Below are 275,870 nucleotides of genomic sequence, written 5' to 3'. Positions count from 1 at the left end.
TAAGAAGAAGATTTTTTGAGCAGATTGTAAACGTTGCAGTGGACCATGGTCACATATTGGAGATACATTTACATTGGGGAAGGTTGGCTGAGGAAGGGGTAATAATTAAATGTGCACTTCTGTTTTTTTCAGCCCACTTTTATTTTTTGTTGGGTTGAGGTCAGGGTTTAGTAGGGATGAGGTCAGAGATCTGTGCAGGGTTTAGTAGGGATGAGGTCAGGGCTCTGTGCAGGGTTTAGTAGGGTTGAGGTCAGGGATCTGTGCAGGATTTAGTAGGGTTGAGGTTAGGGCTCTGTGCAGGGTTTAGTAGGGTTGAGGTCAGGGTTTTATGCAGGGTTTAGTTAGGATGAAGTCAGGGCTTTGTGCAGGGTTTAGTAAGGTTAAGGTCAGGGCTCTGTGCAGGGTTTAGTAGGGTTGAGGTCAGGGCTCTGTGCAGGGTTTAGTAGGGTTGAGGTCAGGGCTCTGTGCAGGGTTTAGTAGAGTTGATGTCAGGGCTTTGTTTGGGGTTTAGTAGGGCTGAGATCGGTGCTCTGTGCAGGGTTTAGTGGGGTTGACGTCAGGGCTCTGTTTGGGGTTTAGAAGGGCTGAGATCTGTGCTCTGTGTAGGGTTTAGTATTGTTGAGGTTAGGGCTCTGTGTAGGGTGTAGTTTTGTTGATCTTAGGTTTCTGTGTAGAGTTTAATAGGGCTGAGATCAGTGCTCTGTGCAGGGTTTACTAGGGTTGAGGTCAGGGCTCTGTGCAAGGTTTAGTAGGGTTGAGGTTAGGTTTTTATGTAGGGTTTAGTAGGGTTGAGGTTAGGTTTCTGTGTAGGGTTTACTAGGGTTGAGGTTAGGTTTCTGTGTAGGGTTTACTAGGGTTGAGGTTAGGTTTCTGTGTAGGGTTTACTAGGGTTGAGGTTAGGTTTCTGTGTAGGGTTTACTAGGGCTGAGGTTAGGGCTCTGTGTAGGGTTTAGTAGGGCTGCGGTTAGGGCTCTGTGTAGGGTTTAGTAGGGCTGCGGTTAGGGCTCTGTGTAGGGTTTAGTAGGGCTGAGGTTAGGGCTCTGTGTAGGGCTGAGGTTAGGTATCTGTGTAGGGTTTAGTAGAGTTGAGGTTAGGTTTCTGTGTAGGGTTTACTAGGGTTGAGGTTAGGTTTCTGTGTAGGGTTTACTAGGGTTGAGGTTAGGGCTCTGTGTAGGGTTTAGTAGGGCTGAGGTTAGGGCTCTGTGTAGGGCTGAGGTTAGGGCTCTGTGTAGGGCTGAGGTTAGGGCTCTGTGTAGGGCTGAGGTTAGGGCTCTGTGTAGGGCTGAGGTTAGGGCTCTGTGTAGGGCTGAGGTTAGGGCTCTGTGTAGGGCTGAGGTTAGGGCTCTGTGTAGGGCTGAGGTTAGGGCTCTGTGTAGGGCTGAGGTTAGGGCTCTGTGTAGGGCTGAGGTTAGGGCTCTGTGTAGGGCTGAGGTTAGGGCTCTGTGTAGGGCTGAGGTTAGGGCTCTCTGTAGGGCTGAGGTTAGGGCTCTCTGTACGGTTTAGTAGGGCTGAGGTTAGGGCTCTGTGTAGGGCTGAGGTTAGGGCTCTGTCTAGGGCTGAGGTTAGGGCTCTGTAGAGGGCTGAGGTTAGGGCTCTGTGTAGGGTTTAGTAGGGCTGAGGTTAGGGCTCTGTGTAGGGCTGAGGTTAGGGCTCTGTGTAGGGTTTAGTAGGGCTGAGGTTAGGGCTCTGTGTAGGGCTGAGGTTAGGGCTCTGTGTAGGGCTGAGGTTAGGGCTCTGTGTACGGTTTAGTAGGGCTGAGGTTAGGGCTCTGTGTAGGGCTGAGGTTAGGGCTCTGTGTAGGGCTGAGGTTAGGGCTCTGTGTAGGGCTGAGGTTAGGGCTCTGTGTAGGGCTGAGGTTAGGGCTCTGTGTAGGGCTGAGGTTAGGGCTCTGTGTAGGGCTGAGGTTAGGGCTCTGTGTAGGGCTGAGGTTAGGGCTCTGTGTAGGGCTGAGGTTAGGGCTCTGTGTAGGGCTGAGGTTAGGGCTCTGTGTAGGGTTTAGTAGGGCTGAGGTTTGGGCTCTGTGTAGGGTTTAGTAGGGCTGAGGTTTGGGCTCTGTGTAGGGTTTAGTAGGGCTGAGGTTAGGGCTCTGTGTAGGGTTGAGGTTAGGGCTCTGTGTAGGGTTTAGTAGGGTTGAGGTTAAGGCTCTGTGTAGGGTTTAGTAGGGCTGAGGTTAGGGCTCTGTGTAGGGTTTAGTAGGGTTGAGGTTAGGTTTCTGTGTAGGGTTTAGTAGGGTTGAGGTTAGGTTTCTGTGTAGGGTTGAGGTTACGGCTGTGTGTAGGGTTTAATAGGGTTGAGGTCAGGCCTCTGTGCAGGCCAATGGAGTTCCTCTAATCCACACTCCTCAATGTCTTTATGTAGCTAATACATAGGCACAGTCATGCTGGAACAGAAAACGGTCCTCTCCCAAACTGTCTACCACAGTGCAGGTCACATAAACCTTGAAGGAGAAGCAGTCCTTGCCTAAGAGAGAAGATAGGTGCAGCGCTATGATCAAAATACAGAAAAAAATTCTCTATAAATTATATATGCATCTAAATACCAATGATCAAAGAGATGCAAGATGTGATACAATGATAAACAGTGCGCTAATCGGTAGGAAATAAAAAGTCCTCATCCCAGATCAGTGGTTGTGAGAGATGAAAAATCCTAAGAACAGATAGAATGCGCACTCACCAGAGGTGCGTTTAAATAACGCATGTAGAGAAGTATATTCAGCAAATTCTCTCCACCTTCAGGGCTCTGGTCAGATCGCACTCCGTACTACCCTCTGTTTCACCACGAAGAACAGTAGCCAGGATTCATCAAACCGTGTGGGCGTCAGAAATACTCCTTAGTCCAGATAGGCACTGTGGGAGGTGGTACTCTCAAAGAGAGCCCAATAAAGGACGCCACATAGTGTGATGCTGTATGACTTGGGTTTATTAGTCAAAAAAAAGGGGTGAAACAACAAAAGTACTGACCATAAATGTTGGCCACATGGACATCTAGCCACTATATGTGGCCAACATTTATGGTCAGTACTTTTGTATCACATCTTGCATCTCTTTGATCATTGGTATTTAGATGCATATATAATTTATAGAGAATTTTTTTCTGTATTTTGATCATAGCGCTGCACCTATCTTCTCTGTTTATTGATTATTGTAAGGTTGGTTGGTTGCCTTTTTTGGTGTTCTAGCTGCTTATACACTCTTGGCTGTAGCGCTCGCTATACCATTTTCACAGTCCTTGCCTAAGGTCATGGGTAATGGATTTGGTTTCTCTTGTACAGCTTACACCCCCCAAGAGATAGTGGGTGGAATCGCCGATTCTGAAATGCTGCTGCCAGAACTACTGAAAAAGGCTGGATATGTCAATAAGATTGTTGGCAAATGGTGAGTAATCCGCAATGACTGCTGAACTGTTACGGCAATCAGAACAGAGGCGGCTGTTAGCAGAATATGTTGGTCTTCTCTTACAGGCACTTGGGGCACAGACCCAAATATCACCCATTAAGACACGGCTTTGATGAGTGGTTTGGGTCACCTAACTGTCATTTTGGACCTTATGACAACAAACAGCGACCTAATATACCGGTGTACCGTGACTGGGATATGATTGGGAGGTAAGTGGTTGATGGTACCATAATGCTGGCTGCTTAGGTGGGTCATACCCACTGAACTTGAATAGACCATAGTATGATATAGTGTATTATTTACTGATAAGAACCTGACCTAAAGAAATCCCCCCAAAAAACTGTAGTTTCTCTTTAAAAAAATCAAACTGGAACCTGAAAACTGTGAATTAGGTAACACATCTAATGTACATATTTGTAGTCATAAATGGGCATCCAAAGTGGTCTGAACTTTCATCATATAATAATTAAAACAGCATGTCACCATATCCAAAAAAAGACTTGTTTCCAACCATTAAGATGGCCGTCTCGTTCCGGTGCGCAATGACTTCACACGCTCTGGCTCCACCCAGGGATGCAATATTGTGTTGGCTGCTTATGTGGCTTATACCCACTGAACTTGAATAGACCATAGTGTGTTATAGTATATTATATACTGATAAGTACCTGACCTAGAAAACCCCCCCCAAAAACCCTGTAGTTTCTCTTTAAACAATCAAACTAGAACCTGAAAATTGTGAATTAGGAACAGGTAACACGTCTAATGTACATATTTGTAGTCAGAAATGGGCATCCAAAGCAGTCTGAACTTTTTTTGTTGAGCATCCTTTTCTTGTGTTAGATATTATGAAGACATACAAATTAATCACAAGACGGGGGAGTCCAATTTAACAGAGATCTATCTGCAGGTAAGTGTACCTGACCCCTGATCCTACAGCAGTACAGGTGTACCTCGGTTTATGAACGCCTCGGTTAACGTAATTTTCGGTTTACGAATGAAAATCCATTGAAAATAATGTCTCCGTTTACAAATTTTTTTTGCAATACGAACTAATTAATTGTTATTCAATGCATTTACGATTTAATTTTTAATCATGTTCCTTTATGCCTTTAAAGTGCACATTATAAAGAGTTTTGAACAGAAGACTTTTTTCTGACCTCCGGAACGAATGAATTGGTTTTCAATGCATTTATGAATTATTCTTTTAATCATGTCCCTTTATGCCTTTAAAGTGCACATTATAAAGAGTTTTAAACACATTAATTTTTTATTAAGTTTTAAATGAATTATTGATTTTCAATGCATTTACAAATTTGTTTTTAATTATGTCCCTTTATGCCTTTTAAAGTGCACATTATAAAGAGCTTTAAACAGATAAAACTGTTTTTTACTTTTTCTGACCTCTGGAACGGATTAATTGGTTTTCAATGCATTTACGAATTCATTTTTAATCATGTCCCTGTACAGTATTTATGCCTTTAAACTGCACTTTATAAAGAGTTTTGGACAGATAAAAGACTTTTTTTTTTTTTTTAAACTTTTTTCTGACCCCTGGAACAGATTAATTGGTATTCAATGCATGCCTATGGGAAATCGCTTTTTGGTTTGCAAATTTTTCGCAATGCGAAAAGTCCCGTAGAATGAATAAAATTCGTAAACCGAGGTACGCCTGTACTTTAAAAGAAACATTATTTAAAATGTCTAAATAAAGCAAATGTAATATAAAAAGAAAAGATCAGAAAGGACCTGTCTGTCCAAGGGTAAGGATTAGAATCGTCCATGTGAATTTAGAGGGTGACGTTGCACTTTAATCTTGATTTTTGTCATTTCCATGACCTGCTCTTGTTCTTATGTGTGTTTTTTTTTATTGACAGGAAGCTTTGAACTTTATCAGTAAATATGGGACGACAAAGCAGCCGTTTTTTTTGTACTGGGCGATTGATGCCACTCATGCTCCTGTCTACGCCTCTAAAGCTTTCCTGGGAAGTAGCCGCAGAGGACTGTAAGACCTAAATCGCAGCCAATAAACCGTAGAGTATAACCGAACCCCATTCGTCGAAGAGTTTTATGTGTTTCCCTACAGCAGCCAATGAGGATCCAGTTTTCAGGGTGGAAATGTTATGTCTGTTGTATGTTTTCATGTGATTTGGTGACTGTGGGGAAAATACATTTCTTATTTCAGATGCACCATATAGCCAAAACTGTGGGCATCTGGCTATCACACCCAGGGCTTTTTTTTTTTCAGCGGGAGCACAGTTCCGGCACCTCCAGCACTGAATGGGATACTGGAGGTTTTAATGATGCTGGCTACTGGGGGATCTATTGTACCAGGAAGATCATCTGCTGCGGGGGGAGATCTATTGTTGCTGGTGGGGGATCTATTTTTTCTGGAGGAATCTTATGTTGCTGGGGGTCAATAGTTGCTGGGAGGGATCTACTGTTAAGGGAGCGGTCTATTGTAGCTGGCTGCTGGAGGGTCTATTGATGCTGGCTGAAGGAAGATCTACTGTATATTTACATAGGGGGTCTAGTGTTGCTGGGGAGGGGTCAATAGTTGCTGGGAGGGATCTACTGTTTGAGGGAGCGGTCTATTGTAGCTGGCTGCTGGAGGGTCTATTGATGCTGGCTGCTGGAAGATGTACTGTATATTTACTATTTACATAGGGGTATAGTGTTTGCTGGGGTGGGACCAACCCATAAAGTGGGTATGATGAACAGTCCCTGTATATTTAGAGGCAGGTCAGGTGGAACCAACCCATAAAGGGAGTATGATGGATGGTCCCTGTATATTTAGAGGCAGGGTCAAGTGGAACCAACCCATAAAGGGAGTATGATGGACGGTCCCTGTATATTTGGAGGCAGGGTCAGGTTAAACCAACCCATAAAGGGAGTATGATGGACGGTCCCTGTATATTTAGAGGCAGGGTCAAGTGGAACCAACCCATAAAGGGAGTATGATGGACGGTCCCTGTATATTTAGAGGCAGGGTCAAGTGGAACCAACCCATAAAGGGAGTATGATGGACGGTCCCTGTATATTTAGAGGCAGGGTCAAGTGGAACCAACCCATAAAGGGAGTATGATGGACGGTCCCTGTATATTTAGAGGCAGGGTAAGGTGGAACCAACCCATAAAGGGAGTATGATGGACGGTCCCTGTATATTTAAAGGCAGGGTCAGGTGGAACCAACCCATAAAGGGAGTATGATGGACGGTCCCTGTATATTTAGAGGGAGGGTCAGGTGGAACCAACCCATAAAGGGAGTATGATGGACGGTCCCTGTATATTTAGAGGCAGATCAGGTGGAACCAACCCATAAAGGGAGTATGATGGACAGTCCCTGTATATTTAGAGGCAGGGTCAGGTGGAACCAACCCATAAAGGGAGTATGATGGACGGTCCCTGTATATTTAGAGGCAGGTCAGGTGGGACCGACACATAAAGTAGGTATGATGGATGGTCCTTGTATATTTAGAGGCAGGGTCAGGTGGAACCAACTCAAAAAGTGGGTATGAAGAGCAGTTTCTGCATATTTTGAGGGAAGATCTGGGTGGGACAAACCTATAAAATGGGTGTGATGGACAGTCACTGCATAATTAAAAGGGAGGGTCTGGACAAAACCAACCCATAAATGGGGCATGATAGATGATCCCTGAATATTTAGAGGCAGGGTCTGGACAAGACCAACCCATGAAGTGGGTGTGATTTGGGCACCTTGGTGGATGAAATGTGGATTGGGTGGGGTTACCAGTGTCCCACTATCTGGCATCACAATGCTGGTGAGTATGTAGGTGTGATGGTCAGTCTATGGCCATATTGTGTACCTCCACTGCCGAGGTTGGCTTTTCCTAGCCTAGAGGAACACTCCACTTCCCCATGTCTTTCAAGGTTAAATCTTGTAGACATTCTAAATCACTGAATCAATTCACCTGTAATTACTCTGGTGATACGGCATTTGTAATCAGACAATTTTGGACAAATAACTTTTTTTGGATGTTCAAAAAAACAAACAAACCGTGAGCTGTTAATGGGTCCGGAGTCCTGCTTTACACTGGTCCATGAGGATGGGATGTTCTGGTGCTGACTCTCTTCTCTGATATCCCAGGTACGGCGACGCTGTCCGTGAAATCGATTCCAGCATTGGGAAAATCCTGGAATTGATAAAGAACATGGGCATAGCTAAGGACACTTTTGTCTTCTTCACATCTGACAATGGGGCGGCCCTCATCTCTGCACCCACTCAAGGTGAGAACAGCTCCTCTCCCAATTACCTGCTCATTTCCTTCAAAAAATGAAAGTTTAACCAAATACATTTTTTTAGCCCCTCAGCTTTATTGACCCAACTTGGCTGCACATCCTGCAGGCAGCTTGATTCTGTAGAAATCTTCACTGCAGAGATGTCTTGTCCTCTTCCTTTGTCTGAGCTTCCGGCACACAGGGGGTTAATAGCTTCGAGTCTTCTTTGAACCTGCTGTGAAAAAGTTCAGGACCCGCCCCCTCCTCCCTCCTCCTCCTCCATTTGAGAAAGCAGTAGTGCAACCAGTGAATGGAGAAGAGTCTAATGAGTCACAGATTTCCCTCCTCCATTCACAGATCATGTTACAGGCAGTGAAAGAACCTTTCCCAATGGAGAAGGAGGAGGGAGGGGGCGGGTCCCAGTTGGGAGATTTTTCAAATAAATGAAGCCCAGAGTCTTAAGCTATTAACCCCCAGCACACCAGAAATCAGAGACAGGAAGAGGACTGGGCCTGCCTCCAATGAAGATCCAGCAGACTGCTTACGTGGGAACATCGTTCATTACAAGTAAGCTGTATTTTTTAGCTAAACTCCAATTTTGAATCCAAAGTATGGTATTTGCAAATTCTTTAGAAAAACAATACCTATACATAAAACAATACTGTATATAAAATGGAATGAAATGTATAAAAACGTATCAACGTGTATAAGATAACCCATTTTGAAATATATTTTAAAAATTTTCTTCCCAAATATATTGACATTTGCAATGCTACAGTTTTGGCCATATTCAATACATATATATATATATATATACACACACACACATATATATACATACACACACACACACACACACACACAGTATGTTGAAATGCGTTTTTATTACAAAATATATGAAAAATATTTTTTAAAAATACATTTCAAATATACTGTATGTCTTTAAAACTACAAATCTACATTTTTCGAATGCATTTACAAATATATGTAAAAATATATGTTAAAATTACTTTTTATATGTTAAAAATTCTGAAGAATATATTTTAAAAAATATATATTTTTTAAAATATTTTTTTAAATTCTTCAGATTTTTTTTTTTTTTTTTAACATATAACAAAGTGAAACACACTTAATAAAATACGTGAATAGGTAGATGCTATAACAATATGTAAAAAAAAAATGAACAAACGTGTGAATAATGCAGTGGACTCTCTATGTCATCATTAAGATGATGTTCATATACAAAAATTGTATATAGTGAACATTATAGTGACAGTTCTGGGAAGATGTAGTCCTGTCGACCGAAAATGTGCTCTTTCACCACGTGCAAACAAGAAGTGAATGGGACTGTCACTATAATGTTCCCATTATATACAATTTATTATTTTTAGCCCATCATTCCTCAAAAGAAATGCATTTTAATTGTCTTTGGTCTCCATGATGTTAGTTAATCCCTGAAGAAGGGGGAAGCACCTTGAAACGTGTTTGATGGGTTTTTTCTTTATATATATTATACAGTTACCCATAAAATAATTTTTCGATTTATCAGAAGTCCAGGATTGTTCATTTATGGGGCGATTTATCCACCAATACATATTTCCAAAATACTGTAAATGATAGCATGCGCTTTTCCATCCATTCACAAGTAACATTTGTAATCTAGACCCAGTGCGAGGAATTGACACCAAACAAAGCGCTGTCTGTGGGGGGGCTCTGATTACAAGGGCGTGGGATTATTGTACTCCATGTTTAGATTTTATTTGTAAATCCTGACAATCTTCTAGGCGGAAGTAACTCTCCCTTCCTGTGCGGGAAGCAGACAACCTTTGAGGGCGGTATGAGGGTGCCGGGGATTGCCTGGTGGCCGGGGCATTTGCCTCCTGGCCAGGTGAGACTTGAGTTTATCTTTTTATTATATGTACATTGATTAGCTATATTTGTAAGGGGAAAAAATAAATATAACACCAAACCATAATTTTTTTTTATTAATGCGTGAGAAAACGTACTTTTGTGATGTTAGCAGATCTGCTTCATCTTTCATACGGGCAGCACAGTGGCTAAATGGTCAGCACTTCTACCTGGCAGTAAAAGGGTCGTTGGTTTGAATCCCAACCACGGCACCTCCTCCCTGGAGTTTGCATGTTCTCCCTGTGCCTGCGTGGGTTTCCCCTGGGTGCTCCGGTTTCCTCCCACACTCCAAAGACATGCTGGGAGGTGAATTGGCTCCTGTCTACATTGGCCCTAGTATGTGTATGTATGAACGTGAGTTAGGGACCTTAGATTGTACGCCCCTTGAGGGTTAGGGACTGATGTGAATGTACAATATATATGTAAAGCGCTGCGTAAATTGACAGCGCTATACAAGTAATATAATAAATGGATATAATGGCGCCTATGAAAAGGGTATGAATGGATCACTAGCTAATGTACCAGCTGCAAAATCCACCATATACTAATAAAGTGTGTAACAAAAAACAAAAATATTAATTTGCGCTAGTAAGTAAATAAATACCCCAAAAAAACAAATGTGACTGTGAACATAAATAAATAAAAAAAAATATAAATAAATATTCACATCAATATAAATAGTCACATCAAAGCCCGACCTACGCGTTTCGTCAGACGTCTTCACGGAGCCGACGCTCGGTAAGGACGTTGATGACTAAACACGTAGGGCGGGGCTTTGATTGATGTGACGTCATTACGTTTCCCAGCGATCGACTGCACATGTGCCGAGTGGCTGGGTTCGTTCATTGTGTTTCTTACATGCTGATAACGCTGGTGTCGGCTGGGACACCTTTTGAGTTAAGTGCGATGAGTGCATAATAAATGAAGTTGTTTTAAAGGTACTGCACTATGAAGTTGTTGTTTTTTCCGAGTGTCTGGCATAACACCCTTTGGATATAAACAAGGTGAAGTCTTGGAGAAGTGGATTTCCTTAGTGGTATATTTGATCACAGATCATTGCTTCTTTCTCATTGGTTTGTTTGGAGCCAGTTTCTGCAGAATATCATTCCCTGAAGATCTATCCATGAGTGGCTCATTACCCTGCTAACCAATCACCCCCAGAGCAATATATGCTTCAGTTTCTTTTAGCTCTGGTGAGTTCATTTAGTACTTTTGGTGGTGCATTGTCACACATTTTTTGCATCTTTTTTGGACTTTCTTTGGACACTTCTGTATTTATATATATTTTTTATTTATGTTCACAGTCACATTTTGTTTTTTTGGGGTATTTATTTACTTACTAGCGCAAATGAATATTTTTGTTTTTTGGCGCTATACAAGTACCTGAATTAAATAATATGTTGAATATTAGATATCTTATACAAATGTGTGTATCTCTAGTGGCCACATGTGATATAATGGGGTGGGGTTTAAAATTTGCTCAAAGCAGATCTGGGCAAATTGTGGCCCCAAGGCCATATTCGGCCCTTTGCCTATCCTCCCTACTGGTGGATGTGTGTTATAATAGGGTGGGGATTAGAATTTGCTTAAAACAGACCTGGGCAAATTGTGACAGTGGGACCAGATCGTGCAAAGGAGTGGCCAGGCTGTCAGTCACGCTTACACTCACAATGCAAAGGCATTCAATAACATTCTGGGCTTGTTCGGTAAAGGAGCGCAGAGGGAAAAATTTACTATAGTCTGGTCTCTAAAATATTGTTTCTGATTGGTTGCTGAGAGTTGGCACACTTTGCACAGTCTTCTTTAGTGCTTAATCACATGGGCCACCAGGGGGTGGAAAGTAAGTGGTTGAGCCATGGTTTTACCATCCTTGACCACTCACCTAAAAACAACTGAAACCTGTTGCATCCGGCGGGCAGTACTGCCATTGAACATGACCCATTAGAGTTAATGGGGCCACGCTAAGTCCTTTAATCCAGGCTGTGAGAAGGTGATATATCACCTCTCAGCTGCCCGTCAACCAACCTCTGAAAAGCAATCAGATCACTTATTTGATGAGCAGCCAATGCTGCCACATTTGAGGACAAGCACTCCTGAAGAAGCTGATTAGTATTTATCTCACAGGTGAGCCACCAGCTAAGCAACATCATGGACCTCTTCACCACCAGCCTGGCACTGGCAGGACTAGATCCTCCTGAGGACAGGCCTATAGATGGCATCGACCTATCGCCCGTCATGCTGGAAGGCAAAGTGACTGACAGGTGAGGTCTTTCATTGATATTCCCCAGTTCTTCATTGGCCATAGTCTGAGATGGAAGCCTGAGTTGATGCATTTATTTCTCATGGAGACTCACTTTTATTATTGGCCACACACAGAGATCTGCACGTGAAGTCAAAAACAAAATACCTGCATGAGAAGCCTCAGGTGGAAGAAATCATTCTTTGACTCCTGGGCCAAAAGCTGGTTCCAAGAACTTGATGACACCGGTACCAGACTTAATAGCTTCACTAACTCAGAACAAGCATGTCCAGAAATCAGAGATTTACAGTTTTCTTTCAGATACTTCTCATTTGGGCTTGTTTTCATAGGTTTCTTTTAAAGGGTTAGTTCACCTTTACCAAAAAAAAAAAAAATCTATGCAGGTAAAGGGCACCTGTGGATAAATTGTGCAGCTCTGACCAAAGCTGAATACTGGCCTTGCAATAGGTATAGGCCATTTATGTACCTCCTGAAGCCTGGCCTAAACATTTCCAGAGATGGCGTTCTACCATCCTGCATTGCTGAAGGAAAGATTTGCACATATTCTCCATGGCACATGGACGGTGAGAATTGGTGGTCTAGATCTGCCTGGGCTTCTCCTGGGATACAACCAAATGTCCTTGGCCATGGATATAGGTGGCAATGGTTGCCTTCAGGACTTGAGCTTTCATTTAGGTCTTCCTTGTAGAGCAGTCTTTCTCAACCTTTGTTAAGAAGGAACCCTTGAAATAACTTTCTGGTCACAGACAACCGCTAATAATAAATACTGTATCTACAACTGTACATTGCTAGGATGATAATGATCTCTACATTTGAGGTTAATGGGAAGAATCCCCCACTTACAGATTGTGAAAAAGATCATTGTGGTCAGTGGGAACTTGTCTGAGAGGCAGAAGTTGCTTATTGTTCAAAGAACCCCTAGAAATGTTTGGAGGAACCATAGGGTTCCATGGAACCTAGGTTGATATAGGCTGTTGTAGAGCATCTGGGTAGCATGCACAACGTTTTACATAGTTTTTGTACTGTATACAAACAGTGTCCATTCCAAGCCATAGAACTCCTTTACTCTAACTCAGCTTTCCTCAAGTAGGGTTTCATGGAACCTCCTCTGGAGAATTTTAGGGGTTCCTTGAGCAATAAGCAATTTCTGCCTGTCAGATAAGTTCCCACTGATGACAATTATATTTTTCGACATCTGTATGTGGGGGATTCTTCCCATTGACCTCAAGTGTAAGGATCATCCTTACCATTGCATATCCCATCATTGTACAGCTGTATATACAGTGATTATTATCAGGGGTTCCTAGAGACCGGAAAGTTATTTCAAGGGTTCCTCCATGTTAAAAGTTGAGAAAGAAGGCTGGTCTAAAATTGATGGTCTATATCTGCCTGGGCTTCCTCTGGGCTACAATCTAAATGTCTTTGGCCATGAGTATAAGTGGTAGTGGTTGCCTTCAGGACTTGTGCGCTTCCTTGTAGAGCATTTGAGATGCATACACAACTTTTTAAAAATTTTTGTTCTGCATAAAAACTGTCTCCATTCCAAGTCATAAACCTGCTTTAGTCTAACTCAGCCTTCCTCAACCAGGTTTCCAGAGGTTCCTTGAGCAATAAGCAATTTCTACCTCTCAGATAAGTTCCCACTGACCACAGTGATCTTTTTTTAATATCTGTTAATGGGGGATTCTTCCCATTGACCACCTCAAATGTAAGGACCATTCTTACTGTAGCACCCGCCTAGTCAGCTAGGGGGAGCTAGGTAATTATTTTTCTTAGCCTGGGTGATAGTCAGAGGGTCAAATTTGAGTCAGGGCTAAGAGGCTCTGCAGACCAGTTCCCTGATACCTCCCCCTGATCTAGAGACTTGGAGAAGTCTCTAGAACTCAGTGGGCGAGGGTGAGTAGGAGCTGGTTTGTGCTCCTAAGGGATTCTGACCAATCCTCCTGGAGTGAGCAGGATTGAGTGTTGAGCCTGGGAGGGGGTCCAGGAGAGGAGTCTACTTACAGGCAGAGTAGCTGGAAGGGAGGATCTCCTATCCTCAATTGTCCACTGAGGGGGGACAGCCTGGGAAGCCGGGAAGGAGATAGCCCAGTGTAAGGTCTGAAGGCAGCAACCAATTGACATGCTTGCAGGGGAGGACTGAGTGAGTAATCCCACACTCCCTGGGCCGGATAAGGGGAGAGGGCATTATGGTGGGAAACCTGACTAGCCCCCATCTGGGAATGTTCTATATTGGCAGTTTCTGGGCCCCCTTGCCCAGGGATTCCCTCAGGCATCTGGTTGAAGAGGAGATTTCATCTGGGGTCTGAGGTGGTACACTTGGAGGGCTGGAGAGCTCTTCTAATTATGAGACTTCACTGACTAAAGAACTTGTACATAGTTGCTAAGGAGTTTGTCCTCAGTTCACCATTCCCTTGGGCATCCCATACACCCCTCAACCCCATCCAAGGTCAATTGCTTGAATAAAACTTAAAAAAAAAAAGCAGTTCAAGGACTGTTTACTCTCTCCTGTATGCAAGCGGGAATGTAAGTCTGAAGAAAACATGTGTTGCCTGGCTGTGCAGGACTATAGGGGGACCTAAATCTTCAGCAACTTCCAAGGTAGTGCTACATCACCATTGACCATCCCATCAATATACAGTTGTGGATACACTAATTGTTATCAGGGGTTCCCTGAGACCAGAAAGTTATTCTTATTAAAAAGGTTGAGAAAGGCTGCTCTAACTAAACATCTGCCATGGTTGGAACAGTGAATGTTCCTTTCATCTCACGCCATTATCTCAGTCATCTGTTGTGCTTCCTCCATCAGGCCGATATTTTTTTATCGCGGTAGTGAGATGATGGCGGTCCGACTGGGGCTTTACAAGGCTCATTACTGGACTTGGACTAACTCATGGGAAGAGCTAGCTCAGGTATGTTGGAGAACTTCCAACCTATAAAATGTCAGGACACATCTGTGACTTGTTGGCCCCTTGTTAATTTCAGAGACATACAGCCCTGGCCAACCGTTTTGAGAATGACACAAATATTAATTTTCACAAAGTCTGCAGCTTCTGTGTTTTTAGATCCTTTTGTCAGATGTTACTATGGTATACTGAAGTATAATTACAACATTTCATACGTGTCAGAGGCTTTTATTGACACTTACATTGAGTTTATGCAAAGAGTCAATATTTGCAGTGTTGACCCTTCTTTTTCAAGACCTCTGCGATTCGCCCTGGGATGCTGTCAATCAACTTCTTGGCCACATCCTGACTGATGGCAGGCCATTCTTTCATAATCACTACTTGGATTTAGTCAGAATTTGTGGATTTTTTTTGTTCACCCGCCTCTTGAGGATTGACTATAAGTTCTCAATGGGATGAAGGTCTGGGGAGTTTCCTGGCCATGGAACCAAAATTTCGATGTTTTGTTCCCTAAGCCGCTTAGTTATCACTTTTGCCTTATGGCAAGGTGCTCCATCACGGTGGAAAAGACATTGTTCATCACCAAACTGTTCTTGGATGGTTGGGAGAAGTTGCTCTGAGGATGTTTTTGAACCATTCTTTATTCCTGGCATGTTGTGAGTGAGTCCACTCCCTTGGCTGAGAAGCAACCGCACACATGAATGGTCTCAGGATGTTCTACTGTTGACATGACATAGGACTGATGGTGGCGTTCACCTTTTCTTCTCCGGACATAGTTGTTTCCAGATGCCCAAAACAATCGGAAAGGGGATTCATCAGAGAAAAATGACTTTACCCCAGTCAGCAGTCCAATCCCTGTACCTTTTGCAGAATATCAGTCTGTCCTGGATGTTTTTCCCAGAGAGAAGTGGCTTCTTTGCTGCCCTTCTTGACACCAGGCCATCCTCCAAAAGTCTTCTCCATACAGTGCGTGCCGATGCCCTCACACCTGCCTGCTGCCATTCCTGAGCAAGCTCTGTACTGGTGGATCTCGCAGCTGAATTAAATTTAGGAGACAGTCCTGACGCTTGCTGGACTTTCTTGGGAGCCCTGAAGTCTTCTTCACAACAGTTGAACCTCTCTCCTTGAAGTTCTTGATGATCCGATAAATGGTTGATTTAGGTAAAATCTCAGCAGCAGCAATATCCTTGCCTGTGAATCCCTTTTGTGCAAAGCAATGATGACCACACGTTTCCTTGCAGGTAAATTGATATTTGTGTCATTCTCGCCTTTGGCCAGGGCTGTAGGTGGTTAGGTGTTAGAAATAATATTGATTACAGAAATGTATTTGTGATTACTGTGTGTATTTGGATGCAGGGTATTAATTTCTGTCCGGGACAGAATATAACTGGAATTACAACCCATGACCAAGTCGAGCATGACCTCAATCCGCTCTTGTTCCACGTGGGAAGGGACCCTGGAGAGAAGTACCCCATAAGGTAAGGAGGTCACATGGCACCATCATGTCATGTTTTCTCCAAATGACAAGTGTGAAGATATCACATTTCCTGTTCTGACATTTATAAGGGCCATTATGAGGGGCTTGTTTGACCCATAATGACGGGTCAGACCGAACTTTTCCCTTTTAACCTGGGTAGGTATAATGGTACAAAGTCTTCCCACTCCTTGTTAACTCTTTGCAGCACTTTTGTGTTGATCCAGTCAACTCCGCAATCATGTAACAAACACGCTGAATAACGTGTAGTATGTACAACCAAAATATCCTTTATTTAAAATAATATATTTCCAGTCCGGACACTTTCCCCCCCCTCCTTCCAGTCCGGACCACTTTCCCCCCCCTCCTTCCAGTCCGGACCACTTTCCCCCCCCTCCTTCCAGTCCGGACACTTTCCCCCCCCCTTTCCAGTCCGGACACTTCCCCCCCCCCCTTTCCAGTCCGGACACTTTCCCCCCCCCCCCCCCCTTTCCAGTCCGGACACTTTCCCCCCCCCCCCCCTTTCCAGTCCGGACACTTTTCCCCCCCCCCCCCCTTTCCAGTCCGGACACTTTCCCCCCCCCCCTCCTTCCAGTCCGGACACTTTCCCCCCCCCCCCTTCCAGTCCGGACACTTTCCCCCCCCCTTTCCAGTCCGGACACTCCCCCCCCCTTTCCAGTCCGGACACTTTCCCCCCCCTTTCCAGTCCGGACACTTTCCCCCCCCCTTTCCAGTCCGGACACTTTCCCCCCCCCTTTCCAGTCTGGACACTTTCACCCCCCTTCCTGTCCAGGCCAATTTTCAGCGCTATCACACTTTGAATGACTATTGTGCGGTCATGCAACACTGTACCCATATGAATTTTTTAGCATTTTGGTGGTATTTATTCACCACTGGGATTTTTGTTTTGCTATATAAATGAAAAAGTCCAAAACTTTGAAAGAAAAAGCATTTTGCAAATAAATCTTTCTTCATAAATCTTGGCCAAAATGTATTCAGCTATCTTTTTAGTAAGAAAAAAAACCCAAATTAGTTCATAACCAAAAATTATAACTTTTCAAAAACTTTTTTACATTTTACACTGGGTCGAGGTGCCGCGCGCGCACAGGCTGTAGATGTGGGCGCCGTTTATGAATGGCAACCCACTCCTGTACTGCTCCCGTTCATGTACATGGCCCGGACGGGAAGTGGTTAAAAAGTGCCCTCCTGGGACACCACAGGGTTAAAAACTCACTATACAGTGCTCCAAGTTGAATACATGCTGTAATCCCTCTTGCAAAATGGCGGCACATAGACTTCCGGTTTACGACTTGACGTCATCGACGTACCCTACGCGTTACATCACAGCATGTGACTTCATCAGGAGTTCAATCACAGTGCACTGTTCTAACAGTACATTGTGCAGTGGGGCAAGCGAACAGCCCACTGAACACACGAACAGCCGATGTTCGAGTCGAACATCAGGCCCAGCAATATTTGTTATATCTGTTCAGTAAGTGCAAAAACTGTTGATCCTGCCAAAAATTCAGAGCTGTCCTGTGCTGACTTCCTGTGTTGTCTCAAGAAGTCTATTTACCCCATCCCAGTTCTTATTTTGGACTACTGAATAAGCTGTGTCCAGTCTGTACAGATAAGAAGAGTGGGAGGATTTAGTTTAGCAAAAGAAAATTGGGCAGGGCTGACACCACAGGACATACACTGTAACTGTTCTATCACTGGATTCCTGTAATGTCTGCTTCACCTCCTCTTGCAGTGTATTGAGCAACGAATACCAGCAAGTAATGCCGAGGATTTCCTATGTTGTTACCCTGCACAAGGAATCCATGATCCCCGGGGAGCCTCAGCTCAATGTGTGTGACCTGGCTGCCATGGTGAGTGTGCTCAGGTGACATCCATCTCTCATAAATGGGTCAGCACAGTGGCTAAGTGGTTAGCACTTCTGCCTAGTAGCACTAGGGTTGCTGGTTCAAATCCCACCTGCCTGGAGTTTGCATGTTCTCCCTGTACGGGTACTCTGGTTTCCTCCCACACTCCAAAGACATGCTGGTAGGTTAATTGGATCCTGTCTACATTGGCCCTAGTATGTGTATGAATGTGAGTTAGGGACCTTAGATTGTACGCCCCTTGAGGGAGTATGAATGCGGGGTCCGGGGACAGCAGATATAGTGAATGCGGGGAGAGCGGCTATAGTGAATGCGGGGTGCGGGGAGAGCGGATATAGTAAATGTGGGGTGCGGGGACAGCGGCTATAGTGAATGCGGGGTGCGGGGACAGCGGCTATAGTGAATGCGGGGTGCGGGGACAGCGGCTATAGTGAATGCGGGGTGCGGGGACAGCGGCTATAGTGAATGCGGGGTGCGGGGACAGCGGATATAGTGAATGCGGGGTGCGGGGACAGCGGCTATAGTGAATGCGGGGTGCGGGGACAGCGGCTATAGTGAATGCGGGGTGCGGGGACAGCGGCTATAGTGAATGCGGGGTGCGGGGACAGCGGATATAGTGAATGCGGGGAGAGCGGATATAGTGAATGCGGGGTGCGGGGAGAGCGGATATAGTGAATGCGGGGTCCGGGGAGAGCGGATATAGTGAATGCGGGGTCCGGGGAGAGCGGATATAGTGAATGCGGGGTCCGGGGAGAGCGGATATAGTGAATGCGGGGTCCGGGGAGAGCGGATATAGTGAATGCGGGGTCCGGGGAGAGCGGATATAGTGAATGCGGGGTCCGGGGAGAGCGGATATAGTGAATGCGGGGTCCGGGGAGAGCGGATATAGTGAATGCGGGGTCCGGGGAGAGCGGATATAGTGAATGCGGGGTCCGGGGAGAGCGGATATAGTGAATGCGGGGTTCGGGGAGAGCGGATATAGTGAATGCGGGGTTCGGGGAGAGCGGATATAGTGAATGCGGGGTTCGGGGAGAGCGGATATAGTGAATGCGGGGTCCGGGGAGAGCGGATATAGTGAATGCGGGGTCTGGGGAGAGCGGATATAGTGAATGCGGGGTCCGGGGAGAGCGGATATAGTGAATGCGGGGTCCGGGGAGAGCGGATATAGTGAATGCGGGGTCCGGGGAGAGCGGATATAGTGAATGCGGGGTCCGGGGAGAGCGGATATAGTGAATGCGGGGTCCGGGGTTTAGTAACACTTTAAATCTGAATATCACTTTAGTTTTTTTTTTTTTAAGCCAATGGCGCCCTCTAGTGTGTGATTTCATAACTGTCAAGAGCAAACGAACAGCAGGAAAAACATAGTTCAATAATAAATACGTAAAAGAAAAATGATGTCTGCTTTATATGTTTGATTGCACCGTACTCACTTTTGTTGCCAGCAGTTTAGACATTAATGGCGGTGAGTTATTTTGAGGGGACAGCAAATTTACATGTTATACAAGCTGTACACGGACTACGTCACATTGTAGCAAAGTGTAATGTCCTGGGAAGACTGGCGGCTAAGTCGCAGCCCCGAGGGTTCGATGAGATCGTTCCTCCAGCATCATCGTCTGTAATGATGTTCTCCTTCCCTTTTGCTCTGCTTCCTATCTGAGTGACCTCAGTAGATCTGTCTGTCTTCCAGAACTGGTCCCCCCCAGGATGTGAGAAGATCGGAAGATGTCTGAGCCCCCCCGAGTCAAAGCCTTGGAAATGCATCTGGCCTCACTGAGTTGTTCCCATAATGCAGATATCAGGATCAGTTCACAGAGAGACGACTTACCTGCCGGGTGTCATTTCATCCCATCATCGTTGCCGCAACACATTCTTCAGTGTACAGAAGTAAATTCCGCATTTGGTGTGGACTTTTAGAGGCCATAAATGCCTAATTCTCCCAAATTAGTAGCATGCTTGTTATACTCATTGTGGAACCTAAGGGGTTAATCCTTCACATTGTGTAAAAAGGGCTGTTTGATCCTGTCTTCTCTGATCCTCCCCTTCTTCTACTGTTCCAAATCCATGTGCTGATAGAACAGAGCCTTGGGGGCAGCCTGCACATGCTCAGTTTGGTGTGTATTGCTAGAGAGGTTATTTTCTTCTTTGGAAGAGTGCATGTGATCAGCACATGCCAATCAGTACTGTCCAGACAGAAGGTCAGGGGTTATACAGTCTCATAGGGGAGAATGAAAACTCCTCCTACAAGCTTTAACCAGTGCTCTGCTGGACACTGATAGAAGTCAAAAGACTACTATATACTGCTGATGAGAAAAGGTGTTTAGCAGTTTATATTTACTAAAATAATTGCATTTCCATGTTCTGTGTACTGTGGGAGAGCAGATATAGTGAATGCGGGGTCCGGGGAGAGCGGATATAGTGAATGCGGGGTCCGGGGAGAGCGGATATAGTGAATGCGGGGTCCGGGGAGAGCGGATATAGTGAATGCGGGGTCCGGGGAGAGCCGATCTAGTGAATGCGGGGTCCGGGGAGAGCCGATCTAGTGAATGCGGGGTCCGGGGAGAGCCGATCTAGTGAATGCGGGGTCCGGGGAGAGCGGATACAGTGAATGCGGGGTCCGGGGAGAGCGGATACAGTGAATGCGGGGTCCGGGGAGAGCGGATATAGTGAATGCGGGGTCCGGGGAGGGAAGCCGACCTTACTGCGGAGGTGGGGGTGCACATGGGGGCCTGGGTAGCAGGGGCAAATGTATGGTGCACAGGGAGGGTGATGGGTGCACTGGGGGGAAATTCCTGGTACCGATCCCCTGTATGGCTGTCCCTGCAGCAGCTGAAAGCCAGTGGGAGTAAGAGGAAAAGAAGCCAGCTTTGAGCTGCTGCAGAGAGAGCCATACAGGGGACTGGTTCCAGTAATTGCCCCTCTGCCATGCCGATCACCCTCCCTTCCCACATCTGATTCACCCAGCTGCCTGGGCCCCATACAGGAGGACTGGTGGTACCCCCTTATCCACAGCCCTGCTCACCAATACTGATACTAAACCCAACACATTCCCCCAAACCATGGATCGGGTTCCTAGCTGAGCTCCCAAATGTAGGTTCATCAAAGGATGTGTATGAGGCGCACATCACTCTGCCAGATTCCTGCATTCCCACCTTGCCATGGCAATCCACTGGATCTATACATGAAGCTCCTCCAAGGACTGAGATTCAGCAATTCCATTGGAAGTCAAATCGTCGTCAGATTTATGGGCAATGTGAAGAGGACCTGTCTGTTCTCCAATAGACACAACGTATATACAATGTATACCCCATCCTGGTACACTCTGGACATCTGCTGTAGTTGTCGGACCTCCCATTGGACCTTTTATGTTGTGGGATTATTAGCCTGCTGGACGGGCTCACTGCACTGCTGAGAACCAAAGAACTGCGTTCGCTGAAGATTGACACAAACGTTGAAATATGTTACTGTCTGAGATGATGTTACAATAAATGTTATCATTTAAAAAGATCGGATTGTCCGACCCAGTGTCACCCTGTCTTCTGAGCATGCCTCAACACTCCCAGGACAACCAATCAGGGCCGGGACAAGGGGTGGGCAGGAGGGGCAGCTGCCCTGGGGACAGCGGAGGAAGGGGGCAGAGAATGGATATAGAGCAGTAAACCTATTCTAGGGCATGCATTAATAGTGGGGGAAGGGGGTGCAGTGCCAAAAGCTTCAGTAAACAGAGTGCAGGGGTATAATGAACATAGATTAAGGGTCCTACACACTCTGCCCCCCCGCATACCCCATTGGTATACCCTTCACCCCCCTGCAAATATACCCCAGAGTAACATCCCCTGCTCCTCTAAATATCCCCATGTTAAACTCCCTTCCCCCCCCGTAATCCCCAGTGTTACACCCCCTGCCCTTCCCATATACCCCAGTGTTATCCTCCCTAACCCATATAGACCAGTGTTACACACTATGTCCCCCACATACCCCAGTATTACATCCCCTGCCCCCCTCCGACCATATACCCCAGTATTACACCCCCTGCCCCACACATACCCCAGTGTTACAACCCCTGCCCCACACATACCCCAGTGTTACACCCCTACCCCACACATACCCCAGTGTTACACCCCCTACCCCACACATAATCCAGTGTTACACCCCCTGCCCGAGATATACCCCAGCGTTACACCCCCTGCCCCACACATAACCCAGCGTTACACCCCCTGCCCCACACATAACCCAGCGTTACACCCCCTGCCCCACACATAACCCAGCGTTACACCCCCTGCCCCACACATAACCCAGTGTTACACCCCCTGCCCCACACAAAACCCAGTGTTACACCCCTTTCCCCACACATAACCCAGTGTTACACCCCCTGCCCCACACAAAACTCCAGTGTTACACCCCCTGCCCCACACAAAACTCCAGTGTTACACCCCCTGCCCCACACAAAACTCCAGTGTTACACCCCCTGCCCCACACAAAACTCCAGTGTTACACCCCCTGCCCCACACAAAACTCCAGTGTTACACCCCCTGCCCCACACATAATCCAGTGTTACACCCCCTGCCCCACACATACTCCAGTGTTACACCCCCTGCCCCACACATACTCCAGTGTTACACCCCCAGCCCCACAAATACTCCAGAGTTATACCCCCTGCCCCTACATACTCCAGTGTTACACCCCCTACCCCACACATATGCTAGTGTTACACCGCCTGCCCCACCAAATATCACAGTACTACAACCCCTGACCCCCACTTACTCTAGTGTTACACCTCCTGCCCCCTTAAACCTCAGGATTACACCCCTTGTCCCCGACTTATACCACAGCATTACACCCCCTGTCCACCATGTCATTGGTCTCCGCTGTACTTACCTCCATGGGTGATGAGCTGTCAGTGCCCACACAGCTGGTGTAGCAGGGGAATCTTCCTGGTCCAAGTGTGAATGTTTGGTGAAACAAACAAGAGATCCCTGTCCTCAAATCCCAAAAGCTAGTGCATGCATTTATCCATCAGGTGCTAAAGGGGTGTAACCGCATATTAACACTAGAAATTCTGAGGACCCTCTGCACTCTGGAATATACCCTCTCAAGCAGCTGGCCAACTGCGTCAAAGTAATCCCTCTATGGCCAGTCCTACCAGCTTCAGCCTGTATTGCAATATGTGTGAACTAAATGTCCCTATTTATTGCAGAGTCTGCTAGAAGGGTACATACCAGCGTGCAGAGGGGCCTTCAGAACTTCTAGTGTTTGCTGAAAGTCACATTCACTGTTTCCCTCTATGACCCACTCTTCTAGAGCCGCCCACCAAGAGGGGAAAGTTTGCTTCTATGACCCACTCTTCTAGAGTCGCCCACCAAGAGGGGAAAGTTTGCTTCTATGACCCACTCTTCTAGAGTCGCCCACCAAGAGGGGAAAGTTTGCTTCTATGACCCACTCTTCTAGAGTCGCCCACCAAGAGGGGAAAGTTTGCTTCTATAACCCACTCTTCTAGAGTCGCCCACCAAGAGGGGAAAGTTTGCTTCTATGACCCACTCTTCTAGAGCTGCCCATCAAGAGGCTTTAGTTTCCTTCTATGACCCACTCTTCTAGAGCCACCCACCAAGAGGGAAAAGTTTGCTTCTATGACCTACTCTTCTAGAGTCACCCACCAAGAGGGAAAAGTTTGCTTCTATGACCTACTCTTCTAGAGCTACCCTCCCAAGAGGGGAAAGTCTGCTTCTATGACCCACTCTTCTAGAGCCGCCCACCAAGAGGGGAAAGTTTGCTTCTATAACCCACTCTTCTAGAGTCGCCCACCAAGTGGGAAAAGTTTGCTTCTATGACCTGCTCTTCAAGAACCATCTACCAAGTGGGAAACTTTTCCTCCTATAACCCGCTCTTCTAGAGCCACCAACAAGAGGGGAAAGTTTCCTTCTATTACCTGCTCTTCTAGAGTCACCTACCAAGAGGGGAAAATTTCCATCTATGACCTGCTCTTCTAGAGTTGCCCACCAAGAGGCTTTAGTTTTCTTCTATGACGTGCTCTTCTAGAGCCACCCTCCCCAAGAGGGGAAAGTTTGCTTCTATAACCCGCTGTTCTAGAGTCGCCCACCAAGAGGCTTTAGTTTCCTTCTATGACCCACTCTTCTAGAGCCACCCTCCCAAGAGGGGAAAGTTTGCTTCTATGACCCACTCTACTAGAGTCGCCTACCAAGAGGGGAAAGTTTGCTTCTATGACCCACTCTACTAGAGTCGCCTACCAAGAGGGGAAAGTTTGCTTCTATGACCCACTCTTCTAGAGCCGCCCACCAAGAGGGGAAAGTTTGCTTCTATGACCTGCTCCTCTAGAACCATCTACCAAGTGGGAAACGTTTCCTCCTTTAACCCGCTCTTCTAGAGCCACCAACAAGAGGGGAAAGTTTCCTTCTATCACCTGCTCTTCTAGAGTCGCCTACCAAGAGGGGAAAATTTCCTTCTATGACCCGCCCTTCTAGAGCCTAGGAGCGCTTTAGCAGAGAGCATGGCCGGCAGTTTCTCTGTGTGGGACTCATCATAAATGATCCTTCATCTGAGGGGAGGGGTGGCAGAGGGGAGGAAGAAAGGACAGAGGAAGATGCTGGGTGTCTGGGACCAGTATAGCAGCTGAGTTGCGGCTCCTTCCAGTGTTCCTCTCAGACTCAGTCCCTTACTGCAAGCCGGCTGGCGGCTGCTGATCACTGTGGAGTTCCAGCCCTCCACTTCCCATTCATCAGCGGAGGAAGGTAATGTCTGACGTTGATGTCTCGTGTCTGTGTGAGTGGAACCCGGTCGGTCGGCCATCCATCACATGTGCAATGTGTCAGTAAGTGATGACATCATCACGATCCCACATCCTGCTCTTCTAGCGCGTGCTGGGCCTGCTGATCTGTGTCAGTGTTGGTGGTGGTGTGTTGTGTCGAATCTGTCACTGTGTGGGATAGGTCAGGTGTTCTCTGTGTGTTTGTGGGCTGGGCTGTCTGCTGTCACAGTGTTTTACCCCCCCCCCCCCCAATTGCCTGGGGAATTCCAGCCTGAAATCTGTTAGGGCTATCTTATGCCACTTACTTTTGCAAATTAAAAGAAATGCAGCAGTTTCATGTTTTGTTTGTGTATTATTTTCTACTGCCTTTACATTTTTTTTATTTTATATTTTTATTTGGAGGGGGGGCACAAGTAGCTGGTCCTGACTAGGGTGCAAAATAGTCTAGCAATCCTCTAGCCTCCAATGACGCTACCTTTCAGAGCCACCCAACAAGAGACGAAAGTTTCCTCCAATGACCCTTCACTGTAATCACACTGCTGCGGATGGCTGTGCTGTGCAGTGTGCCAGAGCTGACAGGGAGGAGGACTGTTAGTAAACAAAACAGTCCTCCTCCCCGTCAGTGATCATTGGAAATCACTGGGCGCCGGTGAGTAATTACGGTCTGGGGCCTGGTGATTGACAGCTGCGGCTGCGAATGGCAGCTCAGGTAGGGCGCGTGTGCCCTCTACCCGGAGATGCAAAATCATGTACACGTGTGTGATTTTTCGCACCCGTGCCGCCCTGTAGCAGTATTTCTGCTATAGGGTGGACAGAAAGCAGTTAATGTGACATTCTGATTGGTGTCAGGTGTTCAGATGGGTGATCCCATCGCTGACAATTAGACGAAATCCCCAGCAGCAGGAATGTCCCTCTGGAATCACTCCTTCTGTAGCCTAGGCAGTGAGATGACGCTCCCATCGCTAGCAATGGAGATTCTGCAATGTTTGATCCAGCAACAGAACAACATCTTGCTGTGTCGGTCTAGAGGGAATGATTCCGTAGAGACGGGCAGACAGCCTTCCTAGTGATCCTGACACAGGAGGTTTGCTGGCTTCCCATCACACATCTGCCTATATGTCTACAATACATCTCAATTCCAAAAAGTCAAGACACACACACAATTACATAGTTAGTCTGGCTGAAAAAAAAGGACAAAAGTCCATCCAGTTCAACCATAAAAAAAAAAAAAAAAAACTTATAATCCTACACCCACAGTTGATCCAGAGGAAGGCAAAAAAACCCAGCAAAGCACGTTCCAATTTGCTCCTGCAGGGAAAAAAATTGCTTCCTATGGCTTACCAGCTCTGTGTGTATCTATAGATGCACACAACCCAGCTCGGGAGTGTGCCTGCACAGATGCCCCCTTAGGACATGGCTTGCTGAGGGGACAGCTGAGGAAAGAGAACCTGACAACGCCTGCGAGGGACTCCAGAAGAGAAGGCAAAGGCCGCTCTGTGCAATATCGTTGCACAGAGCAGATAAGCATAGTTACATAGTTAGTCTGGCTGAAAAAAGACAAAAGTTCATCCAGTTCAACTATTAAAAAAAAAAAAAAAAGTTATAATCCTATATCCACAGTTGATCCAGAGGAAGGCAAAAAAACCCAGCAAAGCACGGTCCAATTTGCTCCTGCAGGGAAAAAAATTCCTTCCTATGGCTTACCAGCTCTGTGTGTATCTATAGATGCACACAACCCAGCTCGGGAGTGTGCCTGCACAGATGCCCTCTTAGGACATGGCTTGCTGAGGGGACAGCTGGAGGAAAGAGAACCTGACAACGCCTGCGAGGGACTCCAGAAGAGAAGGCAAAGGCCGCTCTGTGCAATATCGTTGCACAGAGCAGATAAGCATAGTTACATAGTTAGTCTGGCTGAAAAAAGACAAAAGTCCATCCAGTTGAACTATTTAAAAAAAAAAAAACTTATAATCCTACACCCACAGTTGATCCAGGGGAAGGCAAAAAAAACCAGCAAAGCACGATCCAATTTGCTCCTGCAGGGAAAAAAATTCCTTCCTATGGCTTACCAGCTCTGTGTGTATCTATGGATGCACACAACTCAGCTCGGGAGTGTGCCTGCACAGATGCCCCCTTAGGACATGGCTTGCTGAGGGGACAGCTGGAGGAAAGAGAACCTGACAACGCCTGTGAGGGACTCCAGAAGAGAAGGCAAAGGCCGCTCTGTGCAATATCGTTGCACAGAGCAGATAAGCATAGTTACATAGTTAGTCTGGCTGAAAAAGACAAAAGTCCATTCAGTTGAACTATTAAAAAAAAAAAAAAAGTTATAATCCTACACCCACAGTTGATCCAGAGGAAGGCAAAAAACCCAGCAAAGCACGATCCAATTTGCTCCTGCAGGGGAAAAAATTCCTTCCTGATCCCCCGAGAGGCAATCGGATATTCCCTGGATCAACTTTCCCTATAAATGTTATATCCAGTTATATTCTGTGTATCCAAGAAAGAATCCAGGACTTTCCTACAGCAATCCACTGAGCTGGCCACAACCAACTCTTGAGGGCTGATGTGTAAAATCTACATAAAAACAGAATGCAATGATTTTCAAACCTCACAAACCCGGATTTTATTCCCAATAGAAAACAGAAAACATACCAAATGTTTAAAATGACAAAAAATGGAGCATTTTAAGAAAAAAAAAAGGGAATGGTGTGAATGGTATTGGGAAACGTGGGGTGCGACTTGTCATGTGACCTTGGACCCCAAAGTTGCATGACAAACCACACAAGTGTGAATGGGCTCTAATAGGCCACACTTGTGTGCTGGGGGATGGTGCACAAAATCGCATACTTTACCGCAACGCACAAAAAAAACAAAAAAACACAGCCCTTTTGCAGTGCCATCCATTCTTTATGGCGCCCTATGCATCTTGCTAATGCATGCACGTTTGCAGACAAACAGGAGCCACTTAACCTCCCAGCATGTGTTTGGAGTGTAGGAGGAAACCGGAGTACCCAGAGAAACCCACGCAGGCACAGGGAGAACATGCAAACTCCAGGCAGGTGGTGCCGTGGTTGGGATTCGAACCAATGACCCGAGTACTGCCAGGTGGAAGTGCTAACCACTTAGTATAAATATCAATAAAGATCTGACAGGGGCTCTGACCCCTCTCCACGCTACCCATTGTTTTTCTAAGTTTTGCCTTTAGTGATACTTTTAAATGTACTTTATACATTTTTATTCAGAAGCAGCAATAAAAGAAACAATGTAGATGTTATGATGTATAATGTATGGAGCAGCACAGTGGCCTGGCAGTACTTGGGTTGTTGGTTCAAATCCCAACCATGGCACCAACTGCCTGGAGTTTGCATGTTCTCCCTGTGCCTGCGTGGGTTTCCTCCGGGTACTCCGGTTTCCTCCCACACTCCAAAGACATGCTGGTAGGTGAATTGGCTCCTGTCTACATTGGCCCTAGTATGTGTATGTATGAATGCAAGTTAGGGACCTTAGATTGTATGCCCCTCGGGGGCGGGGACTGATGTGAATGTACAATATATATGTAAAGTGCGGAGTACATTGATGGCGCTATATAAGTACCTGAAATAATAAGATCAGGGGTCCACAAACCTTTTAAACAGGGGGCCAGTTCACTGTCCCTCAGACCGTTGGAGGGCCGGACCATAGTTTAAAAAAAAACAAAAAAACTATGAACAAATGCGGACAGTACAGGAGATGACCAGAGACTGCGAACATACAACGGCGGCGGGAATACTGGACCATCCGCTCCGTAAGATGCACAGAAATTTCCCCCCAAGTGTGTCTTATGGAGCGAAATAGTGCCCCATCATTGGTGTCAGTGGGAGGAATAGTGCCCCATCATTGGTGTCAGTGGGAGGAATAGTGCCCCATCATTGGTATCAGTGGGAGGAATAGTGCCCCATCATTGGTGTCAGTGGGAGGAATAGTGCCCCATCATTGGTGTCAGTGGGAAGAATAGTGACCCATCATTGGTATCAGTGGGAGGAATAGTGCCCCATCATTGGTGTCAGTGGGAGGAATAGTGCCCCATCATTGGTGTCAGTGGGAGGAATAGTGCCCCATCATTGGTGTCAGTGGGAGGAATAGTGCCCCATCATTGGTGTCAGTGGGAGGAATAGTGCCCCATCATTGGTGTCAGTGGGAGGAATAGTGCCCCATCATTGGTGTCAGTGGGAGGAATAGTGCCCCATCATTGGTATCAGTGGGAGGAATAGTGCCCCATCGTTGGCGTCAGTGGGAGGAATAGTGCCCCATCATTGGTATCAGTGGGAGGAATAGTGCCCCATCTTTGGTGTCAGTGGGAAGAAACGTGCCCCATCATTGGTGTCAGTGGGAGGAATAGTGCCCCATCGTTGGTGTCAGTGGGAGGAATAGTGCGCCATCAGTGTCAGTGGGGGGAGGAATAGTGCCCCATCGTTGGTGTCAGTGTGGGGGGGAGGGGGGGATAGTGTCCCATCACTGGTGTCAGTGGGAGGAATAGTGTCCCAACATTGGTGTCAGTGGGAGGAATAGTGTCCCATCATTGGTGTCAGTGGGATGAATAGTACGTCATTGGTGTCAGAGGGGGGGAATAGTGCCCCATCTTTGGTGTCAGTGGGAGGAAAAGTACGTCATTGGTGTCAGAGGGGGGGAATAGTGCCCCATCTTTGGTGTCAGTGGGAGGAAAAGTAAGTCATTGGTGCCAGAGGGGGGGAATAGTGCCTCGTCATTGGTGTCAGTGGGGGAAGGAATAGTGCCCCATCATTGGTATCAGTGGGAGGAATAGTGCCCCATCATTGGTGTCAGTGGGAGGAATAGTGCCCCATCATAGGTGTCAGTGGGAGGAATAGTGCCCCATCATTGGTGTCAGTGGGGGAAGGAATATTGCCCCATCATTGGTATCAGTGGGAGGAATAGTGCCTCGTCATTGGTGTCAGTGGGAGGAATAGTGCCCCATCATTGGTGTCAGTGGGAGGAATAGTGCCCCATCATTGGTGTCAGTGGGAGGAATAATGCCCCATCATTAGTATCAGTGACACCAATGATACTTAACTTGCTGACCCCTGCCCCAGCATGGTGCTGCTGCAGCCAGCATACCTGGTTGCAGCAGTCCCATCAGCACGGCACACTTACCTGTCAGCTGTCCTTCTTCACTCTGGTGCCTCTCCATCACTCGATGTTCGCGAGGCCGCTCGGCTCCGCCTCCTCGCAGCTGATTGGCCGCCAGTGTGCCTTTCCTGAGCTACAGTTCTGGCGCCCAATCACCGGTGAGGAGGCGTAGCCGAGCGGCAGGAATGAGGGCGTGGCCGGAAGTGAATGAAGGAGCAGTGCTTTCTGGACTGGATCGTCGTGGGCCTGGGACCAGAGCCAGGTAAGGCACAGCAGCCCCCTGCCCACCCCTGTATTTAGTGTCCCTTCCTCGCGGAAAATACGACCCTGCCGGCGGGCCCAGTTTGAGGACCCCCTGATATAGATATTACAATGTATCACGTAGAGCAGGGGTCAGCAAGTTAGGTGTCATTGGGTGGAATAGTGCCCCATCATTGGTGTCACTGATACCAATGATGGGGCACTATTCCCCCCCACTGACACCAATGACTGGGCACTATTCCTCCCACTGACACCAATGACGGGGCACTATTCCTCCCACTGACACCAATGACGGGGCACTATTCCCCCCACTGACACACATGACGGGGCACTATTCCCCCCACTGACACCAATGATGGGGCACTAGTCCTCCCACTGACACCAATGACGGGACACTATTCCTCCCACTGACACCAATGATGGGGCACTATTCCCCCCCGACACCAAAAACGGGACACTATTCCTCCCACTGACACCAAAAACGGGACACTATTCCTCCCACTGACACCAATGATGGGGCACTATTCCTCCCACTGACACCAATGATGGGGCACTATTCCTCCCACTGATACCAATGATGGGGCACTATTCCTCCCACTGACACCAATGATGGGGCACTATTCCTCCCACTGACACCAATGATGGGGCACTATTCCTTCCACTGACACCAATGATGGGACACTATTCCTCCCACTGACACCAATGATGGGACACTATTCCTCCCACTGACACCAATGATGGGACACTATTCCTCCCACTGACACCAATGATGGGACACTATTCCTCCCACTGACACCAATGATGGGGCACTATTCCCCCCCTCCCACACTGACACCAACGATGGGGCACTATTCCTCCCCCCCAACAATGGGGCACTATTCCTCCCCCCACTGACACTGCTGGGGCACTATTCTTCCCCCCACTGACACTAACAATGGGGCACGATTCTTCCCACTGACACCAACGATGGGACACTATTCCTCCCACCCCCCGACAACAACAATGGGGCACTATTCCTCCCCCCACTGACACTGATGGGGCACTATTCTTCCCCCCACTGACACCGATGGGGCACTGTTTCTCCCACTGATACCAATGATGGGGCACTTTTCTTCCCACTGACACCAACGATGGGGCACTATTCCTCCCACTGACATCAACGATGGGGCACTATTCCTCCCACTGACACCAACGATGGGGCACTGTTCCTCCCACTGACACCAACGATGGGGCACTGTTCCTCCCACTGACACCAACGACAGGGCACTATTCCTCCCACTGACACCAACGACGGGGCACTATTCCTCCCAATGACACCAATGACGGGGCACTATTCCTCCCACTGACACCAACGACGGGGCGCTATTCCTCCCACTGACACCAACGACGGGGCGCTATTCCTCCCACTGACACCAACGACGGGGCACTATTCCTCCCACTGACACCAACGACAGGGCACTATTCCTCCCACTGACACCAACGACGGGGCACTATTCCTCCCAATGACACCAATGACGGGGCACTATTCCTCCCACTGACACCAACGACGGGGCGCTATTCCTCCCACTGACACCAACGACGGGGCGCTATTCCTCCCACTGACACCAACGACGGGGCACTATTCCTCCCACTGACACCAATGACGGGGCGCTATTCCTCCCACTGACACCAACGACGGGGCATTATTCCTCCCACTGACACCAATGACGGGGCGCTATTCCTCCCACTGACACCAACGACGGGGCATTATTCCTCCCACTGACACCAATGACGGGGCGCTATTCCTCCCACTGACACCAACGACGGGCCATTATTCCTCCCACTGACACCAATGACGGGGCACTATTCCTCCCACTGACACCAACGACGGGGCACTATTCCTCCCACTGACACCAACGATGGGGCACTATTCCTCCCACTGACACCAAGGATGGGGCACTGTTCCTCCCACTGACACCAACGACGGGGCACTATTCCTCCCACTGACACCAACGACGGGGCACTATTCCTCCCAATGACACCAATGACGGGGCACTATTCCTCCCACTGACACCAACGACGGGGCACTATTCCACTGACACCAATGACGGGGCACTATTCCACTGACACCAATGACGGGGCGCTATTCCTCCCACTGACACCAACGACGGGGCACTATTCCTCCCACTGACACCAATGACGGGGCGCTATTCCTCCCACTGACACCAACGACGGGGCATTATTCCTCCCACTGACACCAATGACGGGGCGCTATTCCTCCCACTGACACCAACGACGGGGCATTATTCCTCCCACTGACACCAATGACGGGGCGCTATTCCTCCCACTGACACCAACGACGGGGCATTATTCCTCCCACTGACACCAACGACGGGGCACTATTCCTCCCAATGACACCAACGACGGGGCACTATTCCTCCCACTGACACCAACGACGGGGCACTATTCCTCCCACTGACACCAACGACGGGGCACTATTCCTCCCACTGACACCAACGACGGGGCACTATTCCTCCCACTGACACCAACGACGGGGCACTATTCCTCCCACTGACACCAATGACGGGGCACTATTCCTCCCACTGACACCAACGACGGGGCACTATTCCTCCCACTGACACCAATGACGGGGCACTATTCCTCCCACTGACACCAATGACGGGGCACTATTCCTCCCACTGACACCAATGACGGGGCACTATTCCTCCCACTGACACCAATGACGGGGCACTATCATGTATCATGTGGAGGTTACAATGTATCATGTAGAGGTTACTATGTATCATGTAGAGGTTACAATGTATCGTGTAGAGGTTACCATGTATCATGTAGAGGTTACAATGTATCATGTAGAGGTTACCATGTATCATGTAGAGGTTACAATGTATCATGTAGAGGTTACCATGTATCATGTAAAGGTTACAATGTATCATGTAGAGGTTACCATGTATCATGTAGAGGTTACCATGTATCATGTAGAGGTTACAATGTATCATGTAGAGGTTACCATGTATCATGTAGAGGTTACCATGTATCATGTAGAGGTTACCATGTATCATGTAGAGGTTACAATGTATCATGTAGAGGTTAGAAGGCATTTCATGTTTTCTCCGGGTCCCCCCTCCCCCCCCTGCACACACTCAGGGATCTCCAGTATAAAGTATTCTATGAGGTCACACTGGAGGAAGGTCTGTACTGGGATCCCTGCCTAGAGCATAGCTGTCATCAAACCCCTCCCTGGGCGGGGCCAAGAAACCTCACCCGGCCACACCCCCATCTACTGTGTATACCCCATAGAAGGAGGACTGTCATCACAGAGAGAGGACTGCACAGGACAAGGACATGGCTGGTGAGTCCCTGCATGTGCCCCCCTTGTACTTCACTACTTTATGGACAGAACTTTGCACAAAGGCTTGCAATCCATATCTATGCACAAGTCCTGATCCCGGGGGGGGGGGGTCCTGCACAGGCACAGTGATGGGAGGGTTTGCAGATGCTCATGTTGCGTTGAGCACATCTTGGCATGCTGAGAATATTGGGTCTCTATCTACACCAGCAATGACTGAGCGCAAGGAGACTCCCTGTGACTGGGTGCAGATTGAACCATCTCTGATTACCATGGGGGGGTATACAATACCATGGTGGGGTGTATACACTACCATAAGGGGGGGTGTATACATTACCATGGGGGGGGTGTATACATTACCGGGGGGGGGTGTATACATTACCATGGGGGGGGGTGTATACAATACCATGGGGGGGAGTATACATTACCATGGGGGGGAGTATACATTACCATGGGGGGGGTGTATACATTACCATGGGGGGGGTGTATACATTACCATGGGGGGGTGTATACATTACCATGGGGGGGGTGTATACATTACCATGGGGGGGGTGTATACATTACCATGGGGGGGTGTATACACAGCTGTGTTTAACAACGTATTACTATTCCTGAGTGCGCCAACTTTTGGCAGCCAATCAGAATATGGTTTGTACTGGTTTGATTTCAGCCGAGTGAATTCTGATCGCTTGCTGTGGTTTTCTGAACCTAAAGTGGTATTAAACCCCAAAGCATTATGTTGCAGCTTACCAATTCTTCGATGTGATGGCTGCATTAGTTTTCTCTTTTAGTCTTTCTTCTCTTTTCAGCTGGTGATCCAGCTAGTAAGTCTATCGTCTTTCAATAGAACAAGCTCTCTTGCACTTACAGGGATGAGACAAACCCTTTACCACTGAAAGGGGTGCTTACAATGATCAGCTTTTATTTATGTAAAACCTTTATCCCAAGAGGGAAATAAAACTGCTCCTGTTATTCTTTATAAGGTGCGAGCTGGAGTTGGGCTTTAACGCCTCGCTTTCCTGAGGATTTCCCCTCCCCCCCCCCCTTTTCCTAAACAGGTCATTTTTTGCGATACGGCGCTGCGATACTTTAAATGACAATTGCACGGTCATGCAACGCTGCACATAAATAAAATTTATGTCCTTTTTTCCTCACAAATAGAGCTTTGTTTTGGTGGTATTTGATTACCTGTGCGTTTTTTTTTTTTTTTTTGCGCTATAAAAAAACAATTTTGGTACAAAAACAATATTTTTTACTTTTTGTCCAGTAAAATAATTTAAAAAATCAAATTTTGTCATAAATTTAAGCCAACATGTAGTCTGCTCTGTGTCTTTGCTGCAAAAAAAAATCCCAATACGTGTAAATTAATTGGTTTACGTGAAAGTTATAGCGTTTAAAAATGGCGGTATAGATACTGGAATTTAAATTTTTTTATACTAGTAAGTAATGGCGGTGATCAGCGATTTTATAGCGGGACTGCGGCAGGCATTCCCGACTAATTGCCACTGACATCTCCAGTGACACCAATACAGTGATCAGTGCTAATAAAAAGCACGGACACTGTACTACTGGCACTGGGCAGGAAGGGGTTAACACCTGGGGGCGATCAAAGGGTTAACTGTGTGCTGTATGTGATTTACTAGAGAGACATGCTGCTTTGTATTTCTCTGCTGTGCTTTCCCTGTTGTTTTCACACAGGTCTCTCCTATGTCAGCTTTACCAGACAATCGCCGAGTACCAGCAGGGACCAGGTGTTAAACATTTATGCTCACCCCCTACCCAGAAATGCAAATCACACATATATATATATATATATATATATATATATATATATATATATATATATGTGTGTGTGTGTGTGTATATATATATATATATATATATATATATATATATATATATATATATATGTATATATATATGTATGTGTGATTTTGCGCAGCCCTGCCACCCTGTAGCAGTATTTCTATTATCTGTGGCGATCAAAGGGTTAACTGTGTGCTGTGTGTGTTGCACTAGGGAGACATGCTGTGCAGAGAGATACAAAGCAGCATGTCCTTGCTGGCGGGAGAGAGATCTGTGTTTACATACAGACCTCTCCCCTTTCATTGTTCATCGTGATCACTGGGTGCCGGCGGGGAATCTCCAGCTGGAACCCAGTGATTGACAGCTGTAGCCGCCAATGCCAGCACGGGTAGGGCGATGTGCGTGCACGCCCCCTACCCGGAAATGCAAAATCACATATATATACGTGATTTTGCACAGCCCTGTAGTAGCAGTTCTGCTATAGGGCAGCGGGGAATCTGTTAATTTTAATGTATCTAAATCTGCTAGTCCATCTAACACTCCCTACTCCCAGACGGACAATACTGCTGTCCAAAAGTGCTCCCCTGTGCTCCTTCCTCCAGAGTGGGGGCGCTCTAATACAGGAGGTGTGCTACTGCTCAGATCACCAGGTGAAAACAGAGAGGGAAAGCCTAAAAAAGAAAACTAATGCAGCCGCCACATCTAATGACTGGCAAGCTGGAATATAGGACATTTTTGGTGTTGGGTTTAGGTCCACTTTAAATGTAATGATATCTTTATTCTCCATAAATATTCCATGTACACCCAATACTTAATGGCATGGTTGGACAGGTCTGCAGTGCTGGCTCCTGGACTCTGACAGCAGGCACCTACGGCTGTCAGAATACCTGAATAATGCTTTCATATGATTGGATGCAGGTTCTGTTCAGCTGACAATTTTCCAAGCAGCTCCTGCAACAAAAGTCAGTTGTCAGGACAGAGAAGGTGGGTGATGCCGGTGGGAGGGTTGGAGGTGCAGAGAGTGAGGGGTGAGGTGGGTGAGAGTAGCTGTAGAGCAGAGGTTTGGGTGGAGTAGTTGGGAAGTGGGTGAGAGGGGCTGTAGAGCAGAGGTTGGGGTGGAGTGGTTGGGAAGTGGGAGAGAGGGGCTGTAGAGCAGAGGTTGGGTTGGAGTGGTTGGGAAGTGGGTGAGAGGGGCTGTAGAGCAGAGGTTGGGTTGGAGTGGTTGGGAAGTGGATGAGAGGGGCTGTAGAGCAGAGGTTGGGTTGGAGTGGTTGGGAAGTGGGAGAGAGGGGCTGTAGAGCAGAGGTTGGGGTGGAGTGGTTGGGAAGTGGGTGAGAGGGGCTGTAGAGCAGAGGGTGGGTTGGAGTGGTTGGGAAGTGGGTGAGAGGGGCTGTAGAGCAGAGGTTGGGGTGGAGTGGTTGGGAAGTGGGTGAGAGGGGCTGTAGAGCAGAGGGTGGGTTGGAGTGGTTGGGAAGTGGGTGAGAGGGGCTGTAGAGCAGAGGGTGGGTTGGAGTGGTTGGGAAGTGGGTGAGAGGGGCTGTAGAGCAGAGGTTGGGGTGGAGTGGTTGGGAAGTGGGTGAGAGGGGCTGTAGAGCAGAGGGTGGGTTGGAGTGGTTGGGAAGTGGGTGAGAGGGGCTGTAGAGCAGAGGGTGGGTTGGAGTGGTTGGGAAGTGGGTGAGAGGGGCTGTAGAACAGAGGTTGGGGTGGAGTGGTTGGGAAGTGGGAGAGAGGGGCTGTAGAGCAGAGGTTGGGTTGGAGTGGTTGGGAAGTGGGTGAGAGGGGCTGTAGAGCAGAGGTTGGGTTGGAGTGGTTGGGAAGTGGGAGAGAGGGGCTGTAGAGCAGAGGTTGGGGTGGAGTGGTTGGGAAGTGGGTGAGAGGGGCTGTAGAGCAGAGGTTGGGGTGGAGTGGTTGGGAAGTGGGTGAGAGGGGCTGTAGAGCAGAGGGTGGGTTGGAGTGGTTGGGAAGTGGGTGAGAGGGGCTGTAGAGCAGAGGGTGGGTTGGAGTGGTTGGGAAGTGGGTGAGAGGGGCTGTAGAGCAGAGGTTGGGGTGGAGTGGTTGGGAAGTGGGTGAGAGGGGCTGTAGAGCAAAGGTTGGGTTGGAGTGGTTGGGAAGTGGGTGAGAGGGGCTGTAGAGCAGAGGTTGGGTTGGAGTGGTTGGGAAGTAGGTACTGTGCCTGAGCGCTGAGAGGGATGGGGAACTGTGATCGAGGAAGCGTGGTGGGTGGAGGACGGGCACTGTGCCCAAGGTGGGTGGGGGTGGCGCTGTAATGGAGGGAGTCACTGTGATGTAGAGGGGCGAGGTAGGTAGAGGGGGTTGCTGTGACAAAGCAGGAGGTGCAGTAAGTAAAGGGGACAAGGTGGGTGGAGGACAGGCATTGTGATCAAAGTGGCGGTGGCACTGTGATGGAGGAGGGCGCTGTGACAGAGTGGGGTGAGGTTGGTGGGGCATGCTGTGATGGAAGATGGGGCTAGTTGGATCTCGGGAGAAACTGTGAAAGAAAAGGAGGAGGAGGTGGATGGCAGAGGGGCGCTGTGATGGGAGGAGGTCAAGATGAGTGTGAGAGAGGTGGTATGACAAGAGAGGGTGAGGGGGGTGTAAAACAAGCACTGTGACAATGGGGGGTGGTTGTAAAGGAGGTGCTGTGATAGAGCAATAGGTCGAGGAGGCCACTGTGACAGAGGGGGAACGAGGCGGATAGAGAGGGGTGCTGTGATGGAGGGGGATGAGGTGATGACAGAGGACGCTATTTGATGGTGCAAAGTCAGGAAGTGGTGGAAATTGGGTCACTACTCAAAAAGAATGATAGAGACTACTCTATTGGCAGAACAGGACGGTGGAGACCGCCCCACTCCTTGAGCGGGACGGTGGAGACCGCCCCACTTCTTGAACAGATTGGTGGAGACCGCCCCACCCTTTGAACGGGACGGTCTCGGGATGGTGGAGACGGCCCCACTCCGTTGAGTGGGACGGTGGAGACCTCCCAACTTGCTAAAGGAGATTGGAAAAGACAACCACACCATACTCCAGCAATTTCGGATATGCTTTTTTTTACACAGTAAACAGTTTTTGAGCTCGGTGACCCCACTGTTTGACCAATTTGCTGGCACTCCTGTTATTCCACTGACTCCAGTACTTTCATTGACCTGGAACATGTATGCAACCAGTCAAATCAAGTCAATTCTACTTTGCATACTCAGGAAGTCTTGGATGCATTAAACAAACTAGCATTTCCAGGAGGAAGGGTTGGCAGTGGCAGCTTTCTTTTTCTTTCTTTTTCTTTCTTTTTCTTTCTTTTTCTTTCTTTTTCTTTCTTTTTCTTTCTTTTTCTTTCTTTTTTCTTTCTTTTTCTTTCTTTTTCCTTTCTTTTCCTTTCTTTTTCTTTCTTTTTCTTTTTCTTTTTCTCTCTCTTTCTTTCTTTTTTTTTTCTTTCTTTCTTTTTCTTTCTTTCTTTCTTTTTCTTTCTTTCTTTTTCTTTCTTTCTTTTTCTTTCTTTCTTTTTCTTTCTTTCTTTTTCTTTCTTTCTTTTTCTTTCTTTCTTTTTCTTTCTTTCTTTTTCCTTTCTTTCTTTTTCTTTCTTTCTTTTTCTTTCTTTCTTTCTTTTTCTTTCTTTCTTTTTCTTTCTTTCTTTTTCTTTCTTTCTTTCTTTTTCTTTTTTTCTTTTTCTTTCTTTCTTTTTCTTTCTTTTTCTTTCTTTCTTTTTCTTTCTCTTTCTTTCTTTTTCTTTCTTTTTCTTCTTTCTTTTTCTTCTTTCTTTTTCTTCTTTCTTTTTCTTCTTTCTTTTTCTTCTTTCTTTTTCTCTCTTTTTCTCTCTTTTGCTTTCTTTTTCTCTCTTTTTTTCTCTCTTTTTCTCTCTCTTTTTTTCTCTCTTTTTCTCTCTCTTTTTCTCTCTCTTTTTCTCTCTCTTTTTCTCTCTCTTTTTCTCTCTCTTTTTCTCTCTCTTTTTCTCTCTCTTTTTCTCTCTCTTTTTCTCTCTCTTTTTTTCTCTCTCTCTCCTGAAATTGGACGCCTTCCACCTTGTCAATGAAAACAGAAAACCCTTTTAAAGACACCGTGTATTATTTCAGTGCACAGATTGTACATGTTCAACTACTACCTGCACCAAGACAAATCCCTGACCACACCTCATACAACGTCCTTCCAAAACTCCTGTTCTATGTACAATAAATTCAAGCTGTGAACTGGGAGAACCTCGTAGTACAAACAATCTCTTGTGTCAATGGTGGAAGGCAGAGAGGTTTCCTGTTTGTGTTCAGGCATTCCCAAAATGAATACAAAGATATGATAAGAGTAGACATGGTGCACTGGTCCAATCTATAGAATACAAGCAGATCCGAGGCTGGTTAGCCATGTCATAGCTCAGGGGGCCCCAAACTTTCTAAACAAAGGGCCAGTTTACTATCCTTACGACTTGAGGGACCAGACTATGGCCAATCAGTGGGAGGAATAGTGCCCCATCATTGGTGTCAGTGGGAGGAATAGTGCCCCATCATTGGTGTCAGTGGGAGGACTAGTGCCCCATCATTGGTGTCAGTGGGAGGAATAGTACCCCAATATTAGTGTCAGTGGGAAGAATAAAGCCCTTTCATTGGCCACTTCCTTTCCTGAATGAACAAAATGGTGATTGGTAGCAATCACTCACTGTGTGCATTCATAACTGAAGCAAAACTGTGTTTATTTGGGGGCCCTGTTACATTGGCTGTACGGGGTCCTGTGGTCTCTAACAGCAGCCCTGGGAACACGATCCCAATGGGTTATGAATGCCACCAATAAGAGTTGGACTAAGCTTTGTAAGTACCCCACCTATTCTAACTCCTTGTCCCAGCTTCAACTGTACCCCCACAATGCATGTTTAATAGGGTTTTCAAGCCTCCCCTGGACCAGCTGTGGGTATATAATATATATTTTGTTTTTGTTGAGTGCTCAAGGTAGACTTTTTTGTTTTTTGACCTGACCTGACTTATAGTCAGGTCCATAAATATTAGGACATCGACACAATTCTAACATTTTTGGCTCTATACCCCACCACAATGGATTTGAAATGAAACGAACAAGATGTGCTTTAACTGCAGACTGTCAGCTTTAATTTGAGGGTATTTACATCTAAATCAGGTGAACGGTGTAGGAATTACAACAGTTTGCATATGTGCCTCCTGCTTGTTAAGGGACCAAAAGTAATAGGACAGAATAATCATAAATCAAACTTTCACTTTTTAATACTTGGTTGCAAATCCTTTGCAGTCGATTACAGCCTGAAGTCTGGAACGCATAGACATTACCAGACGCTGGGTGTCATCCCTGGTGATGCTCTGCCAGGCCTCTACTGCAACTGTCTTCAGTTCCTGCTTGTTCTTGGGGCGTTTTCCCTTCAGTTTTGTCTTCTGCAAGTGAAATGCTCAATCGGATTCAGGTCAGGTGATGGACTTGGCCATTGCAGAACATTCCACTTCTTTCCCTTAAAAAACTCTTTGGTTGCTTTTGCAGTCTGCTTTGCCAGCCCCTTCTTTTCCTGAATGAACACTATGAGTGATCACTACTGATCACACGCTGTGTTCATTCATAACTGAAGCCTAGCAAACTGTGTTGTTTTTTTTTTTTTGTTGGCGGGGCCCCACCAGGTTGGCTGTATGGGGCCCTGTGGTTTCTAACAGCAGCCCTGACTATGGACTTGAGGGGATTTACTAAAACTGGAGCACGCAGAATCTGGTGCAGCTGTGCATGGCAGCCAGTCAGCTTCTAACGTTGCTCCTTTAAGCTTTGACAATGAAACCTGGAAGCTGATTGGCTACTAGACAGCTATGGGGAAATGAGAGTTAAGTGTATGTTTGTGTTGGACTCTGGCGCGCCCGTAATCCTGGAGGAGAGTGAACAGACCCCTCCTTTTATTCCCATTCATCTCATTTCTGGCACATCGTCCTCACCTCGGCACATGACTAGTGCTGAAAGCAAACTTGAATTTTGCTTAATCATGGTGAGATCAGAGGTTTTCCAGGCTCCCTCCATTGTTTGTACTTGTTCTCCTGCCATCCTGTGCTCCAGATTCCCTAAAAAATTGGGAGGACGCTTCCTATGATAGGAAAAATGGAAGTTTGCCTAATTGACTGTCAGCCATGACAGCTTGTGGCCTACCCCCTGCTTGGTGGGACATTAGGGTGCCAGACAGTCTGCAAAATGAAACTGAGACTGAAGTGCCAATGCCTACTCCAGAATTCAGTCACTTGTACTGGATTAGTATGGGTTAAATCGAACGAAGTGCATGGCACCTCCTGGACTTAGGTCTTTAATTTACAACTGCCATTTTTATGGAGCGCCACAGGCATTGCTATTACTATACTTCTGGCACTTTGATGCTGGACCTTCTGGTCTCAGCTCCAGCAGCTACAGAGTCTCATACAGCCACTCTGCCTCTCCATTTGAAAACCGTTCTGGATAAGTATGGGTTAAGTCCAACGAGGTGCATGCCACCTCCTGGACTTATATCTTTAATTTATAACATACATTTTTACAGAGTACCACGGACATAGCTATCACTATACTTCCAACACTTCTACCCTGGACCTTCAGGTCTTAGTCCCAACATCTACAGAGCCTCATTCAGCTGCTGTAACTGCCCCTCCCCTCCTCCTGCCCAATCACAGAGCGCTTTGCATTATGTGAACCCATTCACAAAATACAAAGGCTCCTGCGAATGGACAGCGGAGGGGAGGGGCGGGCAGAGATGCTGTGTGTGAGAAGGCTGTGTCTCTCCTGTCAGAGTGCCAGGAGTGCAGCTATAACTGTGCTCCCGGAGCTCCATCAAACTGTCAGATTAAAATTCTAGAGATAAGTACAGGAGGTGGCATGCACCTCAATGGACTTAACCTATAGTATGCTAGTACATGACTGGTTGAATTCCTGGAGTTCAGCGTAAACCATCCAGATGTATATGCATTTCAACACAAAATCAAGTAAAAACACACAAAGGGTTTCAGGGGTCAGAGAATGCCCTCTTCATTGGGGCTTTAAGAAAGGAGAGGAAACAGAGGTGTAACTAGAGCCTTCAGGGCCCCTGGAGCAAAAAGCCATCAAGAAGGTTCCTTAGTGGGGCCCTTTCCACTTGTACTGGTGCTCTTTCCATCTGTCCCGGGGATTTTTACACTGGTCCTGGGGCTCTTTCCATCTGTTACGTGACTCTTTCCTCTAGTCCCGGGGCTATAACCCCCCAGTGACAAGGGTCCTTTCCTCTGGTTCCAGGGCCCTTCCCTCTGATCCCGGGGCCCTTTCCCACTGATTCTGGAACCCTTTACTCTTGTTGTGGGGGCCTTTATTATGATCTCGCAGCGGGAACCTTTCACATGTTCTACAGTGGGCCCCCTTCCTGCTGTTTTCGGGCACCTCCACAATGGTGGAATGCCCAGTTGGAAGTGCAACCTTTGCAACCCTGGTACATTGGGGCAAAAAAGTATTTAGTCAGCCACCAATTGTACAAGTTCTCCCACTTACAAAGATGAGAGAGGCCTGTAATTGGCATCATAGGGAGACCTCAACTATGAGAGACAAAATGAGAAAAAAAATCCAGACAATCACATTGGCTGATCTGGAAAGAATTTATTTGCAAATTATGGTGGAAAATAAGTATTTGGTCAATATGAAAAGTTCATCTCAATACTTTGTTATATATCCTTTGTTGGCAATGACAGAGGTCAGACGTTTCCTGGAAGTCTTCACAAGGTTGGCACACACTGTTGCTGGTATGTTGGCCCATCCTCCATGCAGATCTCCTCTAGAGCAGTGATGTTTTGGGGCTGTCACTGGGCAACACGGACTTTCAACTTCCTCCCAAAGGTTTTCTATGGGGTTGAGATCTGGAGACTGGCTAGGCCACTCCAGGACCTTGAAATGCTTCTTACGAAGCCACTCCTTCGTTGCACGGGCGGTATGTTTGGGATCATTGTCATGTTGGAAGACCCAGCCACGTTTCATCTTCAATGCCCTTGCTGATGGAAGGAGGTTTGCACTCAAAATCTCACACATGGCCCCATTCATTCTGCCCTGTACATGGATCAGTCGTCCTGGTCCCTTTGCGGAGAAAACAGCCACAAAGCATGATGTTGCCACCCCCATGCTTCACAGTAGGTATGGTGTTCTTTGGATGCAACTCAGCATTCTCTCTCCTCCAAACATGAGGAGTTGTTTTTCTACCAAACCGTTCTATTTTGGTTTCATCTGACCATATGACATTCTCCCAATCCTCTTCTGGATCATCCAAATGCTCTCTAGCAAACTTCAGACGGGCCCGGACATGTACTGGCTTAAGCAGGGGGACACGTCTGGCACTGCAGGATCTGAGTCCCTGGCGGCGTAGTGTGTTACTGATGGTAGCTTTTGTTACGTTGGTCCCAGCTCTCTGCAGGTCATTCACTAGGTCCCCCCATGTGGTCCTGGGATTTTTGCTCACCGTTCTTGTAATCATTTTGACCCCATGGGGTTAGATCTTGCATGGAGCCCCAGATTGAGGGAGATTATCAGTTGTCTTGTATGTCTTCCATTTTCTAATTATTGCTCCCACAGTTGATTTGTTCACACCAAGCTGCTTGCCTATTGCAGATTCAGTCTTCCCAGTCTGGTGCAGGTTTACAATTTTGTTTCTGGTGTCCTTCGACAGCTCTTTGGTCTTCACCATAGTGGAGTTTGGAGTGTGACTGTTTGAGGTTGTGGACAGGTGTCTTTTATACTGATAACAAGTTCAAACAGGTGCCATTGATACAGGTAATGAGTGCAGGACAGAGGAGCCTCTTAAAGAAGAAGGTACAGGTCTGTGAGAGCCAGAAATCTTGCTTGTTTGTAGGAGACCAAATACTTATTTTCCGCCATAATTTGCAAATAAATTCTTTCCAAATCTGCCAATGTGATTGTCTGGATTTTTTTCTCATTTTGTCTCTCATAGTTGAGGTCTACCTGTGATGCCAATTACAGGTCTCTCTCATCTTTTTAAGTGGGAGAACTTGCACAATTGGTGGCTGACTAAATACTTTTTTGCCCCACTGTAGTTCCACCACTGAGAAGAAAGCATGCTGACCTGATCAAATGCCATATATCTTGCATTCCTAATTCTATCCAGCACTTTCTTTTCCAGTTTTAAAGCCCTGATGAAGGGCCCCTGAAATGTGTTGCTTCTATAATAAAGTCTTTTTACTTGATCCTATGGTGGAATACATATATACATCTGGATGCTTCAATCTGAGATTCATTAAGTTGCATACTTAGGGTACTGGGGAAATCCATTGGCATGGAGGAGCTGCCTGCCCAGAATCCAGATACTCTGTCCAAAACCTACAACTGAGGATCCTAAATCCTGTAAGAAGTTGTTCCAGCATCTTCTGGTAGAATTTGGGATCCTCAGATGTTCCAGAACCTTGCCGGGAGGCCATTGACATCACCCATGGCATCACCCTCGCCTAGGGGCCATGGATGGAAGTCGGGGTATAAGATAGGTATATTTTTGTTTTTTCTTGTGTATCTAATTTGTAAATTTATGGGGGTTTTTTAATGCTGCCTTGAAAGGAAAAGATGAATCCTGAAATCCATGTTACTGTGGTTAGGTTTTTTTGACATATCACTATTGAGGTCTTTTGTAACCTTCAACTGTCTGATAATCCAATAAGATCTCTGCAGGAATTTCGGAATCTTCCTTTCAGGCTTGGAGTATTATTACTGTCTTGTTAGGAATGTCTAAACTCTCTCAGGCAGAGAATCGTGAGACTGAAGGTTGCGTGGGATTTTATTGGCGGCTTATGAGGGATTAGACAGGTCATGTGACCAACTCCAGAGTAAATGTTTAGATGAAAATACTTTAGACCAGGGGTCTCCAAACTTTCTAGGCAAAGGGCCAGTTTACGGTCCTTCAGACTTTAGGGAGGTCGGACTGTTGCCATTGGCAGTAGAATAGGTCCCGAAGTCGGTGGGGAAAAAAATAATGACCCATCATTGTCATTGGTGGGAGCAATTGTGCCCCATCATTGGTGTCAGAGGAATTGTGCCCCATCGGTGGCGTCATAGGGCCCCATTGTTGGTGTCATTGCGAGGAAATGCGCCCCATTATTGGTGTCATATGAAGGAATATAGCCCCAGTGGGCCCCATTGTTGGTGTCATTGGGAGCAATTGTGCCCCATCATTGGTGTCAGAGCAATTGTGTCCCATCATTGGTGTCAGAGGAATTGTGCCCCATCGGTGGTGTCATAGGGCCCCATTGTTGGTGTCATTGAGAGGAAATGCGCCCCATTATTGGTGTCATTTGAAGGAATATAGCCCCAGTGGGCCCCATTGTTGGTGTCATTGGGAGCAATTGTGCCCCATCATTGGTGTCAGAGGAATTGTGCCCTATCAGTAGTGCCATTGGGCCCCATTGTTGGTGTCATTGAGAGGAATTGCGCCCCATCATTGGTATCATATGAAGGTATATAGCCCCAGTGGGCCCCATTGTTGGTGTCATTGGGAGCAATTGTGCCCATCAGTGGTGTCATTGGGCCCCCCAAAAAACAAAACAAAAACTAGCTGCTGACTTTTAAATTACAGACACTTACCTGTTCCTCAGTCCAGTGGTGTCCTCACCACCGCTGGATTCACCGGACGTCTTCTCTCCCTGGCGCTGACATCTTCAATGTGGGCACCCGGCTGTGACAGCTTGCGGCTTCACAGCCGGGTGCCCACTGCTCATGTGCGAGAAGCACTGCTCTTGTGAATGGCCCCGTAGTCTTCTGGGACCTGGATAGCAGCTTGTTTAAAGTGGCAATCAGCATTCCTATTAGGATCTGTGTACAAACTGGAGCTGAATGGTACTTCAGAAAAGCTCTGCAACTGCTTTGTCAAAGCTTGCTGTTCACAGTGATCTTATAAAAGCTGAAGCATGTGTGAAACAGGCTTTAATCTGGTGCACACAAACCTGGGGGCAGCACATAAAGCTTCCTCAAGAAGTAGTTTTAAATAGAGGTGGAAAGGGATTAGAACACCCTTTTTCAACCTGTTCTTTTTTCCCTGTGTAGCCCTTGAATTTATTTTAAGGTCTTGGGGGAACTCTTGTTAAAACCAATACATTGGGGGTCAGTGGGAAAAAATGCCCTTTACATTTGTCGTCGGGATGGATGTCCTCTGTACCCCTGTACAGTGGTGGTCAGAATGCACCCCTAACAGACAGCTTCACTGATTACTGGTGCTATGCAACTGACTTTGCCCAGTGGTGCTTGCCCCAGAACTACGGAGCCACCATAAAATGAGAGTTCAGCCAAACATCGGTTCATGGAACCTCTCGCAACCTCTGGAGAAGCCTTGGCTGGGAATGGCTGGTTTAGAACCTTTGTAGGTTTTGCTGCTTTCTGTAGGCCCTGTCGGAGAGCTCTTTCCTCACCTTGTGTCCCAGTGACACGGACAGGAAGTACAAATCAATCCCCAACACCAGCTGAAAAAAGATAAAGAATCTTACTTTGTAGAGTTGAGGAAGGTTAGAACCTCGGTCAGCTTTTTATCTTTGCTGTCTTGGAGATTTTTACTTCCTTTCCAGGTAACAATGCAATTAGCCTTCCCCGATCTATCCAAAATAGAAGAAAAAAGTTATGCTTTAAAATTTTGCCCCGGAACTATGCAGCCACCATAAATTGAGAGTTCAGCCAATCATGGGTTCATGGAACCTCTGGAGGAACCTTGGCTGGGAATGGCTGGTTTAGATCCTTTGTCAGTTTTGCTGCTTTCTGTAGGCACTGTCGGAGAGCTCTTCCCTCAACTTGTGTCCCGGTGACACGGGCAGGAAGTACAAATCAATCTCCAACTCCAGTTAAAAAAAGATAAAAAATCTTACTTTGAAGAGTAGAGGAAAATTAGAAGCTCAGTCAGGATTTATATTTGCTGTCTTGGAGATTTTTACTTCCTTTCCACGTGACAATGTTCTTAGCCTTCCCCGTTCTATCCATTCCACGTGACAATGTTCTTAGCCTTCCCCGTTCATCCATTCCACGTGACAATGTTCTTAGCCTTCCCCGTTCATCCATTCCACGTGACAATGTTCTTAGCCTTCCCCGTTCATCTATTCCACGTGACAATGTTCTTAGCCTTCCCCGTTCTATCCATTCCACGTGACAATGTTCTTAGCCTTCCCCGTTCATCCATTCCACGTGACAATGTTTTTAGCCTTCCCAGTTCTATCCATTCAAGGTGAAAATGTTCTTAGCCTTCCCCGTTCTATCCATTCCACGTGACAATGTTCTTAGCCTTCCCCGTTCTATCCATTCCACGTGACAATGTTCTTAGCCTTCCCCGTTCTATCCATTCCACGTGACAATGTTCTTAGCCTTCCCCGTTCTATCCATTCCACGTGACAATGTTCTTAGCCTTCCCCGTTCTATCCATTCCACGTGACAATGTTCTTAGCCTTCCCCGTTCTATCCATTCCACGTGACAATGTTCTTAGCCTTCCCCGTTCTATCCATTCCACGTGACATTGTTCTTAGCCTTCCCCGTTCTAACCAAAATAAAAGAAAAACATTATGCTTTTGAAATTTTAAATTTTGCCCAAGAACTACGCAGCCACCATAAATTGAGAGATCAGTCAATCATGGGTTCATGGAACCTCTGGGGGAACCTTGGCTGGGAATGGCTGGATTTGAACCTTCAGTTTTGCTGCTTTCTGTAGGCACTATCGGAGAGCTTGTCCCTCATCTTGTGTCCTGGTGACACGAGCAGGAAGTACAAATCAATCCCCAACACCAGTTGAAAAAAAAACAAAAAAATCTTACTTTGTAGAAGGTTAGAATTTCTGTCAGCTTTTTATAGTTCCTGTCTTTAAGATTTTCACTTCCTTTCCAGGTGACAATGTTCTTAGCCTTCCCCTCTCTATCCAAAACAAAAGAAAAAAGTTATGATTTAAAATTTTAAGTCTGAACATTTGATGCCCTGGAAATCTGGTCAGCTTGGCATGCCAAAGCACTTTGCGGCTACAAGGGTGTGGTTACAATAAGTCGCAGTTTGGCAACATGCCTTGCTAAATGTCTTTGTTTGCCAACCTTTGAATTTTCAAGCATGCCTACACGGGGGAGTTGGGCTGGTTATTTACTGAGATTGTTAATAGTCCAGAAGGGACTATTTAATCCAATATAATAAACACTCCCTTGGTGTAATGCCACCGAATTGGAAACGGCACCTCCTGGGCAGGTTCTGTCAAGCAATGCAAATATTTGGCAACGGGAAGGCTGGGCCATACCCCAGTGGAACTTCGTCAGAACGTTTGTAAGGAAATTCTTTAAAATCGTCAGAGCATTCGTTCTTGCCATAAGTCTACTATGTTTGTTCGAAACCCAACATTTTTGTCCAGGAGAGCAAATGGCACCGCTGTGTGTCTGCTGAAGGGAAGCACTTTTTTCTGTGTGTCACGAAAGCACATATTCTAGACCAGCAATGGGCAAACTACGGCCCGGCGGACCTTTTAATCCGGCCCGCAGAGCTAGGCTCCTCTCACAGTCCGCCCTGAACACCGGTGTAGCATGAAAATCTGTCTCCTATGAGGATCTGTCCCCCTCGACGTATCTGCGCATGTGCCGGAGATCGCCGATCGGCTGCTAATGCCTGAAACTGGCACATGCGCAGATACGTCGAGGGGGACAGATCCTCATAGGAGACAGATTTTCATGCTACACCGGAACGGCGCGGGAACACGGCAAGAGGAACGCGCGGAGCAAAGGTAAGTAATTGACACAGGGGGGACTTGGGGACTTAATATGGGGGATGAATTAATATGGGGGATGAATTAATATGGGGGATGAATTAATATGGGGGATGAATTACTATATGGGGGATGAATTACTATATGGGGGATGAATTACTATATGGGGGATGAATTACTATGGGGGATGAATTACTATGGGGGGTGAATTACTATATGGGGGGTGAATTACTATATGGGGGATGAATTACTATATGGGGGATGAATTACTATATGGGGGATGAATTACTATGGGGGGTGAATTACTATGGGGGATGAATTACTATGGGGGATGAATTACTATGGGGGATGAATTACTATGGGGGATTAATTACTATGTTTACTATGGGGGATGAATTACTATGTTTACTATGGGGGAATATTACTATACTTACTATGGATGACACATACACATCATTCATCTACTCTTGGTCCGGCCCCCGGGTCCAATATATGAACCCATTGCGGCCCTCAAGTCAAAAAGTTTGCCCACCCCTGTTCTAGACACACAAAGATGTGAACCTAGTCTAACGGCTCTGTTCACACCAGTGCGGTTTTTTTTTTTGTGCTTTTTGCAGACACACACCACAGTCCATGTAGCATGGTTTCCTATGGGGCATGTTCACATCGATGATTTTTTGAGCCGCTGCGTTTTTGGAAAGGGTCGGGGACTTTTTTAAAAGCAAAAAGCAGCAATTCTGCTACAATAGCGTTCAAGGGAGAAGCTGCTGAAATACAGGGTAGTGCGCTTTTGCTGCACTTTGAATTTTCATTCTGCCCAGCAACAAAACAAGTTCCACTTTAACCCCTCGCCCTCCAGAGGACTTACCCCCCCCCCCCCACCCCTTCCTGACCAGGCCATTTTTTGCGATACGGCTTGTTATTTTAACAATTGTGCGGTCATGCAATGCTGCACCCAAATTAAATTTACACCCTTTTTTCCCTACAAATAGAGCTTTCTTTCCGTGGTGTTTGATTGCCTCTGCATTTTTTATTTGTTGCGCTATAAACAAAAAAAGGCCGACAATTTTGAAAAAATAAATATTTTTTTACTTTTTTGCTATTAACTAGCTGCCGACCGCAGATAGCCGAATGACTGCTACACTGCGGCCGGCCAGTTCTGAGTGGACGTCATATGACGTCCTCCCAGAACGCGCTCTGGGGCGCGCACCCGGCGATCTCCGTGATCGCTGTGTCCTACGGACACAGCTGATCACGTGATGTGGTAAAAGGCCAATCACAGCGGCCTTTTACCACGTGATCAGCGGTGTCCAATGACACGCTGATCAGAGGGAAATGCAAGTGCCGGTTCTCGGCTGCACTTTCCTCAGGCTGTCAGATCGTGAGGAAAGTACTGCCGAGAACCGGCAGTTGTCAGAGCGGGGATCGGCACCGATCATCAGGGCACTGATGATCAGTGCCTTGATGATCGGTGCCCAGCAGTGCCACCCGCAAGTTCCGCCCACCTGTGCCCAGCAGTGCGCCCACTAGCTCCGCCCACCTGTGCCCAGCAGTGCACCCACCTGTGCCACTCTGCAGTGCCACCTACCTGTGCCCAGAAGTGCCACCTACCTGTGCCCACCAGTGCCACCCACCTGTGCCCACCCACCTGTGCCTACCCACCAGTGCTGCCCACCAGTGCCACCCACCAGTGCAGCCCAGCAGTGCTGCCAGTCAGTGCCCAGGGGTTGTGCCAGTCAGTGCCCAGCAGTGATGCCAGTCAGTGCCGTCTATCAGTACCCATCATCAGTGTCGCCTTTCAGTGCCACCTATCAGTGCTGCGTATTAGTGCCGCCTATCCGTTCCACCTCATTAGTGCTGCCTATCAGTGCCCTTTAGTGCCGCCTATCAGTGCCGCCTATCAGTGCCCATCAGTGCTGCCTCATCAACGCACATCAGTGAAGGAGGAAAAATACCTGTTTGAAAAATTTTATAATAGAAACAAAGAAACTTTTTTTTTTTTCAAATTTTTTACACTTTTTTTATTTTTAGCGCAAAAAGTAAAGCGCCCAGTGGCGATTAAATACCACCAAAAGAAAGCTCTATTTGTGAGAAAAAAATGGTCAAAATTTCATATGGGTACAATATTGCATGACCGCGCAATTGTCAATCAAAGTGCGGCAGCGCTGAAAGCTGAAAATTGGCCTGGTAAATAAGGGGGTATAAGTGCCTGGTAGGCGAGGGGTTAAACATGTCCAGTAAAGAAATTTAAAAAATCACATTTCATCATAAATTTAGGCCAAAATGTATTCTGCTCCGTGTCTTTGCTAAAAAAAAGAATCCCAATACGTGTAAATTAATTTTTTTACGTGAAAGTTATAGCTTTTCAAATGGTGGTATAAGTACTGGAATTTTTTTACTAGTAATGGCGGCGATCAGCAACTTATAGCGGGACTGCGGCAGGCATTCTGACACAGGGGGGGGGGGGGGGGGGTACTAAGGTGAAGTTATAGAAGACCGCTTTATGTCCCAGGTCATACACCATGGCAAAACTGAGCACAGCAACAAGACACAAGATATAGTAGAATGAATTCAGTGATGTGGATGCAGCTGTAAAGCCAGGGTTACATCACCCGTGTCTCAAGGAACCAGGGAGTGGAAATACAGTAATTCTTCCCACTACCCACAGAGCCACGTGAAACGAGGTTAGAGCCATGGCTGACAGCTGAGTGAGCAGAGAGTGACAGCAGACCAGACCATGTTCCAGAGGGATTTCCAGCTAACATTGAGAGTGTTATCACTTAAATGCGCATATTGATTGCGCATCCGGTGAGTGCGCAGTCTTTTATCAGTTTGGATATACCATCACCTACCGGATTAAACTACCAGTTTTTGGGAATCCTTGTGATCTTCCATGCACCTAACCCACTGGGATATTGTGGACTATATGCTTTAATATATCACTTTATATGCATGTGTAGACACGGATAATGATTATATGTGTGGATTACAGGTTTTGCACTTTACTGTATGCACCATTATGGGTCACGTGCAGTGACAAGTCCTATATGACACATTAAGTCACGTCATTTATTTATCAGCACTTTATTATCAGTCTCTTATGTTCATATTGTATGCATTATTTGTGGCAATTTTCTATTGAAGAGCTGCACCCATTTTTTATATTGCTATTTTGGAGGTTATTTGGTACCTTTTGGTGTTTCAGCGGCTGTAGCGACTTCTAGCGCTCGCTTACCCACCCTGTGACACTGGGGGGGAATTGGCTTGGTGTCAATGACATCCCTAGTGACACCAATACAGTGATCAGTGCTAATAAAAAGCACTGACACTGTACTAATGGCACTGGGCAGGAAGGGGTTAACATCTGGGGCGATCAAAGGGTCAGCTGTGTGTGTTTCACTGTGAGCATGCTGGTATGCAGAGCCATACAAAGCAGTGTGCAGAAGCGAGATCTGTATTGTCTACATATAGGTCTCTCCCCCGTCGGTAATACACGGATAAATATGTGTGTGAATGTCACTTATTGTATAAAAATAAAATTTCTCCAAAAATACATTTACTGGCGGGAGAGACTTCCTGGATTTTTGGCTCGTATCATCTATAATGACTTCCTCAACGATTCCACTCATCGAAGTCCATAAAACTGCAGTGAAAACATGCTTTAAATACCTTTTCAACGTAATAAAAAAACATTCTCGCCCACTTTTCTTAAAGTTACAAAACACACAAGGGTTACCCTTTTGTAGGAGTTTTCAGCATTTCTCCCATCAGTTTCCTGGCTTTCACATGCATTGCCGCTGCTCTGGCCTCATGCTTCAGGCCCTTGTTGTTTCTCCAGACCATCTCTCAGGAACACGCAGTACACCTTGCAGGTCCTGGCTGCCCTGGCCCACATCCCAAGGGAGGGCCTCCTGTCTTCCAGATGGAGCCCTGAACTGTTGTCTGTTTCCTGGTACAATCAGTGTTCTGGTTGCCATCCAAAATTTGGTCCTGAAGTTGGAGGCTTCATCCCACGCAAGACTCTGCCAAGCCTCCAGGCTCCAGGATCCCAACCAGGATTTTCAAAACAGTAGTTTCCTCTTGGAGACGTGCATCCTGGGACCCCTCACCCTCTTATGAGTGAAACTCCTAGTTGACACCAAACCTTTTAGAGAGCCCGAGATTCTTCACCTGCAAAAGGTGTGCACCAAATGCTATTTTCACCGTGACATTGCAATGTCCTCTGATAATAAAAAAACAAATAAATTCAGTCATGGTGAAAAACCTTGCCCCCCCCCCCACTGCATTTCTGTCAGATATCGCACCACTTCACCCAGACAATTGCTGCAATGACAAATGTTTCAGCATTCTCATGTTTATTTCTTTTGTTTGTATTGGTGACACAAAAAAAGTGGATAAACAAAAAGCCAAATCTGACCCATTCCACGCAAAACCATAAAAATGGACTGGATAAAATATTGGCACCCTCAATTTTAATATTTGGTAGCACACCCCTAGGAAAAAAATAATTGAAATGAATGGCTTCCTGTCACCATTGATGAGTTTCCTCCACCTCTCTACTGGAATTTTGGATCACTCTTCTTTTGCCAACTGCTCCAGGTCTCTCAGATTGGAAGGGTTCCTCCTCCCAACTGCTGGTCTGAGATCTCTCCACAGGAGCTCTATGGGATTGAGATCTGGACTCATTGCTGGCCAGTTCAGTCCTCTCCAGCGCTTTGTCTGAAACCATTTCTGGGGGCTTTTTGACGTGTGCTTTGGGTCATTGTCCTGCCAGAAGACCCATGACCTCTGATGGAGACCCAACTTTCTGACACCGGGCCCTACATTTCACCTCAGAATTCTTTGGTAGTCTTCAGATTTCATAATGCCATGCACACGGTCAAGACACCCAGTGCCTGAAGCAGTAAAGCAGCCCCAAAACATCAGTGACCCTCTCATCATGTGTGACTGGAGGGACCAGATTCTTTTCTTTAAAGGCCTCATTGCTTTTTCTGAAAACAGTAGTATGATGGGCTTTATCAAAAAGCTGCCATTTTGTTTCGCCTGTAAACAGCACATTCTCCCAAAAGGATTTTGGCTTCAACACGTAAGTTTTGGCAAACTCTAATCTGGCTTCCAATATGTTTGTGTCAGCAGTGGGGTCCTCCTGGGTCTCCTCCCATATTTCTATGTCAGCAGTGGGGTCCTCCGGGGTCTCCTCCCATATTTCTGTGTCAGCAGTGGGGTCCTCCTGGGTCTCCTCCTATATTTCTATGTCAGCAGTGGGGTCCTCCTGGGTCTCCTCCCATATTTCTGTGTCAGCAGTGGGGTCCTCCTGGGTCTCCTCCCATATTTCTGTGTCAGCAGTGGGGTCCTCCTGGGTCTCCTCCCATATTTCTATGTCAGCAGTGGGGTCCTCCTGGGTCTCTTCCCATATTTCTGTGTCAGCAGTGGGGTCCTCCTGGGTCTCCTCCCATATTTCTGTGTCAGCAGTGGGGTCCTCTTGGGTCTCCTACCATAGCGTCCCTTTTCATCCAGATGGTGACATATAGTGTGAGCGGACACGGTTGTACCTTGTGCCTGAAGGTCAGCTGAAATTTGTGTGGAAGTTGATCGAGGTTCTTTAGCCACCATTCGAACAATCCTTCATTGCAATCTTTGATCAGTTTTTCTCTTTCGTCCACGTCCAGGGCGATTTGCTACAGTGCCATGGGCTGTAAACTTCCTGACAATGTTGCACACTTTGGACACAGGAACATTAAGATCTCTGGATCCTGGATTCCTTCTTGTCCATGAGACTGTCCATTCTTTTATACAATTTTTGTTCTCAAATCGTCAGACAATTCTTTGCTGCTCTTTCTCTTCTCCATGCTCCATGTGGCACACAGAGACACACAACAGAAAGTGGAGGCCATTTTTCATCAATTTAACTGGCTGCTGGTGTGATTTCTATATTGTCAGCACCTGGTCATGGATACAGGGGAGATTAATTACAAATTACAGGAGCATCAAAGACTTGGAATGCAATTATTTCTTACAATTTTGAGAAGGTGCCAATCATTTTGTCCAGTCCATTTTTGGGGTCTGAAAAGTGTGGCGGTATTTGTATTCAGCCCCCCGGAGTCAATACTTTGTAGGATCCCCTTTGCTGCAAATCCAGCTGCGAGTCTTTTTGGGGATGTCTCTCCCAGCTTTGCACATCTAGAGAGGGACATTTCTGCCCATTCTTCTTCTTTGCAGAATCGCTCAAGCTCTGTCAGATTGGATAGAGAGCGTCTGGGAACAGCAATTTTCAGGTCTGGCCACAGATTCTCCATTGGATTTGGGTCTGGACTGTGACTGGGCCATTCTAACACATGAAGATGCTTTGATCTAAACCATTCCATTGTAGGTCTGGCTGGATGTTTCGGGTCGTTGTCCTGCTGGAAGGGGAACCTCCTCCCCGGTCTCAAGTCTTTTGCACACTAACAGGTTTTCTTCGAAGATTGCCCTGTATTTGGCTCCATCCATCTTCTCATCAACTTTGACCAGCTTCCCTGTCCCTGCTAAAGAAAAGCATTCCCACCACATAATGCTGACACCAATGTTTCACAGTGGGGATGGTGTGTTCAGGGTGATGTGCAGTGTTAGTTTTTGGCCACACATAGCGTTTTGCTTTTAGGCCAAAAAAGGTAAATTTTGGTCCCATCTGACCAGAGACCCTTCTTCCACATGTTTGCTGTGTCCCCCACATGGCTTCTTGCGAACTGCAAACAGGACTTCTTATGGCTTTCTTCTTGCCACTCTTCCATAAAGGCCAGATTTGTGGAGTGCATGACTAATAGTTGTCCTGTGGACAGATTCTCCCCCCTGAGCTGTGGATCTCTGCAGCTCCTCCAGAGTTCCCATGGGCCTCTTGGCTGCTTCTCTGATGAATGCTCTCCTTGCCCGGCCGGTCAGTCTAGGTCAGGGGTGGGCAAACTTTTTGACTTGAGGGCCGCAATGGGTTCATATATTGGACCCGGGGACCGGACCAAGAGTAGATGAATGATGTGTATGTGTCATCCATAGTAAGTATAGTAATATTCCCCCATAGTAAGCATAGTAATTCATCCCCCATATAGTAATTCATCCTCCATATAGTAATTCATCCTCCATATAGTAATTCATCCCCCCTATAGTAATTCATCCCCCATATAGTAATTCATCCCCTATAGTAATTCATCCCCCATATAGTAATTCATCCCCCATATAGTAATTCATCCCCCATAGTAATTCATCCCCCATATAGTAATTCATCCCCCATAGTAATTCATCCCCCATATAGTAATTCATCCCCCATAGTAATTCATCCCCCCTATAGTAATTCATTCCCCATATTCATCCCCCGTATTAAGTCCCCAAGTCCCCCCCCAAGTAGTAAGCCAAGTCCCCCGTGTCAATTCACTTACCTTTGCTCCGCGCGATCCTCTCGCCGTGTTTCCGCGCCGTTCCGGTCTTCAGGGCGGACTGTGAGAGGAGCCTAGCTCCCCTCCCCTCACATTCGTCACGCTGCCCCGCCTACACACATCCTGACAGTATCACGCTCCGCGGGCCGGATTAAAAGGTCCGCCGGGCCGTAGTTTGCCCATTGCTGGTCTAGGTGGACGGCCATGTCTTGGTGGGTTTGCAGTTGTGCTATACTCTTTCCATTTTCAGATGACGGATTGAACAGTGCTCCGTGAGATGGTCAAAGCTTGGGACATTTATTTTATAACCTAACCCTGGTTTAAACTTCTCCACAACTTTATCCCTGACCTGTCTGGTGTGTTCCTTGGCCTTCATGATGCTGTTTGTTCACTAATGTTCTCTAACAAACCTCTGAGGGCTTCACAGAACAGCTGGATTTATACTGAGATCACATGACACACAGAGGACTCTATTTACTAATTAGGTGACTTCTGAAGGCAATTGGTTCCACTAGATTTTAGTTAGGGATATCAGAATAAAGGGGGCTGAATACAAATGCACGCCACACTTTTTGGATATTTATTTGTAAAAAAAATTTTGAAAACCATTTATCATTTTCCTTCCACTTCACAATTATGTGCCTCTTTGTGTTGGTCTATCACATAAAATCCCAATAAAATGCTTTTACGTTTTTGGTTATAACATGACAAAATGTGGAACATTTCAAGGAGTGTGACTACTTTTTGAAGGCTCTGTGTATATGTATGACCTGAACTCATATGAATTGGATTTCTCAGCAGTATGTTGCCATGTTTTCGGTCCTAGGTAAAAAGGCTCTGGTGGTGCTGGCTCACCAGGAACGGACCTCATTTAGTTACGCCATGAAGGAGGCAGCTGTGGAAGCCCTGAAGAAGAAAGGTTGGGCCGTCACGGTGTCTGACCTCTATGCCATGAAGTTCAACCCTCTTGTGTCACGGGATGACATCACAGGTACATTACATGTATGAACCTCCCAAACATCAGCAGATCCAGACGGGAATTGAGGCCACGTGCATTTCCAACCAAATACCAACTGGCAGAGCTGTATTTCCACACCACGCAGCCCATGACATCTCTTTATACATGCGCCGTCTCTTTTGTCCTTTAGTAAAGACTAATGCTTGAAGCACTATTGGAGGTAACATGGACTCTGAGTCAGTTTGTTTCCTGAACTGTAAAGAGTCTTCTGACTCCTCTCAACATTCCCAGCACCTATTTCCTGGCAGAATTTAGCCACATAGCTGCCAGAAGAGGGAAACAAACTAAGGGGACAGTTCATTCAATTTGATTATTTTGAGCACTGCCCCCTCTTACCTTAATCATGGTAATGTAGAACTGACTACAGCAGATACAGAGCGCATCCACGCACCCAGGGGCGTATTTACCACAAGACAAACAAGACAGTTGCCTAGGGTGGCATTTTTCAGGGGGGCAGCACTGCCCCCTGGAGAAGGGACACTTGCAGCATGGGGACCAGGTGGGACCCGAGAGAGGCTGCGGACTGCTTGATGGTATATTTAGGTTTCGTGCTGCCCTAGGCAACACAAAAATTGCCCCCCCCCACGGAGAGACTCTGACACCGACCAACACCTCCCTTCCCCACGAAGAGAGCCTGACATTGACCAACAACACCCCAGCCCCCACCCGAGAGAGCATTCCACTACCACCGCCCCCCCATACATTGTAAACTCCGCCACCTAGGCAAGAGAGAAGACACTCGTCTTCACAGCTCCGGACATCCCCGGGAACAAGAGTCAGGCTCTGCATACACCATCAAGCAGCTCGTAGCCTCTCTCAGATCCCACCTGGTCCCCTTGCTGCACATGTCCTTCTTTGCCCCCCTTGAAAAATGCCGCCTTAGACAAATGTCTTGTTTGCCTTGTGGTAAATATACACCCCTGGGTATATGCAGAGCCCGACTCTCGTTCCCATGGATGTCCGATGAGTGACTTTCTCTCCAAGTGGAGGGGCAGGGGTGTTGTTGGTCAATGTCATGCGGGGCGGTCCGATTTTTGTGTTGCCTAGGCACAAAACCGAAATACACCACAACACACCATAAAATGTTATTTTCCATATAGGAAGTCCACGTGATCCAGAGAACTTCAAATACCCAGCGGAGTCCTCGCACGCCTACAAAGAAGGCCGTCTGCGTAAAGACATTGTAGAGGAACAGAAGAAGCTGGCCGATGCCGATTTGGTGATATTTCAGGTACATAAAGATTTTTGGTTGTCAATAAAGCCAGAAAGTATTTTATGATCAAAATTAGGCACCAAGGTAGATGACCTTTTTTCTTTTCTTTATGTTGGCTTGGTTTCAACAGTTCCCAATGTATTGGTTTGGACTTCCAGCTATCCTGAAGGGCTGGTTTGATCGCATTTTAACTGGGGGATTTGCATACAGCCAGTCAGAAATGTACTATAATGGACCATTCAAGGTGAGCTGGGAAATGATTACCTTCTTTATTTAATATTTGTCAATGTTACTTGCTTTAAAAAAAGTCCTGGATTCCTTCTTGGATACACAGAATATAACTGGATATAACATTTATTGGGAAAGCTGATCCAGGGAATATCCGATTGCCTCTCGGGGGATCAGGAAGGAATTTTTTCCCCATGCAGGAGCAAATTGGATCGTGCTTTGCTGGGTTTTTTTGCCTTCCTCTGGATCAACTGTGGGTATAGGATTATAACTTTTTTTTTTTTTTTAATGGTTGAACTGGATGGACTTTTTTTCTTTTTTCAGCCAGACTAACTATGTAACGTATACCCAGGTTTGGAAGCTTGAGACCAGAATTCATCATCATGGTGTGCAGCCTTAGTGGTCTTGATCTGCGGCCTTTCCCCCATGGGCCGGGCAATTGGCTGTGCATGCTTGCTGTTCCTGGAGGTACTTCACTTTCACTTTGGTTGCTGACCGGAGTGAAAGGTGTGTGGCTGCAAGTGCACTGGCCTTTTAACGTTTTTTTTTTTTTTTTTCTGTAATTTTAAATTTACATTTTAAAAATACAGGAAAAGCAACATTGGGACATACAAGGGCCATTGTGACCTTCAGTGATGTGGTAAAAATGACACAAAAGCATATCGACCAAAGTTTACAATGCACATCAAGACCTGTATCCCTTGGGTGAGTGTTATGGAAAACGGAGATGAAAAACAAATTTAAAAAAAAAAAAAAAGGGAGAGAGGGTTAAATTAACAGAGATCTACAATGCATCCAGAAAGTATTCCCAGCGCTTCACTTTTGACACATTTTTGTTATGTTACAGCCTTATTCCAGAATGGATTAAATTCATTTTTTTCCTCAACATTTCACAAACCGTACCCCATAATGACAACCTGAAAGAAGTTCATATTGAAATCTTTGCAATTTATTAAAAATAAAAAACAAAAAAAAAAACGTACGTAAGTATTCCCAGCCTTTTCCATGACACTCAAAATTGAGCTCTGGTGCATCCTGTTCCCACTGATCTTCCATGAGATGTTCCCACAACTTGATTGGAGTCCACCTGTGGGACGTTCAGTTGATTGGAGTCCACCTGTGGGACGTTCAGTTGATTGGAGTCCACCTGTGGGACGTTCAGTTGATTGGAGTCCACCTGTGGGACGTTCAGTTGATTGGAGTCCACCTGTGGGACGTTCAGTTGATTGGAGTCCACCTGTGGGACGTTCAGTTGATTGGAGTCCACCTGTGGGACGTTCAGTTGATTGGAGTCCACCTGTGGGACGTTCAGTTGATTGGAGTCCACCTGTGGGACGTTCAGTTGATTGGAGTCCACCTGTGGGACGTTCAGTTGATTGGAGTCCACCTGTGGGACGTTCAGTTGATTGGAGTCCACCTGTGGGACGTTCAGTTGATTGGAGTCCACCTGTGGGACGTTCAGTTGATTGGAGTCCACCTGTGGGACGTTCAGTTGATTGGAGTCCACCTGTGGGACGTTCAGTTGATTGGAGTCCACCTGTGGGACGTTCAGTTGATTGGAGTCCACCTGTGGGACGTTCAGTTGATTGGAGTCCACCTGTGGGACGTTCAGTTGATTGGACATGACTAGGAAAGGCATAAACCTGTCTATAGAAGGTCCCACCGTGCATGTGAATACTTTCTGGATGCACTGTAAATGTAGTCTGCACAGTCAGGTTCTTGCGGCATGAAGGAGGTCCACATGATGAGTACCTAGCCAAGCATGACCAGTGCGGCCCAGCAAACAGCCAGAGCATCGGAAATTTATGGAACTTTCCTATGCCGGCAAGTCATCAACAAGTGCCAGTTAGGCTCCAGTGGAGAGACACCTAGCCAATATAGAAGTAAGGGCGTTGTGCTGCTCCTAAAATATAATGTTAGTGTACCTTTCCCACTGGGAATTGATTCTGGTGCTCAATGTGAATCCTTTCTAACATAGAAGGGCCACTCCATACTAAAAAACACCTTCCCCCATCCTACTAACATGAATGTGTCAAATTAAATATTAAGTGCTGAAGTGTGACACCCTTAAAGGATCCCTCCATCCTACGGAACACCTTCCTACTAGGGTTGAACAAGTAAATAGAACATGACTTCACAACACTTCCATGGTGTAAAATGCTTTCTCATACCATTTATTAAAGTTAAACTCACATTTACAATATTTAAATGAAAACTGCGCAATATAAAATCCTCTTAGCCATCAAGAATGCATAGAAGCACAATGATGGGCGGTGCTGCGGATGACGTCATTGCGTTCCTACACTCCTGGAAGTGCGGGCAGTATGTGTGCGGAGTACCATCTTGATGAGAATGACCTCATCACCCTGACAGAGAATGCACTCTTAACTACTTTTTTGTTTTTTTCGATTCATTGGATTAAACTAGACCAGGGGTGTCAAACTATCGGCCCTCCAGCTGTTGCCAAACTACAAGTCCCATGAGGCATTGCAAGATTGACAATTACAAGCATGACTCCCAAAGGCAGAGGCATGATGGAACTTGTAGTTTTGCAACAGCTGGAGGGCCACCAGTTTGACATCCCTGAACTAGACCATCAAATCCTCTCTGGACTTACTAATCAGTTGTGCTCAGCTACTGCAGTGTTCTGCCCTCGGAGGTTCCAAGAATGCCCCTCTCCAGTCCCCTGCAGTCTTTCTTACCCTCTTGAGCCCCTTAACCATCATTGCTGGCTCAAATTCCGAGTGCGAACAGTCTGTCTCTGAAGAGAGAGGGACTGCACTCACCTACCTTTGACTCTGATTTACAGGGGCTGTTTCAAACCTTACTGAAGAAGTGCATATTAACCTGCCTCTGGAGGATAGGCTTGCTGTTCCAGGCATAGGGACTTTTACAGTTCCTACAGCTGCACCGATCTTTCTGCCACATCCGCTATTTGACTAATTCCTCTAGGCCGGGGGTGTCAAACTGGCGGCTCTCCAGCTGTTGCGAAACTACAAGTCCCATCCTGCCTCTGCCTTTGGGAGTCTGGCTTGTAACTGTCAATCTTGCAATGCCTCATGGGACTTGTAGTTTCGCAACAGCTGGAGGGCCGCCAGTTTGACACCCATGCTCTAGGCGAACCTGAAGAATCCTGGTCCCTAACTGAGAGTTTGTCAGAACCTTTCCCTTTTTAAGAGGGGAATTTATAAATCAGCGGTCTGCTCCCAGTGTACAACCTCAACAGGAAGACCATTAGGTGGATTGAGAGTGTGCTGAACATTTGGGAAACCACCGACAGGCAACCATAGTCCCTCCTTAACCATTTCAATACCGGGCACTTTTACCCCCTTCCTGCCCAGGCCATTTTTCACGTTTCAGCGCTCTCACACTTTGAATGACAATTGCGCGGTCATACAACATTGTACCCAAACTAAAATTTTACCATTTTCTTCACACAACTAGAGCTTTCTTTTGGTGGTATTTAATCACCGCTGGGGTTTTTATTTTTTGCTAAATTAACAAAAAAAGACCAAAAATTTTGAAAAAAAAAACACGTTTTTCTTTGTTTCTGTTATAAAAGTTTACAAATAAATAATTGTTCTTCATAAATTTAGGCCGAGATGTATTCTGCTACATGTCTTTGGTGAAAATAACCCAAATTAGGATGTATTATTTAGTTTGTAGGAAAGTTATAGAGTTCACAAACTATGGTATAGATCTGAATATTGATCAATCCTGAAGTACTGACGGACAATCTAATTTCTTGAGGTCCAAGAATGTCAGAACAGTACAGATATCCCCCAAATGACCCCTTTTTGCAGAGTAGACAGTCCGACGTACTTTATAAGAGGCATGGCGAGTTTTTTGAAGTTGTATTTTTGTCATTTTTCGGAAAATGAAAAAATTAAAAAAATAATTTTCACTATTTTTTTTTTTACATACTGTCACCAGTGCAGTACAGCGTCATCATATAACTGGCATGGCGGTGATCAGGGACACTGACTGGTGACAGTATGAAAAAAATATATATATATAATTTTTTTTTATTTTTTTATTATTTTTAATTTTTTAGTACTTTTTTTTTATTTTTTTAAAGATTTTTTTTTCATATTTTACTATGATCAAAGTAGTGCAATGTTACTATAGTAACATTGTACTACTTTGGGGAAGTGATCAGTATTTTTTTTTGTTTTTTTTTGTTTTTTTTACACAATTTGCTTATAGCAAAGAATTACTTTGCTATAAGCAAGCATTTACCTGAATGAAATCGATTCATTCAGGGTTATTTTTTTTTTTTTTTTTTTGTGCTTAGCTGTGATTTGGTCACAGCTAATCACATGACATGTGCATGTGATTAGCTGTGACCATTCACACCTAGGCACTAATATACAATGGATGGCATGAATGAAGCCATCCATTGTATACAACTGTCATGTGACCTGCTGTGATTGGTCACAGCAGGTCACATGGTACCAGCAACGGGGGCCGTTACTCAGATCTGTCATCGGCCGTGTCCAAGGTACACGGCCGGTGACAGATCGCGCCGCTGCGCGGCTCTGCATCAGCGCAAACTGTGCATGTGCGGGAGCACGCCAAATGGCGTGCTCCCGGAATTCTAAAGCACTTTTGAAGCCGCCAAATGGCCATTGGCCGGGCGGCTAATGGTTAAATCCCAGTTTTAATTGACAGGTCTGGTCTTTTGCCCTGTGCAGGTGGAAACTTGAATCTGTCAAACGGTAGATTCCACGAAGGGGGATTCCTCCACCACTGGAGTAGGTGCCCTTTAATAGGACGGCTGGAACAAATGACTGGAGCATTGTGCAATATTTGTGATGGTTTGTTGCAAGCATCTAAACTTGTGTCACACATGGGGCTGATGTTTGTACAAATGCTTAGGGTTACGTGATTGGGATGCTTGACTCTGATAACCATCAAGGGTTGTTGTCTGTTTGAACCTTTCCATTGACACTGTCATTAGCATTGCCAAACTTGGCCAGTGTATGATCCTTTTACGGAGGGGTTCAGCGGAATTCCAACCTTCTCCATCTACTTCAGCAGTAGGTACACGTTGGACTTCAGAGCTTAACTCCCACTCAGCCTGTAGAGTTTGAAGGCAAAGATCAGATAATCCCTCTGATAAGCTTACTGCATGAAGGTGGGCCCCCATTTCTACAACTGGGGACCTGTTTGTTCATTCGGATGGGTCCTTGAGTAGTTTGTCTCCCAGGCATTTGAGTGCTCAGATCAGCACCTTTTAGCCCACAAGCTAACCCCTTGTGTCTGCCATCTCCTTCAGCTTCCCCTAACTATTTTTCTTGTGCTGCTGCATCTTTACTGGGTTTCCCACACCCTAGGACCCCCCACAACTTTTTTCTGTTCAAGAACAGGCATTGTACCCCATCCAGACTTAACCTTCTTCTTCAGGAAAAAAATCTATATTCTCAGAATATTTTGATCCCTTTGTGGTACTTGGTACCCCTCAGCATTCCCCCTCTCCAGAGGGACCATCTAAGCTATAAGGTTCCTACTGCTCCTTTTCCTAACAAGGGCCTGGCTCCTCAGTGTCCTCAGAAAGCACACGTTATTTCTTGAAGCACTGGGCCGTATGTCCACTTTTAGTATATTTTTCTGGCATCCGCTTTGAGTAACACTCAGGTGACCTTCCTTGTAGAGGTACAGATTGCAGTCAGAACCCTAACAACTGCAAGGTGTCCGCACAGGGCCTCACAGCCTAGTGTTGGTAAATATCGGTCACCTGTTGAGTGTTAGCCCTTGTTGAAGAAGTTTATACCCTGTGGGTCATTGAACCCTTCCTTACTTGTCAGGGAAAATCCCCCCTCGTTCCCCTTTAAGGGCTTGAAAGGTGTTGAGAGAATGTATTCTCTTTCACTTCCAGGAAAGTCTGGGAGTTTCTCACTGTGACCTGAAAAACACTAAAAGTACTACTCTTGACTGTGCTGTCTTTCTTAGAGACAATGCATTGATATTTGGCTCTTCTCTTCTGGTGGTCTCCAGACCAAAAGGAGAGGTTTTCGCACTTGGGGGGCATCTCCTGCATGGTACAAAGGTTTCATTTGTTGGAGGGCTCTGTACTCCCCTGGATTGTCAGCAGACAGTACATACTTAGATCATGCTGTAGTTTGGGGATAAAGTACATCCGGAGGCCTTTGTAGGACCTGATTATCTGGAGATGGATCTTCCTTCCATGGTTGATATGTAACCTTTTAAGAAAGTTTTTCAAGTTCCTTCCTCAGTTCTGTCCTTACTCAAGTGAATGTTCTCAGTGGTGTGGCTAAGGTTCCTTGCCCTTGCTCAGTGGTTGTAGATGCTTCAGTGGACTCAGGGCAGGTTATAAGATTCTTAGAACCATGCTATGGGTAAAGGTTAGGCAGTTCTTGCAGAGTTCCTCTTAAATATCCATTAGCACTTATTAGAGGCATAGGGATGTGGCTGTGAGAGGAAAGTGGGGACAGTGGAGAACTTGGTGCAGTCATAGGCATATGAGTAATCGGGAAGATGCGTAATCAGTTGGAGGAACATCCAAAATTAGATTGACCAGGATTAGGTGGAGAGAGAGACATATGGTAGCAGTGAAAGAGGGGGACCCTAAAGTCCATGGCTAAACAATATTGCAACCCCCCCCCCCCCCCCGTCTATCTCGCTCATTTATTTACATGAAAAATGCCTTCCTAATCCATGCTGCTGGAATCTTCAGGACCATGTGAGGATCCTGTTGATGGGCACAATGGAAAGTGTTCACGTCACATTATCAGCCAGCGATGTGAGCACCTGAAGAAAGACTCCTCCCACATTCTGCAGTGAAGAAGTAAGAAGATCTCAAACTCAGTGCAAGACGTGATCATGGATTTGGTTAGGTATTGGAGCATTTAGCTTTTTTTTTTGCTAAGGATTGGGTAATTGGGTTGGGGGGAGAGGGACTGTTTGTGGGGGACATCCCTGGCCGGACTTTAATTGCAGGACATGTTCATGAAGGTTACCTTTGCTAATGGCCCAAAGGCACTGCTGAAGTTCCTCCCCTTTGTTGGTTGATGTATCGTCTTTATTGAACTCCTAGCTCTTTGTCATCTCAATCATTCAGATTATCTGCTTTTGCAAAAAAAATGTTAAATTAATAAAAGTCTCCCCTCCCCCTCCCCTTTATTTAATATGCAGTCTATAAGTCTACATTTCTCTTTCAGAATAAAAAGGCCGTCCTTTCGTTCACCACCGGAGGGCTGGAGTCCATGTACTCTGCAACTGGGGTCAATGGGGATATGAATGTCTTACTCTGGCCCGTCCAGGTAACTGTATGCCATATACCTGTCTTGGAAATTTGCTTTCAATGGATTTTACTTACCGTGAGTGCCCGTAGTTGGATGTGCAGCAATCCCCCATAAAGCTGTGCGAACTTTGCTGCAACCATATTGCGCTCTCCGCTTACCGCGACTGCAGCTTAGCTCCACGATTCCTGCGCCTCCAACAGGTGTGCAAAGGTTTAGCTCTTTTGAGATGTGGGGAAATGGAGCTCCAGTAATCCAGGAATAAATCAGACGATACTCCCAGGTTAAAGTTGGAATCCACTCTGCCCGGGTCTAACCCCAGACTCCTGTTTTTATTATCTTACAAAACACACCCCCCGCACGGGGCCAAGTCAATCCCCTCCCACAGAGCAATGTATAGGGAGTGTCCATACACGAGAATGTCCATCCTGCTCGGAGTGCAAAGTTCCCTCTTAACCTATACTTAAAACCAGTTAAACCAGTTTTCCTGTCCTCCCCCCCGTAAGCTCGCTTTGGAGAGTGAGTTACATGCTACCAGCTCCCAGCAGTATGTACATTGTCTGTACAAGCATCCCTTAGATTAAACAGTGCTAGTCTGTATCTGAATGGGCCCGATACGATCTTTATTAAAACACATCCATCCAGATACAGTTCAGGTCGGTAGCAGCTTGTAGAGATATACATGAGCCTACACGCGGAGTTTGCACTGCCTGGCGCCTGGCCATACGAAGTCCATGTGGTACTATGCTGCTGATATGTGGATACAGGCCCGCGGCTTACCGCCGGCGGCATTCGCATCGAATGCCGTGGTGGTATACACGCCAGTCTATAAGCGCAGATCTGCCATCTCATCCATTACCGAGCTGAGTACTGTAATATATACATTGTACATGCGCATGGCCCAATTGCAGTCTTCAGAGCTTTAATTAAGCCACACGAGAGACATTTGAATAACACTAATATGACACATTTAAAGGACAAGCTGTAATAGAAAATTTCCATGACATACCTGTGTGTATTTTTGTTTTCCTCACTGTATATATAAAGTAAAAATGGTGTTAGGCTTTAGAGCCCATTCACGCTTGGGGCCCAAAGTCGCATGCCAAGTCACACCCCATGTTTCCTAATGAGTACCGTTCATATCTGTGCGACTTCATGTCGCAGTGACTTGAATGTAGTTCCTGCACTGCTTTCATCCGACCTTCATGCAACTTGAGGGCCATAAACTTCAATGCACACCCTCCAAAGTCACGCCTGAATGCTATACATGTGACTTATATGCGCCATTGTACAGCACAAACAATCATTTTTGATCAAACACATAGTTGTGTCAAAGTCACATCAAGTCGCACTGTAAAGTCTCAATACAAATTGCACGATTTTGAAGTCGCACAAGTGTGAATGGAGCCTTAATGGTGGGGCCTTTCAAATGTTTGCATGATTAAATTCCTGGCCTATCAATAAATATAGTTATATTCAGGGATTTTTTCAGCAGGAACGCAGTAGTATGCAGTTCGGCACCTCCAGCACTGAATGTATGTACTGGTAATGGGTGCTTGGAGGGTCTGCTGTTGTGAGATGGGGGATCTATTGTTGCTGGCTGCAGGGGGACTTAATAATGCCTGGGGGGGAGTCTGTTGTTTATGGGGGATCTATAGTTTCTGGAGGGTCTACTGATGCTGGCTGCTGGGGGATATGCTGTTGTGAGGAGGAGGAGGATCTATTGTTGCTGGCTGCTAGAGAACCTAATCATGCCTGGGGGGGGGTCTGTTATTTATGGGGGATCTATAGTTTCATAAGGGTCTATTGAAGCTGACTGCTGGAGGATCTGCTGTTGTGAGGAGGTGATATCTATTGTTGCTGGCTGCTGGGGGACTTAATAATGCCTGGAGGGGTCTATTGGTTGTGGGGTATCTACGGTTTCTGGAGGGTCTATTGATGTTGGCTGCTGGGGGGTCTGCTGTTGTGAGGAGGGGGATCTATTGTTTCTGGCTGCTGGGGACCTAATAATGGCTGGGGGGGTCTTTTTGTGGGGGATCTATGGTTTCTGGTAGGAATATTGATTCTTGTGCTGGGATGGAGGCTGCGCTAATACACTCTCCCTAATGTTCCAGATGTCAGAATTTTCCTGAATGTAGTGCTCCTCACAGCCACTAGATGTCAGACTTTTCCTGCGTGTAGTTCTTCTCACAGCCACTAGATGTCACTGTCCGGCTTCGGCTGGGCATAAGGAACGGTGGTCCACCAGGCCTTTTGGCCAGGAGGACCAAATGGGAACCTTGTCCCTGTCAGGAGCTTCGTGCCCCGGGGGAGCGGGTGAACGGTCCAACCCTTTCGGGGGTAGGACAAACACACCCCTAAGTGCACGTTTTTCGTGTGGTGTTCTTGCACTTGCACTTTTTTGCGGACACTTACGGGTTTTTTCGTTATAGTTGCACGTTTGCGGACTTAAAAAAAAAAAAAAAAAAGATGTCACACTTTACTGAGTGTAGCACTTCATCGAGCCACTAGATGTCACACTTTTCCTGCATGTAGTACTTCAGCTCAGCCAATAGATGTCAGACTTTTCCTGTGCAGTACTCGTCACAGCCACTAGATGTCAGACTTTTCCTGCGTGTAGTACTTCATCACAGCCAACAGGTGGCAGACTTTTCCTGAGTGTAGTACTCCTCACAGCCAACAGATGTCACACTTTTCCTGCGTGTAGTACTTCATCTCAGCCAACAGATGTCAGACTTTTCCTAAATGTAGTACTCCTCACAGCCAACAGATGGCAGACTTCTCCTGAGTGTAGTACCCCTCACAGCCACTAGATGTCACACTTTTCCTGCGTGTAGTATCGCTTCTCGGCCTTTTGGCTAAGATCAAGTGTAGTATCTGTTCTTATCAGTGTCCAGTGGCGGTGCTCCCGACCATTCTAGCTTTGCGGGGATGGTTGTTGTATAGTACCCTCACTGGTATGATGGGGGTCCGGAAGGCTAGTACCGGAGGGAGAGAAACCGGGGAGCGCCACGAGTTAAGCTGGGGCCCCGGGAGTAATCCCTCTGAGAAGACTGGAAAGACCCAGTACCTCCTGATTTGGACGGATCTACCTTGGTCTGGCCTGGGGCTGGGGACGCAAAAAGTCTGCAAACTCAGTGCCCCCTGAGTAGTCGCCTCAGGGGTGTCACTAGTAATACTTGGGTGTGGGACCCCACGGTGTGAAGATGACACATGGTCACTGTTTTTTCACCTCTTTTTGCACAGCGCCCTAAGGACCAGGCCTTTTGGCTAAGTTCAGGGCAATTTTTGCTACAGGCCTCAGGGCCTGGTCTGTGCACAATTCGGCACGGTACCACTTTTTTATTTTTTTCTTTTTCTTATTTATTTATTTATTATGCACTTACCCACGTTTGTCACTTTTTCTTTGCCTTATGTGTGTGTTTTTTACGGATGGAGGGTGTGGGTCCTCGGGCCTACCCTGAAGTCTAGGGGGAGGATGTGTGGCCATACGGTTCCTTCCTCCCCTGATCCCTAGAGGACTCTTCTTCGGGAGAGTCCCCTTGCCTAGTACTGAATGTCCGGCCTCGGCTGGGCATAGGGAACGGTGGTCCACCAGGCCTTTTGGCCAGGAGGACCAAGTGGGAACCTTGTCCCCGTCAGGAGCTTCGTGCCCCGGGGGATCAGGGTAAGCGGTCCAAGCCCCTTTAGGGGTAGGACACAGCACACCCCTAAGTGCACTTTTTGTGTGGTGTTTTTGCACTTGCACTTTTTTGTGAAACACTTACGGGTTTTTCGTTATAGTTGCACGTTTGCGGACTTAAAAAAACTTTTCCTGCGTGTAGTACTTCATCACAGCCAACAGATGGCAGACTTTTCTTGAATGTAGTACTTCATCTCAACCAACAGATGGCTTTTCCTGCGTGTAGTACTCCTCATAGCCAACAGATGGCAGACTTTTCCTGAGTGTAGTACTCCTCACAGCCAACAGATGGCAGACTTTTCCTGCGTGTAGTACTCCTCACAGCCACTAGATGTCAAACTTTTCCTGCATGTAGTACTTCATCTCAGCCAACAGATGGCAGACTTTTCCTTCGTGTAGCACTCCTCACAACCAATAGATGGCAGACTTTAGTACTTCATCTCAGCCAAATATGGAAATTAGATACATTGCTCTCCCTAAGTTGAACAAATGTTCTCATAAAGTATCCTAGTTTTTACTAGCTCTAAAAGAGAGGGAGGGGGAGAGGGGCACACGCACACAGAGAGACACACTGACTTCTCGACTTCCCTCACAGCCAACTGATGGCAGTTTTCCTGCGTGTTGTACTCCTCACAGCCAATAGATGGCAGACTTTTTCTGCGTGTTGTACTCCTCACAGCCAATAGATGGCAGACTTCTCCTGAGTGTAGTACTCCTCACAGCCAACAGATGGCAGACTTTTTCTGCGTGTAGTACTCCTCACAGCCACTAGATGTCACACTTTCCTGAGTGTAGTACTTCATCGCAGCCACTAGATGTCAGACTTTTCCTGAGTATAGCACTTCATCGCAGCCACTGGATGTCACACTTTCTTGCATGTAGTACTTCATTACAGCCACTAGATGTCAGAATTTTCTTGAGTGTAAGTATTGCATCACAGCCACTAGCTGTCACTTTTCCTGAGTGCAGTACTCCTCACAGCTACTAGATGTCAGACTTTTCCTGAGTATAGCACTTCATCGCAGCCACTAGATGTTACACTTTCCTGAGTGTATTACGTCATCGCAGCCACTAGATGTCACACTTTTCCTGCATGTAGTACTTCATCACAGCCACTAGATGTCAGAAGTTTCTTGAGTGTAAGCATTTCATCACAGCCACTAGATCAGTGGTCGGCAAGCCGGGGCTCGCGAGCCACATGCGGCTCTTTACACGCTTTAATGCGGCTCTTGTGTGCCGGGCACCCGCTCCCCTCCCTCCTCTCGGGCGGCAGGGACTCTGCAGCGTGATCCAAAAAAAAAACAGCCAGGGCAGCGCGCTCAAATGCAATGATTGGCCAGTCTCGCTGCCACTCACATCCTGATAGCCAGTGATTGGCTGTCAGGATGTGTGTTGGTGGGGCAGCGTGATGAACGTGAGAGGAGCTAGGCTCCTCTCACGGTCCGCCCTGAAGACCGGAACGGCGCGGGAACACGGCGAGAGGAACGCGCGGAGCAAAGGTAAGTGAATTGACACAGGGGGGACTTGGCTTACTACTTGCTACTTACTTACTACTACTATATGAGGGATGAATTACTATATGGGGGATGAATTACTATATGGGGGATGAATTACTATATGGGGGATGAATTACTATAAAAACTTATTGAAACTAAAAACAGTGTACTATGTATTTTCAGTTTGAAATTTATTTTGAGAGCCACATTTTTAAATCGTGGTTTTGGCGAGATTTGGCTCAGTTGAAAAAAAAGGTTGCCCACCACTGCACTAGATGTCACTTTTCCTGAATGTAGTACTCCTTATAGCCACTAGATGTCAGACTTTTCCTAAGTGTAGTACTACTCACAGCCACTAGATGTCAGACTTTAACTAAGGTTAATATTCCTTCTTGGCCATTGGGTGTCAGACTTTCTCTAAATGTAGTAATCTACTCCTTCCTAGACAACAGCGGACTTTTCCTGAGTGTAGTACTATTCACAGCCGCTAGACTTCATACTTTTCCTGAGTGCAAATTTGCATACGTTTGAGTAATCCCACACTTTTTGAGGGCTGAGCCAAACAGAAAAGTATGAAAATTAGGGTAACCATGGGCTAAATAATAATGATAAAAAACCGAGGAGGAGGAGGATTTGTGTCAGGCTTTTGTGAACACATAGAAGAACTGCATCTTAGTGCAATCAATAAATGGTGACTGGATGATACCAAGATGGTGCTATCTATACAGTACGAAAATCTGATGAAGGCGTTGTCCTATGTGATATATATTAGGTAAGTGGATGATATTATTGCTATTTTTTTTATCTTATTTATGTGGAATTTGATTTTCTGCTATGGACAATGTTGCTGTAAATCATTGCCTAGCTGTTGGCCGTATTCCATGTGGATGGTCTCCTGGTGAACATGCTAACTCTCCCATTGTGTCTCCTGCAGAGAGGAATCCTGCATTTCTGCGGCTTCCAGGTCCTTGAACCTCAGATCAGCTACAGCATCGGGCACACACCTCCCGAGAAACGCGCTCTCATTCTGGAGGCCTGGCAGGCTCGTCTGGCCAAGATCTGGGAGGAGAAACCCATCAGCTTCGTGCCCAATGAGGAATTTGACATGACCTTCCCTGGGGGGTTTGTACTGAAGAAGGAGGTGATGGCGAAACATAAGGACCAGTATGGGCTCAGCGTGGGCCAGCACATGGGGAGGCCCCTGCCGCCTGACAGTCAGGTCAAGGCGGGCAGCACAAGGCTCTGAGATCTCTGCCTATTGATCCTTGTTACTGTTCTCTGGGAAATAAACGAGGCCAGTGCTTTCTTCTCCAATCGGTTTTTATTTTCATTTTTTTTTTAGAAAACTTACAAAAACCAAGCGCTAGCTTTTCAAGTGAGCTTATAACAGAGAAATACAGTTGTGTTCAAAATAATAGCAGTCAGACATCACTAACCGGATCAATCACTGTTTTTGGTGGAAATGATATTTCTACATGGCAAATAATTTTCTAGCAGGTGTAGAAGAGTAATAGAAATCCAACAGTCATGACATGCATGCTGCTGATTCTGTGTCATTGCTGACAGGGCGGAGGACAGGGGGTCGCTGCCGGCAGGGCGGAGGACAGGGGGTCGCTGCCGGCAGGGCGGAGGACAGGGGGTCGCTGCCGGCAGGGCGGAGGACAGGGGGTCGCTGCCGGCAGGGCGGAGGACAGGGGGTCGCTGCCGGCAGGGCGGAGGACAGGGGGTCGCTGCCGGCAGGGCGGTGGACAGGGGGTCGCTGCCGGCAGGGCAGAGGTCGGGGAGGGGGGGGGGGTCACTGCTGACAGAGCGGTGGATAGGGGTCACTGGTGGTGGGGCGGAGGACAGGGGCCTCTAGTGGCAAGGTGGAGGACAGGGGCACAGATCCTTCTCCTATCCCTGCACTTCACACAGCTTGGGCATCAGAGCTTCTCCTCCCCAAATAGGTAGCTTTGGCTTTTCTTTGGGGGTGGGGGGGATGCTTGGCCTCGCCATGGTCGACCAAAGAAGTTGAGTGCACGTGCTCAGCGTTATATCCAGAGGTTGTCTTTGGGAAATAGACATATGAGTGCTGCCAGCATTGCTGCAGAGGGTGAAGGGGTGGAGGGGTCAGCCTGTCAGTGCTCAGACCGTACGCCGCACACTGCATCACATTGGTCTGCATGGTTGTCGTTCCAGAAGGAAGCCTCTTCTAAAGATGACCAAGAAAGCCAGCAAACAGTTTGCTGAAGACAAGCAGACTAAGGATATGGATTACTGGAACCATGTCTTGTGGTCTGATGACACCAAGATCAACTGATTTGGTTCAGATGGTGTCAAGCGTGTGTGGTGGCAACCAGGTGAGGAGTATAAAGACAAGTGTGTCTTGCCTACAGTCAAGCATGGTGGTGGGGGTGTCACGGTCTGGGGCCCCATGGTGGTGGGAGTGTCATGGTTTGGGGCTGCATGAGTGCTGCTGGCACTGGGGAGCTACACTTCATTGAGGGAACCATGAATGCCAACATGTACTGTGACATACTGAAGCAGAGCATGATCTCCTCCCTCCGGAGACTGGGCCGCAGGGCAGTATTCCAACATAACGACCCCAAACACACCTCCAAGACCACCACTGCCTTGCTAAAGAAGCTGAGGGTGAAGGTGATGGACTGGCCAAGCATGTCTCCAGACCTAAACCCTATTGAGCATCTGTGGGACATCCTCAAACAGAAGGTGGAGGAGCGCAAGGTCTCTAACGTCCACCAGCTCCGTGATGTCATCATGGAGGAGTGGAAGAGGACTCCAGTGGCAACCTGTGAAGCTCTGGTGAACTCCATGCCCAAGAGGATTAAGGCAGTGCTGGAAAATAATGGCGGCCACACAAAATATTGACACTTTGGGCCCAATTTGGACCTTGTCACTTCGGGGTGGAGTCACTTTTGTTGCCAGCGGTTTAGACATTAATGGCTGTGTGTTGAGTTATTTTGAAAGGACAGCAAATTTACATGTATGTGAGACGTGTCAGAATCAGCCCGGTAGGGAAGTGGTTAAATCAGGCAGATAGCCGTTTCGAACATGCAGAACACGGGTGTTTTGTCTCCCTCTAGTGGACACATTGTGGTAGTGCATAAAAGAAAAGCTACAGCTCTCTGCAGAGAAAAGCAAAACAAATACTATCAAGGCATTCAACAGACTCCACACACCACTGAAAAGTTTCAACATTTTATTTGTCGATTTGAGCTGTTTACAGAAATATATTTGCAAAGAGTATACAAATGTCTCAATAGAAGCAAAATATCCTTTTGTTTAATATTTAACACGTTATTACAAGATTGCTAAAAACAATAAAAATACCTCTGCCCCGCGACAGACCAAATCTGCGTAGCTGGTAGAAAAGGTTTGCTGCTGCACGTTACTCCAGAGAGCTGCGCACTGCACTGCCCTTCATGGAAGGAGGATGGGACGAGGATCAAGAGGCCAACTCAAGGAGCGAATTGCTAACAGTCACCCCCAGGTGGTCACTGATGGAATTACTTATTCACGGTACTTTTTTTTTTTTGGGCTGGTGCCCCCTAATGGCCATCGCCTGTATGACCTGTGCCCTCTAATGGCCATTGCTTGTATAACCTTTGCCCCCTAATGGCCATCACTTGTATGACCTGTTGCCTGTGCCCCCTAATGGCCATCACCTGTATGACCTGTAACCAGTGCCCCCTTATGGCCATCACCTGTAGCCTGTGCCCCCTAACAGCCATCACCTGTACTCTGTGCCCCCTAACAGCCATGACTTTTACGACATGTACCCTGTGCCTCCTAATGGCCATCACTTGTATGACATATAGCCTGTGCCCCCTTATGGTCATCACCTGTAGCCTGTGCCCCCTAACAGCCATGACTTATATGACATGTAGCCTGTGCCTCCTAATGGCCATCGCCTGTAATGACATGTACCCTGTGCCCCCTAATGGCCATCGCTTGTATGACGTACCCTCTGCCCCCTAATGGCCATCGCCTGTATGACATGTACCCTGTGCCCCCTAATGGCCATCGCTTGTATGACGTACCCTGTGCCCCCTAATGGCCATCGCCTGTATGACATGTACCCTCTGCCCCCTAATGGCCATCGCCTGTATGACATGTACCCTCTGCCCCCTAATGGCCATCGCCTGTATGACATGTACCCTGTGCCCCCTTATGGCCATCCCTTGTTCGACATGTACCCTGTGCCCCCTTATGGACATCGCTTGTATGACATGTACCCTGTGCCCCCTTATGGCCATCGCTTGTATGACATGTACCCTGTGCCCCCTAATGGACATCACTTGTATGACATGTACCCTGTGCCCCCTTATGGCCATTAGCAATCGCACTTAAAGTGAAATACGCCCTGCTCTTGTTATTACACAGGCTCCTCTGAGGTCCTGTTTAACACAGCAATAGCACCTGCTATACAGTAGAGGATGACTGGTGGAAACTGTATACACTCCACATATCCATTTATTATTGTTGACTGCAGCATAAATGCTTCCAGAACAATGATAATACAATGTCCTTTCCATTTAAAGTGACAATATTTTAACATGGCCCACCCAATAAGACATGAAGATCTGATGGGCTATGTGTAGTAGCTCATAGCAAGCAGCATTCACTTTAGTTATGTCAGATAAGGAAAGATGAATTCTGATTGGCTGCTGAGAGTTAATACTCTGCCTTGTGGAATATGCCCGTCAGTGTCTGGATCAGTACTGGAAGTGGATTTAAAAGCAATGCTACATAATAGTCTGATTATAAGGTGAGCGATTTAATGACAAAGCCTCATCAGGAATCTCTCCCGCACAGTAAAGGGTCCTTGCTGACAAATTCAGAACAGATTACATTGGCACCCATTGAGATTGTGAACCAGGGGAAGAAAGGAACATACCTGGTGTGTATGACAGTCTACTAGCCTCTTGAACCTTTGTTCCATCCTCCCTGCATGCACCCCTATCTGGGGTTATCCAATAGAAGCATAGTTTGACCATGGTCAACTACACTCTTCAAACTTCATCATTATTAAAAATACATTATAACAAGGAGTAACCAAAAATAGCATCATTCTAATAAAACATCTTCCTGCAAGTGAACATGGCCGCTGAGATGGGGAAAAAAAAGAAAGAGCCACAGAGCAAATCTTACAGCAGATACAAAGATAAAGGAGTCTTGGTTGGGGGGTATGCAAGCCCACCCAGAAACAAATGAATTCAAACCACTTCTGTTGAAAATGGCAACACGCAACTGATATCTGAAAAAAAAAAACCTGCTCTCAGAATCACTGGGGGAGATTTATCTTGAAGCAGAGCAAACCAGGAGCAGGGGGGCTGATATATGATGAGATTGCAGGTTGAGCCATGATCTCCCCCCGCTGCTCAGCAGTGGTACTGCACCAGTATAACACACCCCTCTGAGCACTTTGCATGTGTTTGTAGTGGAAATGTATCTGCGATCTTTGCAGAACTGACCCAGAATTGTCATTTGATGTTAGCTTACAGATCCAAATCCTTTTATAAATGAGAAACATCTGCTCTAGAAATGCTCCTATTTTGTCAGTCTCTTGCTTGATGAATTTCCCAACCTAAACATTTACAGAAGATTGGGCTAGTCCAGAAGAGGCAATAACAGAACTAAAGTGAAAAATAGAATATAATCCAGCACAGATAGGGCTCCTTGTACTGCTCAAGAGTCTTTGAGGCCTAAAATGTAAATTGTACCACCCCCGCTCAAGGGAGGGGAGATTATACTGGGATGATAGCACAGGGGTCACCCTCGCTGAACTCACATGATGGGAGGGGAGGGTATAGGGGGGAGGACAGCACAGGGGTCACTCCTGCGGAACTAACACAATGGAAGGGTATACTGGGATGATAGTACAGGGGTCACCCTCGCTGAACTCACATGATGGGAGGGGAGGGTATAGGGGGAGGACAGCACAGGGGTCACTCCTGCGGAACTAACACAATGGAAGGGTATACTGGGATGATAGCACAGGGGTCACCCTCGCTGAACTCACATGATGGGAGGGGAGGGTATAGGGGGAGGACAGCACAGGGGTCACTCCTGCGGAACGAACACAATGGGAGGGGAGGGCATACTGGGATGATAGCACAGGGGTCACTCCTGCGGAACTAACACAATGGGAGGGGAGGGTAAACTGGGATGACAGCACGGGGGTCACCCCTGCGGAACTAACACAATGGGAGGGTATACGTGGATGATAGCACAGGGGTCACCCCTGCGGAACTAACACAATGGGACGGTATACTGGGATGATAGCACAGGGGTCATCCCTCCGGAACTAACACAATGGGAGGGGAGGGTATACTGGGATGATAGCACAGGGGTCACCCCTGCGGAACTAACAAACTGGTAGGGGAGGGTTTATTGGGATAATATCACAGGGGTCACCCCTCCGGAAATAACACAATGGGAGGGGAGGATATACTGGGATGAAAGCACAGGGGTCACTCCTCCGGAACAAACACAATGGGAGGGGAAGGTATACTGGGATGATAGCACAGGGGTCACCCCTACGGAACTAACAAACTGGGATGGGAGGGTTTAACTGGGATGATAGCACACGGATCCCCCCTGTGGAACTAACACAATGGGAGGGGAGGGTAAACAGGGATGACAGCACACGGATCACCCCCGCTGAACTCACATGATGGGAGGGTATACTGGGATGATAGCACAGAATTCACCCCCCGCTGACAATGGGAGGGGAGCTCAGGGTAATGCCAGACATATAAAGCTATGTTCTCAGTTTAATATATTCTCTGGAAGTACCAACTACTAATAGATAAAAATACATTCTGTATAGATCTGAAGGAAGCATTGCATAGAAAGGGAGTCCACCATAGGAACCAATTACGTTGTCTAAAATTCTAATCTGTATCCAACAGGAAGTTCAGAAAATGCGTCAGTGTTCTATTTGGACTCACTGGACTTTGGAGCCATGTGACCAGTTACACAGGGTGGTGCTCGGTTTTAAAAGGGGAAAAAAGGTCATGTGACCTGACTATGCTAGATTAGCTACAAGACACAGACTTAGACGCCATTTTGGAAATTCATCATTGGGAACATCGAGAATCACTTTAAATTCAGGCTACAAATAGTTTAAAGGACCACTAAACCCTAACTGAAGCTTGGCTGATGCAAATAAATATGAAGGCTTTAAGAGATCTCACAACAGAACATAACTATTCTGCCGAGCACTGCGAGAAAGGTACATAAAATACCACAATTATTCTGTTTGATGGAAGATTTGACATCGGGCTGCATGATGTGGAGCGGGGGTCTCCAAAGTACGGCCAATGGGCCACATGCAGCCTGCTACAAGATTTTATCTGACCCGCAGCTGGTGTGTACATTCCAAGGATATAGATCAGTTGGTCTCCACTGATGGGTACCCTAAAGTGAAGGAGACTCTGATGGGGACCATGTAAGGGGGAACACTGATGTAAGGGAGGGCTCTGATGGGGACACTAGTGTAAAGAGGGACTCTGGTATAAGGGGGACTCCTAAGATGGACTCCATACATTGGTGGTCAGTGGGAAGAATGTCCCTTAAATTGATGATCATTGGGACGAATGCCCCTTACATTGGTGATCAGTGGGAAGAATGCTCCTTACATTGGAAGTCAGTGGGAAGAATGCCCCTTACATTGGGGTCAGTGGAAAGAATGCTCCTTACATTAGGGTCAGTGGGAAGAATGCTCCTTACATTGGGGGTCAGTGGGAAGAATGTCCCTTACATTGGGGGTCAGTGGAAAGAATGCCCCTTACATTGGTGATCAGTGGGAAGAATGCCCCTTACATTGGGGGTCAGTGGGAAGAATGCCCCTTACATTGGGGGTCAGTGGAAAGAATGCCCCTTACATTGGTGATCAGTGGGAAGAATGCTTCTTACATTGGTGGTCAGTGGGAAGAATATTCCTTACATTGGGGGTCAGTGGGAAGAATGTCCCTTACATTGGTGATCAGTGGGAAGAATGTCCCTTACATTGGTGGTCAGTGGGAAGAATGTCCCTTACATTGGGGGTCAGTGGGAAGAATGTCCCTTACATTGGTGGTCACTGGGAAGAATGTCCCTTACATTGGTGGTCACTGGGAAGAATGTCCCTTACATTGGAGGTCACTGGGAAGAATGTCCCTTACATTGGTGGTCAGTGGGAAGAATGTCCCTTACATTGGTGATCAGTGGGAAGAATGTCCCTTACATTGGGGGTCGGTGGGAAGAATGTCCCTTACATTGGGGGTCAGTGGGAAGAATGTCCCTTACATTGGTGGTCACTGGGAAGAATGTCCCTTACATTGGAGGTCACTGGGAAGAATGTCCCTTACATTGGTGGTCAGTGGGAAGAATGTCCCTTACATTGGTGATCAGTGGGAAGAATGTCCCTTACAATGGGGGTCAGTGGGAAGAATGCTCCTTACATTGGGGGTCAGTGGGAAGAATGTCCCTTACATTGGGGGTCAGTGGGAAGGGACTTACATTGGGGGTCAGTGGAAAGAATGTCTCTTACATTGGTGGTCAGTGGGAAGAATGTCCCCATTGTATTTTATCTGAGAAGTACTATCATTACCCAAAGAACCTCAACCAGCCTCTGGAGAATCATGGTTTAGAAAGGCTGGATTAGAGAATCCATTAGATTTTTATTGTCATCTGTGAGTAAGTGATAGAACTGCTGACAGTGTTTTAATTGCTGTCCCTTCTTGTCCAAGTGACCAATGCAACTCTTATATCTTACAGAACTAGTTCTTCAAAGCTTAGTGGACCTTTAAATTGCTAGAGATGAATGCAGAGATTACAAAAAAAATCAGCAACGGACCAGCGCAAAAATCACTTCACCTGGCCAACCTTTTGCCCAAAACACCCAAACCCAGTTAAAGCAGCACTTCCAGTTGTTCCCTGACCCCTTTCACAAAAGGAGCTACAGAGACAAAGACGGACAAAACCTGCCACGAAATTTGTACAAAAACAAAAGAATATCTTATGTATAATATTTATAGATAAACTTCTTCTCATTTTATATATTTTATTATATATATATTTATATACTTCTGCTAACGCACTTTGTACAGTACATGTAGCAAATACCACTTCTCCTAAATACAAAATAGAGCTTTCAAGAAAAAAAAGAAAAATAAACAGATTAAAAAAACATCCATAAAACTTCCAAGATTGAAAACTCCTGTTACTAAAAAAAAAAAAAAAAAAAAAAATATGAATTGGCCTGCGATCAGGCCTCACTTGGAGAAAAAAAAAAAGTTCCCTTCATATCGGTAATAGACCCGCACTACTGAAAGCGCTGAAATCAGGGATTTGCTGCTTCTGATTGGTCTGCAATCTAGGCAGCCAAAGGGCCAGAAGCAGCCAATCGCGGATCCGATGTCTCCAGTTAGGAGAGGTTAAAGGTTACACACACATAAAAAGGTAATGAGGGAAACGGGAGGGCAGCTACAAGTAGAAAGAGTTAAAAACTGACAGTATTTATCTACATGGCTCAATAAAAAAAGTAAAAGTCGCTGCGACTGTGCACCCGCTAGGGGGCGACAGAAGACAGGTTAAGTGCAGCATTGTGTTGCCTAACATGGGGGGGGAGGGAGGGGGGGCCGTTAACCACATGCAGCAAGGTGCTTGTAAAGAAAGATGCTATGAGTCCTAGGTAATGACAGACATAAAAAAAATCCTGACTGCCAAACGGGTCCCCAGTGCAGGGACCAAGTAGCACCGTAAGCGTATCTCAGGTGCCTGTCATAGAAAAAGGCGACTTGCCTTGCTTGCTAACACTTTTGCGGCCTTGCTGTTAGGATGCGGGTTAATGCGACGGGCACACTATCACAGTTTCTCAGAAGGGATATTAAATGGATTCCTTCGGGGGGGGGGGGAAAAATAGAAGAGAAAAATATATATATATATTTATATATTATGTACAAATTTATATATACATACATACACGCCTACATGAAACCACACAGACAAGGATGAAATAAGAGGTAAACATTACTACCACTGGGGAAAGCGGTAACGGCTGAAGGGGCTCAGAGGTTACAGCTTTCGGGAGTATGATGTCATATTAAACTACAGAGTCTTGGTCGCTAAATACTGAAGAGAGACGAGAACAGGCCAGAGGGTACGACACGAAGAACCGTTTTCTACTTGGACCGTGGCGGATATACATAGGAATCCAGTTTTCTTTTAACAGTATGGAAACGCCTTCTCACTGCATCTGAAAGGAAAACCAGAAACCATTAATTGTACTGGGAACGCTGGTTACTGGGCTGCAAAGCACTGGGATGGGAAAAGGGGACAGGGGATGGGAAAAGGGGACGGGGGAAGGGGAAAAGGGGTTGGGAAAAGAGGAAGGGGGATGGGAACAGGGGATGGGAAAAGGGGATGGGGGGTGGGAGGAGGAGCAGACGACAGAGCTCTACCACTTAGGACACGGGTGTCAAACTGGCGGCCCTCCAGATGTTGCCAAACTATAAATCCCATGAGGCCCTCCACATGTTGCCAAACTACAAGTCCCATGAGGCCCTCCAGATGTTGCCAAACTACAAGCCCCATGAGGCCCTCCAGATGTTGCCAAACTACAAGCCCCATGAGGCCCTCCAGATGTTGCCAACTACAAGTCCCATGAGGCCCTCCAGATGTTGCCAAACTACAACCCCCATGAGGCCCTCCAAATGTTGCCAACTACAAGCCCCATGAGGCCCTCCAGATGTTGCCAAACTACAAGCCCCATGAGGTCCTCCAGATGTTACCAAACTACAAGGCCCATGAGGCCCTCCAGATGTTGCCAAACTACAAGCCCTATGAGGCCCTCCACATGTTGCGAAACTACAAGCCCCATCAGGCCCTTCACATGTTGCCAAACTACAAGTCCCATGAGGCATTGCAAGCATGACTCCCAAAGGCAGAGGCATGATGGGACTTGTAGTTTCGCAACAGCTGGAGGGCCGCCATTTTGATACCCCTGCTCTAGACCATGGGTGTCAAAGTGGTGACCCTCCAGATGTTGCCAAACTACAAGTCCCATGAGACCCTCCACATGTTGCCAAACTACAAGCCCCATGAGGCCCTCCAGATGTTGCCAAACTACAAGCCCCATAAGGCCATCAAGATGTTGCCAAACTACAAGTCCCATGAGGCCCTCCACATGTTGCCAAACTACAAGTCCCATGAGGCCCTCCAGATGTTGCCAAACTACAAGTCCCATGAGGCATTGCAAGCATGACTCCCAAAGGCAGAGGCATGATGGGACTTGTAGTTTCGCAACAGCTGGAGGGCCGCCATTTTGACATCCCTGACTTAGGATGTGTTCTCTTCACTGAACATATGGTACTGTGCAAACGTTTTAGGCCGGTGTGAAGAAATGCTGCAAAGTAAGAATGCTTTCAGAAATATATATTTTAATTGTTTATTTGTATCCATTTTACAAAATGCAAAGTGAGTGGACAGAAGAAAAATCGAAATCGCATTAATAGTTGGTGTGGCTTCAAACTGGCATCAGAAAGTCAGGGATTTTGTAGGATTATAGTCAGGTGTAGGATTAAACAAATGTACCGAGCAGTTGCTAATGATCATCAATTTCATACGCAGGTTGAAATAGAGACATTAAAGTGACTGTAAAGGTTCTGTTTTTTTTTTTTCTAAATAACAAACATGTTATCCTTACCTGCTTTGTAATGGTTTTTCACAGAGCAACCTCGATCCTCCTCTTCTCAGGTCCCCTGCTGTCGTTATTGGCTCTCCCTCTGAGTGCCCTCACAGAAAGCGGCTTTCTCTGGGGGCACAAATGCATGCTCACTCCTGAGCCCTGCTCTGTCTCTATAAGACACACAGAGTGTGGCTCGGCTCTGCCCCGCTCCCTCCTCACTGGCTGTGATTGACAGCAGCAGGAGCCAATGGCTCCCTCCGCTGTCTCAGCCAATGTGGAGGGAGAGACCTGGGAGAGCGGCTGTTCTTGTGCACAGCTCTGGATCAAGATCAGCCTCAGGTAAGTATCAGGAGTGGGTTGGGTTGGGGTGGGGGGGGTGCTGCACACTGAAGGTTTTTTACCTTCATGCATAAATTGCATGAAGGTAAAGAACCTGCAGCCTATACAATCACTTTAGATGAAACAAACTGAATAGAAGCCTTAAAATTGGGTGAGGAACAGCCAAACTCTGCTCATAAGGTGAGGTTGTGGAAGACGGTTTCATGTCACAGGTCATACACCTTAGCAAGACTGAGTACAGCAACAGGACACAAGGTAATTATATCACATCAGCAAGGTCTCTCCCAGGCAAAGATTTCAAAGCAGACTGGGGTTTCAAGGTGTTCTGTTCAAGATCTTTTGAAGCACAAAGAAACGGGCCGTTGACACAGTTGTCGGGTAACATTGAGGAGCGTAGATACAGTGGTCAGGTAGCTGCTGACTTTTAAAACACAGCCACTTACCCGTCCCTCAATCCAACGGTGTCCTCACCACCGCTGGTTTCACCGGCCGTCTTCTCTGCCTTGCACCGGCATCATCAGTGTGGGCACCCGGCTGAGACAGCTTGCGGCTTCACAGCCGGGTGCCCACTGTGCATGCGTGAGAAGTGCTGCACTTTGTGAATGGCCCCGTAGTCTTCTGGGACCTGTCACGTGTCCCTGAAGACTACGGGGAGGAAGGACAACTTCCGCTTCCGATCGCCTAGGCCAGGGGTAGGCAACCTGCGGCTCTCTAGCTGTTGTGGAACTACATTTCCCATGAGGCATTGCAAAGATTACACAACTGACAGTTACAGCTATGACTTGCAGAGGCATGATGGAACTTGTAGTCTTGCGGCTCTCAGGTTGCCTACCCCTGACCTAGGCGATCGCAGCAGAAGTGGGAGCGGGTACCTCTCAAATTCAGGTACCCGCTACCCAAAGGTGCCAATCTTTAATGGGGAGCGGGGGACAAAGCATTAAAGCGGAACTTCCCCTTTCGGGTGGAACTCCGCTTTAAGTACAGGTAACCTAATATAATTTTGAAAGGCTGATGCCACAAGTATAACTAAAATGATTAAAAAGAAAGTCCACTTATAATTTAAATAACAGTGCTAAATGAAAAATGGCCTTTACCCATGTATCAACCCCCCAAGGAACCTGAAATTGCTGCTCCATTAAATGGATACATGGTGAAAAAAGGCCGTAAAATACTTAGCTGGCCTCTAGAAACGTCACTCTTGGCTCCCAGTGCCTAGACAGCGGTCATATTGTCTTCTTCGAAGGATTGATTCAGTATTCAAAAATAGCCATGGAATAATCAGCTCTAGCTGATCTGGTTCTCAGACGGCCCGGCCAATGCGGTGACATCACACTGCTTACAGGAAGGATTCCAGAGCACTTCAGACTGCCTAGAACAGTGGTGGGCAACCTTTTTTTTTCAACTGAGCCAAATCTAGCCAAAACCACGATTGAAATTACTTTTGAGAGCCACATTTTTAAAACTGAAAATACATCCCCCATATAGTAATTCATCCCCCATAGTAATTCATCCCCCCTATAGTAATTCATTCCCCATATAGTAAATCATCCCCCATAGTAATTCATCCCCCCTATAGTAATTCATCCCCCATATAGTAAATCATCCCCCATAGTAATTCATCCCCCATATAGTAATTCATTCCCCATATAGTAATTCATCCCCCATAGTAATTCATCCCCCATAGTAATTCATCCCCCATAGTAATTCATCCCCCATATAGTAATTCATCCCCCCGTATAGTAATTCATCCCCCCGTATAGTAATTCATCCCCCATATAGTAATTCATCCCCCATAGAGTAATTCATCCCCCATATAGTAATTCATCCCCCATATAGTAATTCATCCCCCATATTAATTCATCCCCCATATAGTAATTCATCCCCCATATAGTAATTCATCCCCCATATAGTAATTCATCCCCCATATAGTAATTCATCCCCCATATAGTAATTCATCCCCCATAGTAATTCATCCCCCATATAGTAATTCATCCCCCATAGTAATTCATCCCCCATAGTAATTCATCCCCCATATAGTAATTCATCCCCCATATAGTAATTCATCCCCCATATAGTAATTCATCCCCCATATAGTAATTCATCCCCCATATAGTAATTCATCCCCCATAGTAATTCATCCCCCATATAGTAATTCATCCCCCATATTAATTCATCCCTCATATAGTATTTCATCCCCCACAGTACTATTCCCCCCCAAGTAGTAAGCCAAGTCCCACCTTTTTTTTTCAACTGAGCCAAATCTAGCCAAAACCACGATTGAAATTACTTTTGAGAGCCACATTTTTAAAACTGAAAATACATCCCCCATATAGTAATTCATCCCCCATAGTAATTCATCCCCCCTATAGTAATTCATTCCCCATATAGTAAATCATCCCCCATAGTAATTCATCCCCCCTATAGTAATTCATCCCCCATATAGTAAATCATCCCCCATAGTAATTCATCCCCCATATAGTAATTCATTCCCCATATAGTAATTCATCCCCCATAGTAATTCATCCCCCATAGTAATTCATCCCCCATAGTAATTCATCCCCCATATAGTAATTCATCCCCCCGTATAGTAATTCATCCCCCCGTATAGTAATTCATCCCCCATATAGTAATTCATCCCCCATAGAGTAATTCATCCCCCATATAGTAATTCATCCCCCATATAGTAATTCATCCCCCATATTAATTCATCCCCCATATAGTAATTCATCCCCCATATAGTAATTCATCCCCCATATAGTAATTCATCCCCCATATAGTAATTCATCCCCCATATAGTAATTCATCCCCCATAGTAATTCATCCCCCATATAGTAATTCATCCCCCATAGTAATTCATCCCCCATAGTAATTCATCCCCCATATAGTAATTCATCCCCCATATAGTAATTCATCCCCCATATAGTAATTCATCCCCCATATAGTAATTCATCCCCCATATAGTAATTCATCCCCCATAGTAATTCATCCCCCATATAGTAATTCATCCCCCATATTAATTCATCCCTCATATAGTATTTCATCCCCCACAGTACTATTCCCCCCCAAGTAGTAAGCCAAGTCCCACCTTTTTTTTTCAACTGAGCCAAATCTAGCCAAAACCACGATTGAAATTACTTTTGAGAGCCACATTTTTAAAACTGAAAATACATCCCCCATATAGTAATTCATCCCCCATAGTAATTCATCCCCCATATAGTAATTCATTCCCCCTATAGTAATTCATCCCCCATATAGTAAATCATCCCCCATAGTAATTCATCCCCCATATAGTAATTCATCCCCCATATAGTAATTCATCCCCCATAGTAATTCATCCCCCATAGTAATTCATCCCCCATAGTAATTCATCTCCCATAGTAATTCATCCCCCATAGTAATTCATCCCCCATATAGTAATTCATCCCCCATATAGTAATTCATCCCCCATATAGTAATTCATCCCCCATAGTAATTCATCCCCCATATAGTAATTCATCCCCCCATATAGTAATTCATCCCCCATATAGTAATTCATCCCCCATATAGTAATTCATCCCCCATAGTAATTCATCCCCCATATAGTAATTCATCCCCCCATATAGTAATTCATCCCCCATATAGTAATTCATCCCCCATATAGTAATTCATCCCCCCATATAGTAATTCATCCCCCATATAGTAATTCATCCTCCATATAGTAATTCATCCCCCATATAGTAATTCATCCCCCATAGTAATTCTTCCCCCATAGTAATTCATCCCCCATAGTAATTCATCCCCCATAGTAATTCATCCCCCATATTAATTCATCCCCCATATAGTAATTCATCCCCCATATAGTAATTCATCCCCCATATAGTAATTCATCCCCCATATAGTAATTCATCCCCCATAGTAATTCATCCCCCATAGTAATTCATCCCCCATATAGTAATTCATCCCCCATAGTAATTCATCCCCCATAGTAATTCATCCCCCATATAGTAATTCATCCCCCATAGTAATTCATCCCCCATATAGTAATTCACCCCCCATATAGTAATTCATCCCCCCATATAGTAATTCATCCCCCATATAGTAATTCATCCCCCATATAGTAATTCATCCCCCATAGTAATTCATCCCCCATATAGTAATTCATCCCCCCATAGTAATTCATCCCCCATATAGTAATTCATCCCCCATATTAATTCATCCCTCATATAGTATTTCATCCCCCACAGTACTATTCCCCCCCAAGTAGTAAGCCAAGTCCCACCTTTTTTTTTCAACTGAGCCAAATCTAGCCAAAACCACGATTGAAATTACTTTTGAGAGCCACATTTTTAAAACTGAAAATACATCCCCCATATAGTAATTCATCCCCCATAGTAATTCATCCCCCATATAGTAATTCATCCCCCATAGTAATTCATCCCCCATATAGTAATTCATCCCCCATATAGTAATTCACCCCCCATAGTAATTCATCCCCCATATAGTAATTCATCCCCCATATAGTAATTCATCCCCCATAGTAATTCATCCCCCATAGTAATTCATCCCCCATATAGTAATTCATCCCCCATATAGTAATTCATCCCCCATAGTAATTCATCCCCCATAGTAATTCATCCCCCATATAGTAATTAATCCCCCATATTAATTAATCCCCCATATAGTAATTCATCCCCCATATAATAATTCATCCCCCATATAGTAATTCATCCCCCATAGTAATTCATCCCCCATATAGTAATTCATCCCCCATATTAATTCATCCCTCATATAGTATTTCATCCCCCACAATACTATTCCCCCCCAAGTAGTAAGCCAAGTCCCCCCTGTGTCAATTCACTTACCTTTGCTCCGCGCGTTCCTCTCGCCGTGTTCCCGCGCCGTTCCGGTCTTCAGGGTGGACTGTGAGAGGAGAGGAGTTTGTCACGCTGCCCCGCCTACATCCTGACAGCCAATGTTTGCCACGCTCCGCGGGCCGTAGTTTGCCCACTGCTGGGCTCGCTGCAGAGCCCTGACTTTTGGGGTGGCCGCCCGAGAGGAGGGAGGGGAGCGGGCGCCCAGCACACAGAAGAGCCGCATTAGAGTGTGTAAAGATCCGCATGTGGCTCGCGAGCCGCGGCTTGCCGACCACTGGCCTAGAAGACCGACTTTTCTTCCTATTTCACTGCAACATCCTTTAAGAACCCGCCGACAGCTCACATCAGGTATACTGCGAGTGGGCAGCTGGTTCAGGTACAATCAGGTACATGTATCTTGGCTGATTCTTCCGGGGTGAGTGGCGTACATCCCCTGGCGACCCGTGCTGTGACTGGACACAGAGCGAGTTTTGCAGCTGATTTCAGCCGATGATTTTGGCTGAAGTCAGCTGATCGGCTATGTCCAATTACACACAGATCTCTGTGTTTCCAAAAACACAGAATGAAAAAACAACAAAACCACTGGTTGGTAGATTTGCTGAGAAATATGACATCTGGAGCAAAGTCGACTGAAGTGGGACAGGAGAATGAATGGGGATTGGCCGAAAATAGACACCTATGGAAGGATGCTCTGAAAATTTAATAAATGGAATAAACTTCATCAAACGGACTGACAAAGAAAAAAAAAAAAAAAAAAAACAACCCAAGACACCTGACAGAGGACAGAAAGGCCCGCTAGCACCCCCCTCCCCTCAATGACCATGTTTACCATTTAGAAAGATCCGGACATGTTGTTTCCCTGGTTGTGGAGAGACACCAGTAGATTGCTTATCTTCTCCATATTCTGTTCAGTTGTCAGTGAGGAATTCTCAGACATCTGCTGGGACAGAAGTGACGTCACAGACTGCCCATCTCCTTGAGATTGCCCTGGCTGAGCTAGCGCCATCATCTGGTCGGGCATAGGTCCTGTGCCTGGAGATATCAGCTGAGTGCAATCTAAATGAAAAATCGTAATTGAGTTACTAGACTGATATCTATATAGCTGAATTGTTGATGAACTCACGTTTTAGTTACAAGAGAACCGGAATCTTCAAAGACATTGGAATATGTTTTGACTTAAAGTGGTTGTAAACCTCAGATATGAAGTATGAACAAAACACATCCCGCTATAGTGTGTACTTGTCTCAGTCCAGAGCACCAAGTGTAATTTCTTTCTGCTGCCTCATTCCTCTGCTATCTGCATGAGTCACTTCTGACAAGTTTTGCTGACACCAAGAGAAAAATGGTGACGGGGAGGGACCTCCAGCTGATTGACAGTCTCAGCTCTGTTCCTGTGTGCTGTGTGGAGGGGGGTGGGTTCTCTCCCCTCCAATTAGCTCTTGGAACTCCCCTCAATGACCTCTGCAGAGTGTAATTTCAGCTCTTCACCCCATTTTTTCTGAACTCTCAGGCAAGCTTATGAATTCAGCAGTTTAAAGGATAAATTCACCTTTGAGGACACGTTACATGTTCCACCCGTTTTTAGGGTGGAACATGTAACATGTTCCCATAGCTGCAGCCACGCCTGTTGCTCCCCTCCCTCTGACAGGGGCAGTATGGGGCAGGGGTGGACTGACCATTCCAGCACTTGGGGCACTGCCCGAGGGCCCGGGGTCAGCAGGGGGGGCCTCATTAGATGCCCCTGGTACCTTTCATAGGCTTTTTTGGGTGTGGTTTGAGTGTGGGCAAGGACACAGGGGCCCCATGATCCCCTATTGCCCGGGGGCCCAATGAGCTGCCAGTCTGCCCCTGGTACGGGGAGATGTTTCTCTGTACTGTCAAATTTGAAAATAGCGCAGCTGTGCGGGGCTCCGCCCACACGTCCACGTCACTTATTCACAGAGTTCTGAGAATGAGTGCCTACAAGTCCTGGCAGCCTTAGTGGCCATCGGCTTGTAGTTTTCAATGAACTACGGCGCCATGGTAGTTAATTGAAGCTTCCTGTCAGAATATCTGCCTGACCGTACATCCCGTACACCCCATACATCCCCCGTACATCAAGCAGATATTCTGACAGGTCTGCAGGAGACCTGCACGGCATCAGCGATCTACTGATCGTTGGTGCAATGCTTTCCAGGCTCCTGTAGACAAAAATAATAAATGCACATTTTTTTACCTGTAAAAAAATGTGCATTTATTATTTTTGTCAAAAAAGTGAACTTACCCTGCAGATAAACAGCTACAACTTATGTAGGAGGATTTGTTTAATCTCTGTGCATCACCTTAGGCCAGTCACCCCACTGGATAACGTAAGGGTTTACAACCACTTCAACCTTGTGATCTCTTGGAAGAGTCAGTGGGTTTAGATTTAATTTTTTATTGGTATTCACGTAAAGAAAAATCCAATGTATTTCAGGGAGTTGTAGCAGAGCTATATAACCGAGAGATAATATGTGATAATGGAGGCATATGTTGGTAATGAAGCAAGGTGCCTAATTTTTATTTCCATCAAACATCTTGGTAGAATGGTTTTGAACGGGTACACAAAGTTGACCTATGACATAAAGAACTACAATGAAGTATTTATGTGGCAATCCACAGAATATAATACTACCTCAATGCTATCACACATCACAGTCTATACTCTCTCTATCCTAGAAAGCTGAAGAAAGAGTACCTTAAAGGCCAAGTTCACCTCTAAAAAAAAAAAAAAAGTGAATAACTGCACATTTTTTGCAAGTAAAAATGTGCATTTATTATTTTTTTTTTTCTAAAACCTACAGAGCATTGCACCCAAGAGCACGAGTGCAATGTCAGGCTCCTGCAGAATCTCGGCATAGCTGTCTAACCATACCTCCTGAAGGGGTAGACAGTTACTGGAGAGCAGGAAGATCAATTAATTTCTCACAGTAGGAGGTGCATCTGAGCGTTTGCGCTATTTTGCATTATTTTGCGTGTTCCCGTGTGTTTTTTTAACAGGAGGCTCTATGCTCATGAAACACGCAAAAAAAAAAAAAAAAAGGTGCTGGCATGATTTTTAAATCATGTCCCACCAAAATGCTAGGTACTGTGGTACCAACGTGGGCACAAACGTGCGACTGGTGGGGAATTAATGGCACCCCCACGCATCTGCAAAAGACATCGTATTTTTGTGCGGTGCGGGAAACCGCACGACTTCACAAGCATTCTCGCACTGTGAAAAGCCTTAAAATGTAGTTTGTAAGGCAAAGCCCCCGTGTTAGCACAAATGCCCTCTTCCCCTGATGGTGGGGGAACTTATGCAGCACTGTGCCGAGTTAGATTACTGCCCCCACCCATGGGACATGAGCAGCCTGGAGGGGGAAAGGGAAAAGTAATCAAGCCCTTTACAGTCCGATCATGAAAAGATTAGTATGTTAATGCCTGTGTATGGAGAGGAATGGAGAGGAGGGAGAGAGCACACCCCACACCTCCTCCCGGCTCTCTCCTCCTCTATGCTGTTATTTGTACTCTTTCCGACAAAACTGACAGCTGTGCAAACCACCGACCTGTCCTTAGCAATGATGACATCATCGGTTAGTAGGACGCGGACGGGCGGCTTGCACAGCTTTCAGTTTTGCTGGGAAGAGTACAGATAACAGCATAGAGGAGGAGAGAGCCGGGAGGAGGTGCTAGGTGTGTTCTCTCCCTCCTCTGTGCACCCAGACATAAATAGAGTAACCCTTTCGTGATCGGACTGTAAAGGGCTACATGCCATTTGGCCGTGGCACCCTGGTTGTAAAACCCTGCTCTATACCATAGTAAATCTGAATTTGGTTCCACTTTAACATGGCGGGGGCTACTAAGCTGCATTAATCAAATACATGCCTTAAAAAATGTAAAAAAAAAAAACTAAAAACTTACTGTTCTGAATTCCAAACAGGAACATTCCGGTGGCTTGTGGAGAGGATGCTGATGCACTCTGCATCTGGCTCATGGCGCCCCCTGCAGGACTGTGGAACATAGAGGCCTGTTGCTGAGGAGGGGGTGTAGTTCCCTGGATGGACTGAGGGAACAAGCTTGTCTGCTGAAGTTCCTGTTCCATACTGCTTTGCAGAGCAGACATGGAGGCAGAGGACATAAATAGTGTCACTTGTTGCTCTGGAGAAGTTGGGGAGGGCTGAACGAGCTGGAGCTGAGGGGAGTTGTGAAACATGGGTGCCTGTTGCTGCTCATGTTGAGAGGTGACCGGGCTTTGGGCCTGAAACTCCATGTTTTGTGTGTGAAACATGGCCTGGTTCTGCTGATCCTGGGTGCCCATTTGTTCCTGGCTTTGGCTAAACATCATGCTTTGCTGTTGCTCAGGTGAAGCCATGTTGGCCATAGAACTCTGTGCACTAAAAAGAAGGTTCTGACTTTGTTCATGGGGAGAAGGGCTGCTCTGCATACCCACCATGGAGTGAGTGGCCTGGAAGAGGGCGTTCTGCTGTGTTTGTGCCTGGAACAAGTTCTGCTGAGACTGCTGCTGCTGTTGTTCCTGGGTGATCATTGAGCTCTGGATGTGTGACAGTTGCGTCTGTTGCTGGAATGCTGACTGCTGTTCGGGAAGGGTGTTCTGGCTAGAGAAGAAAGACAGCTGCTTCTCTTGAGGCACTTGGTTGCTCTGTAAGGAGCTCATAGAAAACATGTTGCTGGGAGGTTGCTCCGATGAAGCAGAAATGGCGCCTTGCAGATGATAAAGTGAAGACTGGATCTGATCTTGTGCAGAACTGGAGTTCTGATGCTGCACCATTGAGGCCTGGGGGTGGAACAGGGATCCTTGTGTTTCTTGCGCCATGCTCTGATTATCCGCTATTGTGTTTTGGGAGTGGTAAAGTTGAGTGTGTGAGTGGGGAGACTGCTGCAAAAAGTTGCCCGTCTGAAGTGCCATCATGTCTCCAGCTTGCTGGAACAGCCCAGCTCCTTGTTGTTGTCCCCCACTTGTCTGGACTCCAAGCATCTCTTCTGCAGATGCGAAAAGGTCAACTTGGGTTTGGCCATCCCCATTGTGCTGCATTTGGACCATGGTTGGGAAAACACTGCTCTGCATTTGCTCCGGCTGAGTAGAAGTGCTGTCACCATCTGCTGAGCTGGAGGACTGAAAGATACTGGAGTTTGTTGCTGACACTTGTTGTCCTGCAGAACCATCATTCCCACCAACACCTTGTGTGGAGAACATGTCGCACTGCATCTGCATCTCTTCACTGGTGGAGAGTCCACCCATTAAATGGGCTCCCTGCTGGTGCTGGAACACAGGTGACTGGATGGCTCCCGAGCTGGGGCTCTGTGCTTGGAAAATGTCAGACTGAATGGACCCTTGTGACTGGTGAATACTTTGCTGCATCTCCATAACAAGGGATGCATTGGTTTCCATGGCTTGTTGCTGATTTGACAATGTGTTTTCAGCCTGTTGGAGAAGGCTGTCAGACCTCGCAGAAAGCACGTTCTCCGATCTGCTATGTACTTGGTCAGGAGAGGAGAACATCCCCTGGCCGGCTGGGTTTTGTATGGAACCAACAGGCTGAAATATCCCAGCATTGATCTGCTCTTGGACTTGTCCAATTGCCGATTGCTCGTTTTCACTGCTACCTTGACTAGAAAACAGCACGCAAGACAACTGCTGCTGGGCCTCTAGGACTTGCTGAACCAAATCTACATCTGTGTTGTTATTGGAGACATTGGACTGGAAGTTGCCAGGCTGAAGCTGGTGAATTGTATTCTGCATCTGGCCAACACTGTTTGATGGTGTAAACAGACTGGTAGAGATCTGTTGCTGCAGTGTTTGAGCTTGTTCTTGCAATGCCGGTTTCTGGGACTGCTGTGTAGCCTCGGCCATCTGAGACAGCGTGACCAGCGCCCTATCAGATTGCAAGGTATCTCTCGGCTGGGCCTCCATTGTCTGAAATGGCGTTGTCTGCTGCATGATGGTGTCCTCATTATGGCTAGGAGATGCTTGGAAATTACTGGGCTGAGCAATGTCTTGTGTCTGGATGGTGGAAAGTGGCTCTTGTGGGAACAGAGTCTGTTGGTCAGTCTCAGTAGACAGGTGGGACACAGAAGGTGAAAATGACCCATTGGGAGAGGAATTATCCAGGTTTTGCGGGGCAGACACGACAATGTTGGATGCCTGTGGACAAAAGACGAAGGACCCTTTAACTTACTGAACTTATTTTGGAATATAGGGAGGGCAACATGTGACTTTTTTGTTTCTATTACTCTAATCTTTTATCATTCCAGGCACATTAAAAAAAAACAAACTGATTGCAAAGGGTAGCTGTATATTTAGCATGGTCACAGTGGCTTATTTAAATTGCCCACATATGGGAAATGGGAATACTAGATCCTGCTCGGAAAATTATGCTAGATCCTGCTGGGAAAAAGGAGGACACTAGATCCCACTGGCGAAATGAGTACACTAGATCCTGCTTGAGGGCAATGCAACCTTACAGATGCATTAAGGAGAATTTGTTGCCTAGGATAGAGGAATTATGTTTCAAAAACATACCTGCCAAAAGACAAACCTGTCAGGATGGGGCAGGCTTGGTCAACAGCACTGGGTCTTGGGATTGAAGTGGAATCTGCTCATCCAGAGGTCCCCTTTTGGATGGATGGGTACTCAGCCTGGTTACAGGGATTCCCTCCTTTGGGTGCTGGATAGGTGAGATTTGTCCGCAGGCTCTGTAACTAATAGCGGACAGCTAGCGGGGAGCGAGTGAAGAGGAGAGCAGCCGGAGCGAGTGAAGAGGAGAGTGACCAGAGAAGGAAGACAGCTGACTGCTATTAGTTACAGAGCCTGCAGACGAATCTCACCTATCCAGTACCCAGAGGAGGGAATCCCTGTAACCAGGCTGAGTACCCATCCATCCTAAAGGGGACCTCTGGATGAGCAGATTCCACTTAAATCCCAAGACCCAGTGCTGTGCTGTTCCACACCTGGAAGGAAGTTCACCAGATGCTTGATATACTCCGCTTCCCTAAGTGGTCCATGGTGGTTATATTTATATGTGCATATCCAATGCGCTTCTGGTGAGTGCGCATTTTTACTGTTACATCCAGGCACAAGCATTTGAATTCTGCTTTTATTGGGATCATTTACCATCCATTATTTATGAACTTTTATTGTCATTTTTATTGCCATTTTACCAGCGCTGCACTCCATTTATACAGTTTTCTGAGGTTTTATATGGTTACCTTTTAGTGCTAAAGCTGCTTTTTAGGGCGCTCACTTTGTCTTATCCTAGGCTTGGTCAACAAATAACATTTGATTCTGTGGGGGTTATTTACTGGGGAGTGCGAAATCTGGAGCAGCTCTGCATGCAAACCAATCAGCTTCCAGGTTTTATTGCCAAACCTTAACTGAACAAGCTGAAGGTAGATGCTGACTGGCTGCATTAGATTCTGAGTGCTCCAGTCTTAGTAAGTCAAGCCCACTGTTTCTCTTCTGCCTTAAAGCGGAGTTCCACCCAAAAGGAGAAGTTCCGCTTTAAGGATTGGTCCCCCGCTCCCCATTAAGGATTGACACCTTTGGGGAGCGGGGGGGTACCCGGATTTGACAGGTACCCGCTCCCAGTTGTCCTCCTACCCTCCCTCCCCGAAGTCTTGTGGGACACGTGACAGGTCCCAGAAGATGACGGGACCATTCAGGAAGCGCAGCGCTACTCGCACATGTGCAGTGGGCACCCAGCTGTGAAGCCGCAAGCTGTCACAACCGGGTGCCCACACTGAAGATGTCGGCGTCTGGAATACAGGACGGCCGGTGAAACGGGCTACGGAGGGAGCAACGTGGGACAGGTGAGTGGCTGTTCTTTAAAAGTCAGCAGCTACAGTTTTTGTATTTTTTATAGAGTGAGTGGAACTTTAAAGATGAAGTTCATCTTTTACTAAAAAATAATAAATGCATTTTTTGCAGGTTAAAAAAACTATGCTTTTAGGCTCCATGCGCATTAGCATTTTTTATGCACGTAGAAGCATTTTGTTTCTGCTCCTAGAATAATAATAAGTGTTTTTGGGAGCATTTTACCGCCAAAAAAAACCACTGCTCCTAAACGCTACTAAAACGCTCCAAACAGATTTTTTTTCCTGTCTTTTTTTTTTCCCTTCCTACATGTATTGTAAAAACGCTAATAAAATGCTAACGCTCCTTAACGCTACTAAAAATGCTATTACTGGTGGTTTTTTTTATTTAGCGGTCTTTTCCAGCATTTTCTGAGCTTAAAAAAAACAATAGTGTGCCCAGAGCTTTATTTGTTTATTTTTACCAGGTGCCTGCGAAGTATTGCAACCGCGATCAATAGATTGTGGGTGCAATGTCAGGCTCCTGCACAGTCTCTCTTCTAGCTTTCAGCCCGTACCTCTGCACAGGCTGACCGCTTGCAAGCTGGGGGGAGTGTGAATAGACTACGAGTGAGCAAATCATTACGTTATGGCAGAAGAGACTTTAAGTTTTCTCATTCACACACCTCTGTGAATGAAGTACGTGGCTGTGTGGGCGGAGCCCCACACGGCCACGCTGTTTTTAAAATGTGACAGTGGGTGCGGGGAGAGGAGGATGCTATGCCTGCTATTACAGGAGGGAGGGGGGGGGGTGGTGTCAGGTCTGGAGCATGTTACACCCTAAATATTGTTGCAACGTGTAACGTGCTCCAGAAGGTGAAGCCCAACATTTCTTATTTCTGATCTGTGCCTGCTGTGCCATGTACTTGTATGTAAGTCTCCTGTTCTCTTTTTATTGCATTCTTTGTGTGAAATCCCCGGTGTTCCTGCCAGTCCCTTTGCTTCCATATTAAAAACTGACCACACTAGGCATGAGAGCATGGTGTGGTCAGTTATCTATCTGTGCCGGAACTCGGCCTCCTTTCCTCCAATCAGACTTGTCCTGACATGCCCCCCCCCCCCCCCTGCACAACCATTTACTGGGAAGACCAGTGTACTGCTGTTTCCTACTCCAGCTCTTCTGCAGTGGAGAGCAGATGGAATGTGCTGCCAGTCCCTCTACTTTCCTATTAAAAACTGACCACACTAGGCAGGAGAGCATGGCATGGTCAGTTCTCTAGCCTTGCTGGGAACTCAGATTTCTTTCCTCCAATGAGTAGTCTTCTGCACACATCCTCCCCCCTCCCCCAGCACAGCCATTTACTAGGACACAGGTGTCAAACTGGCGGCCCTTCAGCTGTTGCAAAACTACAAGTCCCATCCTGCCTCTTCCTTTGGGAGTCATGCTTGCAACTGTCAATCTTGCAATGCCTCATGGAACTTGTAGTTTGGCAACAGCTGGAAGGCCGCCAGTTTGACACCCGTGCACTAGGATGATGAGTGTGCTGCTGTTTCTCCTCCCCTAGCTCTCTAAGATTCTTATGCAACTGAGAACAGCCGGTAAGTGATCACTTATATAAAAGGGGGAAAAAACGTGTTTATAAAGTTTTCAATATCTATATACAAGTGTTTTGCCTTTCATTTCTATTTTAAAATGAATGGGTTGTTTTACAAGGTGAAGGTTATATACTTTAAGTGCAAATCTATCTCTAACTTTGCAAACTGATTGTACCCAAATATATGAAAAGGACAAATCAGTAACAACAGTCATCTATATATCCTCGCTTGTTCTACTTCGTAGGCTTCTCAAAACATCTCTATTAGATTGGTTTGGTGCAGCGATAACATATCTACTTAAAATTCTGCCAAAAATCGAGTCTATTCCAAATATTTGCCAGGGGAAAGCAGACACGTACTTTGTACAGAGGTGAAGCTCTCTGATCTCCGGTCAGCTCCATAGGAGCCACGTCTTCATTTTTGATGATGCCGCTGGATTTAAGCGGAGAGCCTCTGGAGGGAGGGAGCAGGTTCACTTGGTCAATGTTGCAAACGGGTGAGGTCACGGTTGCTGGAAGGACAGAGCAAGAGGAGAGTGAGATGGTAAAGTGTACATGAGAGACAATGCTCCTGCACTACAAGTCACAGCATGCACTGACATCTGGTAGCCTCCCTAGCGGTCTGATTATGTCCATATTTCTGTGCTCAAAGCGGTACTTTTTTTGCATGGAAATATGTATTTTTTTTATTGCAGGCCTGTAATTCTTAGGAATAACTCACTGAAATCTGTCCGAACAAGAGTCTAGTAAACATCCCGGGATGATAAAATTTGAAACACGAAATCATAAATTATAATTTAATAAATAATCATAAAAATAATAATAAATTTAATTCAATAATATAATCAAACCAAAACCACTGAAATGTGAAATAGAGCGCCAAGTTCGCACATCGCTGAGCTCAGTCGCAGAATCGTTTTCAGTGTCTGATGAGGAATTTCCCCCACCAATCATTATCACTCAATTCTGCAAGTGGTTCTGATTTACTATCGCTGTTCTCTAGCCGGTCTAAAACCGCGTCTGACCTAAAGGGACGCTTTTTGGACGCCATGGACGTTTCTCAGTTTCCAGGCAGAAAGAACAGTAAAAATGCAGGCAGGGCGCCGGACAAAGCACTCGGGACAAAATGTATGTGAAATGGTTTGATACAGGAATGTTATACTATGTGATTTTAGTGAATGTCACTTTTACAACTTTCAAATTTCCCGCCAGTTCCGTCCCCCGTATGTCCTGACATCACAGAGAACGGAACCCGGAAGACAAATGCCGGCATCGGCCGGAGGACATTACAGGGGACACTGCAGGGGGGACATCGCGGGAGCGCAGGACAAGGTAAGTGAAGAAAAGATCCCGGAGCAACTCTCCAGTGTATTCCCGAGTGTAGCTCGGGGGGGTTACCGCTTGTGGTGCTGAAACTCTACCCCGAGCTACACTCAGGAATACCGCCAGGGGGGTTAAACATGAGGGCTCAGGACAGGCATCACTTTCACAGAAACTGCCTTGCCCAATAAAAGCTGGATTTTGGATCCCTGCGACTACCTAGCTTAGGTTCCATCAGAAAGTTTAGCTGCCTGGCTTGCAATCACAAAGTTTCTGTTTTTAGTTGTGTTTCTAAAGGCGCAGCAGGTCCTATTGAGGTGTGTTTGGATTGCAGGCAAAGCAGCTGAAATGCGGCCTCTTCTTGTCCCATGCTGCATTTTGCTTTTAAAACGCATGCATCAGCACCGAGTTAGGCTCCATGTACACTACAGCTGATAAACTCATGTTCCAGAGCTTTTCTGCGTTTTTTTCAGCAGCCCCTGAACTCTCCCTAATGTTTTCCTATGTGTCCATGTACACATCGTCATTTACAGGCAGTTGAGTTTACAGTCATTTTTTTGAACGCAACAAACTTGCGTTCAGGAGTAGATTTTTATCGGCCTTTTGGCTAAGATCAAGTGTAGTATCTGTTCTTATCAGTGTCCAGTGGGGGTGCTCCCGGCCATTCTGTCTTTGTGGGGTTGGTTGGATAGTACCCTCACTGGTATGATGGGGGTCCGGAAGGCTGGACCGGAGGGACAGAAACCGGGGAGCGCCATGATTCGTTCTGGGGCCTCGGGAGTAATTCCTCCGAGAAGGCTGGAAAGACCCAGTACCTCCTGATTTGAGCAAGCTACCTTGGTCCGGCCAGGGGCTGGGGACGCAAAAAGTCCGCAAACTCAGTGCCCCCTGGGGAGACGCGCTCAGGGGTGTCACTAGTAACACTTGGGTGTGGGACCCCACGGTGTGAAAATGACACCTGGTCACTGTTTTTACACATCTTTTTGCACAGCGCCCTAAGGACCAGGCCTTTTGGCTAAGTCCAGGGCAATTTTTGCTACGGGCCTCAGGGCCTGGTCTGTGCACAATTCGGCACGGTACCACTTTTTTTATTTTTTCTTTACTTTACCTTTTATTTATTTATTATGCACTTCCCACGTTTTGTCACTTTTTACTTTACTTATGTGTGTGTTTTTCACGGATGGAGGGTGTGGGTCCTCGGGCCTACCCTGAAGTTTAGGGGGAGGATGTGTGGCCATACGGTTCCTTCCTCCCCTGATCCCTAGGGGACTCTTCTTCGGGAGAGTCCCCTTGCCTAGTACTGGATGTCCGGCTTCGGCTGGGCATAGGGAACGGTGGTCCACCAGGCCTTTTGGCCAGGAGGACCAATTGGGAACCTTGTCCCCGTCAGGAGCTTCGTGCCCCGGGGGATCAGGGTAAGTGGTCCAAGCCCCTTTAGGGGTAGGACACAGCACACCCCTAAGTGCACTTTTTCGTGTGGTGTTTTGCACTTGCACTTTTTTTGTGAACACTTACGGGGTTTTTTCGTTACAGTTGCACGTTTGCGGACTTAAAAAAAAAAAAAAAAAAAAAGTAGATTTTTATCAGCGTTTCAAACGCTTGTAAATACAGTAAACCGCTTGGAAATTGTTTTTAACGCTTCCATTTCCAGATGCTGTCCAGAGCCTTTTTTCATCATGAAAAGTGCATGCAAAGCGTTTTCCCGGAACTCAAATGGACCCGGTACACCATACTTTGAGGTTTCGCATGAAAGAAAATATGTTGGACGCTGCTGCAATAATTTCTGCACAGACATGAGCCGCAACACATCCAAACACCACAAAAAAACAAAAAAAAACAACAGCTAATCTCAACACTGCTCTCTCTGCTTCTGCTCTATTATTCTCAAAATGTCTGAAATAGTTCATTTTTTTACTGTTTTTCAGAGCATTCTGGGCATTTTGGAAGGTCTCCTGAGTTTATCTTTAAAAAAAAAAGCTTCTAAACACAAAAGCTCATAAACGCGGTATAAAAACGCGGCTAAACAGCCATTTTTTAACCTACGTTTTCCAGCAGCCAGTTTCCACTGTTCAGAAGAGTTTTCCAAACGTCCCGTGTACATGGAGCCTTAGAATGGAAAACGCTGCATTTCTCTTCTCCCCAAACACTTAGAGTGGTTTACAGTTCCCTGCTGTCCCACCCAGTTTTCCTGGCTCCTCCCCCCTCTGCAGTGCCCTGTGTAATGGTTGAGCAAAACATGGCAGCCTCTGCTCTGTGTTTGCACCACCAGCTGGACCACACTGGCAGAGAAGAGCTTGGTGACCACCATGGATGTAAAGGAGGGCACTGAATGTGTAGGTATCCACTTGTTGTTAAGGATGCTGGTGGGGTCTGGCTTCTTTCCTATTAAAAACTGACCACACTAGGCAGGAGAGCATGGCATGGCAAGGATGCTGGTGGGGTCTGGCTTCTTGGTTGCTAAGAAGCCAGCACCCGACAGCGTCCTTAGCAACCAGCTATGCAACGCTTAGGCGCTGTCTGCAACACATTTAAAACCTGCCATGCATTTTTAAACAACGCATAGTGTGTTTTAGAAGTGCTGCAGTGTGAAAGCAGCCTACAGCCCTGTACACACGATAAGAAAATTATCCGAAAAATTTCGTGGAACCACTGATTGAACGATTTTAAAAATCCGGTTGAACAACAGTGAAAAATTTTGTCGTTTTGCGTACAAACGTTTCTATGCGGTGGTATGACAGTTGTACGGAAAAAAATCTATCAAGTGCTATCATGCATGAGCGAAAACAGAAGATGACCCGGATGTTTATGTCCAAGGAATCTTCGTAAATACGAACGAAAAATCCAAATGTTAAAAGTAGATTGGCTTAATGAGATAATGAAACCAGAATTCTGCACATTACCGTATTTTTCGCTCCATAAGACGCACCTTATGGTCAGAGGCAGAAAACAGGAAACAAAAAAAATTCTGAACTAATGGACTGCAGACATAGTACAGGAGATGACCAGAGACTGCAGACATAGTACAGGAGATGACCAGAGACTGCGGACACAGTACAGGAGATGACCAGAGACTGCGGACAGTACAGGAGATGACCAGAGACTGCGGACAGTACAGGAGATGACCAGAGACTGCGGACAGCACAGGGATGACCAGAGACTGCGGACAGTACAGGGATGACCAGAGACTGCGGACAGCACAGGGATGACCAGAGACTGCGGACAGCACAGGGATGACCAGAGACTGCGGACAGCACAGGGATGACCAGAGACTGCGGACAGCACAGGGATGACCAGAGACTGCGGACAGCACAGGGATGACCAGAGACTGCGGACAGCACAGGGATGACCAGAGACTGCGGACAGTACAGGGATGACCAGAGACTGCAGACATAGTACAGGAGATGACCAGAGACTGCAGACATAGTACAGGGGATGACCAGAGACTGCGGACAGCACAGGGATGACCAGAGACTGCGGACAGCACAGGGATGACCAGAGACTGCGGACAGCACAGGGATGACCAGAGACTGCGGACAGTACAGGGATGACCAGAGACTGCGGACAGTACAGGGATGACCAGAGACTGCGGACAGTACAGGGATGACCAGAGACTGCGGACAGTACAGGGATGACCAGAGCCTGCGGACAGTACAGGAGATGACCAGAGACTGCGGACAGTACAGGAGATGACCAGAGACTGCAGACAGTACAGGGATGACCAGAGACTGCGGACACAGTACAGGAGATGACCAGAGACTGCGGACATAGTACAGGGGATGACCAGAGACTGCGGACACAGTACAGGGGATGACCAGAGAGTGCGGACACAGTACAGGGGATGACCAGAGAGTGCGGACAGTACAGGAGATGACCAGAGACTGCGGAGAGTACAGGGATGACCAGAGAGTGCGGACAGTACAGGAGATGACCAGAGAGTGCGGACAGTACAGGGATGACCAGAGACTGCGGACACAGTACAGGGATGACCAGAGACTGCGGACACAGTACAGGGATGACCAGAGACTGCGGACACAGTACAGGGATGACCAGAGACTGCGGACACAGTACAGGAGATGACCAGAGACTGCGGACACAGTACAGGAGATGACCAGAGACTGCGGACATCACAGGGATGACCAGAGACTGCGGACAGTACAGGAGATGACCAGTGATTGCTGACAGTACAGGGATGACCAGAGACTGTGGACACAGTACAGGAGATGACCAGAGACTGCGGACACAGTACAGGAGATGACCAGAGACTGTGGACAGTACCCGCTCCCCACCTCCCCAAAGGTCAGCAGTCATCTCCATAAGGCCCCGCTGCAGAGCTGAGCGGCCGGCCCGGTATTCTGACACGGCGGCGGTGGAAATACCGGACCGGCCGCTCCATATTCGCTCCATAAGACACACTGACATTTCCCCCCCTTTTTTGGGGGGGAAAAAAGTGCGTCTTATAGAGCGAAAAATACGGTATATTTTTATGTATCACTATTTATGTATATAGGTCATGTAATAAACGATATCATACTCATTGCTGTTAATTGTTGTGTATATCGCTGGTTCTGGCCGGAAGGGCGTGGCTACAAGTCACACACACACCGCATCACTTCCACTTATACGGAAGAAGTCAACACTACGTATTGCCCGATGAACAATTTTTTTTTTTAGATTGGTTAATGTGGGCCACGATTTCGACCAACGAACGAACGCCTTTCGGTCATCGGATGACCGATCGGTAGATTTTCTAATCGTGTATTCCCACCTTGACTTTCACTTTCAATTATAAGAATAAAGAGGGTGAATGTAGCTAACAGGGACACGGATCGCAATACGGGGGTTCTACTTCGTCTCCATTCTATCCAAAACAAAAAAAAAAAAAAGTTTGGCCTTTACTTACAATTAAAAAAGAAGAAAAAAAGAAAATAGTAATTTTGGTGATTCCTTTCACCTTACATGGCACGTGCCGCAGGTTCTACTGCAAAGCTACATAATATTGGGAATTTCAATGTATGCACAGATGCGGGTATCTTGAAATGCACAGATGTGGAAGCATTGCACTGACAGCAGTTTACCCCTTCATCAGATCGCTGCTTGGATGAGATGGGAGAACTCCTGTGCCGTGTGGCGGATTTAAAAAGTCTGCCATTACCCTGAGGACTACGCAGAGGTGATTCAAGGATAAACCTTAAAATAGCAGAACAGGTTTGCCACAGGCTGAAGAATCACGGCACCTAAAACTACCGGCCCAGCTTGTCTTTAAGTATTAGGCTGAACAGAATACCACAATAAACAAACTGCCCAAAAGATGGGCAAAAAGTGGTTATTATTGGTGGCAGGTATCAAAGAATAAACCTTAAAGTGGAGCTCCACCCAAAAGGGGAAGTTCTGCTTTAAGTCTTTGTCCCCTGCTCCCCATTAAGGATTGGCACCTTTGGGGAGCGGGTACCCGAATTTGACAGGTACCTGCTCCCACTTCTGCTACGACCGCCTAGGCCAGCAATGGGCAAACTACGGCCCGCGGGCCGTATACAGCCCGTCGGACCTTTTAATCCGGCCCGCGGAGCGCGATAAAAAAAAAAAAAAAACAGCCAGGGCAGGCAAACATTGGCTGTCAGGATGTGTGTAGGTGGGGCAGCGTGACGAATGTGAGGGGAGCTAGGCTCCTCTCACAGTCCGCCCTGAAGCCCGGAACGGCGCAGGAACACGGCGAGAGGAACGCGCGGAGCAAAGGTAAGTAAATTGACACAGGGGGGACTTGGCTTACTACTTGGGGGGGAATAGTACTATGGGGGATGAAATACTATATGAGGGATGAATTAATATGGGGGATGAATTACTATAGTGGGGATGAATTACTATGGGGGATGAATTACTATATGGGGGATGAATTACTATATGGGGGATGAATTACTATATGGGGGATGAATTACTATATGGGGGATGAATTACTATATGGGGGATGAATTACTATATGGGGGATGAATTACTATGGGGGATGAATTACTATGAGGGATGAATTACTATATGGGGGATTAATTACTATATGGGGGATGAATTACTATATGGGGGATTAATTACTATGCTTACTATGGGGGAATATTACTATACTTACTATGGATGGCATGGTAGTGGCTGGGCCGGCCAGCAGCTAGTGGGGGGCGGGGCTCATTCATCTACTCTTGGTCCGGCCCCCGGGTCCAATATATGAACCCACTGCGGCCCTCAAGTCAAAAAGTTTGCCCACCCCTGGCCTAGGCGATCAGAAGCGGAAGTTATCTTCCTCCTCTCCCTCCCCGTAGTCTTCTAGAACACGTGACAGGTCCCAGAAGACTACGTGGCCATTTACAAAGCGCAGCGGGCACCCGTCTGTGAGGCCACAAGCTGTCATAGCCGGGTGCCCACACTGAAGATGCTGGTGCCAGGGAGAGAAGACGGCCAGTGAAACCAACCGTGGTGAGGACAGCGCTGGACCGAGGGACAGGTAAGTGGCTGTATTTTAAAAGTCAGCAGCTACAGTTTTTGTAGCTGCTGTTTTTTTTTTTTTTTTCTGGTGGAACTCTGCTTAATGCCAAATATTGTAAAACAATTTTTATTGCTTAATTTTAAGTGAAACTCCAGCGTGGATGCAAACATCTTACAATGCGAGTTTAACACATAAAAATCACGAATAGACAAAGCAGACTAGACAAACATACACAGAATAAAAGGACCACATCCAGACGCATATAGATTCACACATGGGTGGCATACCGCAGCGGCAGGCTGCTTAGATATACTGTAATAGCTTTCATGGTAGCCCCCATGTGTCAGTCTGGGATCCCTGGGGGCCCAGTAATCAAAAAAGGCTAAAGTGCACAAGGTTGACCCAAAGCTTATCAAGGCTTGAGAAAAATACTCATTAAAAGGGCCGGGCCCTGTGGAGGTCAATGTGGCAAACTGTGTGAAGAAATCCAATAGATAGTTATGACCTGTGTAATGTTACAGAGATCAGTTCATCACACGAGTCCCCATAAGGAGTATTGCTGAAAATGGAGGCCACTATAATTCTGTAAAGAAGGAGGCCCAGATATATATGCTGGGAAACATTAAAGAGGGAGCATATATCCAGCAGTAGACGGAGTGAAAAATGTGTGGACAGAGTCACTCCAAGACATATAGGGAAAAGAAGTGGAATATTCTGCAATGGCCGAGTCAATCACCTGATCTCAACCCTATTGAGCATGCATTTCACTTGCTGAAGGCAAAACTAATGGCAGAAAGACCCACAAAGATAAACTGAAGACAGCTGCAGTTAGAGCCTGGTAAAGCATCAGAAAGGAGGAAACCCAGTCTTTGGTCATGTCCATGGGTTCCAGACTTCAGGCAAAGCATCTTAAAGGAGGAAACCCAGTCTTTGGTCATGTCCATGGGTTCCAGACTTCAGTCAAAGCATTATAAAGGAGGAAACCCAGTCTTTGGTCATGTCCATGGGTTCCAGACTTCAGGCAAAGCATCTTAAAGGAGGAAACCCAGTCTTTGGTCATGTCCATGGGTTCCAGACTTCAGTCAAAGCATTATAAAGGAGGAAACCCAGTCTTTGGTCATGTCCATGGGTTCCAGACTTCAGTCAAAGCATTATAAAGGAGGAAACCCAGTCTTTGGTCATGTCCATGGGTTCCAGACTTCAGTCAAAGCATTATAAAGGAGGAAACCCAGTCATTGGTCATGTCCATGGGTTCCAGACTTCAGGCAAAGCATCAGAAAGGAGGAAACCCAGTCTTTGGTAATGTCCATGGGTTCCAGACTTCAGGCAGTCATTGCCAGTAAAGGATTCTCAACAAAATATTAAAAATGAACATTTTATTTATGATTATATTCAATAGTCCAATTACTTTTGGTCCTTTAAAAAAGGGGGGATCGCTACTCTTAAGAGCTGCAATTCCTAATTTGGATGTACATACCCTCAAATTAAACCTGAGAGTGTGCACTTTCAGCCCATATCCAATATAGAACTAAATCTTGAATATGTTTTGGTAAATACCTGAAAAAAACTAAAATTGTGCCTATGTCCAAATATATATGGATTTATATGGCCCAGATCAGGGCTTTTTTACTCAAAGAATAGGGGCTCCGCCCTTACCCTCCGAGCACCGTTCCATGGTTCCATCCCCTATCCACCTCCCAGTACCACCCCTTTTAGAGAATACAGAACCAGGTATCATTTTGTGGTGCTAAGTAATATGGAATTTGTTCATGATAATTGACACCCTGCATCGAGCAACAATACTCCCCCCTTTCAATAATAGATCCTCCAGCAACATTAGGCCCTCTCTGTAACAAAATACATCCACCCACCAACAATAGACTCCACCAGAAACAATAGTTCTCCCAGCAGCCAGCATCAATAGACCCCCTCCCTCAACAGTAGAACCCTCCCAGCAACAATAAATCATCCAGCACACCTCAGCAACTCTTGCCACTACATACATTCAGTGCTGGAGGTACCAGAACTGCATTCCCTCACGTTCCCACAGCAAAAAAAAAAAAGCTCTGGCCCAGACATACACTTTAAAGACTGAACTCCAGGAAATCTAAAAATCCTCCCCCCCCCCCCCCCCCCCGTGCCCTGGGCTGTGCCTGCACTGCAAGGGTTAACTGCTCTTTAATGTCTAGGACACAATAAAAGCAGTCTTCCTTACCTGATCCTTAGCTCTCCCAGTAGACAGTCCTCCTCCATGCTTCTGTGGTGGACTGTTCTTCTAAGGTCCTCTGACGATGTTGGTGGACCTTAGACCACTGAAGCATGGTGGGAAAGAGGTTGCAGGGGTGGAACGGTCTAGCAACAGAGAGGAGCATGCGGGAGAGCGGGATCAGATAAATAAATCTGCTTTTCCAAATCCCAAAACGAAACTAGCAGCAACCCTTGCAGTGTTGGTGCAATTTAAATTTTTTTAGATTTCTTGAACTGCAACTTCAACGATAATTTAGCGTTCATGCAGAATCTGCCAATGTGTTCAAACCCAAAGGAAGCTCGGCCTTTGCAGAGAACAAATATACGGCTTTGGGTCAATATATGTACAAATTCATATACTGGCAAAGACTCAAGAGGAACGGATGGCTGAATTCACGATTGGAGAGCATCATTGCACATGGCTTCAATGAAATGAAAATGTTAGATCATTTGTAAATAAAAAGCCCATAACTTTATTTAGTTTAAAAGTGGCATGTTCATCGTCTCTCACATGAATAGAATGGATAGGAGCCAGCCGTACACATGGAATATTTGCTCAAAGTCCAAAAATAGACCTGTTTAATCTGAGAAGACGCCGAGACGTTTGTGGTGAAACATCTCACACTGCCATCTGTTCTCTCACTTAGCTGTTACATTTTATATCCTCTGTTCTTCTAGGTCTTCGGCCTAGACACTGCCAGTCCCGTGTTTGCAATCTCTGTGTGAACCTTTGATAAGACTCCAGACTCTGGCCAGGAAATACTTGAAGAAGCTGGGTATGGCATAGCACAGCTACGACTGGTCCCTGGATCTCTTCCTGACTAGGGACTGGCAGGAAACAGGCCACAAAGTCAAGGCACCAAACGGACCCTCGTTCTGATCTTATCAACATCAAAGAACTGACTTTGTTCTTACATGAAATCAAGGAAGTACAGCCAGAGATACATAAGCTGCAAAGGGCCCTTCACCAAAGAATCAATTGTGCCTTTTCATCATTTGAGCAAATGCTCCCGATACCTTTTGCAGTGCGATTTTAGTCCACACAAACATACAATTGATCCTCAGTTCACCAAGGATCAGTGCGGGAAACCTACCGCTCCCACTGTGGACATCAGCAGCTGCAGCTTGGGCTCCTCCTGCTTCTCCCATGGCTCTCTCCCCCCAGCCTCCAGCAGATCCAGTCATCCACTCAAGTCTTGAGGAACCCCTGCTAAAACTCAATGGAGATCAGTTGGAACTCCCCCCAACAACCCCCCCTCCCCTTACGTTGGTGGGAATTATTCCTCCCTTACAGTGGTTTCGGAATACTACTCAGGTAAAATGATCACTGGTGTCATGCCACTGGTCTGCCAAGTGGCAATGGCCCTGGAACTATGCAGGCACCAGCAGACAGGAGATCAACCAAGGAACCCCTAGACACCTTTGGAAGAAACCGAGTTAAAGCAGAACTGAACCCTTCTATCCTTTTCAGCCAAGGAAGCTGCCACTTTAGCCGCTGTTTGATCTGCAACTGCCATGCCACACAATTATGACAATTATTTGATCCTTTGACAGTTTGGTTGACAGCACAAGCAAATGTGACAGTTTATAAGATATGGTGCTGTTGCGCTTAGGAATAGATATTCATGCAACTTTGATAAGTATACGCTGCAGTCTTAATTTGTGAACCAATAACACAAAAAAAAAAACAAAATACCACGTGGACCGCGCAGAAATTAAGTGCATTAAATTTAACAATACATGAGTAATATTGCTTCACATATTCAAAGTGAATAATTATAACATTCAGTCCAAATTCGGAAAAATGAAGTGCCCAGGTGTTGAATACTAATTGGTGAACTTCATGTAAAAATGGCAGGTGCTCCTCTGTGCTCAATCGGTGCCCCACATGGATGTGCACTCACTGTTAGCCGTGGACCACCTATCTCTAGGTTGGTCTTAAGCGCCTGGTTTGGGACTATCCCCTCTTCAGTCTATCATGAATGCTGCTGCCAGACTTATCCACCTTACTAACCATTCTGTGTCTGCCACCCCTCTCTGCCAATCCCTCCACTGGCTTCCCATTGCCCAACGGATAAAATTCAAAAGATTAACAATAACATATAAAGCCATTTATAACTCTGCCCCAAATTACATCAACGATCTTGTCTCCAAATATCACCCAAACCGTCCTCTCAGCTCCTCGCAAGACCTCCTGCTCTCTAGCTCCCTTGTCTCCTCCTCCCATGCTCGTCTCCTGGACTTTTCCCCGTGTGCGGCCGATTTAAAAGGAACCTGGTCATTCATCTGAAGTTCTGTCATTTTACAGCATAGCAGGCGTCTGATACACCCCGGCCCCTGGAGGGACTTTCCAGAATTCAAAGGGTCAGTAGATGGCCATGTCAGAGAGGCTGATAAAGACCCCCCCCCTATCCCCGACCTCCCCATCTACTCCAAGCTGTTCTGGTCTCCAAATATCACCCAAACCGTCCTCTCCACTCCTCCCACAGCCTCCTGCTCTCTAGCTTCCTTGTCTCCTCCTCCCATGCTCGTCTCCAGTGCTTCCCCCATCCCCTGGAACTCTCTACCCCAATTTATCAGACTATCGCCTACTCTGCCCACTTTTAGGTGATCTCTGAAAGCCTCTCTCTTCAGGGAAGCCTATCCTGCCTTCAGCTAATAATGGAATCTTCTACTCCTCCTACCAGTCCATCCACCACAGTTACTACCTTTTGTACCACTAGCCCCTCCCTCCTAGATTGTAAGCTCCAAGGAGCAGGGCCCTCCTTTCCCTCTTGTATTGAACTGTATTGTTGCTGTATTGTCTCCCTTTCTATTGTAAAGCGCTGAGCAAACTGTTGTAAGAATGGCACCAATATTCATTCATGGGAATCATGCGATCTGGCTGATAGTAACCAATAGGATGATGACCAGCGTGGATATAAATGACAGTGCAGTTTCAAAAGAGCCTTTTTAAACCAGTAAACCAAGTTTCAGCATGTGAACAGAAACAAAAGAAAACATCCCATAGTGTAAAACCATAAAAAAACTTTGTTGCGTACCCACTAGCACTCATGCAGGCTCGATCACGAACCCCATTTTGTGTGTCTGTTGACACACGGTATTGCTTGGCCCCGCCCCACTCCCACCCCTGAATTTGACAGACACCAGCAGAAGCCAATACCTTCCGCTGCTCTCACTGAGGAGGGAGTGAGTAGCACCACTGCTCTCGGGCACAGCACTGGAATGATATCGGGTTAAGGTAGGTATTTCAGGAAGATAGGGGGGAGCTGCATCTAAAAGGTTTTGTACCTTAATGTAGAGAATGCATTAAGATAAAAAAAAACCCTTTGGGCTTTACAACCACTTTAACCCCTTCACGCCGGCGCCTCCCGGCCCTTTAAGGGTTTCAGAAGCCGGGAGGCGGGGTGGGGTTTAGAGTCATGTGACCGCCAGGGAGAGCGCAGGGCGCGCGCTCTCGGCACATATGTCCTTTTTTAATAGAACGCAAATGTGCGGCTGCTCGGCGTCTAGGCCCAGACGCCAGGAGGCCGCACATTTGCATTCGGCCGGCGTGAAGAGGTTAAAGGTAAACATATAAAAAAAAAAAAAACTAAGTATGTGCTCACTGAAAATGCATTTTACCTTCTCTTTAACCCTGAGGGTAGGCAGATTTGTGTTTAACATTTTTCTGCCTGTTCGGGAAGCGTTTAGGAGATTCTAGATGTCTGATCCTCGTCTAGCATTAATACTTAAGTTCTCAGTCTGATTTTTCAATTTGAGGAAATTATGAGGCATCTTATTTTCTTGGCTGGTCTTGGACAGGAAAAACAGGAACTGTTCCCTAAGCCTCTCTGAGGTTTTCAAAGCAATTTTAAAAAGAATCCCATACAGGAGTTCCCTGGCAAGGAACCTGTGTCTGTCTCGTTATTTTGAGCGGGCTGCAGACGCTGGCTTGTTTTTTACGGCCGTCTGGCGCGGCAAAATACCTCAGCAGCTGGTCCGTGCTGCCCGTCACCTGGGCTGTACTCTTTCTATGGGTGAGAAAATTCCCACCGGCCGTTGTGTGTTTAAGGAATTAGTGGGAAGCTGTTTGCCCCATCCGCTCGATGCCTCCCCTTTATTCGAAGTCACAAGTCAACTCCATTACATCCCGCCATTCACAAACCCGCATTCCATAGCTTCATCCTGGGAGAAGGGCAATGCAAATCAACCTACCAAAACACCAGTCACGTTGGAAGAAGCCCAGAGGGTAGTGGTTGTAAACAGCTTTGCTACCAGTTTAATGCACGGCTGTACTGGAAGGGCCCCCGCCATGTTCTCAGATGACCTTGTGAATCCTGCTGATCCTCCGTCACACGTTTGTGTTATTTCCCTACAGGCAGGCTGAAATTTGTGTACTTTATGCCGATGATAAGCAAATCATACTACATTTCCATAAACCAAAGCAGTACACAGACACGAGCAGCATTATGAATGTAATTTATAAAGCCCAACTGTGTTTCAGCAAAAAATATGCATCTATATTAGAGCTGAATAAAAAAAAAAATAAAAAAATAACCCAAATTCGTTTATAACCAAAAATTATAATTTTTCAAAACAAATTTTGACATTTTTTTTTTTATATTATTATTTATGTTTTTTGTTAACATACCGTCGCCATAGTGACACTGTACTACTTGTGGGGGGTGATGAAGATTTGTTTTTCTTTTTTACACTGATTGCTTATACACCCATAAAGTCTGTAAAAGCAATAATTTCTCCTTCTCTCTGGCTGCATTCTTGCAGCCACTGAGAAATACTGTGAGAGCTGTGATTGGTCACAGCTTGTCACATGGTACAAGGCTGTTGAGACTAGCCCTGTAACATGTGATCTCTGTGATCATTCACAAATTTCACTAGTAGTAAGCAATGATGTCAGAAGTGACATCTTGTTTACTACTATTCATGTGATCACTGATTGGCCAATCAGTGGTCACATAATCGGGACCTCACACAGAGGTCCCATACAGCGATCGGTGTTCCACTGTGTCCTGAGGACACAGCGGGCACCAGATCGCGGTGACATACGCTCCCAGGGAGCGCGCACACAGGCAGTGAATACAGGGCTGTTTATAAACAGCCACCCGCTCCTGCACTGCTCCCGCCCGGCCATTTATGTACATGGACCGGATGGGAAGTGGTTAAGCTTTTAGTCTCCAGTCCTTCACTGGTTAGGAAGTTAACACAGATTTAGGAGGAGTCCTGCTATAACACCACCATCATACCTACAGCTCTCCACATCACCAAGTCACAGCTTACTTTCTTGCTCAGCAGTCTCATAAATCTGACATTTTTGTGGCACATTTTGAAATACATAGCAACTGACAATGTGAACAATGAATGCATATGAATGTATAAAATGTAAATATAGATCCTAAATATCTCAATTGCTGGGTGTAGGGATGATTGCATACATACACAGTTTCAGAAAAAAAAAGTATTTATTGTCTCAATTACAATATACCTGTGGTCATGGTTTACGAACTAAACTGCCACTACCATGTCATAGCAAGCACTGTCAAGCACCTGCAAGTCAATTCATCTTACTGGCTAGCTAAACCAGCTCCCAAGGTCAACTGCTTTACCCTGCCCACTCCTGCAATTCGCTGTGATAGCCACTCTAATTGAGCAAGGAATAGAGGAGGGGGAAGGCCAAGCCATAGGAGCTAGACTAGATTACTGCAACAGTAGATTTCTAGGCTTCTAGGCCATTCAAGCAAAAAGAAATAAAAATGAAATTAAATAAAATCTAATTGATGGGGGGGGGGGGGGCTGCTATGGCACAGAAATGGCAGTTAACCAAGTTAAGGCGGAACTAAACCCTCCTATCCAAGGAAGTTGCCGTCCTAGCCTCTGCAACTGCTATGATGCTATGCATGTGATCAGTTATGACAACGGCCATTTGATGGTTTTACAGTTTTTTTGAGATCACAAGAAAATGTGAGTTAGCATTCTCACCAGGCCAGGGATGTAACTGGTTTTTTTTAAACCATTAAATCAATGGGTTTAGTTCCGCTTTAAACTCTGACCAAGTGTTTGTTTCAACTGATACAACCATATAAAATGGAGTGAACTTTTGAATCAATATGAAAGCTACATGAGGAAGCAAATGAATACCTTTCATAGAGTCTTCAAAAGTACAGGACTGTGCGGAGCTGGCAATCTCTTTCTTTATGAGAAGGTTTGGAATGGCTGTCAATGGAAGCGAAAAAATTAATTACACAGCTAAGACCAAACAAGTACAGAGGCCGAAGCCTAGCCGCTGATGACACTGGACTGCAATGAAGTTTATGGAATGCTCCTCGCCTGCCATTGAATTATACTTGTTGCTAGTTCATGCTGTCCTAACAGGAGAATGGGCTTACTAGAGCTGTAGTCTACATGTACAGAAGACCATGAGAGGGAATCACAGAGCAGACATATTCCTTTGTTTATATTTGGGGTCTCCAAACATTCCAGTACAAAGGCCGCAATGGATTTATTACAAATATCTGCAGGCTAATAAAATCCCTATCAAGATCTCTCTTACCTTAGTGTTCCCATCAGAGTACTCTTTACATCAGGTCCCCCATCAGAGTACTCCTTACATCAGGTCCCCCATCAGTCTCCCCTTACATCAGGACCCCCATCAGAGTCTCCCTTTACATCAGGGTCCCCATCAGATTCTCCCCTTACATCAGGGTCCCCATTAGAGTCTCCCCTTACATCAGTACCCCCATCAGATTCCCATCTTACATCAGGACCCCATCACAGTCTCTCCTTACATCAGGAACCCAATCAGAGTCTCCCCTTACATCAGGACCCTCATCAGAGTCTCCCCTTACATCAGGACCCTCATCAGAGTCTCCCCTTACATCAGGACCCTCATCAGAGTCTCCCCTTACATCAAGGTCCCCATTACAGTATACCCTTACATCAAGGATCCAAAAGAGTCTCCCCTTACATCAGGACCCCCATCACAGTCTCCCCTTACATCAGGACCCCCATCACAGTCTCCCCTTACATCAGGACCCCCATCACAGTCTCCCCTTACATCAGGACCCCCATCACAGTCTCCCCTTACATCAGGGTCCCCATTAGAGTTTCCCCTTATAGCAGTACCCCCATCACAGTCTCCCCTTACATCAGGACCCTCATCAGAGTCTCCCCTTACATCAGGGTCCCCATCAGAGTCTCCCCTTACATCAGGGTCCCCATTAGAGTCACCCCTTACATTAGGGTCCCCATTGGAGTCTCCCCTTACATTAGGGTCACCATCGGAGTCTCCTCTTACATCAGGACCCCCATAAGACTCTCCCCTTACATCAGGACCCCCATCATCAGAGTCTACCCTTATATCAGGACCTCCATCAGAGTCTCCCCTTACATCAGAAGCAGAGACCATATACAGTCTTTATGGACTTTAATCCTCAATCAGCGCACATTGAGAATTTGCCACTGACCCTACTGGGGGCCAGATAAAATGTAGTAGCAGGCTGGAGACCCCTGGAGTACATTATCCAGCTGGACCAGTATGCAATACACACTAAAACCCAAGTCCACCTTTTTAGTCAGGGGTAATGGCCCTCCTCTTCCTACCTCATGCTAATAAAGGCTTTCCATTTGCCGCCAAGATCAGTTGTTTGAAAAACCAATAGTTATGCTTTTTATGCAATTTTTGTGTTGCCCAGGGCAGCACAAAACCAAAAATACACCACTGAGTGAAGGTGAGGAGACACTGCAGCCTGGACACCGATCTTCCCCTCTCCTTTACTGATGATGGTTGAGCAGTGTGGGTTGGACTTGCTTTTCCGACGTCATTCTTGCCCTGACAAGAAAGGAGGAAGTGCTGTGGGGCAGCACAAGGAAAGGTAATAAACCTAATAAATTTATGAAATTGCATAAAAGGGAGGGGGGATGAACAGAAAGTATCTTTTAAAGATACGTTCGCTTTTCCACCCACTGGAGAGATAAATAATCAGTTTCTTCTATTGCTGCAGCGGCTAGCAGGATTTTTTTTGGAAACCTTACATGGCTACTTAATGCTGTGTGTGATATCAAAAATTATCTAATCATAGCAATAATCTATTTGAAGGTGTTATTATACGTAAGCAGCTTTTGGGGGGGGTCCATAAAGCAATGTAACATTCCAAGGTTTTACCTTGCAACAGCCGCTATCATACCAGGGTAATCAGGGGCGGACTGACAACTCATGGGGCCCCCGGGCAATAGGGGATCATGGGGCCCCTGTGTCCTTGCCCAAACTCAAAAAAGCCTATGAAAAAGGTACCAGGGGCATCTCATGGGGCCCCCTCCTGCCCCCGGGCCCTCGTTTCCAAATGGTCAGTCCGCCCCTGAGGGTAATACATTTATATAAGCTGAAAAACAGTGAATTGTGGAGCTGACTGATGAGAGTGGATGTACGTACTGCTTCTTATACAAATACTGGATATAAATAAACAGGGAGCAGTTTTACCATACGTTGCACAGCAGAGATTTGCAGCGCACTAAGCAGATGAAGGTGTTGCAGACGAAGGTGTTGGCAGATTACTCACATGGATCTGGAGTGTATGTAAAAGGCTGAACTTCATGAGAGCGGCCTGCATTGGTCACAACAAACATCACAACGGAGACCGGGGAAGTGATGTTCTGGTCATGGTAAGGAGGAACCTTCACAATAAGGTGATTCTAGACAAGCAAAAACATCCGGGTTAAAACAAATGAACAGGAATCACCACACTAACTATACAGAAACAATACAAAATGCAAAGTGAAGGCTCCAGCCAAAACATTACATAAATATGAACTGTTCTATCCCCAAGATATTGAGTAGTGCAATTTAAATGACACCGCTAGTCTGAATATTAAAAATGGCAATTTCACGTGTCACCTACCTACCCTTCTCTGTGCTCTCACTTACCTCTGCAACTTGCCTAAAGCATCTGCCAGTGCTGTAAACATGAGAATGACAGCATAGCACCATACCACAATGACTTGAAATCTCGTTTTCAGCCTGATTTCTGAGAGAAATTAAAGCTAGAAACAACCTAAAAAGTTGCTCCCTGCAATGAAAAGCTGTGTATCCCTTTCTCTTCGGCAGGCAGCCTGAACTCTGTCTCCCAGCATATCCCAAGTCATTTGACTCTTTGGGGTGTTGCGAATGTCTACATCCGCTATCTCTTTCCCTTCCCCCAGCCATGGATGGTTTCAGTCTCAACCAGTTCAGCAAGGACCAGCTGAGATTCGATCCGTCTATAAGCAGGCGGCTGACTGTACCAAAGTCGATCGATCGACTTGGGTACAGTCAGCATGTTGGATTTCTAGCATGTGATTACAGCTAGCAGCTATAGCCGCTAGCAATAATCATTGTGCTCTCCTGGCAGGAATGGCTCCCTGCGCTTTCCTCTCCCGCTGGTAGAACACAATAGCTCCACGGTAGGGATTCCCCCACAAAGACTGGCTGTGCTGATGGGGGAAATCGAGTGATTTTCTTTCCTGCAACCTGTGGTCGCATCATATATGGCTTGCTCTTACTCTTATGTTTACTCTACAGAATTCAGCAGAAATGTAGAGTCCTGCAGGAGGAACCACAACATCTGGCAGAGGACACGGGCATTTGACACTCCAGGAAGTGTCGAATGTGTGAGATTTATCCAGAAGCTGGAAGACAGAGGGGTTTAGACACATGGACCACCAATAGAGGTAAGCATTCAATATTCTAATGCATGGAGCAATTGTTTAGATTTTATCAGTGGGAGCAACAGAGAAAATTGTAAACAAAACCTGCACCTTACCATACCGAACAGGGGTAGAAGTAGCCTCTAGCAGTGACTGTAAATGCCAGCGGTGGCAGTGCCCTGAATTACGGGGCGCCATATTGTATGATGCCACTCCCTATTTGTCTATCACAATGACGGGCAAGCTTAGAAGACAATAGAAATGTGCCAGAGCATGCAGGAAGGCTCTCAACATTTTTGGGAAGTGTCAAAACTGCCATGTGACAGCACCCTAGATTTGGGGTATCACCATTAACAAAGGGATCATGTAAGTATTACAGCTAGGTGCGTGCTCTACAGTAGGTGCTCTACAGTAGGGTCTGTCCATGACCTTCATATTACTAAAAGATGTGCTTTAGGGAAGTTACTATATTTCTGAAAATTATACCAGCCATTAAAAAAACACAAGTACGAACTTCGAAGGAATTCACAGCTGTGTGAACATCACCCATACTGAACGTTACAGAAGATCATTATTTTCTCCATTGTAACACAGAACAGTCTACATTTATTTACCTGGTGGAATAGCTCCATGTCAATTTCAGCCTCAGCTTTCCATGAACCGTCATCTAAACAGAGAGGAACAGACAAAATACATGTTAGATTGTAGGCTGTATTTGGCTTAGCTCCTTCTCCTGCCAAGATAATACATTGTTGAACCCTCAACCCTACTCACATTTCCCTACCCAACATACACATTATACTGCCAAGAGTATTGGGCCGCCAGCCTTTCCACGCACATGGACTTTAATGGCATCCCAGTCTTAGTCCGTAGGGTTCAATATTGAGTTGGCCCCGCCCTTTCCACGTACATGACCTTTAATGGCCCCCCAGTCTTAGTCCGTAGGGTTCAATATTGGGTTGGCCCCGCCCTTTCCACGTACATGACCTTTAATGGCCCCCCAGTCTTAGTCCGTAGGGTTCAATATTGAGTTGGCCCCGCCCTTTCCACACACATGACCTTTAATGGCCCCCCAGTCTTAGTCCGTAGGGTTCAATATTGAGTTGGCCCCGCCCTTTGCAGCTATAACAGCTTCAACTCTTCTGGGAAGGCCGTCCACAAGGTTTAGGAGGGTGTCTATGGGAAGGTTGGACCATTCTTCCAGAAGCACATTTGTCAGGTCAGGCACTGATGTCGGGGGAGGAGGCCTGGCTCGCAGTCTCCGCTCTAATTCATCCCAAAGGTGTTCTATGGGGTTGAGGTCAGGACTCTGTGCAGGCCAGTCAAGTTCCTCCACCCCAAACTGGCTCCTCCATGTCTCTATGGACCTTGCTTTGTGCACTGGTGCGCAGTCATGTTGGAACAGGAAGGGGCCATCCCCAAACTCTTCCCACAAAGTTGGGAGCATGAAATTGTCTTGGTATGCTGACGCCTGAAGAGGTCCCTTCACTGGAACTAGGGGGCAAAGCCCAACCCTTGAAAAACAACCTCAACACCATAATCCCCCCTCCACCAAACCTTACACTTGGCACAATGCAGTCAGGCAAGTACCGTTCTCCTGGCAACCGTCAAACCCAGACACATTCATCAAATTGCCAGAGAAGCATGATTGGTCACTCCAGAGAACATGTCTCCACTGCTTTACACCACGGCATCCGACGCTTTGCATTGCACTTGGTGATGTAAGGCTTGGATGCAGCTGCTCGGCCATGGAAACCGATTCCATGAAGCTCTCTACGCACTGTTGTTGGGCTCATCTGAAGGTCACACCAAGTTTGGAGGTCTTTAGCTATTGACTCTGCAGACAGTTGGCGACTTCTGCGCACTGTGCGCTTCAGCATGCGCTGACCCTGCTTTGTCATGTGACGTGGCCTACCACTTGGTTGTTCCCAGTTGCTTCCACTTTGTTATAATCCCACTAACAGTTGAGCGTGGAATATTTAGTAGCCAGGAAATGTCACGGATGGACTTATTACACAGGTGACCACCTATCACGGGACCGCGCTTGGAGTCACTGAGCTCCTGAGAGCGACCCATTCTTTCACCAATGTTTGTAGAAGCAGTCTGCATGCCTAGAGGCTTGATTGTATACACCTGTGGCCATGGAGGGGATTGGAACACCTGAATCCATTGATTTGGAGGGGATTGGAACACCTGAATCCATTGATTTGGAGGGGATTGGAACACCTGAATCCATTGATTTGGAGGGGTGTCCCAATACTTTTGGCAATATGTATGAGCTTACTTAAGCTGGCCACACATTGATCGCAATTCAATCAGCTCAACAAGGACCAAACAAATTTTGATCCATGTACAGGCACTGTGGTTGAACAGAAGTCAATCTACCAATCATCTTCTGTACCAACACCTTGTTGGATTCTCCCCACTCAATATGCTTGATATAGCCTACAGCGCTGATCAGTGTATTGTGATGGTGGGGAAGTCTTCCCGCTGTCAGAATGCAAAGACACAGAGGAGAGGATTCCCCCATCTCATCAAATGTGTGGATTGGGGAATTGGGTTTTTTTTTTAATTCAACCTGCTGGTTGAATGAAAAACCAAAAAAAAACAAAAAACTGATGAATGGACTGCCTTAGCGGTGTCACACATCCCTACCACACTTCTACAAGCACACATAGCAGGGTTAGTTTGAATGGAAACCAGTTACACTACGAGCCTGTTTTAAAGTGGTTGTAAAGCCTAAACATTTTTTTTTACCCTAATGCATTCCTTGCATTAAAGTGTTACTAAACCCAGTACCCTGCATTCCCTGTCTGGTCTCTCATAGTACATAAAACATGGAAATGCAACTATTTTAGTAAATATAAACTGCTAAATACCTCTTCTCATCAGCAGTATATAGCAGTTTTCTGACTTCTATCAGTGTCCAGCAGAGCACTGGTTAAAGCTTGTAGGAGGAGTTTTCATTCTCCCCTGATTATCCTATGAGGATGCATAACCCCTGACCCTCTGTCTAGACAGTGCTGATTGGCCCTGTACTGATCACATGCACTCTCACAAGGAAAAAAAAAACTCTAGCAATACACACCAAACTAAGCATGTGCAGCATGCCCCCCAAGGCTCTGTTCTATCAATAGATGGATTGGGTACATTAGAAGAAGGGGAGGATCAGAGAAGACAGGACAAACATCCTTTTAACACAATGCAGAGGATTAACCCCTTAGGTTCCACAGTGAGTATAACAAGCATGCTTTACTGCATCTACAGACTGATTGTACTGTTGGGGGTTTAGTAACACTTTAAGGTACAAAAATGTTTAAGTTAAAGTATTGCCCCCTCACCCTCCCTATACTTACCTGAGCCCGATCTACACCCACAGCTGTGCATGAGAGCAGCGGCTCTATCCTCTTCTCCCCACTCTCACAGGCTTTGCTCTGAGCAGCAGGAGCCATTGGTTTCCATTGCTGCCGTCAGTCAAATTCTGTGATGAGGTAAAGGTGGGTGGGGCCAAGCCTCACCGTCTTTGTCAATGGACACAGGCAGCAGGGCTCGGGATCGAGCACACAGGTGTGCCCCGATAGGAAGAGGCTCCCTATGGTAGCACACCGAGAAGAGGAGGAGCCATGAGTGCTGGCAGGGGACCCGAGAAAAGGGGGATCGCCAATCACGGAAGTCACAGAAATGCCATCACAAACCCCCTAAAAGGCCGGTGGCGCAAGCGTTAAGGGGTTAAAGTGGCTATAAACACTTACATATACGCAGTGAAGTGACTGCCCTCAGGTGATACACAGAGATTAAACAAATCCTCCTACGTAAGTTGTACCTGTTTATCTGCAGCAATCTGTTATCTACTTTCTCCAAAAGCACACATTTTACAAAGCATTTCTGAGCTCCAGAAGGCAAGGAGTGGGGATTTGATATCACACACTGAATAGCATAGACTAGGGAGCTGAGTGTAATCTGGGAGTGGAGGAGAAGGATGGCTCCCCCTTCTACACAGTCTCATAGGGAAACATGCACAGCTCAGGCTCTGAGAGCTGATTGGAGGGAAGACACTCCCCCCCCCCCCTTTCACACAGCACATAGGAACAGAAAATAGGCTGTCAATCAAAGGCTGTGCCATCCCCTGTCACTTTTTCTCTTGGTGTCAGGAGAGGAAGGAGGCAGCTGACAGAAATGTCACTTAGTGCTCTGGATTGACACGCACACCTTATAGAGTGATTTGCTTTGTTCATATCTCATGTTCACTTCAAGTGTAAAATTAAATCACAGATCAAAATAACAAATTGTGGCCTGACAAATTATGTTCCAATGTTGATCAAGTAATGGCAAATGATACGAACCGGCAATGTTTTCCTGGAAAACAACCTTGGCTCCTTTCAGGAAGTTCTTTCCAATCAGAAACACCTCTTCCTCCCCTTTGACCGAGCAGCTGTGAAGGCTCTTCTTCAGGATCTCCGGCACTCCGGCAGGCTGAGCTACACCACAGAGAATGAATGTTAGCAGGGCACACAATGGAGGTCCACTTAAAGCGGTAGTTAACTCTGCTTCATCACTTTTACCTACAGGTAAGCTTAAAATATCACTTACCTGTAGGTACCATAAATATCTTCTAAACTGCGTCTATTTACATACCTTTATCTGGCCCTTGGGGCAGTATTCTTCCCACTGACATCAACAAAGGGGCACTATTCCTTCCACTGACACCAATGATGGGGCACTATTCTACTGATACCAATGATGGGGCACTATTCCTTCCACTGATACCAATGATGGGGCACTATTCCTCCTACTGACACCAATGATGGGACACTATTCCTTCCACTGACACCAATGATGGGGCACTATTCCTCCCACTGATACCAATGGTGGGGCACTATTCCTCCCACTGACACCAATGATAGGGCATTATTCCTACCACTGATACCAATGATGGGGCACTATTCCTCCTACTGATACCAATGATGGGGCACTATTCCTCCCACTGATACCAATGACGGGGGCACTATTCCTCCCATCGATACCAATGATGGGGGCACTATTCCTCCCACTGATACCAATGATGGGGCACTATTCCACTGATAACAATGATGGGGCACTATTCCTCCTACTGACACCAACGATATGGGGCATTATTCCTTCCACTGATACCAATGATGGGGCACTATTCCTTCCACTGATACCAATGATGGGGCACTATTCCTTCCACTGATACCAATGATGGGGCACTATTCCTTCCACTGATACCAATGATGGGGCACTATTCCTCCCACTGACACCAATGATGAGGCACTATTCCTCCCACTGACACCAATGATGGAGCACTATTCCTCCCACTGACACCAATGATGGGGCACTATTCCTCCTACTGACACCAACGATGTGGGACATTATTCCTTCCACTGACACCAATGATGGGGCACTAATATTTCCCCTAATACCAAACATGGGACATTGTTAACTCCCATTGGCAATGGTCCAGCCCCCTAAAAGTCTGAAGCACATTAAACTGGCCCTTTGTTTAGAAAGTTTGGAGAACCCTTGTTTAGGAGATATGCGCATGTTTTGCAGCCAGTGACATAACCAGCGCATACACACAGTGCTCTGAATTGTGAGCACACTGAAAGTGCTTTCAGTCCAAAGCTCTGTGCTACGATAGTGACTCCAGTGCGCATATGTGGGAGTGATGTCATTGCCACTCGGCCATTTAAAGTGTCAAGCGCTCACGAACCCGGAGAAGGAAGACCAGATGAACGTGGAAGCATAAATTTGTGTCTTTTAGAATCAGGCTGGAGTTCAGCTTTAAGAAGTGCATTGTGATTGCTTGTACTGAATGCAGCAGGGAGAAACATCCAAGGACTGACTATTTTAACATGAGGTTTATTTAGGGTAGGGACAGCAAGGGCCCAGTGGTTGGCATGTATGCGAATTTCTCCTCTGCATACCAAACAAGGGTTCTCCGACTGATCAAACACAGCAAATACTTTACTCCTGCGCTGGGGATGGACTCCTCAGAGGCTAGGATGACAATGTAAATGTTCTGGAATATGCACTGCTTGCTGCCCTCAACGGACAGGGGTTGTCCAAAGTCACTGAATGCAAAAGAAAAACAAAAAGAGGGTGCACCGGCCTAGTGCATTATCGTTTAAAATATTTATTGAAAGAATAAAAAAGTAGGTATCATACTCACAATGGACATATAAAACACAGGCACATCACAATGAACAAAGGTGTTCAATCAGGGGCGGACTGACCATTTGGAAACTCGGGCACTGCCCGAGGGCCCGGGGTCAGTAGGGGGCCCCATGAGATGCCCCTGGTACCTTTTTCATTGGCTTGAGTTTGGGCAAGGACACAGGGGCCCCATGATCCCCTATTTCCCGGGGGCCCCATGAGTTGTCAGTCCGCCCCTGTGTTCAATCCATTTAGCATCTGAGTCTACAACGATGGAACCTTGGATGACCAACTGGCTGACACGTTTCGAGGACTCAGTCTCATCCTCAGGGCCTCTGAGGAAGAGGCTGAGTCCTCGAAACGCGTCAGACAGTTGGTCTTCCAGGGTTCCATCGTTGTAGACTCAGATGCTATATGGATTGAACACAGGGGCGGACTGACAACTCATGGGGCCCCCGGGAAATAGGGGATCATGGGGCCCCTGTGTCCGTGCCCAAACCCAAAAAAAACCTATGAAAAAGGTACCAGGGGCATCTCATGGGGCCCCCTACTGACCCCGGGCCCTCGGGCAGTGCCCGAGTTTCCAAATGGTCAGTCCGCCCCTGATTGAACACCTTTGTTCATTGTGATGTGCCTGTGTTTTATATGTCCATTGTGAGTATGATACCTACTTTTTTATTCTTTCAATAAATATTTTAAACGATAATGCACTAGGCCGGTGCACCCTCTTTTTGTTTTTCTTTTGCATTCAAGGGTTCTCTGACCACCAGATACCTGAACACTGTAAGTGGTATCAGACTGTAAAGCTCTCAGGATCAGGGCCCTCTTAACCCTCTTGTATTGAATTGCACTGTAACGCTACTGTCTCCCTTTATAATGTAAAGCGCTGTGCAAACTGTTGGCGCTATATAAATTATTACAGTAGACAGGTGCATTGCAGCAATGCTTCGATAACAAAAAAAACTGTAGAAATTTGAGTATTTCAACACAGTCTCCCACTGAATGTGCCAAAATGTATATGAAATATGTCATCAAGCATTAGTACATGTGAAAGAAAGAGAAAGCAGCACTTTACTCACTACAGAGAATTGGTGATGAAGGGGTTTGCAGTGTCAGAATTGAGCCATCTTTCCGAGGGATGTTGACTCTGAAGACAAGTCTGGCCCGTGTGCTTTTCTTCTTGGAACCAGCGACCCCTATCCGAGCTTCAACATCTGCGTTACGCAGCTTCAGAATCCCAACGCAGTCCACGCTATGAAACAAGGCCAAAGTAGAGAGTCACATGAAATCATGAGGTTAACGGAACCTTTGGAAATTTGCCTATGGTACGACTGACACTCTGCTGTTACGTAAAGACATTTTGGGACACATACAGTATGCAAGCAGTTTTACAAACATATACTGGTAGAAACTTCAGTCAGTTTGCGAACACCACATTCACATTGTGGTAGGAAATTACCCTGCACTTGCTGCAAAACTATGAGGAGGACCTGAAGGCAGTAAGAAAAGAGAGGGAGACTTTGATGAAAATCAACAGATGCACTGAAACATTTGTGAAGCAAGTGAGACGGAATCTCTGCCATTGCTCAGCAGGTTTTCCCCTTTCCTTATTGAAATTGTATCTTAAGTTTTATGGGGTCCCCTGCCGGCACTCTAAGATTTTCCTCTTCTCAGTGTGCCACCATAGGAAGATACTTCTTATGGTGGCACACATGCAATTTCTGAGTCTATTGACAATTTAGATAACCAAGTGCAACTTGCAGTGAAGGAAATAAGTATTTGATCCCCTGCTGATTTTGAATGTTTTCCTACTCACAAAGAAATGATCAGTCTCAAATCGAATGGTAGGTATATTGTAACACTGAGCGACAGAATAGCAAAAACAAAATTCAAAAGAAGTGCTTGTCTAACAAATGATGTATTAACAGATAAGTACCGTATTTGCCGGCGTATAAGACGACTTTTCAGCCCCTGAAAATCTTCTGAAAAGTCGGGGGTCGTCTTATACGCTGGTATACGGCGAGCCGGTGTGTCAGGGCGGCACTTTTTCCAGGGGCGGTGTCCTCCAACGGACACTAAGTACAGGGGTGGGCAGAGGGGCTGCTGTACCTTACCTGGCTCCGGTCCCGGTCCCACGATGATCCGGTCCAGGAAGCGTGGCTGCTCCTTCTTTCAGTTCGGCTGCTCGATGGTCACGCTGCCGCTCGGCTCCGCCTCCTCACCGGTGATTGGGCGCCAGCGCACACAGGCGACCAATCACCGGCGAGGAGGCGGAGCCGAAAGGCCCCGCGAAAATCAAGCTGCCGAACTGAAAGAAGGAGCAGCCGCTCCTCTCCCCCACTGACACTAACGATGGGGCACTATTCCTTCTCCACACTGACACCAATGATGGGGCACTATTCCTCCTCTCCACTGACACCAATGATAGGGCACTATTCTCCCCACTGACACCAATGATGGGGCACTATTCCTCCCCCACTGACACCAATGATGGGGCACTATTCCTCCCCCACTGACACCAATGATGGGGCACTATTCCTCCCCCACTGACACCAATGATGGGGCACTATTCCTCCCCCACTGACACCAATGATGGGGCACTATTCCTCCCCCACTGACACCAATGATGGGGCACTATTCCTCCCCCACTGACACCAATGATGGGGCACTATTCCTCCCCCACTGACACCAATGATGGGGCACTATTCCTCCCCCACTGACACCAATGATGGGGCACTTTTCTCCCCACTGATACCAATGATGGGGCACTATTCTCCCCACTGACACCAATGATGGGGCACTATTCCTCCCCCACTGACACCAACCATGGGGCACTATTCCTCCTCCCCGCTGACACCAACCATGGGGCACTATTCCTCCCACTGACTAATGATGGGGCACTATTCCTCCCACTGACTAATGATGGGGCACTATTCCTCCCACTGACTAATGATGGGGCACTATTCCTCCCACTGACTAATGATGGGGCACTATTCCTCCCACTGATACCAATGATGGGGCGCTATTCCTCCCACTGACACCAATGATGGGGCATGATTCCTCCCACTGACACCAATGATGGGGCATGATTCCTCCCACTGATACAAATGATGAGGCACTATTCCTCCCACTGACACTAATGATGGGGCACTATTTCATCCACTAATACCAATGATGGGGCACTATTCCTCCCACTGGCACTAATGATGGGACACTATTCCTCACACACTGACACTACTGATGGGGCACCATTAGTGTCAGTGGGAGGAGTAGTGCCTCATCATTGGTATCAGTGGGAGGAATAGTGCCCCATCATTGGTATCAGTGGGAGGAATAGTGCCCCATCATTAGTGTCAGTGGGAGGAATAGTGCCCCATCATTGGTATCAGTGGGAGGAATAGTGCCCCATCATTGGTATCAGTGGGAGGAATAGTGCCCCATCATTGGTGTCAGTGGGAGGAATAGTGCCCCATCATTGGTATCAGTGGGAGGAATAGTGCCCCATCATTGGTGTCAGTGGGAGGAATAGTGCCCCATCATTGGTATCAGTGGGAGGAATAGTGCCCCATCATTGGTGTCAGTGGGAGGAATAGCACCCCATCATTGGAATACCATACTGAAATACCATACCATATTGAAATCAAATCTGATGTTTTTTTATTTGGTGTGCGTTGAAAGAGGGGTAGTCTTATACGGCGAGTATAGCTCAAACCCTATATTTTAACAGGAAAAGTAGGGGGTCGTCTTATACGCCCAGTCGTCTTATACGCCGGCAAATACGGTATTTGATCCCGTTCACAAAACATGACTTAGTACTTGGTGGCAAGAGGTCAGACGTTTCCTGTAGTTGGCCACCAGGTTTGCACACATCTCAGGAGGGATTTTGGCCCACTCCTCTTGGCAGATCCTCTCCAAGTCATTAAGGTTTGGTGGCTGACATTTGGCAACTCGAACTTTCAGCTCACGCCACAGATTTTCACTCGGATTAAGGTCTGGAGACTGGCTAGGCCACTCCAGGACCTTCATGTGCTTCTTCTTCAGCCACTCCTTTGTTGCCTTGGCCGTGTGTTTTGGGTCATTGTTATGCTGGAACACCCATCCACCACCCATTTTCAATGCCCTGGCTGAGGGAAGAAGGTCCTCACCCAAGATTTGATGGTACATTGCCCCGTCCATCGTCCCTTTGATGCGGTTCAGTTGTCCTGTCCCCTTAGCAGAAAAAAACTCCTAAAGCAGAATGTTTCCACCACCATGTTTGACAGTTGGGATGGTATTCTTGGGGTCATAGGCAGCATTCCTTCTCCTCTAAACACGGCGAGTTGAGTTGATGCCAAAGAGCTGGATTTTGGTCTCATCTGACCACAAAACTTCTTAACCAGTCCTCCTCTGCATCATTCAGATGTTCAGTGGCAGACTTCAGACAGGCCTGGACATGTGCTTTGTTGAGTAGAGGGACCTTGCGGGCACTGCAGGATTTCAGTCCTTGTCGGCGTAGTGTGTTACCACTTGTTTTCTTGGTGACTGTGGTCCCATCTGCCTGGAGATCATTGACAAGATCCTCACGTGTAGTTGTGGGATGATTCCTCACTGTTCTCATGATCATTGACACTCCACGAGGTGAGATCTTGCATGGTGCACCAGACCTAGGGAGACTGACAGTTGTTTTGTGTTTCTTCTATTTGCGAATGATTGCATCAACTGTTGTCACCTTCTCACCAAGCTGCTTGGCCATAGTTTGGTAGCCCAGTCCAGCCTTGTGTAGGTCTATAATCTTGTCCCTGACATCCTTGGACAGCTCTTTGGTCTTTGCCATGGTGGAGAGTTTGGAATCTGATTGATTGCTCCTGTGGACAGGTGTCTTTTATACAGGTAACAAAATGAGATTAGCAGCACTCCCTTTAAGAGACTGCTTCTAATCTCAGGTTGTTACCTGTATGAAAGACGCCTGGTAGCCAGAAATCCTGCAGAATGATAGGGGATCAAATACTTATTTCCCTCATGAACATGCAAATCAGTGCATCATTTGTTAGACATGCATTTCTTTTGAATTTTTTGTTCCTATCATGTCTCTCAGTGTTACAATACACCGAACATTCGATATTTGGACCGATCATTTCTTTGCGAGTGGGCAAACATTCAAAATCAGCAGGGGATCAAATACGCATTTCCTTCACTGTACGTAAGCGTTCACCTTTGTGCATGAGGGGCAGGGGGAGTGCGCAGGGGCGCTTTAAATTTTTTCCTCTTTATCTATTTTATATATTTATATTTTAAAGCACTGTTATTGTTATCACAATGAATGTAAACATCCCTTGTGATAGCAATAGGGAAAGCTTCAGATCAAACACAGATCAGTTTGATCTGAAGATTTCCTTTGGCCTGTAATGGATGGTAAACAACAACCAGCCAAAACCAGAAGTGACTAAATACTCATCACTTTCAGTTTCAAATACCATAGCCACTTCACATCCGGACACTTTCACCCCCTTCCTGTGCAGACCAATTTTCAGCTTTCAGCGCTATCACACTTTGAATGACAATTGCGCGCTCATTCAACACTGTACCCATATGAATTTTTTAGCAATTTTTTAGACAGATACATTTTTATTTTGGTGGTATTTATTCACCGCTGGGATTTTTTTTTTTTTTTTTTGCTATATAAATGAAAAAGTCAAACAATTAAAAAAAAAGTGTTTTTCTTCAAAATTTGCAAATAATCTTTCTACATAAATCTTGGCCAACATATATTCAGTTATCTTTTTAGTAAAAAATAATAAACCAAGTTAGTTTATAACCAAAAATTATAATTTTTAAAAGTTTTTTACATTTTTATATTATTATTTATGCTTTGTTTTTTTTTTAACATACTGTCACCCTAGCAGAGACAGTATGTTAATGGGGGTGATGAAGATTTTTTTTTTAATTTTTTTTTTTTTTTACACTGATTGCTTTTACACTCATGAAGGCTGTAAAAGCAATCATTTCTCCTCTCTGGCTGCATTCTTGCAGTCATTGAGAAATACTGTGTGAGCTGTCATTGGTCACAGCTTGTCACATGTTGTGAATAGCCTTGTACCATGTGATCTGAGTGCAGGGGCGGACTGACCATTTGGAAACTCGGGCACTGCCCGAGTGCCGGGGGTCAGTAGGGGGCCCCATGAGATGCCCCTGGTACCTTTTTCATAGGCTTTTTTGAGTTTGGGCAAGGACACAGGGGCCCCATGATCCCCTATTGCCCGGGGGCCCCATGAGTTGTCAGTCCGCCCCTGTCTGAGTGATCATTCACAAATTTCACTAGTAGTAAGCAATGATGTTAGAAGTGACATCTTGCTTACTACTATTCATGTGATCACTGATTGGCCAATCAGTGATCACATGATCAGGACCTCACACAGAGGTCCCGTACATCGATCGGTGTTCCACTGTGTCCAGAGGACACAGCAGGCACCAGATCGCGGTGCCACGCACTCCCAGGGAGCGCACACGGGCAGTGAATGCGGGGACCGTTTATAAATAGCCACCCACTCCTGCACTGCTCCCGTCTGGTCGTTTATGTACATGGTCCGGACGGGAAATGGTTAAGCTTTTTGTCTCCAGTCCCTCACATGGTACAAGGCTGTTGTGAATAGCCCTGTACCATGTGATCTCTGTGATCATTCACAGATTTCACACGTAGTAAGCAATGATGTCAGAAGTGTTGATTGGAGATGTTCCAATCTTCGATTAGCTCTATGGTAAGCCAACTTCATTCTAGGCTCGCCGGTGGGACAATAGAGCCCAGAGAGGCACCGGAAGGCGGTGTCATCCCACCTTTCACCTAATTAGCCGCCAGCCCTAAAACACAATACCAGGATGCCTGTAGCCGGCACCATTCTGGTATACCACTTTACACCTACAATGTAAATATACGTATTGTGGTCTTCAAGGTGGTTAAACTAGACTTCCACTTCTTGATAAATTCTGTATTTGCTCAACAAAGATACTGAATAGATGACATAAATGAAATCGCAGATTTTGCAGATGCCATGACATATAGGGCCACAGAAGAAGGCAGGGGAAGAGTCTCGGGGTGAGTTTAAGGTTTTTCATTCCAGGTGTTTCAGGAAGGTCTGCATTCCTTCTACAGTTCATTGGTGATAGAATCTGGTATTTCTGCATTTCAGATAAAAGTGTGTGATAAGAGCCAATCCATGCAGCCAGCACACATGGCACATGTCACATAAAGCTGTCACATGAGGGCACAGCTTCCTTTTCTCCCCGGGGCAGGTGGATGCTGGTAGTTCAGTTACTTACGCTAGAGTCATCATGTTGCTGGGCTCCAGCATGACCTCTATGACTGTGGTGCCCTCTATGTCCACCTCCTTGCAGGGAGTCGTGTTCCTCCCGGTAACTCTGCAGGCCTGGTAGAATCCATGCGGCTTCACTCGACCAGAATCATTGCCTACGAAGACTTGAAGCACCACAGGCTCATTATGACCTTCCAGCTGGAAAAGAGTAATAGAGGCTGACATAAATATCCCTTGCTAATGAGTGTGAGGAGCACAGGGCACACACATTACAAGGAGCGCACAAGGAACCACACTAACTAAACTTGCAAGCATGGCAAAAACAACCTCCCCCCCCCCCAGGTATAGAGAGCTTTCCACATTAACAGCTTCAGCCACTTCTCCCCCATCGCGATCCATCTTTTAAAAGAGTATTTCTGGTAAAAATTAAAACTCAAGTGAGGTACATCTCCGCAACACACCCACATTTCCTCACATTTTATCTCTTTAAAAAAATGTTGCAAATGCAGAAAAATAAAACCTGCTGATCTGCTACAAATCCAGTGTGCGCCTAACTTTCTGAAGACGCAGTACTCCCGCTGAACTGAAATCCCACGCAGTGTTGTCATCCCTTCCCAGTTCTCTCCTGCTGAACTACAGAACAACTTCCCCTCTCCTCTCGAGAGAATCAGGAAACCAAAAGAAATTAAAAACGAGGAAATTACCACACTCAGAAAAAAGTATTACTATAAATACTCTTTGCCACAATAAAAGGAAGAAACTATTAATAGGTACCTACCCCCCCCCCCCCCCTCATATATGGTAAATATGGTAGAGGAGGAGGGGAGGAGGACTTAATGTGGAACTTCCCCTCTTCAATGAGGTTCCCCTTTAACAGCACCCCAAACACAGAGGTACTAAAAGTACCATGTGATCTGATTGCAGTGTGTTTCCAACTGTAGTACATGCACTGCTTTTGATGTGGTGCGATTTCAGCCCATTCAAAATTAATAGGCTGAGATCGCACTGCAGAGAACTGCATGTGAATTGCACAAGAACACACACGCTCCTGTGCAGTTCAAATGCAGTCCCTAGTGTGAATGAGCCCTTAGACAACTGCCTAAAACTCTCCCGGGAGACTTAGTTAAAAAGGTAATAAAACCAAAACCAAACATTCATTAAATAACATGGAAAGAAGAAAAAGTGAGCGCTATATATCAAAGCAGCTGGAACACCAAAAAAAGGTACCGATACAACCTCTCCAAAATTAATTATATTATATTATTCATTATATTACAGCTTGCTAATTCTTAGATGTGATGGCTGCATTAGTTTTCCTTTTAGGCTTTCTTTCCTTTATTTTTACCTGTGACCCGGCCAGTAAGTCTGTTGTTTGTCAACAGAACAAGGTGTTCTGCTGAGGCAAACCATTTACTACAGACAAAGGTGCTTAAAATTATCAACTTTTATTTATGTAAAACCTTTATCCTCTTAGGTTGTAAGCTCCAAGGAGCAGAGCCCTCCTAACCCTCTTGTATTGAACTGTATTGTTGCTGTATTGTCTCCCTTTATATTGTAAAGCGCTGAGCAAACTGTTGGCGCCATATAAATCCTGTATAATAATAATAATATAAATCCTGTATAATAATAATATAAATCCTGTATAATAATAATATAAATCCTGTACAATAATAATAATAATAATTTAAATCCTGTATAATAATAATAATAATATAAATCCTGTATAATAATAATATAAATCCTGTACAATAATAATAATAATAATTTAAATCCTGTATAATAATAATAATAATATAAATCCTGTATAATAATAATATAAATCCTGTATAATAATATAAATCCTGTACAATAATAATAATAATTTAAATCCTGTATAATAATAATAATGATAATAATAATACTAATATCCTGAATGGGAAAAAAAACAAACCAGCTGTAACTGTGTGAGCTGGAATTCAGCTTCAATTCGTTAGTGTATCTAAATCTGTTATTACATCTAACATTTTCCCTTCCCCCAGACTGACAATGCTGCTGTCCAAAGGTGCTCCTTCATACAGAGTGGGGGCGCTCTATACAGGAGGGGTGTTAAGCTGGCCATACACCTGTAGATTTTTGGATGGGAATATTCGTACGAAAATTCTTTGACCATTCCGTGAATGGACGAATGTCGTTCGAAAATTGCCTTTTGCTTTTAACATTCGAGTTTAAAATGAATATAATTTCTGAATGATAACCACATATACTGGCTGAAAATTCGTCTGATAGAGAAAAGTTTTCCTTCCTGCCCCTTCGAATTTTCCCGTCACTGCGGTCAAAAACAAACATCGATTTGACCAAACTGACGATTAGAAAATCAAACGAATATTCTTGAACGAAAATCTATACGTGTATGGCCAGCTTTACTGGCCAAATCACCAGGTGAAGACAGCGGGGGAAAAGCTTAAAAGAAAAAAAAAGCAGCCACCACATCTAATGATTATTAATTTGCAATATATTACTTTTTTAGTTTGGGTTTGGTTTAAGATGGCCATTCATGGAACGAAATTCGGCCAATTCAGTTAAATTTTGATCCATCTATGGTAATTCCCGTTCATGAGAAATCGATCTATCGATCAACCTTTCATGAATAGGTATGTTGGGAAATCCCTGTTTGATCAGCAGATACAGCTAATGGGCTGCAGCGCTGATCAGTGTATTCTGATGGCAATCAATGAGAACCTAGCCTAAAGCCTATGATTATCCTAATTAAAAACAGAAAAATCAGCACAAGGGATATAACTTACAGTTAGTAATATTGTGTGCTTAGTGCTGATTCATTGTGTTTTAAGAGAAATTTTTATCTTTCCTGCTTCCACCACCCCCCAAGTTCTACAGCTTCTACAAATGAGACAGGATTTATGAATGGAGGAGGAAGAGCTATCAATCATCTGCCCGTCCTCCATCAGGAGAACCTGTGTCACTCAGTACGGATTCTATGAATGGCAGATCTGGCAGGAAAGGGCAGGCATAGTTGTTATTATTATTATTATTATTATTATACAGTATTTATAAAGCGCCAATAGTTCGCTCAGCGCTGTACATTATAAAGGGGGACAGAACATGTGACAGAACAATACCAATACAATGCAAAACATGAGGGGATCGAGGGCCCTGCTCTTTCGAGCTTACAATCTAGAAGGGACGGGATAGTGATACAGGAGGAGATAGCTGTGGGGGATGGAGTGGTAGGAAGAGTGGAGGAGGTCGGTCAAGTTAGCAGGGGGTGGGGTAGGCTTCCCTGAAGAGATGGGTTTTCAGGGTGCGCCTAAAGGAGAGTAGGTGATAATCTGATGGGTTGGGGCAGGGAGTTCCAGAGGATGGGTGACACCCTGGAGAAGTCCTGGAGGCAGGCATGGGAGGAGGAGACCAGGGAACTAGAGAGAAAGAGGTCTTGTGAGGAGCGGAGTGTGCGTGCTGGGTGGTACTTGGATATTAGGTCGGTGATGTAGTTCGGGGCAGTATGGTGGATGGCTTTGTACGTCAGTGTTAAGATTTTGAATTTGATTCATTGCGCAATCGGAAGCCAGTGGAGGGATTGGCAGAGGGTGGCGGAAACGGAGCGGTTGGAAAGGTGAATGAGTCTGGCAGCCGTATTCAGGATGGACTGAAGCGGGGATAGCCAGCGGTGAGGCAGGCCAGTGAGGAGGGAGTTGCAGTAGTCGAGTCGTGATATGATGACGGAGTGGATGAGCTGTTTAGTGGTTTCTGGGGTTAGGAACGTGTGGATTTTGGCGATGTTGCGGAGGTGGAGTCTGCACGAGTTTGTTAAAGATTGGACTTGGGACTGGAAGGATAGGTTGGAGTCCAGAATGACACCAAGTACTCTGGCCTGCGGGGCGGGTTTGATGGTGGCGTTGTTGGATGTGATGGAGAAGTCAATGGGGGGTGGTGTCCGGTACTAGGTAATATCTCTTAAGCGCTCCTGACAGCCCCTTAGCTGTATTAACCCTCTGCCACACGAGAAGATTACAGCGGTGGTGGGTGATCTGTGTGAGATGAAAATTTCTCCTAAAACAAGAAGGGATACAACATACTGACTGTAAGTTATGTCCCTTTGTGCTGATTTTTCTGTTTTTAATTAGGATAATCATAGACTTTAGGCTAGGTTCTCATTGATTGCCATCAGAATAAAAATCCGGCCAACCCGAATATGTTGTCCAGTGTTCCTGTCATACAGCCACTCCAACAGTAAGGGCTCATTTACATATGCTTCAAAATGTGGCATTTGACACACATTTTTTAAAAGCACTCTGAATGCCAATAAAAGCCTGTCACTAAATAAAATGGTAAGCTTACAGTCCTGTTTACACCTTGCATTCATTTTGTTTCAAAAACTATACCCCATGTCACTTTCTTGGTCCTCCAAAGCCTCCATAGAAGTCTATGACAAGGCTCGCTAACAGCACCTGCAGCTTTTGAGAGGCTTTTATTCTGCTTTCGCTTCACTTTGTTTTGGAGGTTTTGCTGATATGAGATATCCCAGGATGCACTGGGAAACCAACAAGTGAACCGGAAAGATGTCATCAGAAGTCACTTCCGGCTCATGTGTATATATTCTGGGAGTGTCTGGTGCAGGCGTCACAGGTGTGCAGTGAGGGGTAGCAGAAAGGTGAGTGGGGGTCTGGACTGGAGCAGTGCCATTAGCAGAAAGTACATGTGGTGTGCAACATAGGACCGCTAAAGCAGAAGGTGTGTGGGGACTGGAGAGAGAAAACGGAGTGGCAGAGGATCAACAGAGCTGGGGCACTGGAGCACGAGAAACTAGCAAAGTTGCATGTGGTGCGCGGCACAGAAGCAATATAGCAGGAGGTGGACAGGGACTAGAGAGACAGGAGGGCCAACAAACCAGAGGATTAGCAGAGCTGGGGGTTACTACTGAGTGGGGGATCAGCAGAGCTGGGGGTTACTTCTGAGCAGGGGATCAGCAAAGCAGGAGGTACTACCGAGCAGGGGATCAGCAAAGCTGGGGGTACTACTGTGCAGGGGATCAGCAGAGCGGGAGGTACTACTGAGCAGGGGATCGGCAGAGCTGGGGGTACTACTGAGCAGGGGATCGGAAGAGCTGGGGGTACTACTGAGCAGGGGATCGGAAGAGCTGTGGGTACTACTGAGCAGGGGATCGGAAGAGCTGGGGGTACTACTGAGCAGGGGATCGGAAGAGCTGGGGGTACTACTGAGAGGGGGATCAGTAGAGTGGGAGGTACTACCGAGCATGGGATCGGCAGAGCTGGGGGTACTACTGAGCAGGGGATTAACAGAGCGGTAGGTATTATGGAGCAGGGGATTGGCAGAGCTGGGGGTACTACTGAGCAGGGGATCAGCAGAGCGGGAAGTACTACCGAGCAGAGGATTGGCAGAGCTGGGGGTACTACTGAGTAGAGGATATGCTGAATGAGGGTACTAATAAGCTGGGGATCTGCTAAATGAGGGTTCCAATGAGCCTGAGTTCTACTGAGCCCCTTTAAAACAAATAGAAAATTAACACACATACAAGGCATTTGCCAAGCTTCATTAAGACTTCAAAAAAGCATAAAAAATTCACGTTGAAGAGCTAGACACTTTAATGTGTGTTAACGTCAAAGAAAGTGTAAATGAGTCCTAAAGAATCTCTGATGATTTGGTATTGATTCTCTGGTCTTCTTAAATGTTGTGTCCACTGCAGAAATCATAGTTGCAACCACACCTCTGACTGTAGAGAATCCTCAATGTTCCAACAAGCTCTCCTCTGTAGCCTATCTCCAAACACTTACCTTAACCGTAGGAAATCCCTGTTGTGTGCGGTCTTTGACAGAACCGCGACTCCCCTCCGTCAGATATCTAGCACGATGTTGAGTCTCCGGCTGCACCACGATCTTCAGTTCTTTTCCCTCGCTCTTACTGGGAAACTGTTCACACAACACAGGGTTCTTCTTCCCTCCTTTCTGGGTGTCTGACGCTCTGAATGAAATTAAAGTGCAATGAGTTCCATGCTTGAAAAGACCACTATAAACTAGAGTGTGAATGTAGAGGAGACTATTCTCTTTACTAATCTACTACAGGGTCTGTGGATTACCTACACACAACGGGGGCATCTGTTTTATGGAAAGGACTCTATTGGTGGCAATATGATCTTTACTAAAGACTAGTCAGATCATGAGGCCACAGGGCACTTTCTGCTGTTATAAGGTTACTAGCCCTACGTGAGTTTCAAGGATGTATCCTCTTTTTTCCCCCCTCTATCTATATAATAAAACCAGGGGATACACTTTATAAGTGATATGTTCCTTGTGTACTACTAGTGTATCATTCCGCGAGTGTGGCAACAAAGCACTCAACGCTCGTCTCATCACATATTGTAATACACCGGTCCTGAGCCGAGTTTTCTGATCGGTAGTAGAGACCAAAGCTGCAGCCAGAAGTCAAGGAATGATTACAGGACATGTATCAGGGGCTACTCTCCCCACCCTAGGGGTGGGCAACCAGCTGTTGTGGAACTACAACTCCCATCATTTCTCTGGGAATCGTGCTTTTTAACTGTCAGTCTTGCAGGGACTCATGGGGAACAAAAGCTGGAGGGTCGCACTTGCCCAACCCTTCCCTAACCTAAAGCTTGACTGAAATCACAGCATAGATATGCAGTCAGACAGACTTCGTACTATTGACCTCCATTTAGCAGCTGTGCGGGGAGTCTAAATACGACTGTGCAGGTCAACAGGCACCAGGGTGGAACACTTTTTTTTTCACTGACCTTAATGATGGGGCACTATTCCTACCAATGATAAGGCACTATTCCTTCCACTGACACCAATGATAAGGCTCTATTCCTTCCACTGACACCAATGATGGAGCACTATTCCTTCCATTGATACCAATGATAAGACACTATTCCTTCCACTGACACCAATGATAAGGCACTATTCCTTCCACTGACACCAATGATAAAACACTATTCCTTCCACTGACACCAATGATGGGGCACTATTCCTTCCACTGACACCAATGATAAGGCACTATTCCTTCCACGGACACCAATGATGGGGCACTATTCCTTCCACTGACACCAATGATGGAGCACTATTCCTCACACTGACACCAATGATGGGGCACTATTCCTCCCACTGATACCAATGATGGGGCACTATTCCTCCCACTGACACCAATGATGGGGCACTATTCCTCCCACTGACACCAATGATGGGGCACTATTCCTCCCACTGATACCAATGATGGGGCACTATTCCTTCCACTGACACCAATGATGGGGCACTATTCCTTCCACTGATACCAATGATAAGGCACTATTCCTTCCACTGACACCAATGATAAAACACTATTCCTTCCACTGACACCAATGATGGGGCACTATTCCTCCCACTGATACCAATGATGGGGCACTATTCCTCCCACTGACACCAATAATGGGGCACTATTCCTCCCACTGACACCAATGATGGGGCACTATTGCTCCCACTGACATCAATGATGGGGCACTATTCCTCCCACTGACATCAATGATGGGGCACTATTCCTCCCACTGATACCAATTTAATTTTTTTATTCCACAGTCCCGCCCTCCTAAAGTCTGAAGGTCGTAAAACTGTTCCTTTGTTTAAAAAAGTTTGGAGATCTCTGATCCAGATCAAGAAATCCCTCACATGCATTCCCTTATTGTTATCCCAATATCTTACCCTGTACTATTATTTATTTATTTCAGGTACTTATATAGCACCGTCAATTTACGCAGCGCTGTACATATATATATTGTACACATCTTCACATCGGCCCCTAACCCTCGAGGGGCGTACTAGACTCAACAATCTCTACGAGTGGTCCCAGAACTCAGGATGTAGTGGAACTGGGTCGTATTTGAACAGATAATGGTTGTGGCAGATTCACTTTCAAATTTTGGCTTTGATCAAAGATGCTCTCAAAGAAGGTCAGTTCAAAGAACCATCCTGACTGTGGAAGTGAAGGAGTAGGAGCACCAAATGCAATAGGCTGCTTCAGGGGCATTTAAGACCCCCAAAACAAGGTTTGAACAAATAAAGTGTACACATAAGATGCCTGTGCTTTGATCAACCATTTATTCACAAGCATGGAAGAAATTAGTGGCTGCAATTGCTGGGATGTACTTTCAAATTTTGGCTTTGGTCAAGGATGCTCTCAAAGAACCATCCTGACTGTGGAAGTGAAGGAGTAGGAGCACCAAATGCAATAGGCTGCTTCAGGGGCATTTAAGACCCCCAAAACAAGGTTTGAACAAATAAAGTGTACACGTAAGATTCCTGTGCTTTGATCAACCATTTATTCAATCAGTAGCTGCAATTGCTGGGATGTACACTGCCCTTCTCATCATACATGAGGAGACCATCCTAAAAGTCTGTATGCTTCACAACCATCTATGTTTATCCAGCAGAGTATTGTAGCCTACTGATGTCCATGCTTTACAGTTAATGCATTGTCGGCTTTCTTATTTTATCAGTCAACCGAGTGGCTCCATGGTGGGCAACATTCACTCATGTATTAGTAGAGCTTTAAGATGGCTGCCGTACCTCCAAGCCAAAGGAACATCACAATTACATAGTCAATTCTGTTGCATTGAATTTGGTAATTTAGTAAATTCACAATGAATGAATATGGTGCATAAACAGGAACAAAAGCTGGAGGGTCGCAGTTGCCCAACCCTTCCCTAACCTAAAGCTTGGCTGAAATCACAGAAATAGATATGCAGTCAGACAGACTTCGTACTATTAACCTCCATTTAGCAGCTGTGCGGGGAGTCTAAATATGACTGTGAAGATCAACAATCACCAGGGTGGAACATCATTTTGTTTCACTGACCTTAATGATGGGGCACTATTCCTTCCTCTGATACCAATGATGGGGCACTATTCCTCCCACTGAAACCAATGATGGGGAACTATTCCTCCCACTGATACCAATGATGGGACACTATTCCTCCCACTGACACCAATGATGGAGCACTATTCTTCCCTCTGACACCAATGATGGGGCACTATTCCTCTCACTGGCCTTAATGATGGGGCACTATTCCTTCCACTGATACCAATGATGGGGCACTATACTTCCTACTGACACCAATGATGGAGCACTATTCCTCCCACTGATACCAATGATGGAGCACTATTCCTCCCACTGATACCAATGATGGAGCACTATTCCTCCCACTGACACCAATGCTGGGGCACTATTCCTAACCCCCAAGGGGCGTACTAGACTTAACACTCTCTACGAGTGGTCCTGGAACTCAGGATGTAGTGGAATTGGATCGTATTTGAACAGATAATGGTTGTGGCAGAATCACTTTCAAATTTTGGCTTTGGTCAAGGATGCTCTCAAAGAAGGTCAGTTCAAAGAACCATTCTGACTGTGGAAGTGAAAGACTATGAGCACCAAATGCAATAGGCCGCTTCAGTATTAGTAGAGCTTTAAGATGGCAGCCGTACCTCCAAGTCACAGGCACATCACGATTACATAGACAATTGCGTTGCATTGAATTTGGTAATTAAGTAAATTCACAATGAATGAATATGGTGCATAACCAGCAACATTAGCAAAGCTAATTAAATAGTTATGAATATCATGGCCTCTTTAGAAATTATTTAGCCACATTCCTAGGAGCATTAGTACTGCTTAGAAATCGGCAACCATAGTTCAGGACATCATGGGTAAATGGCTGTAAGAATCAACATGTTTTTTTTTTATGTGTAAGGTAGGTAAATTGACTACCAAAGGATTATACAAAGAATACGTATTCCTTCAATGAGCAAAAGCGGATATGTTCTCTGTTTTAAGGTTGTTTACTACTTTGTTTGGGTCTTCTAAAAGGTTTATGTGAGATCCTTATTTTGGGACACAAAGTTGCAGATATAGGAAACCTCAAGCGAAGGAGTATTTTTTTTAACAAACATTATCTAAGGTGGGTCGTTCCTGAGGACATCAGGACACGTTGGGAGGGGTTCGTTGCGTTACTTCTGCTTTCGTATTTCCAGTTGGTAGAATGCAGGTGGATACAGGAGTAACACATGCGCTATGGCTTGTATACATGGCAAGCATTGTGATTAAGTGGATTTTAAATGTTTTTATGGTTTAAATAAAACAGAATGACACTACCGGAGGCTGCCTCCTGGCTCTTTTCTCCCCTTACCGAAGAAGACCCGTGGGAAGTTTTTTCATACAGTGGGGACACTGGAACCACTGGAGGAGATAGTAACCATCTTGAAAGCTCTTGAGACCAATTAAAGCTTCATAGGGGGTTATGGAACTTTGGTGAGGGTAGTGAAAGAGGGGAGTACAGAATGATTTGCACGCATTGAAGATTGTGAAGTTTGAGCACTAGTCATTTCACTCAGCTTTTTATGGAAATTGGACTTTTTGTTCCATTTTATGTAGAAATCTTTATGCGTGGAGAGAGTTCACTATATTTTCATTATGTAATAGTTCACAGAATGGTATATTAATTAGAGGGATGGCACTTGTATAGATGGCAATTTAAATACATGAAGTTATTGATTTATTTATTAAGGACACAATTAATTTATTTCAGTAGTATTAAAAGGCAGACCGATTTTAGTTAAATACTAGCTAAGGTGGTAATGATGAGTGTCTACTGACTTAACCTGTACTATTGGAAGTAAAGGCAGGCTACCTCTTCAATGTTGCAAAATCCAGAAACATTGGGGTTGATTTACTAAAACTGGAGAGTGCAAAATCTGGTGCAGCTGTACATAGAAACCAATCCGCTTCTAGTGTGTGTGAATATAACCTGCGCAGAGGACTGATCCATTAGACTGGCTGCTGCTAGCAAAATCACAAATGTGTACCGGTGAACAAATGTGTGAATGCAAACAGAAAAATTGCTGAGCTGCCTCTCCCAAAAACTACTTTAAATGATTCATTAAATATGTGAATGAACTCCCTACTACACAATGTGCATGTGCTATAATGCCCAGTGGGCTGGCAATTATATCCCTCTTCCCCGGAGACTAAATCCCAAATAAACCAATAAGTAAATACAAGGTGCTTAACCCCTTGACGCCAAACGCAAATATGCAGCCTCTCACGTCTGGGCCTTGATATTTGCGTGCAATTAGAAAATACATATGTGATGAGAGCGCGCGCCCTGCACGCTCCCAGCACATATCTCCGCGACTCCCGGAAAGGTCCCGATCTTTTCTGATTATGTGACCGCGAATCACAACAGTCACATGACCCTAAAACCCCGCCCTGCCTCCAGGCTTCTAAAACTCTTAAAGGGCCTAGAGGCGCCGGCGACAATAGTGCTAAATATACAATGCCAAGAAACTGTGTATACAGGAAAATTGTATGAAACATACATACACATATTATATATATATATATATATATATATATATATATATAGTCCCAATAATTGTGCAAACATTAAAAAAAAAAAAAAAAAAAAATCGCAAAGAAACCCCCATCCATATCCGGAGTGAATATTAAGTGATACAGTATAAATCTCCCTATCCATAGCAATTCTCTGTGCGCAGTGCTCCAATTAGTGCTTCCCCTCCAGAGCCCCACTCACCCCCACTTATTTATTTAAAGTAGTTTATGGGAGAGGAAGCGTAGTCATTTTTATGTTTGCAATCCGCTTCTAACTTCAGCTTGTTCAATTAAGCTTTGACAAAAAAAAATACAACCTGGAAGCCGACTGGTTTCTATGAAGAGCTGCTCCAGATTTTGCACTCTCCTGTTTTAGTAAATAACCCCCTATGTGATGTAAGAGGTGTATGGAATAAAGCCACTATATGGAGGCACAATACCTAAGGACTAAGGCAGATCTTTCTGATGATTTTGTATTTTTTTTTTTTATAGCAAAAAAATAAAAGTAAGCATATGGTCTCACTGCTACTTATAACTTCAGATGAAGAAAACCTCACTGTGACCAGAGTAGACTTGCTCTTCATTGCAAGCTCCACATATATCCAAAAGGCATATATAACTGGAAACAAAAAGAAGAACAAAAAACAGTGCAGTGGAATACAAGTGGGAACACTCTTATCAATTGAATGGGAAAACAAAATGCATTTATAAAGTGGTGGCTTGATAATGAATGTAACTGGGCAAAATATACAGAACACTCGATTTCAATGTATCAGTAACAATGAGACCATAGGCTTTTGCCCCTTTAAAAAGTTCTGTGGGCTAGTTCCGACAGTGAAGTTGAATTATATTTTTGAACAAGCAGATGCTAACAAAACAGATGCCTCCACTGTGCATAGCTTACTGCCAAATAAAGTCTAAGGCCTGTTAAGACAAACAGTTAAAGTGGAATTCCTAATAAAAATTACATGATTCGAAAGAATAAAAAAAAAAAAAAAGTCGAATTCCACCAAAAACCTATCTAATGCTAAACCTACTTTCAACCCCATTCGAAGCCTAATCTATCCAACCTGTAAAGAAAAAAAAATCATTATACTTACCTATTTTGAAGCCGCTCCAGTCCGGCCTCCAACAGAAGCTTCTCTATAGAGAAAGCGGACAACGGCTGAGAAATGCAGAGGAGCTGACACGAACCATAGATTTACTATGGGACATCCATTGTCTGCTGCCTCTACTCTACACAGAAACCACCGCCGACAGCTCAGCCTGGGACGGGACCAGCAAAATAGGGATGTATAGTGATCTTTTCTTTACTTAGATAGATTAGGCTTGAAATGATGGTGGGAGTAGGTTTAGCATTGGTGAAGTTTTGGGTGGAATTCAACTGTTAAGGTGGAAATAATCTGGTTGAATCCCTTATTGGCTTCTTATTTCTTGAGGAGTTCCTGATTGTCTCCTCATTCAGTTCATTAAGAAGCCAAGAGACAGTGCCAAGCTTCTTCCTCTGTATTCTAAACAATTTACATGAAGTCAAAGAAAAGTATAAGGGCAACATTAGGCCAACTCCTTAACTGCCATGGAAGATGAGGGTGCTGGGAACTCAAGTGGCTTTGAGTAAGCTAAGAAATAGAAGAAGCCAACTGTTGATCCAACTCATCAAAGTCCACTGAACTTGAAATATAGCTTTTGAATAGAATTTTAGATCAGAAAAATCAGCTTATGTATGTTTGATATTATTCAGGTTTGGTGATCACAGTGCTTTCGTAATGAAAAATCAATACAAATCAACGCTAGATTGGAAATCACTGAAAAAGCTTTTAAGACACCAAAGCCCTTCGTACCGCAGATGCATTATAGCAGGGGTGGCCAACCTGCGGCTCTCCAGCTGCTGCAGGACTACAAGTTCCATCATGCCTCTGCAAGTCAGTAACTTCCCATCTTTGTAATGCCTCATGGGAAATGTAGTTCCACAACAGCTGGAGAGCCACAGGTTAGCCACCCCTGCATTATAGGATACATGAGAACGAGTATAGTTCTATGACAGCAATGCATTTGTATTGGCACTAAAAGTTGATTTGAGTCATAATTTATGATTTTTTTTTCCCCCAATAAAGTCCTAAACATTAGTTTAGGTGACCTATATAATCCAGTGCTGCAGTACGAAGTGTGAGTGAAAAGCAGGATGTGCCAAAAGGATAGAGGGAGCGTGTAGTAAACACGAATACCAACCCATTTCCAGCCTGGGAGTTGCTTTTGTTGTCCGAGGCAAGCTGGTAGAGAACGTAATGTGGAGCTTTGGCGCTGTCGGCATCAAAAACGTCCATGTTGGAATCTCGTCTCTTGGCCCCCGGCTTCTGCTTCGTGTTTCGCTTGCGTGACTTACGTGGGACCTCATTGTTATCATTGTAAGAATGGGAACTCATGTTGCTGAAATTAGACATGGAGTCTTCTGTCCACATGCTGCAACTCTGCTCAGACTCCAGTCCACCCCCTTCATCTTGACAGGACATCTGACTGCTATCCAGCAGGTCTTCCGGGGGTGGAGAAATGTTTAGGACCGTCCATCTTAATGGCGCGGTCTGCTGCCGGCCCGTTTTATTGGCTAACAGCGGTTCACTTACCCCTGGCTTACTTACCCCCGTGGCAGAGGATTGCATAGCTTTGGTATCGGTGAGTGAGGTAGAGTAATTAGAAGGACTGGAAGTGGTGGTAAAGGAACTGCGAGCACCGCCCATGGTGGAAGATGAGGCATCTGCAGTGTACAATCCAAAAGTAAATACACACATTTTCACCGGTAATGGCCAGCAGTCCCAATGGAATTAGGTGACTTTATATTTTTTTTCCAATAATATATAATTTTTTTTTAAATTCCCAAATAAATGTTGAAATTTGGAAAGAACTAAACAATTTTTAAAGAAAGTAAAATTTGCAATAAGGCACACACAATTTTAAATGCCCAAACTATTTAGGCAGTGCCATTTTCCTAAAAAACTTCTTAAAAAAGTGAACAACAGTAACATAATTTAAAATTTACTGCCATTAAAGAATAGTTTAGCCAAATTGAAAAACTAGAATACCCCCTTAAAAATGGGCAAAACATTCAAAGCCAATTTGAATTTAAAATTTTTTTAAATTTTTATTTAATGGGACTGTCTGTAGCCACAAAATATTTAAAATAAGTTTCTAACCTATGAAGCAGAGAACTACAGGTCATTTTTAATGCAGACACTCCCTGCTTCAGAGGCAAGTCCTGGAATAAAAATATGAGAAAATAAATGAGAAACAGCTGCCAATTATTCCAGTCATCGACCATAAAATTAAAGAAAAATATAGTATAAAAACAAACTCATTTGTAAGCAAAATGGAACTGATAGTCGGGAACCTAAGCATTTTAGAAAAAAAAAAAAAAAAAAAAAAAAGGATGATTAAAACTTACTACATCTGAATATTCTTATACAAGTCAGAAGAATGGCAACAGAACCATAGTTTGTCCTCTGCTGTCCACTAAAGCAAAACCAAAGTCCACTATGGGACTGCTTTAAAGGAATTTCTTTTATATATATAAAACATGATTTAAAATTGCTTTAGTAGTTTTTACTAAACTAAACACTTTTGGTTAAAGTTTACTATGTTTTTATCAAACTCTTAAATCTTACAAATGGATTTTAAAAGCTTCCTGAAACCCCAAAAATATGTAAAATAAAAATGTGCGGTGACTAACCAAATGTTAAAATCATTGTTCAAATCTTATACTGAAGATTACATTGAAGCTACAATACATTTGTGGATATTTATGGTACGCAGAGATGCAGTGAAAACTCTGCAGCAGAAAGATCATAAAACTGCAATTATAATTATTATATAATTGTAATATTCTTGAAATACTCTTTACAAATTACATTAAATACTGCTCAAACTAAGCCAGCAGTTTTTTTTTTATCAGTTCCATTTTACACACTGTTTGTGCACATTTGTTAACTTTGCAGCTGAAACAAAAAATATTCAGTGACTTTCAAAAGCATTCACATTTAAAAGAAAATCATATACTGTAGAGGTGCTGTGGGTGTTTTTGCCATGCATTAATAAAATGCTTCCATGTCAATCTTAACAAGATAAAATTTAGTTGAAGTTTCAGTAGATTTGCAGTCACTTTGGTCTGCCCTGGTACAAGTTCTTCATTCAGAACACATTATGACTTTTTTCTGCTCACAATAAAAACAGGCAAAAAGCCGACATATTTACTACAGAACAAATAAAGCTTTTTAAGTGCACTTATAAGCCCCCCTACCCTTCAATGAATATTAAAGAATTGAAAAATGATATTTAATCTCAACCTGTAAAAATGATTTCATTAATATTAAAAAGTCATCACATGCAGCAGATTTCCTTTGTCTGGCAGTTTTTTATTTTTACAATATCATTTAGTAACACCAGCATAAATATATGTTTAAAATAAATATTATTACAAAAGTGCAAAAAGTTATTTATCACAAAAATTACTCTTCTCCAATATATTTTCAAATAAAATGATTTTAAAAAATCAAATATTTTAACCACATATTGCAGACTAGACATTTCAAACACTGTCCAAGAGCTAAGATAAAAAATAAAAAAAGGTTTGAATATATATTTAGAAATAATGATTCTTTGCATTGCTTAAATACTTTTTGCAACTATTTCAATTAATTCATTCAATCAGAATTTGTGTTGAATGACCAAATTTTAAATGTAACAAAATTATTTCATGTGTACTATTAGCCAAGTATCTGCTGACGTTTTTAAAAATACAAAATATGCAGCAAAAATAAAATTGCTTGTCGATGTAAAACAAATGAATCTGAGCTCATAAAACAGTGCTAACAAATGACAAACGTATTGTTTTTTTTTTATTCTTTAAATTGCTTTTTTATCAAGTTTATTTCAGCCAAAACTAAACAACCAACTCTTACCAGATTACCGGCGGGTTGTTAGATTCCTAAGCCAATTAAAAGGCTGATTTTATGTTGAAATGAAGAGCAAAGTGACCGCAAATCCACGGTGATAACTTCTTTACCCAATTATTTTTTCTAGGCTTGTGTTTTTTAAAATTTTTGAATGTTGTGAGTTAAAAAAAACATTATCAATTGAACATTTTGCCAACATTCATCATCAATCGACTATTAAAAATAAAAAAAAAAATAAAAAAAATACAAAGAAAGATTTAAAAAAAAATAAAAGGCTTAGGAAGAAGTCTGAAAACGAGACCGACCTATACCCTGGGTGAGTTTGGATGGGTTTAGTGTCTCTGGCAATATTTGTCTTCACTATTGATAGACAGACATAGTCACACAACCCACCATACGATGCCTGCCTCTGAGTGGCGGAGCTAGAATGCAAGTTAACTGTATTAATAGAGAAAACAGCTAGCATCCCAGCAAATATAAAAAAAAAGCAATCCAATTATCACATGGAATTTTTAGGTCAAATTCATACGGGTTTAGTCCACATTCACTCCAAAATATTTTAGTTGTCACATTCACAAGCCCCCTTCCGTTTCCAAAATGCATACCCTAAAACACAGTTTTCCCCCCCCCATCATTTACATTTAATGTCTCAAACAATTTACATTTGTTAGATATTAGTTTTCAGAATTCAAAAAAAAACATTGTTCTGTTGCCTCAGGTTTAGCTATTAACCAAGTACCTGTCACCAAGGATCTTGTAACTGGCTGCAGTTGTGGAGGGAGACTTAAACAGACTTGTTAGTTAAAAGTACAAGTGACTAATATTTTGTGTTCTTGGTTTTAAAGTAACTTTCCTTTATCAATGGTTACAGAAACCACAGTCCCCCAAGACGTGGGTATTCCTCCATTGGGGGCTGCCATCTTGCCCCTTACGCAGCTCATAGAAGGGGAAGCCAGGCTATCAATTACAGCCTATTTCTCCATTGGGAGCTGCCATCTTGCCCCTTTACGCAGCTCATAGAAGGGGAAGCTAGGCTATGAATCACAGCCTATTCCTCCATTGGGAGCCGCCATCTTGCCCCTTAGGCAGCTCATAGAAGGGAAAGCTAGGCTATGAATCACAGCCTATTCCTCCATTGGGAGCTGCCATCTTGCCCCTTACACAGCCCATAGAAGGGGAAGCTAGGCTATCAACCACAGCCTATTCCTCCATTGGGAGCTGCCATCATGCCCCTTACGCAGCTCATAGAAGGGGAAGCTGGGCTACCAATCACAGCCTATGTATCAAAACAGCCCTGTCCTTCCTGTGACAACACAACCTTTAAATAATCATGGGACGTTTTAGGCACTAATGCAATACAAGGAAATATGGATAAAATCCAGAAATATTTTATTTCAGCAAAATCATTACAACATAATAAAATTACAGGCAACCGTATCCTATCAAATCGCCAATCAAAAATATTCATGCCATTCATCCACACATAACAAATATTAAGATATCAATATATTCACTATTGTTGCATTAGTATGTGTAGGATTTAGACTGACATGTCAAACTATTCCTCAGGGGCGGAGCTAAATTTCATTTATAAAACCATTTCTCAGGGGCAGAGAAAAATATATATTTATTTGTGAAGAAACAGTCCTTGACGCAGGATTCAGGAGAATCTCAAGAAGAGCAGTGTGATCCACAAGCACCTTACTATTGTTGAAAATTTATTTGAACACCCAAAATGATGTGCAGACTCTTATGCCTTTAAAGCTACATACATATGAAAGGCAATGGAATCGTTAAGTTCTCAAAATGCTGGAAAAACTCCTTGGCCCTGAAAACGTGTCCAAATATGTAGATCAAGCTGGTCCACATAAAGTTAAGTAGTCCCAAGACAGCAGATGAGCAATCCTTTGCTCCTTCAGAACTACTTATCATTAGACGGTTGTCTAAAAAGTCCCATTATTATTGAGAGGTTGTGTTGTCGATTATTATATGGGGATGTTGGCACTTCTATCTGAGCATATAGGTCACTCTCTGATGTTAGGTTCCTCTTGTGACAGTCAAGTAAAAGGATTGCCACTACTACCGAGACCAGCACAGGTGATTAAATGATAAGGAGCGGACTCAGTCTACATATCTCCACCAAACCACACCACCTTGATGCATTTCACCCCGCCCTTTTTTATTGTATTTTGTTTTTTTTCTTTTGGGTCACACCCCTCCCACCAGGGCTTAATCATGTATCACTGCTCTCTGCACACGTGAGAAGCCAGGGCAAATAACGAAGAGATGGCAATAAGGACTTTATTGTTGTTGTTTAAAAAAAACATGCAAATCAATGACAGCACTGTTTAGCCTGCATGCGTTTGGGAATGAAAAATATTAATTTGAATGATGTTGTGATTGTTATTGGGTTCAGGGGTCTGCCAGTCTGAAGATAATGCATGAGCATCTCCACCAATGTAAGCACGTTATGAAGTCCAGAACCGGTGTTCATACCATCTTGATTTGGTCAATTTAGATACGCGCTCAACAGCACTGCTCACTCTTCAGCTTTTTCCCATCCAAACCGTTACTAAATGAAATTCTGTGTCTGTAGTTCTCCATAAGTTTAGGTCCTTTCACCATAAATGTGAATCAAGATCTGGTGTTTTTGTATTAGAAACCATCGTTGGCCACCTGCCTCTATGGGGATTCTATGGATATTTTCAACGTGGAACTTCAGCTTCCAAAAAATCCCAGTTCAGTTAAAGTCCCAAATGTCTACCAAAGGAATATAATAAACATTGCAAATACCAAACTGGTAAAGTGATATCTTAAATATAAATCACATATGGTCGTAGGAAATACTTCATTTCTTTACCTGGAAATCATTGTTACGGTGGACATGGACTATAATTAAGAGAATCAAAAACAATTAACTTTGTTTTAAAACACAGAACTTCTGTAAGGTGATGGCCAGGGGTGGACTGACCATTTGGAAACTCGGGCAGTGCCCGGGGTCAGTAGGGGGCCCCATGAGATGCCCCTGGTACCTTTTTCATAGGCTATTTTGAGTTTAGGCAAGGACACAGGGGCCCCATGATCCCCTATTGCCCGGGGGCCCCATGAGTTGTCAGTCCGCCCCTGGTGATGGCACCATCACCTTGCAGACACAAAGTCCTAAGTTCACATCTCACCATACGTGTGCATGTTTCTGGTGCATCTGGGGACAACTCTCAATGTTGACAAGAACATCCCCATTTTTGGCCTCCAGAAGGTAACGGATCTAGCTATTTTGTATATGGAGTTGAATATGGTCAAGTTATAGAAAGGTATGGTAAAATTTAAGGTGATGCTTACAAAAGCAAAAATTCTGTAATCCAAGTTTCTATTGTAAACGTTATAAGGAAGAGGCTTTTACTGTGGTTTCACACTTCAACGGTTTGCTCTGCCATATTAGATATGCGCTCAACAGCACTGCTCACTCCTCAGCTTTTTCCCATCCAAACCGTTACTAAATGAAATTCTGTGTCTGTAGTTCTCCGTAAGTTTAGGTCCTTTCACCATAAATGTGAATCAAGATCTGGTGTTTTTGTATTAGAAACCATCGTTGGCCACCTGCCTCTATGGGGATTCTATGGATATTTTCAACGTGGAACTTCAGCTTCCACAAAATCCCAATTCAGTTCAAGTCCCAAATGTCTACCAAAGGAATATAATAAACATTGCAAATACCAAACTGGTAAAGAGATATCTTAAATATAAATCACATATGGTCGTAGGAAATACTTCATTTCTTTACCTGGAAGTCATTGTTACGGTGGACATGGAACTATAATTAAGAGAATCAAAAACAATTAACTTTGTTTTAAAACACAGAACTTCTGTAAGGTGATGGCTAGGGGTGGACTGACCATTTGGAAACTCAGGCAGTGCCCGGAGTCAGTAGGGGGCCCCATGAGATGCCCCGGTACCTTTTTCATAGGCTATTTTGAGTTTGGGCAAGGACACAGGGGCCCCATGAGTTGTCAGTCCGCCCCTGGTGATGGCACCATCACCTTGCAGACGCAAAGTCCTAAGTTCACATCTCACCATATGTGTGCATGTTTCTGGTGCATCTGGGGACAACTCTCAATGTTGACAAGAACATCCCCATTTTTGGCCTCCAGAGGGTAACGGATCTAGCTATTTTGTATATGGAGTTGAATATGGTCAAGTTATAGAAAGGTATGGTAAAATTTAAGGTGATGCTTACAAAAGCAAAAATTCTGTAATCCAAGTTTCTATTGTAAACGTTATAAGGAAGAGGCTTTTACTGTGGTTTCACACTTCAACGGTTTGCTCTGCCATATTAGATATGCGCTCAACAGCACTGCTCACTCCTCAGCTTTTTCCCATCCAAACAGTTACTGAATGAAATTCTGTGTCTGTAGTTCTCCATAAGTTTAGGTCCTGTCACCATAAATGTGAATCAAGGTCTCGTGTTTTTGTATTAGAAACCATCGTTGGCCTCTTGCCTCTACGGGGATTCTATGGATATTTTCAACGAGGAACGTCAGCTTCCACAAAGCTGGTGCATATGGGGACAACTCAATTTTGACAAGAACATCCCAATTTTTGGCCTCCAGAGGGTAACAGATCTAGCTATTTTGTATATGGAGTTGAATATGGTCAAGATATAGAAAGGTATGGTAAAATTTAAGGTGATGCTTACAAAAGGCAAACATTTCTTAATCCAACTTTCTATTGTAAACATTATAGGAAAGTGGCTTTTACTGTGGTTTCACACTTCAACGGTTTGCTCTGCCATACTTTGAGGGCCTTCACACAGATCTGTGGGCTCTCTCTCCAAAAACAATCTACGTCTAATCAGTTCGGTCAACGTCTTTGATGTGTGACTGAGAGACAGCATTTTAGCGGGGTGAATGCGGAGGGAAAATCTATGACAGGGAAAGCCACCCTTTGATGGAGAGAGAGTCTGAACAGCACAAACACTAAACCACACTGCAAGGCATGAAGCATAGCATACATACCATTTGAAAATATTTTTTCTCCCTGAACACGGTGCTAAAAAGAATTTAAAGGTTTGCGTTTATCAGAATGATTACTATATATACGCTCAAGTTTAAAAATCTGGTATCAGTTAAAAAGTTTAAGGGTACGCTCAAGTCAAACATTAACCATTTTGGGTTTAAATTGATGCCCTGGATACAACCTATTTTCATCCTGTAAGGCAAGGTTTCTCAACCAGGGTTACTCCAGAGGTTGCTAAGGGTTTCTTGAGCAATTTCTTCCTCTTAGATAAGTTCCCACTGACACAACTAATCTGCCTAGCAATCTGTAAGGGGGTAATCCTTCCCAATGACCACAAGTGTAAGGAGAATTCTTCCCACTGACCATCCCACCCATAATGTGTCATGGGTTGTAGATATAGTAATTATTAGCAGGGGTTTCCTGAGACTAGAAAGTTATTTCAAGGGTTGGAAAGTTTGAGAAAGGCTGCAATAAGGTATCTTGTCACCCTACCTTTCCAAAATTCCTCGGTCTGTGCATAATTTCAGGCCAGTAAGTTTTAAGGTCCTAAGCTCTGACATGAGGAAGCAAAGCCCTGTCTCTATCAAAATGGCTGCCTCCACATAAGAACACAAGGCAGTAAGAGGAAAAATATTCACTGGAGGGAGCCAGCAGGCAATACTGCTATCCAGCCTTTTGCCTATGGTTTTCCTTTTTTCGGGCATAGCTTCTATAGTACAGGTCCTCTTTAACTAGTGACTTTCAGATCTTTATGTAATTTTGTTTTTAGTCCAAGTCCTCTCTATGTCTGGAAAAACATATTGCAGCTTTTTTGCTTGTTTTTATTGTTATTTCTCTAGCTCCCTCCTTTGTTCATGTAACCACAATAAGTACATTTCTTCTATCCGAGGGAGAACGTTTTATGTCAGAAGGAAAAGATTTAACCTTCGCCATGATAAGAGCCGTTAAAATATGGAAAAGATGCCCTCAAAAACTAGTTCTGACCAACTCAGTAGATTGCTTTAAAAAACAAGCTGGATGCATTCCCAAATACACCAAATATAACTGTATATTAACATTTATAGGTAATAACACCAGAGATTGTTGATTGTGTGAATATCCTATTGCCTCAAGGGGGGCGGGTGGGATCAGCAAGGATTTTTTATTCCCCCACTGCAGCAAATTGGGTTTTTTTTCGCCTTCCTCTGAATCAACTTCGAGAATAGGATTTTGCACATGGAGAGTTTCAATTTTATGTACGGTTTCTGCTATTGGTTGAACTAGATGGGCTTGGGTCTTTTTGAAACCTGGCTATGTAAGTATGTACAGTGGGCACAAGTAAGGGAAGACTTGCTCAGAACATTGGTTCGTGGCTCCAAACATATTGGTTGAGCAATGAGGAATGTCTTCCTCTCAGATAAGGTCCCACTGACACAACTGATCTTCCTAGCAATCTGTAAGGGGACAAACATATTGGTTCGTGGCTCCAGACACATTGGCTCGTGGCTCCAGACACATTGGCTCGTGGCTCCAGACACATTGGCTCGTGGCTCCAAACACATTGGCTCGAGGCTCCAAACACATTGGTTGTGGATCCAAACATATTGGTTCGTGGCTGCAAAAACATTGATTGTGGCTCCAAGCACATTGGTTGTGGCTCCAAGCACATTGGTTGTGGCTCCAAGCACATTGGTTGTGGCTCCAAGCACATTGGTTGTGGCTCCAAGCACATTGGTTGTGGCTCCAAACACATTGGTTGTGGCTCCAAACACATTGGTTGTGGCTCCAAACACATTGGTTGTGGCTCCAAACACATTGGTTGTGGCTCCAAACACATTGGTTGTGGCTCCAAACATATTGGCTCGAGGTTCCAAACATATTGGCTCGTGGCTCCAAACATATTGATTCGTGGCTCCAAACATATTGGTTGTGGCTCCAAACATGTTGGTTCGTGGTTCCAAACATATTGATTCGTGGCTCCAAACATATTGGTTGTGGCTCCAAACATATTGGTTGTGGCTCCAAACAATGGTTCATGGATCAAAAGATTGTGGTAGATTTAATAAGGCTGATGCACTCGCATGCTGGCGCAGCTGTGCATAGTAACCAATCATCTTCTAACTTCTGCTTGTTCAATTAAGCTTTGGCAATAAAACCTGGAAGCTGATTGGTTTCTGTGCAGAGTTGCACCAGATTTTGCACTTTTCCGTTTTAGTAAATCCCTTTGGTTCATGGCTCTGAACATTGGTTCATGGCTCTGAACATTGGTTCATGGCTCCAAAAGCAGGAATGTAACCAGAGACTGCACACCCACCCAGAGGTGCTGTGAAATATGCTCAAATTTGAAACTCATTAGATGAAGCTTAGCAGCAACGGGTCGTTTTAGAACTTCAACTGGTTTTACTTCTGACCTGGTGTTGCTCCTTGAACTCTTAATACTGTATAAGAATGGAATGTTCCCTAGCACACAAAAGGAAGCCCCAATAATAAAATAATATACATATATATATCCTCCATTTATTTAAAGAAACGCAGCTAGGTATACCAAAATAGTTTTGTTTTTAGAAGCCAACAAAAAAGTTTACATCTGCGTAGCGGTGCTGCCAAGGTCAACACTTCCTTTGGTTTAGGCTCAGAGTCTACTGTGTAAAATGCACCGTGTTTACTTTTAACAACAACAAAAAAAACAAAAAAAAAGTCATACCTTTTATTTCTCCCCAGTGAGCCCAATTAAAACACTAAACTGTCAGCGCTGATTTAATAGGTTAATCAACCCATGCAAGCAATGCGATAACCGCGGCTGATAAAATTAATCTGCAATTACCAGCACAGACTGCAGCCAATGTAAACAAGATACGTTATTTTTAACTTGTGCCGACCTGGGTTTGAATAGCAGGAACCGAGGCAACAGACGTTCTATTCCATGTAATGAATTAGGCTATTCGAATTAGATATACAAAAGTCAGCAAGCAAAAAAAAAAAACAAAAAACAGGAGGACTTGGTCATCTGTGGTTGTATTGGGTGATGGCAAAGGTTCAGAAATTTTTTGGGGGGGAATCTGATATATAATAAAAACAGTGTTTTTAGGATCAGGAAAAAAACATTTTAAAAACCAGAGCGTTTAGCCTGGAATAACACAATAAAACCACAGATTTGGAGACGCGTTACGGCCACTGGATAGCAGAATGAGCAGTGCTGTGAAGTATTACATTTTATATGGAAGAATTGGGAATGGTGGAACCTGACCGAGGAACAGGGATGATGCCGATGCAACGTGTTCTAGATGACAAATTTAAAGCGGTTGTCATCTTAATCCAAATTTTCATCTGGAAACTCTGAATATTTAAAGATAAAAAGGCGTCTTCTCCGAAAATATTCCATTTACATTCTACACTCAATGTCAATAAGCCTCATGCTTTTTGTTTGGGTTTCTTCTGCCGGTTATGAGTGGGAAGATAAAACATGGCATACTGTGCTATATGGGTTTTTAAAGTTCTGCTGCTTCTTGGAAGCTTTGACAGCTGCTAGGAAGTGGTTATGACATTTTTTACTACAGCTCTATCTGTCTTGGGATTCTTTTAATCAACGACTGATCTATTGCTTTTTCAAAAAGGGTGCCTTTAGGTGTTTTCAGGGGTGCCTCGGCAAAATGCCTAAAAATTTCCCTAAACCGGTTAACAAGCCAGCGGGTGGATCAAGCCTGTCTTTTCATTACACAAAGCCATGTGTTTTCATTGTGCACCGTTACAACCTTCCGGCCACCGGCGTCCTAACAACCAGTAACGTCTTCGGTTGGTAAGGAGGACGTTGGGCGCCTGCATGGCATCTCTTAGATTGTATCTACCACCCCTCTCTGCCAATCCCTCCACTCAGTGTCCTCCATATCTCTCTGCCAATCCCTCCACTGGTCTCCACTCAGTGTCCTCCACCCCTCTCTGCCAATCCCTCCACTGGTCTCCACTCAGTGTCTTCCACCCCTCTCTGCCAATCCCTCCACTGGTCTCCACTCAGTGTCCTCCACCCCTCTCTGCCAATCCCTCCACTGGTCTCCACTCAGTGTCCTCCACCCCTCTCTGCCAATCCCTCCACTGGTCTCCACTCAGTGTCCTATACCCCTCTCTGCCAATCCCTCCACTGGCTTCCCATTGCCCAACGGATAAAATTCAAAACATTAATAACATTAATAGCCATTTATAACTCCGCCCCAAATTACATCACAAATTTTGTCTCCAAATATCACCCAAACCGTCCTCTCCGCTCCTCGCACGACCTCCTGCTCTCTAGCTCCCTTGTCTCCTCCTCCCATGCTCGTCTCCAGGACTTCTCCAGAGCTTCCCCCTATCCTTTGGAACTCTCTACCCCAATTTATCAGACTATTGCCTACTCTGCTCACTTTTAGGCGATCTCTGAAAACCTCTCTCTTCAGGGAAGCCTATCCTGTCTTCAGCTAATAATGGAATCTTCTACTCCTCCTACCAGTACATTCCTAAGTTATTACCTTTTGTATCACTAGCCCCTCCCTCTTAGATTGTAAGCTCCAAAGAGCAGGGCTCTCCTAACCCTCTTGTATTGAACTGTATTGTTGCTGTATTGTCTCCCGTTATATTGTAAAGCGCTGAGCAAACTGTTGGCACCATAAATCCTGTATAATAATAATAATAATATATATGTTTTTTTTTATTTTCTATTTTTTTTATTTATATATGTATGATAATCTAAAACAGTTTGTTAATATTTATTTTTACTTTGTATTCCAAAGGCTATTTTATTTTTAACATGTGACCAGCAGCAGAGGACTACAAAGCTCCTCCTGCCACTGTTTCCCTGCAGACAGACTGGGAAAGAGCAGGGTCATGTGACAGCTGTATTTCGATTAGGAAAAAAGGTACTTAGATGTGTGTTTTATGTAATAATTACAGTGCCATCATCCACATACAGAAAGAAAAGAGATAATGTAAATTAAACATTGCAAGTTTGGTATCACTTTAAGTGGAGTGGCTGTTTTTTTTTTTTTTTTTTAATTAATTAAAGAACATAAGGTGCTTCAAGGAAAATATCCACAGACTGTGCGCAATGCAAGCAGGGAAGGTAAAAGTAATATCAAAGTGTTACCATTTCAGCTCTCAATAAACATTACGTACGTATAACATCAAGATCATGGCTTTACTGCAAACTTGTCATTTTGACACAAATTGGCTCTTTACCCATAACAGTTTGATTACAATTAATGTTCTTTAGCAAAAGACCATACATTCCAAATTAATAATTATGCTACCAAAATTAGTGTGTGCTGCAAATTGCCTCCAACATTGCTCCTGTTTCCTCTTCCTGAAGGCAGCCATTTTGTTGAAGCCCAGAGCAGTCACTTCCTTATTGGAAACTCTTCCCCTCTACTTGGTCTCAAACTATGTGTCCCTTTCATTAATTATTAAATATGTACATTTTGGTGTTTTTTTTATGTATATTTTGGTCATGTGAAAAGGCGGGGCTTAACTTTTTGACCTTGCATCTGCCTTCATTCCCAATGTTTGTTATTTTCTGCCATCCCCGATCTCCCAGAGCTTGATATATACTTTATGTGTTGCTAAGCTCTAGGTCATAGCATGTCAATGCAAGTCATTATCTGTACTTTTTTCGCAATTTATCTCTAGAATGGATGCGATAATGTTGATGGAAACATTTTTCATTCTATTCAAGAACCAAAAAGCCGTTTTGATGCAAAATGGGACCAATGTTTCTTGTATAGTCCACCTCTGATGGACTGATCTTTGTCTGATAAGCAGCTATGTCTTTGCTATTTTTACTAGTCTTTAGTGTTACCACCAGGTATGGTCATACATTTTGAACTCCTATGTATAAGTGAACTGCTACGATCTCGTTCTTGAGATATAAACATGCCCTATTTATTTATTTTTGTAGTTTTATACTTTTTCTTGTTTGCACTCGGTATATCTGGCTCTTTGGATGCAACAGCTGGTACTGTTTCTACAAAGCTATTTTTGATATGTGATTGTGGATGTATCCATTGTATGCAGGATTTTGTATTGGATTTACAACTCTTTTCAATAAAAATTGTGTCAACACAACATAAAATATGTACACTTCCAGCCTTGACGGTCTTGTCTTGGCTCAGATAGAGAGGAAGGCCGACAGGAGCTTTACAGTGCTAAAGTGCACAGACTGCTGATGAGGGAGATAGGAGGGAATATCATGTAGATAAGACAAGACACTCTCCTTGTAAGTTTACCTCTTTTGTGTCTCCCTGGCAGCAGAGTTTGGCCTGTCACTTCTTCTGCTTTTCTTTTCTCCCTCCCTAATCTGTGTTCCCTCAGTACAGTCTGTGTCATTCCTCTCTCTTTTTTCCCCCCTTCAGCAACAGTAAATCTTAAAGCTGTCAGCTGACTGACCTCTAGTGGCTGTGATTTTAGGCACACTGCCGAGAATAGAGAGCAACTGACCATGTGCAAAGCAGGGTGATACAGTACATTACTGGATGGTCTTGTCTTGGCTCAGATAGAGAGGAAGGCTGACAGGCGCTTTACAGCGCTATGAGGGAGGCGCTGCTGATGAGGGAGATAGGAGGGAACATCATGTAGATAAGACAAGACACTCTCCTTGTACGTTTACCTCTTTTGCGTCTCCTGGCAGCAGAGTTTGGCCTGTCACTTCTGCTTTTCTTATCTTCTTCCCTAATCTGTGTTCCCTCAGTACAGTCTGTGTCATTCCTATCGCTTTTTTCCCCCCTTCAGCAACAGTAAATCTTAAAGCTGTCAGCTGATTGGCCTCTAGCGGCTGTGATTTTAAGGACAGTGCCGCGAATAGAGAGCAACTGAGCATGTGCAAAGCAGGGTGATACAGTACATTACTGGACAATCTTGTCTTGGCTCAGATAGAGAGGAAGGCCATCAGGCGGTTTACAGTGCTAATGTGCACAGGCTGCTGACGAGGGAGATAGGAGGGAATATCATGTAGATAAGACAAGACACTCTACTTTTAAGTTTACCTCTTTTGTGTCTCCCTGGCAGCAGAGTTTGGCCTGTGACTTCTTATGCTTTTCTTTTCTCCCTCCCTAATCTGTGTTCCCTCAGTACAGTCTGTGCTATTCCTGTTGCTTTTTTCCCCCCTTCAGCAACAGTAAATCTTAAAGCTGTCAGCTGATTGGCCTCTAGTGGCTGTGGTTTTAGGCACAGTGCCGAGAATAGAGAGCAACTGAGCATGTGCAAAGCAGGGTGATACAGTACATTACTGGATTTTAGACTCTATAGGCACTCATATTTAAGATTTTACATAGATATACCTGCAAAAGGGGCCAGCCTGAAGTGATCTATCAGGACTTAATTTTTCTGATTAAAGTTCCACTTTTTTTTTAATGTGCCATTGATAGCCCCTTACGTGGGCGTACCTTTTGCTTACGTCTCTCTTTGTTTAAAATGTTTAAAATTAATAAAAACCATTGAAACACAAAGTTATACTTTAATACTCAATTAAAACACTCGGGTTAAAACCCAGACAGGTTTATAGAATTTTTTCTTTAACACACGAGGTAAAAACAAAATAAAAAGCTGAAGCATATAGTCCAGGGCAATGTTTTTAGATTATGTCAATTTTTGACGAAGCATATTACAGCTTTACGCATTATAAGTGTGTAAGCTCCCAGGAGCAGGGCCTCCTAACCCTCTTGTATTGAATTGTATCATTGCTGTATTGTTTAACCCTCTTGTATTGAATTGTATCGTTGCTGTATTGTCTAACCCTCTTGTATTGAATTGTATCTTTCCTGTATTGTCTAACCCTCTTGTATTGAAGTGAATGGTTGCTGTATGGTCTCCCTTTATATTGTAAAGTGCTGAGTGGTGTGATATAAATCCTGTATAATTATAATAATATCAATGTTCTACAGTTTATAATGGAAAAAAAATATGAATCTACCATGGGTAATAAGGATAGGGATGGCTCATGAGGGGATATGATTGTGATATACAAATATCTTACTGGCGATTCTAACATTGGGAGGAAAGTATTAAGTCTCAGGTGACTCAATAACACACATGGCCACTTAATGACGTTCGATGAAGTGGTTCAACCTTAAACTGCCTAATTTGCCTAGTTTAACTGTTAGAGTGGTAAGGATGTGGAATTCCCTTCCACAATCAGTGGCTGCAGTGGGAAAATGTTGCTAATTGTAAAAAAAACAAAAAAAACTCTTAGATGGGCATCTTTTTGAGCACAATGTACAGGGATATGGGAAGTGGTAGAGACATAACTACACTCACACCTACATGAGTTGAACTGGATGGACTGTTGTCTTTATTCAACCTTACCAACTATGTAACTAAGTACATCTAAAACAGCAGGAAAATCGACTGTCCCTTCCAAAATATACAATTGCACAAATTCGTGACACAATTGGTTACAGCCACATCATTCAGAGAAACAGCTTATAAAACTGTATTGTGCAAAGAACATTTTAGTGTTAACAACATTAAAATCACACTTTATGCCAAAGCAAAGGGTTGTATAATAAGAAAATGCAACCAAAAGGCAAAGTGTAATGAACATTTATGTATCAAGACTGTCAGGGGCTTGAACTACGGCAAAATAAATCATATGAAATATTACAGGATTAAATAGCTACTTGAAAAACAGACCCCGGACAGCCAATAGGTCGTCAGAGTTAGGTCCGGAGATACATTTTTATATTTGTAAGTATCTGCAATGGGAAACTTTGCTTGAGTTAAACCTCATTTATTTTAAATCTCCCCAATTATTATTTTTAAAGGGGAATACAATAGAGACATTCATCAAAAATAAACACACATTACATAAATCCAAGGAATAATGCTGCCACAACAGGAGCAATAAAAGATTTATAGCTTCCTGTTACTCAATAATTTTACTTTGTTCTTTTCCAAGACTTCTCAAATTTCCCAGCAAAAAGAAAAGGTGAGGTTTGAATAGTTAATTTTGGCTTCATCCCTACGTGTTTCTAGGACTTTTTACAACTATAACTGGGTTAAAACTGAGAATAAAGCGAAGTGTGCTACTTTTGTTATTTTTTTTTTCTTTTTAAAGAAATTGAGTCTTTTTTTGTCTCTAGGGCATCATAACATACTAACTTTGACAGCGCTGCTCATTTGATCCAGTAATAAAATAAAATGAAACCAAAAACGCGGAAGAAATAAGAGAAAAACAAAAACGAATGCGCCTATTAAAGAAAATGTGAAATGGTATGCGTACCAGCAGCGACTACAGCCGGGGGAGGCGATCCTGCCTCACCTCCACTTGTCTGACTCATTGGGGCGATGGAGGTCTCTTGGGAAGAGGGCAATTGCAGTTCCTTTGGGAGCAGGTCATAAACAGATTCTAAAAAGGGAAAAAACAAGATGCAAAAAAATTAAAAGATGAAAATATATGCAGTCTTCTTCAGTAATACAAACTCAAAACACCATAAGCATGTAATAGCAAATTGCATTATATATATATATATATATATATATATATATATATATATATATGAGAGTTTGTTTTGAGTGGCTTAGTGGTTAGCACTTCTGCCTTGCAGTAGTTGGGTCATGGGTTTGATTCCCGACCATGGCGCCTCCTGCATGTTCTCCCTGTGCTTGCGTGGGTTTCCTCCGGGTACTCTGGTTTCCTCCCACACTCCAAAGACATGCTAGTAGGTTAATTGGCTCCTGTCTAAATTGTCCTAGTTTCATCCCTGGCCATGCGGGATCTCCTGCATGGTGGGGGTTGGGGAAAGACCTGGCAACCTACCCTGTAAAAATAATTGCTAAAGGAATTCATGGAAGAAGTCGCTTACGAGTGACGGTCCATGCAATCACCAAGGGTCGGATACGACTGAACGGACGGACGGACGGACGCACGCACGCATGCACGTGCACACACACACACTCACACGCACGCACGCACACACACACACACCTCCTTGCAAAGAGAGAGAGAAAAAATCAAACGGTTTGTAAAAAACAAAAAAATGAATAAATATTAAAGAAAAAACCCCCTAGATTAAGCTTTGATCTAGTTCAGTGCCAGGGTTAGTGTTTGTGTCAAGGTCAGGGTGAAAGGTCAAGGTCAGGATTTCTTTTTCTAATTGGTATCAGTGTCAGTATGTTTTAGATAAATAAATCTTAAAGCAGAGCTCCACCCAAAAAGGGAAGTTCCGCTTTAAGCCTTTGTACCCCCCCGCTGCCCATTAAGGATTGGCACCTTTGGGGAGCGGGTACTCGAATCTGACAGGTACCCGCTCCCACTTCTGCTTCGATCGCCTAGGTGATCAGAAGCAGAAGTTGTCCTCCCCCCTCCCTCCCCGTAGTCTTCTGGGACACGTGACAGGTTCTAGAAGACTACGGGACCATTCACAAAGCGCAGGGCTTCTCGCGCATGCGCAGTGGGCACCCGGCTGTGAAGCCGCAAGCTGTCACAGCCGGGTGCCCACACTGAAGATGTAACCAGCACACCGAAGGTCACCAATATGGGTCCAAAAGTTTTAATGAACGATCCCATAGTTACAGAAAGGCAACGTTTCGGAGTATCGCAGGACCTCTTCATCAGGTATTATTTGGTTCCAGCCGACGGTCGCTGCAGCACCACTTATACACACCGCCATTTTTAACGCAGGAATGTGTGCGTTTGGATTGTACACTTGCACACTGAAGATGCCAGAGCCAGGGAGAGAAGACGGCCACTGAAACCAGCCATGATGAGGACACTGCTGGACCAAGGGACAGGTAAGTGTCTGTATTTTAAAAGTTTTTTTTTCGCTTTTCTTTTTAGGTGGAACTCCGCTTTAACCTTATCTTCTTGAAAAGCAAATCCCATCTTTCCATCTTGTTGTTTTCAAAGAATCAATAGTGCGATGGCTACCAGTTTTGTATTGGATATGTTACTACTTGAAAGAAACCTACTTGCAGACGAGGGTCAAGTTGACCGAACAACACAATCTAACCTTCCAGGATGTTTTGGAGTTTTTGGGTGAAACCAAAGTACCCAAAAGGAAACCCATTCAATCACAGCAAAAAAAAAAAAAAAAAAAAAAAAGCATCCAACCTTCATGGAAAGTCCCGTGTTGTTCAAATCTAACAACCAGTACTAAACTAACCACTAAAATACCAGGTAACCTTAGATACCAACCCAGCCTGCCTCACCAAACTGCCCGTCTAATAGCAGAGAAGCTACAAAGGTCACCCTCTGGCAATTTTTAACACATTCATAAATAAAGGAAAGGTATATTTTTCACATTGTGGAAGGCACCATAGAGGAGGCTCTTTAACATTGGGACATTAATAGAACATTAAAACCCCTCCTGAAGTAAAGTGCATTTTTTGGCAAAGATGTCCTTTAAAGTGGTTTTAAACCTCAGACATAAAATATGAACAAAGCATATCCCTCAACAATTTGTTCTTGTCTCAATCCAGAGCACTAGGTGTCATTTCTGTCTGCTGCTCCATTCCTCTGCTATCTGCATTAGTCAGTTCTGACAAGTTTTCCTGACTCCGAGAAAAAAAGGTGACAGAGGAGGGAGCAACAGCACACAGCCAGTAATTGACAGCCGTAGGAAAAATGGCCGCTGCCCCAGTCTATAACTGGCCTATACAGCAAGGAGCACATGGAAGGGCGACGCATGTCAAACAGCAAAAGAAAAAAATTTCCAGCTCAGCTTGCCAACCAGCCTGCAAGCAAACTGAATTAACCTAACAGTTCCTGACCCCAAGAGTTAAAAAGGTGACAGGGGAGGGAGCAACATCACACAGTCTGTGATTGACAGCCTCAGCTCTGAACCTGTGTGCTGTGTGAAGGCATGTTAGAGTCCCTTCCCTCCAATCAGCTCTCAGCTCTTCTCACTGAGTTTTGCAGACTGTAACTGCGCCCTGCTTTCTGAAAGCTCATACAAGCTGTATAAATTCTGGATTTGAACAGCTGTAGAGGAGAGAGGACGGCAGATTAACAGGTATAATGTCTGTATCACTTGAGGCCAGTCCCTTCACTGCGTATATATAAGGGGTTACAACCACTTTACTTACAACCCTGCTCAGAATTAAAATGCCTTCTGCCCAAAAAACATCCACCTGGGTCCTTTTCCAATTCCCCATGCGTATCGAGGCCCCATTATTACTTACTAGAGGGAAAGATAGATAGATACACAGATAGACAGACAGAGGTGAATGTATTATTATTATTATTATACAGGATTTATATCGCTCCAACAGTTTGCTCAGCAGTTTACAATATAAAGAGAGACAATACAGTTCAATACAAGAGGGATAGGAGGGCCCTGCTCCTGGGAGCTTACAATCTAGGAGGGAGGGGCTAGTGGTACAAAAGGTAGTAACTGTGGGGGATGGACTGGTAGGAGGAATAGAGGATTCCAGTATTAGCAGAGGGCAGGATAGGCTTCCCTGAAGAGAGAGGTTTTCAGAGATCACCTAAAAGTGAGCAGAGTAGGCGATAGTCTGATAAACTGGGGTAGAGAGTTCCAGAGGATGGGGGAAGCTCTGGCGAAGTCCTGGAGACGAGCATGAGAGGAGGAGACAAGGGAGCTAGAGAGCAAGAGGTCCTGCGAGGAGCGGAGAGTACTAATATATATATATATATATATATGTGTGTGTTTGTGTTTGTCTGTGTGTGTAAAGCATTGCGTAAATTGACGGTGCTATATAAAGTACCTGTAATAAATAAAATAATAAAATATTTTAATTATGTGGGAAACAAATGTAGTCCAAAAGAAACTAAATAAGTATAAGCATAAGGAAAAATAAAATTTAACACACTAAAAAGAGTAAGAAAAAAAAAATGGAAAACCAATCAAAACGACAAAGCTATAAAAAGAAAAGAGGATCTCAATATGTGAAATAAACTTGTTCTGTTTTCAGTACAAATGACTCCAATTAAATTCTATGAAAATTTGGCTAAAATGTGACATGGATGTTTATATACATAACAAAGCAACTCACAGACCTTGCAGGGCAGGCAGGGATAACATGGAGAGCCAAACAAGATAAACCTGCCAGGTCATAGGGAAGTCATGTAAACAGGTAAAGGAGAGACTACTGATGAACCTGCAGCCTCGTTATACACAAAGTCAGAAAATGGACTGCGTTCATATGGAACAGTGATCTTTAAACTGCGGCTCTTTGCTTGCCTTTATCTGGCCCTTGGGGCACTATTCCATCCACTGATACCAATGATGGGGCACTATTCCTCCCACTGATACCAATGATGGGGCACTATTCCTCCCACTGATACCAATGATGGGGCACTATTCCTCCCACTGATACCAATGATGGGGCACTATTCCTCCCACTGACACCAATGATGGGGCACTATTCCTCCCACTGACACCAATGATGGGGCACTATTCCTTCCACTGACACCAATGATGGGGCACTATTCCTCCCACTGACACCAATGAAGGGGCACTATTCCTCCCACTGACACCAATGATGGGGCACTATTCCTCCCACTGACACCAATGATGGGGCACTATTCCTCCCACTGGCACCAATGATGGGGCACTATTCCTTCCACTGACACCAATGATGGGGCACTATTCCTTCCACTGACACCAATGATGGGGCACTATTCCTTCCACTGACACCAATGATGGGGCACTATTCCTCCCACTGACACCAATGATGGGGCACTATTCCTCCCACTGACACCAATGAAGGGGCACTATTCCTCCCACTGACACCAATGATGGGGCACTATTCCTCCCACTGACACCAATGATGGGGCACTATTCCTCCCACTGACACCAATGATGGGGCACTATTATTCCCACTTACACCAATGATGGGGCACTATTCCTCCCACTGACACCAATGATGGGGCACTATTCCTCTCACTGATACCAATGATGGGGCACTATTCCTCCCACTGACACCAATGATGGGGCACTATTATTCCCACTGACACCAATGATGGGGCACTATTCCTCCCGCTGATACCAATGATGGGACACGGTTTCTCCCACTGATACCAATGATGGGGCACTATTCCTCCCACTGATACCAGTGATGGGGCACTATTCCTCCCGCTGATACCAATGATGGGACACGGTTTCTCCCACTGATACCAATGATGGGGCACTATTCCTCCCACTGATACCAATGATGGGGCACTATTCCTCCCACTGATACCAATGATGGGGCACTATTCCTCCCATTGACACCAACGATGGAGCACTATTCCTCTCAAAGATATTAGCAATGGAGCCAAGTGACACCAATGATGGGGTGCTATTCCTCCCACTGACACCATAGATGCAGCATTGTTTATTCCCCAGAAGTCGGTACCTTTTCTACTCCCAATAGTTCAGCCATGCTTAAAGTGGAGCTCCACCCAAAAGGGGAAGTTCTGCTTTAAGGATTTCCACCCCACTCCCCATTAAGGATTGGCACCTTTGGGGGGAGGGGGGGTAGGGGAGCAAGTACCTGAATTTGACAGGTACCCGTTCCCACTTCCGGTCCAATCGTCTAGGCGATCAGAAGAGGAAGGTGTCCTCCCTCCCTGTAGTCTTTTGGGACACGTGACAGGACCCAGAAGACTACAGGACCATTCATGAAGCGCAGCACTACTCGCGCATGCACAGTGGGTACCCGGCTGTGAAGCCGCAAGCTGTCACAGCCGGGTGCCCACTCTGAAGATGCCGGCGCCTGGAATACAGGACGGCCGGTGAAATGGCCTGCGGGGGACACACCACGGGACCGAAGGACAGGTAAGTGGCCATTATTTTAAAAGTCAGCAGCTACAGTTTTTGTAGCTGCTGACTTATTTTTTGAGAGGCTGAGTGGAACTCCGCTTAAAGTCTGAAGGACAGAAAACTGTCCCTTTGTTTAGAAAGTTCGGAGACTTAAGAGCGAGTACCGATACTTGTGCTGAAGTACTCACCAATACCAACTACAGATACAGTGCAGTGTGGTGCGATTTGAGCCCACAATGAATGGGATGGGAATGCATGCGATTTGAACATGTGGTTTCCCGCACCGCTCCTGTGAGAACCTAGGATGAAATCACTATGACAAGATTGGGATCACACAGGAGAGGTGCGGGAAACCGCAAGCAACTTGGACAGGAATCATACCACATTCCAATTTAACCCCCCTGGAGGTATTCCCGAGTGTAGCTCAGAGTAAAGTTTCAGCACCACAAGCGGTAACCCCCCCCCCCCCCGAGCTACACTCGGGAATACACTGCAGCGTTGCTCCGGGATCTCTTCTGCACTTACCTTGTCCTGCGCTCCCGCGATGTCCTTCCTGCAGTGTCCCCGGCAATGTCCTCCAGCCGATGCCGGCATCTGTTTTCTGGGTTCCGTTCCCTGCGACGTCGGGACGTACGGGGGACGGAACTGGCGGGAAATTTAAAAATGTGAAGTGACATTCACTAAATACACTAAAATCACATAGTATAACATTCCTGTATCAAACCATTTCACATACATTTTGTCCCGAGTGCTTTGTCCGGCGCCCTGCCTGCATTGTTACTGTTCTTTCTGTCTGGAAACTGAGAAACGTCCATGGCGTCCAAAAAGCGTCCCTTTAGGTCAGACGCGGTTTTAGACCGGCTAGAGAACAGCGATAGTAATTCAGAACCACTTGCAGAATTGAGTGATAATGATTGGTGGGGGAAATTCCTCATCAGACACTGAAAACGATTCTGCGACTGAGCTCAGCGATGTGCGAACTTGGCGCTCTATTTCACATTTCAGTGTTTTTGGTTTGATTATGTTATTGAATTAAATTTATTATTATTTTTTATGATTATTTATTAAATTATAATTTATGATTTCGTGTTTCAAATTTTAACATACCCGGGATGTTTACTAGACTCTTGTTCGGACAGATTTCAGTGAGTTATTCCTAAAAATTACAGGCCTACAATGAAAAAATAACTTATTTCCATGCAAAAAAATGTACCGCTTTGAGCACAGAAAGATGGACATAATCAGACCGCTAGGGAGGCTACATCACAGGCGATTCTTTACAGTGCGACTTGAACCCATTCATTCAGTATGGGCTCAAATCAAACTGTAAAAGGTATGGGTTTTCGGTATCAATATTTGCACGCGTAGAAGTACAGATACCGATAGGTGCAACGCTAATGGCTGCCATCTCCCAAATCCTTCGCAGAATCCTATGTCACCAAACACGATGATGCTCCAGCATAGACCACTCGACTCCCGCCGCTTCCTGGAGCCATAAGCAACTGGAACACCGCTAATCAGGGCCCAGCGAAAAAGTCAAATCAATGTAATTTACAACAACCCGTTAAATGGTTTTGTTTTCTAAGGGAAGAAAAGCACATGGCTCTGCAAAGTTTCCAATTCCTGACTGTGTTTGTAAGTCATTAAGCTCTTCCATCATTTCCAAAGTATCCATAAACTTGGGTCCGGCTAGAAGAAAAAAAAAAAAACACACAAATTGTGTACGGAGGAGTGGAAGGGGCAAAACAAGATGCTAAACTTGGAACTGCAATCCCTCTGGACTTCTAATCCTGTAAATATCAGCAGCAAGCAGCTTTTTCAGAAGGAAGTGGCGAGTGTTCAGTCCTAGGAGGGATCGCGATATTTAACCCCTCGTCTGCCCTTGAGATCTGAAGGCAAAAGTGGAAATTAAAAACTGGTGTGCAAGGGTGGAGGGGGTCGGGTGGAGGGGGTCGGGTGGAGGGGGTCGGGTGGAGAGGGTCGGGTGGAGAGGGTCGGGTGGAGGGGGTCGGGTGGAGGGGGTCGGGTGGAGGGGGTCGGGTGGAGGGGGTCGGGTGGAGGGGGTCGGGTGGAGGGGGTCGGGTGGAGGGGGTCGGGTGGAGGGGGTCGGGTGGAGGGGGTCGGGTGGAGAGAGTCGGTTGCTCTCTGAATCTTTCTTATTCCCCTGCACAAGACATCTATAAAAGGGATCTCTAGCTGGCCGGGTGCCATGCTGGTTTTTTGAGGTCAACAGCATAAAATGTGACCTATTGTACGAAGCTGCAGTCAGAAACCTTGAGAATTTTACTGAGGGCTGGTTCCTCGCTAAGAACTCAAATTAGAAAGAAATAATATGGAGAATTTGTATTTATACCATAAAAGTATTCAAATGCGTTACAACTGCGCTGCAATAACCATCTTTACTGAAAACGTAAAAAAAACCCAAAACGATACATATAGTGATATGGGGGATGTTTCGCTTAGAAAAGAGCCACAAGGCTCTGTTCTATCAGCAGATGGATTGGGGACAGTAGAAGGGGAGGATCAGAGAAGACAGGATCAAACGGCCTTTTTACACAATGAACAGGATTAACCCCTTAGGTTCCTCAGTGAGTGTAACAATCATCCTTTACTGCAAATACAGACTGATTGTACTGTTGTGGGCTTATTAACACTTTATGTATTGGTGGCCAGACAGTCTTACAGCAGGGTTCCTCTTTAATCTACAGGGTGTCCCTAAAGCCTGGACACATAGGCAAAATGCATATTGACAAAAAAAAAACATATAGTTAGTCCAGACTTTAGGGACACCCTGCATTCACAAGTATGTAAAAATGGCAGCAAATCGGTTCAATAAACTCTGAATGACCCATAATAACAACAACAATGAAACACCAAAGGAAATAATTCCTCGGCCATGTGATGCTGTGTAGTCAGTTGGGCTGGATTTCACGGTGAGAAAATGAACTGCTGGAAAAGGATGAGGTTATTTAAGCCCCGAGTAGCAGCGTCATGCCCGGCTCAGGACTCCTCGGCAGTTTTGCTTGGCCGGTCGTGCTGTAACTTTTGGCGAGAGGATGCCATCCTGAGCGCAGCTACAACTGTGCGGTAGGAAGACGGCGACCAACAGGTTCACAGCGCCAACTCCACCTCCCTCTTGCTGCATTAGGTTGCGTCCGCTTACATAACACATTCAACCAATGAAGGCAAAATAAAGAATATGAAGATACTCCCCTATAGACAGACATACCCTTTATATACAGTGAAGGAAATGCGTATTTGATCCCCTGCTGATGTTGAATGTTGGCCACTCACAAAGAAATGATCGGTCTAAAAATCACATGTTCGGTGTATTGTAACACGGAGACAGAATAGCAACAACAAATTCAGCAGAAATGCGTCTAACAAATGATGACTGATCTGCATGTTCATGAGGGAAACAAGGATTTGATCTCCTTCACAAAACATGACTTAGTACTTGGTGGCAAATCCCTTGTTGGCAATCACAGAGGTCAGACGTTTCCTGTAGTTGGCCACCAGGTTGGCACACATCTCAGGAGGGATTTTGGCCCACTCCTCTTGGCAGATCCTCTCCAAGTCATTAAGGTTTGGTGGCTGACGTTTGGCAACTCAAACTTTCAGCTCCCTCCACAGATTTTCAATCGGATGAAGGTCTGGAGACTGGCTAGGCCACTCCAGGACCTTAAGGTGCTTCTTCTTGAGCCACTCCTTTATTGCCTTGGCCGTGTGTTTTGGGTCATTGTCATGCTGGAACACCCATCCACGACCCATTTTCAATGCCCTGGCTGAGAGAAGTAGGTTCTCACCCAAGATTTGATGGTACATTGCCCCGTCCATCGTCCCTTTGATGCGGTGCAGTTGTCCTGTCAACTTAGCAAAAAAACACCCCCAAAGCAGAATGTTTCCACCACCATGTTTGACAGTTGGGATGGTGTTCTTGGGGTCATAGGCAGCATTCCTCGTCCTTCTCCAGACACGGCGAGTTGAGTTGATACCAAAGGGCTCATTCGTTATTTTCTCATTCGGCTTTAGCACACTAAAAGGGCCTACATGCTTTTCTGTATGTTTTTTTTGATGCTTCGGTGATGCTTTTTTGAAGCTTGGCAAATGCCCTGCGTGTTGATTTTCAATTTGTTTAGAGAGGTCCAGCAGAACCCCAGCTCAGTAGTGTCCCCCACTCAACAAATACCCTGCTCATTAATACCCTCGTTCAACAGATCCCCTGCTCAGTAGTACCCCCAGCTCTGCTGATTCCCAGTTCAGTAGTAACCCCCAGCTCTGCTGATCCCCTGCTCAGTAGTAATCCCCAGCTCTGCTGATCCCCTGCTCAGTAGTAACCCCCAGCTCTGCTGATCCCCTGCTCAGTAGTAACCCCCAGCTCTGCTGATCCCCTGCTCAGTAGTAACCCCCAGCTCTGCTGATCCCCTGCTCAGTAGTAACCCCCAGCTCTGCTGATCCCCTGCTCAGTAGTAACCCCCAGCTCTGCTGATCCCCTGCTCAGTAGTAACCCCCAGCTCTGCTGATCCCTTGCTCAGTAGTAACCCCCAGCTCTGCTGATCCCCTGCTCAGTAGTAACCCCCAGCTCTGCTGATCCCCTGCTCAGTAGTAACCCCCAGCTCTGCTGATCCCCTGCTCAGTAGTAACCCCCAGCTCTGCTGATCCCCTGCTCAGTAGTAACCCCCAGCTCTGCTGATCCCCTGCTCAGTAGTAACCCCCAGCTCTGCTGATCCCCTGCTCAGTAGTAACCCCCAGCCCTGCTGATCCCCCACTCAGTAGTAACCCCCGATCTGCTGATCCCCCACTCAGTAGTAACCCCCAGTTCTGCTGATCCCCCACTCAGTAGTAACCCCCACTCTGTTGATCCTCTCTCTCCAGTCCCCACTCACCTTCCACTATAACATTCCCATGTTGCACACCATGTGTGCTGTCTGCTAGTTGCTCAACTCCAGTCTGGACCCCGCTCTCCTTCCTGCTGCTCCTTGCTACCCACCAGAAGGGACATCAACAGACACTTTCACAATATACACATGAACAAGAAGTGACTGCTGATGATGTCAGTCTGGTTCGCTTGGTTTTCCAGTGCAGCCTGGGATATCTCATACCAACAATACCTACAAAACAAAGAAAAGCTAAAGCTTAATGAAAGCCTTTCAAAAGTTGCTGGTAATGTAAGCGAGCGTTGTCAGACTTCTATGGAGGCTTTGGAGACGTTTTGAGGCAAACTTGGGGTATACTTTTTAAAGCAAAAGCAACGTGTAAACAGGACTGCAAGCTTACCATTTCATTTCTTGACAGGGGCTTTGATTGGCATTCAGAGTGCTTTAAAAAAGTGTGTCCAATGCCACATTTTGAAGGAAGTTTAAACGAGTCCTTGCACTGCTTATACTTCGTACCCTGCTGTATTGGAATGTTTTTTTTTTTATTGAAAAATATACTTTATTACAGAAGTATAAAAAAAACATGATACTCGTAATCGGGGTACATCTCACCCTATACTGCGACGCAGCGCACCACATTGCAATATAGTTCCAGGCATACAATAAATACATTCACTCAGCGGTATGATGCCTGACGTGATGTGCGTGCGAACGAATCCCCAGACCAACACGTCATGCATAACGCCGCTTACCCCGAGACCATAGCATGCTTAGAACACATTTCCTACAATTACGAAATCATGCAAGATACGATTGGTACAATTTACAATAAGCATCGGGTATGTGGGGAGAGGGGGGGGGGAGGGGGGAAAAAAGGGGTCACAGGCCCGAAGCTTTATTGAAGGGACAAAGACACGCAATGGTTTCTCTATCTGCAGCCCAGATACATGGCTACAGCACTTTATAGCTTGTGGTGGTTCCATACAGCTGAAAAGGGGTTAAAATACCCCTTGAAAGCCAAGAGATTTCCAAAGCCAACAAAGTATCCAAGGAATGTGGAGGATGATTGTATGCCAACAATACTCTAAAGATTAACAATGCAACATCCCCGCCCTCCCATATAGCGTCTTACCATGAACACATTGAGGCTCTTGGACCAGAAACCAGCAATAGCGGTGGCTATGTTAATCAGTAGCCAAGCAAAGATAGCAACATCCAGAATGTGATAAAGTATTCAGTATCATCAGCTCGTGGAAAGCATAACTTCCCATGGCAATATTTTTAGATGCGTTCCATGGCATAGAGATACACGCCTCAAGTTCACGATCCAGTTTCCGAGGCACGTTCGTACGGAAGGCCCTTGGACAACTCTTGTACCCCGACACATGGCACAGATACCAGTGTTGTGGACACAGTAACAGACACTGGCGTCATTCAAAAGGAAAATCACAGCCCTCATGGCTGTGGAACTCATATTTCCTTGTGCACAAACCTATTTCCAAAACACCGAAAGTCTCGGTTACAAAACAACGCAACGTTTACAGTGTTTTCTATGGCCCCATCTTCAAGGACAGCAGAGTAACATAAGGCGAGGACCCATGGCTCTTGGATGTTCAAAGATATTCCTACAACGTATACCTGTAACTTTTCAGAACTGCTACTAGTTTTCATAGGAAACTGTTGAGATTCCGGCAATATATTTATTTTTATCTATTGCAGGTACTTCTATAGTGCCGTCAATTTATCCCGCGCTTTACATATATATATTGTACATTCACATCAGTCCCTAACCCTCAAAGGGCGTACAATCTAAGGTCCCTAACCCTCAAGGGGCGTACAATCTAAGGTCCCTAACCCTCAAGGGGCGTACAGTCTAAGGTCCCTAACTCACATTCATACATACACATACTAGGGACAATTTAGACAGGAGCCAATGAACCTGCCAGCATGTCTTTGGAGGTGGGAGGAAACCGGAGTACCCAGAGGAAACCCACACAGTCACAGGGAGAACATGCAAACTCCAGGCAGATAATGCCGTGGTTGGGATTCGAACCAACAACCCTACTGCTGCCAAGCAGAAAACCACTTAGCCACTGTGCTGACCACAAACATTATTTTATCTATTATTATTAACCCCGCATTCACTATATCCGCTCCCCCCGGACCCCGCATTCACTATATCCGCTCCCCCCAGACCCCGCATTCACTATATCCGCTCCCCCCGGACCCTGCATTCACTATATCCGCTCCCCCCGGACCCCGCATTCACTATATCCGCTCTCCCCGGACCCCGCATTCACTATATCCGCTCCCCCCGGACCCCGCATTCACTATATCCACTCCCCCCGGACCCTGCATTCACTATATCCGCTCTCCCCGGACCCCGCATTCACTATATCCGCTCTCCCCGGACCCCGCATTCACTATATCCGCTCTCCCCGGACCCTGCATTCACAATATTCGCTCTCCCCGGACCCTGCATTCACTATATCTGCTCTCCCCGGACCCTGCATTCACTATATCCGCTCTCCCCGGACCCCGCATTCACTATATCTGCTCTCCCCGGACCCTGCATTCACTATATCCGCTCTCCCCGGACCCCGCATTCACTATATCCGCTCTCCACGGACCCCGCATTCACTATATCCGCTCTCCCCGGACCCTGCATTCACTATATCCGCTCCCCCCGGACCCCGCATTCACTATATCCGCTCCCCCCGGACCCCGCATTCACTATATCCGCTCCCCCCGGACCCCGCATTCACTATATCCGCTCTCCCCGGACCCCGCATTCACTATATCCGCTCTCCCCGGACCCCGCATTCACTATATCCGCTCTCCCCGGACCCCGCATTCACTATATCCGCTCTCCCCGGACCCTGCATTCACAATATTCGCTCTCCCCGGACCCTGCATTCACTATATCTGCTCTCCCCGGACCCTGCATTCACTATATCCGCTCTCCCCGGACCCCGCATTCACTATATCTGCTCTCCCCGGACCCTGCATTCACTATATCCGCTCTCCCCGGACCCCGCATTCACTATATCCGCTCTCCACGGACCCCGCATTCACTATATCCGCTCTCCCCGGACCCTGCATTCACTATATCCGCTCTCCCCGGACCCTGCATTCACAATATCCGCTCTCCTCAGACCCTGCATTCACTATATCCGCTCTCCCCGGACCCCGCATTCGCTATATCCGCTCTCCCCGGACCCCGCATTCACTATATTCGCTCTCCCCGGACACCGCATTCACTATATCTCTGACTATGAGGCTGCATGACCCCTGACCCTCTATCCAGAGAGTGCTGATTGACCCTGTGCTGATCACCCCCCCCCCCCCCCCAAAAAAAAAAAAAACTCTAGCAATACACACCAAACAGAATGTGCAGACTTAGAACAGCTGCTATGTACTAAGACTGATGGATTGGGGACAGTAGAAGAAGGGGAGGATCAAATAAGACAGGATCAAACAGCCTTTTTTACACAATGCAGAGGATTAACCCCTTAGGTTCAACAGTGGGTATAACAAGCATGCTTTACTGCATATACAGACTGATTTTACTGCTGTGGGTTTAGTAACACTTGAATGTTTTTCCTAAATTTATGGCAAAATGTATTCTGCTAAATTTCTTTGGTTAAAAATAAAAAAAAAATTCCAAAAAGTGTATATAAGTGTATATTAATTGGTTTGAAAGTCACAGCGTCTACAAACTAAGGAATATATACTGGAATTTACGCAGCTATGATACTATACTGGTAATGGTGGTATTCAGTGACTTATTAGTAGGATTGTGATAGTGTGGCAGGCAATCTGATGCTAACAGACACTGAATGGGAGGTACACTAACTGACACCAATAGTGACACTAATACAAGTCAAATTACAGGAGGCAAGGTCTCCCAGCCGAGCTACAGGAGGCGCCGTCCCCCAGCCGCGATACAGGAGGCGCCGTCCCCCAGCCGCGATACAGGAGGCGCCGTCCCCCAGCCGCGATACAGGAGGCGCCGTCCCCCAGCCGCGATACAGGAGGCGCCGTCCCCCAGCCGCGATACAGGAGGCGCCGTCCCCCAGCCGCGATACAGGAGGCGCCGTCCCCCAGCCGCGATACAGGAGGCGCCGTCCCCCAGCCGCGATACAGGAGGCGCCGTCCCCCAGCCGCGATACAGGAGGCGCCGTTCCCCAGCCGCGATACAGGAGGCGCCGTCCCCCAGCCGCGATACAGGAGGCGCCGTCCCCCAGCCGCGATACAGGAGGCGCCGTCCCCCAGCCGCGATACAGGAGGCGCCGTCCCCAAGTCGCGATACAGGAGGCACCGTCCCCCTGTCACGATACAGGAGGCACCGTCCCCCTGTCACGATACAGGAGGCACCGTCCCCCTGTCACGATACAGGAGGCACCGACCCCCAGGCACGATACAGGAGGCACCGACCCCCAGGCACGATACAGGAGGCACCGACCCCCAGGCACGATACAGGAGGCACCGACCCCCAGGCACGATACAGGAGGCACCGACCCCCAGTCACGATACAGGAGGCACTGACCCCCAGTCACGATACAGGAGGCGCCGTCCCCCAGTCACGATACAGGAGGCGCCGTCCCCCAGTCACGATACAGGAGGTGCCGTTCCCCAGTCACGATACAGGAGGCGGCGCCCACCAGCCATGATCTACCAGCACTGCACACAGAAGCACAGAGACCCAATGTTATAACAAAAAAAAAAATTTGCTTTAAAAACCCCCTTAGTATATTGATGAAGGGGTAAGGGGAGCAACCAGTGAGGGCAAAATACAGACAGAAGAGACAGTAGACTGGGAGAACGGTTCTGAAGAACATTAAACATCCACAGCTGAATGACAGGTGCACTTTAAATGGATGTTATCTGCTGAAGTCTGCCTGCCTGTAAAACCCGAGTCATGGAGGAAGGTCATTTTAAGTGTCTGACATTCTGTAAACACAAGTCTGCAGCCCAAAAATTACACATTACGAGTAGGAAGGGGCATATAAAAAGCTCTGTTTAAATACACGCAAAAGCCAAGTAAATAGACTGCACATCTCTGGTAGAGAAAGCTCACAAACAAGACACATTTTCCTACAAAAGAACAGTATTTCCAGAACTGAAACCCAAGTCAACTTGTGTATGTGGAACGCGGCCAGTAACAAGCTTCGCCTGTGCGTGAATAGACGCCTTCATCGTCTGCACAACAGCAATGTTGTGCCGTTCCCAAACTTCATCTTCCACCAAGAAGGCCGTCTCGGGATTTAAATTCGGCTGATAACTTGCACATTCACAGTGCATGTCAGAAACTGGGGGTCACGGGATCCCAGCGCTGTCATGGAACGATGGCCATACCATACGGTGCATGTCATAATCTGCGGGTCACGGGATACCAGCCCTGTCCTGGAGTGATGGCCACACTATACAGCGCATGTCAGAATCTGGGGGTCACGGGACCCCATCGCTGTCCTGGAGTGATGGCCACACTATACAGTGCATGTCAGAATCTGGGGGTCACGGGACCCCATCGCTGTCCTGGAGTGATGGCCACACTATACAGCGCATGTCAGAATCTGGGGGTCACGGGACCCCATCGCTGTCCTGGAGTGATGGCCACACTATACAGTGCATGTCAGAATCTGGGGGTCACGGGACCCCACCGCTGTCCTGGAGTGATGGCCACACTATACAGTGCAGCCAAACACAATTGTCTGATGGTCTGCGCTGTGATGGAGTTTGCGGGAATGAGGGCCAAGCTAAAACAGCTTCAGAATCTCATTTTTCAAACTCGTGGACCAATTCACAGAGCTCCTCTACACTCTGGATTTGGCAGGAGGAGAATGTTGAGTTAACCAAGCATGGTGACATGGTTTATCTCCTTGAAATGCACTGTTAAAGGACCAGTGAAAAAAAAAAACACTTTTCCTCCCACTGACACCAATGATGGGGCACTTATTCCTTTCACTGACACCAATGATGGGGTATTGTTCCTCCCACTGACACAAACAGTGGGGCACTATTCCTCCCACTGACACCAATGATAGGGTGCAATTCCTCCCACTGACACCAATGATGGAGCACTATTCCTCCCACTGACACCAATGATGGGACACTATTCCTCCCACTGACACCAATGATGGGACACTATTCCTCCCACTGACACCAATGATGGGACACTATTCCTCCCACTGACACCAATGATGGGGCACTATTCCTCCCACTGACACCAATGATGGGACACTATTCCTCCCACTGACACCAATGATGGGGCACTATTCCTCCCACTGACACCAATGACGGGGCACTATTCCTCCCACTGACACCAATGACGGGGCACTATTCCTCCCACTGACGGGGCACTATTCCTCCCACTGACACCAATGACGGGGCACTATTCCTCCCACTGACACCAATGATGGGGCACTTATTCCTTTCACTGACACCAATGATGGGGTATTGTTCCTCCCACTGACACAAACAGTGGGGCACTATTCCTCCCACTGACACCAATGATAGGGTGCAATTCCTCCCACTGACACCAATGATGGAGCACTATTCCTCCCACTGACACCAATGATGGGACACTATTCCTCCCACTGACACCAATGATGGGACACTATTCCTCCCACTGACACCAATGATGGGGCACTATTCCTCCCACTGACACCAATGACGGGCCACTATTCCTCCCACTGACACCAATGATGGGACACTATTCCTCCCACTGACACCAATGATGGGGCACTATTCCTCCCACTGACACCAATGACGGGGCACTATTCCTCCCACTGACACCAATGACGGGGCACTATTCCTCCCACTGACGGGGCACTATTCCTCCCACTGACACCAATGACGGGGCACTATTCCTCCCACTGACACCAATGATGGGACACTACTCTGCTCTATAGTGTGTATAAGCCTCAATCCAACGCACCTAGTGTGGTTCCTACCTGCTTGAGTTACTGGTGATAGGTTTTAACGACACCATAGAATCCCAGGGGACAGTTCCACTCCCCTTACCCTCAGCACATAGCAGGTGCCTGACAGCCTGAGCTGTGCATGTTTCCCTATGAGACTGTGTAGAAGGGGGAGCCATCCTTCTCCTCCACTCCCAGATTATACTCAGCTTCCTGCTCTATGCTATTCAGTGTGTGATATCAAATCCCCACTGGGTATATGTAAGAATTTACAATTTTACATTCTCTCACACATTACAATTTGCTATTTTTTGGTAGGAAATTACTTCCAACAATGATATATTTTCTGAAACCAGAGGCTCTGTAGAACAAAATTGTAGCAATTGCATTTTTTGAAACATTATTTGTGTAACTGTTTAGCAAGCACATATTTTAAAGGAACAAACACATTCAATGAATTTTAAAGCAAACATACTTCCCCTACAATATAAAACATGGGGTTGTGTTAAGTAAATAGACACCAAATGTGTCAAGACTTGAAACTGTGCGCACCCGGCAAATGGCAAAAAAAAAAAAAAAAAAAATTTATTTAAAAACGGGGTTGAATAAAAAAATCTGACCCTTACATTGGTTGTAAGTGGGAAGAATGTCCCTTACATTGGTGATCAGTGAAAAGAATGTCCCTTACATTGGGGGTCAGTGGAAAGAATGTCCTTTACATTGGGGGTCAGTGGGAAGAACGTCCCTTACATTGGTGGTCAGTGGGAAGAATGTCCCTTACATTGGGGGTCAGTGGGAAGAATGTCCCTTACATTGGGGGTCAGTGGGAAGAATGTCCCTTACATTGGTGATCAGTGGAAAGAATGTCCTTTACATTGGGGGTCAGTGGGAAGAACGTCCCTTACATTGGTGGTCAGTGGGAAGAATGTCCCTTACATTGGTGATCAGTGGGAATAACATTCCTTACATTGGGGGTCAGTGGGAAGAATGCCCCTTACATTGGGGGTCAGTGGGAAGAATGTCCCTTACATTGGTGATCAGTGGGAATAACATTCCTTACATTGGGGGTCAGTGGGAAGAATGCCCCTTACATTGGGGGTCAGTGGGAAGAATGTCCCTTACATGGGGGTCAGTGGGAAGAATGTCCCTTACATTGGTGATCAGTGGGAAGAATGTTCCTTACATTGGGGGTCAGTGGGAAGAATGCTCCTTACATTGGTGGTCAGTGGGAATAACATCCCTTACATTGGGGGTCAGTGGGAAGAATGTCCCTTACATTGGGGGTCAGTGGGAAGAATGCCCTTTACATTGGGGGTCAGTGGGAAGAATGCCCTTTACATTGGGGTCAGTGGGAAGAATGTCCCTTACATTGGTGGTCAGTGGGAAGAATGTCCCTTACATTGGTGGTCAGTGGGAAGAATGTCCTTTACATTGGTGGTCAGTGGGAAGAATGTCCCTTACATTGGTGGTCAGTGGGAAGAATGTCCCTTACATTGGTGGTCAGTGGGAAGAATGTCCCTTACATTGGTGGTCAGTGGGAAGAATGTCCCTTACATTTGTGGAGATCAATGGGAAGAATGCTCCTTACATCCCAGAGTCCTATAACCTGAGTACAATGGTAGGATCAACAAAGGAAGGTAAAAAACAGAAGACAACGGTGCGTGATAAATCCCACAACCAATTTCACTTAAAGTTCTAGATTGGTGCCATAAATGTCAAAAAATTGTAAGGATAACCACATTAGTGGTGTGGTGTCCTGTTCATTTGTTTTCCCTGCTATAACTTCATTACCCGTGTGTAGTAGATGGGGATAGGCATTGCCAGCCACTGACTGACTAGCTGTAAGTTTAGCCAGTGCCACCTCCGAGGTCATTACATCAAGCTGTAGTTCTAGCTGGCACAGTTATGCATGGGTGACAATGCCGATGCTATACATAGAACAAGAAAAGTGTTGTCACCCTTCCAAAGGAAATGCATAAGGAACAGTTAGATTGGCAGGATCACCAGTTATTTTTACATCATTAAAGTGGAATTCTGGAATAACCCCAACTACTTTCTCTTCTCCCCCCTCCTAACACCTATGCCTACTAACCTGTGTAAGAACCTATTACTTTCAGGCTGCTCTGGTCCGGTCACATGATCTCCAATGTCAGCCAGCACTGCTGCAGAGGAGAGAGTGCAGGCAACACACAGGCCATTGAGGCCTATAGGTTTCATCATCACTCCAGTCTAGACATGTGATCTCCCCCCGTGTCAGCCAGCACCGCTGCAGAGAAGAGTAGCGAGTGCAGACAACAGTCGGGCCCTTGAAACCTATAGGTGAAATCGTCACTCTAGTCCAGTCACGTCATCTCCCCTGTGTCAGTCATCAGCGCTGCAGGGGAGAAGAGGGAGTGCAGACAACACACTGGCCATTGAAGCCTGTAGGTGACAACACTGCTCCAGTCCGGTCACATCATTCCCCTGTGTCACCCAGCACCGCTGCAGGGCAGAAGAGGGAGTGCAGACAACACACAGGCCATTGAAGCCTATAGATGACATCATCGCTCCAGTCCAGCCATGTGATCTCCCGTGTCAGCAAGCAACCGCTGCAGGGGAGAGGAAGGAGTGTGCACAACACACGGGCCATTGAAGCTTATAGGTGACACCATCGCTCCAGTTCAGCCACATGATCTCCCCTGTGTCAGCCAGCAGTGCTGCAGGGGAGAGGAGGGAGCGTAGACAACAGACGGGCCATTGAAGCTTATAGGTGACCTCACCGCTCCAGTCCAGCCACATGATCTCCCCTGTGTCAGCCAGCACCGCTGCAGGGGAGAGGATGGAGTGTAGACAACAGAGGGGCCAATGAAGCTTATAGGTGACCTCAATGCTCCAGTCCAGACATGTGATCTCCCCTATGTCAACCAGCACCGCTGCAGGGGAGAGGAGGGAATGCACACAACACACAGGCCATTGAGGCCTATAGATGACATCATCGCTCTAGTCTGGACACGTGACCTCCCCTGTGTCATCCAGCACTACTGCAGAGGAGAGGAGGGAGTGCAGACAACAGACGGGCCATCGAAGCCTATAGGTGACATCATCACTCCAGTCCGGACACGTGACCTCCCCTGTGTCATCCAGCACTACTGCAGAGGAGAGGAGTGTGTGCAGACCACAGATGGGCCACTAAAGCTTAAATGTGACCTCACCACTCCAGGTTCTACTAGCCGTTGTCAAGCGTTGTCTCCTCTCCCGTGCTACTGACACAAGGGATCACATAACCAGACTGGAGTCTGGTTATGTGATCTGAAAATAGAGAGGTATACAGATCTGTATTGCACAGGTTAGTAAGCAAGGGCCGTGTTAGACATATTTAGGTTTATCCCAGAATTCCTCTTTAAAGGGCTGAGTAATTAACATGCTGAGTAATTAAGTGGATCTCAATCCCCCACAAAGCTATCCAGCAGTGGAACACCAAAGAGGAGTGTGATTCCCAGACTGACAATGGTGCCCCTCCACAAATACAGTACGGTGTGGGAATTATTACCCTGGAGCAGGAGGTATATTATTGCAAAGAAGAAAAAAAAAAAAAAAGCCTTTAACCCCTCGCCTACACTTACACCCTCTTCCCGCCCAGGCCAATTTTCAGCTTTCAGCGCTGTCACATTTTGAATGACAATTGCGCGGTCATGCAACACTGTACCCATATGAAATTTTTTATTATTTTTGTGAGACAGATAGAGCTTTATTTTGATGGTATTTAATCACCTCAGGGTTTTTTATTTTTTTGCTAAACAAACCAAAAACCACTGAAAATTTTGAAAATTTGTTATAAAATTTTGTAAATAGGTGATTTTTTTCCTTCACTGATATGCGCTAATGAGGCTGCAGTGATGGGCACGGATAGGCTGCACTGATGGGCACTGATGAGGAGGCACTGGTAGGTGGTACTGATGGGCACTGATGAGGAGGCACTGGAAGGTGGTACTGATGGGCACTGATGAGGAGGCACTGGTAGGTGGTACTGATGGGCACTGAAAAGCAGCACTCATACATGGCACTGATAGGTGGCACTGACTGGCACTGATTGACAGTACTGAAAGGTGGCACTGACAGGCGACACTGATAGGTAACACTGAAAGGCAGCTCAGATGGGCACTGATATGTGGCACTGATGTGGCACTGGTAGGCACTAATATGTGGCCCTGATGTGGCACTGGCAGCTGGCACTGATGGACACTGCAAGGTGGCACTGCTGGGGCTACACAGATCACCAGGGCACACTGATCATCAGTGCCCTGATGATCAGTGTAGATATCCCCTCTGAGTAAAGCCGATTACCGGCTCTCCTCTCTTCTCCCCTGTCAGCGTGACAGCTCGTGAGGAGAGACATGCCGATAACCAGCATTTACCTATTTACATGTGATCAGCTGTGATTGGACACAGCTGGTCACATGACCGAGCCGACATCTTCGGCTCTTTCCATTGATCGTGATCCGCTGTGTCCGAGGGACACAGCACACTCCTGTGCTCCTGGAGCCGCGAATGCGCGGTAAGAATGGGAGGACGTCCTATGACACCTCCCAGAACGAGAGAACCGCCTTCCACCCGTCATTACCTTATATGGCGGGCGGGAGGCGGTTAAAAAAGAAAACTAATGCAGCCACATCTGATTTTACAATATACTACATTTTCGGTCTCGGGTTTAGATACACTTTAAACAAATAATAAGCCAACGCATCCGCCAGCTGCAGCATTTCAGATTATCACTCAGCAAGCCGCATAATGGGCAGAATTAATTGCGGGGATTAGCAAGGGCTAAACAGCGGCAGTCTTCCTTATCAGCTCCATTGTGTGAAAGAAGAAAATAACCTGCAAACAGACTTCAGCTGCTGGGAGCCGGTGAGACTTCTCAAGGACTAAAGTCACACTTCACAGCGGCAATGCCGGTCCTTACACAGACAGGTCTGGTTTGCCTCTACAGTGCTGGAGATTGTTACAACAAAGAGAAATGACATCGACACAGAAAATGAGAATGGAATAAAAAGCAGACTGTACACACTGCAGGTGCTACAACCAGCTTCAAAGGCCCGGCGGGAGATGATGGAGATGGCAGGATGTTGGCAATGCCTGATGGCAGGACGCAGTCCCAGATCAACAATTCGTTTGCACTGTGCTTCATTTTGCATTTTCTATCTTTCATTACATCTCAATGCTACTGATCGTCTGCAGCCTCTTTGTAGCCACATCCGGCCTACATACATGCACTCCAGCGATAGTCGCATGGCATTGCTCCAGATGGTGGCAACAGTGGACCATGCCAACTTGACACTTTCAGTCTCCATCAGAAGCCCCAAGTGACAATGCAGGAGTGTAACTACATTACAGGGAGTTGTCATCAGAACAGGAAGTGCCTGAACAAGGACCTTTTTGGCAGGATCACCAGGAATTATTTTAAAGCATATCTTTGGTTGAAATATGATATCATACATTCATTTCAATTATCTATAGCCTTCTTCTTCTCATTTTTTTTTTCAATTTTGTTATGTTGCAGCCTGATACTACAGTTGTTTAACCACTTCCAGTCCCGACACTTTCCCCCCCTTCCGGTCCCGACGCTTTCACCCCCTTCCGGTCCCGACGCTTTCACCCCCTTCCGGTCCCGACACTCTACCCCCCTTCCGGTCCCGACGCTTTCACCCCCTTCCGGTCCCGACGCTTTCACCCCCTTCCGGTCCCGACGCTTTCACCCCCTTCCGGTCCCGACACTCTACCCCCCTTCCGGTCCCGACGCTTTCACCCCCTTCCGGTCCCGACGCTTTCACCCCCTTCCGGTCCCGACGCTTTCACCCCCTTCCGGTCCCGACGCTTTCACCCCCTTCCGGTCCCGACGCTTTCACCCCCTTCCGGTCCCGACGCTTTCACCCCCTTCCGGTCCCGACGCTTTCACCCCCTTCCGGTCCCGACGCTTTCACCCCCTTCCGGTGCCGACGCTTTCACCCCCTTCCGGTGCCGACGCTTTCACCCCCTTCCGGTCCCGACGCTTTCACCCCCTTCCGGTCCCGACGCTTTCACCCCCTTCCGGTCCCGACGCTTTCACCCCCTTCCGGTCCCGACGCTTTCACCCCCTTCCGGTCCCGACGCTTTCACCCCCTTCCGGTCCCGACGCTTTCACCCCCTTCCGGTCCCGACGCTTTCACCCCCTTCCGGTCCCGACACTTTCACCCCCTTCCGGTCCCGACACTTTCACCCCCTTCCGGTCCCGACACTTTCACCCCCTTCCGGTCCCGACACTTTCACCCCCTTCCGGTCCCGACACTTTCACCCCCTTCCGGTCCCGACACTTTCACCCCCTTCCGGTCCCGACACTTTCACCCCCTTCCGGTCCCGACACTTTCACCCCCTTCCAGTCCCGACACTTTCACCCCCTTCCAGTCCCGACACTTTCACCCCCTTTCTGTCCAGGCCAATATTCAGCTTTCAGCGCTATCACATTTTGAATGACAATTGCGCGGTCGTGCAACACTGTACCCAGATGAATTTTTTAGCATGTTTTTGAGACAGATAAAGCTTTATTTTGGTGGTATTTATTCACCACTGAGGTTTCTATTTTTTTTGCTATGTAAATGAAAAAGTCCAAAAATTTTGAAAAAAAGTGTTTTTCTTATAAAATTTTGCAAATAAACGGAATAAATTTCGGCCAAGATTTATGATTATATTATTATTTATCTTTTTAGTAAAAAAAAAAAAAAAAAAAGAAACCCAAATTAGTTTATAACCAGAAATTATAATTTTAAAAAAATGTTTTTACTTTTTTTATATTATTATTTATGGGGTTTTTTTTGTTTTTTTTTTACATACTGTCACCCTAGCAGTACAGTGTCACCATTTGGACTATTTGGATGTTCACCATCACCTTTAGATCCAAATTAGGATCAAGTATTGCCGACACTTTCTTGTATCACTTTGTTTATTGTTTTTCACGTTATTTTTCACCATTATGATCCCTGGAGGATCAGGCTTCATATTTGGACATCACAGTATATAGGTAAGAGCCTATGAGGTTTCAGTCACGTTGTGTATTTTGTCTTAGATTATTTATTATTTATATTTATGTTTTATATATTGTTCATTCATATATCTTTCACTTATATTTGTGTTATTCACTTATGCACTTTTGTTATTAAAATAGCGCTACATTATTTATTGTGTTATTTGCTTATAGATCATTAGGTATATGATTGGATGTTGGCAGCTTCATACGTTTAATTGATTTAGGGATTTAGTAGGAGCGCAGGAGGTTTTCACTTACATTAGTGCGTGTTTAGTATCACTTTAACCACTTTCTTACCGTGCTAAAGCTGAATGACGGCTACAGCGTGCTTGTCCAGTTCTGGGAGGGCGTCATATGACGTCCACCAAGAAGGCGCCCTCTGCATGCCCCCAGCTGTCTGTGATCGCTGAGCTGATCACATGGCAGGGTAAAAGGCCAATCACAGCTGCCTTTTTACCATGTGATCAGCTGTGTCCAATCACAGCTGATCACCATATAAATACACTTGCCAGTTAGAGGCAGTACTTTTCTCAGGCTGTCACAGCATGAGGAAAGTACTGTCGATAACCAGCAACTGTCAAAGGAGACATCTGCACTGATCAGTGCCCTGATTATCAGTGCCTTTCCAAACGTGCCCAACTGTGCTGCCCAGCAGTACCGCCAATCTGTGCCTGTCAGTGCCGCCAGGCTGCGCTGCCAGTGAGTGCTGTCAGTCAGTGCTGCCAGCAAGTACCCTTCAGTGCTACCTATTAGTGCCCATCAGTGCCACATCATCAGTACCTTCTCATCAAAGCCCACCAGTGCCACCTCATCAGTGTAGCCTATCAGTGCAGCCTATCAGTGCCCATCAGTGCTGCCTATCAGTGCCGCATCATCAGTACCTCCTCATCAATGCCCACCAGTGCCACCTCATCAGTGCAGCCTATCAGTGCCCATCAGTGCTGCCTATCAGTGCCGCATCATCAGTACCTCCTCATCAATGCCCACCAGTGCCACCTCATCAGTGCAGCCTATCAGTGCCCATCAGTGCTGCCTATCAGTGCCGCATCATCAGTACCTCCTCATCAATGCCCACCAGTGCCACCTCATCAGTGCAGCCTATCAGTGCCCATCATTGCTGCCTATCAGTGCCGCATTATCAGTACCTCCTCATCAATGCCCACCAGTGCCACCTCATCAGTGCAGCCTATCAGTGCCCATCAGTGCTGCCTATCAGTGCCGCATCATCAGTACCTCCTCATCAATGCCCACCAGTGCCACCTCATCAGTGCAGCCTATCAGTGCCCATCATTGCTGCCTATCAGTGCCGCATTATCAGTACCTCCTCATCAATGCCCACCAGTGCCACCTCATCAGTGCAGCCTATCAGTGCTGCCTTATCAGTGCCTGTCAGTGCTGCCTATTAATGTCCATCAGTGCTACCTATCAGTGCAGTCTCATCAACACACATCAATGAAGGAGAAAAATTACCTGTTTGCATAAATCTATAATAGAAACAAAGAAAACCTTTTTTTTTCAAAAATGTTCACTCTTTTTTCATCTATAGTGCAAAAAATAAAAAACCCAGTAGTGATTAAATACCACCAAAAGAAAGCTCTATTTGTGTGAAACAAAATGATAAAAATGTCATATGGGTACAGTGTTGCATGATGGCGCAATTTTCATTCAGGTCTGGGCACGAAGGGGGTAAAAGTGCCCGGTATTGAAGTGGTTGAGGGCACACGAGTTCCTGTAGGCACGTCTATGGTCGCCTTAGTGGTCTTTGGGGTTTCTTGCTGCACGGCATCCCTTATGGCGGTACACGGGTTAAAGCAGACATGCCGTCCTTCGTAGGGCATTTGTTCCCCGTCCTCTACAGGGCATTGGAGGAGCGAGGGCCCTGTAATAGCCTCTATGCTGGAGACGGCATTTTTCTCGGCTGCTAAGATACTTTGGAATTTAAACCTACGTCAGACCGAGCTTATAATGGAGTTTGCGACCTATGAGGGAAGCCTGAGGCTGGATTAATATGATGCAAATACGAACACAGTTTCTCCCGGGTCCTGTGACATGAAAACGCCGGCTTAGCTTCACGTGCCGAGTGTTAAAATGTTTCTCTCGTCCCCCTCCTCTCCACCTTTCTCATCGTGTTGACGGGATCAGCGTACACAATGCATCTGTACCCAAAAATAACTCCGACCACAGTCCTGGCACCCACGTGAATGGACCTGCCAAGGGTTTTCAAGCAGCTGGCACTGGGTCTGCAATCAAATTGTGTTACTTCCAAGGGAAACCACTAGATCCAGTCCTCTGGGTGACCTCACAAGTCACGTTACTGCATGGGCTTATACTACCCTCCAACTCCATGCCGCGTGCAAAGCCACGATGCGGACGGCGAGGCCTGGAACCGCAGCAGAGAAAACCAAGCCCTGCCTTTGCATTGCAAAGATGGTTCAATGCTCCCTTACTGTGAGTCCCCTGGAGCTGCCGCTTCTCTGCATGCAAAGCGAAGATATCAGGAAGAGTGAATGCCCTTGAGAGTAGAGCCAGGATCTATAGTAACAGATAAGGGTGCATTCACACCTGCTATTAGATGTGCTCTTCAATACCCATCCCAGAGGTAAAGTGGTTGTAAACCTTTACAAATACCCAATGAAGTGTTTGGCTTCAGATAATACACAGAGATAAAACAAATCATCCTACATAAGTTGTAGCTGTTTATCTACAGCTGTTCTCCGCCCCTTCCTTTTCAGAGCGGAGAGATCCTGTGTAAATTCTGCACTTTGGATGTAGGGGACAGACGTCCTCTACATCCATTCAAAGTGCAGAATTTACACAGGATCTGTCCGCTCTGAAAAGCAGGGGGCGGAGAACAGTGGTTATACACGGTACAAGAGCTCTGAGAGCTGATTGGATGGAAGGAACACCCCCCCCTTCACACAGCTCACAGGAACAGAGGCTGTCAATGACTGTGCCTCTACTATGGGGGGGGGGGTCTCAAAATTTTTAGTTAGGAACTACAGAATATCGGGGTACCATGACGAAGCTCTGTAGCTTATGCATGTATTTGCAAATGTGTGCAATCTAAACCCGTTTTTAACGCATACTGTTAGACAGGTTAAAGCGGAGCTCCACCCAAAAGGGGAAGTTCCGCTTTAAGGACTCCCCATTAAGGATTGGCACCTTTGGGGGGTGGGTACCCCAATTTGACAGCCACTTCAGGTCCAATCGCCTAGGTGATCGGAAGGTGTCCTCCCTCCCTGAAGTCTTTTGGGACACGTGGCAGGTCCCAGAAGACTACAGGACCATTCATGAAGCGCAGCGCTACTCACGCATGTGCAGTGGGTACCCGGGTGTGAATCCTTAAGCTGTCACAGCCGGGTGCCCACACTGAAGATGCCGGCCTCCTGGAATACAGAATGGCCGGTGAAACGGGCTGCGGGGGACACACCACGGGACCGAGGGACAGGTAAGTGGCTGTTTTTTAAAAGTCAGCAGCTACAGTTTTTGTAGGTAAATGGTTTGCCTCATTCCTGTAACGATTACATCTGCAGGAGAGCTCGTTCTTTTGAAAACAGACTCAGTGGCCAGATCACCAAGTGGAAACAAAAAACAAATCAAGCCCAAAAAGGAAAACTAATGCAGCCACCACAACTAAGAATTGGTAATCTGCAATATAATAAATGTTTGCCTTTGGTTTTAACACCACTAACTGCCAAACCTGCTTGCAGGCAAATTGTCTATCCACAAGATCCAGCAATGTCATTACAACCAGATTCATCATACAGGTGAAAAAACGCCAAATCGACATCATGGCTTTATGGTTGTATATCTCAATAGAAGACACAGAGGGGGCCGATTCTACTAAATAAAGCTCTGAATTCCAATGAAAAAGGATGCTGGAGCAGGATATTCTCCAGGAAAGGCAAGACCTTCAATCATTCTCCATCTGAACATTCCAATCAGACTATGAAGAGATTCCAGGAAAAATACTGTGCAATTAAAAAAAAGACACTTTGTCGGGGGTGCCCTGCCGCCTCACTTGTCCAGCAATGATACAAACCAGCAAGAGGGACCAACCATAGCATGCGGCTGGAAGAGAACCTGGAAGTGCCAAATAATTCAGATACCTCTAGAACAGGGGTGTCAAACTGGCGGCCCTCCAGCTGTTGTGAAACTACAAGTCCCATCATGCCTCTGCCTTTGGGAGTCATGCTGGTAACTATCAATCTTGCAATGCCTCATGGGACTTGTAGTTTGGCAACAACTGGAGGGTCGCCAATTTGACACCCATGGTCTAGAGCAGGGGTGTCAAACTGGCGGCCCTCCAGCTGTTGAAAAACTACAAGTCCCATCATGCCCCTGCCAGGAGAGCATGGCATGGTCAGTTCTCTAGCCTTGCTGGGAACTCAGATTTCTTTCCTCCAATGAGTAGTCTTCTGCACACATCCTCCCCCCCTCCCCCACCACAGCCATTCACTAGGACACAGGTGTCAAACTGGCAGCCCTCCAGCTGTTGAAAAACTACAAGTCCCATCATGCCTCTGCCTTTGGGAGTCATGCTGGTGACTGTCAATCTTGCAATGCCTCATGGGACTTGTAGTTTGGCAACAACTGGAGGGCCGCCATTTTGACACCCGTGTTCTAGAGCCTGGGCTTTATATGAAAGAACACATCCCTGGCTTCCCTTTTAGATGTGTAAGTTCCTTCCTGCTGGGTGTGCAGACTTTAGCAATGTAATCTGCTGATCAGTTGCTTGAGCATGCACATCTTGTGTTTGTGTTTAAAAAAAGGGGTTTCGTTTGCACACATTTGTAAATACATGAGTAAGCTGCAGAGCCTCTTCACGGCACCCCATTATTTTCTGCAGTCCTAGCTCTATAATTTTGAGAGCCTCCATAGTAGAAGCACATGTATAATAATTGATAGACTGAGGGCAGGTTAGCCTGGAGGGAGTCCACTCCTCCTTAAAAGGCACAGGGGCGCACTGGACACCCAATGCCCTTGAGGGGGGGTGGGCTCCCTCCAGGCAAACCTGCCCTCAGTCAGGGGGAGGGAAGTGTTAGATGTACTAGCAGATTTAGATACACTAACAAACTGAAGCCGAAATCCAGCTCACACTGCAGTTACAGCAAACAGTTTTGTTCATTTTGGGATAAAGCTTTCACATAAATAAAAGCTGATCATTGTAAGCACCCCTGTCAGTGGTAAATGGTTTGTCTCAGCCTTTTAACTTCTACATCTGTAGGAGAGCTTGCTCTGTTGCAAAACAAAAGACTTACTGGCTGGATCACCAGATGAAAAAAAAGCCTAAAAAAAAAAAAAAAGAGAGAAAAGAAAAGAAACCTAATGCAACCACCACATCTAAGAATTGATAAGCTGAAATATAATAGATGTTTGCTTTTGGGTTTATTACCGCTTTAAGTAGAAAATGCAATGATGTGAAGTGAAAAATCATAGCAACCAAATTAAACGCGTTCGCAGGCAGAGTTAGAGCAGAGTTCCAGTCACACTGTAAAAAAATAAAAGTCAGCAGCTACAAAAATTGTACCTGCCGACCTTTAAAAAACAGCCACTCCCGCCGCCGGCATCTTCAGCAGTCACACAAGCGGTCACAGCCGGGTGCCTGCTGCACATATGCGAGTAGCGCAGCGTTTTCGGAGTGGTCCCGTAGTCTTCTGGGACCTGTCATGTGTCCCAGAAGACTACGGGGAGGGAGGGGGGTGGAAGACAACTTCCGCTCCCGATTGCCTAGGTCAGTGGTGGGCAACCTTTTTTTTCAACTGAGCCAAATCTCGCCAAAACCACGATTGAAATTTATTTTCATTAGTAATTCATCCCCCATATAGTAAATCATCCCCCATATAGTAATTCATCCCCCATATAGTAATTCATCCCCCATATAGTAATTCATCCCCCATAGTAATTCATCCCCCATATAGTAATTCATCCCCCCTATAGTAATTCATCCCCCCTATAGTAATTCATCCCCCCTATAGTAATTCATCCCCCATATAGTAATTCATCCCCCATATAGTAATTCATCCCCCATATAGTAATTCATCCCCCATATTAATTCATCCCCCATATAGTAATTCATCCCCCATATTAATTCATCCCTTATATAGTAGTAGTAAGTACCGTATTTATTCGAGTATAACGCGCACTCGTGTATAATGCGCACCCCTAATTTTCGATTAAAAATCGGTATAAAATTTTTGTTTCACTTTTCCTCGGCTCAGACCAAGCATTGTAATTGACAAACGTTGTTGAACACGTGCGGCCATGATAAAAATCATTTATTGACAAGGTAAACACAATACCGAAATAAAATTACCGGTAACAATATTTATTTAAAATGCTTCAAAGTCAGATTCATCATCATCAGATACACTAAAGAGTTGTTCCCATTCTTCTAGAGTTAATGTATCATCAGTGTCCCAGTTGGCAGGAACATCTGTTTCTCCAGCTTCTTCGCTTTCGCTTTCTTCTGAGTCTGAATTCCACAGCAGGTCGTCTTCTGTGCCGTCCAGTTTATTGCTGATGCCTGTTTTTAAAAAACTCTTGATGATCATTTCTTTTGGCATGTCTTCCCATGATGTTTTAATCCAAGATGTCACGAGAGATAGGCCAGGTTTCTTGAGGTTTCCTTTTGCAGTCAATTCTTTGTCTTCGGATTTCATCCAGGTAATCCACTTTTCCCTGACTCTGTCTTTGAAGGGTTTGTTTAAAACAACATCGAGTGGCTGAAGAATAGAGGTTAGTCCACCTGGAATCACAGCTTGAAATGTCTTTAGACTTTTCAGTTTGTCTTTCACAGTGTCTGTCAGGTGTGAGCGGAACTGGTCCCATACAAGCATGGATTTCTTCAGTAGTGCGCCTGGTCTAGTATTCCAAACTTTATTTAACCATAAAATGATGCCCTTCTCATCCATCCATCCTTTAGGATGACAATGGATCACGACACCTGGTGGAAATTTAACTCCTTTTGGAATAGTCTTTCTTTTAAAAATCACCATTGGTTTAAGTTTAAAACCGTCTGCCATACAGGATAACGCAACCGTAAAATGAGTTTTCTCATGGCCTGTGGTTTTAATCTGGACTGTGTGCTTCCCTTTGCTGTCAATTGTCCTGTTGCCTGGTAGGTCAAAACACATGGGGGTCTCATCCATATTGCCTATCTGTGAAATTTCAAAATGAATCTGCTTGCGTTGTTTGATTATAAAGGTATGGAATGAAGTGATCTTCTCTGCTAAATCATTTGGCAGCTTCTGCGCTATCTTTGTTTTCTGGCGTATTACAAGTCCATGCCTTTTCATAAACTTTTGTGTCCATCCATTAGAGGCTTTGAAGGTTGAATCTTTGCAAAACTTTTGGGCTTGAAGTCTAATGTGGAGTGATGTGACAATGTACCCACTACTTCTTTGGTCAATGATCCATTCATAAAGTTCCTTCTCCATGTCTGGGTACATGGCTTGTCTCCCTCGTTGTGCTTTTTTGCTTTTATTCATATCTTTCAGGACGACTTTCTGTTTTCTCCATTCTCTAACATTCGTCTCTGGTACAGTGAATTCTCGGCTAGCTGCTCGATTTCCGTGAATTTCAGCATGACCAACAACTTTGAGCTTGAATGAAGCGTCATATGCAGAACGTTTTCTCTTGATTCCCTGAGTTGCCATCTAACGGGTACCAGTATATCAATAAATAATATGAACACTGAATATGATTATCAAATGAAGAACACAGCAAAACAGCAATGCTTACCGTAACGCGTGGGTGAGGAAAGGAAATGAAGAAGCGACCATACGAAATGAAGAGGCACAGGGGACGTTTTTTCTTCTTCTTTCTTGTGAGCACATGCGCCCTCAATGGACCGGCCGCCACTGCGTCACCCCACCAGTGCATCTCGCCAGTTCGGGCCGCCCACTGTACGCGACAAGGGGACGTAGAAAAAAAAAACGATCCCCTGCTTAAAGGGGCGGGGCCGGCACAGGGGACGTTTTTTTTTTCTTCGCGTACAGTGAGAGCCTGCGCCTGCGCCCTCAATGGATCGGCCGCCACCGCGTCACCCCACACCAACCCTCGTTTATAACGCGCACCCAAACTTTGAGTTCTTTTTTTGGTTGAAAATTTTGCGCGTTATACTCGAATAAATACGGTAAGTAGCAAGTAGTAAGCCAAGTCCCCCCTGTGTCAATTCACTTACCTTTGCTCCGCACGTTCCTCTCGCCGTTTTCCCGCGCCGTTCCGGTCTTCAGGGCGGACTGTGAGAGGAGCCTAGCTCCTCTCACGTTCGTCACGCTGCCCCGCCTACACACATCCTGACAGCCAATCACTGGCTATCAGGATGTGAGTGGCAGCGAGACTGGCCAATCATTGCATTTGAGCGCGCTGCCCTGGCTGTTTTTTTTTTGGATCACGCTGCAGAGTCCCTGCCGCCCGAGAGGAGGGAGGGGAGCGGGCGCCCGGCCCACAAGAGCCGCATTAAAGCGTGTAAAGAGCCGCATGTGGCTCGCGAGCCGCAGCTTGCCGACCACTGGCCTAGGTGATCACAGCAGAAGTGGGAGCGGATACCTGTCAATTTCGGGTACCCGCTCCCCAAAGGTGCCAATTATGGTGATCAGTGGGAAGAATGTTCCTAGGCATCACCTTTCTCTATTGCATGAGTTATGCAGAGTTGGTGTACGGGGCATTCCAGAGTCACTGGGATTTTGATTTAGATACATTTTTTAGTTAGTATAGTTGTGCATTACTTTGCGTGGAATGCACGGTGCCAAGAAAGTCTTCCCTGTTGAGGTGGTGGTACACAGTATTTTGAGTGAGGTTGGGAAGATTTGGGGTCTTGAGAAGGACAGGGAGCCTCAGGTGGTCTGGATAATGGCGTGGAGGAATATCAGATCTGAGTTGGTGAACTATCCATCTCTGGGTGAGGGGCTCTTTTCTTATGCTAATCTTTTCACCCCCTTAGTTTTTGTTGGTTGAGATCTTCTTTCTGAAGAAGGGCTGCATGCATAATGGGGGCGGGGTTGTTTCTTGACCTCTCAGGTTTGATGTCTGGTGTAGTGATGTGAGTTGCAGTAAGATTTATTTGCCCCCAGTTATGACATGTTCATTTCTGAGAGGTTTGCTTTTGTCTGACAGCAGATTTTGCTATATTTTAGTTTTTGTGTAAATATGTATAATTATTTATGTATATTCTGTATATTGTTTTATGTTTATTGATTGCAATACTTTTAATAAAGAAAAATTGGGAAGAATGCGCCTAAATTGGTGGTCAGTGGGGAGAATGCTCCTACATTGGTCGTCAGTGGAAAGACTGCTCCCTACAATGGAGGTCAGTGCTACGAATGCTCCTTACATTGGCGGTCAATGGAAAGACCGCTCCTTACATTGGCGGTCAATGGAAAGACCGCTCCTTACATTGGCGGTCATTGGAAAGACCGCTCCTTACATTGGCGGTCAGCGGAAAGACCGCTCCTTACATTGGCGGTCAGCGGAAAGACCGCTCCTTACATTGGCGGTCAGCGGAAAGACCGCTCCTTACATTGGCGGTCAGCGGAAAGACCGCTCCTTACATTGGCGGTCAGCGGAAAGACCGCTCCTTACATTGGCGGTCAGCGGAAAGACCGCTCCTTACATTGGCGGTCAGCGGAAAGACCGCTCCTTACATTGGCGGTCAGCGGAAAGACCGCTCCTTACATTGGCGGTCAGCGGAAAGACCGCTCCTTACATTGGCGGTCAGCGGAAAGACCGCTCCTTACATTGGCGGTCAGCGGAAAGACCGCTCCTTACATTGGCGGTCAGCGGAAAGACCGCTCCTTACATTGGCGGTCAGCGGAAAGACCGCTCCTTACATTGGCGGTCAGCGGAAAGACCGCTCCTTACATTGGCGGTCAGCGGAAAGACCGCTCCTTACATTGGCGGTCAGCGGAAAGACCGCTCCTTACATTGGCGGTCAGCGGAAAGACCGCTCCTTACATTGGCGGTCAGCGGAAAGACCGCTCCTTACATTGGCGGTCAGCGGAAAGACCGCTCCTTACATTGGCGGTCAGCGGAAAGACCGCTCCTTACATTGGCGGTCAGCGGAAAGACCGCTCCTTACATTGGCGGTCAGCGGAAAGACCGCTCCTTACATTGGCGGTCAGCGGAAAGACCGCTCCTTACATTGGCGGTCAGCGGAAAGACCGCTCCTTACATTGGCGGTCAGCGGAAAGACCGCTCCTTACATTGGCGGTCAGCGGAAAGACCGCTCCTTACATTGGCGGTCAGCGGAAAGACCGCTCCTTACATTGGCGGTCAGCGGAAAGACCGCTCCTTACATTGGCGGTCAGCGGAAAGACCGCTCCTTACATTGGCGGTCAGCGGAAAGACCGCTCCTTACATTGGCGGTCAGCGGAAAGACCGCTCCTTACATTGGCGGTCAGCGGAAAGACCGCTCCTTACATTGGCGGTCAGCGGAAAGACCGCTCCTTACATTGGCGGTCAGCGGAAAGACCGCTCCTTACATTGGCGGTCAGCGGAGAGACCGCTCCTTACATTGGCGGTCAATGGAGAGACCGCTCCTTACATTGGCGGTCAATGGAGAGACCGCTCCTTACATTGGCGGTCAATGGAGAGACCGCTCCTTACATTGGCGGTCAATGGAGAGACCGCTCCTTACATTGGCGGTCAATGGAGAGACCGCTCCTTACATTGGCGGTCAATGGAGAGACCGCTCCTTACATTGGCGGTCAATGGAGAGACCGCTCCTTACATTGGCGGTCAATGGAAAGACCGCTCCTTACATTGGCGGTCAATGGAAAGACCGCTCCTTACATTGGCGGTCAATGGAAAGACCGCTCCTTACATTGGCGGTCAATGGAAAGACCGCTCCTTACATTGGCGGTCAATGGAAAGACCGCTCCTTACATTGGCGGTCAATGGAAAGAACGCCCTCCCTTAGAGGCAGATAACTTAGTGCCACTGGTCTCATGCCGTTGGCTCTGCCAAGCGGTATTGGTGCCAGAACTATGCAGACACCATCAAGTGAGAGTTTAATCCATCACTGCTCAAGAAATCCTTAGCAATCTCTGGAGGAACCCTAGGGTTTTATGGAACTCTGACTGAGAAAGGCTCCCTTAACAATAGGTCAGTGGAAAAGTACCCCCTTACATTGCTGGTCACAAATCTGCCACTGCTCAAGGAAACCCTAGCAACCACTGGAGGAACCCTAGATGCCCATGGAACCCTGGATGAAAACCTCAGATCTAGGTGTGGCCAGCTTTAGAATCAGAGACATTTTCCACATTGGACGTAAACCCTTTTCTAGAGCTACTATTCAGCTAATAAGACACAAAGCAGCACAGAAACACTCCGTGCCATGAAAATGGTAAATCATTAAATGACCGATTTTGATATAGGTACCCAAAGGCAAGGAATCCACTTAGGATGGGTCAAACCTTTTCTAGGTAGCAGGTTATGAGAAACAACCAGAGCAAAGGCAATGAAGACCTCAAATACTTTACAAGTTAATTTTGTACTACGCAGAACTAGCTAAACGAGATCACTTCGGAACTTCCAGCGTGAAAGCAGCAAGCCAGTCATCTGAGAAATAAATATGCACTTTCAACTATTGAACTGTAAACTATTCAGAAAGGAAATTCTGCTTTGAAGGAGACTGTGGCATTTATTGCTTGGGTCGAAATATCTGGATAGCGTACATATCTACAGATGCAGTCAATCACAGCCTCCTGTGCTAAACCAGTCCAACCACTGTGCATGCATCTCGCAAACAGATATGTGTATATAAAACAAAGAAAGGAGATAACAAGAGATAACATTAAAGGGCTTGCAATCTACAATGTCACAATTTTCTTACTATAAATAGATAACACCAACTAGCTGACATCCAAATATTCAGGGCTTGACTTCTGGCAAAGAGCACAACGTACAGTGAAAGAACCGCAACTCTTAGCAACCGAATTAGTTATCACTGACTGGACGAGGTGGAGAGTGTGACATCACCACCCCACCTTGACCAATCAGTGAACACTTTGGATTCATTCAGGAAATGCAAAGAATTCCCTGAACAGTACCCATGCCGAGCAAGTGGAGATCACTGGAGTAACGAGGTCTACTTCAGTAACTTCCAGCTTCTAGAGGGATACCACAGGTATGGTGTAGACGGCATTTGATTGGTCAGTACCGTTCATGTGATGGTGCTGACCAATCAAAGGTCTTCTAGCCCAAACTGTCATCACTGCAAGGAGAGGAAAGAAAGTGGGGGGGATTTTAAACCCCCGCCACTTTCTCTCCTCTCTTACCACTGAGACTCAACACAGGATACCTGCAGGGAGGATTCCCGCTCCGCTCCTGTGTGATCTCGGGCTATGACAAGCCTGCTTTCACACAGAAGCAGTGGCAAAACCCCATGTGATTTGGACAGGAATCTCATGCTAATCTTTGTGGTGCAATTTGCATAAATTAATGCAAATCGCACCGCAAAGTAGGAGTAAGGTATTGGGAGAAAATACTCACCAACATCAGTATCTGTGCATCCGTAGTAATTGGGTATGGGTATTGCGGATGATGTACTTCCTGTGCATGTGATTGGGTATTGCAGATGATGTACTTCCTGTGCACACGATTGGGTATGGGTATTGCGGATGATTTACTTCCTGTGCACACGATTGGGTATGGGTATTGCCGATGATGTACTTCCTGTGCACACGATTGGGTATGGGTATTGCCGATGATGTACTTCCTGTGCAAACGATTGGGTATGGGTATTGCCGATGATGTACTTCCTGTGCACACGATTTGGTATGGGTATTGCCGATGATGTACTTCCTGTGCACACGATTGGGTATGGGTATTGCCGATAATGTACTTTCTGTGCACACGATTGGGTATGGGTATTGCGGTTGATGTTACTCCTGTGCACATGATTGGGTATTGCGGATGATTTACTTCCTGTGCACATGATTGGGTATGGGTATTGCCGATGATGTACTTCCTGTGCACACGATTGGGTATGGGTATTGCGGTTGATGTTACTCCTGTGCACATGATTGGGTATTGCGGATGATTTACTTCCTGTGCACACGATTGGGTATGGGTATTGCCGATGATGTACTTCCTGTGCACACGATCGGGTATGGGTATTGCAGATGATGTACTTCCTGTGCACACGATTGGGTATGGGTATTGCCGATGATGTACTTCCTGTGCACACGATTGGGTATGGGTATTGCCGATGATGTACTTCCTGTGCACACGATTGGGTATGGGTATTGCGGATGATGTACTTCCTGTGCATGTGATTGGGTATGGCTATTGCACATGATGCAATTCCTGTGCACGCGCTTGGGTATAAGTATTGCAGATGATGTACTTCCTGTGCACGTGATTGGGTATTGGTATTTCCTGTGCATGTGATTGGGTATTTAAAATAATTGCCATCACTGACCTTGCAGAGTAGATACATGTACTTCACTAAAAATAAAAAGCTTCTACTTCTGGGAAAAACCCCAATTAGTGCGTGCAACAATAACTTTTAGGGAACGTATACAAATATATACAGGAAAGGCTATTTTGGTTAAAAAAAAAAAAAAAAAGCTAAAAAACCGCAAACACAGGAAAACGCCGCTAAAAACTAATGTAAAAACGCTAAAAAACCTCTGGTTTTTAACATGATTTTACACAGCTAATGTTACCAGCTTTATCAAAACACCCCGTGTGCGTGGAGCCTGACACAGACACTACCTGGAGTACCAGAGGCTAATGACCTATAGCGTGTTTCCTATAGCTGCTGCTCCTACAAGAAAAGCAAATCCTCTCCTAATGCTGCTCTGTCACTGTAATCATTTGGCCCCAAAAGCTGTCGCTGAAATAGAAGACACTAAATCTGGCCATACACAGTAGAATTTTGTCTAAATTTTTTTAAATAACTAATTTATAGTGGCCACAGCACTTGGTAAATAAATCAGCATTCAAAGACAATGGATTATATAGGAAAAGATGTTTATCGGTTAACTTCCCTAGTGGTCTGATGATGTCAGTATTTCTGTGCTCAAAGCGGAACATTTTTTTGCACGGAAATATGTCGTTTTTTTTATTGTAGGCCTGTAATTCTTAGGAATAACTCACTGAAATCTGTCCGAACAAGAGTCTAGTAAACATCCCGGGGAGGATAAAATTTGAAACACGAAATCATAAATTATAATTTAATAAATAATCATAAAAAATAATAATATAATAATAAATTTAATTCAATAATATAATCAAACCAAAAATACTGAAATGTGAAATAGAGCGCCAAGTTCGCACATCGCTGAGCAAAGTCGCAGAATCGTTTTCAGTGTCTGATGAGGAATTTCCCCCACCAATCATTATCACTCAATTCTGCAAGTGGTTCTGATTTACTATCGCTGTTCTCTAGCCGGTCTAAAACCGCGTCTGACCTAAAGGGACGCTTTTTGGACGCCATGGACGTTTCTCAGTTTCCAGGCAGAAAGAACAGTAAAAATGCAGGCAGGGCGCCGGACAAAGCACTCGGGACAAAATGTATGTGAAATGGTTTGATACAGGAATGTTATACTATGTGATTTTAGTGGATTTAGTGAATGTCACTTTTTGACATTTTTAAATTTCCCGCCAGTTCCGTCCCCCGTACGTCCCGACGTCGCAGGGAACGGAACCCAGAAGACAGATACCGGCATCAGCCAGAGGAGATTGCCGGGGACACTGCAGGGGGGACATCGTGGGAGCGCAGGACAAGGTAAGTGAAATAGGGATCCCGGAGAAACGCTGCAGTGTATTCCCGAGTGTAGCTCGGGGGGGGGGGATGGGTTACCGCCTCTGGTACTGAAAGTTAACCCCGAGCTATACTCGGGAATACCGCCAGGGGGGTTAAAGTTAAATTTCAATCGGTATGCTTACCAACCATGATATACAGACTGGCAGGAGAGTCAATCCGGTAAGGTGTTTACGCTGCTTCTCCACATGGGCTATATCCAGGTCCCAAGTTCTGCTATAGTCAGATTTTTCTATGTATTCAAAGTGGAACTTTCCCCATAACAACGTGATACAAAATAAATGTTCTTTAGCAAAGAACATACATTCCATATTAATTATTATGCTACCAGAATTAGTGTGTGCTGTAAATTGCCTCCGCCATTGTTCCTGGTTCTTCTTGCTGGAGGCGGCCATTTTGCTGAAGCCCAGAGACCCTGAGCAGCAGTCTGTAGCAGCAGCTGTCAGTAGATTAGCTTTTACATATTTGTGACAGTGCCAAAAAATAGACAGCAACTGAGCACGTGCAGAGCAGGGTGAGACAATGTATTACTAGATTGTACACAGTATAGGCACGTATTTTTAATGTTTTACATAGCTAGACCTGCAAAAGGGGCCAGCCTGAAGTCATCTATCAGGACCTAATTTTCTGACTGACGTTCCACTTTAAATCGTGTAAACCCAAGGGATAAACAATTATGACGAAATATATGTGGATAAAAGTAAGGGGGAACTGAGAGCGGGTAGGAAGAGGAGGGGGGGGGGTAAGGGGATATGAAAAAAGAGATGGAAGGAGATAGGGGAGGGGTATATATGATTTATATTTTTAGTGTTAAAGTGATTGTAAACCTCAGACATGAAATATTAACAATGTGTTCCAATCCCCTCCATGGACACAGGTGTATACAATCAAGCCCCTAGGCATGCAGACTGCTTCTACAAACATTGGTGAAAGAATGGGTCGCTCTCAGGAGCTCAGTGACTCCAAGCGTGGTCCCGTGATAGGTGGTCACCTGGGCAATAAGTCCATCCGTGACATTTCCTGGCTACTAAATATTCCACGCTCAACTGTTAGTGGGATTATAACAAAGTGGAAGCAACTGGGAACAACAGCCACTCAGCCACCAAGTGGTAGGCCACGTCACATGACAGAGCGGGGTCAGCGCATGCTGAAGCGCACAGTGCGCAGAAGTCCCAAACTGTCTGCAGAGTCAATAGCTAAAGACCTCCAAACTTGGTGTGGCCTTCAAATGAGCCCAACAACAGTGCGTAGAGAGCTTCATGGAATGGGTTTCCATGGACGAGCAGCTGCATCCAAGCCTTCCATCACTAAGTGCAATGCAAAGCGTCGGATGCCGTGGTGTAAAGCACACCACCACTGGACTCTAGAGTAGTAGAGACATGTTCTCTGGAGTGACCAATCACGCTTCTCTGTCTGGCAATCTGATGGACGTGTCTGGGTTTGGCGGTTGCAAAGAACGGTACTTGCCTGACTGCATTGTGCCAAGTGTAAAGTTTAGTGGAGGGGGATTATGGTGTGGGGTTGTATTTCAGGGGTTGGGCTTGGCCCCCTAGTTCCAGTGAAGGGAACTCTTAAGGAAACATTTTGGACAATTTCATGCTCCCAACTTTGTGGGAAGAGTTTGAGGATGGCCCCTTCCTGTTCCAGCATGACTGCGCACCAGTGCACAAAGCAAGGTCCATAAAGACATGGAGGAGCCAGTTTGGGGTGGAGGAACTTGACTGGCCTGCAGAGTCCTGACCTCAACCCCATAGAACACTCTTCGGATGAATTAGAGCGGAGACTGCGAGCCAGGCCTCCTCCCCCGACATCAGTGCCTGACCTGACAAATGTGCTTCTGGAAGAATGGTCCAACCTTCCCATAGACACCCTCCTAAACCTTTTGGACAACCTTCCCAGAAGAGTTGAAGCTGTTATAGCTGCAAAGGGCAGGGCCAACTCAATATTGAACCCTACGGACTAAGACTGGGAGGCCATTAAAGTCCATGTGAGTGGAAAGGGCGGGGCCAACTCAATATTGAACCCTACGGACTAAGACTGGGAGGCCATTAAAGTCCATGTGAGTGGAAAGGCAGGCGACCCAATACTTTTGGCAATATAGCATATGTATGTATGTATATCTATCAAGGAAATTTCACGGATGGACTTATTGCCCAGGTGGCCACCTATCACGGGACCACGCTTGGAGTCACTGAGTCTCCTGAGAGCGACCCAATATTTCACCAATGTTTGTAGAAGAAGTCTTCATGTCTAGGTGCTTGGCTTTATACACCTGTGGCAATTGAGGTGATTGGAACATCTGACGCTACAACGTACAGGGTCAAACTATTAAAAACCAGGGTTCTACCAGTAAATTCAGTTGTGGACTACATTTTGACCATAGAAGAACTGGGCTCAGAAGCCGATATAGTAGCTGAAAGAAGGCAACTAAAAAAAAGCTCTTCCAATTCCCAACTATGCAGTAACTGGTTTTGGCTGAAGAAAGTTGAGCAACAACTGCAGTCATTGATTACATCAGCTATGCGACTTCGGGGATTTATCCAGCCCTGAATAAGAGCTTTCTATAAACATGAAGGGCAGCAAAACTGGAGGTGTCGTTCACAGTAACCAATCAGATTCCAGTGCAGGTCTGAAGACTGATTGGTCACTAGGTGCAACACCTCCACCCACATAGGTTTAAAAAAAAAAAGACATTGTGTCTATTAGGTTCAACCAAAGAAAAACAAACTGATTTCAAACCAGGTGAACCTCAGAAGCCAAAACCCGGGGATGTTCCAGGAGAAAGCACTACCAGAGAAAAACGTCCTTCTTGATCAATACTTACTCTATCCTTCTGATAAATGCGGTAAAACCTTTGCTAGATGTCAACAGCTAAATTCAACTTCTCCATAGAAAATACTATGTACAACATTGGGCAAACCCAACCTTTTTCACCACTCACAGGCCAGCCTTTATCCTCCCCGAGTCCCTGCAATCAGCCGGATGCCAAAGGCCCTGGAGCCCCCTCTTGCCCCACTGCGTTTCACTATCCAAATAATGAGCTGCACACTAAAGACGTTCAACTCCGGCAACTGCCACCTAAAGCTATACCTGGTTCACCACATCATGGCCAGCGTTGAGCGATCATTGCAATAAACCTTGGTTGGAGGTCAAACCCTTCAACTTGAACAGTCTTTGGGTGCACTCCCTGAATCAGTACTGATTGTGACAAATATTTGGAGCTCCACTTATTGGGCCTAGTATTCCAACCAGTCATCCCCTTTAGCCCAAAGAACGTAGTTGTTAAAAGGTATGTGCAGGAATCCAACTAACGGGCCATACTGAAGATAATCAACTCTAGTCGAGGTTTGCTGCAATGACAGCACGTCGCTCTATGCCACCCAAAGCCATACCCCCAACAGCAAAGCTTGGGTGGGAGCGAGCAGCGTGCCATCATCGCAGTAGACCTTCTCTGGAGTTGAATGGGCTCTGGGTTCAGCCCGTTTTTTTTAGACGTTGGTGAACGGCAGGCTCTGATGCCTACATATGTCTTTCAACAGCTTTTCACGTTACCTGGGATAAAGGGTTGGAATACCGTATCCAATAAATGGGGCTCCAAATATTTGACTCAAGGAATTCTGATCCATGGAACGTGCCCAATAATTGTTCAAGTTCAAAGGTTTGAACAGTAAGAAACAGCTGGTGAGCCAAATGGTAAAAACAAAATCCAAATTTGGACATGTTGCACCAAGTAATTAAAGTGTCACTAACCCACATCATTAAAAACTCAAAAATGTCTGTATTACATGCAGTTTATACTCATTATGGGATTTGTTTTCTGTATTCTGGAAAAAACCTGGTTGATCCTGCTATTCTTTGCCTCCCCTCCTGTCCATGTCCCCAATGCAGCTGGGGATTTTTGCAGAGCAGTGTTGGCAGCTTTGCACATGCTCAGTTTTCTGTGGGGTTCTGTACTAAGCATTTCCTCCCTATCACATCTGAGCAGCCCATGTGACTACAGAGTCACACATGTGGGCGTATACACAGTGAATAAATGACAGCCCACTCCCTTTTTCATGCCCACTACCCAGCTAAATACAGTGGGAGTGGAATGGTACATCTGGATTGATGGAGGCTTCACCTCCCTCTTAGTCTAAGACACAGGCTGGAGAGACGTGACACAGCCTGTGACAGGCAGAAATCCACCCACACCATGTAATTGCCAAACATAAAAAAATATATCTATACAACAATTTAAAGCAGTTTATTTATTTTTACTCTGTATCCCAAAGGCTGTTTTTTTTTTTAACGTGACCAGCACCAGAGCACTACAAGATTCTCCTGCCACTGTTTCCCTGCAGACAGGATGGGAAAGAGCTGGGTCATGTGACAGCTGTATATTGACTAGGAAAAAGATACTGCAAGAATCCCAGAAGAGACAGTCAGCACCTGCCAGTGGTGTGAGGGTGGTGGGAAATCGGAGGTGGTGGGGGGGGGGGTCCTCTTCATCATAGCATTTCAATAAAAGGTAAAAAGAAAACAGTGCACAGTACGATGTACGGGAACAATGTAACACAAACCAGAACGCATGGTGTGAGTGCATCCGTACCGTATCACAAGTATTAAACATCAGTCTTCTGTCCATAATACAACCTAATCACCTCACACGAAGACCTAAACACCCAGGCAACCTAAACACCCCACACTACAGCACAATCACCCTAAATCACACCTTAATTCCCCATGCCGCAACCTAATCACCTCCCAACACAACCAAATCTCCCCAAGCCACAACCTAATCACCCACTACAACCTAATCACCCCACAACACAACCTAATCACCGCAAAACACAACCTACTTACCCCACAACACAACCTACTTACCCCACAACACAACCTACTTACCCCACAACACAACCTACTTACCCCACAACAACCTAATCCCCCCAGACTACAATGTAATCTCCCCACGTCACAACCTAATCACCCACTACTACAACCTAATCACCCACTACTACAGCCTAATCACCCAATGCCACAACCCACTTACCCCACTACAACCTAATAACCCCAGACTACAATGTATTCTCCCCACACTACAACCTAATCACCCAATACTAAAAAAGAATCACCGCACAACACAACCTAATAACCCCACAACAGCCTAATCCCCCAGACTACAATGTAATCTACCTATGTCACAACCTAATCCCCCCTATACTACAACCTAATCCCCCCAAAACATATCCTACTTACCCCACTACAACCAAATCCCACCAGACTACAATGTAATCACCCCTCAACACAACCTAATCCCCCTAGACTACAATGTAATCTCCCCACACTACAACCAAATCCCCCAAAAACACAACCTAAACACCCCGCTACAACCTAATCTCCACAGACTACAATGTAATCACCCCACGACACAACCTAATCACCCGACAACACAACCTAATCCCCCTAGACTACAATGTAATCTCCCCACACTACAACCTAATCACCCAAAAATACAACCTAATCACCCAACACAACCTAATCCCCCTAGACTACAATGTAATCTCCCCACACTACAACCTAATCACCCAACACAACCTAATCCCCCTAGACTACAATGTAATCTCCCCACACTATAACCTAATCACCCAAAACTACAACCTAATCCCCCACAGACTACAATGTAATCTCCCCACACTACAACCTAATCACCCAAAACTACAACCTAATCACCCAAAACTACAACCTAATCCCCCACAGACTACAATGTAATCTCCCCACACTATAACCTAATCACCCAAAACTACAACCTAATCACCAAAACTACAACCTAATCACCCGACAACACAACCTAATCCCCCACAGACTACAATGTAATCTCCCCACGCTACAACCTAATCACCCAAAACTACAACCTAATCACCCGACAACACAACCTAATCCCCCACAGACTACAATGTAATCTCCCCACACTACAACCTAATCCCCCCAAAATACAACCTACTTACCCCACTACAACCTAATCACCCCAGCCTACAATGTAATCACCCCAAAACACAACCTAAACATCCCACTACACCTAATCACCCCATAACACAATGTATTCTCCCTACGTCACAACCTAACCCCCCCCATACTACAACATAATCCCCCCAAAACACAACCTACTTACCCCACTACAACCTAATCACCCCACAACTACAATATAATCACAACACAACCTAACCCCCTAGACTACAATGTAATCTCCAGACGCCACACACCTAGCCCCCCCACAGCACGGCTCCCCTGGGGGTCGCTCCGCACTCCTGTATACAGGACATCTACAATCCATTCTCCTTGGAGTACCCTAGCAACGTCCCTAGCAACCAGATTCCAGCTGTGACTTTTCCAGGCTGTGTCTGGAGATGAAAGCGGCCCCCTGATTGGCTGCTCTGTGCCCATTAACCCTTTATTCTGAGGGAGTTTATAGATTGTAAGCTCTTGGTCCAAGAACCCGGCGCCCCCTGCAGGACGCTCACAATGACCCCTCCCCCACAGGAGCTCCTCTTCCCAGAATCCTCCGCGGCAACCAGAGAGGGGAGAGGAGCGAAACGGAGCTCGGTACCGTGCCCCCCCGCCCCGGGGCCCCGCTCACCTCGGGAGTACAGGGACTTCGGGGACTCAAGGTCAAGGTCAGCGCTGAGCAGGGAGATGAAGTCGGAGGGCATGGCCGCCCGGGCCAGCGAAGGAGGTGTGTAGAGACGCTTCGGTAAGTCCCGGTCCTCCTCTCCGGTCTGGTCACACTGACAGGAACCGACGGCACGCCCCCCTACTGCCAAACCACTGCGCAGGCGCGGGGCGGGGCCTGCTCGCGGACCGAGACCGTTCCAGGCTGAAGGCGGGGCTTATCGGCTTTGACGGGCAGGCGAAGGTTTCCAAGGGCGGTGCTTCGGCTCTAGGTCTGTGGTGACCGTAACTAAGGGGCGGGGCTTAGAGATGACGGTCAGCTCTGTCACCTCCCGCCCGCCGAGCGTGACGTCCTTTGTGAGCCCTTACGCGCTGACGTCTGCCGTAGGCGGGTTTTAGCTAGGACGGGCAGGCAACATCACCAATAGGATAGCGCTCCAACAGCTGGCGGAGGAAGGTGATTGGCTGCCGCAGACCCGTGTGTCCTGAATGGCAGTGGAGAATTACAGGTGCCTGAGAGTGCAGGTGTCTGAGTGTGGGAGGCTCAGCGTTGTCACCACAATGTCTGTATTAGAAGTTCTCTGTCAGAAGCCTTAGTTCACCTTTACCAAAAAGGCAATAAAAATGAAACTGGAGCTTTGACCAAAGTTGACTAATTCCCTTACTATAGGTGTAGGCCACTTGTGTACCCCATGAAACCTGACTGAAAACTCCCACAGATGGCAGCATTTCGTCCTGCCTTGTTGCTAGGACGTTGCTAAGAGGCTTCTAGCTGTTACTGTTCACCTCCACCATCATAGCAGCCAGCTCTCAATCCCTGAGCTCAGAGCTACAGCATCAGAGGAGAGAATATGCATGTGAGAGGGTTTGAATTGGAGAAAGAGCCCGCTGCTGTGATGGTGGGGGGTGAGCAGTAACAGCTGGGAGTCTCTTAGCAACATCCTAGCAACAAGACAGGTCAGGATTATTTGATCTCTGGGAGCATCCCAGCCAGGCTTCATGAGGTGTGGAAACGGCCAGCACCCATAACAAGGGCATTATCCAGCTTTAACCCCTTGGCACCATTGCCTCACGGCCCTTTAATGGTTTCAGTTGGCGGGGTTTAGGGTCACGTGACACGCTGTCACAGCGGTCACATGATCGGGAAAGGTCCCAATCGAAAGAGGAGATCGAGACCTTTCCGTGAGTACTGGACATGTGTGCAGGGAGCGTGCAGGGTACACGCTCTCAGCACATATTTTTTTTTAATAGAACGCAAATGTGCTGCCGCTCGGCATCTAGGCCCAGACGCCAGGAGACCGCACATTTGCGTTCGGCCTGCGCCAAGAGGTTAATCAGAGCTGCTTCTATCTAGAGATGCCCCTGACCTGCATAGGCAGTTCTTTGGTCAACATGAACTACCCCTTTAACCCTTTTGCTACCAGAGCCGGTTTTGCTTTTTTTTGCAAACACTCTTAAAAAATAATTTTAGGCCTGAAGATTACATAACCTCCCCAAAAAATTATATATTTTCTGAAAGCAGACTGGTTTTCAGACTTTAGGGGGGTCGGACTGAAACCAGTGAGAGTGGAAAGTGCAGCAGAAATAGTGCCCAATCATTAGCGTCGGTAGAAGGAATGGCGCCCTATTATTGGTATCAGTGAGAGGAATAGTACCCCAACATTGGTGTCAGTGGCAGGAGTAGTGCACCATCGATGGTATCAGTGGGAGGAATAGTACCCCAACATTGGTGTCAGTTGCAGGAATGGTTCTCCAACACTGGTATCAATGAAAGAAGATTTTCCCCAATATTGGTGTCAGTGGAAGGATTGGTGTCCCAACATTGGTGTCAGGGAGGGACTGGTGCTCTAGCATTGGTGTCAGTGGCAGGAGTAGTTCATCATCGATGGTATCAGTGGGAGGAATACTACCCCAACATTGGTGTCAGTTGCAGGAATGGTTCTCCAACACTGGTATTAATGAAAGAAAATTTGCCTCGATACTGGTGTCAGTGGAAGGACCGGTGTTCCAACATTGGTGTCAGGGAGGGACTGGTGCTCCAGCATTGGTGTCAGTGGCAGGAGTAGTGCGCCATCGATGGTATTAGTGGGAGGAAAAGTGCCCCATCTTTGGAGTTAGTGGGAGTATTAGTGCTCTATATTTTATATCCGTGGATGGAATTATGCCCCATTATTGATGTCCGTGGCAGGAACAGTACCCCAATGATGGTACCAGTGGGAGGAAAAGTGCACCATCTTTAGTGCTAGTAGAAGTAATAGTGTTCTGTAGTTTATATCAGTGGGAGGAATTATGTCCAATTGTTGGTGTTAGTGGAAGGAATGGTGCCCCAAGGGCTAGATAAAGGCAATCAAAGGGCAGCATCCGGCCCCCGGGCCACAGTTTGGAGACCACTGCCCTAGAGAATTAAATAGCGGTGGTTTCCAATTTTTTTCATGTCACGTGATATTACCGCAAAGGTCTGGGAAACTCAAAATTTTAGTTAAAAAAACCACACTAAAGTGAATGTTAGGGCAAACAAACGTAATAAAAGTTTGGTAAAATATAAAAGACGAGGTTGAGCCGAGTAAATAGATACCCAACATGTCAAACCTTAAAACTGGATGCTCCTGAAACAGCGACAAATTTGGGTACCCTAAATTTTCCAAAGGCAATGGAAACTTACCAAACCAAACCTTAAATTTGGCTGCGCCTGTGAAATGGCGACAAACTTCAGTACTCTATATTTTCTATAGGCGACGCATCAAAAGCCCCCTATAGGTCATCAGTTTAGCAATACGTTGGAGGTCTTCTGCTAGAATTCTTGTTCTCACTCTGGCGTGCCCGGCGATATGTAACATGTGTATCATAATCAACATTTCACAGGTGTGTTTACATTCATGTGTGCTTATATGTGGGAGTGAGGGGGGCTTCAATTTTTTTTTGCAGGGGGGATTTTATGTGTTTGGGTGGAACTTTAATTTGTTGCAATTGAAAAACATTTTTTTTACTTAACTTTTTTTTTCATCACAAAAAGCCCCCTATGTGATGATTTTTTGGTGCCAGGTTCTCTTTAAGGAGACATGAGATGTCTGGATGCCTGGATGCTCCACTGAATGTCGTGATTGACATATCTAGCCTCCAATAGCGGCACGGGTAGGGCAGCGCTTGCACCCCCTACCCGGAAATGCGAATCAAGTATATATACGTGATTTTGCGCAGCCCTGCCGCTTTGTAGAAGTATTTCTGCTATAGGGCGGAGGGCAAGTGGTTAAAGGGTTAGTTCACCTTTACCAAAAAAACTGCTGAGTCTGCATCTCCCCTCCCCCTTTTACTTACCTGAGCCAGATCTTGATCCAGCACTGTGCCCAAGAGCAGCGGCTCTCCCCCTCCTCATTAGCTCAGAGACAGCAGTAGGAGTCATTGGCTCATGATGCCGTCACCCATATGGAGGAAAAATATATTTGAAATGCTACAATTTTGGCCATATTCATAATATTTCAAAATATATTTCAATAAAAATATATATACTGCATGTTGAAATGCGTTTTATATATTACAAAATATATGAAAAATATTTTTAAAAATATATATATATTTAAAAAATATTCTTCCCCAAAAAATCTGAAGAATATATTTTTTAAAATATATATTTTTTGTATATATTCTTCAGATTTTTTTTAACATATAAAAAAGTAATTTTAACATATATTTTTACATATGCATTCCAAAAATGTAGATTTGTATTTTTAAAGACATACAGTATATTTGATATGTATTTTAAAAAATATTTTTCATATATTTTGTAATAAAAATGCATTTCAACATGCAGTATATATATATATATATATATATATTGAATACGGCCAAAATTGTAGCATTTCAAACATATGTCAATATATTTGGGAAGAATATATTTCAAATATATTTTTCTTCCATGTGGGCAATCACAGCCAATGAGGAACGGGCGGGGCCGAGCTGTGCTATACGTGTTAGCGGCTTGCTATGGGGGCACTCGGAAGGGGGGAGGAGCCAGGGGAGCTGGCAGGGGACCACGAGAAAAGGAGGATCGGGGCTGCTCTGTGCAAAACCAATACACAGAGTTCGTAAGTATAGACCGGTTTATTATTAAAAAAAAAAAAAAAAGATGACCATTGGCTATCACTTTAAACTCGCCCATTGAGATCAATGGATCCGCACTGCAGCCACAAGCCAAAAGCTTGTAAAATTGCCATTCATCAATTAAAAAAAAAAAAAAAAGAATCAAACTGGCTCTACTTGTGCAGGGTGACTGGTCTTGTTCCCGCCCCCCCCTCTGCAGGCAGCCTGTGGTGGGAGGAGCTGCTAGTCCCCTCCCACAGCTCTGCTCTCTGTACCGGATATGTACAGCCCATGATGTCACTCCTACATGTACAAAGTAACATCTAGATTTGCAAAGGCATGTGATGCACACCAAGTGGATTTATATTCTTTATGGCTTTTGATATACCAAATGTATATATTTTGTGCCCGGAGTTCAGCTTTAAGTCATACTGTCATTATCCAGGGGTCCGTGTCCATCAAGGTGCAGCCAATTCCTGCTCATTTACCGTCAGCCAGAGACTACGGAGCTGATGCCAACATTCATGTAAAATATAATAAGCTCGTCCTTTCACTTGCAGCATTCATAATTTAGGTGCCTGTTGCATCGGATGCAAATTTAATGAATCCTCACAAGCCTGGAAGTGATCTGCTATTCGCTGTCTTCTCACAACCTGATCACCAGACAGAAGTTGTTACTAATGCAGGCCATGTATGAGTCGAATTCCTAACAAATTTTCTTTAAAAAATCATAACTAAGAATTTCGCACCATTAGTGGGCGATTTTCGTACGGACATCGAATTTGAATGATTGAGCATGTTGGAAATTTTTTTAAAAACTAGCAAATTTCTAATCAATGATGGGAGAACCGTGTGAGAAATATAATTGAAAAAGAAATGAGCTGTGAGCTGAAAAGAAGATTCCCAGCCACAAAAATTCTTTTCTGTAGCAAGGAGGCTTGGTTGGTCGAATGTTGAAATCAATCGTGGGGTCATTGGATTACAAAAATTTCTGATTTTTTTAAAGAAAATTTGTTCACAATTCAACCCATGTATGGCCTGCATTACGATGGATCATTAAATCCAGGGGTGTCCAAACTACGGCCCTCCAGGTGTTGAGGAACTGCAAGTCCCATGAAACTTGCAAGACTCTGACATCCACAGGAAAGACACCAAGAGGCAGAGGCATGATGGGACTTGTAGTACTTCAACAGCTGGAAGGCCATAGTTTGGACACCCCTGATTTAGTCTATGCTGCTACAGCCCGTGGAGGGCCTTTGCCTTCTAATTTAACCACTTGGTAAGCGCACTATAGCTGATTGACGGCTACAATGCTGTTACCCAGTTCTGGGAGGGAGTCATATGACGTCCTCCCAGAACACGCCCTTACATGTGCCCCCAGGGACGCGCACCCAGCGATCTCCGTGATCACTGTGTTCTACGCACACAGCTGATCATGTGATCAGGTAAAAGGCCAATCACAGCGGCCATTTACCACGTGATCAGCTGTGTCCAATGACACAGCAGATCACAGAGTAGATACAGTTGCCAGTTATCAGCAGCCCTTTTCCACACACTGTCCCTCGATAACCGGCAGCTTGCCACAGAGCAGATCGGCACTGATGATTAGTGCCCAGCAGTGCCACCTAGCAGTGCCTCCCACCAGTGCCAAGTAGTGCCACCCATCAGTGCCCATCAGTACCCCCCAACAGTGCCACCCATCAGTGCCCAGCAGTGCCGCCAGTCAGGGCTGTCAGTCAGCGCCTCCCATCAGTGACCATCATTGCTACATATCAGTGCAGCATCAACAGTGCCTCCTCATCGATGCCCACCAGTGCCACCTCATCAATGCAGCCTATGAGTGCCCATCAGTGCTGCCTATCCGTGCCACCTCATCAGTGCTGCCTATCAGCGCAGCCTCATCAACGCACATCAGTGAAGGAGAAAAATTACCTGTTTGCAAAATTTTGTAATAGAAACAAAGAAGACCTTTTTTAAAATTTTTTACTCTTTTTTTGTTTAAAGTGCACAAAATAAAAAAAACCCAGTAGATATTAAATTCCACCAAAAGAAAGCTCTATTTGTGTGAAAAAAAATGATAAAAATGTCATATGGGTACAGTGTTGCATGACCGCGCAATTGTCATTCAAAGTGCGACAGCGCTGAAAGCTAAAAATTGGCCTGGGCAGGAAGGGGGTATAAGTGCCCGGTAGGCGAGGGGTTAAAGGCGTACTGCACCTTTCAACCATGTTTCATGTTATACTCATATTTAGGGTGTAACATGAAACTTGGCTACATACCCCAGCCCACTCCTTCAAACTGCTTCCCCACTTACTGGAATCTCTCCATAGGCTTGTGTTTAGTTCTGAGGACATCCTGGCTCTTCCACCATAGCATAGGGACTTCTAAATCTCAATGGAGCCCAAGTCCAGTGAGGTCACCGCACTTCTAGTTTATCGCCATAATCGAAGGTCTGTACCTCCATATGGGCCTGGGGAAATAATCTGAAGGAGCCTGAATTTTTTCCACAGAGATGTTTGGCACGATTCGGCAAATTTATGACGATGCTGCAATGAGTCGTTCAAGGTGTTTTGAGTGGCACAAATGCTTCAAGGGCAGAAGAACATCACTGTAAGATGGCAGGAGATCAGGAAGGTCTTCAAGAAGCTCAACCCCCGAAAATGCCCTCTTCCTGAAGATGAGGATCCAGCTCAAAGGTCGTCATCTTGACAACATTGGGGAGATCCAGCAATTTTCCCAGAATTTCACGTTTGCTGTTTGTTCTAACTTGCTGTCCGTGATGAAATAGCAGACGTGGTAATGCACGTGGTCAGAATAGCACCAGTTGCACAGCTCCCGATCTACACAGGACGATGTCTTTTTGCACACTGACTTATGAAGGTCGGTGCTCCCTGTGACTGTGCATGCCGCCTTGTGCTGCCATCTGTTGGCATGTTGACTAGTCTCCAAACGTCTTGATAACACCTCGTATTTCACCTGGATACACAAAGTAGCTGCATTGATATGTATAGTTTTACTAGCACATGTCAAAGTTGCAAAATTATGTTCAGGCATTACCATTTGTTTTACCCTCAGTCACCAAGGGGTTCAAATATGAAGGAGATTCAGATGGCTATCAGTTGTGTGCTTCTCTATCAACTTATCTTTTAAGATCTTATGTTTCCACCAGGGGCGGACTGACCATTTGGAAACTCGGGCACTGCCCGAGGGCCTGGGGTCAGTAGAGGGCCCCATGAGATGCCCCTGGTACCTTTTTCATAGGCTTTTTTGAGTTTGGGCAAGGACACAGGGGCCCTATGATCCCCTATTGCCCGGGGGCCCCATGAGTTGTCAGTCCGCCCCTGGTTTCCACTGAGAAGACAATGCAGTTGCAATCACAAGTCTTGTCAAGATCTTAGGTATCAGTACATCATCACAGCGGTCTGCTGCGTGGAACCACCACCAAGTACATTTCTGAATGAGACCAAGGGGCAGAGCTACGAGGCAAGCCCACTATCACTGAAACTGGGCTGCATCTATTGCCTATTCGGCTAATTGCTGATAATTATCAAGATCTTACCTAATAACATCAACCAGTTTAGCCAGTTTTCTGATACTGTACACAAATATCATCGCCCTTGCAGAGACCTTATGTCCCTCATAATCAAAGATCTCGACAGAAGTAGACATCAACCATAGCTATCTGCTGTCCCTCATTTAGACGGACAGTCTCTCTTTTGAACCCAGTTCCTCTTAACAACTGTCCCACTTCTAGGTCAGAAGCATATGTAGCACATGTAGGCAGGCACTGAAAGTGGAGCCCAACCGGAGTGGCAACGTAGCCTGGAGAGGACGTTAAGGGAAACTTGGTGTTTCTCTGGTTCCTGGAGACAGCGTTCTGGTCATCTTGAGTCAGTAGAGTCTATTTAAGTCCCTGCTACCCAAGGTTTGGCACACAATCACGTGTGGGTAGTGTAGGGACAGGTACCCCGTCTGTTAGGGACAGTATTAGAGGCAGGGAAAGGTTCCAGATGAGGAGGGAAAGAGTAGGGTTCACAACTACTGTGGACTTCTTCCCGCTTGGACATGAGATGGCATTTTGCCCCTTCTACAGGCGCTGGCAGTTTGGCTGAAACCTGCTCCTCTATATGCCGTTGGAATTCATCAGTGTTTCCAGTTGGGCTGTCTTCCCACTGAGTTTGTTGTGAACTATTTTGGCCTTACTTCAATACAAGTTCTTTACATTGCACCCAGACTGTGTGTGTTATTGCCTTTGCACCACGCTGCACCCACCTACACGCAGACCCCTTACAGGTCCCGCTGATTTGTCCCAAGTCCTCTTCTCACACGGGTTCCCAGGCGTCCAGGCACACAACACGTGAACAGTCTCTCTCATAATAACCAGACAGTGGATGCCTTTTTATGCTATATTGCTGATTGAACTTGGATGGGGTGCAGAAAAGCTTTGGGATACTCCAGACTTTAGTGCACAAAGTATTTGGAGGATGCTCTCTATTCTGTCTACTCTCTTCAGCGGCACCCCCTTTTTTTGCAAAGACTACAGACACCAGCACTTCTGAGACTCCCAGCTGGGCAGATCCCACTTTAGCAACACTGACACAGTCACACAAGAGGTTAAACATCAGAGGGTCACTAGGATCCCACTTCCAAGTCTCTACTCACTGTGTCTCCAGATACTTGGATACGTCCTGTCCAATATTGGTTAGATGCTGTACTGTGAATCTCCAGATCCTCAGTGCACCCCCTTCCCCTCCATACTTGGCTTAAAACTTCCTCCAGGAAAAATAGGCTATCCCTGTTCCCACTGAGCTGGAACCTCAGTGAACTCTCTGCAATAGTCCCCCCAGCTCCCACTGAGCTGGGACCTCTGTAAATTCTTGGTGACGCCCCCCCCCCAACTCCCCTTGAGCTGGGACCTTGGTGAGCTCTCTGCAGGCTTCATCTAACCTGCCCAGAAGGGCAGCAACCCTTCAGCCTGGGATATCCTCCTCCAGGACAAGGACCCTGCTGCTCCAGGCCTCAGACTATTTATGGGTTCTCTCTCCACCTTCTGGGCACACCTCCCCAGGGATTGGCTAGGGTTCCATAAATATTCAAGCTCAGGGTCTGCCTCCTCCAGCACACTACATGCTAAAACCTACTAGAACACAGGGAGAAGCCTGTGAGAGCCTGCAGCTTGTGGGATCCAGAACAGCCAAAAATAATCACATACCACTCCAATGTCCAAAAGACAGTGTTAATTTTTGGTCTATGGAAATATTTTAGTAGACTAAGATATGACTAAGACTGAAACGATTTAGATGAAAAAAATACGACTAAAACTAAAATGGCATTTAAGTCAAAAGACTGTGACTAAAACTAAATCGAAATTTGACGTCAAATTTAACACTGCTCCAAACTTTATAAACAAAGGGCCAGTATACTGTCCTTCAAACTTTAAGGGGGCTAGACTGAGGCCAATGGGAGTAGAAAATGTCCTGGTGTCAGTGGGAGAAATAGTGTCCCAGTATTGGTATTTGGGGGAGTAATAGTGCAGAAAAAATGAGGAAGGGTTGTAACAGCGCAAACACTGCAAAGTCCTGGGAAATGGTAGTATGGGGTGATGGTGGTATTAGTGGCTACTGTATGAAGAGCGTAGGATTCCATGTGGCACTGAGGGCAAGGCTTCCAAATAAGCTGTAGCAACTTCTGTAGATGAGAAAAAGGAGAGAAGCGCCTCTAAGTGCAATAAGTCTATTTATTCAAGTCTAAATGTAGAAACACTCACATGTGTGAAGTAATCATAAGCTTAAAAACCGTGGTTAACAATAGTTAACAGTGGGGTGGTAACCCGGGTGAAGAGCCGTCATCTTACTGCGATGTGGGGAGGTCAGCTCTCGGCTGGAACAGCGTGGTGGCTGGAGGAGAACAGTGGTAAGGCCGGCCGGCGTGCACGTCCTCCCTCAGAGCCGGATGGAACGCACGCTGGAACGTAGCGGCGGCGTGGCCGTGATGACGTCACGGCAGCAGCCCCTGCTTGAAAAAGGAGCGCACTTCCGCCTTCCATGGCCAGTGCATGCTCCGAAACGCGTCGCAGTGCACCCTGGGATTTGACGTCATCACGGCCACGCCGCCGCTACGTTCCAGCGTGCGTTCCATCCGGCTCTGAGGGAGGATGTGCACGCCGGCCGGCCTCACCGTTGTTCCCCTCCAGCTACCACGCTGTTCCAGCCGAGAGCTGACCTCCCCACATCGCAGTAAGATGACGGCTCTTCACCCGGGTTACCACCCCACCGCTAACTATTGTTAACCACAGTTTTTAAGCTTATGATTACTTAACGCTTCTCTCCTTTTTCTCGGGGGAGTAATAGTGCCCCATCTATGGTGTCAGTGGGAGAAATAGTGTTCCATCATTGGTGTCAGTGGGAGGAAGAGTTCCCCATCATTGGTATCAATAGGAGGAATAGTGCCTAATTGTTGGTATCACTGGAAGGAATAATCCCCCATCATTGGTGTCATTGAGAAGAATAGTGCTCCATAGTTTGTGTCAGTGGGAGGAATAGTGCCTCATCTTTGGTTTCAGTGGGAAGAATAGAGCCCCATCATTGGTTTCAGTGGGAAGAATAGCGCCCCATCATTGGTGTCAGTGGGAGGAATAGTGCCCCATCATTGGTATCAGTGGGAGGAATAGTGCCCCATCATTGGTGTCAGTGGGGGAGGAATAGTGCCCCATCATTGGTATCAGTGGGAAGAATAGTGCCCCATCATTGATGTCAGTGGGAGGAATAGTGCCCCATCATTGGTATCAGTGGGAGGAATAGTGCCCCATCATTGATGTCAGTGGGAGGAATAGTGCCCCATCATTGGTATCAGTAGGAGGAATAGTGCCTCATCTTTGGTTTCAGTGGGAAGAATAGTTCCCCATCATTGGTATCAGTAGGAGGAATAGGGCCTCATCTTTGGTATCAGTGGGAGGAATAGTACCCCATCATTGGTTTCAGTGGGAAGAATAGTGTGCCATTGTCGGTGTCAGTGGCAGGAACTGACACCGGGGAAAAATGCCCCGAGGGCTGGATAAAAGTAAGAAAATGCACCCCTTTAGAGACTTCAGACCAGTCACCAGAGACTTCAGATGAACAATAAAAATCTTTTACTGAGGTAGTTACAGGCAACAAAATTCTCAATGACATCTTCCACCCGCTTCCCTGTACAAAGCTCTAGTACCACATGAAGCAGTCATACAGATGATACAGAAAATGGCCATAAAAGCCATCTTTTTGAGGCAAGATTCCATTTAGGCAGTAAATCCACAAAAGGTAGCAATATTCACCATGATCTGGTGATAATCCACAAAAAGCAGTAAGTTCATGACCGGCAACTATAAGTCCATATAGATCCACATGCTCCAAACCCCACTGGGAACCCCGACTGGGCTCCCCCCCAAGGGGTGCTCAGACTGACAGCATAGCGGCTGCATTTTGGCAGTCTTTTGCAGTCATTTTGGCAGTCAAATGTTTCAAACAGGTACATTGTAACATTTGGTCTATACATATAACCTAGATGACCCCAGAGCATGAACTGGCAAAAGGAAAACTGTTAACACTTTAGATTCTTCTTGGAAGCACCTGCTTGGAAGTGGCTTCCACAGGGGTCAGAGCTGCACTAACATAGGCAACTCTAAAAGGCTTTTAAAGAGATATTAAAGACAATTTTTTATTATTATTATTATTATTATTATTATTATTATACAGTATTTATAAAGCGCCAATAGTTCGCACAGCGCTGTACATTACAAAGGGGGACAGAACATGTGACAGACAATACCAATACAATGCAAAACAGGGGATTGAGGGCCCTGCTCTTTGGAGCTTACAATCTAGGAGGGGGGGATGGTGGCACAGGAGGAGATAGCTGTGGGGGATGGAGTGGTAGGAAGGGTGGAGGAGGTCAGTCAAGTTAGCAGGGGGTAGGGTAGGCTTCCCTGAAGAGATGGGTTTTCAGGGTGCGCCTAAAGGAGAGGAGAGTAGGTGATAATCTGATGGGTTGGGGCAGGGAGTTCCAGAGGATGGGTGACACCCTGGAGAAGTCCTGGAGGCGGGCATGGGAGGAGGAGACCAGGGAACTAGAGAGAAGAAGGTCTTGTGGGGAGCGGAGTGTGCGTGTTGGGTGGTACTTGGATATTAGGTCAGTGATGTAGTTCGGGGCAGTATGGTGGACAGCTTTGTACGTCAGTGTTAGGATTTTGAATTTGATCCGTTGCGCAATCGGAAGCCAGTGGAGGGATTGGCAGAGGGGGGTGGTGGACACTGAATGGAGGCCAGTGGAGGGATTGGCAGAGGGGGGTGGCAGAAACGGAGCGGTTGGAAAGGTGAATGAGTCTGGCAGCCGTATTCAGGATCGACTGAAGCGGGGATAGCCAGCGGCGAGGCAGGCCAGTGAGGAGGGAGTTGCAGTAGTCGAGTTGTGATATGATGAGGGAGTGGAATTTAAAAAAAAACGTCATACTTACCTCCTCTGTGCAGTGGTTTTGCACTGAGCAGCCTCGATCCTCCTCTTCTCAGGTCCCCCGCCGGTGCTCCTGGCCCCTCTCTCCTGCCAAGCTCCCCCAGAGCAAGCAGCTTGCTATGGGAGCACCCAAGCAGGCTCGCTGTTCTGCATATCCATTCACACACAGAGCTGCGGTTCAGCTGGCCCCCTCTCTCTCCTCATTGGCTCTCAGCCAATGAAGATGGAGAGTCCCTGGAGAGCCGAGCTATCGTACACATTACTGGATTGGGGGGCTGCTGCACACAGAATGCATGAAGGCAAAAACTTTGAACCCTTACAAACACTTTAACTTTCCTTTGGCAGCAAAAAAAGGCGTGATACTGTATGCCTAAGTTGTAGTTGAAGAATCCTCAGCCTCCACTTTCACGAGAGTTGGATATCGTGTCCTCCAGTGTGCTCTGTGGGTTCATCTGTCAATCCTTCATGGCGCAGTAATGAAGTTGGGCCTCCGGGAATGCCTGCATTTCAAATCAGCTGGCCTTCACAAATTGTTTCCATTTTTACTAGCCCTTTGGCAAGTACTATTAGCACCTGAATGAGTTATGCAGCCAGCGGAGGAACCCGTGATGAGTGATTTTCTGCATTCAAACACACGACACACGCCGATAGAGTGAGAAATGCCTCAGGCAGCACCCGTTAGGCAGATAATGCTGGCACCAGTATGAAACCACTACCGGTCAAGCCAGCCATTCATGCAGCTTAGTAGAGGACAATGCTGTGCATTGCTGGCAATGGGAATCTAACCTGTCACCTCCAAGTCTCACACAGAATATGTAAGCTTTGCTGTTTGGACTTCCTGGACAAGGAAGTGGAAGAAAGTTGAATGAGAGAATGAAACTATCAACAATCTGTAGTGTTCAATAAACATCTCCAACAATGAGGCCTTTATTTGTGTGCTGATTGCTTTAGATCAGGGGTGTCAAACTGGCGGCCCTCCAGCTGTTGCGAAACTACAAGTCCCATCATGCCTTTGCCTTTGGGAGTCATGCTTGTAACTGTCAATCTTGCAATGCCTCATGGGACCATTAGATGGCAAAAAGATGAGGTTGCACCGAGTAAATAGATACCCAACATGTCAAGCTTTATATTAGCACATGCCCTCAAAGTGACCCAGTCAGTATCCTATATTTTCCATAGGCAAAACTTTAAAAGCCCCTACATGTCATTCCTATAGAGCAGGGGTGTAAAACTGGCAGCCCTCCAGCTGTTGCAAAACTACAAGTCCCATCATGCCTTTGGGAGTCGTGCTTGTAACTGTCAATTTTGCAATGCCTCATGGGACCATTAGATGGCCAAAAGATGAGGTTGCACCAAGTAAAAAGATACCCAACATGTCAAGCTTTAAATTAGCACATGCCTCCAAAGTGACCCAGTCGGTATCCTACATTTTCCATAGGCAAAACTTTAAAAGCCCCCTACAGGTCATTCCTATAGAGCAGGGGTGTCAAACTGGTGGCCCTCCAGCTGTTGCGAAACTACAAGTCCCATCATGCCTCTGCCCTTCGGAGTCATGCTTGTAACTGTCAACCTTGCAATGCCTCATGGGACTTGTAGTCTGGCAACAGCTGGAAGGAAGCCAGTTTGACAGCCGTGCTATAGAGTAACCATGGCTCTAGAATTTCTGCTTTCACTTGCAGTGAAATTGAACATATCAAACGTGATGTTTTCATACATAGTCGACAATGACGGGAGAGTTTGCATTCCTGCGTATGTGTACACGGTGGCGGGGCGATGTAAACATTTTTTTTGGGGGGGGGGGGGAGGTTAAGGTGTAGATGCCTAGGTGTAACTTTATTTTTTCCTTTTGTTTCCCTTTCAGTAGTATGTTGTTTATATCACCCCTATGTAATATAATATTTTTAGGGCAGGCTCTCTTATATGAGAAATCAGGGGTCTTTTAGACCCCTGATGTTTCACCTGCCTTCCATTGGCCTAATGGAGCACAGGTCACTCTCCATCAGCTTCTTTCCTGGCCATACTACTACGTGATCTATGAATGGAGGGGGGAAGGCATTTCAATCATCCAGCCATCCTCTATTCAAAGAGCGTGTTTCATTCCTACAAGCTGTAGTACTGCTTCTATGAGTAGAGGATCTGGGTGGAAAGGACATAGTTGGGCTCTCTTGATGAGACCCCGTGACAGTCTCTTAGTTCTAAAAAACCCCTAAACACCAGACAATTGTGGAAGTAGGTGGGTGGCATGGACTTAGGAAGATTGCAGCTAGAAAAGAAGAGGCATCAGCACAAGGGATACATCTTTCTGACTGTAAGTTATGTCCCTTGTGCTAAATTTGTTTTGCTTTTATTGTTTTGTTTTTGGCTGCACTTAGATTATAGTGGAGTTTTTTTTTTCTACTTGAACCTGGAGCTAAATGGGAGAGAAAAGTTTGGCTGTGCTTTGGCTTTAAGCCCAGTGGGTGAACTTTAAAGTATAGACTCCTATTTTTTTTATATATATATATGTACACAATAAATTAGTATGGCTTTGTGCAAAATATTTGTATTAGGTTTCATAATTTTGTGGCTTTGCTTCTACGGTATGTATAATTTGTAATTATATGTTTACATAAGACCAGACATACACTATATTGCCAAAAGTATTGGGCCAGCCCTTCAAATCATGTGATTCAGGTGTTCCAATCCCCTCCATGGACACAGGTATATACAATCAAGCCCCTAGGCATGCAGAATGCTTCTACAAACATTGGTGAAAGAATGGGTCGCTCTCAGGAGCTTAGTGACTCCAAGCGTGGTCCCGTGATAGGTGGTCACCTGGGCAATAAGTCCATCCGTGACATTTCCTGGCTACTAAATATTCCACGCTTAACTGTTAGTGGGATTATAACAAAGTGGAAGCAACTGGGAACAACAGCCACTCAGCCACCAAGTGGTAGGCCACGTCACATGACAGGGCGGGGTCAGCGCATGCTGAAGCGCACAGTGCGCAGAAGTCGCCAACTGTCTGCAGAGTCATTAGCTAAAGACCTCCAAACTTGGTGTGGCCTTCAGATTAGCCCAACAACAGTGCGTAGAGAGCTTCATGGAATGGGTTTCCATGGCCGAGCAGCTGCATCCAAGCCTTCCATCACCAAGTGCAATGCAAAGCGTCAGATGCCGTGGTGTAAAGCACACCGCCACTGGACTCTAGAGCATGGAGACGTGGTCTCTGGAGTGACCAATAACTCTTCTCTGCCTGGCAATCCAATGGACTTGTTTGGCGGTGCCCAGGAGAACGGTACTTGCCTGACTGCATTGTGCCAAGTGTAAAGTTTGGTGGAGGGGAGATTATGGTGTGGGGGTGTTTTTCAGGCGTTGGTCTAGGGGTTGCCCCCTTGTTCCAGTGACATTTTGGACAATTTCATGCTCCTAATTTTGTGGGAAGAGTTTGGGGATGGCCCCTTCCAGTTCCAACATGACTGCACACCAGTGCACAAAGCAAGGTCCATAAAGACATGGAGGAGCCAGTTTGGGCTGGAGGAACTTGACTGTCCTGCACAGAGTCCTGACCTCAACCCCATAGAACACCTTTGGGATGAATTAGAGCGGAGACTGCGAGCCAGGCCTCCTTCCCCGACATCAGTGCCTGACCTGACAAATGTGCTTCTGGAGGAATGGTCCAACCTTCCCATAGACACCCTCCTAAACCTTGTGGACGGCCTTCCCAGAAGAGCTGAAGCTGTTATAGCTGCAAAGGGCGGGGCCAACTCAATATTGAACCCTGGATTCCTGCTTAGATCTGGAAGAAATACACAAATCACACGAGCTTTGAGGAAGAATACGCATGAAAATTGAATTCAGACAATATTTACTTATCCCTGAATTCACCTTTAACCGCTTTCCCGTTAACCTATAGAAGACATACTGCTACAGGGCGGCAGGGGTGCGCAAAATCACGTATATATACGTGATTTTGCATTTCTGGGTAGGGGGCGTGCGCCCTACCCATGCTGCTCTTCGCGGCTTTGGCTGTCAATCATCAGGTCCCGGACGGTTATTACTCACTGGCACCCAGTGATCGCCAGGCATTACCGACAAGGGGAGAGAACTGTATGTAAACAATACAGATCTCTTCCCTGTCAGCTTCAGCACACTGCTTTGTATGGCTCTGCATAGCAGAGCCATACAAAGCAGTCTGCTTACACAGTAAAGCACACACACAGCACAATCTAAAACAACACACAATTAACCCTTTGATCGCCCCTCACATTAGACCCTTCCTGCCCAGTGCCATTAGTAAAGTGTCGGTGCTTTTTATTAGCATTGATCACTGTATTGGTGTCACTGGGGATGTCAGTGACACCAAGTCAGTCCTTCTCCCCCAGTGTCAGAATGCCCGCCTCAGTCCCGCTGTAAGTTGCTGATTGCCGCCATTACTAGTAGAAAAAAAAAAAATCCCAGTATATATACCGCCATTTGTAGACACTATAACTTTCACGTAAACCAATTCATTTACACGTCTTGGGATTTTTTTTTTAGCAGAGACACGGAGCAGAATACATTTTGGTCTAAATTTATGCCTGAAATTTAATTTTTTCACTTTCTTTTACTGGACATGTTTAATAGCAAAAAGTCAAAAATATTTTTTTTTTTCTCAAAATTGTTAGACTTTTTTTTTATAGTGCAAATGCAGAGGCGATCAAATACCACCGAAAGAAAGCTCTATGTGTGGGTGCAGCGTTGCATGACCGCGCAATTGTCAGTTAAAGTAACACAGCGCCATAACGCAAAAAATGGCCCGGTCAGGAAGGGGGGAGGAATCCTCTGGAGGGGGAGGGGTTAAGGTAAACGCTGCAATAATAACTTTAAATATATCACCCCCTAAAATATTTTATATTTCATGTTAAGGGAAATGATACAATACACTTTTCTCGCTAAGTTGCTATTCAGTGCCAAGCCAGTGGTTGTTGTTGTGGTTATTGTTGTGGTTGTTGTGATTGTTGTGAATGTTGTTGTGGTTGTTGTTGTGGTTATTGTTGTGGTTGTGGTTGTTGTTGCTGTTGTGGATGTTGTTGTTGTGGTTGTTGTTGTGGTTGTGTTTGTTGTTGTGTTTATTGTTGTGGTTGTTGTTGTGGTTGTGTTTGTTGTTGTGTTTATTGTTGTGGTTTTTGTGATTGTTGTTGTTGCTGTTGTGGTTTTGGTTGTGTTTATTGTTGTTGTGGTTGTTGTGGTTATTGTAGTGGTTGTTGTGATTGTTGTTGTGGTGAATGTTGTTGTGGTTATTGTAGTGGTTGTTGTTGTGATTGTTGAGGTTGTTGTTGTTGTGATTTTTGTGGTTGTTGTTGTTTATTGTTGTGGTTGTTGTTGTGATTGTTGTTGTGGTTGTGTTTATTGTTGTGGTTGTGGTTGTGATTGTTGTTGTGGTTGTGATTGTTGTTGTGGTTGTGATTGTTGTTGTTGTGTTGTTGTTGTGATTGTTGTTGTTGTAGTTATTGTTGTTGTGGTTGTTGTTGTGGTGGCTGTTGTGGTTGTTGTTGTGGTGGTTGTTGTTGTTGTAGTTGTTGTGGTTGTTGTTGTGGTGGTTGTTGTTGTGGTGGTTGTTGTTGTGATTGTAGTTGTGGTTGTTGTTGTGTTTGTTGTGGTTGTGGTTGTTGTTGTGATTGTAGTTGTGGTTGTTGTTGTTGTGGTTGTTGTTGTGTTGTTGTGGTTGTTGTTGTTGTGTTGTTGTGGTTATTGTTGTGGTTGTTGTTGTGGTTGTTGTTGTGGTGGTTGTTGTTGTGATTGTAGTTGTGGTTGTTGTTGTGGTTGTTGTGATTGTAGTTGTGGTTGTTGTGGTTGTTGTTGTGGTTGTTGTGATTGTAGTTGTGGTTGTTGTGGTTGTTGTTGTGGTTGTTGTTGGGTGTCCCTTACCTCTCTGTCTTTTTGCGGCAGAGATAACGCCGGGTCGCCAGCGACTTGCAAGCCGAGGAGCAGAGAAGATGTCTTCGGAGAGGGAGCGCATACCGCCGCCGACTCTCAGGTGGTCGAACTCCTTCTAGGTCACAGCAACGTTCGGGAATCAATAACCGTCTTTATGGCGCTTGCGGGTTTCAAGAACTGGAGTCGCTTCAGCTGCTCACCAACGAATTCCCGGTCGCTTTGCCTGCTCTGGCATGGGCAAAGTGGCGCTGTGTTAGATCCCTCGCCTCCCTCGTGCCGTGAGGGGGGTCAGCTCCTCGTCCGAGCCGATCGCACGGCCGCGCTCTGACACCCTGCAGCTGATTGAGGACGGGAGCCGTGGATCAATAGAGAGAATTCCTCACCGTGACTCTGCCTGAACCTGTCTGGCAGCTTCCAAGCCATGTCCTTCCAACTTAAACACATTGGTCCCTCTGCCTTTTGTCTTCGCTAAAAATTAACTCCTTGCATAATAGCCGCCGTGCCAAGCCGAGATCGCACATTGTCAGCTCCGTGTCATCCACGATAGAAACCTAAAGTGACGCTAAACCAGATCCTCATCCTCCAAAAATAACCCGCACACATCCACTACTTAAAGGGCAACTCCACTTTTCTGGGGGGAAAAAAAAAAAGCAAAAAACAAAATTACATATTGTATACAATTGTAACACTTTTGGGACATTTGGAAAACACTTCTGAACAATGGAAACTGAGTGCTGGAAAATGTAGGTTAAAAACGTCTGTATTGCACACCACGTTTATGCGCGTTTGCATTTAGAAGCTTTTTTTAACCCCGTCACGCCTAAGGGTAAAACAAATCTAAATGCCTAAGCACAATTTTGCAACATTGACATGTGTTAGTAAAACTGTTCATATCATCACAACAACCTTTTACATCCGGGTGGATTATACCGCGTTTTTTTCAGGATAAATTGGGCTTTCATTTGGTGGTAAATGGTAATGGATATCACCTGATTTTTTTTTTGTATTATCAAAGGAAAACTGGCCCAAAATAATTTAAAAAAAACTTTTTTTTTTAATTTAGCTGTGTTTTTTTGTTACTACCATAACCTTCCACCAAAGAACAACCCAAAATAAATTCTCCAGCCCTTGATGATCGCAACGATACCATCTATGTGTATGTTATTTGTTGTTTGTACCCGGAGTGCAGCCCAGAATCAATAGTGCGCATTTTGTTTTTGTCTTTTTTTTACCTAAAACACACTGACACTAATGCAGGCCATAGACGGGTCAAAAACAGCCTTTTTTTTAAAAGAAAAACCAAAAAATCGGTCGTTCAATAGGCCGACGTTACTACCAACGGTAAAAAAATTCAGCCGATTTTCGTCCTGTCTACGGACGGCATTTAATTACTTCTGTCCCTTGCAGAGAGCTCCGCTATTATATTTTACATGAAAAGTCTTGCGGTTGCAACAATGTATCCATTTGTATCCATTTCGGATACAGATGTTTTTATTTGGATACAAATGGATACATTGTTGCAACCGCAAGACTCTTCCTCCTCCTCTTCCTCTTTCTTCTTCTTCTTCTTCTTCCAGGTCATCATTGCCAGGAAAATAGGCCGATTGGCAAAATCGGGCGATTTTTTTCCAACTTTACCGATAAAAAAAATGTGCCAAAACCCGCAAAACGGCCAACCAATTAACTCACTAACGGTGCAAAAATCGGCCGATTTTTTTTTTTCAGCCGAAAGATCGGCCAATTTTCGACCCGTCTATGGCCTGCATAATTGACACTGATACCAAATTTGTTTTTTTAATCCTGACCTTTGACCCTGACCTTTTACCCTGACCTTGACCCTGCCCTTGATCCAAACACTAACCCTGGCACTGAACTAAATCCAACCTCGGTCTAGGTATTTTTTCTTTATTTTTTCTTTTCTTTTTTAATATATATTTATATATTTATTTTCTTTTTTTTTTCTACAAACTTCTTTTCTCTCTATGCCAGGAGTAAGGGCTCATTCACACTTGACATTATTTCTAACTCTTGCCAAATGCCCCTATAGCGTTTGGGAAGCGTTTTTAACGCTCCTCAAATGCTCCCCAAACGCCCCACACGCAGTTTTGAGACGGTTGATAGGCATTTGCCAAGCGTTAAAACCGCAGCACAAATGCCTATAATGAAGTTAAATGGTATTAATGCTCCACAACCGTGTCGCAACCGCACTGCAAACGGCTGCCAGGCATTTGCGGAGCGGCCCTATAGACTTGAATGGGAGGCTTCAACTCCTCCTGACTCGACACGAGGCATCAGTTTTGCCACGACGCTAACGCTTCAGTGTGAACAGCGCTGTCTGCTGCCATGTGCAGAATTTTCATAGGCGTTTGAGAAGTGTTAAAAAGGTTGTCGGCTTGCTTTAAAACTTACCTTTTCGTGGAGAGATCAGTTAACCCCGTATAGGTTGCAAGCTGACCATCCCCGCAGAATGGATCAGATCTGCGGATTGGGGAGCATATGGATTGGACTCCAATCCATTATGCTCAATCCGCAGATCTGATCCATCCTGCGGGGTTCGTCAGAGGGGTGACACCAAGTGTTATCGCACCGGGTGACACCAACCCTAGGGACGCCCCTGCACAGATTACAGAACGCCCCTAGAAAAGTCGTTTCCTGCATGTGTGATTGCCTCGCTGATTTTCCCAGAAGTCTGCACTAAGATAGAAGTCAGATTTTGAGCATCCCCTGCAATGAGAATTTCAGTTTTGGTGAGATGCTTAGTTTTAAGTAAGCCATTCAGGGCAAAATGACAGGTTCTCTTAATAGTCCACGTCCTCTGACACTTACCTTCCCTAACGATGGCCTGGAAACTCTGCAGAAGGAGCTCAGAATTGGCAACCATGGTAAATGGTATTTTAGCAAACTAATAAGGACGGGGACCGGCTGAAGTGTGACTTTCTCTACTGACCTCAAGATCGGCCAATCAGATTGCATGAAGATTGGAGTTGCAAAGGCGCTCCAACAGCTGTTTAAACAGACGTGGAGACACCTGTAAGTTCATGCTTTCAAAGCCCATTGGCTGTTTCACAGGATTGGTGACCTCACAGTTTTACTTTAATTTTTTTTTTTGTTTAATAAATCCTAAGTCTGCCCGTCACCCCCCATGGGATGGAAAGCAAGATTGAGCTTATCTAACTAAATTTGTCAAATGTTGTGGTTTGTTCAGTGACAGTTCCGGAATGGGATCATGCCATGACTCCCACCACATTCCTGCTGCATTCCGAATCTCGCCCAGGGCTGGTGACATGAACAAGGGGAGCAGTGACCAGCTCGGTGGGCTGTTGGTTTGTGCTTCATCCAGGAAAATAATAGGACCTCATTCATAAAGCAAGGCGCACTTCATGGAGGTCTGACAAGATACGTGCCAGCTGACTTTGATTGATTTGTTCAGAGAAGATGTGGAGTTTGTGTTCATCGTGTCAAAAGCTAACACAACCTTTTGCTAACACCTTTGACAAAAGAAATGTCTTGTTATTGGTGACCTCTCAATGGTGTCATCTCTGTAAACATTCTGTAGCCTACTGTGGATGTCGGACAATCTGCACCTCTCTTTCCTCAAGAACCCAATGACAGTATGGTGCTTCTATGTGGAATCCATTATTGACCTGTGTAGTGCTACCCTCATGAGGGCCGCTGTGTTGTGGGTAAACATAAGCTTCCCTCTGCACAGCCAGGCAACTGATACTTTCACCCAGACTTGCATCCAAAGACAGTGACTGGTCAATGAACATGGTTTTGTTGTTTATTAGGAAAATTCAAGTTGGATAGGGATTATGGCTTGAAACAATGCAAGGAGGACACTTCCTTCTTATATACAAAGCAGATCCTGGACTGTTCTTTCCCTGAAAGCCGTCAGTCGTGGTGGATCAGTAGCACAGGCGAAGAACTAGTAGCCCCTCAAAAATCACTTTACTTCCTGCAGCTACATGCAGAGATGTCTTCTTTCCACCAGTTCCACCTTCTCCCAGCTTCCTGTCCTGCAGAAACTGCCAGCCCTCTTAGAAGATCTCCCGGGTCAAGGGTAAAGGGATTTAGCTCACAGCTGTCCTTGGAAGGCTTGCTATGTGTGGCAGTCTTTCCCCTTGTAGACCCCAGAGAGTTCCACTGTGCTCACACTGTTCTCTTTGCTCCCTGGTCCAGGCCTGATCCCATCCACGCCTCTCTGCAGCCTTGGCTCAGAATGTGTCCTCCTGAGCCAAGCCTTTAGGCTGCCTCCCCACAGACCTAGGGAACCCCTCCTAGACTTCGACAGTCTCCTCAGCACTCCATCTTTCACTCCCCTGTCAGGATGACTCTCCCACATTTATAGGCCAGTCCACCACTCTACCAGGGCCTCCAATCCTGGGATTGGCCGGACCCCCCATGAATATGCTGATTAGACCTCCACACCTCCTTCTTACCAACCACTGGAAGGTTCTATGGTCCTCCAACGTCAGGAGGAGGCAATAGAACCACAACCTGTAGAGTCGTCCAGTTGACCTCCAATAATCCAACCTTAATCACATGACCCACACAACTACCATGATTTTACCTATCATTCACTCATTCACAACACTATTCTAGTAGCACACTAGAGGGTGCTACACTTGCAATGAAAAAAAAAGAAGAGTTACTTGAGGAACAAATACGGTAAATAGGTTGTGATCTGGTGCCTAAATGCTCTGCCTATATCCCTTATGCGTACGTACATAAACCAAATAAATTTCCATGGGGCTTTAAATGAGGCATAACATTGAGTAGATTATATATAAAAAAGATACATTTATTGAGTGGTACATGAAGATCTCACGGATTAAAACAACAAGCTGGTTTGCTATATCTGACATATATCAGCCTAGGGTATTATATTGGTAGAATTGATTCCTACATATATTGCCACAAAGTCAAATAATAAACGGAAGGCATCATAAAAACTTGATGCTGTTTGTGAATCTTCACTTCTTCAGGAGTAGATGCCACCTGTAAAAAAACAGCTTGATAACAAGTGACCTCAGTGACCAAGCCCTGACGGGAGGGGGAAACGCTTCAGCAATCATGGATAGAACGGTGGTTGAAGCCATCCCATATACTCCACATGCCTGACCCCTGGGGCCGGTTCTGAGCGGTGTCCATTCTCTCATTCTATTTAAGTTACTGCAGCTTGATAACAAGATCATTTTTATGGCACCTCCAAATGATGACCACGTAGAGTCTGGCCCAGGAGTGGTGGAAGGGGTATGGTACACCCAGGGGTGTATTTGCCCAAGGCAAACAAGGCCATTGCCTAGGGCGGCATTTTTCAGGTTGGGCAGCACTGCCCCTTGGAAGAAGGGACGGAAGAAGGGACACACGTGGCATGGGGATCTGGTGATTTCCGAGAGAGGCTGTGGGTTTCATGATGTTGTATGCACAGCCCGACTCTCATTCCTGGGGATGTCTGGAGCTATGAAGCTGAGTGTCTTTCCCTCTCTCACCATGGGGGATGGTGGCTGGTGTATGGGGGGCAGTGGTAGTGGAAGGCTCGGGTGAAGGGAAGGGGTGTTCTTAGTCAATGTCAGGCTCTTTCTGCGGGGGGGGGGGGGACGCGCGCCAATTTTTGTGTTGCCTAGGGCAGCACAAAACCTAAATACACCACTGGGTACACCCCACCAGGATAACCAAAGAGCAGTACAGGGAGGTATAAAGATAGGATATAAAAACCCAAAGTCCCACCTGTTCGTAATCATATGGGCGATCCATCCGGCAGCAGGGGGGCGGAAGGGAGGGGGGGTGTATGCTCTTGGCTGTGTCCAGGGTTATGGATGGTGTCACATGTTGATATTGTGTGGTCCTCCCAGTCCCTCCCATCTCGGCTTGTGCAGATTTCATTGCCAGAGGTAAGAATATGCATTATCTGCCACTTTGCCCATACTTGTGATGGTGACCTGCAGTGCACACCTTGGCCTGCTGGAAAAGGTGTAATTTAACCATACCCCTTTAAGCCCCTCACACTGTTAGTACAATTTGGCCACACCCAGTATTCGGTGTGGCGGGTTTTGCATGCCAGCGGTTTTTTTTGCCCTACCCCAAATAAACGCTGGCATGGTCAGTTGGGTGTCTCTGGTTTTCATTTTGAAAAGCTGGCTACCTTTAGCTACCAGGAATGTTGTGGACACTCTTTATGTTATCAGAAACTGCACACTGGCTATTGTATTTATCTAACAGACCTGGGTGCCTTGCAATGATATATAGTGTTCAGCAAAGCACAAAGGGGTTGATTTACTAAAACTGGAGCACTCAAAGTCTGGTGCAGCTATGCATGGGATCCAAACAGCTTCTCAAGTTCAAACTGGAAGCACCAAATTTAGCATTTTCCAGTTTTAGTAAATCTCTCCCAATGTGTATATATACTAAAAATGATATATATATATATATATATATATATATATATATATATATATATATATATTTATACATACACACACACCCCTAGATGGTACATTATCGAACTGCACTCTGAAAGGCAGATCCTGAAGGCAGACAGAACATCCAAATCACTTGAAACTTCCACCTTTCGAGAGCAAGCCTGGACTTTGGAGTCAGATGCATTGTCAGGTCCAAGGACTCCTAACGCTTGTCTCACACAGACAGAATATTGATTTATAGAACTCTGGAATGGAACTGTGTTTTTGGCAGCTATCATCTACCCCAGCACCCTCATACAGACCTGAATCGAGGAGTTTTCCATGACCTCAGGGACTCCACTCCACTTCTCCTGTGGAAGCTGTATTCTGGCCTGTGCCGTGTCAAAGACTAAACCTAAATGATGTTGTATCAGAACCAAAGCCAATATCTAAAGGTTCAGCACTCACATGACCCTTTCAAGGACTTGTATTGAGTGTTGGACATTTGATGTCAGCTTCTGGGATGATTGCACCCTGAAAAGTAAGTCGTCCAGGTACCCCGGTGCCTCAACAATTGCAGAACCAGAGCCAACACCTTTGTGGGTTAGGTACCATGTAGGCAGTGGAGACACTGTGGCCCAAGATGCAGAAACTGGTATACTGTAAAGCTTGCAGAACAATCACAAGAATCTGGTGAGTAGAGCACCCCACCTGGAACTCACAGTCAGTGTAGCAGAGAGTCAGTGGTGGTAGGTCTGAGCTGAAGGAAGTGCCTGGGAAGGGAGGTGGAGAGTGCGCCATAGCCAGTCTAACCCAAGATGGAGCTTGCAGAAGTGTGGATGTAGACCCTACAGACCCTACGCTTTCCTACTTCTCTGTAATCTCTCCCTACCGCTAGTGCTTTCCCTGACAGACAGGGTATCTCTCCCTACACTAGCAACATCACATTGCAAAACGTGCACCAAAACATGGGAGCAGGGACCTAAAAAGACTCTGATTGACCCAAAATGGCCACCAGGCTCACCTGAATGCAGCGTAGCCAACCAGAACACAGCTCCAGGGGACCAATATGCTTCCCTACTCCTCTGTAATCTCTCCCTACCGCTAATGCTTCCCTGACAGACAAGATATCTCTCCCTACACTAGCCAGATCACATTGCAAAATGTGCACCAAAACATGGGACCTAAAAAGGCTCTGCTTGACCCAAAATGGCCACCAGGGTCACCTGAATGCAGCATAGCCAACCGGAACACAGCTCCAGGGGACCAAGAAAACCATAGAAAAACCAAGTTTCTATTTTCTTCCACTCGGCTGCAGTACTGGTCGAGCTCCACCTACAGTTGAGAAAGCAGACTGCACCTGCCTACACTTTGGTAAGCACTCTGGGGGCTGTGGAAAGGCCGAATGATAACTGCACAAACTGTGGAACTTGCGATCCTCTGCTGAGGGTTGCGAAAACCGCTGGCCAGGCCAGAAAATTGGGATATGTAGGGAGGCATTCTTAGTGTTCTCTTACGCCAGGAAGCTCTCCTGAGGAAGGAAAGTATCCACTGACTGGGTGGACTTGATCCTAAAATTTCGTAAACTCTGGACACTATGCTGCAGACCCAACCAGATCTCCACAAAGTCCAAAAGACATCCCCCCACATAGTCATGAATATGAAGTGTCCTGTGATTTATTTATTTATTACAGGTACTTATATAGCGCCATCAATTTATGCAGCGCTTTACATATATATTGTACATTCACATCAGTCCCTAACCCTCAAGGAGTATACAATCTAAGGTCCCTAACCCTCAAGGGGCGTACAATCTAAGGTCCCTAACCCTCAAGGGGTGTACAATCTAAGGTCCCTAACTCACATTCATACATACACATACTAGGGCCAATTTAGACAGAAACCAATTCACCTCCCTAGTGGTCTGATTATGTCCATATTTCTGTGCTCAAAGCGGTAAATTTTTTTGCATGGAAATATGTAGTTTTTTTATTGTAGGCCTGTAATTTTTAGGAATAACTCACTGAAATCTGTCCGAACAAGAGTCTAGTAAACATCCCGGGTAGGATGAAATTTGAAACACGAAATCATAAATTATAATTTAATAAATAATCATAAAAAATAATAATATAATAATATTAAATTTAATTCAATAATATAATCAAACCAAAAACACTGAAATTTAAAATATAGAGCCATAATAAGTTCGCACATCGCTGAGCAAAGTCGCAGAATTGTTTTCAGTGTCTGATGAGGAATTTCCCCCACGAATCATTGTCACTCAATTCTGCAAGTGGTTCTGATTTACTATCGCTGTTCTCTAGCCGGTCTAAACTGATTTTGACCTAAAGGGATGCTTTTTGGACGCCATGGACGTTTCTCAGTTTCCAGGCAGAAAGAACAGTAAAATGCAGGCAGGGCGCAGGACAAAGCACTCGAGACAAAATGTATGTGAAATGGTTTGATACAGGAATGTTATACTATGTGATTTTAGTGAATGTCACTTTTAAAATTTTAAAATTTCCCACCAGTTCCGTCCCCCGTACGTCCCGACGTCGCAGGGAACAGAACCCAGAAGACAGATGCCAGCATCAGCCAGAGGACATTGCCGGGGACACTGCAGGAGGGACATCGCGGGAGCGCAGGACAAGGTAAGTGCAGAAGAGATCACGGAGCAACGCTGCAGGGTATTCCCGAGTGTAGCTCGGGGTTACCGCTTGTGATGCTAAAACTTTACCACGAGCTACACTCAGGAACAGGGGCGGACTGACAACTCATGGGGCCCCTGTGTCCTTGCCCAAACTCAAAAAAGACTATGAAAAAGGTACCAGGGGCATCTCATGGGACCCCCTACTGACCCCAGGCCCTTGGGCTGTGCCCGAGTTTCCAAATGGGACCCCATTATCAGTCCGCCCCTGCAAGTATGTAGATTAGGCGATCTGAGGTTCTAGAATTCTGCATGCTTCTTCTGAAAGAGTGTCTCGTAAAATTGCCAAAGCACAAGGATCAGTAAGCCCAAAAGACATGTCAAAATGTCATCACAACTGGCAACCTACATATTTCTTTTGCAACAGATCTCCTTTAAGATTTCTGAATGGGAGAGGACCCTAATTCCCTGCAGATCTCATCCTCATCAAGGATTTAATCCTTTCCTGAGTAGCCGGACACGCTCCCCGCATCCTGCCTTCTGTCATTAACTTACCTTATACTGAAGCTTGTGTTTTTTCCTATTATTGTTTACTGAAAACAATGCTGAAACCTTATCGCCCATGATTTTCCATTGTCAGAACCCAGCTACCCAAACCACCAGACCTGCACATTAATGGGAATCAATATTCTTTTTAAAGTCACAGGCTGGGCAGAATTGTCATACAGTAGTGACCTAATTGGGGGGGTCTGGTGATGGTGATTGTTTGAACCTTGGGGTCTGGAATACAACAGATAAGCAGAACATGGCGGTGAAGTCTAAATCCACAGCCTGGAATTCTGTTTGCTTTCTGCTCCTACATCTTCCCTAGACCATCTGGATCGTCTGTCTCAAGGACCACCTTACCATGGTGTTTCACAGTCCCTGGTTTTAACCAACTAGTTCTTAAAGTCCAAGTTCTGAGAGGGCATCTTTGAATTGTGATTCTATCACATGGAAGGCATACTTAATGTGGTGGGAGTTTCAGGGTTTCTGTCTGTAGTGCTACCCCTGTAGGAACTGCTTGAAAGATGCTCAGATTTCTTTTACCCAGTGGTTGCCTTGCAGCCAGGCACACAGTCATAGTCACTATTTGGCTCAATGAACAGTCCAAGGGTGTTCTTCTAGGTGAGTACAAAAATCTCACTTTAGCTTGAAGGTCTTGATCCACCACAGGTAAGAAGAGATGTCCTTCTCTGAAAACTAAGCTAAAGTTAGCTTTTGCTGTACATGTGTAGGTATATTCAATAGATGGGACTGTGCCCTTTGCTTTACCTAGTGTTCAGTCTTCTGGAAGCAACATGTGGGTAGAGTGCAGCGTGGTGTGTTGGCCAGCAGAGGACATGCAGAGGCTGGGATGAAATTGAACTATATATTAAAACAATTCCAACAATACATAACCGGGCTCGGTGGGTGGGTTCGGTGGGTAGGCACAGTCATTTGGAGCCACTCACGAAATTGCAGCAGAGGTGTATCCTGAGAGGATGCCAACAGCTTCTGCCACGAGGGGCGGGAATGCATCCTGGCCGATCCACACTCAAATGGGAGGTTTTCTGAGTGGAGATAGCATGGTCAAGGCACTTTCCCTATTCCCCTGGAACCTCTCCCTACTACTATGAGCTGTCCCTGCACTAGCCACTTGCACAAAAACCATCAAAGTCTTAAATAGATTCCGCCCTGACCCAAGATGGCTTCTGAGGTCACGCGTCCACTAGGACAACTATCTCCCTGAGGATCGCAGGAAGAGGAACCAAGACCCTCACAACTTCTTTTCTCAACTGATCAGTTTCCACAAGTATCACCGATTTACTAATAAACATATCAGATTGGATGTCACTCCACTTCCTAAAACTCAGTCTATCCAAAACTGAGCTCATAATATTTCCTCCCCCACATGCCTCTTCCCCTGATTTCTCAGTCAGGATCAATATCACCACTGTCAACCCATCCCCGCATGCCAGGGTGCTAGGTTTAACCCTGGATTCTGAACTATCCTTTCAGGCCCACATCCAATCCCTGTCCAAATCATGCTGCCTCAACCTCCGCAACATCTCCAGAATACACCCCTTTTTAACCAATGATACCACAAAGCTCCTAATTCACTCCCTGGTCATCTCTCACATCGACTACTGCAACTCCCTCCTCATTGACTTACCTTTACATAGGCTATCCCCCCTCCAGTCCATCATGAATATTTCTGCCAGGCTCATCCACCTTACCAACCGTTCAGTGTCCTCCACCCCTCTCTGCCAAGCCCTCCACTGGCTTTCATTCAGTGTCCTCCACCCCTCTCTGCCAATCCCTCCATTGGCCTCCATTCAGTGTCCTCCACCCCCCTCTGCCAATCCCCCCACTGGTTTCCACTCGCTCAACAAATAAAATTCAAAATACTAACAACAACTTACAAAGCCATCCACAACTCTGCCCCCGGCTATATCACCAACCTGGTCTCAAAATATCAACCAAACCGCTCTCTTCGATCCTACCAAGACCTTCTGCTCTCTAGTTCCCGTGTCACCTCCTTCCATGCTCACCTCCGGGACTTCTCCCAAGCTTCTCCCATTCTATGGAATTCTCCACCCCAATCTGTCCGGCTGTCTCCTAATCTAACCTTTAGATGATCCCTGAAAACCTTTCTCTGTAAATAAATCTATCCTGCTTCTACCTAGTAAACTGCCATTTATTTCCTCCATCAGCCCACCCCCCCACAGCTATTACCTTTTGTATCACTCAACCCTTCTTCCTAGATTGTAAGATCTAACGAGCCGGGCCCTCTGTTTCCTCTTGTACCGAATTGGAATGCCTACCTTCATTTTGTAAAGCGCTGCGCAAACAGTTGGTATGATATTAATCCTGTATAATAATAACTGCATTGCTGCTTCAGCTGAGCGCCACCTACAGTGGGGAGTACAGACTGCACCTGCCCACAAACAGCTACACCCGTAACCTGAATAAATGCCTCTGCCCCCCCTTCCCCACACACATAGACAGGTAAATGCTGGAAGTAAATGTAGAAACCACAAGCAGAGAATATTCTCGCACACCTCCCCTAGAGGGTGCTGCCGGGACAATCATCTGCCTCATGGCAGGAACAGCTCTGGGAGACATCTAATAATATCTTCAGATCAGCAGAAAGCATGCAGCACATTCCCTGGCCATTGTAACTTAGATGGCAAAGAGACAATTGTATTGACAAATGACTTGCTTGACAGAGGCTCATTGTGCGCACAGCGCAGCGAGCAAACAAACATTTACTGTGTGAGACTCCACAACACACAAGGAGCTCTGTGTCATAGGAAAGCGTAAGGAGTGGGAAAAAAAGTGCACAAAAACCGTAAACAAACGTTGAAAATGAATGAGTGGGGGAAAGATGGACAGAATGTTAGATCAGTGAAGTATTAACGTAGAGCCGTAATCAAAGGTAACAGGAACCCAGAGTCTTACCAGGTCTCCTCAGCATCAACAAAGGATGCCAAGGGCACCCAAGACTTCTCATTAGGTTACCCTGAATGGCTCTTATCGATGCAATGTTTTATTATTTCATTTATATACACTGCTAAAACAAATTAAAGGAACACTTTGAAAACACGTCAGATCTCAATGGGGAAAAATCTCCTGCTGGATATCTATACTGATATGGACGGGGTAATGTGTTAGGAATGTAAGGACGCCCCATCGTTTGAAGGAAAAGAAAATCATCGACCTACAGAGGACTGAATTCAAAGACACCCCCAAAATCAAAGTGAAAAAATTATGCAGCAGGTGAGTCCATTTTGCTGAAATTTCACTGCAGCAACTCAGAATGGTCCTCAGTAGTTTGGATGGTTCCCATGTGCTTGTATGCATGCCTGACAATGTCGGGGGAGGCTCCTAATGAGACGACGGATGGTGTCCTGGGGGATTTCCATCCAGATCTGAACCAGGGCATCACTGAGCTCCTGGACAGTCTGAGGTGCAACCTGACAGCGTCGGATGGACTGAAACATGATATCCCAGAGGTGTTCTATAGGATTTAGGCCAGGTGAGCGTGGGAGCCATTCAATGGTATCAATTCCTTCATCCTCCAGGAACTGCCTGCATACTGTCGCCACATGAGGCTGGGCATTGTCGTGCACCAGGAGGAACCCAACATCCACCCATTGTCTAGCCTGTAGAGGTCTGTGTGTCCCTCCATGGATATGCCTCCCCAGACCATCACTGACCCACCACCAAAATGGTCATGCTGAACCATGTTACAGGCAGCAGAATGTTCTCCATGGCTTCTCCAGATCCTTTCATGTCTGTCACGTGCTCAGGGGGAACCTGCTCTCATCTGTGAAAAGCACAGGGTGCCAGTGGTGGACCTGCCAATTCTGGTGTATAATGGCAAATCCCAATCAAACACTATGGTGCCAAGCAGTGAGCACAGGGCCCACTAGAGGATGTTGGGCCCTCAGGCCACCCTCATGAAATCTGTTTCTGATTGTTTGGTCAGAGACATTCACACCAGTGGCCTGCTGGAGGTCATTTTGTAGGGCTCTGGCAGGGCTCATCCTGTTCCTCCTTGCACAAAGGAGCAGATACCGGTCCTGTTGATGGGTTAAGGACCTTCTACGGCCCTGTCCAGATCTCCCAGAATAACTGCCTGTCTCCTGGAATCTCCTCCATGCTCTTGAGACTGTGCTGGGAGACACAGCAAACCTTCTGGCAATGGCACGTATTGAGGTGCCATCCTGGAGGAGTTGGACTGCCTGTGCAACCTCTGTAAGGTCCAGATATCGCCTCATGCTACCAGTAGTGACACTGACCCTAGCCAAATGCAAAACTAGTGAAAAACAGTCAGAAAAGATGAGTAGGGAGAAAAAAATGTCAGTGGCCTCCATCACTGGACTCCAATCCTGTGAGCACACTTATTACATGGCAGGAAGAGAATACAAGTAATTAGAGGCTGAATAGCAGCCTGGGATGAGTCAGCCAGGTCAGTTTTAGGGCCAGGCTGAGGGCTCTGCAGATCAGTTCCCGGATACTTTCCCCTACTCAAGAAACTTGAGACATTTCTAGAAGGCAGTGGGTGGGGATGAGGAGTGGCTGATCTGCATACTTAAGGGATCTTGGCCAATCCCCAAGCAGGAGGCTTGGCATGGGGCTATGACAGCCCTTGAATATGAAAAGCATTTCATCAGCAGGAGGAGGAGTGTTGGGTGGAAGATGGAGTGAAGGCTGGAGTGTGGAGCCTGGTAGGGTACCCAGGAGAGGGGTCTACCTGTAGGATGGGAGGATCTCTCAGCTTCAACTGTCCCCTGAGTACAGCCTGGGAAGCAGGAAAGGAGCCAGCCCAGCGTAAGTCCTGAAGGCAGCTACCAGCCCACAAGCTTGTAGGGGAGGACTAAGTGAGTAATCCCACACTCCATGGGTCAGATAAGGGCAGAGAGCAATCAGGTGACCAACCCAGCTAGCTCCTCATCTGGAGATGCTCAGCTAAAGTAGCAGTTTCTGGGTCCCTTTGCTCAGGGATTCCCTCAGACAGCTTGGTAAAGAGGAGAATTCATCTGGTGTCTGAGGTGGTACACCAGGAGGGCTGGAGAGCTCTCCAAGAATAATTTTTTTGTCTGTGGACTTGTACATAGTTGCTAAGGAGTTGTCCTCAAGTTGCAGTTTTCTTGGGCATCCCATACACTCCTAACCCTATCCAAGTTCAATACCCCTTAATAAAACTTAAAAAATAAGTTCAAGGACTGTTTACTGTCTCCAGTGTGCAAGAAAATGCGCGTTGCCTTGCTGTGCAGGACTATAGAGGGACCCAAAACTCAGCGACTCTTAAGGGGGTAGTGCTACATATGTAGTTTCCAAAAAGTAAGACTGCACTAATAACAGTTCAAGAATGTCATCTATCATTGATGATAATCTGTCAAGATGGTCACACCAGTATGGAAGATGGCACGTCTCTATGAGCACCAGTGCACAGATGCTGCTAGTGTTTGCATAAAATGGACTAGATAAACTGGATAGTTACACATGGACAGCACTGACCTGTCTTCTGCAGTACTTGTTAACCTGTGTCCAGTATTTCCTGACTGACCTCCTGATATCAACCCGGCTTGTCTTGACCTGCTACCTGCTATCCTGCCTGTACTGGATTTGGCTTCCACCACAACCATGCCTTGGTCTGCTCCTCTTCCTCCAGATCTGCTCATCAGATATCAACCCAGTCTTGGAACCCAACCTTGCACCTGCTACTGACTCTGTACCTGATCTGCCTGCCTGACTGCTGCTGACTCTGCCTGTCCCACCTTGACTCAGTCCTAAGTCTGCTGATCCTGTGTTAACATTTGCTGCTTCAGTGAGTGGTCTCTTGCCAGAAATCCTCCAAGAGGACTCCAATCATCACAGGTTTGACCAGTGATGTCCATTACGTATGGAAGCATGGAACTCTCTTGTATGGTACTAGGAATTTTGCCCGGTTTTATACTGTTTTCACTGCCTTTCCAGAATAGTACAAGTATTGTAGATCTGCAATATGCGTTCTGATAATATGATCTCCAACTGGTCATAGCATTTGGACAGCCCTAACCATTGTTCTTTATACCTTTTGCATGCTACCATCCTACCCATTAGGTTGCATTTGGGTGAAAACTGTTTATTTATTGTACACCTAGGATGAGCTGGTTTTGTTATTGCTTAATATGGCACCATTACATGACATTTAGCTGTACGTATTTGTACTTTAATACCCTGTCTAAATTTCTTCAATAAAAGTTATTGGAAAAGAACCGTAAATGGCATTAGCCACCTGGTTTGCTCTTGCAGCGCTGCTGCTCAGGCCCCAAGCCAAGGGCTTTGGTCTGGTCCAACAACTAGGTGAGAGAATGGCCGCTAAATAAGGTTGATTCCAATCCCACCATTCAGAACTCCTTATTAGTTACTCATAGTGAAACTTCCACCATTACCGAGAAGAATTGGAAGACATTGTGTTTCAAACATCCTAAAAAAGAATTAAAAATTTAAAGTAATGATGCAAGTACTTTACACCATGTCAAAGATCTCAGGAACTATGGAATTGAATTTAATGGTGATCAGCAGGAAGAGTAGTTGCATGCTTCTCTTAAACCTTAGCACAAGCATAGATCTATACTCAAAAAAGTTAAGAAAACAAAAACAAAAAACACAAAAAAAAAACAAAAAAACAACCTCCCCCCAAAAAAAGGGCAGACTCGATGGACCACTCAGTCTTTTTCTGCTGTCACTTTTCTATGTTTCAATTTTTTTTTTTTTAAGTCCGCAAATGTACAACTATAACGAAAAACCAGTAAGCGTTCACAAAAAAAGTGCAAGTGCAAAACACCACACGAAAAAGTGCACTTAGGGGTGTGCTTTGTCCTACCCCTGAAGGGGTTGGACCACTACCCTGATCCCCCAGGGCACGAAGCTCCTGACAGGGACAAGGTTCCTATTTGGTCCTCCTGGCCAAAAGGCCTGGTGGACCACCGTTCCTTGTGTCCAGCCGAAGCCGGACACCCAGTACTTGGTCAGGGGGCTCTCCCGAAGAGAAAACCCCCTAGGGACAGGGGAGGAAGGAACCAAAAGGCCACACATCCTCCCCCTAGACTTCAGGGCAGGCCCGAGGACCCACACCCTCCATCCTGTGAGAAAAACACACACATAAGTAAAGAAAAAAGTGACAATAAGTGGGAGTGAAATAAATTAAATAAATAGAAAATAAAAAAGTGGTCGTGCCAAATTGTGCACAGACCAGGCCCTGAGGCCTGTAGCAAAAATTGCCCTGATCCTAGCCATAAGGCCTGGTCCTAAGGGCGCTTGTGCAAAAAGAGTGAAAACACAGTGACCTTGTGCCATCTTCACACAGTGGGGTCCCACACCCAGGTGTTACTAGTGGCACCCCTGAGGCGACTACTCAGGGGGCACTGGTTTGCGGACTCTCTGCCTTCCCGACCCCTGGCCAGACAAGGTAGATCCGTTCAAATCAGGAGGTACTGGGTCCTTCTGGTCTCCTCGGGGGAATTACTCCCAGGTCCCAGCTACATGTGGGCATCCCGGTTTCTGTCCCCCCGGTACTAGCCTTCCAGACCCCCATCATACCAGTGGGGGTACTATACAACAGTCATCCCCGCAAAGCTAGAATGACCGGGAGCACCCCCACTGGACACTGATAAGAACAGATACTACACTTGATCTTAGCCAAAAGGCCGAGAAGCGATTTTCTTTTCTATGTTTCTATGGCTCTCTCAAACCCAGACATCCCACTTCAGTGGAGATTTGGTGCAAGGTCTCCCATGGATTGGGGGTTAGCGAAGAAGTGCAGATTGGTGAGAGTAACTTGCTGGGTTGTTGGCCAAAAGTTACAGTTTCTTCAAGTCAAATTTTGCTATCCCAGCTCTTTAAAAACAACAGCACACACTTGTCCCCAGGCAAGGAGGTGGGAGGTGCGCTTACCTGTAATAATTAAGCCTGATATAGCCCCAGGTGAATACAGAATCAAGGAAGAAATAACCAGCCAAGGGTAGATGTGAGGAATGGGGGAAGGAAGAAAGACACCATTAAAAAAACAAACAGTAATTACGAGGAGCTCTCATTAGAAGAGTCGGAAATCATATTTAATCTGGGCAGGGCAGGCTGCCAATGACATGAACTGTATGTCAGCCAGGTTGCCTCACTTATTTGCAATAATTGCTAGCAGCTGGAGAAAATGTGGTTCATGGATATCTTGACCCCTGATATCTAGAATCTACTAAAGGGGAATTTGATTTGACAGACAGAAAAGTTCATGCTCTCATATGCATACTGCTAAAGAAAGCTGAAGCTGGAAAAAAAATCAGTATTATGTAAAGCAAAGCCTCGGGATTCCTTCGCATGGTACTAACATACATGATAGATGACTATCAGAAATAGTACTAGCAGGGGCGGACTGACCATTTGGAAACTCGGGCACTGCCCAAGGGCCCAGGATCAGTAGGGGGCCCCATGAGATGCCCCTGGTACCTTTTTCATAGGCTTTTTTGAGTTTGGGCAAGGACACAGGGGCCCCATGATCCCCTATTGCCCGGGGGCCCCATGAGTTGTCAGTCCGCCCCTGAGTACAAGGACACAGGAATGAATCCTTATACCATTGGGTTATGCTCCATCTCCAGGTGATTGAACACCGGCAAATAGCTGAACCTGCAACCCAGTTCTGCATAACCCCTCCCACTCTCATCTTGCCTCAGTTTTGTAGACAAGCAATATAGGAGTGACACAGAGAGGAGGGTTCTCCAATCCCAGAGGATGCCATTTTTGGAGAAATGCGCAGCAGGCGGAGCTTTCTGTGACGTCACCATGTTCCGGGGCGGTGGTCTGACACCGTGGGAATTTTAAATGTATACACTTCCTTTATGCACCTTATCTATGTAAGTGCAATACTTTAATACATTTTTTGCTGGTTTATCGGGTCGCACTATAAAGTTTTCTTCTGTTTTAAACCTTTCCTTGCATGATGTGGAGAGCTGTCTGATGTGATGGATTCATTCAAGTGAACCTGCAGTTGTCCATTCATCTCCTATTCATCTCCTTGATACGGCTAACTAGAGTGTAATTGTGGGATCTGAACACCATCTGTTCTTTTGATCTCTTGATTGGAGATCAAAGTGTCTGGTAATGCAGGTCCTTCGATCGGCCGACGTTACCACCGTTAAAAAAAACGGCCGATTTTTGACCTGTCTACGGACGGCATTAACCCCATAACTTCTGTCCCTTGCAGAGACAGGGGAGCACACCATACAATGTGACAGTAATACAAATACATTATTTGGATTACAATGTTTTTATTTGGATACAGATGTTTTTATTTGGATACAAATGGATACATTTGTTGCAACCACATAACTTTTTCATATAAAATATAATAGCAGACTTCTTCTTCTTCTATTTCTCCTCCTCCTCCTCCTTCTTTCAGGTCACGGCTCATGCGCATTTGTTATCGGTAAAACGATCGGCCAATTTGCCCATCATTGCCGGGAAAATTTGCTGATCGTCAAAATCGGCAGCAAATTTTCCAGCATGCCCGATAAAAAAAATGTGCAAAAACACCCAAAAAGGCCTACCAATTAACCCACAAACGGTGCAAAAATCGTCCGATTTTTTTTTTCCGGCCCCAACCACATCCAAGCAGTGGAAAGAAATCTCCTTAGGTTACTTAGGTGAAGGAGAAAAGGATGATAAAACAATGCCCTGGTTAAGATGGAAGGGAGAGACCATCATGGGTAAGAGGCTACAGGCTTCAAAACAATTTTTTCCATGCGAAGCACAAGAAACGATTCCTCACAAGATAAGGCCGCCACCTTGGAAATCCTTCTTATCAAGGTAATGGCCACAAGAAAGGCAACCTTATGAGAAAGGAGAGGAATGTCCTAGAAAAGTTTAAACGGTGGTATTTGTAGGACAGACAAAACCAAACTGAGGTTCCATGGAGTCAAAGGAGAACATACAAGTGGCACAAAGTTTGCCAGATCTTGGATAAGAGCTCTTGCCAAGGAATGGTGGTTTCTGGAAGAGTACAGATAAGGTTGAGGATCTGACCCTTAATGGATCTCAGGGCCAAGGACATTGTCCAAATCTGAATGAAGGAAGGACAAACCTTGTCCCAGAAAATACTTCTTCTATTTATACCAAGCAAAGTACGCTTTCTAGGAGCGGTAGCAGTCCTTCTGGGAAGAATATTTTCTGGCATCCAACAGGGTGGGGACCTTCAACCAAGTGATTAAAGCCAGCCACCTTGAAGCAGGATGGAACAAGGGTTCTTGAAATAGAAAGCCCAGATAATCTAGCAGGGCCCACGAAGAGTCTGCCTTGAGCCTTACTTTAACTGTTTACAATGCCGTTTTGGCCACATTTGGAGCCATGAGCATCACTGGGATGCCTACCCCCTCTATCCTCTGGGGCAATTGAGGCATAAATCAGGATAAATGGATAGTTTGTGGTTGAACCAGTACATCAAAAGGTCTATGTTGGGTGTACCTAACAGGAGACAGAAAGTCCACAACATTGCCAGGTGGGCCACTATTCAGGATCCAGACTTTGAAAGCTTAGAAAGTCCACTTGCTAATATTTTACATTCCTGGAAGATGCACTGCAGACAGGGTTGGAACATGAAATTCTGAGATTGAGTTCTGCTTCTTTGTGAGCTGCCCACTTTCTGGTGTTGCCATGATGTCTGATGTCTACTGTCGTGGCGTAGTTGGATTGAACCCTGACTGGCAGACACCCAAGCAGGGAAGGGGAATCGCCCTAGGCTTCAGACCATTGATTGGTAGCCAAGCGTCCTCTGACCACTTACCCTGTAACAGCAAGAAATGCAAGACTGCCCTCCTACCTTCCATGCCATCTGGAGAAAGGACTTACAAGATTCCAGCACTGCCCTGGACAAACACTGCATGGGTAGGTCCAAGCACTGAGCAGATTTGTCCCAATCTGGAAGGGGTCCCAATACATTTGACAATTTAGTGTACATAGATATATGTAGGAGAGCTATCTCTGGTCCTCCCCACTCATGCGCAAGAGATTTTGATATTTCTATTATGATAACATTCATGGAAAGATGGCAGGGTGGTTAGATGTAAACCATACAATGACCCGGTATCTTTCGACCTCTCTAGGGGGCGATAAATAAAATATTTTGAGATCTCCATGCAAGTGGGGTCCCATCCTCTACTCTTCAATGTAGAAGACAGAAGGATGAAGTACCTTGTATCTACCACTGTCTTCAATGGCTAACGATGCTGGTGAGTTTCATGGAAAGATGGCAGGGTGGTTAGATGTAAACCATACAATGACCCGGTATCTTTCGACCTCTCTAGGGGGCAATAATAAAATATAAATAAAATATTTTGAGATCTCCATGCAAGTGGGGTCCCATCCTCTACTCTTCAATGTAGAAGACAGAAGGATGAAGCACCTTGTATCTACCACTGTCTTCAATGGCTAACGATCCTGGTGAGTTCTGCCACTTCAGCGACTCACAGGAAGAAAAGGCAGTTAAATCTAGTCCTCCTGTAAATTCTGCTTTGATAATTGATTGGTGTGAGGACACCTCTGATGAAACAGGAGATATTTTTTTTTGCAAAGAGGGTTATAAAAAGAAAAGCTTGTGATCCACTGGTAGGAGTTTCGATGCCTGAAGGCAATTGACGATGTCGCAAGAGAAATTACAGCGAGAGTTGGATGGCATAAAGCGAGCCTAGGTGTGACATCACTCCTCCTGCAGCACATCCAGCCAATCAGGAAAGGTCCATTCCAATTACAGATCAACTGCAACGCAGGCAGCATGCCACACGTTGCTCGGTCTTTCCTGTTTTACCTATACATTGGCTTTTATTAGGAAATAAGGACATATAAAAGACTTATTGTTAATGGGTTTGTGTATTCTTCATATACCTCTGGAGAAAATTATGAATGGACCTTCTCACCTTTTTTTTTGTAAAGATTAAAATAAATAAATAAAAGCACAAAGAGAATATAACAGGAAAAGAAAAATAAATGGAAACAAATACACGTAACAGACTTATCGGTAATGGGTTGGTGTGCCCTTATTTTACCTGCGAAGAAAATTATGAATGGACTGTACGACGTTTCTGTATAGTAATTACAAAGAAAAATTCACAAATAGCTATAAGGTCCTTTCTCGCTACTATTTAGTGCCGGAACGATTGTCAGAAATGTACCCTGGCTCCTCCTCGCTGTGTTTCCGAGGATGTGGGCAAATGGGAAACGATGTTCCATGCATGGTGGACGTGTCCAAAGGTTAGAAGGTTCTGGCCGGCTCAGTGGATTGCTGTAGGAAAGTCCTGGATTCTTTCTTGGATATACAGAATATTACTGGATATAACATTGATAGGGAAAGTTGATCCCGGGAATATCCGATTGTCTCTCGGGGGATCAGGAAGGAATTTTTTTCCCCTGCAGGAGCAAATTGGATCGTGCTTTGCTGGGTTTTTTTTCCTTCCTTTGGCTCAACTGTGGGTGTAGGATTATAATTTTTTTTTTTTTTTATGGTTGAACTGGATGGACTTTTGTCTTTTTATCAGCCAGACTATGTAACTATGCTGCTGGATAAGAGTTCACTCCCTGATTTTCACGGTGACCACAGTAATGTCATCAAGAACCCTAGAACCGCGCTGCTTAACGAACCCATTGCTAGAGCTTCTAGATCTGCTCAGGCCCGTATTTATTTCATGTTCTTGGCAGCCAAAATTGCGATCGCTACTGCCTGAGAAAATCCAGTGGTGGACCTAGCGTTAATGAAACAAAAACTTTCCTGGATAATGATCAGTGAGAAAATGGTCAGTATCTTGGGAGACAACTCTGCCAGGTTTGAGCGAGTCTGGAACCCATGGATCACCTACCTGCAGGTTACGTCCTAAAATTGCTCTCTTTTCTTTGTGCTGGCTCAGTGAAGCTTGTCGCTGGTCTCCCCAGGCCCCGCATTCACTATATCCGTTCTCCCCAGACCCCGCATTCACTATATCTGCTCTCCCCGGACCCCGCATTCACTATATCCGCTCTCCCCTTACCCCGCATTCACTATATCCGCTCTCCCCGGACCCCGCATTCACTATATCTGCTCTCCCCGGACCCCGCATTCACTATATCCGCTCTCCCCTTACCCCGCATTGCCTATATCCGCTCTCCCCGGACACCGCATTCACTATATCCGATCTCCCCGGACCCTGCATTCACTATATCCGCTCTCCCCGGAACCCGCATTCACTATATCCGCTCTCCCCGGACCCCGCATTCACTATATCCCCTCTCCCCGGACCCCGCATTCACTATATCCGCTCTCCCCGGACCCCGCATTCACTATATCTGCTCTCCCCGGACCTCGCATTCACTATATCCGCTCTCCCCGGACCCCGCATTCACTATATCCGCTCTCCCCGGACCCCGCATTCACTATATCCGCTCTCCCCGGACCCTGCATTCAGTATATCCGCTCTCCCCGGACACCGCATTCACTATATCTGGTCCCCCACAGTACACAGAACATGGAAATGCAATTATTTTAGTAAATATAAACTGCTAAATCCCTTTTCTCATCAGCAGTATATAGCAGTCTTGTGATTTTATCAGTGTCCAGCAGAGCAATGGTTAAAGCTTAGAGGAGTTCTCATGATGCTCTAGGAGGATGCAGGACCCCTGACCCTCTGTCTGGACAGTGCTGATTGGCCCTGTGCTGATCACATGCACTCTCCCAAGAAAAAAACACCTCCCTAGCCATACACACCAAACTGAGCATGTGCAGAATAACTCCACACGATATGCCTTATCAGGAGATAAGAGGGGGACACTGGCAGAAGGGGAGGATCAGAGAAGACACAATGCAGAGGATTAACCCCTTAGGTTCCACAGTGAGTATAACCAGCATGCTTTACTGCATCTACAGACTGATTGTACTGTTGTGGGTTTAGTAACACTTTAAAAAAAAGGGAGAGCGCTATCCATGTACAGAACTGGAGGAGGGTGCAGAGGTGGGATCATGCTGCAGAGGAAATAGTGCCCCATCATTGGTGTAAGTGGGAGGAATAGTGCTCCATCATTGGTATCAGTGGGAGGAATAGTGCTCCATCATTGGTATCAGTGGGAGGAATAGTGCCCCATCATTGGTATCAGTGGAATAGTGCTCCATCATTGGTGTCAGTGGGAGGAATAGTGCCCCATCATTGGTATCAGGGGGAGGAATAGTGCCCCATCATTGGTATCAGTGGGAGGAATAGTGTCCCATCATTGGTGTCAGTGGGAGGAATAGTGCCCCATCGTTGGTGTCAGTGGAAGGAATAGTGCCCCATCATTGGTGTCAGTGGGATGAATAATGCCCCGTCATTGGTATCAGTGGGAGGAATAGTACCCCGTCATTGGTATCAGTGGGAGGAATGGTGCCCCATCATTGGTATCAGTGGGAGGAATGGTGCCCCATCATTGGTGTCAGTGGGAGGAATAGTGCCCCATCATTGGTGTCAGTGGGAGGAATAGTGCCCCATCATTGGTGACAATGGGAGGAAAAGTGCTCCATCACTGGTGTCAGTGGGAGGAATAATGGGTAGGCGACACGGCTGACACCCAGGAACTAAAATCCAGAAGTTAGATTTATACTCACACTGCATGTCCATGTGCCCGCTGTATGAGGCTGCACATACTGTAGCATCGTCATCATGATTTATGCGCACCACCGCGTGGCATGCCCCACCTTTTCATAAATTGGGAAACTGAGAGGTGAATGGCCAAGGTCACATGGGGCTTGGTCTAACAGTGTCATGACTAGAATTGATGTGGTGTCGGTGAACGTTACACTCGGGAGCGCAGCATGGCAAACTTTTGACCCTGATGGAAGTCGGAAGCCTCCCTTCCCCGGGGCACTTCACTAAATTATGGGTATAACATGGGAAGAAAATGATAAATGAGGGACGCGTTCCCAGCCAGCGCCCTCCGGTGGCAGGTTTACACCTTTACTCGCGGCACGACACAGACACTTAACCACTTGACCTCTGGAAGGTTTTACCACCTTCATGACCAGGGCATTTTTGGCTATTCAGCACTGCGCTACTTTAACTGACAATTGCGTGGTCATGCAAAGCTGTACCCAAATTACATTTATATTATTCTTGTTTCACACAAATACAGCTTTCTTTTGGTGGTATTTGATCACCACTGGGGGTTTTATTTTTTTCTATATAAATTAATTTTGAAAATTTTGAAAAAAAAAAATTTTCTACTTCAGGGGTCTCCAAACTTTCTGTACAAAGGGCCGGTTTACTGTCCTTCAACTTTATGAGGGCCGGAGTGCCCAGTGGGAGTAGAAAATGTCCCAGCGTCAGTAGGATTAAAAAAAATTACATAGTGCTTGTAGTCAGTTCAAGGAGGAATAGTGCCCCATCATTGGTGTCAGCAGGAGGAATAGTGCCCCATCATTGGTATCAGTGGGAGGAACAGTGCCCCATCATTGGTGTCAGTGGAGGAATAGTGCCCCATCATTGGTATCAGTGGGAGGAATAGTGCCCCATCATTGGTATCAGTGGAGGAATAGTGCCCCATCATTGGTATCAGTGGGAGGAATAGTGCCCCATCATTGGTATCAGTGGGAGGAATAGTGCCCCATCATTGGTGTCAGTGGGAGGAATAGTGCCCCATCATTGGTATCAGTGGGAGGAATAGTGCCCCATCATTGGTGTCAGTGGGAGGAATAGTGCCCCATCATTGGTGTCAGTGGGAGGAATAGTGTCCCATCATTGGTGTCAGTGGGAGGAATAGTGCCCCATCATTGGTATCAGTGGGAGGAATAGTGCCCCATCATTGGTATCAGTGGGAGGAAAAATGCCCCATCATTGGTGTCAGTGGGAGGAATAGTGCCCCATCATTTGTATCAGTGGGAGGAATAGTGCCCCATCATTGGTGTCAGTGGGAGGAACAGTGCCCCATCATTGGTATCAGTGGGAGGAACAGTGCCCCATCATTGGTGTCAGTGGGAGGAATAGTGCCCCATCATTGGTGTCAGCGGGAGGAATAGTGCCCCATCATTGGTATCAGTGGGAGGAATAGTGGCACATCATTGGTGTCAGTGGGAGGAATAGTGCCCCATCATTGGTGTCAGTGGAAGGAATATTGCCCCATCATTGGTGTCAGTGGGAGGAATAGTGCCCCATCATTAGTATCAGTGGGAGGAATAGTGCCCCATCATTGGTATCAGTGGGAGGAATGGTGCCCCATCATTGGTGTCAGTGGGATGAATAGTGGCACATCATTGGTGTCAGTGGGAGGAATAGTGTAGTCATTAGTATTAGTTGGAGGAATATTGCCCCATCATTGGTGTCAGTAGGATGAATAGTGCTCCATCATTGGTGACAGTGGGAGGGATAGTGCCCCATCATTGGAATGAATAGTGCCTAATCATTGGTGTCAGTGGGAGGAATAGTGCCCCATCACTGGTGTCAGTGGAAGGAATATTGTCCCATCATTGGTGTCAGTGGGATGAATAGTGCCCCATCACTGGTGTCAGTGGGATGAATAGTGCCCCATCACTGGTGTCAGTGGGAGGGACAGTTTCCCATCATTGGTGTAGGAATAGTGTCCCATCATTGGTGTCATTGGGATGAATAGTGCCCCATCATTGGTGTCAGTGGGATGAATAGTGCCCCATCACTGGTGTCAGTGGGAGGGACAGTGTCCCATCATTGGTGTCATTGGGATGAATAGTACCCCATCATTGGTTTCAGTGGGAGGAATAGTGTCCCATCATTGGTGTCAGTGGGAGGAATAGTGCCCCATCATTGGTGTCAGTGGGAGGAATAGTGCCCCATCATTGGTATCAGTGGGAGGAATAGTGCCCCATCATTGGTGTCAGTGGAAGGAAAAATTCCCCATAGTTGGTGTCAGTGGGAGGAATAGTACTCCGAGGGCCGGATAGAGGCAAGCAAAGGGCCGCAGTTTGGAGATCACTGTTCTACTTTCTATTATAAAATACATCGCCTTGAAAAAGTCCCCCTCCCCCAATGAAATGTCCCTCATGTTGTCACGTTACAATGTATCCCCCCCATGTTGTCACGTTACAATGTATTTATCGGGATTGGATGTGATGGACCGACACAACGTGGCCCATAATGGTGAAGTGGAAGGAAAATGAGAAATGGTTTCCAACATTTGTGACCAATAAATCTGTGAAAAGTGTGGCGGCATTTGTATTCGGCCCCCCGGAGTCAATACTTTGTAGGACCCCCTTTGGCTGCCATTCCAGCTGCAAGTCTTTTTGGGGATGTCTCTTTGCACATCTAGAGAGGGCCATTTCTGCCCATTCTTCTTTGACACAGCGCCCCCTGCTGCCGGACACCGGTACTATCAGACCCTGCACTAAGGTACCTCATGTCCTAATGACATGCCGCCCCCTGCTGACTGACACTGGAAATACCAGACCCTGCACTAAGGTACCATACCTCCTGATAACACAGCGCCCCCTGCTGCCGGACACTGGAAATACCAGACGCGGCACTAAGGTTCCTTACATCCTAATGACACAGCGCCCCCTGCTGCCGGACACCGGTACTATCAGACCCTGCACTATGGTACCTCACGTCCTAATGACATGCCGCCCCCTGCTGCCGGACACTGGAAATACCAGACGCGGCACTAAGGTACCATACCTCCTGATAACACAGCGCCCCCTGCTGCCGGACACTGGAAATACCAGACGCGGCACTAAGGTTCCGTACATCCTAATGACACAGCGCCCCCTGCTGCCGGACACTGGTACTATCAGACCCTGCACTAAGGTACCGCACGTCCTAATGACACAGCGCCCCCTGCTGCCGGACACTGGAACTACCAGACGCGGCACTGAGGCAATGCCTTTCCCGTTGTCACACTGCCCCCTGCTGCCAGTCTCAGGCACCGCAGCCACAACGCCAAAAAACCTGCCGCTCAGCCCTGGCCGTCACCACGCCATCCGCCCTCTGCCTTCCCGGCCCTCACTGATGACGGCAGGACGTCAGGGTCACGTGGGGCGCGCGGTTGCTAAGGTGTGACGAGGCGATCACGCAATCTTTAGACGTCGGTTGCTAACGGAACGTCACGGTGACGCGACGGCTGCTGTGACCGGGCAAGGCCGCGAGGAGGCGCCGGGGCCGGAGAGAGGGAGAGAGGCCGGGAAGAACGCCATGTAGAGGCCGGGATCGGGCGGCCCTGGGTGGGATCCATCATGAGAAGATGTGCCGGTGAGTGGAGGAGGGTTAGGGGGGCGGCTGTATGGTGGGCCCATCCCGGCCAGCTGGGGGGATTTCCAGGAGCAGAGTGGAGGGTTCCTCCTGGGATTGGCCGGATTCCTTCTATAGGCACCTCTGTCCCTGGGAGCCGGCCAATCCCTCCCCCCCCCCGGACAGTCTGGGGGTCTCCTCTGCCATCCCTGACCCTCTAATATTTATTGTCACCGTGCCGCTACCAGATATCCAACACCGCAACGTCTGTTTGTGTTTTGGGCGATGCGGGAAACAATCAGATTTTTTTTGAGGTTTTTTTTGCCATATGTGCCCCATTTGGGGAGATTTCCCTTCACTTCCTGTCCTGCAGACACAACAGGAAGTGGGGGGAAATCTCTACCATGATGAGGGGAAAGCCCTCTTGGTTGTCACCAGAACCAGTGCACCCCCCCCCCCCCCCATTGGAAGGTTTCCTCCCTAGTCCTGTTCTGATGGCCAATCAGAATGTTGGATTTCTTATCACTTCCTGTTCCAGAAGTCTCTACAAAGTGAGGGAAATGCCCTAGTGGTTGTCACAGGAACAAGTGTGCCCATTGGGAGATTTTCCATCCAGTCGTGTTCTGATGAACAGTCAGAATGATCTCTTGTCACTTCCTGTCCTGGAGACACAACAAGAAGTAGGAGGAAATCTCTACAAAGCGAGGGGAACAACTTCTTGATTGTCACGGGAACCAGTGTCTTCGTTCCCCCCCATTGGAAGATTTCCCCTCTAGTCCTTTTCTGCCAGCCAATCAGGACGTTGGCGACACAACAGGAAGCAAAATGTTGGATATGTCCTCCCTTCCTGTACAGGGGACTCAACAGGAAGTGGGAAGAAATATCTACCAAGCAAGGGGAACACCCACTAGGTTGTCACAGGAACAAATGTTCAGATGTCCACTCGACTCCGATTCTGGCGACCAATTAACACGGTTTTCTCGTCACTTCCTGTCCCGGGGACACAGCAGGAAGTGGGAGGATTGTCTCTGGAACCAGTGTCTTTGTTCCCCCCCCCTTCCCTCCCCATTGGAAGATTTCCCCTCTAGCCCTTTTCTGGCAGCAAATCATGACGTTGGAGACACAACAGGAAGCATGAGGAAATCTCTACCAAGTGAAGGAAATGTCCAAATGGTTGTCATGGGAACAAGAGTCCTTGTTGAAATGTTTCCTCTTTGTTCCTGTTCTGATGACCAATCAAAATGATTTCTCATCACGTCCTGTCCCGGAGACACAACTGGAAGTAGGAGTAAATCTCTACAAAGTGATGGGAACCAGCTTCTACCCCCCCCCCCCCCCCCCCAACGCTGATTGGAAGATTTCCCCTCTAGTCCTGTTATGTCAACCATTCAAGACATTGTATATATCCTCACTTCCTGTTCTGAAGAGTCAACAGGAAGTGGGAGGAAGTCTGCTAATTGAGGAGAACACCCTCTGGATAGTTATGGGAACAAGTGTCTTCCAAACAGGAAGATTTACTCTCTATTCCTGTTTTGGTGACAATAAAAATGTTGGATTTCTTATCACTTCCTGTCCCAAAGACACAACAGGAAGTGGGGGGGAATCTCTTCCAAAGTGAGGGAAACATCCTCTTGGTTGTCACCCCCTTGGGAGACTTTCCCTCCACTCCTGCTTTTGATGACCAGTCAAAATAATGTTTGATCACTTCCTGTCCTGTAAACACAACAGGAACTATAAGGAAATCTCTACAAAGTGAGGGGAACAACTTCTTGGTTGTCAGGTGAACCAGTGTCACCCCCCCCCCCCTCCAGTCCTGGCTTGCCAACCAATCAAGACATTGGATATATCCTCACTTCCTGTCCTGAAGACTCAACCGGAAGTGGGAAGAAATCTCCTCCAATTGAGGAAAACACCCTCTGGGTTGGCATGAGAACAAATGTCCCCCAAATAGGAAGATTTCCCCTCTATTCCTGTTCTGGTGACCAACAAAAATGTTGGATTTCTTATCACTTCCTGTCCAAAGTGAGGGGAACAACCTCTTGGTTGTCTGTGGAACCAGTTTCTCACCCCCCATTTTGAAGATTTCCCCTCTAGTCCTGTTCTGGCAACTAGTGAAGATGTTGGATATATCCTCACTTCCTGTCCTGAAGACTCAACAGGAAGTGGGAAGAAATCTCTACCAAGCGAGGGGAACACCCACTAGGTTGTCACAGGAACGAATGTCCAGATTTCCGCTCGACTCAGATTCTGACCAATTAACACGGATTTCTCATCACTTCCTGTCCCAGGGACACAGCCGGAAATGGGAAGAAATCTCTACCAAATGGGGGAAGTGCCCTCTTGGTTTTCAATGGAACAAGTTTTCCTGTTCTGGCAACCAATGAAAACATAGGATTTCTCATCACTTCCTGTCCCAGAGACACAACAGGAAGTGGGGGAAATGCCCTCCTGGTTGTTAAGAGCACAAGTATCCCCATTGGGAGATTTCCCCACCATTTCTGTTCCTATGGCCAGTCACAATGATTTCTTGTCACTTCCTGGCCTGGAGACACAACAGGAAGTAGGAGGATATCTGCCAAGTGAGGGAATTGCCCTAATGGTTGTCATGCGAACAAGAGTCCCTATTGAATCGTTTCCTTTCTATTCCTGTTTTGACGACCAATCAGAATGATTTCTTGTCACTTCTTGCCATCGGAGGAAATTTCCACCTCCTCATTACCAGGACAGTCTCTGGGGAATGTAGAAACTTGCAGTGTTTGGACTTCTCTTGGTGCCAGGTGCAAGAAAACCATCAAACGTCCGAGATATCGAAGATTGCCGAAGTCACGCAGTTCGATTTAGTTTACACCCCGATAACAGCAGGACACGCCCACAAATCTGTATACAGCGGGTAAAATAAATATAGAACACGTCACCATTTTTCTGTGTAAATATATTTCTAAAGATGCTTTTGACATTAAATTTTCCCCACATGTCAGTAACAACCCATACAATCCATACATACAAAGAAACCAAAACCAATACATTCAGAAAGTAAGATATGTGTAATAAAATAGAATGACACAGGGAAAAAGTATTGAACACATGAAGAGAGGGAAGTGCAAAAAGGCATGGAAAGCCGAGACACCAGCTGAAATCTATCAGTAATTCGAAAGAAATCCTGCCTCATGTTAGTGCAAATTAATATCAGCTGGTTCAGTCTCAACTGATGGCCTATAAAATGGTGTCTCATTACCAAGGTGTCACACGAGAGACATCTCAGGATGGGTAAAATCAAAGACCTCTCTTAGAACCTTCGCAACCTTACTGTTGCAGAACATGCTGATTGCATTGGTTACAGAAGGATTTCTAAACTTCTGAATGTTCCAGTGAGCACTGCTGGGGCCATAATCCAGAAGTGGAAAGAACATATTTTTACAAACCGGCCACAAGCAGGAGCTCCTCTCAAGATTTCTGACAGAGGAGTGAAAATAATTATCAGAAGAGTTGTCCGAGAGCCAAGGACCACTTGTGGAGAGAGAGACCTGGAATTAGCAGGTAAAATTGTGTATAAGAAAACAATAAGTAATGCGCTGAACCGCCACGTCACCACGCAAGACTCCATTGCCGAAGAAAAAGCATGTTGACGCTTGTTTAAAGTTTGCTGCACAACATTTAGAGAAGCCTGTGAAATACTGGGAGAATATCGTCTGGTCACATGAGACCAACATTGAACTTTTTGGATGCCATAATACACACCATGTTTGTCAGTGACATGTCACCGCACATCACCCCAAAAACACCAGACCAACAGTGAAGCATGGCGGTGGGAACATCATGGTGTAGAGCTGTTTTTCAGCATACAGGAGAATATCGTCTGGTCAGATGAGACAAACATTGAACTCTTTGGATGCTATAATACATACCATGTTTGGCAGTGACATGGCACTGCACATCACCCTAAAAACTAGACCAACAGTGAAGCATGGTGGTGGGAACATCATCATGGTGTGCGGCTGTTTTTCCGCATACAGGAGAATATCGTCTGGTCAGATGAGACCAACATTGAACTCTTTGGATGCCATAATACATACCATGTTTGGCAGTGACATGGCACTGCACATCACCCTAAAAACCAGACCAACGGTGAAGCATGGCGATGGGAAGATCATGGTGTGGGGCTGTTTTTCAGCATATGGTACTGGCAAACTTCATGTTGTTGAAGGAAGGATGAATGAGGAAATGTACCAAGACATTCTTGATAAAAATGTGCTGCCGTCTACCAGGATGATGAAGATGAAACGAGACCATGATCACCAACCCAAAGCCCAAGGAAACACTCCATTGGATTCAAAGGAAGGAAAATAAAGCTTCTAGAATTGCCCAGCCAATCACCTGACTTCATCAATTGAAAATCTATGGAAAGAACTAAAGGTCAGAGTCAGGGGCGGACTGACAACTCATGGGGCCCCTCTGTCCTCGCCCACACTCAAAACACACCCAAAAAAGCCTATAAAAGGTACCAGGGGCATTTCATGGGGCCCCCTACTGGCCCCGGGCCCTCGGGCAGTGCCAGAGTGCTCGAATGGTCAGTCCCACCCTGGTCAGAGTTCATAGAGGAGGCCCACCTTCAAGATTTGAAGACTGTGTGGAAGAATGGACTAAAATCTCCCCTGAGCAATGCATGCCACTAGTTTCTCCATACAGAAGGAGTCTTGAAGCTGTCATTACCAACAAAGGATTTTCTGCCAAGTATTAAATGCATTTCAGTTAGCGTGCTCAATACTTTTTCCCCGGGTCACTCCATTTTATTACACATATCTTAACGGGTGTGGAAATTTGTGAAACAAACTACTTGTCCAGGGACTACATCGGTGTCCCAAGCCACTTGTCCCTCATGACAAATCTACTTGTCCTGATAAAAAAAAAAACATAAACTTTAACCAAAACTGCATTTAAATCTGCTTTAAGTCCAATCCGGGGCTTTTCTAAACAAAAGGGGCTTTATGGCGACTTAAACATTTTAAATATTTTTAACATTGCGCTGTTTATCTTCTCCTCCCCTCCCTGCCTGTCTCCAGCACCACGCCCGGGGACTGGCAGGGAGGAGAGATACCTTGCAGTGTAATGAGCACCGATTGGCTGCTCGTCAGGAAAGGGGCGTGTACGGCTTAACCTTTATCCATTTCACTGCCAGAGTTGTTTTTGTGTTATTTGCGCATGTTTTAAAAAATCTTTTAAGGCCTGAAGATGACACAAAACTCCCAAACATGATATATTTTCTGAAATCCGAGATCCTACAGAATAAAATAGCGGTCGTTCCAATTTTTTATGTCACACAATATTATCACAAAGGTCTAAGAAATGCAAAATTTCAGTAAAACATAAATTTACGTTAATTTTAGAACACAAAAAGCAATAAATTATCCAATTTTTTTTTGTAAGCTATAAAAGATGAGGTTGCATCGAGTACATAGATATCCAACATGTCAAACCTTAACCGCTTACCTGCCGCCGTGTAGCAGACATACGGTTACACGGCGGCAAGGGTGCACCAAATCGCGTATGTATACGTGATTTCGCACTCCCGGGTAGGGGGGTGCACGTGAGCCGCCATTCGCAGCCACGGATGTCAATCACCAGGTCCTGACTGGCGATTACCCACCGGCTCCTGGTGATTACCAACAATCACCAACGGGGAGGAAGACTGTTTTGTTTGCAAGCAGTCTTCCTCCCTGTCAGCTCGGGTGCACAGCACAGCCATCCTGATCAGTGTGCTTACAGTGAAGAACACCCTCCCCCCACCCCCTAGTAAAACATACCCAGCACATAGTTAACCCTTTGATCGCCCCTCACATTAACCCCTTCCTGCCCAGTGTCAGTGCTGCTTTTTAGCACTGATAACTGTATTGGTGTCAGTGACACCAAGTTAGTTTCTCCCCCCCAGTGTCAGAATGCCTGCTGCAGTCCCTCTAAAAGTCGCTGATCGCCGCCATTACTAGTAGGAAAAAAATATCCCAGTTTCTATACCGCCATTTGTAAACGCTATAACGTTCACGTAAACCAATTCATTTACACGTATTGGGATTTTTTTTTTAGCAAAGACACGGAGCAGAATACATTTTATCCTAAATTTATGACGAAATTTGAGTTTGTAAATTTTTGTACTGGACATGTTTAATAGCAAAATGTCCAAAATATTGTTTTTGTTTTTTTTTTCTCAATTTTGCTTATAGCACAAAAAATAAAAACCTCACAGGCGATAAAAAAAAGATGTAAATTTCAGCGCAGATCCCAAACATATCCACCTTTACTGGACTAAATGAGAAGTACATTTATGTTTTAATTACTGATTCTGGGTGTTGTTGCTTACTACATCACTGATGGGCACTGAGAGGCATCACTGATGGGGTTGCACTGATAATTAGTGCCCTGATTATCAGTGTAGATGTTTCCTCTGTGGCTTGCCTCTTACCCGCTCTCCTCACGTGCTGTTAGCAAGAGGAGAGGACTGCCAAAAACTGGCGAATCCTGTTCACAATGTGATCAGCTGTGATTGGACATAGGTGATCACATGGTAAAGGGCTGCTGTGATTGGCCCTTTACCTCGATCTGTGATCAGCTGTGTGTGGAAGACACAGCGATCACAGAGCGTACCCGATGCACGTCACATGGGTTCTCGGGGGGGGGGCGGAGGTCTAGGAAGATGTCAACAGACGCCCTCCCAGAACTGGGCGACCACGCTGTAGCCGTCATTCGGCTATAGCGCGGTCGGCAAGGGGTTAAAGCCCAACTCCAGGAAAATAAACCCTTGCAGTGGGGCTGTGCCCAGACTTGAAGCGTTAATAGCTCACATAGTCTGGAGAAGAGGAGAAACCGTTTTGCTCACCTGATCCTCTGCTCCCATGGCAGATGACGCTCCCCAACGATCCAACAATGGACTGTCCCTCAGCATCCTTATGTCCAGTGCAGGACTGTGGAGTCTGTCCAGGTCTTGATGACATCTGGACCAATGGCACAGCACCAGTGCAAGGGATCTCTTCTTTTTTTTTTTTTTTTCTTTTCCCAATTTGCTGGAGTTGGACATTAGACTTGTTCCAGAAATGTATAATCTGATATTTGGTTGATAAATGGAACACTTCTGTCTTGTCTCCAAGGACCATGTATTATTGCATCCACTTTTGAAAAATGTATTCTATGGGACTGCGCTCTAGACCACTCAAGTGATCAAAACCAGAACCCTTCAAGGCAGCTGCTGTTCGTTATGGTGTAACCATAGAAAATCTATTGATCCTCAAAAATGGAACAGCACTACCTGCACTTGCCCAGCTATCTCTTATCTGTGTCTCGTTCTAAATATGAATAAAATGTGTGTAAAAACAATGCAAATATATTGTGACGAAACGCGTAGGGCAGGGCCAGGAGGTGACGTCACCACGCATGGTGGGGGTTGAGTCTCACAGTTTTTGGATTTCGGCCGGAGACTACCCAGTTTACAATTATACGTGGGTTTACTTTGTGTCAGTGGTGAGTGTTTTTCTGCTGTTTTTTTTATATGAATGAACACGGTTTTACGTTCTGGAAGTTCCCTTCTACTCTTTCCTTCTATGAGTGATTATGATATGAGTGTTCTGTTCTTAGATGACCCTGAAGACAGAACTGCAAGCTGCAGATCATTCCTCCCAGAGCAACAGACGTTTATGCTGGTTTATGATTTGACCAGCATATCACTCTGGTGAGATTATTCAATCTATTTGGTGGTGGAAGAGCTCTTTGGTGGGGGTGCCATGAAACGACCCCCAAAACAGGAATGGTTTTACTCTTGGAGGTCACTGACTTTTTTTTTTTCCTACTCTTTTCTTTTCACTAGTTTTGCATTTGGCTAGGGTCAGTGTCACTACTGGTAGCATGAGGCCATACCTGGACCCTACAGAGGTTGCACAGGCAGTCCAACTCCTCCAGGATGGCACATCAATACTTGCCATTGCTAGAAGGTTTGCTGTGTCTCCCAGCAGTCTCAAGAGCATGGAGGAGATTCCAGGAGACAGGCAGTTACTCTAGGAGAGCTGGACAGAGCAGTAGAAGGTACTTAACCCATCAGCAGGACCGGTATCTGCTCCTTTGGGCAAGGAGGAACAGGACGAGCACTGCCAGAACCCTACAAAATGACCTCCAGCAGGCCACTGGTGTGAATGTCTCTGACCAAACAATCAGAAACAGACTTCATGAGGGTGGCCTGAGGGCCCGACGTCCTCTAGTGGGCCCTGTGCTCACTGCCCGGCACCATAGAGCTTGATTGGCATTTGCCATTGAACACCAGAATTGGCAGGTCCACCACTGGCGCCCTGTGCTTTTCACAGATGAGAGCAGGTTCCCCCTGAGCACATGTGACAGACGTGAAAGGGTCTGGAGAAGCCGTGGAGAACGTTCTGCTGCCTTTAACATGGTTCAGCATGACCATTTTGGTGGTGGGTCAATGATGGTCTGGGGAGGCGTATCCATGGAGGGACGCACAGACCTCTACAGGCTACACAATGGCACCCTGACTGCCATTAGGTATTGGGATGAAATCCTTGGACCCACTGTCAGACCCTACGCTGGTGCAGTGGGTCCTGGGTTCCTCCTGGTGCAGTGGGTCCTGGGTTCCTCCTGGTGCAGTGGGTCCTGGGTTCTTCCTGGTGCACAACAATGCCCTGCCTCATGTGAGAGTATGCAGGAAGTTTCTGGAGGAATTGATACCATTGAATGGGTCCCCACGCTCGCCTGACCTAAATCCAATAGAATCCCTCTTGGATTTCTTGTTTTGGTCCATCTGACACCGCCAGGTTGCACCTCAGACTGTCCAGGAGCTCAGTGATGCTCTGGTCCAGATCTGGGAGGAAATCCCCCAGGACACCATCCGTGGTCTCATTAGGAGCCTCCCCCGACATTGTCAGGCATGTATACAAGCACGTGGGGGCCACACAAACTACTGAGGACCATTCTGAGTTGCTGCAATGACATTTCAGCCAAATGGACTCGCCTGCTGCATGATTTTTTTTTCACTTTGATTTTTGGGGTGTCTTTGAATTCAGTCCTCTGTAGGTCGATCATTTCCATCACACGATGGGGCATCCTTACGTTCCTCACACATCACCCCGTCCATGTCAGTATAGAGATGCAGCAGGAGATTCTTCCCCATTGAGATCTGATGGGTTCTCAAAGTCTTCCTTTCATTCTTTTGAGCCGTGTATGTTGGACTTTGTGGGATATTGGAGATTGTTTTTGAGTTAACAATTGTATTGGTGTTAGCACTATGTATGTTATATATTTTTTGGTACTTTTTCATGTGTTTGCACTGAACAGTTTTCTAGTAAGAGGTTATATAAGGGAGAATATATACACACATTTGGTTTTCTCTTTATGAGAGGGTTGGTCCCATAATAACATATTTACACTGTTTTTAGCACATTTGTATTTTTATTTAGAATGAGACACAGATTAGAGGTAGCTGGGCAAGTGCAGGTAGGGCTGTTCCATTTTTGAGGATCCATCCACTTTTGGACAGGGTGCCTCATTATGGCATCTGTACAGCATATTCATCAAAAGTCAGCACTTCAGTTTTAGGAAGGCACGTATGGCGCAGTGAGTGACCTATGTACACAGATACTAATGAGTTCAGCAACAAGTTCCTAAAGTCCACTTAGAACTTCTTCTAGGGTGACTTCTTGCTGGCCCCGGACATTTGGTGTAGCACCTCCTGGAGAAACTGAAGTAGCTCTGGATAATAGATTAGCAGAGAGGAGGGCGCAATCTAAGTGTAGTATAAACACGTTTATTGTTGTGACGTTGCCTATTTATATGCACTCACTGCAACAGAACCGGACCCCGACTGCACTAGGGTATTTCCGTTAGATTCCCGCTTCCCTGTCCGAACACAAACCACGGACACCACTCTTGAACGCAACCAGGGAATAGACTGCTTTATTTTAACACAGACACAAGATATATACATTCAAGGAAACAACCCACCTCCCTGCATATGGCGGGGAAAACAAAATCTAGCAACAAGAAACACATCAGCAGACACCCCCCCCACCAAGCCAATACACATAAACACATCCCATAATAGTTTGCTCCCAAGCAAGACACACAATAGAACAATGGGATGCAACCACGTGGCAGTACACAATGAACAACCCCCACACCCCACCTATACATGTCTACACAATCTCAGGACGTTCCACCCTGCACCCCTAACAGGCACAGGGTGACTTACACATAAGAGGGATATGGGGAGCTGAGATAGGGGTATCCCCACCCATCCAAAGGGGGCTGTGTTCCATGGGCCCCCCACCCAAGGTCATTCCCGTTACACCCACCATTATTTGTATATACTGCACTTGGCCCTACAGGTGTCTACCCATTGTGTTGTCTGGAGCTAGGCGCCCTGCTGTGCTGAGAACTTTGAATGAGCCATTGGAGTTGATTTTTCTAAAACTGAGGAGTGCGGCTGTGCATGGCAGCCAATCCGCTTCTAACTTCAGCTTGTTCAATTAAGCTTTGGCAATAAAACCTGGAAGCTGATTGGTTTCCAGAATTTGCACTCCAGTTTTAGCCTTTTTTTTTTAGCTGTTAATATAAGTTGCCATTTGTCTTTTCACCACAATAACTGTGTTTTGTACTACACTTAGATTGCGCCCTCCTCTCTGCTAAGCCCTTCAGTTTTCCTTTTGGGGACTAAAGAATTCAAAGCTAACTGCAGCTAAAATGTCTAATTCTAAAAGTTCAACTCCCAGTAGATGCATCAAAAGCCTCTATTGTGAACGTACCATAAAATAAAATTTTCTAATAAAATCCGGTGATATGATGTAGCTGACCGGCTTTGTTTCATCAGCAGATGCAGCCCGAAGGAGGGGTTCCTGCAGAGGCTCAGATGGGTAACGTGATGTGTTCACATGATACTGGGATCTGCTGTGAACACACGTAGGCATGACACGGGGTATTCTGCTGTAAAGCAGCCTCTGTGAATGGAGGAAGAGCGACTTTGATGTATTTGTACCATGCTGCATTCACAGAACAATATGCCATGGTGCAATCAGATGGATCCCAACTGATGTCATTTTATTTACAGCCATCGGGAACAATTGGGGTCGGGTTTTAGTGACACCTATATTAAAAAAATGATTAGTGTTGCGGAAAAAAAACAAAACGATGATGATTAGGTTAAAGCAATTGTAAACCTCAGACATGAAATATGAAAAAAGCACATCCCTCTACAGTGTTTACTTGTCACAATCCAGAGCACGATGTGTCATTTCTGTCTACTGCTGCCTTCCTCTACTATTAGCACGAGTCCCTTCTGACAAGTTTTCCTGACACCAAGAGAAAAAAGGTGATGGGAGGGAGCTCCAGCACACAGCTTGTGATTGACAGCCCCAGCTCTGTTCCTGTGAGCTGTGTGAAGGGGGGGGGGGGTGTCCCTGCCCCTCCCCCTCCCCCTTTCCTCCAATCGGCTCTCATTGAGCCCTGCAGAGTGTAAAGTCAGCTCCCTGTTTTCTGACCGCTCAGAGAAGCTTTATACATTCTGCACAATGGATTAATAAAAGTAGAGAAGTGCAGCAGATAAACAGGTACAACTTGTGTAGGAGGATTTGTCTCATCTCTGTGCATCACCTGAGGCCAGTCACTTCACTGGGTATATGGAAGGCGATGTGCACTGGAGTCTTGGCAATCCCGGGATTCCCTCTTCTCATTTGCTGAGACAGCAGTTGGAACCAATGGCTTCCACTGCTTTGAATCACAGCCAATGAGAAGAGATAGTGAGGGGACGAGCCGAGGCTCCATGTGTGAATGGACACGGAGCAGCAGCTCGGTAATGTGCAGGCTGCATGCTATGGGGGCACGGGAGAGGAGGGAGGGGCCAGGAGTTCCGGCAGGGGACCCGAGAAGAGGAGGGTCGGGGCTGCTCTGTGCAAAACTATTACACAGAGCAGGTAAGTATAGCATGTTTGTTATTTTAAATAAATATATATATGCCTTTATCACTTTAAGGATTGCAACAAATTAAAAAAAATTGCCTGACTTCCACTTTACTTTAAAGTTGGTGACATTTCCGGTGGCTTGCTGGGCCTTTTGGTCAAGGTAAAAGGATGCAGGAATGAAGTGGAGCTAGGCTGGGGATCAGGAGTTCGGCACTCAGGGAAGTGTTGGTCTCCAAGTGTAGACTTCAGGGGACGATACTTTATTAATGGGGCGGTAAGGGTAGCAGGAGATGTAAGTTCTTAAATATTCTTGCGTGTTACCAGAAGTCATTGGGGTTGATTTACTAAAGGCAAATATTCTGTGCAGTTGCTCTATATGTAAGGGGAAGCTCTGCTTATTTCTATTATCCAATCACGTGCAAGCAAAAATTGTGTTTATTTAATTTCCTTGCATGTGATTGGGTATTCTTTGCAAAGTGAAGCCTCGCCTCATTTACTAAGCTTTGAAGCAGCTGCACTTGCAGTGCTTGGTATGTTTGCCTTTCGTAAATCAAGGCCATAGTCACTGTAGCATCTTGGTTTGTGTTATGTCATACCATTGTCTCCTACTAATTCAGAGTCTTTTTCCTCCAGTTGTTAGCTCAATAAGATGCCCACAGGATCCACGTGGTGTCATCTCCAGCCATTGCTGCAAGACACCCATGAAGCTGTCCGAAAGCCATAGAGGCCCCACTAAGAGCAGGAAGCACCATGAGGCCTGCACACGAGCGCAGCCAGGAATGCCTTCCACCAAAGAAACGCGATCTGGCCCAGAGCACTATAAACATAGAGCCGCCCAAGGTGGATAACTCCTCCTCCGCCTCCTCCAACAATAGTCCAGCTACTGAGGCACCTAACAACTGGCCCAGAGGAGTGCTGGTGGCAGCAGGACAAGGACCTGGGGTCAGCTATGAAGTGGCTGGGGAAGGCGCGGAGACTGTCACTGTGGATCAGTATGGAAACCTTTACAAACTTGCTGTCCCTTCTACTGCCTTCTCTTCGCCTGGCCTCCATTCTGTGGTCAACATGGGCTCCATTCCTCCCTCCTTTAATGTAGCATCTCCGTTGATCCAGCATCCAGGAATGACATATCCACCTATTCATTATACTCCCATTTCACACACATCTGTTCAGTTTCTTGGGTCTCCTTATGCTGTTCCCTACGCTGTCCCCCCAGGCTTTCTTCAGCGAGCTGTGATTTCCCCTCCCGCTACCTTGGCTGCTTCTCATGTTCCCCACTATGTGCCATATAACTCCATTTTGCCTGAGGGGGTTACTCCACCTCCTCAGACTTCATCTCCACACTCTTTCAATAAAGCAAACACAGCACAATCACCCCCTGTGCTCCTGGGAGTCGTACCTGTCGATGTCACAAAGGGAAGGGTTCCCATATTTTATCAGCATTCTTCTCAGCTGCCAGCGGGCTATCCTGTGCATGAAATGGTCTTGACATGTCCTCCTAATCAAGACCATAGTCCAGCCTCTCCAAATCGCAAAGAAGCGTTGATCACACCTAGCAATGGAGCCCAGAGAGGGCCTGATTTTGCCTCCACTCGGAGGAGCAGTCAGGCCGTGGACCAGTACATGCATGACGCAGAGCTGCATATTGCAAGGGGTAAGGGTGAAGGTCTTTTGGACTGTGATATATACTCAGGACATGCACCACAAAGGACAGAAGTCACTTTGATGACCCATCGGAGCACTCCTGATACGGATCTAGAAGTTCAGAGAGTGGTGGGAAGTATGGCATCCCAAGAGTTCTGCACACCCTCTGTTCAGAGAAAAGATACAATAAGCCCTCTAAACCTTTCCACCGATGGTAAACATGAAGCAGAGCAGGGCAAAAAAACCATGGCAAGTCCTTCTAGAGGAGAACTTAGGGGCTTATACAACGTTCAACACTCTCTCCAATACACAGATAAAAATGCACTTATATCAAATGGAGACTCAGCCCAAGGAGCAATGTGTCACAAAGTGAGCCTACCTGCAGAAGTTCCCCAACATGCCTCTAAAACCCAAAGGACAAAATCTCCGGGAGGCCTCAACAGAGATTCTCACCCAGATAGAGGCTCTCCACCCACAGGACCCAGTCAGCCACCACATTCCACCACCCTTCCCTCCCACTTTATGAAGGGAGCCATTATTCAGCTCGCCACTGGGGAACTGAAGAGAGTAGAAGATCTGCAGACCCAGGATTTTGTGCGCAGTGCCGAGGTCAGCGGTGGCCTTAAAATTGACTCCAGCACTGTGGTGGACATCCAGGATAGCCAGTGGCCAGGACTTGTGACTCTTCACTTCATTGTTGGAGAGCAGCAGAGTAAAGTTTGTTTGGATGTCCCACCGGAACATCCGTTCTTTGTATATGGTCAAGGCTGGTCATCTTGTAACCCCTCCCAGACCGCTCAACTATTTGCACTTCCCTGCCACCAGCTCCAAGTAGGAGATGTCTGCATCTCCATTAGCCTGCAGAATTTAACCAAGAACGGTGCCTCCCCATCTAGTGGCATCTCTGCACATCAAGCCCTGCCACTCCCCAATGAGAAAGCAGTGTTACAGTCTAGAGAGTGCCCAGAGAGAGATGGCGATAAGCAGAATCGGCGCCAGAAAGACGGCATGGCACAGAGCTCCCATACCCTGTCCATGTCCTCTCTTCCTTTAGCTCAGTCAAGCTGGCCCAGTTCGGCAGTCCAAAGATACAGTGGGCAGGGTTCAGAAACCCGGCCTTCGCCTTCACGACACTCTTTCATTCCGCAGGAGGTGAAGTTGTCCATTGAGGGCCGGTCAAACGCAGGGAAGTAAGCGAAACATTAAAAAAATAAGGCCCCCTCTGCAAGCGGAATAAATTTGCACAGTTAGAGTACAGGGATAATAATGGAGGATGCGGATAGGTCCCTGCTGATGCAGGAGTTTAAAGGGGCGGTCCATTCAAAAGTGATATTTCAGTTGTAAGTAGATGCTGGTGTATTTGGTCACGTACTGGCTTCTTAAATTTGTCTGGGAATCGGCCAGAGGGATCTCTGCCCCCTGAGCTCTTAATCATACTCCTCCCTTTTGATGTTCTTTGGTATGCACTATATGGCCAAATGTTTGTGAACACCTAAACAGCACAACTTTTAAACAGTCTTAACTCACCTGAGAAGGCCATTCATAAGATTTTATAGTGTGTCTATGCCCATTCAGCCAAGTCAACATTTGTGAAGTCAGGTGTTAATTAGGGTGGAGGTCTGATCTCTACACACCAGACCAGGGTTTCTCAATCAAGGTTGCTGGGGGTTCCTTGAACAATGAGCAATTTCTGCCTCTCAGATAAGTTCCCACTCTTTTTAGCTATCTGTAAGGGGTAAATCTTCTCAATGACCACAAATATGAGGAACATTCTTCCCACTGACCATCACACCAATGTATCACGGCTTATAGATACATTCATTTTAGCAGGGGTTCCCTGAAACTGGAAAGTTATGTATGGGGTTCCTCTGTGTTCAGAAAGGGTGGAGCAGATTCCTCAAGCCATGTCTTTATGGAGCTGGCTTTGTATACAGGGGCATAGTCCATGCTGTGAAAAAAAAGTCCTTCACCACGATTGGAAGCACGCACGTGTGTAATCTAACCTTTCTGAACTGTTTCAACGCACAGGAACCCTAGAAATAACTTTCTGGTCTCAGGGAACCCTTGCTAAAAATGACTATATCTACGAGTCATGAATCATTAGTGTGATGGTCAGTGGGAAGAATGCTGCTTGCACTTGTAGCCATTGGGAAGATAGCTAAGAAGATCAAAGGTGTCAGTGGGAACTTATCTGAGAGGCAGAAATTGATCATTATTCAAGCAAGCTCTGGAGCAGTGGTCTCCTCCAAAATGCAGCCCACGGGCCAGATGCAGCCCTTTGCATGGCTTCATCTGGTCCCTGGGGCATTATTCATTCCACTGACATGGAGACACAATGCCTTTCACTGACGCTAACGGTTCGTCATTATTCCTCCCATTGACACCGATGATGGGGCAGTAGTTCTCCCACTGATACCAATGATGGAGCACTATTTCTCATCCTAACTATTCCAGGCGTTGTTATTTTTTTACTCCCATTGACCACCAAGCTTGAGGCATTCTATACTGCCGTAGATGCTGGGACTTTTTCTACCCCCAGTGGCCACAGTCTAGCCCCTCTAAAGTCTGAAGGAACGTAAACAGGCCCTTTATTTAGAACGTTTGGTGTCTCTAGAAGAACCCTAGGGTTCCGCTGAACCCTGGTCTAAAATGTCTTTGTATGTTGTACCATTAACAATACTCTTTACTTGAAACATGGGAACTCCACATACGTTTAGCAATTTGGTGTATTTAATGGGAGCAATGGGATTTCTCAGGAGAAATACCACTCCAGAATGGGAAGGAGATGATTACTCAATGGACGGATTTCATTGCTGGAGTCCCTTAGCAATCTACAGAGACATTGGGAATGTATCCCACCAGCATCCACCAGCAACTGAGGTATCTATTTTACTTGAACCGACCCTTTAATTACCTCTAGTGGACAGTTACTGCCTGTTATTCGGAAGGAAAATGTAAAAGGTTTTGTTTTCTTTGTAACCACGTGCAACATATTGTACTCTTCTTCATAAATTGTTCTTCTCCATGCATTAAGCAGAACTCACCACAACTGCTGTTAGCGGTCACGACTAAGGCTCCCAACCGGTGCTGGGATGATTCCAATGGTCAATTCCTGGAAGCCATGCCTGGTAAAAGGCTAGTTTTGTCAATGTATGTGTGATGCCATCCTAGTTTTCTCTATCCCAGGGCCAGCATTGGTTCTGGAAGTTGGCCAATGAAAGCCTCCAGCACGGATGAGAACCAAGACCATGCTATGAAATGGCAGTTGTGATGGGCTCCCATGACAAGGTTTGTGCAAGGGTCGGGGTGGGGAAGCAAAAAGGGGATTTTAAAATATTGCAGAGTGTGATAATATTTTGCAGAAAAAGAACACTGGCTATTTTTGGTATGCGTCTTCCTGGGTTTTCTAGGCTTCCACTGGAACTGCATGTTCTTTTGCTACGTTGATTTGATCATTCTTCTTTTAGTTTGGTAGGCGGCTTTCAAACTCCTTTCCTTAGCACCGAGCAGTGTTGCAGCGCTGGTTAAGATCCATAGCACACCCAGGACTTCAGAGAGATGATATTTGCTGAGTAGCTGACATTCCTGAGCCAGCACCAGTCTTGGCACAGCAGGGTTCCTAATCCCCCCCCCCCCCTCCAAAACACACCCAGAGTGCAATAAAAAGGTACATGTCCTGTTGTAGCATGGACCCTGGCTCTCCCTGCACCTTGTTTGATTCTGACTGAAAGCTTTACCTGCAGAGACATGTTATGTTATATAATATATATATTGATCTCAGCTCTGGAATACACTTGGTGTGTGGTAGTATGCTGTTTTTTTGTTTTTTTTTATTGAATTTCCACACTGCCAAACCTGCTTTAGAAGGCACCTGTACCCATTCTGGAAATCACTGGACACTACATTCATTCTCTTCTCGCCCCACCCTTACCCTAGTTTCTGGAAGGACTCCTACTCGCTAGTGTTCCGATGCTTCTGCCTTCATCTGATCACCCATGAACGGAAAGACAACGCCCAGACAGGCGGCGAGCAGTCAGCGCACTGGCTTGCAGTGTCTTCCCTATACCAGAACACAACATGAGAAGGGGAGATAGAAAGCCAGCAACTCGTCGATCTGAATGCCAGGACGTTATTATTGCAGGGGGAGTGCAGAATATGCAAAGGCTTACGCGTTTCGGCCCATAGCCTTAGTCATGACCATGATGGCTATGGCTGGTTTAGGCCGAAACGCGTAAACTTTTGTATTTTCTGTGCTCCACCTGCAATGATAAAAGCATCGTATTCAGATGAACGAGTTGCCGGTTTTATATCTCCTTTTTCATTCGATCACAGCCCTGTGATAAACTAGCAAAGAGCAAATACTTCTCTAAGACAAGTGCAGGTGGTGATTCTTCGATGGTTTGGTGACCGTTGATGATACTGGACACTCCTAGGTATGGCCAATGAGCTACTCGCTCATTATTAGATTGGCAGTTCCCAAATCAACTTCCACCTTTAGTGAAACAGGTTGTACTTGGGCTTACTGGAGTCAGGGATCTTGGTAAATCCCCGCAGGCATAGATTTTGAAATTCGGATCCCATTAGGCGGTCAGTGGTGTCTGGTACTGAAAGAGCAAATAATATCAAGGGGGAGATTTACTAAAACTGGAGCACACAGAATCTGGTGCAGCTGTGCATGGGAGCCAATCGGCTTCAAACTTCAGCTTGTTTAGTTAAGCTTTGAGAATAAAACCTGGAAGCTGATTGGTTATTATGCAGAGCTGCAGCAGATTCTGCGTGCGTCAGTGTTGGTAAATATCCCCCTATGTGTCTCAGTACAGACTACCAAATTAGAAGATAGCCGCAGCTTCTGCCAGCATCAGAACTGGACCCTTCTTTCTTCTAATTAAAGAGGACAAAGAGGGTACAATAATAATTCACAGAGTGATGGAACAAGGTGGTTGAATTGAAGCTGAAATCAACTCCGTTTAAAGTGTTCACCTTTAAAAAAAAAAAAATGCCTATGCGGGTCCAGGGGTATCTAGATAAAACCAAACTGTGCAGCTCTGACTAAAGTTGACTGATGCCCTTGTTATAGGTGTAGGACATTTACATAATTTACATACATTCCAAAGCCTAACTGGAATAGTCCCAGGATGTTGCTAGGACGTTGCTAAGTGAGGCCTAGTCATTGCTGCTCAACTCCACCATCACAGGAGTGAGCTTTTTTTTCTGATCCAAACCCCCTCACATGCTTTCTCTCTCCTCTGATGCAGTAGCTTAGAGCTCAGTGTTTGGGAGCTCAATTCTGTGATGGAGGAGGTGAGCAGTAATGGCTAGGCCTCTCTTAGCAACATCCTAGCAACGTCCTGGGAGTTTTCCAGTCAAGCTTCTGGAGGTAATTAAATGGCCTACACCTATAGCAAGGGCATTATTCAACTTTAGTCAGAGCTGCACAGTTTGTTTTTACCTACAGACGCCCCTTGTCTACATAGTTTGTTTTTTAAAGGTGAACTAACCATTTAACTGAAAAATCATTTAACCGTTGAAATCAACTCCGTCTCACAGGTTGGTCAAAAAGACATATCGCTCGATTCTCCCATCCATACTAAACAGTCCGGCTGGATGAATCTCCTCTGCTGGAAATTGTATTCTGACAACCAACATGCATGGCTGTCAAAATACCTGACCAGTGCCTGCAGCTGATTAGATGCAGCCGCTGTTGCCCAATGATTTGCAGATGGATGTTGAGCAGGAGGATGCCCACAGTGACACCCTTGGTACAAATTTCAACCGGTTCATCGGGAACCACCTGAAATCCGCTCTGGCTATCTGTAGGCTTCAAAAAACAAAGAGATTTGAAGCCTACATTTTAGTGCAGAGATATAGAGATTTATTGAAGGGAATCTGCTTTGCTCATGCGGGGCATATAGGCAATAGGTTCTAAACTCCCTTCTCCTCCCCATCAGGACATGTTAAATCATCCCTTTGCTACCCCATGGCTCTGTTCAGCCTCCGGAAGCAAGGAGACATTCTTCTGAGTATGGAGGAGCGTGTGACCTGCTACTCTGCCTCACGTTCGCTGGAACTCGATGTTTGGCCCCCTGTTCCTCACATTCGCTGGAACTCGATGTTTGGCCCAAGGGGCAGAGACAGAGACTTCAGCCCTGTGTTAACTCACCCGGGTCTGCCTCTTTTGCTTCCATCATCTGAATAGATAATTGGGGAAGTGAAAAGAAAAATTTGCATAGCTTCAGAAAAAAGACGTTAAAGTGATTCTCCCTGGACATGCTAATCACGAGTTGAAATTGTTGCTGACCGTTCCTGTAGGTGGCGACAGCAAACCCATCTGTCATTAAGTATGGCTGTGTCCTTCAATGACCTCAGAGAAAAGGATTTTACGATGAATTCCAAAAATCCCATTTTTGGCTTCTTGTATCTCTTGGTCACTCCAGTGGTTGAGATTTTCCTACAGTATTTTGTGGATTAGTTTCCTTCCGTGGGGGCAGAAGGATGGGGATTAACTGGATCCCCCAATCATTTGGCATTAAGGAGAATTCATTGAGGAACCTCAATTCAATGGTTTGAGGAATTCAATAAGGAACCTCAACTCGCCGGTTTGTGGAGGGACCTCAACTCGCCGGTTTGTGGAGGGACCTCAACTCGCCGGTTTGTGGAGGGACCTCAACTCGCCGGTTTGTGGAGGGACCTCAACTCGCCGGTTTGTGGAGGGACCTCAACTCGCCGGTTTGTGGAGGGACCTCAACTCGCCGGTTTGTCGAGGGACCTCAACTCGCCGGTTAGTCGAGGGACCTCAACTCGCCGGTTAGTCGTGGGACCTCAACTCGCCGGTTAGTCGTGGGACCTCAACTCGCCGGTTAGTCGAGGGACCTCAACTCGCCGGTTAGTCGAGGGACCTCAACTCGCCGGTTAGTCGAGGAACCTCAACTCGCCGGTTTGTTGATGAATTCAATGAGGAACCTCAACTCCGTGTTTTGTTGAGGAACCTCAACGCAGTGGTTTGTGATGGCCAAGGCTGTTGGGTAGGACTAAGAATCCCAGTGGTGTTCCTACTACTGGAGTTCTTTGTAGCTAAAGCCAGCATGTGATTAAGGAGCAATGCAAAACAGACCCTCCAAAAGACGTAAAAGCACCTGCATGCGCCATAGAGAGCAGTTGTCATGAGGACTATTTTCAGCTGTAGAGCTGCTAAGTGCAGATGAAGGTGGAAATGTGAGTATGTAAGTTTTTTTAAGAAGGGCAGACACCTCACTGGATAAAATAATGAACAAAGTTGGTGTTCGTATGAACTCTAAAGACAGGAAAGCAGATTTTAAGCAATGTTATAGCATGGGGGGTTGGGTGGCGCCACAGGTAGAGGGTTGAAGCCGGTCTTTGCTCTTCCCTTTTTTTTTTTTTTTTTTTTCCTCCAAGAAGCTTTATTGGGATAGAAGGAGGAACACGAGGAAAGTGCTTTACTGCATTAACACCCAGTGTTAGATGAAGGTACAGCATCAGGCAGAACCTTTGTTCAGCCCTTTTTGTCACCGACTCCACATTTTTTTTTTTTCAAGGTCATTCTATTCAGTCCCCAGATCCTACGTTTCATATAATTAACCAATAACCTATTATGCATCCTTCGAAGCCTTAGATTTAGGCAGGTGCTTCTATCCTATTATGCTACCTGATCTTTAACAGAGCATTAATCTATATTTTGTTGTGCTTTTTTTGTAACTGTTTTAAATAAATCAATTTGTACTGTATATTTGTATTCCAGCTGAGAAGCCTTTTTTTTTTTTTTTTTTCTTTTTTTGTTTTTTTTTTTTTCGTTTTCCTCCTCTTGAAAAATCTCTGTACTTGGGTTATATAAAGACTGTATTTTCGTGCTAAATCACATTTAACATATGTAAGCATTCTATGTACCAATATGCCTCTATATAAACACATAGCTCTTTTTTTTTTCTGGGTGTGTGTTACTTGTTCCGGGCCGGATCGCCTATTGTGTATACGAAGCGTTGGTAAACCGCACAGGTCACCTACCCTCTGCAACGCATTAAAGAGTACCTGTACTGTTGCTGAGGCTGTACTTTGGTTTTTCCAGGGGGAGAGGGTTTAATAAAATGAGTTTAACTTTGAACTGTAGCTCTTTAGTAAATTCCACCTATTGCTGCAGAACTAGCATTTTTTTTTTTTGGTGTGAAAAGTTTCACCCTCATTTTAATGGTTTACCGTGGCATCTAGTAAAGTGGAACTTTAGTCAAAAATTCAGTCCTGCTAGATCGCTTCAGGCTGGCTCCTTTTGCAGGTATGGCTATGTAAACCATTAAAAGAAAGTGCTTATACTCTTTAAAATCCAGTAATACACGCTCACCCTGCTCTGCACATGCTCAGTTGCTATCAATTTTTTGGCACTGCGCCTAAAATGTAGACCGATTTGCTGACAGCCTAAAGATTTACTGCTGCTCAGGCGCTCTGAGCTTCAGCAAAATGGCGGCCTCCAGCAAGAAGGTGCCATGCTGGAGGCAATTTACAGCACGTAGTGAAATTACTAATGTGGAATGCATGTTCCTTGCTGTAGAACATTATTTTGGGGGGGAAATTTCCACTTTTAAGTTCAGAATATGGCTCCTGCCAAGCGGTCTGGCATTTATAGAGGGATAGCATTTCCTCTGTCCAGATCTGATGAGGACCGTTTTGTAAGGGGAATATGATGTAAGAACGAACTTTGATGGGGACCTGGATGTGAGGGGGTCTTTGATGGGGACCCGGATGTGAGGGGGTCTTTGATGGGAACCCTGATGTAAGGGGAGACTCTAATGGGGACTCCCTCTGTGGGAGGGAGTCAGGAAAGTACAGTGGTCATGCTCCACCCACTTAGTAATACCTGCTGTTTAGTGTGTGAATATGTTGCTACAATTCAGGGGTCTCCAAACTACGGCCCACTGCAAGGTTTCATCCAGCTTGCC

The 275,870-nt window shown here is 45.9% G+C and overlaps 4 protein-coding genes, 1 long non-coding RNA gene and 2 pseudogenes across 14 annotated transcripts in view; 5 read left to right on the top strand and 2 right to left on the bottom strand.

Annotated features, from left to right (window-relative positions):
• The window catches only part of GALNS (galactosamine (N-acetyl)-6-sulfatase), a 25,959-nt gene extending 4,394 nt beyond the window's left edge, over positions 1–21,565 (top strand). Inside the window, exons 4-14 of the mRNA XM_089663278.1 lie at positions 3,272–3,374; positions 3,461–3,604; positions 4,236–4,302; positions 5,270–5,397; positions 7,500–7,639; positions 9,415–9,518; positions 11,663–11,799; positions 14,608–14,710; positions 16,061–16,182; positions 17,932–18,049; positions 19,749–21,565. Of these exons, the coding sequence (XP_089519404.1) occupies positions 3,272–3,374; positions 3,461–3,604; positions 4,236–4,302; positions 5,270–5,397; positions 7,500–7,639; positions 9,415–9,518; positions 11,663–11,799; positions 14,608–14,710; positions 16,061–16,182; positions 17,932–18,049; positions 19,749–19,835 (1,253 nt within the window). The 3' untranslated portion in view covers positions 19,836–21,565. The remainder of the gene's footprint in view (positions 1–3,271; positions 3,375–3,460; positions 3,605–4,235; positions 4,303–5,269; positions 5,398–7,499; positions 7,640–9,414; positions 9,519–11,662; positions 11,800–14,607; positions 14,711–16,060; positions 16,183–17,931; positions 18,050–19,748) is intronic.
• An 11,848-nt stretch (positions 21,566–33,413) lies between these two features.
• NQO1 (NAD(P)H quinone dehydrogenase 1) lies at positions 33,414–72,662 on the top strand. Of its 3 annotated transcripts, XM_089663276.1 has the most exons (6): positions 33,414–33,555; positions 57,276–57,440; positions 58,568–58,698; positions 58,811–58,924; positions 66,090–66,191; positions 72,283–72,662. In XM_089663276.1, exons 1-6 carry the CDS (start codon positions 33,549–33,551, stop codon positions 72,592–72,594), a joined length of 831 nt encoding a protein of 276 aa, XP_089519402.1. In that variant the 5' UTR covers positions 33,414–33,548; the 3' UTR covers positions 72,595–72,662. The 3 variants fall into 3 exon arrangements, with proteins under 3 accessions (XP_089519402.1, XP_089519403.1, XP_089519401.1); XM_089663277.1 differs by lacking the exon at positions 66,090–66,191; XM_089663275.1 differs by lacking the exon at positions 33,414–33,555 and having other exon boundaries at positions 57,260–57,440.
• LOC149434880 (U2 spliceosomal RNA) lies at positions 69,009–69,124 on the top strand (annotated as a pseudogene).
• A 1,868-nt stretch (positions 72,663–74,530) lies between the features above and the next one.
• On the bottom strand, positions 74,531–207,228 carry NFAT5 (nuclear factor of activated T cells 5). 8 transcript variants are annotated; one of them, XR_016308602.1, is made up of 15 exons: positions 207,058–207,228; positions 161,351–161,476; positions 144,407–144,929; positions 136,579–136,765; positions 130,797–130,987; positions 124,583–124,755; positions 121,673–121,807; positions 117,944–117,996; positions 116,207–116,339; positions 113,790–113,864; positions 97,979–98,130; positions 92,136–94,377; positions 89,044–89,270; positions 75,023–81,591; positions 74,531–74,983 (listed from the first exon to the last, which is right to left on the bottom strand). XR_016308602.1 is itself a non-coding variant. In XM_089663267.1 (14 exons), exons 1-13 carry the CDS (start codon positions 207,128–207,130, stop codon positions 89,047–89,049), a joined length of 4,287 nt encoding a protein of 1,428 aa, XP_089519393.1. In that variant the 5' UTR covers positions 207,131–207,228; the 3' UTR covers positions 74,531–81,591; positions 89,044–89,046. The 8 variants fall into 8 exon arrangements, 7 of the variants coding, with proteins under 7 accessions (XP_089519393.1, XP_089519395.1, XP_089519399.1 ...); XM_089663267.1 differs by having other exon boundaries at positions 74,531–81,591; XM_089663269.1 differs by lacking the exon at positions 207,058–207,228 and adding an exon at positions 145,366–145,427 and having other exon boundaries at positions 74,531–81,591; positions 161,351–161,411.
• On the top strand, positions 206,990–226,689 carry LOC149434877 (uncharacterized). The gene is made up of 2 exons (XR_016308603.1): positions 206,990–207,171; positions 225,561–226,689. It is a non-coding gene; the product is annotated as an uncharacterized LOC149434877 (long non-coding RNA).
• A 16,025-nt stretch (positions 226,690–242,714) lies between these two features.
• LOC149434876 (U2 spliceosomal RNA) lies at positions 242,715–242,830 on the bottom strand (annotated as a pseudogene).
• Positions 242,831–253,166: 10,336 nt separating this feature from the next.
• On the top strand, positions 253,167–274,859 carry ATXN1L (ataxin 1 like). The gene is made up of 2 exons (XM_089663266.1): positions 253,167–253,360; positions 265,915–274,859. The coding sequence occupies exon 2, from the start codon at positions 266,032–266,034 to the stop codon at positions 268,117–268,119; it is 2,088 nt and encodes a 695-aa protein (XP_089519392.1). The 5' UTR covers positions 253,167–253,360; positions 265,915–266,031; the 3' UTR covers positions 268,120–274,859.
• The last annotated feature ends 1,011 nt before the right edge of the window (positions 274,860–275,870 follow it).

The sequence above is a fragment of the Staurois parvus genome, unplaced genomic scaffold, assembly GCF_062004578.1.
Source record: "Staurois parvus isolate SC_StPar_1 unplaced genomic scaffold, SC_StPar_1.0 ptg001644l, whole genome shotgun sequence".
Lineage (NCBI taxonomy): Eukaryota > Metazoa > Chordata > Amphibia > Anura > Ranidae > Staurois > Staurois parvus.
The sequence above is the reverse complement of the archived record's forward strand: the minus strand, read 5'-3'. Positions and strand labels throughout refer to the sequence as shown.

Excerpts from the sequence above, each read along its gene's own strand:
- ATXN1L (XM_089663266.1), top strand. The coding sequence starts at position 266,032 with ATGAGGCCTGCACACGAGCGCAGCCAGGAATGCCTTCCACCAAAGAAA.
- NQO1 (XM_089663275.1), top strand. The coding sequence starts at position 57,260 with ATGTTTTCGGTCCTAGGTAAAAAGGCTCTGGTGGTGCTGGCTCACCAG. Across the intron at positions 57,441-58,567 it reads GTCACGGGATGACATCACAG|GAAGTCCACGTGATCCAGAG; the intron begins GTACATTACATG and ends TTTTCCATATAG. Across the intron at positions 58,925-66,089 it reads ACTATAATGGACCATTCAAG|AATAAAAAGGCCGTCCTTTC; the intron begins GTGAGCTGGGAA and ends TTTCTCTTTCAG.
- NFAT5 (XM_089663267.1), bottom strand. The coding sequence starts at position 207,130 with ATGCCCTCCGACTTCATCTCCCTGCTCAGCGCTGACCTTGACCTTGAG. Across the intron at positions 121,808-124,582 it reads TTCATCACCAATTCTCTGTA|CTCAGCCTGCCGGAGTGCCG; the intron begins GTGAGTAAAGTG and ends TCTGTGGTGTAG. Across the intron at positions 117,997-121,672 it reads TTTCCAGGAAAACATTGCCG|ATGACGGTTCATGGAAAGCT; the intron begins GTTCGTATCATT and ends CTCTCTGTTTAG.